The 288,358-nt window shown below is 41.8% G+C and overlaps 7 protein-coding genes and 1 long non-coding RNA gene across 16 annotated transcripts; 3 read left to right on the forward strand and 5 right to left on the reverse strand.

Moving 5' to 3' along the window:
- Nucleotides 1–24,518: 24,518 nt before the first annotated feature.
- On the reverse strand, nucleotides 24,519–30,287 carry LOC114768411 (uncharacterized). The gene is made up of 3 exons (XR_003743050.1): nucleotides 30,123–30,287; nucleotides 26,533–26,633; nucleotides 24,519–26,351 (listed from the first exon to the last, which is right to left on the reverse strand). It is a non-coding gene; the product is annotated as an uncharacterized LOC114768411 (long non-coding RNA).
- A 29,225-nt stretch (nucleotides 30,288–59,512) lies between these two features.
- On the forward strand, nucleotides 59,513–73,496 carry LOC114768017 (matrix-remodeling-associated protein 5). 2 transcript variants are annotated; one of them, XM_028960048.1, is made up of 7 exons: nucleotides 59,513–59,659; nucleotides 60,911–61,124; nucleotides 61,468–61,597; nucleotides 64,378–64,768; nucleotides 66,150–68,288; nucleotides 69,132–70,020; nucleotides 71,363–73,496. In XM_028960048.1, the coding sequence occupies exons 2-7, from the start codon at nucleotides 60,919–60,921 to the stop codon at nucleotides 73,269–73,271; spliced, it is 5,664 nt and encodes a 1,887-aa protein (XP_028815881.1). In that variant the 5' UTR covers nucleotides 59,513–59,659; nucleotides 60,911–60,918; the 3' UTR covers nucleotides 73,272–73,496. The 2 variants fall into 2 exon arrangements, with proteins under 2 accessions (XP_028815881.1, XP_028815882.1); XM_028960049.1 differs by lacking the exons at nucleotides 59,513–59,659; nucleotides 60,911–61,124 and adding an exon at nucleotides 62,362–62,460 and having other exon boundaries at nucleotides 61,467–61,597.
- Nucleotides 73,497–73,560: 64 nt separating this feature from the next.
- rab33a (RAB33A, member RAS oncogene family) lies at nucleotides 73,561–76,125 on the forward strand. Its single transcript, XM_028960676.1, has 2 exons — nucleotides 73,561–74,198; nucleotides 74,468–76,125. Exons 1-2 carry the CDS (start codon nucleotides 73,977–73,979, stop codon nucleotides 74,912–74,914), a joined length of 669 nt encoding a protein of 222 aa, XP_028816509.1. The 5' UTR covers nucleotides 73,561–73,976; the 3' UTR covers nucleotides 74,915–76,125.
- Nucleotides 75,810–81,326, reverse strand: pofut4 (protein O-fucosyltransferase 4). The gene is made up of 4 exons (XM_028960674.1): nucleotides 81,192–81,326; nucleotides 78,997–79,682; nucleotides 77,564–78,186; nucleotides 75,810–77,183 (listed from the first exon to the last, which is right to left on the reverse strand). Exons 2-4 carry the CDS (start codon nucleotides 79,678–79,680, stop codon nucleotides 77,036–77,038), a joined length of 1,455 nt encoding a protein of 484 aa, XP_028816507.1. The 5' UTR covers nucleotides 79,681–79,682; nucleotides 81,192–81,326; the 3' UTR covers nucleotides 75,810–77,035.
- Nucleotides 81,327–82,883: 1,557 nt separating this feature from the next.
- Nucleotides 82,884–86,447, forward strand: rab9b (RAB9B, member RAS oncogene family). Of its 2 annotated transcripts, none has more exons than XM_028960549.1 (2): nucleotides 82,884–82,938; nucleotides 83,857–86,446. In XM_028960549.1, exon 2 carries the CDS (start codon nucleotides 83,885–83,887, stop codon nucleotides 84,494–84,496), a length of 612 nt encoding a protein of 203 aa, XP_028816382.1. In that variant the 5' UTR covers nucleotides 82,884–82,938; nucleotides 83,857–83,884; the 3' UTR covers nucleotides 84,497–86,446. The 2 variants fall into 2 exon arrangements, with proteins under 2 accessions (XP_028816382.1, XP_028816383.1); XM_028960550.1 differs by having other exon boundaries at nucleotides 82,885–82,938; nucleotides 83,822–86,447.
- plp1a (proteolipid protein 1a) lies at nucleotides 85,855–90,203 on the reverse strand. 3 transcript variants are annotated; one of them, XM_028960548.1, is made up of 7 exons: nucleotides 90,107–90,203; nucleotides 89,170–89,356; nucleotides 88,327–88,483; nucleotides 87,951–88,119; nucleotides 87,804–87,877; nucleotides 87,631–87,696; nucleotides 85,855–87,228 (listed from the first exon to the last, which is right to left on the reverse strand). In XM_028960548.1, the coding sequence occupies exons 1-7, from the start codon at nucleotides 90,108–90,110 to the stop codon at nucleotides 87,148–87,150; spliced, it is 738 nt and encodes a 245-aa protein (XP_028816381.1). In that variant the 5' UTR covers nucleotides 90,111–90,203; the 3' UTR covers nucleotides 85,855–87,147. The 3 variants fall into 3 exon arrangements, 2 of the variants coding, with proteins under 2 accessions (XP_028816381.1, XP_028816380.1); XM_028960547.1 differs by lacking the exon at nucleotides 90,107–90,203 and adding an exon at nucleotides 89,477–89,765; XR_003743037.1 differs by lacking the exon at nucleotides 90,107–90,203 and adding an exon at nucleotides 89,477–89,765 and having other exon boundaries at nucleotides 87,206–87,228; nucleotides 87,631–87,716.
- A 2,032-nt stretch (nucleotides 90,204–92,235) lies between these two features.
- On the reverse strand, nucleotides 92,236–95,016 carry pcdh20l (protocadherin 20-like). Its single transcript, XM_028960650.1, has 2 exons — nucleotides 94,909–95,016; nucleotides 92,236–94,805 (listed from the first exon to the last, which is right to left on the reverse strand). Exons 1-2 carry the CDS (start codon nucleotides 94,966–94,968, stop codon nucleotides 92,328–92,330), a joined length of 2,538 nt encoding a protein of 845 aa, XP_028816483.1. The 5' UTR covers nucleotides 94,969–95,016; the 3' UTR covers nucleotides 92,236–92,327.
- A 7,399-nt stretch (nucleotides 95,017–102,415) lies between these two features.
- nlgn3a (neuroligin 3a) lies at nucleotides 102,416–223,725 on the reverse strand. Of its 5 annotated transcripts, XM_028959830.1 has the most exons (8): nucleotides 223,588–223,725; nucleotides 189,310–189,946; nucleotides 188,413–188,472; nucleotides 174,651–174,713; nucleotides 158,335–158,484; nucleotides 133,557–133,742; nucleotides 112,718–113,507; nucleotides 102,416–104,511 (listed from the first exon to the last, which is right to left on the reverse strand). In XM_028959830.1, the coding sequence occupies exons 2-8, from the start codon at nucleotides 189,767–189,769 to the stop codon at nucleotides 103,623–103,625; spliced, it is 2,598 nt and encodes an 865-aa protein (XP_028815663.1). In that variant the 5' UTR covers nucleotides 189,770–189,946; nucleotides 223,588–223,725; the 3' UTR covers nucleotides 102,416–103,622. The 5 variants fall into 5 exon arrangements, with proteins under 5 accessions (XP_028815663.1, XP_028815666.1, XP_028815664.1 ...); XM_028959833.1 differs by lacking the exon at nucleotides 188,413–188,472 and having other exon boundaries at nucleotides 174,651–174,710; XM_028959831.1 differs by lacking the exon at nucleotides 188,413–188,472.
- Between the last annotated feature and the right edge of the window lie 64,633 nt (nucleotides 223,726–288,358).

A 288,358-nucleotide genomic window follows, 5' to 3' on the forward strand; every position in this document is an offset into this window, starting at 1 on the left:
TTATTTAAGTTAAATCGTTTTCGGCCACCGCGCCGCTGTTTATTTGTATTTCTTTATTGTTTGTATTAATAAAACCCCGTTCCCAGCATGTCAAACCTCTGCGCTTCCTTCCCTCGTAAGTCCGTAGTCGTGACAATTAGGATTATTAAAGTAGTTGGCAAGTCCACTGATCAGATCATAATACACCTTTCACTGTGACCAGGTGGGCTATTTAGCCAACTTAATATGTTGATATGCAAATTGATATGCAAAAATATACAGTATTTAATTTTGTAAAGCATTTATGATAATTGTAACAAAATTGAGATGCTAGGTGTTAATCATGTAAAAGATAATAGCTTGTATGGTTTTCTCAACCTGCTCCTGGCATTCATGACCATGAATCATTTAACAGTATTATATTTTGATTTTAAGGTTACCTTAAATGTTACATTGTTTATTCCGCATACAAAGAATATTCCACATTAAGCAAGTAAAGCAACTTAACTTGTCATTACTGGATCAAATCCAGCCAGCATATACTGGTTTGCACTGTACTCCATTTAAATGCAGCTCTTGCATGCAATACATATAAAACTAGACCTCACCCTGGTGTCATAGCAATTGATGCATCAATAAAAAAAACAGTATTCTGATAGCTATATTTGAAGTGCCTGAAGAGATCCGAGTTGATCTGAAAGACAACAAATCAACCATAGCTTTCTCTATATATACATCCTTCTTCACTAATAATACTTGGCCTTGATAATGGATGTTTAGTTAGATAAATGTTTAGGAAAATCAAAAAAAGGGATAAAATCAAGGAAAGCACTGCTCACTCTGATAAAGGAACATTTACTTAAAGGGACATCTCGTCTGTGAATGTTTAGAACATCCCTTGTTTTCTCAATGCTAACAAAAGTATAACCTCCATGAAAAGTAGAGTTTAACTTTTGAGTACATTTGTATAAAAGAAATCATATTGAAACTATGATATAGATCCTTGATAGTCTGTATTTTAAGCTTAAAGAACTTATGCTATGCAGTGTCATTCAGTCATTTCAAATAAACATGGAACAGAATTTGTTTATTTTGATTATGTATACTGAAATGTATGTACACTGTTGTAATGTACAATTCCCTTTAATAGAATTTAACCATTTAAATGAGAAAATACAAAAGTTACATAGAAAAAGATTTCCCTCATTGAAAATGAAATCATGCAGAACAATCAGTGAAACTGACATGGGTTTTTGGATGCCCACAAATGTACCCCACACAGGCCCTTTTTTAAGGCTATACAGATTCTTCAAATTTTGGCTCAGTGTATAATTATATAATATTCAAGGGGAAATATTTACAGTGGATGTAAAAAGTGTACAATGTTTTTACACAGTGTAAAATATTAGACCACAATTTTACAAATTTACAACAGAAATGGGCACTATGACCAAACACAAACAGATCACATTCAGACGAGGTCTAAATTGAAAGAAAACAGTTAGTAATGTGGATAATGGAATATGCACACAAGTTGAACAAGGGAGTGAGGAAATACAGAGGCTTAAATAGTCTATTAGGATAATTGGAAATACATAATTAGGAGATAATTAGGGTTGACACAATCACAAATAATAATATTGCACAAAGCCAACTGGGAGTGGACAGCAAGGTCCTCTATTCGTGTGTCCAGGTGGGAGGTTGGTTTCCCATGCCCTTTGACCATCTCTGATGTGGTCTTGGGTTATGAACTCACCATTGTGCTTCTGCATGTTGGACCTACTCTGATGAGGGGGTGAATGGGTGAGCCACAGAGAAGAACAATCAGTGGAGCAGCTGTTCAGATTCCCAAGGCTATCGGCTGGTCCACTGGGAGCTGGAGATAGGGCACCGTAGCAGCAGAGACCACCTTTCCTGTAGGGAGACAAGAATAGGAAGTGGGAAGAGAGACACATTTTGAAAACATGTATAACACATACAGACACACACAGACAAAGGTGAGACCAGGTGACGTAAAGCCGGAACTGGTGTTGAATGTGGCAATTCTGCTGGAGCTGGGAACTCTCACAAAGGCAGGGCTAAGAGGTGAGGAGAGAAAAGCGGCTGTGAGCCTGGCAACCCTTATGAGACAGACGGGGCCATGTCATGAGGTGCGTGAACTGGCTGTGAACCTGGCAACCCCGTAAAGACTGACGGAACAGTGGGAGGCTGGACCTGGTGACATGGAGCTAGTTTGTGAGTGCTATTTGTTATGTGAGGCATCACAGGGAGAAGGGAATAAAGTTCGTGAAACTCTGGTGTCGACACCTGGTTTTGGCCAACATTCGAGGTGTGCTGCTGCAGTGAGTGTCAGAGTGTCATGATGCAGTAGTAGTAGTAAATGTGTGTGCTGGTGGTGGAGTCTCATAGAGCAGGTTGGCCCATGGAATCCCATCTACCAGCTCATCGACTATCTACACTTGCCTCCCACCAGTCAATAAAAATCAATTTCCAGATTTTGTCTTCAGCAGAAGACCCACACAATCTTAAAATAATGTGTTCAAACAGCCCTCCCACTACTGGATTAGGACAAAGTGGAGCAGGTGGAATGACCTGGTTTGGTTTACCTGCTCTTTGACAGGAATAGCAGAAGCGGCAATGCTTCACCACATATGACTTAAGGCTGTGCAAGAAGATATAATGCATGATGAGATAGCATGTTTCCTTTATGCCTAAATGACCTCCAAAGTCATTATCATGTTGCAAAAATGAAATATTTAGCAGGAACCACCCGCTGATAAACCATATTCCAGCCCAAATCCTTACTGTGACAGGTGATTTGAAGACAAGCTTGTCAGACATATCCACAGTGTGACCAAACTTGCATGCTTGAGCTCTCGTGCACACATGCAGGAAAAACAGGATCAGACTGAAAGTTCCCCCTGAAAGTTTTTGCAGACCTAGAAAGCAGGTTCATAGTAACCTTGAGCGAAGGAAGGACCACCATATCATTTCCTACAATGAAGGCAATATTCTTTACAAGAAGCTCAGGACCACTTCAACCCGAAACTAAATCACAACCAACCTTAGCAACTTAACTTTGAAGCCCATATCAACAACCTCCACAAGGTTTCATTTTGCCATCTAAGAAACATTTCTAAACTTCCAGTCCTCACTAATGCTGAAGAACTGGTTCTTGCCTTTGTTTCGTCCAGGTTGGACTACTGCAAGGCACTCCTTATGGTGATCCCTGGCAAAAACATAAAAAACTGCAGTACATGCAGAACAGTGCAGCAAGGATCCTGATGAGAGAACATCAATACAATACATCACACCAATTCCACACTTACATCATTGGCTCCATGAATCTGCAAGAATTAAATATAAGGTCACCCTCCTAACTCCCCAGTTCATCCATGATTGCGCTCTCCCTACCTGAAGGAATTATTCACCTCACTTATTTATACAAGATTCATTTATTCTGCAGCTTATAACCTTACCTCTTAGACTAAGCTCATCAAGATGACATTTTATCATCTGCAGAATACCCTCCCTGAACATGAGGAAACACAGTCTGCTGATGGTTTTTAAAAAAGGACAAATATTACTATTCTTACATGACTTTCAGCGTATTGTTGAAGCAGTAAAGTATAGTGAAAGTGAAGGGATTGTCATTGTGATACGCTGAAGCACCGCACATGGTGCACACAACGAAATGTGTCCCATTACTCTTAGTGAGCAGTGGGCAGCCATGACAGGTGCCTGGGGAGCAGTGTGAAGGTACAGTGCTGGCACCTCAGTGGCACCTTGACAGATCGGGATTCGAACCAGCAAACCTCTGATTACGGGGCCGCTTCCTTAACCGCTAGGGCACCACTGCCCTTCCACTAAGCCACCACTGCCCCTGTATAGTACAATTTATTGTTATTATTACTACTATAATAAAGTGGCATTTTAAAGGCTATTGACCTATATGAAATAAGCGTTTCTTCTTCACTGTAATAAATCTAAATTATTCCTCCAAGCTGCTTTGTTTAAATAACTCATTAAACTAATTCTTCACTGAGCTGAAGTCTTTTGCAAGCTCTTTATTTATGAACTCAAAAGCATGGTTACAGGACAAGAGAAATATTTGTATTTGTCCAGCAAAGCCATATTCTTTCTAGATAATATACTGTATAAAAATTAAACGTCATCTTGAACGTGAACTTAAGAAAGCTGGAGAAGCTCAATTTTCCAGCAATGCCATTTTCTGAAAGGTCCGGTGGCAATTCTTCATTTCAGCTGAGCCGTTTTCCCCACATAGATGGTCATAGGTTACTCCCTATGACCTTCACTGAATCATGCATTTATGACTCATGCATTTATGACATGTTTCACTCTGCACCCCCTTCATCTCTGTTAAGAAGACTCTCTGAAGGGGACTGTTTTCTTTCGCACCAGCAGTTGTTACGTTTCACTCCTGTGCAATCATTTACACTCAGGCTTTGTTTAGTGCGTAGGCAGCCTACACTGTATTATTTCAGGTGATTTCTGGAGACTGAAACTGTGGTTAAAATCAGAAATTGTGAAAGAACATTGATGTGATTCATCCATTAAGTGATTCTGAGAATCTACCGCCTCACTATAAGGCTGGCTGGCTGTGCATTGGCTATGGTGGCCTGTTCTATGCCACACTGAGAAGGACCATGCAACTCCCGCAATCAAGTTGTTTATCTACCTTTGTCTTTGTCTGTTGCTACTGGCAACAGGAAGTAGACCCCAGGGGTATAGAGTTTTTTTAAACTGGAGAGGGTAAAAGTATGGAGCCACAGCTACTTTATCCTGAGGAATAACTACAGATAGTAAGAGAACTAAGTCCTTTTGGATTTTAAAAGATATTATTAACATTTACTGAATTATAATAATACTTGACGTTTGACGTTGCCGGGTTTATATTGATGGGTTCTGAATTAAAATAAAAGTACATTTTGAATACATCTTTGAAGTTTCTGATATATCATGAAATTGCAGCAGAATTGCAGAATTTTGATCATGTTTTGACAAATATCAAACCTGAACTCCTTCCAAATTAGAGTTAACTGATATAACTAAACAATTTTCACGTTATTCCAAAATATTTTATGGACATTTAAACATTACATATGACTTCCATATGGAGCAGCAATAACCTGCATTATTTGTGTGATGGCCTGTTTTTGTACATATTTATGCAGGGTTTAATTCACTATGTTCAATGTTATTATAGTTGAGTTCTTCTCTAGAAAACCAGTAACAAGTAGCTGTTTGAGTTCTTAAGTAGTATGCATGACCATAATTTGTATTTCTTGAGCCCAGCAAGAAAAATTACTCTGAGAGTAGTTTGCCTGTATTGTATGAATAGCCTATTTTGATGTGCCCTTGTCAATGCAACCTTTCACCCCATTAGTGATTGCCTCAGCAGGTTGTATGCTACACATATGATTTTTTTTCTCTCTCTACTATTCCAATTTGATTGCCTGTCCTTGGATAGCTGACCGATTACTTTCTGGCAACTCTGCAAGGAAATCTCAGTGTCATTTAGATGTATGCATGTGTGTGGAATCCAGCACTCAGGACCAAGCACAGCCAATCAAAAAGTGTTGAAAATTTGCTGCCATGGAGTCTGTCAGAGGTTCCACTCTGTCAGACACAATCTGCAGGTAGCAGCTTGCTCCTGTCAGTAATGAAAGTTCAGCATCTTCCTCACCTTTAATGGAGAGGTCTGTGAGCTTCAGTCCCCATTTTGTCAACTCTTGTTGGATGTCTCATGTCAGCTGTGCACACTTCGAGCGTTTCATCCTTCTGCTGCATCATTCTTTATGTATAGCCTCATCAGAGATTTTCTTCAAAGTCAGTGTATGCTAGCTGTAATAATGAGACTAGAAACATGGATATAACTCCTTCCTTCAAACGGGGAAAGCCACAGGTTTTATAGATGTCCTATCCATAAAGGAAGTAAACCTGTGTCCTATCCATAAAGGAAGTAAACCAGTACCTTCGGACAGCAAAAACTTTCCTCTTTGAGTATAACAGGAAGATTGTCACACAGACGTACACACCACACTTGTCATGCACAAAAAACAAATGGGCAGCAGTAATGAAACGAGTGCCTAGTGAATCACACCAACCAATTGTGCAAATTTCCTGTCCACCCAATCAACTAAAATCAACTACAGAAGGAAATCAATGAACACTACAGACATGCTATAATATAAATGGTACTATAAAACTGCGGAATGTGCAGTTCTGCACCACTGCCAATACACCTCCAGCCCACCAGAGAATGCCAGACCAGCCGGGGAGATGGCAACCCGTAAACGGAAGTTAGAGTGGGCAGAGCTCTTTCATGAATTTATTTCCAGAGACGCCAGCCCTATTTCCCCACGCTTGACTGATTAGATATCCATGACCACGACCTTTCCTGTCCCCGACCTAGAACTTTGCCTGCCCCTCTTGTGACGACGATCTATGAACGGATTCTCCATTGTGACCACGACCTTCGCCCTCCATTGACCTCGAGTTTGCCTGCCCCCCCTTTGCTAAGACAATCTCCCATGTTACCCCACCTTCCTGCCATCCCAGGTGCCCTCCTGTCCAGCCTCCGTCCTTCGGCTTCTTCCCCGTTATCCCCCACGGAGCCAAAGTTCCCTCCCCGCCACGCTGCGGCACTTCCACGGCCATGCTCCCATTCCAGCTCACCTCCGGCCGCACTATCACCGGCCAAGCGCCTCCGGTCCTCCTCTCCCAGTACGACGACTACTCCACCCGCTCCAAGCATGCCTGCGAATGCGTCCCCGAACTCGGCCTGTGACAGAAGCCTACTTTGCATGATGTTCCACTTCCTCCACTTTATCTCAGAGCTGTGGCCTTTTGCTTACAAGAAGAATCACCAGGGTGCTAAAAGGGCAACGAATGTGATCCTGAGTGATCTTGTTGGGGGTGGATGACTATTACATGTTCTCCTTGGACAAGGCAGAAAGGACAATCTGATTGGTCTGTGGCAACCTTTTTGGGAGTCAAATGCCAAGTATAAAGGAGTTTCTCTTGAAGATTACAGTCTTTTCCTCCTCCATTAGGGGCTTGTCCTGCCCTCAGACGCAAGGTTCTCGGGGCGAGATTCCCTCTTTGGAGCTTGGTTCCTGGCTTTCTCTCTCTTCCTCTATCCCTTTCTTTTTTCTTTTATTTGGGGTTTTTCTGTAACATTGGTACCATTCACATGTAACTACAATAATAAATTAGAAACGTCTTGCTCTACTAACTTTACATTTACATTTACAGCAGCATTTATCAGACGCCCTTATCCAGAGCGACTTACAATCAGTAGTTACAGGGACAGTCTCCCTGGAGCAACTTAGGGTTAAGTGTCTTGCTCAGGGACACAATGGTAGTAAGTGGGATTCGAACCCGGGTCTTCTAGTTCACAGGCGAGTGTGTTACCCACTAGGCTACTACCACCACTCTATTGTGCATGCCTCTGTATGTCCAGGTAACATCAGATGAGTTTAAATACTTAATTCATGGAGTCAGATAAACCAGGTCAAACGCAATTCTGTGATGTCCACCCCTTCATCGCTTCCCTTTTTCTATACTTATAAGTGACATATAGAGATCTTCTAGCAGAAATGAAGTATTCACAAACAGGTTTATTTCACAGGTAAGTACAACTTTCTATGGTCTCATAAATGTAGTCACCATTAATTGTTGTGTAGTGCTTATGTTGCAAAGGTGTTTTTTTCAGTTTCTACCATGTACACCCTACTGGGGGCTTTTTTCATTTTACTTTTCTCTCCCCATGTGATTTTGTTTTCTCTGTTCTTCCCATATTTCATCTTCCTGACCCTTCTCCCCCTACGTGATGTTTGTGTATATGTATGGTTAGGCTGATGGCCTGCTTTTTGCTGGTAATAAAATTATTGACCATGATGCGCTCTGCTGGCAAGGCAACTTCTGTTTTACATCATTTCAAACCTATGATTACTGGATTGGGCTATGATGGTGAAAGGGTATGAATGAAAAAATGGTAGGAAGAGGATGGGTTGATTAAGCATTCAGACAAGTGTCAAACTGTGTATTGCAAACTGTGTAATTGCAACAGCAATTAAATGCTTTCATCAGCATCATCATTATTATCTTGGTCGATAAATGAAACAGTTGCATTTGTACATTATAAAGCCTGTAGTAAAAAGCAGCTTTAGGGAGACCCAGGGTCTGAGCAATCAACAGCCACAGGATGAAAAATAAAAATACTAAACTTTTAGCTGGAGCTGACTCAGAGAAGGAGTCCATCTGCCTGTGGCCAGAACAGACAGAAAGACGACATAGAGCAAGATCAGGGCAGTAAGTCCCTGGCCAATGATTACTTAACTGGCACTTAAAAAAAATGTTGTCAACAAATTAATTCAAAGCAGAGTTGCATCTGGAAAAATAAATGTACAAAATTACGACAGATACCTTCACCTTTACCTTCACCTAGGTAACGTTTAAATGGAAATCCTTTAAAAACTCAAAGTGGAGAGACACTGTAAAGAGCTTTAAAATGATACAGTCCCTGGTGCCTGTCATGTCTGCTATTCAATAAAAGCATTTAGTCTCAGCAGTCATCCAACAAATCCTAAGGCAATCACAGTTTGACACTTGTCTGAACGCTTAATCAGCCCATCCTCTTCTTACCATTTTTTCATTCATACCCTTTCACCATCACAGCCCAGTCCAGTAATCACGTGTTTGAAATGATGGAAAACAGAAGTTGCCTTGCCAGCAGAGCGCATCATGGTCAATAATTTTATTACCCATTATGACCGGGTGAGCCACTGTGAGTAATGGCAAATGGTCTGTGCTTTATTGGGAATTGCCATTCCATTGCCATGCTTCACTTCAGTTTGACTCAAGTGCCACCTGGTGGATGAGCCATTTTACAGTTTACCAGGATGTGTGACAATCCCATAAAAGCTCTGACTGGGGCCCATGCAGAGATGCCATACAGTACAGCACAAATCGTTTAGATTGCTTTCCAGGAAGGTAAGACCCGAACTATCTGTCCAGAAATGGACTATTTCTTCATATTTCAGAAACAGAGGATTACTGCATGTCTCCTTGTTTTTGCCCCTGAGGCGTGAGGAGCGAGGAAGAGTACATTTCTCTTAGAGCTCATCTCTCACCACTCTTTGGTTTCCAGCAAGTCTAAAGGGCCCTGACACAAAATTGCGTTCTCTGACTAGAGTTTCTGCACCAGTTGTATTCTGAATCAGACACAGCAAGCAACCTCAGTGTCTTTGACCTCTTTTCAGGCGTTGTATTCCACCTAACTGTTAAGGACCTGGCCCAGAATTCAAAATTAGAAAGCAGCCCAGCACACTCATCTGTGTCTTATTTTATCCCTTGCAAGTAAAAACTTAAATTAAAAACTAAGAACAATTTTGTTAGTTGTAGATTCAGAACATAACAGATGATAGGTGAATGAAACATGCAATATAGTTGTGTAGGACCAACACAAACCTACTCATACACTAGAGTAAAGCAATGACTGGCTGTAGACTGAGTGTAGAGAGAAATCACCATGCGGCATGCGATAAACTGATTGAACTGTTTTACCAATGTGTCTGGAAATGGGTGGGTGAAAATGTGCATTTCTTCTGAGAAGTGGCTTATTTTGACCCCACAGATGTGCTCTGGTATAAAACCTTATAGCCCAAGATATTGTTTTCTTTGACTATTATTTCACTGCCCTGTCCCCCGCTGTTTGTCTGTGTCTTTTGAAGCATGCTTTCCCTGTCTACAGCTCTCCTGCAGGGCTCAGGTCTGAATGGGGCCCAGAGAGCAAGAGGTGTATCTAGGTCAGGATTTAGGTCTACCCCCTTATCTTGAGAAAAGAAAAAAATCCTGCTGAGGTTCATTGCTTTTTCACGGTGAAGCAATAACTCTCAGAGCAAGAGTTTGGTTTGTTTACGCCTGCACATCCAGCCTCAGTGCTTCTTTGTAGTTTGTTAAATGAAGGGCAGCTATCTGAAATAAAAAATAGTAGTGACGTACTGAATCCCTTATGTCCTGAGATTTCACAGCGCCATATATATAAAGAAGCAACATGTCAGATATACACGATACCTAAAATGCAGTAAATATGTGGATGAAATAAATATTATTCTATTTACTAGTTTTGCTGTAGGATTACATTTTTTCACAAATTAGCAGAACTAAATATTTCCTGTTTATAACGCTTTGCTGAAAATAAATAAAAAATAATATTAGCCACACTTCTGTGAAAGATATTGAAACCAAAAAGAGTGACATTTCAGTCCTTTCAAAAGGAGGTATTCAGAAAGGTTGGAATTCTTTGCTCTCCTCTTGTTAAATATCCGCTTAGGAGAAGGAGAGCTCTGGAATGGGATGAGCTGACTCGGATGAGACTTTGGCATGAACGGGATGAACATGGCACTGGATTGGAAAAGGGAGAAACAGAATGCCCCCATTCTCCTTCTGTCCTGCGTAGCATGAAGAATGCTGGAGAGGCAGCAGGTAATCCTTACAGAAAGAAGGGGATCTGGACAGGGATGAAAAGAACCAAGAAGCAGGATCAGGCTAAGTTGACTGGAGCAGGCTGGTGGCAGAGCTACGGTAAAAATGCTGGAATTACTTGTCCAGTAAATTAACTCATAATGCCTCATAACATACTTTTTGAAGTAGGTTGCACTAACAAGGTTACACATTCTTTTAATTAAATTAGGCAATTAACCTAAGGCCTGCATGGCTCAATATAAGAAAACCTTGACATTTTGCAAATAATATATCCCATTATTATTAGTGCAGTCTGTGCAGACAATGGAATGTAATAAACAAATAAATACACTGACATATTTTGATAATTTTTAGCCTGATGGATGGTGGTGGTCATGCAACTTAAGCCATGTCTACTGATGAAAGCAGCTGCAGTATGAAAATACATGAGATGCACTGAAAATTTGGCCACCAAAAACAAAACAAAACAAATCATTGTGATGATGCAAGCATAAACCACAACAGCACGGTTGGATTAAAGCTGTTTTCAGATGGAATGTGACATGCACTCTGCACGCCACAGAAATTGCCATGAAAACGACATTCTTAACCCAAGGCTCAGTGTAAAAAGTAGGTGTGGTTAAAGTCAAAGATCAACAAAATCCAACTTTAAACACAGTGTGGGCAGAAGATCACAGAGCAGTTATTTATTTGTACAGATGTCACAATGCAGGCAAGCCAGTCACCAAGCTCAACCTAAAAAGCATGGACGTCCTTGGATGCGCACGTGAGCAGACCTAGGCCACATCTTGTAATCATAAGACCCTATTACAAGCACTGTTCATGGCTTCTTCCCTACCTTGACTGATCACACGTGTCCGACCTCCTTTTCCTACACGACTTTGTCCTGATTATCCGTGGATAGACTTCTGTGTACAGGCAGTAGTCCAATTTTAATGAACATTAATTTATGCTATTGCAATGCCTTGACATTAGTGAGGAAAGTACACACAGTCCTAGTCATAACAAAAATGGTACAAAAAAGTGATGGGAGTGGGACATTGCGCACATACTTCAAACTTCTGAAAGGAGGTTACATCAGAGCCAAAAAGTATGGTTTATTCCTAAGCAGGGTCACAGCTAACGGAGACCATTCAGTTGCAGGGCAGGGACTCACCCATATATTTATGGCATTTGGCAGACGCCTTTTTCCAGAGCGACTTACAACATACTTACATCATGTTACCATCAATGAAGACACAGTTCTGGTTCACTAGGACTCAAACCATGAATACAATCATTTTATTCACTCTGTTGTAGTTTTTTCTTGCGTAAATCAGACTCTAAGAAAGTTATAAGTTAGTCTAAGTATTCTCTAAAGAGCAAGGTTTTTAATCAGCGACTGTGTTGTTCTGAAATGTTCTGATTCCACCACCTAGGAGCCAAGACAGAGAAGAGTCTAGATTATGGCCTTCCGTGTACCTTCAGCGGTGGAGGGACCAGGTGAGCAGTACAGGAGGGTCGGAGAGTGCGAGGTGCAGTGCGAGGTGTAATAAGGGCTGTGAGGTAGTATGGTGCTACCCCATGTTTGGCTTTGTAGGCCAGCATCAGAATTTTGAATCTGATGCGGGCAGCTACTGGGAGCGTAGCAGTTGGGTGGTGTGGGAGAATTTGGGAAGGTTGAAAACCAGTAGTGCTGCTTCAGTAATCACCTTGAATGTGACATTCCTTGTTTTAACAGGGCCAGTTAAGTGTTTTCTTCTGTTCTAGGTGACAGAAGGCTGTGGTCACACCAGGGGCTCCTTGGTGCCTGATAAACTGCTGAATGAGATTCACGCCTCACTGCCGCTGAGAAAGGAGAGGTCCCTGTAGTATCTTGAACCAAGAAGAAAAAGGCTTGTTGCTTTTGTCCATGAAGGTGAATTGGTGAATTTGGTGAAGACTGTATATTTGTGCATGCCACAGATGACTGCATTTTAAATGTACAGTCACTAACACTCTGTGGAGACTATGGAGAATGTGATGGAGCTTTGTTCTTCAATGACATTGACCCCAGATTTATTCTACAGAAAGATATTTCAAATTTGTTTTGTGCATAGCCGGCACCAGTTCACTCCCGTAATTGATTGATGACCAGGCTCAAAGGGGTGCGTGGACAACCAAGAGGCCAACCACCTGAAAGTAGGCGAGGCTGGGGTCGAATATCGAATGCTGATGACTGCTCACTTCACCCCCTATTACCCAACCGTCTCGCCCTCTGATGTACCCAGGCCTCACGTCGTTTGAATTTAATTAAGCTTCCTGTCTTTCAGCCCACCTACTCTACGGTATCTCAAGTTACCTCTAGTACAACGCATGCTGTGTCTCCCACCGTGGAGCATCACCCCGGCCTACATCGCCTGCACGGTATGACTTGGCCACCTGTACTCATTGTGCTAGCCTGAACGTTAAGCTATGGAGGACTATATCTGCCCATTCACATGGTATTGGCGAGAGGACACCGCCTAGACTACAGCATTGATCAGGTGGCCTGTGCCCACGAGTCCCTGCCAGCTGATGATGATAAATTCTTGTATGTGATTATGGGCTATATAAGAAAACATTTCAATAAAAAATTTTTTAATTTAAATCTCTCAAAGAAGGCCTTGAATGTTCTGGCAAAATAGACTGCATGTTCTCCATCCAATCCATGACCCAATTTCAATGATCTGAGGGAAGGAGGTTCTCTGGGCTTTTGAAATGCATTATTTGGGATTTGTTTTATTTTGTTATTGTTCTGTATCTAACTGTACAGCTGAAATTAGACACTTTTTTTCTTTGTTAGTTGGCAGGGGATTAGCTGGGGATCAATGTTTTAATGTTTTATGACCTTCTTGACCACACATGTAACAATCCTCCCCAGCGTCTCAAATTTCCACTTCTAGTTGCACTAAGTAGAGCCCTATGTGTTTGTCCAGTTTATTACATTACTGAAGATCAACTGTATGTGAATAAAGAAGTACCACATTACATAAAAATAGTAATCTATTGCAGAATGTAGCACAGGAAGAAGTGCATTCACATGGATACATATGACCTGGTTCTAAACATTGCTCTCTGATGGCAGTAGCCTCTTTTAGGAGGATAATGCCCTATGACGTGCTGCAAAACTGTCCAGGATTGGTGTGAGGAAACATGAGACATAATAAAAAAAAAATCTCACTTCACCGTTTCATCTTGGGGCCATACACCAATAGAGATCCTGAGATACAGCCACAAGGCTGAAGATGGAGTTCAATAGAACAGAACACCGTTGCTGTTATGTATCTGACAATTCAGAAGTTGATTACTTTCAATATTGTTTTATGGCAAAACATGATTTTAAAAGGTTTGTTGAGAAACCTCAGATCTTCGATGAAGAAATATTTCACTACTCAGTCACTGCTAGCATTCTTTATTTACTTTATTTACTATTTACTTTAGTTCATTTAGTCTTTTTTTTTTTACTACCTTTTGGTTTTATAGACTTTTGTTTGTCGTAATGTGGGTAAATGTGCTAATGTTTGGAGTTGCTGTGCATATGACTGACCATGTTTAGTTTATTTGCATGTTATTCCATATTAAAATGTATATAGCCAGAGATTAAGGAGTCAACCGGTACGCCTTTTGTTGTGAATATCTGATAGCTCACTTTCAGAAAAAAAGCTTTTATCATAATGAGGGTGTTGCTATGGAAACCCAAGTATGCAGGTACAATTAGTCTTTGTAGGAGTCAGTGAAGGTTTCTGGACAGAAAAAAAAACTATACAGCTCTACATCTTGACAGAATCTATCCTAATCCGTTTTGGCAACACAGTCCCAAGTCATATTTTATCCTTACTGTTACTATATAGGAATGATTATGGTTTTTCACATTTACACAATTCAGCTCACATCCATAAAACTAGCTGGAAATTTTACAACAGGACCTTTCCATGATCATCTAAACAGTTCAAAATGTCTAATATTTAGATAATCATTCTGCACTTTGTGTATGCATAGAAATGAATAAAAAAACATGATCTGTTAATTCACAACTTGTGCTAAATGTTCTCAGAGGGAGTAACCCAACTAGCATATCTAAGATTCTTTGGTCTAGAGCCAAAATTTTGGCAAAAGACCAGAGAGGAAGTAGAGTTCTTCTCTAAAAGAACAAAAAGTGCAGCATAATAGCACTGACTTGGGCGTTGATTTGTGTTACAATCCCGAGACCTTGGTTCAAATCCCAGCTGTGTGTTGTGCTCGCCATCCTCTGGGACAACATTCAGTTAGTGCTCCTCAATGGGAAGAAACAGTAGGGTAGTAGTTACATAAGCCATTCCCAGCTGTCTGTGGGGAGCCTTTAAAGTAGTGGTGGAAGTCAGAAAACACAGAGGTCTTCTACACTATTTGCTGCCTCGGCAGTGGTTGTGGTTTGCAATGGAGGAGAAAAATAAAACCATATCAGCTGATGTTGAATACTTCTGTTCACTGATGTTCACATAGCCACCCAGCAGCCTAGCCGCCAATGTAAATAACAAGTTCTTTCAGTATCAAAGCTTTTGCTCCTACCACCCTAAGCTGCAAAATGAAAAAGAAATGCAGAGAGGATGTTGGGGTGGTAGTAGCCTAGTGGTTAACACACTCGCCTATGAACCAGAAGACCCAGGTTCAAATCCCACTTACTACCATTGTGTCCCTGAGCAAGACACTTAACCTCGAGTTGCTCCAGGGGGACTGTCCCTGTAACTACTGATTGTAAGTCACTCCGGATAAGGGCGTCTGATAAATGCTGTAAAAATGTTTTGTAGCACTGATTCAGGTCTTAGCAATCATTGAGTAGATGTCATGTTTAAATGTCATTTTTAAAGTTATATTAGGAATACTATTGCCTACTCATTTAAAAATGGTGGTTGATGGTATAGAAGAAAGGAGGGAGACAAATATTCCATTCATTAAAAATGATCCAATGCATAACCTGTACATTCTGATCAGCTCTTGGAGTATAGGTCTGTATTACTCAGAATTCTGAGTCCAGTGACGTTAATAATTAGTGTTTTGTTTCAGTCAATGTTTTGTCCAGATTCCTATTTTTGCTTTGGTTATCAGTGTTGATGTTTTCAGGACGTTGTCCCCCTTTCTTTTGACTTGTTTCCACTCACGCTTAGGCCCTCCGTTCTGGTCAGATGAATCGCCCCTGACATCCAAAGCCTACGACAGTACAGCCACCAAGTCATCTGCTTCTGTCATTTCTGGTTGAAATGTGTTGGGCAGTGTGATCATCTCTATACTCATTTTTCACATTATGTTTATTATAATGCTTCAGTAACTCGTTTGCTTTATACTGTTGGAAAAGAACATTTCTGACCTTCACTGCCTTATTTTGACTGTGCAAGCGCAAAGTGTTCTAAGGCGAGAACATATAAAGGACATACCAGCACTAAATGGAGGCATGTTTTTTGATGTTTTTGCTTACAGAGCACATTGCATAAAAGGCATTGCACTGTGCACCAGGAAAAACACTAAAACTGACATTTTTGGTTTCTCTAAAAGGAGGACAAATGCAACCACAGTTTAAGCAAAAGTTACACATATACATGGAGTAATTTGGGGGGAAAGCAAATGTTTGTTTTACCCATTAACTTTATTTGAACAAAGAAATTGAGTCAAATTATCTTCATAAGGGGCTGCACAAGCATCGCAACGCTTCCTTTCTTCACAGCTGAAAGCATTTTACTGTCATGAAGAACAATGTTCTTTGCATCTTTAATTGAGACAGTATTCCTCTTTGCCTCATCCTCCATTGTATAGGTTGATCTTCCATGCGTGCAGCACGTCGTAGTAAAGCACCATTTCCACATTATTTTCGCTGTTTAGGATATTTTATGCAATTCCCCCGAAATCTAGCATGCTGTCTGTGGCACCCAGGGTATTGCCAATGGAATCACAGATGAAGGAAAAACAATACAATCTGCAGATTTTTGTACAAGACAGAAGGCCACTGCATTTATTGATGAACTTCCAGCTGACTGGGTCCTCCTGCTGAGAGAAGCTCTGGATGCTGGAATGTCCCTTTTCATTTAAATGTGCACTCCCCCTCGCACCTCATTTACATTTACTCCCACATCCCACCTTTTTCTGTGTTGTGCGAAGATGAAATTAGGAATTTGCCAAGTGCCTGGAGCATTCGTGATTTAAATTAGGATAGCTCTTTGCGAAACGTGTTTGTGCCTTGCGCGGTGTCTAGTGCAAGGGCAAAAATATAGTCCATCATTTTTAATCTGTAGCAGATGAAACAAATGCCAGTTGTTACTGTTTGCAGGTATTTTCTGCTTTTATATGTCATGTATAGATTTCTTTTAAAATTCCTCACACGGGCTTTCATCAGCCTTGATAAGGTGCTGCCATGTGACAGGTAGGAAGTCTGCCATCAGACAGCCACGTAATGTCTCTGATTAACAAGGTGACATCAATGACATGCCACCTTTTCCTGTCATCTGGGGGAAAAAGAGAGAAACTTCATTCAAGCCAGTAATATGAAGAGTCACAGCAACAACTGTTATGTGCCACTGGGGGGACAGTTCAACATCTGTGATGCCTGACACAGCACAAACTTTTCACTCCAACTTGTTTCCAACTTCCATCATTTTTACATTCTGTAACAAAGTGCTCTAAGTGCTTACTATAACATTAACAACAAAGATTAATTTGACAGGATGTGTGACAGGATGAGTTATGAAAAATGAAAGTATGAGATGCAGAAGACTTTCCCCAACAAAAGCTGCTTTTTAGCCCCATCATAATCCAGTGCCGTGTTCTCAGCATGACACGTCATTAAACAGAACCATCATCAGTGATGGATAGTAACACGGTTGGACTCTACTCCAATTGTGCCTGCACTGAGTCGCCGACGATTAAATCATTCATCAAATGTATCCCCAAGTGTCATATGAGCTCTGGGAGCTTAGTATGGTTAGTTAGGAACAAAGTAATAAGGCCAGACAACCTGGGAGGTTGAGGGAGAAAACAATACTCAGTGTCCAATGGGAACGCACCGGTAGAAGGAGACAAAGTGTCATAGAAGAATGAGTCCAAGATGGATTGTCACACCAAGGTTGAAGATCACGGGCTATTAGAGCACTCCCATTTGTCTTGGGCTGGAAGCCCAATTTGCTCCCTGTCCTGTCCTCTACTGCCTCAATCGTCCAATCAATAGAGGCAAAGAGGAAAACCCTGAATGACTCCATGCAGGGACAAGAAGAGTCTGGCTGTGTTACTATTAATCACTGATGATGGATCTGTTAAGGGTGGAAGTAACACACTTGCCTATGGACCAGAAGACCCTAAAGTCACAGGTTCAAACCCTACTTACTACCATTGTGTCCCTGAGCTGCTCCAGGGGACTGTCCCTGTAATTACTGATTGTCAGTTGTTCTGGATAAGAGCGTCTGCTAAAAGCTGTAAATGTAAAGGTTATGCTAATCATTTTTTGCAGTTGACATCACATGTTTCTATTTGGAACATATTAGCCTTGTGCAATTTTTTAAATAATTTTAATTTGATTTTAATGCTTTTAAAAGGTATTGTCTCCAGTAAAGATAATAATTCAAATGAAACACTTCTCTGGCACATGAGGTGTTGTCTTTTTAGATCATGAGGCATGTAAAGCATGCATTGTAGTCATTGATCTTACTGAGGTATTGAGATTGTGAAATATTAATGATTTCATTTTAATTCTTTGCTATTAACATTTTTAAATAAATTAATTGCATCTGATTTAGTCTTTCGTTCAAGTGCACAAAGTGGAAATGTCCATGTCATTCTTCATCTGAGCCTCTATCACATAGTTATAGTTTCAAATATGGAATATTGGAATCATTTGTTCTAAAGAATTCAAACAAAAGAATAAATGTTATTTATGTTGTTAATTTTGCACCGTGACCTCAGTGGCATTAGATTAAAATAAATTACTGACATTTTATTACTTTCTCTTTGTTGCACATCATGTGAAAAACTCTGCCCTACGTCCTGCTCATATAAATGATAGACTTCTGCTCTGATGGTTGATTAATGTAGACCCCAGTCCCCGTTGCACTCGAATATGCTGGAGTCTTACACCCTGTGCTAAATCCATGTATATTGGTGTGCTGAGGCTGCTGGCTGTAATAGGTATCTTAAAAAATACTTGCTGTTTTTATTCAGCAAAACAAAGAAATGCTCTTCTATGGGGATTTTATCAGGTCTGTGTTTTATTGAAACAACTGTTTACAGCGAGTTTAACATAATAAAAATTAAAAGCAACCTTTAAATTAGTTTTCAGCAACAGACAACTTAATATGATAAAAAACTGATCAACTTCCAGTCTTTCCTTTATAAGAATTTCACTATAAAAGCAGTGATAGAAATGTGGTATGTTAAATTTGAATAAAATAATAAGATGATGAAATGCAATTACTGGTATATTGCTAGTACTGAGTTGCTTCTCCACAAACCTGGTAATCACACCAAACCATGGGTTCACTGTTAAAGTGCATAAAATGGAGGTTATAATTTACAGGTATGTGCTTCTCTGCAGCAAGGCCTATTAATTGGTAGCCAGTGAGCTGTTTGGTCTCTATTGTGTGTGTATTCCTTATTCCATTTAAGGATTATTGAGGCCACTGTGTTCTTAGTGCAGCAGATTTTTTTTTTTTAAACACTGCAGCACACCACATGGTGCACACACAACGAAATGTGGGCAGCAGTGACATGGACCCACAGAGCAGCGTGTGGGGACAGTGGCAGCTCACTGGCATCTTGGTGGATCGGGATTCGAATTGGCAACCTTCTGATTACGGGGACGCTTCCTTAACCACTGGGCCACCACCAAAAAAAGGGCCAAGAACTGCAAATATTGACTCTTACACCTGATGTACATGTCAATAAAAGCATTTGAAATGTAGAAAATGCTTGTAAATGTACTTCAATGCACCACAGAAAAATATGACAAAAAAGCAGCAAACTTGTGTCATTCTCAAAACCTTTGGAAACAACTGTATAATTGCACATTGGTTCCCTTGTTGATTGTCTGTGTTTAGAGGACTTTTCACTGCTGCAAGGGGAAATAGTCTCTGATTAATCTTCTAAATCCTTTTAAAAATGCATAGCAATTCTCACTCACAAGATTGTTGTATTGTATTAGATTGGAAAATATAGTATTCAAGACCATCCTGGCTTTCTGAGACCTTGAAACAGAACAGAATAGATTTTTTTTTTTCATTCCTTCCCCTCTGCCTCTATGAAAGAAATAGCCCAAGCGGGCTCATTTCATTTGTGTCTTTTTTTTTTTTACTTTAAACTCAGCTGAAAGATCAAGGATCAAAGTCTCAGAGGTAAGTGTGCCAGAGATAGATCAAGATCTTAGGCAGTCTGTGATGGGAAATTGTAATAAGGATCTCCCAGCACTTTTCTTTTGGACACTTTGTCTTTGTCTTCTTGAAATGTAATCTGACTGAAATGTCCTTTTGTAAATACTGAGAAAACTTGGACAAATTGTATTCCTTCATGCCTTAATCATTGTAAATGACCAGTCATTTTTAACCTTCTTTAGTTTTTCAGATCTCAGTCAATAATGAGGAAAAAAAAAAAAAAAGAATTCAAATTTTATCACTTTTGATTCTAATGTTTCAGGAATAATATCCTAAAATTTAATGGATCTGTCATTGTCCTGCGTTTATGTCACACATTGTACTGAAATGTTTGTATACTGCACTGTAATTTTCTGCAATAATTAAAGTAGTATCAACATATACCTCAGACCCTGGGTAATGTGGACCTTTGAGGAAATGGACTGTTAGGCTTGTGTTAAATAGCACTTTTGAGAAGACCCTCAAGGTTTTGCTATTAAAAGTGAAAAAGTAAGTCTTTCTCTTTTTATCAAACAACCGTGAGTGACAATGTGAAATGTAACTCTACAGTACAGTAGAAATACGGTAGTAATATGCATAAATTCCAAAATATATAGCAGAATGCAAAAGTGGTTAAAATACTTTTTTTTTCTGCACCTGGACTCATCACCAGCGGTTAAAAGCCGGGGATTTCCGCCCCTTCGGGAGCGCCTGGCAATCGCCACACGCCTGCGGACTAGTTTAAGTTGATCCCCTTTATTCCCGTTTTTGGCCACCGCACCGTCGTTTATTTGTATTTATTGTTTACTTCTAATAAAACCCCTTTCCCAGCATGTCCCGCCTCTGCGCTTCCTTCCCCCGTCAGCTCGCCAGCGTGACACACAGGCTTTTCCCAAGTGAACCAGATGTTGAACTACTGAAAAACTGCTAGGAAACTGACATCAGACTCAGGCCCCTTACTGTTTTCTGACATTTACCCAGAAATCTGGCTTCTTTACAGTTTTCTGCTATACTGAAACATTCACACACATTTTTTTGTACATCAAGTGACATCAACCTTACTGTAGTAAAATAAGCTTTTGTATTCTCAATTCAATTTCCATTGAGTAATTCAGTTTGCCTGCTCACATCATCATAAAGATGAAAGCAAACAGTTTTTCATGCCAGCAAAAAGCAAGGGGTGCTTTTATACCGAAACACAATGCCGTAATCGTATGCAGCAAAACCAAGCTCTTATTTGATTTCCTGAGGGGCGCTCATGAAGATTACTGTCTGTATTTCCCAAGCTCATAAGATTCATCCAGTCTCTCCTTTTCACGTTAATTTGATTTTCCCTAACTCCTATAACTCCAAATCATTTAAAACTATGGTACCATGTGAAAGCACATGTGAAGTGAAGTCATTGTCATTGTGAAACACAGCACAGCACACGGTGCACACACACATCCTCTGCTTTTAACCCATCACCCTTGGTGAGCAGAAGGCAGCCGTGAAAGGTGCCCAGGGAGCAGTGTTGCTCAAAGGGACCTCAGTGGAATCTTGGCAACTCAGGAAATGAACCAGCAACCTTCCGATTACAGGTCCGTTTTCTTACCCACTAGGCCACCACTTCCCCTTTATACAATTCCTGCTTCTCGCCACAGCTCAAAATCTGATTAATATTCCAAAAATATCATGTAGTTCTATTTTTAATGGGATGTACACAGCATGTGTGGAAGAAGAAAAGCTAAATGTGTAAATTAATTTGAATGACTTTATGAAAGTGGATTATGGAACCCCTGCAGAAATTCCCCCATCAAAAACACATTTATCTTCTGAGTATGTGAACGTCGAATTAGGCTTGAATAATTGAGAAGAGTAAAAATATTTCAAAATCTTGAATGTGCATACTGTAGCTTTTTTTTTTTCATTTTAGTCTCCTTGATCGGTTTCTTTTTGTAATTATCCTGCCTGTACCACTAGCTGTCCTGTTGTACCCATGTGTGTCCTCGTCCCTCATCCTAAGCATCCCTTCCCTCTTTCATCTCTGCAGTTTGAATGGCCACTAAGGAACACATGTCGCCACTGCAGCAGTGACTCACGCTTCACATTATGCTGCGTCATTATGGCATCTCCCAGAGGACAACATTATGTGGCAGACAGGTTGTGGCTAAGTGTACGTCTTCATAGCGACTGTATACACACCATTGTGGACGTGTGTAATGACCTGACTGTGTATTCATGAGCCAGAGACCATGGCGCATAACCACGCTCCCTCTCTTAATTCCTTTTCTTTGCGGGTGTGCCCTTGTCACCCCCCTGCAGAGATGCCAGGCAACAGCAGATGTCACCTCTCAGACAGAAGCAGTGCCCTTATTGTGTTAGGTTAGTGAGATGGGAATGCCAGCATAATTAGGAGCATTTGGCCTCTGGAGGCCTGTGTGTTGTTCTCTGCCCTCCAGGCTGCCAGGACCTGCTGACGCCTTATCCAGGCCCTTTGCATAATATCAACCGAGTCCTAAAATATCATTTTAAGGTTATCTGGCAGTGCTCAGCCTGTCATGGAGCCTGCAATTTCTATTAGTTTTGTGTTCAGTATGCTACTACAGTTACCACATTTTTCAAATCATGCATAGTTAAAGCCTGCAGACAAGCATTCACACCCACTGAACCTCATGCCAGATAAAAAAAAAAATCTGATATGCAAGGAAGTTCTTCTACTAGACACTAAATATTATGTTCTGTGTAATCTAAAAAATTGTGCAGTCCAATGAATGCACGCCACTCAGACGTTCCTTCACACCAATGGGCAATTCAGAATCACCAATAGGCAAACACAGGGAGATATGTAAACTCCACACACAGAGAACCTGCTGTGCCATTGTGTGGTCCAAATAGTTATATTTATGTTATGTAATTCATTCAGGGGTTATGATTTTGTGAAAGGACTTTACTTGCTTAATTTAGGCTTCAAAAAGATCTGACTCCCTTCTCCACAGTGACACCTATTGGCCACTTTTTCCTCATTGAGCTACTTCAGATCAGATAATTATTGACAGAGAACAATGTTTCAATAAATATCCCTCTGCTGAGTTTACTAAATTCTGTAAGGCACTTCAAATTGCTTGTTATTTTAGTTTCATTCTCAAGAAGTTTAAAAAGATAATCTATAAAAAAAAATACTTTGTTTATTGACATATTTATTGATGTATGTGTTCTTTGTTCAATGTGCTTCGGCTACAAATAAAGCAGTATGTCTTCATGTAGTTAATTATCTCCAGCCAAAAATAAGTCAGCAAATGAATAATTCACAATCCAAAGGAATTCAGCCGGCTATGGAAATTTTTAAAAAGCATATTTGAATATTTTGATGACTACTTCAGTGATATTTGTAATTGAATTGTGATTTTTTTTGTGCAGTGGCTGAATATCTTCAATAATTTGTGGTTGAACATTTATAGATAGTAGGTGTGATAGTAGGTGTTGCTTTTAAATGATTCAGTGGGATTGGCTGCTAACTTTTGGTGAAAAGCCAAAGGAACCTAAGAGCATCACAGTCTTTTGACAGTCATGTTATTTGTAATAGTGCAAACATTATTTTCTTTTTATAATTTTACGTTTGCGTAAGCAAAATGTAAGGCAAATAATAGATACATTTTGATATTGCGTGCCGGACGTTAGTTGTTAGTTGCCTGGCATCTTAACATTAAAACAACTTAAAATGTTAAAACTCTGTTTAGAAGGTGAAGTAGTGCAGAGATTCAGTGTAATTGACTACTACTTATTGATGGTAGTCCCTTCTTGTACATCATGTTGTAAAGATGGGAAGCATCCAGTGCATCACATTTTACCATCTTGGTACTCATAGTAAACTCACCAAAATTACCAAAAGGCAATTAACACACATCTATTCTTGTCCATCTCTTTATTGGACTATAAGATTTTAAGAAAAACATCAGTCAAATCTTGATCAGTGAGGTGTCACCATCAGGTGTTGATGTTCCAGATGTACAGATTAGCAACCCATGTCAAATATGATGTCTAACCTAAAATAACATTTGCAGTCCATTACATGAGTATTGCTTAGACCGTCTCTGTAGAGATGTGATTTGCATGAAGAGCTTTTGTTTCCCGGCGTGCTTGCATTTAAAGGCTCAATACATTTCACCAGGGGGAGCTTACTTGATAAAACAGCAATAACCGTAACGGGAATTATAGGCGAGTGCTCTGGAAATGCATGCATCTTACTATAAATAGTCTTTTACACTTATGCCTGTATTATTCAAAATTAGTTTGAAACCAATATTATCCGTTATCTGGTATTCATACATCCTTAGCGTTTGAATTTGAGCTGTGAAAGCAAGATTTAATATGCTGGAAAATGCTGGAGAATAATTGCTCATCTGTTTTATTTCTAAACATGCCATAATTATTTTAATAAGCTAATCAAATACAAGAAAGTGTATTCTCCCATCATCCTGTCAAGATGGTTTGACATGGCGAGGCAGGTGATCTGGAACGATGACAGGATATGACGAGGGAGAAGGACGCATACACACGATGTCACGAAACAGAGGTTTAATACGTGATGAACAGGACAGAGAAGACAATGCAGACAATGATTCTGACAGGGAAGTAACAAGTAACAATGACCGATGGTGAACAGCCACGAACAGGGCAGATTTATACAATCTTACACAGGTGAACACGATCAGGAAACATTACACAGGACGAACATGAAACTCTGTTCCGGATCCAGAGTAAGCCCTTCGGGACTGGATCATGACACATACAAACCATCATTGACTCTTTTTGTCCTGTAAAACCAACTCTCAGACTAAACAATTTAAACAGAGTCAATGTTGCACTGGGTGAAGACTATTAATAGGTTTCTCTTTTTGACTTCGATATATAATAGCAGGGCACAAAAGCAACTGGAGCTTTGGAACATTACTGCTTGCTGTGCAGTCACATTTCAAACTGAAAATAATCATGTGCTGCTTCTTTCGTAGCATTTATTCTGTCAGAATGCTGATTATTTAGCAAAGTTTATAGTTTATTCAAGGACCCAGTTTGCATTTTATTTTCTCAGCACTGTGACCCTGTAAAACTTTTTATAATGCAAAACTTTGAGAATGTTTAAAATAATTTCAAATATTGTAAACAAAAAAACAATCATATAATAATTATTCAAATCTCACCCCATTCAGTGACGTTTTTATTTTTGGTATATTTGAGAACCCAAACTAAAAATCCAATCTGGTAATTCAGTGTGGAGGACTATATGAACAAGTAGAAAAAAATAGTTTAATTTTTGGATTGTGTGAAATGCTGCTAAAATGAATAGCAATAGAAATTCTCTTGATCATTTGCTACATTACAATATAATTAAATTAAATCATATTTTCAATTTATTTTTCACATTTAATGAGACACATTGTTAGTAATACCTGCCAGTGTGCAAGCCGCAGGGTCCCATCCTTACATGGCTTCTTAGTTCATCTAGGTCTTACCATCTCTACACAATCATAGTCAGAAGCTTCTGCAAAAGGTGATTAAGGACTTTTGTGATCTTGATGGTCAGGAGGACTACATCCCTCAGGAAGCAATTGATTAAAAATAATTTGCATGTTGTACAGTATCTCATGTGAAAAAAAAAGCACATTTGTGGTCATTTTCACATCCAATCACCAAGAAATTGGAATTCTTCACTCGTTTGGAAGCCATGACAGTCGGTGGAGTTACTTTTTTTAGAGGAGGAGTGGGAAATTTTCTGGACAAACAAAGCATGAGAAAGCTTTGCCCTTTCCCCTTATGACGACAACGAGGGAGACATTCCAGACCCAACCGTCTGAGCTGCAGCTCTCTGAACAGTGAAGCACAATGGCCAAAGCACTCTTTATACATATCACCATTTATAACATTGCTAGAACATGGCTAGAAGCTGCCAGAGTGCAGCAGCTCAGACAGTCGGATCTGGAATGTGTCCCTTTGTCAGGATTGGCGTCAGGTGGAGAAATCACCTGTGCCCCATCAAGACAGGAAATAAAGGGCCCATGATTCCGCCCCTCTGCAGCGGCGGCATTTTTGTGAACTTGACCTTGTTCATGAACCCTGACAACTGTTCTGTCGTGTTAAGTGTTTTGAGTTCTGGCAATCGCCACACACCGCCGGATTTGATTCTCTTCTACCCATTTATAACATTGATAGAACATGGCTAGAAGCTGCCAGAAAGCAGCAGCTTAGACAGTCGGATCTGGAATGTGTCCCCTGATGTCATCATGAGGGGAAAGGTTACCTCACCTTTCTCATGATTTGTCCACCCAGAGAACTCCACTGGTCGCAGGGGAACAAGTATTAAATGTTAAATATTCTCACAAAGTGAAATTTTCATAATATGAGACCTTTAATGATCTGTCCTATCAGTCTTGTCGTAGTGTGGTTCTGGGCCTATTCCTTGGCTTGATATGCTGGTGCAGTTCGGGTCCAGGATGTCCTGCCAAGGTATCCACAATCACTCTTTGGGACCACACCACCAGGTGTGGCAGGAGGGACACAGGAAGAGGAACAAGTGGGACACAGGACACACCCACATGGTTCAGAGGAGGGAGAGCAGTTAGGCCATCGAATTGACTTTTCATTTCAACTAACAACTAACGTCAGGCACGCAATATCAAAATGTATTTGTTGTACAACTGACCTGTTTGAAGTCACAGAAGCAGAAATGGGTGAACTGGGTGAATCAGGTTTGAAGTTGCCAGGCGCGGTCACTCGCCATGGTGTGAACTCGGGGGAAAGTTACTGGAGCCATATTGGGAAAACGTAGGGAAAATGGGCAAGCAATGAAAAAACACACCACTCAACAGGTTTCACCCAGCCTTGTCCAGGTGAGCTAAGGCATGACTATCAGACTACCAGAATGGCCACGTTCTGTAAAGAACACGCCTCCTTGTGGTTTTGGGGTGAATTAAGAGAGAAGATTAGTGATTGATTACTATTTTGCATTTTTTGGATTTCCCTATTGAACCTTTTGGATTTGTTCATTTGGACTTGGACGGCTTTTTCTCCTGTTTCACCCTGTTAATAAACTGCTGAACCTGTGTCATCTGTATGTTGTTAGGCCTTTAAGCTTTAAAGTTACTATTAAAATAAATCATAATGGGGCAAATCATGCATCATGTACCATTAAGAATTAAGTGATTGTTAAACCTCTTATAGCCCAAACTATGATTAAATTTCACTACTGTCACTGTATGTTTTTGGATTAATTACTTCAGATATGGTTTTTGCTGTTGCAGCTAATGTGTAACTATGACCCAAAGTCTCTTGTTCTTCCCTTGTCAGGTTTTTGGCTTCTAAATTGGACCTTTCTGAACAGCTCCCTGGAGGAACATATGAGAGTCTCAGCTGGAGCAAACAAATGAGACATGCTGACCTGATGTCCTCTCTTTATTTAAAGATGTCTACTCATGTTGCTTCAGCATGAAAACACTGTTGTCCTGTCCACTTAGGAGAAGTGCGATTGCTCTGTGGTCAGAGCATCAGTGCATCTTAATGGTTGCAGCTGTTGCTTGAGTAAAAAAGAACAGGGTTTGTGACAGTATCCACTGTTGTACAGACAGGATCACATATGGAGTGTTCAGGTACACAGCATTCAAACACATAGCTACAGCCAGGGCTGGCCTGTGGCATAGCCAATTGAGGCAAATGCTAAGATCCAGGGGGCGCTACGAATGGAGGAAAAAAAACATTCCGCTATTCTTACAACTAGTTGGCATTAATGTTAAGTAGTAATAGAAGTAATAATAATAATGTTCATGACAGTCGCTCTAAATTTGAATAGACTAACTGATAAATGCTTTCTTAATGCTTTCTTGTGTCCATACCAGGAATACAAAACCCACTACAGTACTGACATAGAAACCTCTTAAAGATTTTAGTGTAGAATGTAAAGTGATTGTCTTTGTGAAACACTGCAGCACAGGTCATGGTGTACACAACAAGCAGTGGGTAGCCATGAAAGGTGCCTGGGGAGCAGTGTGTAGGGATCATACTTTGCTCAGTGGCACCTGGTTTGGGATTTGAACCAGCAACTTTCTGATTATGGGTCTGCTTCCTTACCCGCTTGGCCATCAATGCCCTCAGACACAGTCATGTAAATTGTGTCACTGTGATAAGGGGCCTTGGTGTAATATGGACTGTCTCTGAATTTCTTCAATTATTATTTTTTTTTTTTCGTAAATGCAGTAAATTTTATAATGAAGACTAAAAAGCTATAGCTACATAATAGCTGGTCTACAATACATAAAGATCTCAATAAAAAAAAAACAGCACCCCAGTCAAGACACAGCAAGAAATTGGTGGTAGTGGCCCCGAGATCTATGAAACAAAAGACCACAGAGTCACAGGTTGAGACCACACTGATACCATTGTATCCCAGAGCAAGACACTTAACCCTCAGTGTCTTCAGGGGGACTGTCCCTGTCACTGCGTAAGACCCTCTTGATAAGGCCGATGTTAGTACCCCCAGCTGGTAACTGTCACGGTTTCATCTGAAGATCTTATTTCCTTATGCTGCTCATACGTAAATCCACCAGACATTTTGTCTTTCCATGTGTTTCAGTTCTTTATATGTTTTCCACACCCCTTTCAATTAGTGATTCAATTACACAGAATCAGCAGCTTGCATGTAATGACTGTTGGTTCTGTTGGATTTGTATTGTACTACACCTGCTAGTAAATTATTTGCCATGTAGAAATATAATTTCTACAAAAAAACAGTGATTGATCAAGTTAGTGGTGTCTGTCTGCTATTTGAACAAAACTGTATGTAGATATTACCAGCATTTACTTAATTAAAAGTTAAAAAGAATCTTCCCTGTGACATCTTGCTCCGTTAATATTTCATATTTCAACGGGGACACCTAATAGACAAGTGGGGCTTATTTATGTACAATTGCCTTTTTCTTTTAAAAATCAGAAGGCATATATATATGCAATATATATGCAATATGCAATAAATCAGGATTGAACAGTTTTAGTCACCTTCCTCAATTCAGTAAGCTTTTTTGTGTATTCCATTACAGTTTTTCTCAGTCGCTTTGGTGCGTTTCTTAGAACACTATTAACATTTGCACAGCAGTTAGTGCATTTCTCAAAACAATTAGTGCAAACTGCAAAACCTAGTGGATAGCCTGCAAAAGCACGTCACATGCTCAAAATTGATAATCCATTCATCAAACTATCAGTGCCATCAAAATGAAAAGTCTTGACACCATCTTTATGAACAATATAGTCAAATGTCTTTGTCATGTTTTCACTATGACAGTTTATAATTTCAGTGTTTTCCATTGCAAAAATATTTGGCGACATCTGAAAATGCTCAAGACAGCACTATGCCCTACTTGTACAGCCATTTGAAATGTGCAGTAAAGTTACTGTAAATGTTATGGGAGTTTTGGGAGTAACTGAGACACTGAATACGTACGTTTTACATTTTTACTGTATAGAAGTGTTTGTAATTCTACAGCATTGTGCAAAAGAAAAATATGCTACAGTCACTTGTTTACTGTAGAATACATGTAAACATAAAATCTCCTTTTGGTAGAGCTGTGCACAAATGTGAATGTTACAGATCCCAGTGCCCCGGGACTATGACAGATTTAAAAAAGTGTATTTGTGTCTGCGGTTTCTGTATATAACAGAGAAAGCACAGGCAGGAATCGTTAGTGTCGTTCGCTCGTGCAGGCATTTCTTTATCTAAAGAAAAATAGATTTTACACTCAACTTTACAAACAATTTACATACACTCACTTCCTGAATTACATTAAGTTTTCAGTCTTCTCACATGTTAATCTCAACAGAAATACATATTCGAACATTACATTCGTTCAATATCTGCTATCACTTTTACAGCATCAACCCACATACTTGTGCTTTCAGCCCATTGAACAACCATTTTCATAATAGTACAAACCAGTATTACTTAACATAAATGCAATAATTACTTTCAAAAACACCTTGAACAGAATCTTTCCAGTATTTTCCCATCCCACAGCACATCAGTGGTCTTAACATATGTACACATAAATAATACACTCAATCTACCTGGCAGTAGTAACATGAACAAAGAAGCGCGCATGGCGCGGCCACCATTTCACTGAATTACACGTGTCTTACACTTTTACTCCGAACCATGTGATACCTGTCACGTTTTCCAACAGATCTTATGAGTAATTTCTCTATTATACCTAGTGGGTTTATTTAGAAATAGTGGTGCACTATACTAACCTGTATATAACAGAGAAAGCACAGGCAGGAATCGTTAGTGTCGTTCGCTCGTGCAGGCATTTCTTTATCTAAAGAAAATACCGCGAGAGTTAACGCCAATTCCCCCTTCCAGTGATAGCTCCCCCTGGTGGTAAGACCGAATTCTTCCCTGAGTGTGTTCCTGGATATGGGATAAAATACAAGAAACTAAACACCTAATTATGACCAAACTTTTGAGCGCGTCATATGAACAATATACTGTACATACAGTATTGTACAGTACTGTAACATACAGGTACAGTAAATAATTCGGGCACATCCAGACGTTCGTGTCTGTCTGGCCACATATTTTCATCTACATCACAACGAATGTTATCCCTCGCAATGCAGCGAGGAAAGTATCTCCTGGAGTGGCGAATCCATCCTCTGCAGGACTCTGCTGTGATGTTGTCATATGCTGCATCCATGGCTGCTAGCAGGGCCATTTGCTCATGTGGATGCCGGTCATAAACTTTCCACCTCCAGGCAGAGAAAATCCTCTATTGGATTAAGGAATGGGGAATATGGAGGGAGATATTCAACCAGCATTCTCCAGATGGGAGTGGTGAAAACGGACATTATCCCAGACAACAACATACTTGCTGAGTTGGCCTCCACCCCTCTCATTCTCAGGGACTAGGTCCCTGTAAAGAGTGTCTAAAAATGTCAGGAGATGTTGGGTATTGTATGGACCAAGAAGGGGGATATGGGTGAGGATATCGTTGTCTGCGATGGCTGCACACATGGTAATATAACCAGGGACATCAGTGGTTGCTCTCTGTCCAATGCAATTTCTTCCACGCCTTCTGCCTTTGGCCAGATTGAAACCTGCCTCATCAACATATATGAATGTGTGCAGTGGTTCCCTGGCTTCCAGCTCCAGTACACGCTTTAGAGAGAGACAGAAATGCAATTTCACAATTGTCCTGTGTACAGTAACAAACAGTAATGCATGCATTTGGTAAAACACATTGTAGAGTATGTTTTGTAGAATTGCTGGTGTACTGCATGAAACTACAAAGCAGTTTACAGTGCTGAACATAGAAGACCTGCTTTACCTGAACATACTGGTGACAGATCTCCTTCACCCTTTCACTGTTTCGTTCAGATGGCACTTTATACAATTGCTTCATGCAGATTTAATTTTTTTTTGAGAACTCTGTCAATTGTTGAAATTGAAACAGATTCAATATTGCCAAATACCGTGTTATTCTCTATGACAGCGCTTTGTATTTGTCTCAACTTTATTGCATTGTTTGCAATAACCATTGCACAAATGGCTTCCTCTTGCTGTTGGGTAAAAAGGGGCCCTCTTCCACCTTCGCAAGGTTGTCTTTCAATCCTATGTGGTGCAGAGTAAAATTACAGTAAAATTACAAATACAGTACAGTAACATGAGATGTATGAGATGGTACAGTACAGTACAGTGAATTACTGTATGCATACCTGTTTTCCCTACGGAATGTTTGAATGATTGAACTGACAGTAGTTCTTCCAATATTGGGTTGCACCCTTCTACCAGCCTCCTCCATGAGGCTGTGATTGACAACATGGTCCACAATTGTAGCCCTAATTTCATTAGGAATTTGCCTATATCTGCCTCTTCCCCTTCCCCTTCCTCCCCGCATCCTCACCCCTCTTCCACGATGCTGACCTTCCATTTTGTGTCACAGAAGTGTAAAAATGGTACACACTAGCTCCTGCTCAGTTCATATATGCTTGCCAATTGAGGATTCACAGGATTCATCCATGATTGACAGTGAACAAGTTGTTTGTCATTGGTTACAACTAAAATTTCGCACACCTCCTCATGAGTGACAGCTGAAATTCACCTGAGATCGATTGTTCAATTTAGGAGACATTTCCAGGAAAAAATGATAAAGAAAGGTATAGAATTTGCTTGGCAGATGACTAATATTTGACATTTGATAACTAGTTCAACAATTTTGTGTGTAATGACTCAAGCAATGAAAGTAAGACTATTAGTTTTATTGAGAATGACTATTCAGCATCCATAAGTATAATTAATTTTTGTCTGACATGACATAAGCAAATGGAAATGTCAAAAAACAGCAGAGAAATGTATGAAAGCAACTGATACATGTCCAAAATCATTTGCAGTTTGTTCAGAGAAAGGAGAAATTGCTATGATGATGTGCACAAATGACTAAATGTTGTGGAGGTTAAACTAATAGTTATGAGAATTTTAATTCTGATCTGAGAAACGCACCAAAGCGACTGAGAAAAACTGTAATTGGCCTTTGTCATGTCACATGTCAGATTTTGTAGACCATTCACTACTTATTTAAACATGTACATGTCCTATTTATATATTTGAGTCTTTATCTGTAATGGAATAAACGAAAGGACATTGTGATCCTTCACAATCTTTACACTCTTGTGGTTTATACTTGTAAAAACAAGTTACAGAAATAGGCTGTTCCTTAATTTTGCATGTTTATAAAAAAATACTCTGTATTCAGTTGTGACTTTACATGCACAGTGAGGGAAGGGATCAGGGTCAGTTGTGATAGACTAAATATTTTATGTTCTGGGCCAAGACCATGCAGAGCTATATTATCACAGAATATAACTGGAAGCCAGTGAGGTAAAAATAACAATAAATGATGGTCAAATTTTTTCATTCATGAAAGACATGAATTTTGAACTAGGGGCAGCTTACTCAAAACAGAACCAGAGGACCAGAGCATTTCAATAATCCAATCTAGATGTTATGAAGCTATTACTTTCTCTAAAATGGAATTCTCTTAAAAAAATGGAGAGAAATATTGGAAATAGGCCAGCCTTGAAAATATTTTATGACAGTCAGATCAGCACTTTTTAACTGATGCTCTAGCAACTACTGTGAAACCAGCACAGCCCAAACTATGTTCTTTATGCACACTTCTAGAAATCCCCTCAGCAAAACTTTATGTCATGGTGCATGGCAGGGCCGGAGTGGGACTAATTTTCAGCCCTGGAATTTCGTGCCTCAGAGCGTCCCACTTTAGACCACGACCTGTTATTATTAAAATCATGTAAAATATAACCGTATATGTTAAATCTTTAACTGTTTTGTAAAGACTTGTAATTAAGTGTATTTTTCTGAAATATTTCCAATTCAGTGCAAGTAAGGGTTATGTCATGTCCACGAGCTGACTGGGGAGTGAAGAGCAGAGGCAGGACATTTTGAAAACAATGTTTGCAAACAGAGCTGAAACAACTTAACTCATAAGTTGCACTGTCCACATAAAATGTCGCAGCCTTGATGGGCTGCTCCACAAGTCCTTTATAACCATCCTGCTGTCATGGGTGGTAGTAGCCTAATGGGTAACACACCCGCCTATGAACCAGAAGACCATTGTGTCACTGAGCAAGACACTTTTTTAATAATGTTTCAGTGCAAAACGAAAGTGTCAAAATGTATTCTACTATTCAAAGCTTGGTAAAGCCCAGTCAATTTGCAAATACATAAGTGTTGCGTCTTGTCATATGAGCTTCATCTGTGACTAATAATGGATCAATTAGGTCTCAGGTGTGTATAAAACGAACCCCAGAACCCCACTAGACCTTCACATCAACTGCAACTAAACCTCTGCAAACATGCCTAAGATTCACCCTGAAAATACTGATGCTGGCCTACAAAGCCAAACATGGAGTAGCACCATCCTACCTCACAGCCCTTGCACTGCACCTCGTATACTCCGAGCCTCCAGTACTGCTTGCCTGGTCTCTCCATCGCTAAAGGTAAAAGAAAAAACATTCATCTAGACTTTTCTCCGTCTTGGCCCCTCGGTGGTGGAATGAACTTCCCCTCGAGGTCAGAACAGCTCAGTCACTGAGCACCTTCAAACAACAGCTCAAGACCTTCCTCTTAAAGAATATTTAGATTAACTTCTAACTTTTCTTATCGTCGATCTTGTGTACAGAATCTACAACAGAGTGAATAAAAAGATTGTATTCATAGTTGGGGTCCTAGTGAACCGGAATTGATCTCTTCATCGATGGTAACTTGAATGCACATTGTAAGTCGCTCTGGAAAAGGGCGTCTGCCAAATGCCGTACGGTCGAAGGACATTCTGATTCTGTCTCGAAATGAAAAACAAACTACAAAAGAAAAATGTTGCAAAACACCATGTGATAAACCAAACAATACATTCAAGAATTATTCCTCACACACTAAACAAAGCTTGGTCACAGGTCCTGTTTATCAGTACCCTAGCTAGTGGCCACGAACCTCGAGGAGCTGAGGCGTCCGTGATAACAACCATGTCCCCAGCCTTCAAACTCCTCTTCTCATTCCACCTTTGCCTCTCTTGGTGTAAAGGCAAATATCCTCGTATCCATCTCTTCCGGAACAAGTCAGAGAAGTACTCAATGAGTTGGTCAGTTGGCTTGACTAAGACGCAAACTTCTAGAGCATTTGTAGAGACCTCTCTTCTCACATCTTGGTCATCAACCCTTAAGGAATAATCCAGTACAGCATTGGGCCAGTCCTCCTTCGGCTTCCAAAGAAACGTGGGACCTCTACACCCCCAAGAGGTTTGTAAAAAGTTTGCCATCTTCAGTCCTCTCGAAATGTCATCTGCTGGATTGTCCTTCGACCAAACATACCTCCATTGCCAAAGGTTTGAGGCCCCTTGGATGGTTGATATTCTGTTAGCTACAAACGTGTGAAGCCTTTAAGCCTTTTAGCCAAGCAGAAAGGCTACATGGATGTGCCCTTGCCGATTCTTCATCCTCAAGTATGTCACAGATCTATAGCCAATTTCACTGGCATCATCAAAGTGGTCCAAAGTCAAAGTGAAGTGATTGTCACATGTGATATACAGCAGCACAGCACACGGTGCACACGGTGAAATTTGTCCTCTGCATTTAACCCATCACCCTGAGTGAGCAGTGGGCAGCCCGGGGAGCAGTGTGTGGGGATGGTGCTTTGCTCAGTGGCACCGCAATGGCAACCTTCTGAATACGGGGCCGCTTCCTTAATCGCTAGGCCACCACAGGCCCAAAATCTTACAAACCTTCCCTGACCGGGAATCAAATTTCTTTCTGTGTAAATACTTCAGGTAAGGCATAGAAGTTATTACTGTCCAGACCAGATACCTGGATAGCAAATATGCTGGAACAAACCTTTCTTTCCCCATTGTTCGCAACAGGAAACTAGTTCTTTTGCCTTCTATTTTCAGCTTCTGCATCAGATGTTTGGAACAGAACGTAGCTGAATTCCCAGGATCCAGAAAGGCTTAAGTTGTAATGACACTGTCTCCCTTTGCAGACTTCACCTTGACAGAAAGGCCAGATAAGCCACATTTGTCCTTACCATCCCCTGTATTTCCACACGTTTGTAAAGATGACTGCTGCTGATCAGTTGAGGCTCTTAACTGTTCCGGTTGTCTTTTAATATGTAGCACAGTAGGATGAGACTGTTCACAACTTTTACATGTTTTACACGCTTTTCACAATCTTTGCTCATGTGCCCAATGCGTAGACATGCAAAACAAATTCCACTTTGTCTCAGGAAAAGAACCTTCTCTTTGTGCTTCTTTACTTCAAATTGCTTTTACTCCTCCAGAAAGCGGCAACGCTTTCAACAAAGACACTTCTCTTTCACCACATTCTCCTTATCCAACAGTTCCTTCTTTACACCTTTACATTCTTTACATGTTTTACATGTTTTTAACATGTTTTACGTGTTTTACATGCTTTTCACATTCTTTGCTCATGTGCCCAATACGTAGACATGCAAAACAAATTCAACTTTGTCTCAGGAAAAGAACCTTCTCTTTGTGCTTCTTTACTTCAAATTGCTTTCACTCCTCCAGAAAGCGGCAACGCTTTCAATAAAGACACTTCTCTTTCACCACATTCTCCTTATCCAACAGTTCCTTCTTTGCACCTTCTTTGCATCCCACCGCTGCCATTATGGGGCAGTGGTGGCCTAACGGTTAAGGAAGAGGCCGCGTAAACAGAAGGTTGCTGGTTCGAATCCCGATCCGCCAAGGTGCCACTGAGGTGCCACTGAGCAAAGCACCGTCCCCACACACTGCTCCCCGGGCGCCTGTCATCGCTGCCCACTGCTCATTCAGGGTGATGGGATAAATGCAGAGGACAAATTTCACTGTGTGCACCGTGTGCTGTGCTGCTGTGTATCACATGTGACAAACACTTCACTTTACACATCTTTAGAGGTTTCCATAGTAGCCACAATGTTAGCCCTTACATAACTCCTAGGCTGTGTTTTAGAGCCTGATGTAGTCCTTGACACAGAAACTCCCAGACGTGCATGTTGCCAAAGAGAGGATTTGAACATGGCGTTCAATAAGCTGTACCAAATCACTGATGTGGGCTCTATCATTAGTCCTTACCATGATAATGGTTTCTTAGATGGTACAGATTCTTTGGCAGAAACATACTGTGTTAACTTTGATCCAGGTTGGAATTCCTTTACTTTGATGTAACCATTTTTCCTTTTCCACATAGGAATTCATACCATCACAGGACACTGCAGAACAACCTTTTTGCTCAAAAGCCTGTAGCACAGCCAACTTCGCTGCAACTTCAAACTGCTACCTTCTTCTTCTTAACTGCTGTTCCTGTTCCTCCAGAACGTGTTTTTCTTTTAAAGCTGTAGCCTTAGCAACAAGTGAAGCTCTCTCAGCCTCAGCCTTGATTCTAGCCAAAGATGTACTGGATCTACTACTGCTAGCACTTTTATGTGACCATTTGTTACCAATATTAGACACACTTTCATTTTGATTTACATCATCCACATTCAAAGATTTAAACACCATGTTTGATTCATGACCATTTACATTTTGATCAACATCCAACATTTCAGGTAAAACCATAAACACATCAACATTTTTCTTTTCAGAACACATGGAAAAAAGATTCTTTGTTTCAGAAATAACCTCATCTACAGCCCTTAGCCCTTTCATCTACAGGCAATAAACTTAACAAAGACTCATGAAAAGACTTCCATCATCACATGTTTCTATCAGATTCTTCAGTGCAATTTGTAACTGTGATTTATCATTCCTTAATCCTTGCATAGATTTTTTAATAACGCTGCCTTTGTCCAACTTAAGCTTTCTGTCCGTTTGCAAAGTAACTTCAGCACGTTTAGACTGCTGGTGTTGAACAGAGCTAACCACACAGTTAATACCAGAGTTTCTCATTACAGTCTGTCCACTTGCGTACGTGTCACGCATCTCCATGATAAACAGTCAATTTAAACGACAGCTGAAAGTGACGTCAGTCACGCAAAGTTCACAGTTTACAGTCAGTTCACTGGCTTTAACTTGAGCTTGTTTTTCATACCCAGGTTTGTATGCACAATTGAAATGACCATCAAAAAATTATAACGCTACAAAAACCTTTTCGTTGGGCGTTGTGCAGCTTCTTCTTACTCCATGGCTGATTTTGGTATCCAAGCAAAAGGCTCCTCGTCTTCCAATAAGCCCACGTATTCCAATTGTGTAAGTGGTCAAAAACCCTTTGACCTTCCGGGTCAAACACCTACCAACAACATAGAGTTTGCTAACTTTATACCTGAATAGTTGCACATTTTTTGCACATTTAGCTCTGTCTGTTTCCAGAGCTTTCCTTTTTTTAATTCTAGCCTGCTCGGCACTATCCTTGCGCTTTCTACTTTCCATCTTTCAAACACCATTGACGAGTGCTCTGACGTGTTACAGCTTGTTACTTGTGATGATAACAGTAATACTACACGCATCACTCAAAGCAAGTCATCTTTTGTTTTAATGTTATAACAAAATCACAAACAACAACTTGAATTCTGTTAGAGAATGTTATACAGATAATTTGCATACGTTTTTCAATGTTCAGTGTCTGTAGCTTAAAGTTTTACAGCTTGCAGCATGAACGTGTAACAAACTGGTATTGGGGAGCGTGGGGACAAACGATCCCTTTTACCTCGGCCCGGTTCATAAGTGTCTGCTCTGCAGCCGGCTCATCTCGTCCTTCATGTGGAAGCAAGACTCGGACTCCGGTTGGGGTTTTTGGCCATGAATGTTGTTTTGGATAATTGCATCGCTCTCAAACAGTTCTGCTTTCTTTTGTGGTAGTGGTAGTAATAGCCTATACAGTGCATCTGAGAGTATTCATAGTGCATCAGTTTGTCCAATATAAGGCTATGTTACACCCTTGTTCCAAAATAGATTAAATGCATTTTTTTCCGTAGAATTCTACACATAACACCCAATAATGACAATGTGACAAAAAATTACTTTAATGGCAAATGTATTAACAATAAAATCCGAGAAATCACATGTACATAATTATTCACAACCTACGCTCAATACTTTGTCAATTCACCTTTTGAAGCAATAAAGGCCTCAAGTTTGCAGCGCCTATCCTCGGCCAGTTTGTCCCATTCCTCTTTGCAGCAACTCTCACGCTCCATCAGGTTAGATGGGAAGCATCAGTGCAAAGCCAACTGCCACCACCATGCTTCACTGTAGGGATGGTATTGGCCCGGTGAAAGGCTGTGTCTGGTTTCCTTCAAACGTGATGCCTGGCCTTCACACCAAAGACCAAAGAATTTTGTTTCTCATGATCTGAGGGTCCTTTTACCAAATACTAGGCAGGCTTCCATGTGCCTTTTATTAAGGATCCCCTATTATGAAAAATTCACTTTGTGAGATTATTTCATATTAATAATAGTTCCCCTAGCCTGCCTTTGGTCCTGCATTGGCTTGAAATGGTGATATGTATGAGCCTTTGTGCTTCACTGTTCAGAGAGCAACAGCTCAGATGGTCAGATCTGGAATGTCTCCCCCTATGTCGTCATAAGGGGAAAGGTTATCTCCCCTTTCTTTGTTTGGCCCGAGAATTTCCCACCCCACCCCTAAAAAGTAACTCTGCAGACCATCATGTGAAGCATTCCAATTGCTCGATGATTGGATGTGAAAATTAGCATAACTCTTCCATCATGCAAGATGCTGAAGAACCAGTGGGTTAAATAAAAAAATTCTCTTGAAAAATGGCAAACAGGAAGTGTTGATGTAATTTCAGCTAATGTCCGTGCACTTTGATTGGCCACTATTGAGGAAAAAGTGCTGTGAATACTGTAGTATTCTGTGGGGCAGGGCGTTTTCTTTAATTTCTGTCACGGCCAATAACCCTCCAGCCCACCAGAGAGTGCCAGACCAGCCGGGGAGACGGCAACCGGAAACGGAAGTGAGAGCGGGCAGCGCCAAGTATAAAAGCTAGATGACACTGAGGAGACACTGCCCGCTCTTTGATGAATTTATTTCCAGAGACGCCAGCCCTATTTCCCCACGCTCGATTAGATAGATTAGATATCCATGACCATGACCTTTGCCTGTCCCCGACCTACAACTTTGCCTGCCCCTCTTGTGATGACGATCGCTAAACGGATTCCCCATTGTGACCACGACCTTCGCCCTCCATTGACCTCGAGTTTGCCTGCCCCCTTTTGCTAAGACGATCTCCCATGTTACCCCACCTTCCTGCCATCCCAGACGCCCTCCTGTCAAGCCTCCGTCCTTCGTCTTTTTCCCCGTTACTCCCCACAGAGCCAGAGTTCCCTCCCCGCCGCGCTGCGGCGCGTCCACGGCCATGCTCCCATTCCAGCTCACCTCCGGCCGCGCTATCACCGGCCAAGCACCTCCGGTCCTCCTCTCCCAGTACGACGACTACTCTACCTGCTCCAAGCATGCCTGCGAATGTGTCCCCGAACTCAGCCAGTGACAATTTCATATATCAGCAGTGTTCTCATTTGTCAGGAAAGACAACTGATATATTAACTGATATATTTTAAAGAACGAAAAACAGTTTTAAATAAGGAGTTTTTACAGTTTTGGATACTGTGATTTTGGCTTTATTTTCTCTTTTATTATTCTACAATTCAGAATGGCCAACTGTGTTTAAAAATGTTTTATGGGCTGAACATAGTTTGAACATTTACACCGCATAAAAGTTGATTAAAAACAACTAGTGCTAAATTGAAAATAAATATTGTACTAATCTGTACTATATATTGAAGCAGAGTTACAGCTGAACAGTGTCCTTCTGTCCTTAGAATGAAGATGAATCAGTGGAAGGTTTTATATCATTTGACAAGCTAAAGCACTGTAATTATTCTGTTTTGTTGCATTCTATTGAAGTAAACTAAATTCTGTTGTTCTGCAGTTCCCCGTATTTGCTGGTTTTATAAAATGTGTTTCTTCTGTAAAAAAAAAAAATCACTTGGCAACAGGGACAGTTAAGCAAGGTGAAAACCCATCCCCAAATTGTCCTCATAAATAAAGAGATGTCATGTGGCTTGGAAACACTGAGAGCTTTGTCATTGTGTGTGTGTGTGTGTGTGTTTGTGTGTGTGTGTGTGAGTGAGAGAGAAAGAGAGAGAGAGAGACTTTTACTCTGTGGAGTAAGCAGGAAACCTGGGGTGGTCTCTTGAAGGCATGCAGGCAAAGCCTGTTCCAGTTGAACCCTGGCCAATTACTCCCCTCTCTCCACCTCTGTTGCAGGCAGAGAAAAATGTGTGTGCACAAGCCAATTACCAATGTGTAAGAGGAAAGAGCTTGGACAGGTGCTTGCTGCATTGGAGGATGCTGGGTAAACAACAGGCTGTGTTATATGAGCAGCATCTCTGCTGCGGCGTGGCCTGTCATTACCATAGCCCTCCACCTCACCTCCTACCCACCCCTCCCATGTGGCTCTCTGGCTGCTGGATATTCCACCAGTGGAGCGCATAATAATCCCCTGTCCTGAGACTGAGTGGCCCCATCTGCAGTGGAAGGGACACTGGGTGACATATACCAGAGAGCTTCTGCCGATGCTGATGAGCCTTAAGAAAAAGAACAAGGAATAAAAATGTGTGCCTCTACCATAAAATAATGCTGTTTGTGGTTGCTTGTGTGTATGTGTGTACCTATGCCATTTCATACAGTCACATCTCAGGGATGGTAATAACCCTTCATTGTGGCAGAGGGTTTTCCCCCCCATGGCTACACCTTCACACTAGTAATAAAGTGGACCCATACCTTGTGCTTCTGGGTGTGTCATATAGAACCTCGTATTAAAGCAGAACTGTCTCTTATTCAATAAAAATAAAAAGAAGTCTTCAGCCCAGAGAAAAGTAGGGGGAAATTCTCTGTGGATATGAACAAACAGAAATAGATCTAGAGATATTCTACACATTTGCCTATTTACAGAGAATGCGTATAATAACCTACAAAAGAAATGTGTATGTCCCAATGACAGTTTTCTCTGTTTATGAGTTCATCTTTGTCTAAACATTTGTGTTTGTCCCCACAACTCCCCTGTTGTGCACAGTGCCTCAGTCGGCCATTTGCAGCTACCCCATCTGGGCAAGTTTCTACATGGATCATTAAGTAATAAATCAGCCACCACTGAGTGAGTGCCTCTCATGATTCTTCAAAATGCTGTAGGGTTGGAGGAAGTAACAACACAGCGGTAGGTGCTGAGCAGTTAAAGTGTCGCTAAATACTTTTGACCTTGATGTTTTATGTATTTGTGCTACAAATGTTCACTTTGACATTGAAAATTAACTTTTTATCAAAAATATGTATTCCCCTTGACTAAAAACTTTGTTTTCTAAAGATGAACAATCTGATAAAAAAAGTTCCTTCTCACATTGATCAGGCCATAAATGAAAGAGAATATTTTACAATTTTCTGACTTAAGAGTTAATAAGAAACACTTGAAAATGTTTAAAGCATTAAAGACAATGTAAATGTAATGTGCTAGTTCTATTTATGGGAAACTCATCAATTACCAGCAAAGACAGAATTGTCTTTTCTCTTTAGATGGAATCAAATGTTTCATTACACATTTATTTATTTTCTTCTGGAATTTACTAATTAGAAGCTTTTCTGAGTCAGACTTGCTTGAGTAGCTCTTTTGAGGCAAGGTAAAGCTGAGTTTAGTAAATTATAAAGCCATGATTTATTTCATTATGGTGATTGGGGTTCGTAACTGGTGAGGCCACCTGAATCACACTGGATGCTGGCCAACAATGACTGGATACTGCAGTAATGTTATTTGGCAGCAATAAGGGATGAGCATTATGGAGGGCAAGGAGGGAGGGAGATAGTTTTGTCCACTGGCCAAGGCACCTAGGAACATTTTTTAAAAATCTCCCCAACCCTCCATTATTTAAGCAGTCAACACTGGAAAAGTCACAAATGTTCATCCATACATACTGTCAGGGACATGTGGCAGGGAGCAGATGCAAATGCTCAACTCACAAACAGGGGATTTAATGAATGCAGTGGGTACAGAAAGTATTAAGACCCCCTTAATTTTTCACTCTTTGTTACATTGTAGCCATTTGATAAAATCATTTAAATGTTTTACCTATTTAATGTGGACACAGTACCCCATATTGACAGAAAAACACAGAATTGTTAACAAAAAAATAAATATCACAAGGTTCTAAGTATTCAGACCCTTTGCTGTGACACTCATATATTTAACTCAGGTGCTTTTCATTTCTTCTGGTCATGCTTGAGATGGTTCTACACATTCATTTGTGTCCAACTGTGTTTGATTATACTGATTGGAACTTATTAGGAAAGCCACACACCTGTCTATATAAGACCTTACAGCTCACAATGCATGCCAGAGCAAATGAGAACCATGAGGTCAAAGGAACTGCCTGAAGAGCTCAGAGACAGAGTTGTGGCAAGGCACAGATCTGGCCATGGTTCCAAATAAATTCTGCTGCATTTACTGAGCTATCAGGGGAGAAGAGCCTTGGTGAGAGCGATAAAGAAGAACGCAACAATCACTGAGGCTGAGTTCAAGAGATGCAGTCGCAGATGGGAGAAAGTTGAAAAAGTCAACCATCACTGCAGCCCTCCACCAGTGTTTCAAAGTGGCAGAAAGATAACCAGTCCACGTTAATTCTATTGGTCACGCACTGCACTGAGCACTATGTCACTGCTACCCGGAATGGCACTGAATTCAGATCAGGCCGCCACAGTCACTACCAGCACTACTTTTTAATGAGAATATTTATGCCGCCACTAGAAAATTACTGAGCAACATCATTTTGATATAGTCAATTATGTTCTGCACTGCATCAATGCAGAATTGTCCACGTCTGCATTGCAATGCATTGATTATACATTTCATTTCAAACCCCCTAATTTATACTAAAAATCACAGTAATCAGGGAGCACAAGTCATGGCAAACAATTCTGTCTGTATGGAATGATTCTGTCAGTATGGCTCATTGAACAGGATGCAGAGCTGAGTATTAGCCACTGGGTAGTGGCTTATACCATGGTGGCAGTCATAGAACTTCAATTACATATAATCCGTTCAAACTGTCTGACAAGCCTGGTCAGTAGCAGTAAGCTTAGTGCTGATTCTTCTCTCACAAATGACACAATATAGACTCACCAAGGGTTAAGTGCAGACAGCTTTATCACATTTTGGACAATTCTTGGATAATTGGATTCACTGCCACATAATAATCTACATAATAATGTGCTACATTTGTAATTCTTGTCCCTGTCAAACAAATAAACACCAGAGCATCTGTATATGTGCATGAATATACTATATACACTATTCAGCTGTAACTCTGCTTCAATATGTAGTACAGACATAACATTTTATTTTCAAGCAAAGGCCTTTTAACAACAAGTGCTTAAATTAAAATCTGGGTGTGGACACTTTATAGAGATGTTTCTTTAAAACCAACACTATATTGTTGGCCCACAGCTGCCAAACAGGTTGCCCATATTGCCTACATTTTAATGAAGAGCAAAAGCAAACCCTCATTTACCCACTGTGATAAAAAATCAGTTCTAGAAGCCATTATTGCTTACTCCAAACTCAATCCTAAAGCAAGGAAAGTGAAGGAGGCATATTGTACTTCTTGAATAATCATACCAACAGCACCTGTGGCATTGCCCATATGGTCTTGTTTCCTGAGGACTCCACATGGCTCTTAAATGTAACAGTATGCAGTGTTCATTTAACATGAAAATATTTCATAAACACTACTCTATATCCATTCCAGACATGGGAGACGCTATGATTTAATTACTTGCAATATTTGTAATATTGAGGTCAATAGCAGTTGCACAAGCATTTCACTGCTTATATGTATGACAGTCATTTATGACTGTGTATGTGACAAATAAAATTTGAATTTAAATTTGATTAGTTCTATGTTTCTGAACACATATTCTGCTTTATTTTTGACTTCATTGTAAGTGCATCCAAAGATCGCTTTGTCAATGGTGGCCTTTGCCGGGGCAGTGGTGGCCTGGCGGTTAAGGAAGCGGCCCCCGTAATCAGAAGGTTGGCGGTTCGAATCCCAATCCACCAGAGTGCCACTGAGGTGCCACTGAGCAAAGCACCATCCCCACACACTGCCCCCTGGTCGCCTGTCATGGCTGCCCACCGCACACTTAGTTAAATGCAGAGGACACATTTCACTGTGTGCACTGTGTGCTGTTCTGCTGTGTATCACAATGACAATTCTGAAATCGAATCAAGAGACAGTTGTGGAAGTGACATCATCTGTGCAACCAGGAGGAAGATATAAAAAACAGATACCACAAGAGGAAATAACGAGGTAATATTACTAGTATGTTTTTATTGAAAATAAAATCCAGAGATTTGCTCGAAAGGCATCCTTTATAAAATATTGTGGACACATTTTCTCATGTCCAGGGCAAGGTCAACATCAGCTTAATGGCCTGTTGGGAGAAGAGCAGTGGATGATCATGCTCTTACACTGAAAATACACTTTTCAAGATTCAATCCTCAATTGTAGACCTTGTTCTCAGTAGTTACATTGAATTAAGCAGGTAGTAGATAGGTTCGGATTGGTCATAAAGGATTCACAGCAGGTGGAGAAGGGATTGAAAAAAAACAGAAATTGTCCCTTGAGGGTTGTGAGTTTAAGACATTCAGTATGTCTTAGTATGCCTAGCATGTCACATCATGGTAAATAGACAGTGTGTGCAATGGGTTGAAACCAGCTCTACGGTGTGTATATAAAATGTCATTGTATTCAGCTGGTCATTAACATTGTGACGAACTGAGGTCTCTGCTGCCCTGGAAGAGTTGTGGAACATTATGAGCTATTCTCACCTTGTTTTGTTGTTTTCCACCAAGTGTTTCATCTTGTCACTTGAACTGTGTGAACCCTATCATTTTTTTAATGAACAAACTCCCTGAGGTTAAACAGTGTTCCCTTGTTCCTAACACCATATCTAGTTTGCTGAAATCGCCGCTGTGAATGTTCACCTCAGAAACCTCTGATAATCTCTACACTTCATCAGCGTTCATCCTCTTGCATTTCGCATGCTCCTGTTTCCAAGGTAACCGATAATGGTTCGGCGCTCCACTGGTCAAAAGGAAAATCTATTTATTTTACCCACAGCAATGTGTATTTTGGTTAACATTAATTAGGCGATAAAGCCAAAAATCTATTTGACTGTCATGGTAATAAGTGTGTTTCAAGTCCATTTATCATGGAGACTGATACCTTCTACACTTGAGGTGGAAAAAACGTGTGGCCTTCTGACGAAGCCCTCTTTCATTTTGACAATATGCTCTCTTAGACAAAATAGACCCCATACCTCACATAAGTGTCTTCTGCTCTGCAGACATGGCAGGAGACCTTCCACCCTACCTGCTCGGGTTTAATTATCTGTGCTTCAAAATCAAAATGAAAACAGGTGCCATGGTAACCATTTCCCAAGTTGCATGGATGTCTATTCACCTGTGCAGCAGCATGCAGTACATTTGAGGTCTGGAGGAGTGAAAGCAGCCTGCTCTTCTGCTCTTGGATCAAGTTCCTCCCCCACATTTCTGCAATAACATGCAGAACTTTATTCTGGACCGGGAATCAGCTGAATATGCATTCCAATTTCAAAATGTTTTCTCATGCAGTGGATTGAATTAAGAAAGCAATCAGATCCATAGGTTGAACCCTATCCTTCAGATCCCATCTGAAAATGTAATTGCATTGGACAAGAGTTTGGATTTGAGAGTTTTATATTAATGTGGATCCACTGTTCAGTTTATTACAGTTATATCAAGGTCCATGTAAACGTAGCAGAAGCCCCCACACGGCCTGGAGATGTGACAGCCAAGTGTTTGCCTTCCCACCTACACTTCTGGCAGATCCAGAAGAAGAAAAAAAACACCCCCTTCTCTCTCACTCCCTATTATTTCCCTTTTCTCCTCTGTGTCCTCTCCTGTCCCCTCCTGTCCCCTCCTGCCCTCTCGTCCCTGACAGTGCACCGTGTTAATAACATGGTAACTGAGAGGTGTGGGAGCGTGTAATCGTTTGGCTTGGTGGGAGTTATTTGCCAATCTGCCAGGGTTTTAACGATAGCGTATCTTACACAGCAGTCCATATATGGCAGTTAGAGAGTGTTTGTTTGAGGACATGTTTGTGTTTGACACTGCATGCTAATGCGGGCGAGAGTGAACAGCAGCAAGGTCTGGGTCAGCATACTGCACTGATGTCTGATCCAGAGATATTTGCCCACACAGATGTAGCGATGCAGATTACGATAACATGAATTGCTCTTTGGTATTAAGATTGGTGGGGAGCGGTGTCTGTGACCACGCATGTGTCCGTTCTTTAACCCTTTATTGTTCTGGTTTCATTCTCCAAAAATACAGCACTGTGGGTGTGTGGGAAAGGCATGGCAACATCTGCCGTGGTACGGGGAGGGAGTGATCTCACTCTGCCGCAGAGCATCTTTATTGACTGGGCAGATTTAATACAGTGGGTTCATGCAGCCAAGTGCAAAGCAGCCCAACATGGCTGAGATTTTCCAGAGTAAACTGTCTACCTCTGCATTGCAGTTGTATTTGTATTATATGCATATCCGCATTCCCTCTTATTTACATGACAAAGCAGTTTTGTGCCCTACATAAATATAATGGTGATACAGAGAAACCACAAAGGCAAGGTGTCATGAAACAGCTTGTGGTTGCTCCACTTTAAACAGTACTCAAACGTAATTGTAAGCCTCTTGTACCAATCTGCTGTGGGTGCATTAGTGTCAGTAAGAGCTGCATACTCCTTAATGCAGCAGAGTGTGTGCTGAAATACCTTCAACATACAGTACGCTGTGGGTTCAGATGGTTTACCTCAAGGTGAGCATAACGCGCACACCCCCAGCTGCCAGTCAGAAAGAGTGAATAACACATTAGCACAGCCTGAAGCCAGTCATTCAGCAGGCTCTGTCTGAAAGCAACGAACCGCTCCACCATCACAGTGATCCATTCCGTTCTGTATATCAGCATGTTAACTTTGCCCTTTGTGTACAAATTCAGAAATATATAACCTGATATCAATAGGATAGAAAATGTCAATAATGTGCAGCTGATCTCAATCATAATATTCTCATCTTTTTTCTATCTAATGTGGTTTTCTTCATATTTGGTCAAACAATATTATTTTTTATGCATTTTGTGTATGAAATATTGCAATATCATACCATACATTATGAGTATTTTTATTCATAAAACTATCTATTTTTAATACCCTTGTGGGTATATATAATGAAACAAGATTTTTTTTTTTTTAATCTCAGATTTCATTGAGTCCCATATTGTACTAATTGTGAATCGATTTATTTGGCTGTGCAATTAACAATTTCAAATAGAATATATATACAACTTGACATACGACGTCATTCAATATGTGAGCTCTGAATTCACAGTAATCAGATGGACTACAGCGCCATCAAGTGGAGATATTTAGGGATCCATGCCATTTGTTCCGTTGGATCACCTATTTACTGAACTACGATCCAGAAGAAAAGGAAACGCAAAATATTACTGATAATACTGTGATGTTTTTTTTTCTGAGTCAAATGCAGAGGTTGTTTAATACATTTAATGTATTTTACCCATTCTTTTGTTCTTTTTTACCCACTGACCTTTTCTTAATCAAATTACAACATATTCAACATATACTCTTTAACCAGCAGTTCTTGCATACACAGACACAGTGGGGAAAATATCTGATGCGCTGCAGATTTTTTAAGTTTTTCCACTTACAAAGAATTGCGAGATCTAAACTGGATAAAAATCCATAAAGTAACTATTTCTAATGATATTGCATCTTATTGCATGAAACAAGTATTTGATACAATAGAATAATAAAACATACTATTTGATTTGGAAATCTTTGCTTTTTGATGTTTTTGACTAGGTCTGCAAAGACTGCTGCAGGGATTTTAGTCCTCCATACAGACCTTCTCCAGATCTTTCAGGCTTCAAAGCTGTTGCTGGGCAACAGAGTTTCAGTTCCCTCTATAGACTTTCTATTGGATTGACGTCTGGAGACTGGCTAGGCCACTCCAGGACCTTGTAATGCTTTTTACATAACCTCTACTTGCCTTGGCTGTGCGTTTCAGGTCATTATCATACTGGAAGACCCAGCCACGACCCATCTTCAATGCCCCTACTGAGGACAGCAGGTTGTTGTCCAAAATGTCACAATACATGACCCCATCCATCCTCTCCACAATACGATGAAGTTGTCCTGTCCCATTGGCAGAAAAGCAGCCCTAGAGCATGATGTTTCCACCCCCATGTTTCACGGTTAGGATGGTGTTCTTGAGATTGTATTTCTTCCTATAAACATGGCAAGTGGAGTTCATCTGACCACATAAACTTCTCCCCCTCTGAATCATCCAGATGGTCTCTGGCAAGCTTCAGACAGAACTGGACATGTGCTGACTTAAGCAGGTGGACCTTGTTGATGGTGTAGTGTGTTACTAATGATAACCATTGAGACTGTGGTCCCAGCTTCTGTTAGCCACATATGCGTGTATTGCCAAACCACCATGCATTTATAAAAGTTCACAAACAACACACTAGCATAGTTTTTGCATACATAGCATAAAAGTAAAAAAACTCTATATACAGTGTTCTCTTCATTTCACATGTCAAAAAGGATTTGTAGCTCCCGGTCTTTTTTTTTCTTTGGTTAATACCGGGTCAAAATGGCTCTTTGAGAGTTAAAGGTTACCAACCCCTGATATTTAAAGAGAGTGAAAGCCAGGGTTTGGCATGCAAACAAGTCAAACGATACTGGGTTAGGGGGAGTGTCTTGGACAAATGAAGAACAAACCAAGTATGAGGCAAAACAAAAGTAACATGATTGTTGGGTGCTACTTCTATTTCATTTCTCATAGCATTATGTATGCACTAGTGTCGTGATAATGAGAGGATCAAGAAGACACATGATTGGAATGAATCTATAAAAAGTTCAAAATTGTGACATGCAAGGCACTGGTGACAGATCAGATCAAGAGTAGTTATAACTTTTTTGTTCACTATACTGTTCACTTCTCCACAGAGAATAAATTTCATAGGTATTATTTGAATCAAGTTTTACAAAGGGTTTAGGCTATAGAGTTTAGAAAGTTCTCATATTGATGTCAAAAATTCTTGCAAAGCCTGCACGGTGAGGTGGCCTTATACCTCCAAGGTTGCCAGCTGAAACCCTGGCTCCGGTTTTATGTGCATCAAATAGAAAATGCATGAGCATATGGGGGCATTTTATGTCTAGCCAGTCCCTCTCTGACCTGTGCAGTCAGGTCAGACAACAGCGGCATCATAAGGGCATCATAACAAGTGCAAAATGAGAGGTGAAAGCAGACAGTGATTCCAAGTTCTGCAGAGTAAGGGAAAAATGAGGAGGACAGGTCATTTGAAGCAGAGCATAAATACATGCAGAATGTTTGTTGCCAAAGCCAAAACTTTATGAAGAACAGAAATGTTAATATCATTTGACAGGATGAAAAATCTTCTCTGACGTTGTGTAAGGAAGACCTTTGTCCTTGAATGTAGATTCAAGCAGCACTAGAAAACGTATGCTTGATGCCGAGATGGTGCAGTCACTTACTGTCAGGGGCTGGTTTGGTTCAGCCTGGGTTGCTTTTTTGCTACAAGTGCTAGTGGCTTTTGAATGGAAGAAAACCTGTTCCATCTGATTTTGAAATTGTATCAGCCTTTGAATTTCAAACAGTTTTATTTTGTATTGAAACAATGGCTCTACATTTTTGCTAAAATGTATTTGTTTTTTCAATATTTTTCAATGCCAATAAATTCACAGTGAATGATTCAAGACCGAAATATTATTCAGCATGCTCAAATTCAGGGTTATTCAACTGAAATTCAGGGTCAGTAATTCATCACCAAAAATCTGTATAATCATCTGGCAAACAAATAAATCAGCAATCATCTTGACTCACCACCCAGCCAATCAGGTTTCACTTCAACTGTCATGTGGCACAAAGATGATGGTAGTGTTCTGGATCAGTGTCAGGATTGACTGCAGCTGTGCTCAACACCGGTGGCCAATCCTGACGGCGCATAAATGCTGGATATTTCCGCCCCTTCCAGATCTCCGGCATTTTCGTGAACTTCATTTGGCAACCGTGTGTATTTTTGTAATTTGAGTTCTGGCAATCGTCACACGCCTACGGGTTAGTTTATGTTCTTTATTTACGTTAAATCCTTTTTGGCCAACGCGCCATTGTTTATTTGTGTTTATAATTTGTTTAATAATAAAACCCCGTAAGTCCGTAGTCGTGACAATATGTGCACGTTTTTTTTTTTTTTTCCTGCAAATGTTAACTACAGCAGATTCGTCCATTTTTCGACGTCCAACCTCTCATACAACTCACCACACATCTTTAGCCTTCACCATCTCTCTCTTTGCCTAATGCACCATCTACTTTCTTCATCTCTCAGAACACTTTGGTTCTCCTTCAGGATACTGTCCTGTATTTCGTCATTCCACCACCAGGTTTCCTTCTGCAGACATCACACCAAGCACCTTTTCAAGTAGTCCTTTCCAGTAGTCTTCCCTGCCCTTCACTTTCTGTTTTAACCCCTCCATAACCTTCACCTTACAGTCTTCCATCTTCAATCGCCACCACTTGATCTTTAACTCTTCCCTTCACTGTCCTCCTCTTGATTTCCACCTTCAATTGCTGTCTAGCTACGCTCTCCCCTGTTAGTAACATACTGTCTCTAATCTCCTTCAAACTGATCGGCCTGATTAGGATATAATCAACCATTGAGTTCCTTCCTCCACTCTTACTCTATGTTCTTGCTTCTTCTTTAAAAATATCTTCATCCTTTTTGCAAAATCTACTCCAATCTGACCTGCAATTTTTCTCTTTGACACTGTTCCAAACCATTACCTACTCATCACCTCTGTTTCCTTTACAAATATATGTCTGCTCCTGTCACAACTCTCTCTCCCTTGGGGACACTCTGCACTGCTTCATCTCACTCCAGAACTCATCTTTCCAACCCATCTCACACCGACCCTGCAGGGCATATGGACTAATAACATTCAATTTCCAACTCATCACGCTGTCTGATGCTTGTTTCACCTCCAGAACACTCTTAACATGCCCTTCCTTCACAAGAACACCTACCCCGTTTCTCTCATGGTAAACATGGTAAAAACAATTTGAAACGTTCTGTAATACACCCGGCCTTACTTTCCTCCGACACAATATATCAACCTTCTCTCTCTCCCCATCATATCAGCAGCTCTCTCGTACACAGTCTCAAGATTCAGAGCTATGCCACTATTCTGTAGACCAGGAACAGTGGACCTGAAGATGCTTGGAGTCCTGTGTGTTCAATTAGTCACCAGTACAGAATAAGAGTGTCTGAAATCAGAGGTACTTGACTGCTCAGCATTCAATGTTCCATTCGAATTTAATTCATTTCTTTGTCAGTGGTTCTATTAATTAGCTACCTTACTGCACTCATATTCTGCACAGAGCTGCTCATACGGGAAAGAATTTATTTAAAAATTATTGAAAGAATGTATGCTAGGAATTCTTATTCAGTTGTATTATGTCCATCAACACTGTAGTGAGCTTTGTAATATGATACCAGTAGGGAAGTAGTCCATATCCCTTATGTACAGTGGTGGATGTTTTTAAACTGAACATGGGATTCTTCCTGTTCCTGGATTTGCGCAGGACAATGACTTTACAGTTCAGAGGCAGAGTTAATGGCAAGAACAGCAGTCAGTCTTCCTGAAGGCATTCCGGAACACTGATCATTGTGGAACAGCGGGTTTCCCAGGGAGAGAGAGAAAAGCCTGCCGGGCCTGTGGAAGAGGAAGAAAATGAAGAGGATTGAGTAAAGCCGTGCCCTGGCAGGGTTATAAATCAGCTCAGCACAGAGAGGATGGGGGTCTCTCAGGGGTAGGCCATTCTGGGCTGCCAGAGGAGAATTTGATCTTCTAAACAAACACTCATCCACATCTGGCCTCCTCATCAGCAGATAACTGCAGGTGCCCTGTCCCGGCACTGTCCCTAAGGACCCCATGCCAAACCTCCTGACCTGGTTACTTCCTTCCTCAGCCGAAAGATGAACGCTTCATCAGGCAGTTTCATTATGGCTCAGTTTTGAGGCACACAGGGGCCCAAAAGAGTTCAATTGAAATGCAATATTCACCGAATTAGGGTTAAAGGATGGCCACAAGTCGTGTTTCTTTCACTTGAAGCTGTAAAATCCCTGAATTTCAAACAAACGTTTAGTGGAGTGGAATGAACACATGTGGAGTTATGTACTTAAGAAAAAAAGTAGAGACCTGGCCTCCACAGTCACCGGACCTGAACCCAATCCAGATGGTTTGGGGTGAGCTGGGCCAACAAGTGCTAAACACCTCTGGGAACTCCTTCAACACTGTTGGAAAAGCATTTCAGGTGACGACCTCTTGAAATTCATCTAGAGAATGCCAAGAGTGTACAAAGCAGTAATCAGAGCAAAGAAACTAGAATATAAAACATGTTTTTTTGTTAAGTATATACATAACTCCACATGTGTCCAAACTTTTGGCCTGTATGGTATTTTTTTAACCATGTAGACCATGTTCATTATTTTGAATGATATAGTATAATGGGTACATCGTAATGAAATATGATTACATAAACATGTATCGATGAGATTTACACATTTCAGCAATGTGGTCTCATTTTCAGGCTCACTTTCAGCACACATACAGTGACCTGTGTGTGTGATCATTGACAATTCAGATGACTTAAAAAAAAAGATTACAATAATAAAGCATTTTTGAGTCATATTAATCAGCACTTTTGCTGCAATTTAAACTTGCCATTGAAAATTAGATAATTATTTTATTATTTAATTTACATTATATAAAACATGACAAGATCATGTCACACTCACTGACTATCCATAACTGCTTATTCTTCATCAGGCACAATGGGCACAGTGCAGGAACTCACCTAAGTTCCCACCACAGCAATAGATCATTGCTTCATTGACTTCAATTCATCAGTGTCATTTCTACAGTTGTTACAGTTAATATTTAAATAATTGCCCTTATTAACACAAATTAATAGATGGCATGATTTCTTTGACTACATTTGAATGCATGGCCTTACAGTGGTGCTGCGATTAGTGACACCTCCAAGGTTTTGCAGGGTTTGGTACAGACTCTGGCAGCCTCAAGCTTGATCAGCAAGATTAATGGTGAGTGATTGTGACATTTGAACCAGTTTTTTCTTCTGTTCTCTTGGCCAGTTGTCTCCAGCTGCTGAGACATATCTGGGATAAAATGGACATATTGTCTCAGCCTCATTCCAACCTGAGGAAGCAAAGCAGCATCTGCTCTCTGTTATACAGACATCCATCAGGTCATAGTTTTAGGAGGGTTCTTCCTTTTATAGATAAGATTCAAGATGGTTTCTCCTTAAACATTTACATTTTAATTTAAGGCATTTGGCAGATGCCCGTATCCAGAGCAACTTACAACAAGCTTTCATTTTACCATCGACGAATTTATCAATTCTGGTTCACTATGACCCCCATCGATGAATACAGTCTTTTTATTCACTATGTTGTAGATTCTATAAATAAGTCAGCCAATAAGAAGTTAAGTTAAATATTCTCTAAATAGGAAGGTCTTGAGCTGCCGTTTGAAAGTGTTCAGTGACTGAGCTCTTCTGACTTCAAGGGGACGTTCATTTCACAACCAAGGGGCCAAGACGGAGAAGAGTCTAGATGATTGTTTTCTTTTTACCTTCAGAGATGGAGGGACCAGGCGAGCAGTACTGGAGGCTCGGAGTATACGAGGTGCAGTCTGAGGTGTAATAAGGTCTGTGATGTAGGATGGTGCTACATGTAGGCCAGCATCAGTATGGCCTAAACAGATTGGCTAGTAATGACTAGACATATAAACAAATACAATGTTCATTTATAAGAGCAAGAAATGTGTTTATGTATTGCCTCTACTGTATAAACATGCAGCAAATGGTGAACTCTATATAAAACTATATATTGTGTGTGTGTCTGTACAATTGTCAGTTTGTTGATATAATTACTTTATTTAGTTCATTAGTTATCATTGCACAAAGTGTGTGTATTTTTGGTGAAATGTGAGGTATCGCTATGTCGCTGTCATGCCGAGCATGGTGAGACATGAGGCACAGAAGCACGGCATCATGGGATAAGTGGTTCTTTAATAAAGGGGGAATGATCATACAAAGTAAACCACAGATCATACAGAACATGGGGGTGTAGGAGAAACTTTTAAAGGGTCACAATCACCCCAATCTTCCAGGCATCAACTGTGGGTGATTACAACCATTTTTTAAACCCTGTTAGTTTCTTTATGTGCTTTTGAAACCATGTTTATAACCATCTTGTAGGCCATTCTCCAGTTTGCATGCTTCACTACGCCTAACCATTTTCCTCTATTTAGTTTATGATACTGAATATAAAACAAATAAATGTTCAAATTAAACTCTACACCATAAAAAAATAGCGCTATGGATGGAACAGGGATAAATGTTGAAAAATGGCTTGTTTCTGTTGCTTCACACTGTAAATTAATTTGCTGGCAAAGCTGTTGGTTGTTGTATGTGTTGCACTCTTACATGCTGAGTAACTGGCCAATTTGTCCCTGGCTTGTGCCGGCCTTGCCTTTCTGTGTTCCCTTGTCTGCGAGAATCTGAGATTGAATGCATCACACCCTCCTCTCTGGTCAAGTTAAGTCTCAGCTCATGCATTATTCATAACATATTGGCTGTTTGAAGCTGTTCTCCTGATTTTGCATTGATCAGGCAGAGACAAAGTGTTTCCTGTCTCTTGGTTATCAGCTTCACTCTGACTAATTGCTGTCTCAGTTACTTTGGATGCCCACCCGGCTGAAATCTCTCCGCCTCCCTCTCAGCATATCAAATAACCTACAGATCATAGTAAAGCATCTGTCTGATGAAACAGCCCAGGTGTTCGAGGGAAATCAATCATTGCAACTAACAACTGCGGCAATGTTGTAATTCATTTTCCTGCCGACATTTCTGACCTGTCTAAATATGCAGTAGGAAAAGATGTAATCGAATTGCTGGGTTTGGCGTTATCTGCCTGACTGCATGGAGCAGAAGCAATAAACTCGAGCTGGGTGAGCCCCTATACTTCCAGTGAAGGGAATTCTTATTGCTTCAGCATACCCAGACATTTTGAGCAGTTACTCATGGGAAGGATCTTTTTTGTTTCACAACTTCAAGGAAACAGGGGATTTATTCATTGCATTTCAGACAGGACAGAGTACGGACATAAAATGGCCAGAAACAAAAAAGATACCATAGGACTGCTTTTTACATGTAATGTCTGGAACTCACACGTTCAGGACTGTGTCAGTTTCAGTATGACTGGCCACAAAAAAACATGCTTTGGTCAGTTGGTGAATTGGTTTGAGCTACAGAATTTTCAGTGTTTGTCCCAATAGAATAAAGATGTATTTGTGTCAAACTGACTTATTTATGACTTATGAACAAAAATGGAAATCAACAACATTTTCAGAAGAATGTAATTGAAAAGAGAACAATTTCCATTGAAAAGAGTAAGAGATAACTTTCAATTGTAGATAGCTGTTAAATGAGATTGTGTGTGTTTTTTTTATTAACTTTCCATAACTGCAGCTGCCTGAAGCTCTACTGGAGCATTGGGCACAGGGCGAGGTACCAGCCCACCTCAGGGTGCACATACAAACCTAACATTCTAATAGTCTAGCAATTAACATGTGTGGGTGGTAGTAGCCTAGTGAACCAGTAGGCCACAAAGTCCCAGGTTCAAGCCCCACTTATTACCATTGTGTCACTGAGCAAGACACTTAATATTGAGTTAAGTCCCTGTAACTACTGATTGAAAGTGGAAAGTGGCATTATTATCATTGTGAAACTGCAGCACATCACACAGTGCACACAATGAAACGTGTCCTCTGCTTTTAAACCATCAACTTTGATTGTAAGGTGCTCTGGATAAGTGTGTCTGAAGAAATGTCATACAATTGAATGTGTGGAGTATGAATAAATCCAGAATCATGCCTGGAAACCAAAAAATAAATAAAAACATTACCAAGATGAATGGTCAAAATATTCAGTCAGAATTATTGGCAGAAGCAATTTACAACGGGACAATCAACCAAATATTCATTTGTGTGTTTGTATAAGGTTGACCCCATCTGTTGAGGTTAAAATAAAATAAATAGCAGCAGAGGGTATTTTCTGCCCTGCAGCATGTTCTTGCTGGGACTGGTGTGCAGCGAGTTAGAGCCAGAGGGAGAGCCATGGGACAACACCACAATATATACATTGCATTCAATAGTGCATGAAGGGACATGGGGAGTGTGCCAAGTGAGTTTGATTATGGCGGTGTGGCCACCCACCCAGCAGCCGCAGGATGCTGGGGACAGTGCAGATAGTGAGCAGGGGGTGTGGCTTACACAGCATAGACATTGAGGAAAGCCTGGCTTGGTTATATTTTTCTTTTGATTTTCTCTGGCAGACATAATAGACGTCCAGCCAGAGAAGGACTTTTTTGTCACTTATTTGTTTTTAACGTAGGCGAAATGGTTTGCTTTGTTGGTGAGTGCCTTTTCCCCCACCTGATTGTACAAGAGGTGCCATAACTTATTGTGTGAGAGATTTATCCAAAGTGTGTTGCTGCCATTTTTTGCTCACTCAGTAAAATCTTTTTTGGTGATGCTTGTTTTGTGAAGATTTTTCCTTAATCAGGACAAAAGCTCCACCTTGTGTTGAAACTAAGAAGTACCATACAGATGAGAACAAATGTTATGTGTGGGTGATATTTCATTACATTTTTTAAATTAGCTGTGGGCCAATTAAAAATGGATCATGGGCCACAGTTTGTCTGTGGGCATTAGTTTGTACATCAAACCAAACTCACCATTCCATGTTCATCCTTGTGATCCAGGGGCTCCGAACCTGTGGGTGACGAAAAAAGCAGGTGTTTGGTTTCCCATTATTTTGGAGCTGTGAATGGTCTTATAAAACAAGGTGTATACAGTAGCAGTGGGCAGTGCACATATCCTTGGGTGTCAGTAAGGAGTTGAGTGTCAGTAAGGAGGTGCCTCTACTGATTCTTACCACTTGTGGTCTGTTAGAAAGATCAGGGTCGAATATGTTCAGATCACAGAGCTTCATAACAAGCCTGGATGAAATTATAGTGCTGAAAGGTGAGCTGTGAACAGTATTTGCACATTTTATGTCCATGTTTGAGAGGTCAGTGCTCTACTGTGTCCTCTGTTCGGAATGTAGGCATATTGGTAAGATGATCAGATGATCAGTTCAGGTTGTTACACATAAGTAGTAAATAGCATTAAGTATCTCTCTACACACTGTCATGACACTCATTACATAAAAACAAGTGACAGGAAGGTTAGGATCCAAGAGCAGGTTTGTTTCCAGGTTGGTTTATTGGATAAATATAGTTAAAAACAAGGGAACTGAGATCAAACGGCAATGCGAAAAGAAAGGTCCATACTTTGGGAATGATGAAACTAGGATGGTTAAGTTTCATTATGTAAAAATGATTTAAGAATTATTATTATTATTGGCAATATTTCTGCTACTACTACTATAATTCAGGATTTATATGTTAACAGTCAGCCATAAAACTTTCCAAGCATCAAGAACCGTGGGGAGTGTACTGCGGCTTCCTTCTGAATGTTGCTGAATTTTCTCGCATTGGCCACTCTACCTTTGGTCTCTGCTCTTTTCTCTGCAGTGCTGAACTGATTCCTCTGCACATTATCCATAATTCCCTACTGATGCCGTCACAACCACAGGCTGATGAAGGAAGCGCAGAGACAAACTGTGATACTGCTCCCTCCATTTCTTGATGGTGTATGGGGGCAGAGGTGGCCAAGCGGGTCCGAATCTCGATCCGCCAAGGTGCCACTGAGGTGCCACTGAGCAAAACACCGTCCCCACACACTGCTCCCTGGGCGCCTGTCATGGCTGCTCACTAAGGGTGATGTTAAAAGCAGAGGATACATTTTGTGTATTACACCTTTTGCTGTGCTGCACTGTTTCACAATGACAATCACTTCACTTTCACTTTACTTGTTGATGGCTGCCCACCTAATGAGCAGACAGTTTTATGGAGATTTAGTTGTAAGATTGAACATTTTTTTCTTTTAAGTGAAAGTGAAGTGATTGTCATTGTGAAACACTGCAGCACGGCACATGGTGAACACAACTTAATGTGTCCTCTGCTTTTAACCATCACCCTTGGTGAGCAGAGGGCAGCCATGACAGGCGCCCGGGGAGCAGTGTGTGGGGATGGTGCTTTGCTCAGTTGCACTTCGCTGGCACTTTGGCGGTTCAGGACTTGATTATGGTCCACTTACCAACCTGCTATGCCACCTTTTTTTGTATTTGTCAGAATCAGAGCTCAGGCCGGCACTAGCAGACATAGCAACAGTGGGGGATTGTATGTAGGAGGGGACAAGGAGGACTACAAGGATACAAAGACACTTAGGCAAGGTGGGAAACGGCACGATGGTGTTTGAGATGTGGGATGGTATGGCTGGAGGTGAGGGGGAATGTGGACTGTAGCTGGGTAGCGTTGTTGTGCAGGGAGAAGAATACTCCGATTCAGAAGGGGTGAGTTACCCAATAGGCCACCATGTCACACCTCTGGCCACACTACCTCATTCTCACTCTCACTACTCATCTCCGGCACCTAATCACCTCATCATCTTCTGCACTTCATCAGCCCTGTCCTACTTCAACCTCTCTGCAAAGACTGCCCTCGCCTGTCTCTTGTCACCTTAAATGGTAAAATGATGGTAATCTGATCTCTCAGTCACTTCTGGTACAAACTTCAGTGGAAAAGAAACTTTGATGCAGGTAGCAGCACTAAGTATCTGAGGCAGGAAAAAAGGAGAAAAGAAAAGTGAAGGAATGCTGAAGGCGGGGCATTCCTTTTTCTTGGCAGGCCACAAGGAAACAACACTGACAGGGTTAAACACAAATCCAGATGTGGCTCCACTGGAAGAGCTGCAGGAGCTGCAGTGTTCCCCATGTTCTCTTTTCCCCATGTTTCTCTTTTTCTCTTTTCTTCAGGGCTTTAAGGTTTCGTTTGATTCTGAGGATTTTTGTGCTTCAGTACAACCTCACAGAATCTGCATTGCAACTGGTAAGGTGAGTAATTTTTAGTTTTTTTTTAGTCCACCACCCAGCCTTGATATGAAATCAGCCTTAAGACCCTGATTAGGCACTGATATGTGGCCAATATGTTTGCTCCATTTAGTGAAATAAAAACTGGATTGTTCTAGAGTGAAAGAAAATGTAATCTTCAATGACTATCTTTTAAAACAGGATTGGTCTGTAGACATATGGAGTTTTCTAGAATTAAAGAGTGTAAAGCTCTGGACCTTCATATCTTGCCTTTGATGAAGTAATTAGAATTGCACAATTGCCACATAATCTTGAGATATATAAAAAAGCAGGTTCGCTGTGTGCATATTAAAATGTATAACTAATATTCATATATCAATCATTAAGTAAATGTGAAGTGATTGTGATACACTGCAGCAGAGCACACAACAAAATGTGTCCTCTGCTTTTAGTGAGCAGTAGGCAGCCACGACAGTTGGTCGGGGAGCAGTATGTGGGGACGGTGATTTGCTCAGTGGCACCACAGTGGTTCGGGATTCGATTACGGGGCCGCTTCCTTAACCACTAAGCCACCACTGCCCCAAGTTTTCAAATCAGATAATAGATGTCAATATACAGTGCCCTTACTAAAAGTAGTTGAAACATGGATTTAAATAAGCAAATTCACAAGAACCTGTCATGCCAGGATGAGGCCTGAGGTATAAGTGAACAGCATAAAAAGGAAACGGTACAGGGGCCATCAATACTGAACTTTCTAATGTGGATTAACACAGATCAACCAAAGCAGACAAGCGAGGTGGACGTGCTTAAATAATGATGTAATCCAGAATAGTCACAGACACATAAGGGAAACCTCCTCTCCTCCAACGTCACTAGCTTCCTGACAGACAGGAAGCAGAAAGTAAGGCTGGGGGAGACCACTTCTGAAACACGGTCCCTCAAGGACTTGTCCTCACTCCACTGCTCTTGTCCTTCTACGCCAATGACTGCACCTCCAGCTGAACATGGGAAAATTGGAAAATTAAAATGGAAAAGAAACGTGCAGTAGTTTGCCTTGAAATTCTCTGGTGTTTTTTACAGTGTAAAGAAAATTATATAAAATTAAAAGACACAAATGTGCCACTAGTACAGAATTCAAGAGGTTGTATAGAAAATTTTGGGTTGAACAGAATCCTGCATAACTGGACATTTGTTAAACTGTAAATTAATTATTCCTACAAGAGTTGTTGGTTGCTGTGGTGTAGCATCTGCTGATGTTTCTGCCTTCCAACTCAGATAATGGCATGAGGAACATGGCCTCACCAGGGGTCCCTGCTGCTAGGCTGGTGGCACGACTGTGTCTACTGCTACTGTGCCCTAAGATGGTGTCCTCACAGCCCTGTCCCCAATCCTGCAGCTGCCCGTCAACTCGAGAGGTCCACTGTACCTTCCGCCACCTTACCTCTATTCCACAGAACTTTCCCAAGGACACAGAGAGGGTTAACCTTGGGTAGGTGCATTACACAACATCAGTTAGCATTTTCCATTCTATCACAACTCACAACAAATTCTTAAAGTAGTATATTGTTAATAATCTAAATGAATGTTGTTTGCTTCAGTATGAATTTGTATCTGTGGGCACTTGTTTCACAAAATGAAAAAAAAAAAAGTTCCAAAATGGTCCTAATCCATGCTCTGCCTTGAATACAGATATTTGATCATATTGCAATATGAACTTGAAACCAAGCCACAGTGGCATAACATAAAATGACTCTACACTCTAATACACATTAAAGTATTATGTAATGTACTGCTATATTATATTAACAGCTGTCTTTCACACAATCTTTCAGCTATAACAACATTGAGAACCTGAAGGCAGCAGATTTGAAAAACTTGTTGAAATTGAAGATTCTTATGTTGCATGGAAATAGCATCACATCAGTGTCTTCTGGAGCATTTTACAACTTGTATTCACTCCAGGTGAGATCTTTCACTGAACTGCAGACTTGTGCTTGACATAAGCAAGCTCTCCCTTAAAAAAATCAACCCATACCATGTCCTACACAATCATATATAGTCAAGATATTTAAAAGGACAAAATGTGGACATCTGATGACAATGGAAAAGAAAAAAACACTTAATATCTATTTTACATACTGAAATGAAAAATATAGCATTTACAAATATGATTTATGAAGGAAATACTAATACATAATATATAACAATGGGAAGAATTCACGCAAATTAGGAATTAAGAAGCTCTGTAATCATCAAGAATCTATTGGTTGTACAGCACCATACCCCAGCCTTCTGTCATCCTCCTTGCCTGGTTGCCATGCTGATTCACCCCGGTGTGCTGCTAAGCCCATTTTTCCATCTCATGGCTCATCATAACAACACAAGACTTTGTAGACTTACTGAGATAATTTGGCCAGTGGAGTTAATGGCAGTGGAGTTAATGGCAACTTATTTTTCTTCTACTTTTGACTACAGCTCATTGTCAGTCATCACCATTTCCCCCTTCTTCCTTATCATCCTCTTCCACACCAACTACCTGCATGTCCTCTCTCACCATATCCATAAACCTCCAGCTTGCTCCTTTTCTCTTTCCTGGTACTGCCATCTTCAGCATCCTTCTCCCAACAGTAACTCTCCTCTGTATGTGTCCAAACCACCGCCATCTTGGAATTCTGACTTTGCTGTACCTTGTTAATACATTGATTCGTGATCCTGTCCACCCCCAGCGCAAATCTCAGCATCTGTAACTCTGACAAAAAGGCAGGAGGCAGGGCTGAAGGTGCCAACCCATCTCCAACCCATATACTGTACAGTGACAAGAAAAAGTATGTGAACCCTTTTGAATTTCATGGTTTTCCACATTAAGATGAACATTTAACGTTAATCTGCTCATTCACACTCATACCCATACAAAATAACTTCATAACTGTTAAGATGTTACAGTCGTGGCCTCACGGGTGGCCTAGCGAATCCCAAAACGCCGTCCCCACACTGCTCCCCAGGCACATTTCATGGCTGCCCACTTTGTTATGGGTGATGGATTAAATGCAGAGGACACATTTTATTGTGTACACTGTGTGCTGTGCTGCAGTGTTTCACAATGACAAAATTACTTCATTTTCACTTCAAGATGGGTTTTTCTACAGGATTGTACAGCCTGAACTTTGGATGTTAAACCCTCGTCCATGCACAGAAATGATTGAATTCATAGGCAAGGCGACGCGAGTGTACAATTTAGTGTATAACTAACGCATCATAACTCCACACACATGCCCTTATTCAAAGTGCTTTGCAATGAGTCTTGCTCAGGGACACAATGGTAGTAAGTTGAACTTGAACCTGTTACTTTCTGATTCATAGGCAAGTGTGTTACCCACAAGGCCACTACCACCTTATTTATATATAGTATACATATAATACACCCTTGCTTTGGGCTTTAGTGGGGAGTACAGAGAGCCGTCAAGTCCTGGCTCCATTTTGTCAGGAGGTCAGCTATCTGTGGTACCTGGAGTCATGATTATCACTTAATTTACAAGAATGACCCTTAACCCCCCCCACTGAGGAATTTTTGAGGAGAATGTTTGCTTTTAGCATTTTCCCGGTTGGAATGGTTGGACACTATACAAGGGGGGTGCCCTTGCAACTGCATCTCACAGAACATCTCACAGGACATTGTCCAGTAAATTTCAGAACTGATTATCGCTCTCTATATGACACACAGAATGTGGGTGTATGATATGGGAACATTATAGTTTCTGGTAATTATCACTTCAAGGTCATAATGCCAAGTATCATCTAGTTCAAAGGAGAGTGCGCTTACAGTCTGTTTAATGTAGATAATAAGTAACAAAGCCTTGCCTAACTGTGACCAAATCATAACAGACCCATAGGTTTTCTCATTAGAATGTCTATTGCTTGGAAGATGATTGTTTCCATTTAGACCTCACTTCTGCTCTCTACCCTTCCACTCCTCCTCCTCTGGAAATGCCTCCTCTTCTTCTTTGACCAACAGTCTAATATCTACTAGCACCCTGTTGGCTAATAATTCTGGTGGAATTGTTCACAATGGCCTGAACCAATCTGGTATAAAATATTCTATGGTAGTCTGTATAATTGATATGGCAAAAGTTTTCCACTGGATGCTCTTCCTGAGCCTCCCCATTTATCCGGCCTTGAGATAAGCACAAAGAAATTTCCCAAGTGGCCAGATTGATGGCAACATATGACAAAATTATACAGGAACACTACTGAACACAATTAAGGCTAATAGACAAGGTACAAGTGAAAGCATACAACATCTGAGCACACAACATGGCACTCAAGCACCAGTATAGCAACCTGGGACAACCTAAAAACTATGGTACTAATTTTTATTATCTAAGAATTTGACAGCAGTAAATGGTTGGTTCATGATAAAAGCCATGAGAAATGTTACATTTGGACATTTTATATCTATTTTATTAAAATAGGAAATGATAAGGGGATGTTATAATGAAATTAGGAAGGTTCTTTGACTGCCACTGGTTACTGTGGTTACAGCACTACAGGAAACTTGAAAGTTTTTTTGTCTGTAGAATGTAGAATGTAGCAATGGGGCAGTGGTGGCCTAGCAGTTAAGGAAGCGGCCCCAAAATCAGAAGATTGCCAGTTCGAATCCCAAGGTGTCACAGAGCAAAGCAACATCCCCACACACCTTTACACACCTATTCTCTGTATAAATGTCACTGTTGCTTGTTTTGTAGGTGCTTAAGCTAAGCTACAACAAACTGAAAAGCATCACCCCAAGTATGTTTGAAGGGATGACAAAACTAGTGCAACTTCATTTGGACCATAACCTCATTGACTTCATACAGCCCTACTCATTTATTGGACTTACATCACTGAAAGTGCTGCAGTTAGAAGGAAACCAACTGAGGGACCTTCACCCACATGCATTTGTCACCATCTCCATTTTGAGAAATTTCATAAGCTCCAGTCTTCGACAATTGCACCTCAAAGACAACAGCCTGGAATACATTCTGCAAGGTACACTTAAGCCACTGAGCAAGCTGGAGGTCCTTTCTCTCCATGGCAACCCATGGATATGTGACTGCAAACTGAGGGGGCTGCTGGAGTGGAATGAGAAGAATGAGGGTGAGGATCTTTGTATAATCTCAGTTATTCATGAAGCTGCTCATTGAAATTGACCCCTTATCAAAATAACAATTCTAACATCAGTACAGTAAACAAGACACAGTATTATCAATATTCATAGAGTGTGAGAATATTCAGTAGCTCAATGATAGTCAGATGATAATTCAGTTGAAATTTAAAAGTAGAACAAAGCGCAATGCCCAATATCTGAAAATGAATTAGAAACCAAAACAGAATCATATGGATACATTAATTGTATGCTTATAACAACCCAGCCACTGGTGATGCAGGTGACAGTGTATTTCTAGGTGCCGGGCTCCAACCCGGGTAAATGGAGAGGGTTGCATGTGGAAGGGCATCCGGCATAAAACCTTTGCCAAGTTCATTGTGCGGACAGCCAGACCGGCTGATCCGCTGTGGCGAGCCCTAATGGGATCAGCCAAAGGAAGGTGGTGACAAATTCTAGGCAGAATTCTTTCTTAATAGATTTCTATGAGAGAAGTGTCTCAGTATGCAGAATAATTTAATACAAATTAGATTTGATCCTTATTACATCTATGACACCAATATGCCCATGATTAACAATGTGCTGTTTTAATTACAGCACATTCAGAACCTTTATAGAGGCTTGTTTTATAGAGGCTTGTTTGCTTATTAGAATGTTTTTAAATTAAAATAATTTTTAGATCTTATTTTTATTTATATCATTATAATTTAGAATAATAATAAACAAAAGCAACAAAATATAGCTCCCTATTTCTAGCCCCAAGGGGACAACAAGGCATTATTCTTCTTATCGCTGTTTCAGTAAACTGAATGAAGTGAAACACAGAGCTTGAGTGATTTGGTTTGCACATGAATTTGGCCACTTTTCTCATATCCTTCCAGTGTCATTCATTTGCAGCATCCTCACAATAATTGGATGAAGGGTTGGGCTATGAGTTAGGCAATAGTGTTAGAGGCTTGTGAACTTTGCAGGTTTACTATTCACTATACGAACCTTTGTGTGTAAAAGTATATGCATTTTTCGTATTACTTTTTAATATAGCATGAATTAGGAATTATTAGTTTCTTATTGCAAGTATTTTGTTTTTATTTAATTAAACAAAATGATGTCAAAAGCTGTGACTAATAGATTTTTTAATTACAATAGAATAGTGGCATCTCTAATATATATCTTCATACCTAAAAAGTGATGGCTTTTATAACTTTATCAACAGATCTGCTTTCACAAAAATAAATTGTTGCTATTTATTATTTCACAATTGTTTTACTCCAATTATAAAATATATATTATTCAAAAAACTACATTATTAAAAAAATGTTATAAATGTTAATGATGACTGCACATAAATATTAATGATGCATTTTTTTTTAACAGGTGTTATTAAGTGCAAAAAAGATTCTGGTAATGTTGAAAACTGTGCTGATTGTTCCTCGCCACTGTCCCTCAACAACAGCCAAATCTTCCAGCTGACACCAGACCAGCTAAGCTGTCAACGACCTTCTCTGGAATCTCCTCTGAAAACCACAGACAGCAGTTTTTGGGAGGAAACAGAAACAGACCTCCCATTCACCAAGCATCTGGAGAAAGCATTGGGTCACCTGACCTTTGCACTGTCTGACGGCCATGGGAACAATGGACATGTTGCCTGTGATGTGCACCAAGCAGCTGAGAGGACATCCGTGGTTTGGGAGACCATTGGGACTTCTGGAAAGGTGGTGGCCAATGTGACTCTGTCAGCTTTTCTGGAGTGTGAGGTTGACAGGGATGGACTGAAAAACTTGTGGAGCCTCGTTGCTTACTATTATGACAGACCTGCCATTTTAGAACGAGGCACAAAGTATGAAAACACTTCTCAGGCCACTTTCCAATACTCCCAGGTACCTATGTCAGATTCTCCTTACTTCACAGACCTCAAAGGGCAATTAATGGCTGAACCTGCATGGCTCCTACAACACAGGGTTTCCATTCAGCTGAACAGACAACGAACCACCTCAAAAAAACTGGTCTTGAACTTTTCCACCTTCATTAGCAGACTTGTCGATGACATGGCAAAGCCAGATGACACTGTGTCTTCCTGGGCAATGATTAAACGCAGTGGGCCAAGTCAAGTCCAGTCTGTACTGGAAGGTTCGGCGGTGAGCTTGGAGTGTGACATTCTCAGCTCAGGCCATCATGCTGTCCAGTGGGTGTTTTCTGACTCGACACTTCAGGAAGAGTCAGTCTCAGAGAGGCTCAATTTCAAAAATGTGACTTTGTCTGACTCGGGTCTTTACCATTGCCTTGTTCAGAGTGGAGAGGACATTGATTTGCTGCCTTTTAGGCTAACAGTAGTGGAACGTGAGATAAGCCCAGGCTCTTTAAATGGCAAGCAGGTGTCAGTGGAGGCTGGAGGAGAACTTATACTTTACTGCTCTGTGTCCTCACCTCAGCCCAGTCTAACCAGCTGGTTCCTTCCACAGGACCAGATCTTTCATTCAGTGGGGTCAAGAGGCAGAGTCTTTGTATCCCAGAACAATACGCTGATGATCAAACCGGTGACTCATGAGGATGCTGGTCAATATAGGTGCTTGGCAGCCAACATCTATGGAGTCAACATGCTGTCACATATGGTTGTAGTTACTGGGGAAAGAAAAAAATCCTCTGGAGTTATACTGTTGGACAGTGAAGATGAAAATGATGGTTCAGGGTATGAGGAAACAAGGTCGCACTATGGAATGGACACAAAGCATAATATTCCCATTCAAATTTCTCAGAAAAAGATTAAAGGAAGCGCAAGAGAGACATTTAAAAAAGCAAATAAGTCTGTGAAACAGGTCGACCCCAGCCGCTGGGCACAGTTTCTGGCTAAAGCTAATGCTAAAGCGCCATCACAGCATACAACAGGAGCATTTCAACCACAAATAACCCCCACAGCTTCTACTCTAGATCCTGTTCAAATGATCCCAGTTGAAACCAGTACAAGGACACTTAATTATATACAAACTGAACCTTCAATAGGAATCAATAAGAACATCTTGATTGGAATGAAAAAAGACTCTGTAACCACTCAGTCATCAATGCAACATCCGCACCAAATAACGAGACCTGAAGATGACTTAACCAGTTTGATTTCCTCGCAGAGAAGGAGACCACATTTTAGACATAAGAGACCACCACTGTGGAAAATAAGGCCCAGTAGGCCTTCAGCAAACGCAGCAACAGTCCAAACTCCTTCTACTGCAATACCAAAGCCCACTCTGCAACTGCATCAGGAGCCAAATGTACCCGGGATGCCTGTTACTGCCATGACAGTCTCTGTGGCCCCCATCAACAGGGTGCAGCAAAGGCCCTCAGCACCCCAGACAGAGCGCACTATATCCCCCTTCACAAAAGCAATGGATCCGGGGGTGAAGCCACGCATTACCTTGATCAAAATCAATAGAATCTCTGCCTTTGCAGGCACAGATGTCAATCTGCCCTGTGATGCCACTGGTGACCCAGAACCCACAGTATCTTGGACTAAGGTTTCCACAGGTATGTTCAATATGATGAGTAGACAAATAGGAATTGATTTTTTTTTTATGTTTAACTATAAATAAACATTATTTATAGTTGAACATAAGAAGTTACAAAGGGGATGGAATTGTTAAAGGACTTTGGCATTAAAATGGAATTAATTTATTTCCCGGTGAACATATTCTCTTGTACTTTATGCTTAGTGTAGGTTTTGAGTATGATAATTATATTATGACTTTTGATTACAGAAATAATGTCAAACTGCATTGAAGCTTATATTGACCCTATAGTTGTGGTTATTCTCACAATAAGAGAGCTGTTTTTCAGTCAAACATTAAACCAAATATTAAGATAAATTACGCACTTAAAAGAATATTGTGGAGAGAAATGTAATATTATATAATATAGACAACAACAACAACAACAACATTTATTTCTTATATAGCCCAAAATCACATACAGTATGTCTCAATGGTCTTTGACAGGCCCTACAGTTGATACCCCCCACACTTGTCCCTTCTGCACACAAGATATAGAGAAAATCCCTTGATCCTAGCTCAATTTAATTTTCATCCTTTTACATTTACATTTAGAGCATTTACCAGACGCCCTTATCCAGAGCGACTTACAATCAGTAATTTAGGGTTAAGTGTCTTGCTCAAGGACACAATGGTAGTAAGCGGGATTTGAACCCGGGCAAGTGTGTTACCCACTAGGCCACTACCACCCTTTTAATCATGTAAAGCGTGAACATGTAAAAAGGACATGCCAGCACACTGTGAATCTATTCATTTTGTAATGAGAAATAAACACATATGATGTAATATACATTTGAATTTGATATTGTTTCATCTCTTACAGGGGCTACAATCCCAGCCAACACAAAGCATGGACAAAGGTTTGAAGTTGTTAAGAATGGGACCTTTATGATCCGGATGGTTCAGTTACAGGACAGAGGACAGTACATGTGTACAGCACAAAACAAACTGGGTTCTGACCAAATGGTGGTTAGTCTTGCTGTAACAGCTCAGCCTCCAAAGATCATTAATCCTTTGTCAAGAAACTTCTCTGTTAATCTGGGCATGTCTCTTAACATGGACTGTGTGGCTGTAGGAAAGCCACAAGCACAGATTTCTTGGATTCTGCCTGACAGGACCTTCTTGAGTGAGCTGGGAAGCAGCCCCATGGCCTCCCTTCTGTTGAATGGCACCCTCAGGATCCAAGCAGTCAATTATTCCAGCAAGGGGGATTACAAGTGCATTGCTAGTAATGTGGCTGGTGCAGACACCACCACCTACCATGTCCATGTGGTGGCTTCACCACCCACAATCGATGAAGAAACCACTGAGAATGTTTCAGTACCCGCAGGTGGAGCTCTTTACATGCACTGCACAGCAAAGGGTGAACCCCTGCCTGTCCTTCTGTGGAAACTACCGGACAGTTCATACCTGAAACCCTCCCAGTCTCTCAGCAGACACCTTTTTGTCTTCCCCAATGGAACACTTCACATTAAAAGTGTCACATTTATGGATGCAGGAAAATATGAGTGCACAGCAACCAACAGAGTGGGTTCTGCCAGACGGGTTCTTCAGGCTGAAGTTTTAACTCCCAGGCAGGTTGCTCTACAGCAGCAGACTATAACAGTAATATACGGCTCAACTGTGTACCTCCGATGCCCAAAATCTATCTGGTCCCATCAAAGCATTATTTGGAAGCTACCATCCAAAGAACTACTAGAACAGCACTACAGGTAACTCATTCGAAACCATCCAATGTAATGTTATTTAATGTGTGTGTGAATGTGTCTAGAATATTTATCAAGAAATTATCAACTTGTCCTCATAATGTCGTGGAGAATTTGGAGAGTGAGCCTAAGTCTACATCTAAATCTTCTTCAGAAAAAAGACTAAGTCTGAAAAATAAAGGAAGTCAAGGAATTCTTTTAATAAGGAAGTACATCGCATATTGCTCGACCCAACATGGCCTTTAAATACAATATTAATTAGGTAAGGTACATTCTACAAGGGGCATTCCCCCAATATTACCCCAAACAATTGATTTGTCCCAGATACCTTGTTGAGTTAGCCAGCAGTATTCTCAATGTATGACCGATGACCAAAAGCGGAAATGGCCACGCAGGCCTTTACTGCCTTACAACCCTGTGGTGTATTTAGCAGCTACTGAAAGTGAATGAGTATGAAACATAAATATAATATTAGCAGGAAGAATATTGCATTGATTTTGCACTGAAAACTGCAAAAATGACATGACGTGTATAGTTGACATGACGTTTATAGTTTGGGGGAAATTGTCTTGTTTTGTGTAGTACAAACAAAACATGTAGTGCATGCAAAATGTCATGTCAAATACAGATTAATAAACCAAATGTTTCCGATGTGTTACATGTTCCGTCATAAAAGGTCCCCTATTATTTATTTGTTTATTTATTTATTTATTTATAGGTCTTAGTGGTCCCCTAATGCTGCATATGAAGTCTCTTTCCTAAATTCAGCCTTTGTGCAGAATTACTGCCACTATTAGCCAGTCCCATAATGAGATTTTCTCAGGATTATCATTTAATTATCAGTAAATGCAAATGAGACTCATTTTTACATCCAATCACCAAGCAACTGCACTGCTTTGAATGTTTGGAAGCAATGACAGTCGGTGGAAATAATGTTTTGGGGGAGGGGTGGGAAATTCGGACAAAGCATGAAAAACAAGAGGTAATCTTTCCCCTAATGATGACATAAGGGGACAAATTCCAGATCTGACTGGCTGAGCTGCCGCTCTCTGAACAGCAATGCAGAATGACAAAAACACTTTTTACACCTATCGCCATTTCTAGCCACTACAGGACTCTACAGGACATGCTAGGGGAACTTGTATTAATCTTAAATAGTCTCACTAAGTAAGATGTTCATAATAGGGGACCTTTAATCATATTAATGAACTGGACTGAATTACAATGTGCTGTGGTAAATTACTTAAGTTAAGAAAAGTTAAGAAAACTAGAACTAAAAAAAATATTTTTGGATGTCTAATTTAAAAATAAGCATGTCTAATATATAATGCTTTCAATATATTTTCAGCCCTGAAGGACCTGTGACTGCATTTCCTAATGGAACCTTGAGAATCAGTGCCCTGACTGAAAAAGATTCAGGCAGTTACCACTGTCTGACCCAAAAGCCCAGTGCTCAGGACATTAAGGTTTTTCATGTGGATGTCCTTATGGCATCTCCAGAGATCAAAAACTTCGGAAATGCACATAGAAGAGTTGCGTCTGGGGACAATGTTCTTGTAGACTGTATTGCCTCTGGTCATCCCAACCCAGATGTTTCATGGACGCTTCCAGATGGCACTGTGATCAAGCATGATTTTAATTCAGAAGTTGGCATATCCAACACGCATCGGTATTTTGTCTTTGTTAATGGAACGCTGTCTCTGAAGCAGTCAGACAAGCAGGATGAAGGAGACTATACGTGCTATGCCAAGAATGCTGTAGGACAAGACAAGATGAAAGTCAACCTCAGAGTGGATGCAGACTCTCCTAGAACTTCCTTTAATGACCAGGTATTTATTCAGGCAGTGCTTGGAGAGTCAGCACACATTAAATGTGATAGTAGTATAGACTCTGCACTAAGTGTGATATGGCTGTCACCCAGCAATCACATCATTTCATCCCCTTCACCCCGATACCAGATTTTGAGCAATGGAACTTTGGTGATTGAACAGGTAACTTCAGCAGACAAGGGAATGTATGCTTGTGTGGTCAGAAAATCATCAGGAGATGACATTCAAAACGTGGAGCTCCGGGTTGAGGCTAGGGAACCACATGTTAGTCGAAAAGTCAAGAAAAGCAGTGTAAAGGTCTCAGCGTTGGCATACCAGGCCATTGTGCTGGACTGCAGAGCAGAGGAGATTCCAGAAGCACACTTCACCTGGACCACATCCCATGGTCTGACTTTACCAGCACCATACTCAGATGGCAGGTTCCAGGTTCATAAAAATGGGAGTTTGGAGATACGTGGAATAAGGAAGGCTGACGAAGGACAATTTGAATGTGTGGCAAAAAATAATTTTGGTCAAGCAGAGCTCACTGTTTATCTTGAAGTTTCAACTCTAGCTGAAAAGCCTTCCTTTCCGATGCCAAATATTGAGATTTTACCCATAAAGCTAGATGGCAATGATATCTATTTGGAGTGCCCAGCAACGGGAAAGCCAACACCAGAATTTACGTGGTTTCTTCCAAACAGTACCATGTTATCACCTAGTACCAGGCTGCAGAGATTTGTACATGTCCCAGGGAATGGGACTTTGCTAATCGCCCGGCCGGTAGCTGCTGACAAAGGGATTTACCGCTGCTTGGCAAAAAATGTCGCCGGCCAATCAGAAAAGCAGTATGAACTACAGCCTGGAAGGAAGCCCCAGGTCCGAGGAAGTGGAGGTCCTCTGAAGGTTTCTTATGGACAGTCTCTCAACATGCCATGTACTGTGGATGGCTGGCCATCAGCTTCCATTACCTGGACGCTCCCTAACGGCCTGAGCTTGGTAAAGCCGCAGGTAATTGGTCGAATTACATACCTTGCAAATGCGTCGCTGCACATTAAAGACTCAACTGCAGCTGACAGAGGGACTTATACCTGCAAGGCCACTAATGCGTTCGGATCATCTATCCAGTCCTACGGCCTCACAGTCATCGTATTCCCACCTCAAATCACAAACACACTTCCTTCGATCTTGAGAATTGGCAGGGGACTGCCGGTCACCCTGCGCTGCATAGCAACTGGCGTTCCCACACCTGACATTTCCTGGACCTTACCTGGACGGACCACACTGGTGCCCAGCAGTCGCTTCGTGGCGCAGAGAGGAATTCACATGACAGAAGATGGCAGTCTGGTCATACAAGACCCAGGGCTCATGAACTCGGGGATTTATAAGTGCAATGCAAAAAATGCACTTGGAATGGACTTCAAAGCAACATATGTTCAAGTGATCTAAGTTGTGATGTAAAATCAAACAGCCAGTCCACCAGTGTAGTGGGGAAAGATTACGTCTTTTTTTATATTGCATAATGGTTGAGAAAACTGGCGATTGAGAAACTGTCAGACGCATTTTTTTTTAATAATAGGACAGTGGTGGCTTAATCGGAAGGTTGCTGGTTCGTAAGTGAGCAAAGCACTGTCCCCACACACTGCTCCCCGGGCGCCTGTCATGACTGCCCACTGCTCACCAAGAGTGATGGTTAAATGCAGAGGACACATTTCATTGTGTGCGGCGTGTGCTGTGTTGCAGTGTTTCACAATCACTTCACTTTCATTTCATAATGCTGTATGTCCTAAATGAACAAAATGAAAAAAGGCTTTTCACTTCTATGGTAAAAATATAATTGTGAACACAATTGTGTATTTTTCATGGCATCTTTTCAAAAGCCAGTTGAAATAAATGAGCCAGTATACACACACACACACGCACACACACATATATATATGATATATATTATATGATATATATCAATATATCAAGCATATTAATCAGTTCCAGCACAGTTTAAAGTGGAAATTGAATGTATCGTTGGAATATGAAAAATTAAAGGTAAAGGATAAGTCGTCTTTGCGCGTTTGTATTTGTATCCGGGCGTGTCTCTTTGTCCTCGGCGCAGGATGACCCCCTTCCCCCGTCCGCAGCGCCGCACAACACGCCGGGATGGCGGAGGAAGAGCCGGCCGGGAGGAGCGGAAGCGGCTCGGCGTTAGATCACAGCGTGCAGACGCGAATATTCAAAATCATCGTCATCGGCGACTCGAATGTCGGCAAGACCTGCTTAACCTTCCGCTTCACCGGTGGGAGCTTCCCGGAGAAGACCGAGGCCACCATCGGTGTGGATTTTCGGGAAAAGGCAGTGGAGATCGAAGGAGAAAAAATTAAGGTGGGATGCTAATAATAATCATTTCAATAATCACCCAGTATAATAATAGCAGATAACGGATCTCCCTGCATCCTTTATTCTAATGCTTATAAATTCTTCATACAGACTGATCCAGTCATTTAAAGATATTTCACATAATACATGCCAATAAGCCTAAATATGTAGACAAAACTGGTGCAGTAAATATGATTAAAGGAGGGACATGAGTGGCGCTTCTTTTATCATTTTTAAGGGAAAGCGTGTATGACGTGGAGGCTTATTGTGTTCAGGTCCAGGTATGGGACACCGCCGGGCAGGAGCGCTTCCGGAAGAGCATGGTGGAGCACTACTACCGCAACGTACACGCCGTTGTCTTTGTTTATGATGTCACCAAGATGGCGTCCTTCCACAATCTGAAGACATGGATTCAGGAGTGCAATGGCCACCGTGTGCCATCCGCCGTGCCACGAGTTCTGGTGGGCAACAAGTGCGACCTGGTGGACCAAATCCAAGTGCCGTCCAACGTGGCGCTCAAATTTGCAGACGCTCACAACATGTTGCTATTTGAAACCTCGGCCAAAGACCCCAAAGAGAGTCAGAATGTGGACTCCATCTTCATGTGCCTGGCCTGTCGGTTGAAGGTGCAGAAGTCTCTTCTGCACCGGGATGTAGAAAGGGAGGATGGAAGAGTGCGGCTCTCCCACGAGACTGAGCCTAGAAACACTTGCCCATGCTAAGGCCCGGACCGCATCCTAGAAAAGGCCAGATATGCGTTGTGGATCAAAGTCATTCGTGATCTTACTGGATCATACCAGTCAAGTGTTTAATCGTGGGGGTTTATCAACACGGCCATCAAAATGAGAACAGTAGAGATACCTGGACCAAATATCATCCCTGCTAAAGTAACGCCAACAGGTCCCCTGATTCAGTCCATTCTCACCACGGTGATGCGGACTACGTTTCATTCTGCACGAATCATCTACCGTGTTCTCGCACTCGAGTTCTTGTGGGGCAAGATGGTATTTTGCAATCTTGATATTAATGAACACCCCACGTTGGCATTAACTGCTGGAACTGTGACAACGTGGAATCTTGTGAGTGACAAGGCTCGTAAAGGGTCTAGTGAAGCCACGTTGCTCCCTCACCAGTTTTAACTTCACTGTAGACACACAACTGTGATGAGTTTGTGCTACTACTGCCTTTATATAGTCATTTTTTTTAAATGCTGATATATTATGATTTGTTAGTACAGTTCAGAACATTCTCTATGTACTCTATGTGCCTGCAACAATTCATAATAAATTACCATTTTAATCTGCACTTGCTGATGCTGTAGATTTCATCATTGTATCTTGTCTTTCACATCTCCCTGTTCAGCTCCTTTTGAATTCTATCCATGTACGCGGTACCTTTTATTTGTGCTGCGCCCCATTAAATCTGGACCTCCACCAACCAAAGCATCAAACTGATGGCAAGTGTGACAGGAGAAAAAAAGAACATACTCGAGGGCTGGATTAAACTGGATATATAAGGACTTGTTTGTCATATTTCACACCAAATGCCAATAAAGACCAAGTATGACAGCACATTAAATACATTTTAAGAATTAATTAAACAGACCAGACATAATGATGCATTTGTGGGTTTTATTTTCTACAGATTTACTGCCGTATAAAGTGGACAAAATTCCACAAATGCAATGTGACCCATAAATTCACAGGAAATTATCCATAAAAGTTTAAAGCCCATTCCATGTCCATAAAATACACCATATTTTTGTGAATATGATTTTATGCATTACAAACAAAATACACATGTGGATACTGAAACATTTGTGGAATTACAAAGACAAATGCATATGTGAACCATAATATAATGTTTGAGGATTGTCTTGTGTGAGTTCCAAATAATAAAGTCCAATAAAACAGTCCCTATCTTTATTTTATAAGTTCCGGCGTGTGTGTGTGTGTCTTTGTCAATAAGATGCTCACAGGGCATTTTCACCTGGAATCAGGTCGGTCTCAGTGTACACATTGCCATAGTTGGAAGCTAGTGGTGAACAATTCATCTGGGATCTGAGATGGATCTGATTTGAAGTCATTCAAACATTGATCATGTCTCCTTTAAATGTGTCAAAAAAAAAAAAGATTCCTTTATCCACATAATTCAAGGTAAGGTCTGAAACAGGATGCTGGAAATGTACCCCAGCATCCCATTTGCTGTTTTAACTGCTTCCCCACACCGATAGGTTATTTATGTAAGTATCAACATACACGTCCAAATCATAATCCTTATAAGAGTGTGAACGTTGTTTATGCAGACACTCACAATGACACTCACTAAAACGTGTCCTCTGTATTTAACCCCTCACCCTTAGTGAGCAGTGGGCAGCCATGACAGGCGCCTGGGGAGCAGTGTGTGGGGACGGTACCTTCAAGATGCGGCATTCCTTAACAACAAGCCACCACTGCCACCTACTAAATGTTATAATCCACCTAGTGTGCACGCTTTTGGATGGCAGGAGGAACCCGGATGAGAGAATGCAGAGACTCAAGCCGGTCTTGCTCTGCTTCCTCTGTGTTCACTGGTTATCTCCCACCATGGCAGGTGTAAAAATACAGCACTCAGACTTCCTATATTTTTCATGGCTATGCATTTCATATGGCCTGGATATAATCAAAGAGAGATCAAAAGCCTTGTTTAAAATCTTTTCAGACTGTGGGGAGAGAAATAATTCATTAGCCAGGTGCCGCAGGACAAGTTTAATGGACATTATGAAACCCTTCATCCTCTGACCTTTAAAGTGCAAATCGAGTCTGTCCAACATGTCAGGTGCCTGTGAGAGCCACTCCCCTGTTTCAGTGAGCCCCGCCTCTCCTGGATGCCAGTTTCTGCATGTGGTGCCAGAGCAGGCCGGGGTCAGTCTCATTGTGCCGCAGCAGAGACTCCAGAGCTGCTACTTGGTCCAGGCTCTGCCAGTAGTCCTGTGGCCACATCTGGAGCCACCTACACACACAGGAGCACAAATAGAACCAGTTTAACAGTCAACCAAGACAATAAGCCAATACTGATAATGGTGATTATAAATAATAATGAAAAAAAAGTCATGTAATATTATATCAGAGCTTGAATATTATGCAATAACTACAATAATGACATCATATTTAATTATTCATTAACATATATTTAAATAAAGTTTTCCTTATGGATCATGAGACAGAATAATAATAATTACACCAACATAGCGGCTGTTGTATTAGTAATATTGCAAAACTAAAAAATCTTGATTTATCATCATATCACTTTTGACTATTACATGAGTGATTTAATACTCAATGGTATAATCTATTCATGAAATAATGCACATCATCCAGTTTATATCCTACCCATCATTGGAAGGAAGGTGCTCCACCTCGCCGTAGCTGGGGTGGGGCATGGGGCATCCCATGTGTGAGTTGGTAGCCATTTTGGGCGGGGGAGCAGGGTGCAGCTGTGGATCGCGCCGGTGCTTCCTCTCTGCGGCCAGCCGTTTGTTCTCCTGGTCGCACACGAAGCACTCGAACCCGTTGAGGTAATTGGGTTTGCTCATGTCGTTGACCCCCCACTCCCGGTCCTGCATTCCCTGCAGCAGCCGCGCGTTGGTGATCTTTCCCGGACTCTTAAAGCGCAGGTAGCGTTCGTACGCCGCATCGTCCGCGTCCAGCGCCAGCAGGAACTCGGCCAGCTTCTGTGGGGACGGGAAGTCATCCACGAGGACGGCAGAGTGCGAATCGGGCAGCCAGTCGGCCACGGACGCCGAGCCACGGTACACCGGCACGCAGCCCTGGTGAAGGGGCCGCCACAACTTCTCAGTTATGTAGTCCGGGCAGAGGCCATTCTCCATGGCCAGGTGGAACTTGTACCGGGCCACGAAGGCCATGAAATGTCCCTCCTCACCAGTGGCGGTACTGGTGTCCTCCAGGTGCTGCGGCAGTGGCATGTTGTTCAGGCATTTGCCGTACGAATCGACCTAGATTAAAAAAATGTGGAGATTTAGTGAAGTGAAGTGATTGTCACATGTGACACACAGCAGCACACACAGTGCAATTTGTCCTCTGCATTTAACCATCACCCTGAGTGAGCAGTGGGCAGCCATGACAGGCTGCCCACCCGGGGAGCAGTGTGTGGGGACGGTGCTTTACTCAGTGGCACCTCAGTGGCACCCTGGCGGATCGGGATTCGAACCGGCAACCTTCTGATTACAGGGTCGCTTCCTTAACCGCTAGGCCACCACTGCCCCTGGACATATCAAGACAGAAAAAAGATGGATGACTAGGACACTGGGGACACTGGGGACGTCACAGATATCAACCCTCTTCTTCCATTGAAGAAATTGACAGATGATCGGAATCATGAGTCCTGAATAAATCTGGAAATTTATCATTTTTCTAGTTCCTTTCTGTGTCAGAGAGGGGTGGGAACAGGGAAAATGCAGTTAAAAAAAATGAATAATTCCTGTTGTGGGTGGTAGTAGCCTAGCTGGTAACACACTCGCCTGTGAACCAGAAGACCCAGGTTCAAATCCCACTTACTACCATCGTGTCCCTGAGCCAGACACTTAACCCTGACTGTCCCTGTAACTACTGATTTTAATCCTTAGTGTCTCCAGGAGGGGACTGTCCCTGTAATTACTGATTTTAATCCTTAGTGTGTCCAGGGGGGGACTGTCCCTGTAACTACTGACTGTAAGTCGCTCTGGATAAGGGCGTAAATGTTGTGGGCGCAGCAGAAGCCGCCGTGTAGAGACGTGTAAGGCGGGGACTAGTTTGACCGGCGGTACCTGGATGTACTTCATGAGCTCCTGGACGTATCGGTCGCGGTCGGAAGGGACGTCGCAGTGCGACTGCATGTACAGCACGGGCGCCAGGCCGGCTCGGCGCAGCCGGTTCTTCTCCCGCAGGGGCACGGCGGTGGGCTGGACCAGGTAGTCCAGGGTGGGCAGCCACTGCAGGGTGAGTGGGTAGTCGGAGCCGCGGCGGAACGTGGCCGTGTAGTTGAAGAGCCGGATGCAGGGCAGGTGGGACAGCAGGTAGTTGTTCATGGGTGACTCCTCGTGGAACAGAGCCCAGGTCTGGTGCGGCGGGCGGGGCAGGGGCGCCTCGTACGCCCTGAAGTCTGTGCCGTAGAAGATGATGGTGGACGTGCGCTTGTAAAGCTGCACTTTGCGGTTGCGTGTGACCAGGCAGGAGCTGAGGCCGCAGTCAATGCGCTCGGTGTCTCTGGGGAAGTGTGGGAAGATGTTCCCGCTCCACCACAGAATGATGGGCAGCTCCTTGTTTCCACGAGAGTCGTTGTTGCCCGGACCTCGGTAGGAGCCGACTGAAGAGAAGTCCATGCTGCTCAGAGCGTTCTGAGGCTGGAACGCCACCCGGTCTGCCTGGTCCAGAACCTCGTGGCTCCAGCACTGCAGACAGCGGAGCAGCAGCAGCCAGACAGCGAGAGACGTCTTGGCCAGTCCGCTCATCTCTTACAAACAGAGATACATTTATTGGAATTGGATATATGACCAGTGATGAAGTTATGGGAAGCACTGCTATGCTGACGATGCACAACTCATCTTCTCTTTTCCTCCTTCTGATCTACATGCTTCTTCCAAAATCTCTGCATGTCTAACTGACATCTCATCTTGGATGGCAGCCCATCACCTCAAACTCATCCTACCAAAATTGAATTAATATTCCACTGGCTCCCAGTAGCTGCACGCATTGACAAATGATCATGAGTCCTGAATAAATCTGAAAATTGATCATTTTGGTTTATTTTTCTAGTTCCTTTCTGTGTCAGAGAGGGTGGGAACAGGGAATATGCAGTTATAAAAAAAAAAAAATAATAATAATGAATAATAACCGTGAGTGTCTCCAGGGGGACTGTCCCTGTAAGTCGCTCTGGATAAGGGCGTAAAATACTGATGCTGGCCTACAAAGCCAAACATGGAGTAGCACCATCCTACCTCACAGCCCTTATTACACCTCGTACTGCACCTCGTATACTCCGAGCCTCCAGTACTGCTCGCCTCATTCATCCATCTCTGAAGGTAAAAGGAAGACGCTCATCTAGACTCTTCTCTGTCTTGGCACCTCAGTGGTGGAATGAACTTCTCCTCGAGGTCAGAACAGCTCAGTCACTGAGCACCTTCAAACGACAGCTCAACACCTTCCTCTTAAAGAATATTTAGAATAACTTGTAACTTTCTTCTTGTCTGACTTCTGTATAGAAACTACAACAGAGTGAATAAAAAGATTGTATTCATAGTTGGGGGTCCTAGTGAACCAGAACTGATCACTTCATCGATGGAAGCACATTGTAAGTCGTTCTGGATAAGGGCGTCTGCCAAATGCCTTCAATGTAAATGTATGATGTAAGTGGTGGATGCGGGGTTAAGAAGAGCGGTGAGGAACAGCAGTATCGTTCCAGGTCAGGACAGAGCGCCGCAGATGCCATACTTAATGTGTTCACTGTGTCATCGCTGCCCCTCCACTGATGTATTATGGGTTGGTGGAGCTGAAGTTGCCAGAATTCACGATGCTGAGATTTATGTTTGGGAGGACAAGGATCAACAGGAAAAGTTAGGTCTGTATTGTGTTGGTTTGGGAGAAAGTAGCTGAGGATTGAGCTACCAGACAGGAGGAAAAATAAGGAGGAGGTTTATGGACGTAGTGAGAGAGGACGAAGAAGAAGAGGAGGAAGATGGAAATGAAGACAGGGATCCGCTGCGACGTGGTCAAAATAGAAGATCACGTGACTTCAATTTCTCTGAACAATTCTCAACAATGAATAAAAACACTTTTTTTTAAAAGAAAAAATATGATGAGCGACAACTTATTAATAATAAAAAAATTATATCGAAAAAATTATAATGTTTCTGATGTTAACTAGTCCATTAATTTAATGTACGTACTTTAACTAAACCAAAAAGTAGTATATTGTACAGCTCCAGTCTAGACGATTCACGTCATGGCAACAAGCAAAACTTACTGGAACAAATCTCGCATTTGTCCAAAATCCAAGCTGCCCGGGAAAGCGGAGCCTGGAACGGTTCCTACCGTCCAACCTTCAGCAAGCTGCAGGCATGATGCCGCGGATCCGGTCCACATCTGCTCCCATACAAACAGGAAGAAACCGAGCGCTCTTCACTGGACCACAACTCGCGCTGCGTCCAGCGCCCCCTGGCGGCCTGGTGGCTGCATCGCAGCATCTGCTGAACACGGAGGCAGCGACACGACAGACGTATAGGTATGGTTCTATACAATAAGATAATTATTAAATAGATGTACAAGCGTGCATATTTGGATTTACGGCATTTAAACGCCACGGTCAATGATAAAGTTAAAAAATGTGGTATATTAGAAGGTTGGCCTAATTCATTAAGTGATGAAAGCATTTCCATAATTCCTTCCTGTTAACTTGAGCCCCAGTTGGGAGAAAAACAGTTGTTCATTTGTGCAACATTAGAACTCTGACATTCACTGTTTCCATATAATATTCAATTATATTGTGAACATGTCTTATGTGGGACATATCAAATCCCGAGCCAGCACCGTACCCACACACTGCTCTCCAGGTTCTTTTCATGGCTGCCCACTGCTCACCAAGGGTGATGGGTTAAAGGACACATTTCGTTGTGTGCACCGCATGCTGTGTTGTGTTTCACAATCACTTCACTTTCATATTGCTGATTTCCTCTACAGAGCACTACACATTTACATTTACAGCATTTAGCCGAGCGCCTTAGTAGGGACAGTTCCCCCGGAGACACTCAGGGTTAAGTGTCTTTCTCAGGGACACAATGGTAGTAAGTGGGGTTTGAACTTGGGCCTTTGTAGCCTTTTAGTTCATAGGCATGTGCCTAACTTGCTAGACTCCCTATATACAACTCCCTATATACAACTATCCTTCATGTCTAGTTGTCTGTCACAAAACAAGAAATGCACAAATTGGCCTGAAACCTCCAAAACATGTTAATCAAACCAGGTCATGTTCAGGCTAATAAAAAAGACATCTTATTATAATGAGTACAGATGCAAACATTTATTCATATGCAAAATAAAATTGCTCTGAACATTTATCCATCCGAATTTTGATACACAATTCGTTGAGTAAATAATTGTTGTCAGATCAGGTCTATGATTCGTGATCGTGGGGAACCACAGAAGGATCGGATTTGTTCTTGTTCTGTAAAAAGCAGATGCGTTGTCATATTTCATGAACCCTTTTCTGGGTTTAAATTCAGAAAAATGATCCGAATGCGACTTTCTCGGCCACCGTAGGCCAGGCCGGATGTAACTCGCTGTAGGTTTCTTGTAGAGACTCTCATTGACAAGTTTGCCCACTCTACATAAACTCTCCGTTTGGAGATCTGCAGCTGCAGTTGTGATTGACAAGGAAATCCCAATCTTGAGGCTCCACAAATACATTTGTGTCATTGCGGCTCGAACATGATACATATTACAAACATAACGGTTTATCTGTAACGCAATTGCATTAATAGAAATAACTATTTTGAGCTTCTGTTTTAATTAAAAATAATAAAGTTTATGAACATATTCAACAATGACTGTGATTTACAGATAGAAATAGAAACAAAATGAACAAAATACTAGACTGATAGCGTACGTTTGTTCATCACGTGGTACATACGAGTCGTCCGTCTTTATTCTTGACGTTCTTGGTCAAATCACAGTTCGGATCCTGGAGTCTGACCTGCAGCCCGGGGCGCGATGAGGTAAATAACTGGACATTTCTCGGTAGACGTTTAACTATTTTGTACGTTAGTCGATTTTGGCAAGAGAATATTTATTTTCTCATGTCGTTTAACTGAGATACACTCCCTAATATTGAGCTGAGAATATTGTAGGATGAAATTATCGGCGGTATACAGCGCGCCGGGTCTACTGTACCAGCCCAACACACGTGTTGCACCTTGAATATCAGTCTACAATGAATTCTGACTATACCGTAAATGAATTTGCTGCCGATATTGTTGAAATAGCCGTCAGTTGACGGTAGAGTCGGCAAAGCGGTCGTAACTGGGCGCATGCGCAGTGTCGCCACTTCCGGGTTCTATGCACTCACTGTGACACCAATTTTACACAGACACGTGTGTAAATACGTGTGTAGTTGTGTTTTACGCAGTTACGTATGGTCCTATGATTATTGGAAAGGCACGAAACTGTCTGCTGACAAGTTTAAAAGGCCCCTCTCTAAAAATGTTACCAATATTCAATAGGGGTGTGTATTGGCAAGGATATGTATCATAATCATTGGTCACGATGCGATTATATCATATTGTGATCCTGCACCTATTGTGATATTCTACAGTTAACTGGAAAAAAACAGCTGATATACAAGTTGCTGTGTAGGATCTGTGTGGATCATATTACATTAATAATTCAGCCAATGCAACATAACTCAGAACTGAATTTTGGACTATTTGTATACAAAAATATTGATATTTGATGTTCCTGTATCAATACACTATCACCATGTAAACTATCGATATTCTCTAATATCCATAATATGCAACAAGATCATAGGATTTAAAGAAAATTTAAATGCTATGTGATTAGCACACGCTGGATGGGTGTTTCCACCTAACCTCTTTACAGGCTGGACTCTGTGGTGGCTTGTGTCTCTCCCCCAGGTCACATTAAGCCAGCGGTGCGGTCGCCATGAGCGGAAAGAGCCTGCTGCTGAAGGTCATCCTGCTGGGAGATGGCGGCGTGGGGAAGAGCTCGCTGATGAACCGCTATGTGACCGACCGCTTCGACTCGCAGTCCTTCCACACCATCGGGGTGGAGTTCCTGAACCGGGACCTGGAGGTGGACGGGCGGCTGGTCACCCTGCAGATCTGGGACACGGCGGGCCAGGAGCGCTTCAAGAGCCTGCGTACGCCGTTCTACCGCGGTGCTGACTGCTGCCTGCTGACCTTCGCCGTGGACGACCTGCAGAGTTTCCAGAACCTGGGCAGCTGGAAGAGGGAGTTCATGTACTACTCTGATGTCCGTGACCCAGAACGTTTCCCGTTTGTGGTTTTGGGGAATAAGGTGGACAAGGAACAGGAGCGAGAGGTGGGTACCGACGAGGCGCGGGCCTGGTGCGAGGAGAACGGCTGCTGCCCCTACTTTGAGACTAGCGCCAAAGACGACACCAATGTCACTGCTGCCTTTGAGGCTGCTGTGCGTGAGGTTCTTAAAGCCGAAGACCAGATTGACCACGCCCTGCTCAGCAGCACCATCGATCTCCATGGTAACCGCAAATCCCCCCGCTCCTCGTGCTGCTGAAACAGCGCGGCCCCAGCGTTCCTGCCCGCCGACCATGTTTACTAGAGTAAAAACCAGGACTCTGACACTGTTTCAAACATTGGAATATGCTGAACTGTAGTAGTAATAATAATAATAATAAGTAGCATTTTGGCGATATTTAGATCAAATATCAAGGTGATGATAGTACTACAGGTACGTGTGTGTGTGTGTGTGTGTGTGTGTGTGTGCGCTTGCAAAATCACAAGCTGGAATAACTAAAAGATCAAAAAGTGTATGGTACGAAATGCCAGTATTTTATCTGAAAGTCTGATAAGTCTCAGAAGAATTATCCTAAAATGTTACACACTTCTGAAAGCTACTGTTTCATTTGTGTTCATCTAAAGCAGTTTCTCCTGGACCACCCTCTAGTCCTGCTTTGCGATGTACACCAGGTCATTAGAAGATGTGCTGCTTGGTTTTTTTTTTTTTTTTTGGTCAAGTTAGTCTTTTCTCTGCTTCAGTAGGCCAAACCTCACCGGAACTGAAGGGGGGTTCCTGGTACTTTATCCTCAGTATGGATAATACCTTATGCGTAATATTCTCAACTTTTTTAACTAACCAAGCACATTTTTTAAAATTTTGCACAATTCAAAACGCATTAGCATAAACTGTTACAGTAAGCAGCAATTTGAAAATGGCGTCCAAAATCAGTAGTGCATCCAGCTTTTGATGTAAATCCCAGAATTCCTTCCCATGTGGCCTTTATAACATTGCTTGTTGCCTGCATGTAAACCCAAGGGCTTTTGCTTATCTGTTTATTAATCGTTGCTGCAGCAGCAGAAGGTCCAGGTTGAAGGAGAACCTCGTGCCATTTCCTGTTTCAATTACACTTTCTTTGTCCAGTCTTCTAGGGCTGGCCTGATGTCAGTCAAATACTTTAACATTATGTTGTGGTGGGATCAGGTACAGCTTCTAACATGTGAATTTTACTGAACCATGGTGATGGCTGATGTTTCAATACTGTGTTTATGGATAGCAGCTTTTATGATATTGTGAAAAATAATATCTCCCCCCTCCCTGCAGTCTACATCTAGTTAAGAGTGATCTAGCGGTACATCACCAGCCTCACGCTGACTGCAGACATGTCCGAAAGATCCATGGTAGACTACGCTCTAGGTCCACATTTATATAGTCACAGTCTTTAATGATTGTTTTTGTCATGTTTACAGAACCAAGCCGTATTAAATTTTAATACTTTCAGAAGCAGGGTGGCACTGAGGTGGATGATGGTGAATGGCAGCACTCAGAGTAAAACATGCTGCATACCAAACTACTGTGGTGATGTGTGGGTTTTTTTTTTATTTGTCTAATTGTTTTGAAGAATGGAACAATAATAATGACTGTGTGCTAGGATTTTAATAACAGAATATGGGTCACATTTGAAAACCTGTAACGACTTAATGTGACCACTGTCACACTCTTCAAATTTAGTGACAGCAGACTAATGATTCCAAAATAAACCAAACCATTCACAAAAGTTTGTGGATTACTAATAAAATAAAATGACAGAACAGTTCATATGTCGTGTTGTCAGGGAGGGGGCGTCGGCAGGCAGTATGGGGACCGGGGACTCCCCTGGCGCCGCCGGCCACTGCTGAATGGCAGGAGCGGACCCGGTTTCTGCTGCAGCCTGATCAGCAGCTGCGTCGCAGCGAGCTGGGCAAAATAATGAACCTGTGGCAGACAGAGGGGGCGCCATTCTACCCAGAAACCCCCACGGTCATAACGGCAAAAATTCACCTACTTTAAACTAAACACCCATTCACATTCTTACTGTTAATTAAAGTCTGTAAGTGTCTCAAATCTAGTCTATAAAAGTTCTATTTCATATTAGGTTGAGAAAGAAAAATAGTCTATGTAAGGATAAGTGTTATACAATAACTACGACGTGGTCCTGATATCTGGAGATCAGGTCATTAATCCCCCCCCCCAACAAACCCTGCCAGTTAAACTTACATTAACCTTTAAACGAAAGAGTGCTAATAACAATAATACAAAATTCACAGTTATCTAGGGTGCACTGAGCACTCATCAATCCCTTGATGCATGACTGCAGCAGGAATGGTTCCTTTCACTGACAGGAAGTGGAATATTAATAAAAAAAAAAAAAAAACAATGATGGGTATTTGATGTTCTCATGGTCACAGATGCACAGTTACTGAAGATTTTTAACCCTCACACGCATCGTATAGACCTCTTCAATTATTCAACGCCCTCAGCACCAAAAAGTTCCCAGCCCCTCTCTTTGTTCGTGAGAGGCTTGTGTTCTAAAATTTCAAACAACCTCCAGTGTGAGAAGTCCTGCCTTCTGATTGGCTCGCTCATCTAGCAGGTTTGCTGCATTGTGAGAACCTCTCTCATGCTGACAAATAGGCTGTGAGAAAGGGCCAACGGGGTCAGAAACAGACCCCCAATTCTGGCTTGTCTACTGCTATGGCAACCAGATGTGACTGATTGGGGTCTCTATGGTAACCTTAGGTCACTACCACAACAATGAGAAACTTATTTCAATTGAAATTCCGCCTCTTTCTGCTCATATTACCTGACAGTATGAGAGAGTGTGGAAATAAAAGTAGAAAAAGCGGTTCCAGAGCAGGGCTGCTGTGAGGTGTGGTAGGAGTGAGGGAATGTTAACACCTTGGAGCCAAGCCCTTTCTCCCCAAATACCGAAGCACCGCAAAGTTATAGGTGGTGGAGACCACGTAGGTGAGCTGAAGAGAGATGGAGGAAAAAAAGAAAGTAAGATTTACAGAATAAATCTTTTTAAATAGTGCATCAACATTACTAACTCTACACATCAGTATTAAATTTTGTGTTGTGTGGTATCGATGCAAATTTTAAATTCCTGAGTCTTTTTTTTTTTCTCCTGTTCTGTTTTATTGCTGTCATCTTATGCTAATGAGATCAGTTCTGCCACCTACATGACATGGCTGGTGAGAAGAAAAGAAAATGCCTTGGAACTCTCCCCAAGTCATGCTGGGGTTTCCAGATGCTGCTACACAATAATATTCCTTCAACAAAAATCCCCCAGTCAACATGCAAATCTGAGATGAAATTCCTGCACCACCTACAATAAAACGCAGAACAGACACGGCCTTTCTTGAAACACTCACCAGAGCTAGCAGCGTGATACCAGCCCCAGCAAACGCAGCAATATAGAGGTCATAGGTCAGAAAGAACTATGGGAAACAAAAAAATGCTTTATGGAAGGTTAGGCAATCAAGACTCTTAGTTTGGATATGAGTGGATACTTTCACTATAATGAAACTGTTTTCATGAAACTTACTTCTCTTGTTCTGCACAAATTTGCGAGAGTCATCCCACAAGCTTTCCCAGGCATGGCGTTCCAAGGGAGCAGCCCTGAGTAACACACTGATCTGTAACAAGCCTCAAACTCCCACCAGTGCCGTTTAATAGTCCTGCTCACACTCACCATACTGCCGGGCATCGAAGCAGAGCTGGTTGATGCTGGATGGCGTCTCCGAGAGGACGTTGATGGTGTGGCATGTGGTATACATGTTGTAGAAAAGGTAGACTGGCAAGGCGGATAAGGCGAAAACCAGCAACCAGATGACCGCCAGGATGTAGGTGATGATGATCAACTGCACCATACAGTTCAATTTACCACATCATCATCATCATCATGCACAAGGGGAATAAACCCATACAGTTCAATTTACCACATCATCATCATCATGCACAAGGGGAATAAACCCATACAGTTCAGTATATCCCAGTTCACCCCAGATCTGACTGGACCATCGAACACCATCATCATCATTTTATCGTTCCTCAGTGAACAGTCATACCGAGGAACTGAGGCAGCGTCCGCACACGGTGCTCCTGAACTCCCTGAAGGTCTGCCTCACCGCGCTGGTGGTGTAGACTCCTTCAGCCAGCAGCACAATGCAGTAGAGGAAGAAGAAGGATGCCAGGCTGTAGATAATGTACTGGAAGTACTGGATCCTGGCAGGAAAAAAAATACACTTTTAGAACAGAAAGTTGAGAATGCTGAATCATTGTCATTGTAAAACAGTGCAGCACAGCACACGGTGACACAACGGAATGAGTCCTCTGCTTTTAGCCATTGAAAGATGCATCTTTCCCATGGAAGACCCATGGAATCCCTGTTCTAAAAATCTGCTTCATATGTAGTCCCCCAATGGGGACGCATCAGATATTAACCAACCATCATCTACAGCAATGAACATGTAATACACACAACTCTTATAGTAAAAATGGGTTTTTGACTGTCAGGTCAGTTAATGAGACATACAGAACCAGAAAGTGAAGTGATTGTCACACGTGATGCACAGCAGCACAGCACACGGTGCACACAGTGCAGGTCTGATGCACCAAACTTGCACATAGCCGGATGAAAAATTAAATGATGATGGATGATCATTCATTGAAGGGATGATATTTGCCAGCTGAAGTGATTGAGACACACACACACATTCAAAATCACGCACTGAGAGTCTATGCATTCACATCCGTGGAGATTCAACATGGATGGAGTGTTGGACTGCGTAATGCAATAATAGAAAAATTCAACAACATGGTGTGAACATGGACTGGATGCAGTTTGGATCATGGAGAAAATGCAAATATTTCTTTTGTGTATTTTGATGAATAATAAAAGCGGAACGCACACATATGCCAGGGTGATGTAGTCCTGCATGTTCCGGGCGAAGTAGGTCTCAATGAGCCGCTCGGTCTCCGTCAGCGCCTGGTGTCCACATCCGCAGAACAGGGCGATCCCGGAGAAACAGAGCAGCGTCGCCACAAGAGAAGCGTATGGTACGCCGCCCAGGCAGCGCATGCAGCACTCGTAACAACCTGTGATTTAAATAGTGATTTAAAATGGTCATTTCCTTCAGTCTGTATTACTACGGCCTTTTAAACATAATAAAAGTGCAGAAAAGTAAGCTTATGGTTTTATTGCATATTAAAACCGGCCTTTGAGCCACATTCCCTCATGCGGTGGATGAATTGGAGATGAGGGCTGATGGATTGGCCTGTACCACGTCCAGCCCTGCGCCTCTGTCCATTCAGGCCTGGCTCCATGAAGAATGTGGGAAAAAGACAGCCCTGACGGAGAGAGGCTCCTTTTGTGACTGGATGGACAATAGCTTTTGTCCTGACGCAGTGTAGGAGCACAAGGGCCAGCAATGTGCCTCAAACAAAAGGCCCAAAGCCACCAAAGTCCCTTACACAAGAGCAGTGGCCACAACCTTGGTCCTGGAGAACAACCTTCCAAGACAGTTTAAATCAGACCTACTCTGAATGGTCAGGAACATTAAACCCGGGTGAGAATTCTATATTCCGCAGGCAGACATGATGATCATGATCATGATGCGAAACGGCCAGCGTGAAGCCACCATGGGTCGCTGTATCTTATATCAATGACCAACACAAAGAGAAGATTTTCAGACATTATAAAGAATATGACCATTTCACACGCGAATCTACATTTTACATGGAAGAATCCTGAGTTTGTAAAAGCACAGGCAGCAGAAGGCAGCTGGGACCCCTTCTCCTTCTCTCTGCTGAGATAAAAGATGGTAAAGAAGAAAGAGTGCTAGTTACCCATGTGTGGAGTAAAGTCGGCGCTCGCTGCGAACACGTCCACGCAGTGTCACGGAGGGTCGAGGTCCCGAAGTGCCATTTGTTCCCGTCGAGCCTGCCTCCTCGCAGAGGGGAGGGGGAGCTTCTTATTTCTTACAATTCATCATTATTAAACCTCAGAGCTGAGCTGCAGCAGTGAGGATTCATGACAATAATCTGAGGTGGAATAAACTCAATTTCCGCCACCTGGATATGAATTCACACAAGTTGTACTGAGAAGATGTGACGAGTAGTAAATTGCAGAGCTTCCCCAGAAGTTCGGAATCGCCGTCTGGCTGCGAGCAGAACGTTCTTCTGGTGGTGTTCCATGTTGGTTCTTTGCTAGTAGCAAAAAAAAAAGAAATAGTCGGAGATTTCCGCCTGCGCTCTAGGTCTAGGTTTGGGTCTAGTTCTAGATCTAGGGGGTCTACTTCTGTGCGCAGGTGCGAGTTTGTTTGAGTGCGGTGGCGACAAGGTCCTTCGTCCCCCTATAAACTGCCCTTCTGTCAAATGTAAGTTCATTTTATTGCGGGTTGTCATTCTGTCTGGGGCTCGTGTCTGACCCCATGCCGCCTGCCAGAACCAGACGTCCAAACGCCCCGTCATCTGCTTTTCTTATTACAATTTTCTATCATTATTTCTCAATTGTGTTTTTTTTTTTTTCTGTGATTCTGACATCATGGGTAGAATTCCTGCTCTTTTTGATGATGTGCACATCTATACAAACATATTTAGCTTTTATAGCAGAAAAACGTGTCGAATGGTTGAAAACATGTTCCAGGGTTTTAAAATGAAAATGTTGGTCAAGTATCTGGGCCTGCATCACTTTAGTAAAGAGCTGCTTGGATTTAGTATATTGTTTCACATTACCATTTTGGAAGAAAATCTTGTGATTAATAATGAATTAGGTGTTGGAAAGTTGAGCTCATTTTCCCTCAATGTTAGATCAAAGGTGGGTGCTGCATAATAGATCTGAAGGTGTAGAAGGATGAGGAAGGAATGTTCAAGCAGCCTTTTTTATCCATCTGGGCTTGCTGTTTAGATGCCTTCCTGAGAAAGAATTCGATTGATCGGTTCATAGCAGGATGCGCGTCCAGTTTTAGTTGCAGTACCACTTGAGGCCACAAGGTGTCGGACTTCTTTCATTTGGAGGAAAATCGAATATTCAGGTTGTTGATCTTGATGTTTGAATATAAATGACCATAAGACGTTGCAATAACGTGATTCCTGACATTTCCCAGTATTCTAGTGTCATTGCGCTCCTTGATTACCTTCATCTGTTATAATTAGTTTAAATGTGTCCTTGCCTTGTCCCGTCCTTGTTCTGACACTTCATTTATCCTTGATTCCTGTAATTATTTTACGTGTTTGTGTGAGAGCCCATTAAATCCCTGTAAGTTTAGCATTAGTTTTTTTTTCCTTCCTGCCATGCGTCCCTGACAATTCCATACTTTATTTTATTTATATATATATACACACACACACACAATATTATATACTTTTTTATATATGTTTTATTTATATATATTTTTGCACTATATGTGTGTTGTCTAGTTTATAATGTGTATTCTGTGTTACCTGTAACTTCCTTGAATGGATATAAATGTGGTAATTTGTTAATCTTCTGTTATCTTAGCGGCTCTGATTACAGAGCAGCTCTGCATATCAGCTCGACGCTGGCTGTTCAAGGCCCTCTCACCTGCACCTTACCATGGGAGACTTTCATCACCTCCCTTTTACGGGAAATGTTAAACCTCTTTGTGTTGGCTAATACTTGAGACGTCCATCAATTAAAGAAGGGAAATCTGAGAGTCCCGTTTTAAAGAGGATTAACACGGTTTCAGTGGAGCAGACTGCAGACGTTGCACTTGACCCGTTAGTGTTGTAGAAAATGCTGGGCCATCTTGCTGGAGCACATCATAAAGTAGCCCACGACAAGTCAGGCAGGACATGGAGATACTGAAAGCAAACCTGTCTGCTATAAATTTCGTCAATTGAAATCAATTATAACATGTAGTATAATAAAGTAAAACTAGTGTAACCATAAATAATTATACTTGACACAGAACTGGTTAAATCTGAAAAGATTTAGCCATGAATGTAATGCTAGGACAACATGCCGACAATAAGCAATGCAGTGGTTGCAGATTGAGTTTGGCCTACAGAAGTCTTTGAAGTCTACAGTATGTACAGTCTACAGTAATTACTTTTCCTTCAGCGGAACACATTCATTCCTCTTTCTGAGGCTTTTCTTCATATGTTTCTGCTTTACAAATAACACCACAGCTACCATTAAGAGACACAAGGCGCAGACCAGCGCGCCCAGGCCCATGAGGAGGACCGTTTTGGGGGTGGGGACACATGATTGGCTGCTGGCATGCGGGACTGGCACAGTGGGCCTGGGCAGCTGCCTTGGCAGGTTCGCCGGGATGCCGCTCAGAAGGCAGGCCGCCTTGGTCTGGTTGACTAACAGATTAACCCACACCAGTGTCTGAAGAGAGACTGGCTTTCCCCCATCGCTGACCACGGCAAGGAGGTGGTGCATTCCATGGTCTGGTCCCACCAAGCGCTTGACGAGGGAGATGTTCCCGGAGCGTTTGTCGATCTGGAACGGGCTGTGCCTCGGTGGCTCGCTCCCAGCAAGGTGGTAGGAGAGGTCTGCGTTTATGCCGACGTCCTTGTCGACTGCATAGATCCTGGTAACCATGGTGCCCTCGGGAGTAGCAGGAGATACAATGAGGCAGGAGAAGTTGGATGTGGGCATGATCACTTGAGGCTGGTTGTCATTGACGTCCTCAACAAAGACCGTGACCCTGGCGGTAGAAGAGAGGGCCGGGCTACCGCAGTCAATAGCCAGCATCAGCAGGTCATAGCGATCGTGGTCTTCACGGTCCAGCATCTCCGTGCAGCGCAGCAGGCGCAGTGCGTTGTCCATCACGAACGGGCCGCTGCCATTCAGCACGCGCACCTCCAGGCGTCCATTATCCCCCGAGTCAGCATCCGTCACCCCCACTTTTCCCACCACAGCCAGCCGCGGTATGTTCTCCACGACAAAGAAGATGAAGTGAGGGGTGAGGAAGGTTGGTGGGCTGTCGTTCCTGTCCAGAACGTGGATGTGGACCAACGCAGAGGACTTGAGGGGAGGGGAACCTCCATCCTGAGCCAGAACGGTCAAGACATAAAATTCCACGTGCTCGCGGTCCAACGAGTCCAACGCAGACAGATGACCTGTGACCCGATCCACGCGGAAGATGGATGGCGCGTTCCCGCTCAAGCTGTAAAACACCCTGCCGTTCTTCTGGCTGTCCCTGTCAGTGGCCGAGAGTTGGATCAGCACCGTTCCTGGCGCGTTGTTCTCCTCCACACTGATCTGGTAACGCGTCTGGTTGAAAAGCGGCGGGTTGTCGTTCACATCGACCACCTCTACTCTGATCACCCTCCTACGATCCAGTCGCTCGCCCTGGGCACTGCGAACCGCCACCGAAATGTGATATTCGCGGCATGCCTCGAAGTCCAGGCTTGCTGATGTTGTAAGAAGGTAGGTGCCGCTGTGACTTTGAGCTTTCAGTGAAAATGGCACGTCTCCCTCGATGACGAGCACCCTGCTGACGTTGCCGCTGTCCCACAGCTCTAATAGTGCCAGAGCCGCCGGGTGCTTGTTTTCTGGTAACAGAATAGTTTGGTTTTGATGTTCGGCGATGAATCCGATCTTTATGGTTGGCTCCGGGCTCGTCACTGGCTGCACAGATACTCTTACCTCCGTGGTCACCGGGTAGCACAGGGGGCCGCTGGCAAGGACATTCAGCACATACTCCTGTGGCCTGTCTGTCAAGAGGCTGCCAGCTAATGTGATCAGTCCGTCGTGGCCACTCACGTGAAACAGAGCCATTGACCTCTCAGAGTTCCTCTGGCTGAAGGAGTAGGACACCTCTGCATTGTCCCCCTGGTCCACGTCTATGGCTTTCACCTGGGCCACCACTGTACCTTTGGGTGTGTCCCCTTTGATCTCAACAGCATGGGGACCGTCAGTGTCAAACTCTGGGCAGTTGTCATTTACATCGGTTACTGTAACTTTAAGCATTGCTGTGCCACTAAGTGGTCTTGATCCCCGATCGGTGGCAATGAGGGTCATCAGGTGGGTGTCCTGAGACTCACGGTCTAGCGTATCCAACAGAACCACCACCAGAGACTGTTCACCATCCTTCACGGAGAAGCACCCACTGCTGCCTACCAAGCTGTAGCCAATCTCTCCATTCACACCCATGTCCAGGTCCTGAGCCTTGTCATCCAGGAAAAAGCTGGTCCCAATGGCAGTGTCCTCCGGAACACTCAGTCGGATCATGTGGTCTTGAAAATATGGTGCGTTGTCATTGATGTCCTCAACAATAAAGGTGACCTCTAAAATTTCATTCTCTAAGCCAACCAGAGCAGTGAGTTTGATGGTGCACTGGTCATCTTGCTGGGCGGGGCACAGTTCCTCCCTGTCTATAGTGTTCTCTGTGGTGTACAGGTCACCACTGTGCTCGTCCACTCTCACATAGGTCTGCCCCAGCAGCTGGTACGGGGGCTGAGACACTCCGCAGAGGGTTCCAACCTTAATGCCCTCCTCCATCTCCTCGCGGACCGTGAAACTGAACCCAGTGCAAGCTGCCTGCTGCACGACAGCTATCAGTAGCACTTTCTACAGCACACAGAGACAAAAGGAGATTGTATTTCTTTCAGATTTTGGTGCACCAAGGGAGACTCTTTTCAAAAATGGCGTATTTTGATCATTTTCCTCCTACCTGCAACACATCAGCTGCCGTCATGTTGCCGGGAAGTCCGCTTGTAAGGACATGATGCATGAGCGCGTTGCGACTGCGGCGACGATCAGGTGCGACGGCCACCTGTAGCCGCGCGGAACAGGCCCCGCCCCCCGGGGGTCAGGTGACTGTGTTGACGCGATCCGATTGGTCCGACTGCGCGGCACTCTTCCCACAGGACAAGCGGATTTACTTCTGTTTTTAAAATAGAAATTAATTGCTAAATAAAATGTTTATCTATCTGTTTCTCGTCTGTAATACTGAAGCCTGTGGAAACGACGCCACCGTGCGGTCAACAGATGAAATTAAGGCCAAATAAATTTAAATATAGAATGGAGAAAAAGTCACATTTTGTAGTGTCCTCAGAGTGAAAAAATTTGGTATAAAGTAAAATTCTGGATAACAATGGGGAAAAATCTGAAATGAACCTCAGATTGTAAAGGGCACAAGATTCTCCTCCTCCTCCCGCGCGGAGTGAATGTAAAGTTCAATGTGGGTGTCAGAATTTCATATCTCATCTCCTCACCTCTGATCATGTCATCAGAAACCTGTACCGGTGAGGAAGCCTTTTAGTTTTCTTTTGAACTTTTTAATTCGTATTCTATGTAAATGCGGACGTGTATGCCTTCCTGATTGTGAGCTGAAAGGTGACATGTCGTGTGTTGTGAATGGCCTGTAAGACGTGGACGCGGAGCTGGGACAGCTGCTGCAGGACTTCAACGACGCCGCGGAGGACCTGCGACTGTCGTCGAAGCCGCACGCCGAGCTGAGCGACGGTGGCTTCACGACAGAGTCCTCAAGCAGCAGTGTCGCAGGAAGAGGGACGTCGCGGGGAAACGACCATTCAGGTTCTGAACTTGCAAAATGTCAACTTGAACTTCAAATAACCATGCAAACACATTACTTATTCATTATACTGTTGCTTCCCAAAAAATCACACGCACTGTAATTTCAGTGGGTTTCGGATGTGTGAGTTCAACACCAATAAGTAAACTGGAGAGCCCATATGTGACCCAGATCGGTCAATTTAGCAATTCTCTTTAATGTTACTTGCAGCCAAACTCGGTGACACCAGTGACCTTCAAAACTTCATTGATAATCTGGACCGGGAACTGGCTGGTATGTGTATACGTTTCTTTCTCTTCATTGCACTGAATCTACTGACTTCCCATTGAATTTCAAGTAATCCCGGTAGCGGGTGTGAAATTGTGAATCAGAACTTTTCTGTATATGCACGTGTGGAAAAAGGACTATTTTTACTTCCATTACAGACATGTGAGCAGAAACACACACACAGAGGGATGCATGAAGATTCTGCAGGAACCAGCGTGTTTTAGCTTCATAGTCCTGTGGAATTCTGATATGTTTATTAAAATTAAATAATGTGTTTTCAAGTGAAATTCTGTACATTTTTACACCCATTCTTGTACTTCAGTTATACTGATTGTTTACATAAATGTATATCTTTTTTTGTTCATCAGTTTATTTTTGTTTAAATAATTTCACAGATTTTTCAATAAATGTATTTTAAATACCACTTATACTACAGGAACCCAGACCTACTTCAGGATCCGCCCCTGACTTCTGATTATGTGTCAGTGATCACCGCTGCAGCGCTCATGTGGCTTTGCAACTAGCACAAACAGGAAGCGTGTCAAAAAGATGGTTTTGAAAAGGGACTGACCTGAAAAGATTCTTTTCTGTGGCTGTAAATGTAGAGCACCTACGTGCATGACTTTCAGAATCTTGTGCAATAGAAAAAATACATTATGAAAACTTGAAACGTTCGATGCGAGGTCTGTAAGACAGACTTGATATGGTTGACAGAGAACCTTGGCCTCAGGGATAAATTCTGTTTACATTTTCCAAATAGGTGTCACAAAAGCACACGTTTTGCATAAAGAATAAAAAATGTTTAAAAAAAGATTTTAGTTTTTCCCAGTCAACATTAAACTAATTGAAAATTAGTCCATCTCAGTGCATGGTAAAACATGGAAAAATGTTGAATGTCATTCTTCCAGTGCTGAGGACTGTGAAACGGCTGATGCATTAGTGTCAAAACTCAAAAGAAACTGTCATATGTGAATTATGGGCTCTGGAAAGTAATGATATGTGATCAAGATGCCCTGATGCGTTTCCTCACCTGAATCTTTAAAAAGCAGACTGGTAAATTATAGGGTCATAAACATAGCTGTGAAAAGAAACTTAGGAAATAACATTGTGGCACCATGTTTTACTCTGCTTATATTCTGAATCACTTGTTGCCTGCATGGTGCATGTCCCTACGCTTGGTTTCTGTTCCAACAGGTCGAAATGTATTTTGTGTTGTGTTTGGCCTTAATGGCACCATGTTGCCTTATCCCATCTCTGGCCATTTTGTCAGTCCTAGCGTAGTTGCTGGATTCTCTTTCTCTTCGTTCCCTGGCACAATTTCATATGAGCCTCCAGCTCCAATAAGGTTGCCAAGATCCTGGTCATGACACCTGGTCCTGCCTCCTACTGTTCCTTTGGTCCCAGCAGGGATGGTCTAGTTTCAGCAGTGGCAAGGTTTTTGTCTATTTTGTCCTTAATATCAATATTCCTATCCAAATGCTTGTCATTTTTTAATGAATTTTATAACAGGCTGACAGATTTACCCTTAAAGAATACAATTATGCAGTATGTAGTAAGATTAGTTCCTTTATTTGTTCTGTGTTTGAGATTAAATTTTACATTTATTGATTGATTTATTGATGAGGTACATACACATGTTAGCATCATTGCATCATTGGCTGCTATGGGCATAAAAGGGGAGAAACTCAGGGCGTCCTCCACCCTGACCTCAGTCCTATTCCAAATTATTTACTTATTATTTACAAAGATTTAATATTTTGTTTTTCACAATTAAACTGATGGATGGTATTGAGTCTCAGGGCTCTTTGGATCACCGAAATCAATCTTGGACAACTGTGATAATTAATATGCCAGCAGAGCCCAATTACAGGAAAAGAAAAAGGAACTCTCCGCTGCAAAAAAGCGTGATCACTGTACTGTTAACAGATTTATGGCTGATTCAAAACATACACAGGTTTGTGCAGATAAAGACACAATAAGGAACATTTCTGCCACACAAATACATGGGATTAAGACAGCAGCTGCTGAAATGCCATTATAAAGCAGCAATTTTGAGCTGCTGGTGCCTCTGAAGTCAAGGTGTAGATCCTCCAGAGGCTTGCAGTTATGCACAAACCTTCTGTTTGGCCACCTTTAATTGGAATAGCTTTTGATTTCAGTAAATATGATGATCCATTTTCAATTAACAACCTAGAAAATGTTTTGAATCGCTGTTTAATAATTTAGAGTTTCATTTTAGGAAAAAAATATTGTCATTGGGAGGTTTATTCAAATTATACTCTGCTGACTCATTTGCCTAGACCATTTAGGGAAATAATAGAATACAATTTGCATAATAATTAGTAACATGGTGCATCTTCATTTGTCAAATGAATTTGATACATGGACCTAATATGCCATTAAACAATTTATTTAAATGTAAATACTTAAATAAATACTAAAATAACAAATGTGTAGCTGTAGTGCATTTGTGTTATTTTACATACTTGTTGGTGGTAACAACATGACACAAACAGTATGACAAGCTAGAATTTAACCATTTATTTCTGCTTGTGTCCCATACACAGGCGAATTGCCTGTGTTTCCATATGATTCAACATTAGAAGACCTCCTGGCCAGAAGGTTGCAGGCTTAAGTCCCTGCCACTGAAGGACTCTACCCACACACACGGGATTATGGCTGCCCACTGCTCATAAGGAAGACACATTTTGTTATGTACACTGTACACTTTAACCATCAACCTTGGTGAGCAGTGGGCAGCCATGACAGGCGCCCGGGGAGCAGTGTGTGGGTACGGTGCTTTGTTCAGTGGCACCCCAGTGGCACCTTGGCAGTTCACGATTCGAACCGGCAACTTTCTGTTTATGGTTCACCACTGCCTCTTTTAGGGCTGTAAAGCTAGATGTGGTGGATTTGAAAGAAAACGAGGTATTGAAGAGTCTAGTGGTTTCAACTTCACGGTTTTCCTGTTGCAGAAGTGCTGGGACAGTTTGGGTGACGATATGAAAGTGAGAGGACATGGTTCTCTAAAAAACAAATTTGCTTCCTCTTCCAATAAGACTGACAATCTACTGAAATATCTTGACTTCACATTTGGATTATCTTCATTCATATCTGTCATGTTTATTTACTTATTTTTGGATTGGAGTCTTTCTGTAGCTGATCAATGTCACTCCAGAAACATGTGCAGAGGAACATGGCATCAGAAACGGTCATCTGCTTGCTAGAACAGCAAACCACCATTTTTAACATTTGTTGCATGGTGTTGCAGTGGTTAGTTCTGTGAACCCACACGGTTTTGGGTGCCGGCCAGTTCGGAGTTGGTTTCCACTGGGTTCTCTTCTTTCCTCTCACCATCCAGGTGAATTGGCATCTCTCAATTTGCTGTACGTGTGAAAGTGTGAGTGAATGAGCTCTGGCACCTTTGACCCCAATGAGCAGTAAGTAGTTTCTGAAAGTGCATGGAATCAATGCAAAACAATCACTGATCCAGGAATTACCTTTTATAGTTCTGGTTTGAACTGTAAGTGGTTCTTTTTTATCTTTTAATACCACCAAACCCTCTGTGAGATGTTTATAGTTATATATATTTTTTTACACTGTGTAAAAAAAAAAACCCTACTTCTTAGAGCAAGCAACCAACATCCAACCAGTGCAAAATCCAATCAATGAGAAGACAGAATGATCTTCACTAATGTCTCCACTGCGTCTTTTGACCTTCCACATTTCACTTCAGGAGCTCCTGTGCAAAAATGCTAAGACTAGTTTCCTAGCACACACCCGAGTCTCCCAATCCCAGCCAGCAAACTAATATTTTGACAGGATTGAATAAAAATGACAGTAAGGATTTGATGGTCGTCCCTCCCTGCTGTCAACTGATTATTTGGATGGACTCCAGCCTTCATGTACATAAAACAGTGAAATTTCATATTCTGTCAGTTCACTACCTGTCTCCAGATGATGGATCTTCTGCATTTCCAACAATGGGGATAAACAATGTAGAACCATTAAAAGGTCCACACTTGTTCTGCTCTAACTCGATTAATTACCTCAGAAGTGATAACGACTTATAGGCCTTTTTATATCAGTGATGTGTGCTTTAAATAAATGTTTTCAAGCTGTCTGAGATGGAGGCAGCCATTTTTTCACCCCCCCAGGCTATATTCAAACCAGGCATTAGCATGTGATCCACTTACAAGCATACAGTTCTGGCCTTTTGTCATACTTTAACATGTAAATTAGCATTTACTTATGCTTATGCAGAGAATGTTGCGTTTAGTAAAGACTCATTTATGCATTAAAGATCAGAGCCTTCTGTCCATGCTTTGCATTAATTTAATCCTTTGGGAGCAGACAGAGCAGAGCAGCAAAACTGGATGCTAGTGGGGACAGTTCAAAATGATCTTAATCATTAATCATAATGATGCCATCAATGTCATAATCAAAAACATTTGTGACTTTGTGACACATTGCATGTGGCTGTTTGTGGCCAAAGCCACCTCAGAAATAGTCCATGAGTCTTCATGGCATTATACCTGTCCAATAAATAATCTGATAAATCAAGACTCGGGGAAGTTAGTGTTGTTGTGCACCTCTAAAGATCAACCTCCCCCCTTAAAGACGGCACATTGCTCCATCTTTTGAGCATCCTATTCACAGCTCATCAGTAGGAGCTCTCATCACCACTGCATGAAGTTCATCAAGGTTCTAATGCAGAGTCATGCACTGCTGAAACATTCTATACTGCCTTACTACACGCTGGTTTCCATGCACACGGAGGCCTGAGCAAGGACACGGGAGAGAGCAGGGTCGGTCGTGCCTAATGTCCAAAATGTCATGTTTTTTTGTCCACTGCCCAGTTCCTTTAATCAGAGCGATGGTATCATTACTGTACCAAATTCCTCTATAGCTGGGGCTTCCAGAGCCTGGAAAGCAGCTGCTCACCACTTGTTCAGCACTTGTACCATCTCAGCCTCCCTGTAACAAGGTCCTTAAGGCTGGGCACGATTACCAGTCCAGGGGCACGCCCCTTGCCGATTCCCTACACATGTTTTCCCTCCTTTAAATACACCAAAACACCTTTCATTTTCAGTGTGGAGTTACTCAATTCTTCAATGTAACACAAAGCTATCCTTAATATATATAGAATATATATAGAACTGTTATATATTAAAATATAGAATAGAACGGATTCAGCTGATAAGAAGTCAAGATAATATCTGGAAAATTTGGGATTGTTTTTTGCCATCTGCTTTTCTGCTGAATAAATCTCAATGTCTTCTTCTCCATTTCATTAGATCCAGCACACAAATCCCCCAATTGAACCTCATCTCCTGTCAGAGCAGGAAGCTCTAAACCCAGCTGGGATGAAGAATAATCTGTACACTGACCCATAGGCTGCTGGTTTAATTCTGGTTGCTTCAGACGTATTTTGAAGAAGACATTTTTAATCTTGTCAGAGAGTGAAATATTGCTCCTGTCCCCACATCCGATCATTTTGGTGAATGCCAAAAATGTAGAAGTGGTACTTTTACTGCTGTATGCTCTTTCCCCGAAAAGAGTGAAAAGCATTCTGCTAATTAGCCAGGGGCAAATGAGAGAAGCTGCAATGTGGTTATGAAATTGTTGACAACAGGCCTTTCTAAATATAAAGATATTTCTATATTTCATGTCATCTATCAGATGCGCGTATCCAGATCAGTAGTTACAGGGACAGTCCCCCCCTAAAGACACCCCAGGGGGGTGGTAGTAGCCTAGTGGGTAACACACTCGCTTATAAAGCAGAAGACCCAGGTTCAAATCCCACTTACTACCATTGTGTCCCTGAGCAGGACACTTAATCCTAAATTGCTCCAGGGGGGGACGTCCCTGTAACTACTGATTGTAAGTCGCTCTTAATAAGGGCGTCTGGTAAATGCTGTAAATGTAAATGTAAACTGTCTTGCTCAGTGACACAGTGGTAGTAAGTGGGGTTGGAACCTGGGACTTGGTTGGTTACAATTTGGTTACTAGGCGACTACTACATCATTGCGTTCCACTCCTGACGTAGCTGATGCTTGCAGTTCCCTCTTCAGTGCTCTGAGTGCACATTGCAGACATTTCCACCTCACTCGCTGATCTTCTAGAAATATCATATCCACTGGGGTTGATGGTGAAGGCCATAGACTGACATGTAGTGTGCAAAAGCTTCTAGAAGAAACAGTGTGAGATTCCTTCTCAAACATGACCACAGCAGTCGCATGATCCGAGTGAAGACATCTCTGCACGTTCTGTCTTTACTTTTCTTGAACCTTCTTCTCAAATCCACAAACACAGAATATGGATCAGAAGAAATTTGCACAGTTTAAAAATAATAATAATTTTAAAATATGTTATTTTCCAGTTTTATGGTTTAATTTTGGCACATGGCACAATCAGCATGTATACATCCGGTATACATAAATAAATACTAAATATATTTATACATAAATATACATATAGAGCTCTTAGAAAGATAGCTGGATGGTATTTGTTAATGCCATTGGAAATAAAATAACCTGCTTTAATATATTTAATATAATTGCCCCCTTATTAATGGTAATAGTAGCAAAATCTCCATAAAAGCCCTATACATATATCTATGTACCCCCATCCCCCCATGTATGTGCTGCATCAGAGCAAAACTCTTACAAAGTCAATGGAATCATGAGTTAGTTGAATCTTTAACTATTTTTTTTTACACATAAAATAATATATTTATTTCTGACATATTTAAGCAAAGTAGACATTTACGAAAAAGTGCTATTTTGCCATGATGGACGACCAGAGACCAGGCGGAAATACTACATGTGATGAATCAAATCAATGGGATGAATACAAGAGAAAAAAAGGCACACATTCACAAACTCATGCTCATTCATTCATTCATTCATTCATTCATTCATTCACACACACAAATACAGACACTGGTCACACAAACACACAAGCTGTGTAAATGTGCAACTTGTGGAGGTTAGATCCAATATCCCGTAAGATTTCCCAATTAGCTGAACAATCAGCGTGCAGTCGTCTCATCTCTGCATTCCTGGCCAGAGTCGATGTCATGAACAGAAAACAGGATTTGTACACAAGTGCTGCTCAGACCACTTCGTTCTTGTTCTTTTTTTAATCCAACCATTTACTTTATGCACATGGACTTCCTTCAGAAAAACAGACAAACGTAAAGAAGAAAAAAATCTCTCTGTAAGGCATTACAGAAAAAAGAAAGAAAGAATAGAAAGAAAAAAGTAAGCAATGCACATCTTATGCAGGTAGGTTACAGGCCATAGTTTCTTGTAATCGTTTCCCCGAAAATTAAAAGCACTTTTCTTTACTACTATGATTTTTTTAAATAGTTTTTTTCAAGAAAAAAAAACGTCAATTTCCTCAGTCTGATTAAAAAGGCTTCATTTTTTAATGACTATTAGAAAAAAAAAAAAAAAAAAAAGCTGCTGCCTGGCGGCGACGCTGAAAAAGAAGGGTTCTGTTTTGGCAGGTCTGCACAATTTGACACCCAGAAAGAGCTTTTTTCCTCCAGACCTCGTCTCCTGCTGGACAGTTTAAAGCTATACACGGGTGGTGGAGTGCGAGTGGGGCAGGCCGGTGGAGTTGAACCCGGCCGTGAAGGTGTTGTAGGGGTGGAGATTGGGCATGCCCAACAGGGAGTTGGGGATCATGGTAATGGTATTGGGGGTCATTAGTGGGATGTCATCAGGTGACCTCCGCAGTGTCATAGTGTAGTCTGTCAGTGACGCCAGTCGCAGTGGGTCACCAATGCCCACCCCAGTTCCCACCCCGAGGGTGGGTGTGCCTGCATCACACTCGTGGTGCGTCTGGTTCATCTGCAGCGTGACTATCTCCTCGTCGGGTGCGTGGGCGATGTCGTTGGGTGTGGCTTGGTGTGGCTGTGTAGGGCTGGTCTGCTGGTGCTGCGAGTCCTGCCTTCGCTTGTCCTTGCGGTAGTACAGGGCGGCGAAGGCCAGAACGTTGAGGAAGAGGAGCGAAGCTCCCACAGCGATGGTGACGCTCAGCTCGGTGGAGTAGTCGCGGGGGTTCTCCAGTACCAGGGGACCTGGTGGCTCCTCACCATTCCAGGGCTCCTTACTCTCGCTGTTGTAGGCAGGGGACATTGGTGGGCGCTTGGTGTTGAAGGGCCAGCTTTTTCCAGTGTTGGGACGCTTGGTGGCCAGGGAGTTCTGCGTGGTCTCGGGCGGGGGCACCTTGGTGGTGGTGGATGTGTAGTGGAACATGTCGTGCAAGTTGTACAAGTGGGGCACCAGGTGTTTCCAGAAGGCAACCTTCGTGGCGCGGTAGTGGTCCCTCACACGGGGCTTCAGGCCGATGTGAAGGTAGAGCTGGTCCTGCGGACTGTACTTGGACCAGGCCACCTCCTCGAAGCGATTGGCTTTTGTATGGATAAACTTGGTGTCTTGAGGCACAGGCTTATTGGGGTCCCTGTAGAGCAAGAGACATAAAAAATTTATTTTATCAATTTAGCTCTGATGAACGAACATACCTGATATATGCAAATGTAAGTCTGTAATAAAGCTACATAAAGGTCAATAAATGCCATCATATACACATATATTGGTTATCCTGCTTGAATCATGGTTTATGCATCGATTCCTTTTTAATTCAATAATAATGATATTTATTGCTAATCATCAGGAAAAATGCATGTAAAATTAACGTAAAAGTGCAGCAACCCCTAAAATGAAAGTAAAATGGCTTCTAGAACTTCTACAATATTGAGACAGATTCACCAGTCCAACTGACCCACACTCACTAGATGCTTTCAGGTATAGTTTAAAGAATGATCCCCAGCCTGCTAGTAAAATGCAAGATTTTATGTCTAGTATGTTAGACTCGTGAGCACGGCATCAGAGGAGCAGAATGTTAAAATCCCACAGCTATAACCTTTAAAAGCAGATTCAGGTCAATACATCAACATGTGTAAATGGACTCCAGTTAATTTGTTTTTGAGTAGACATCTGTGGGGCAGCTCCTTGGTTAACTGCTTCAGGATCAGCGGAAAAGTGGACTGCGTTAATCAAGCCCTGCAGAAGGTCCTTCAAGGCTGTGCTTCCACAGTCTGGTCTCCAGAGGTCAGTGTTTCCTGTAAGTAATGCGCAGCAGTCAGCAGGACGCCCCCTGCTTCCAATTACATGCTGCCATTGATTTATTGCCTTTATTAGCATATGGCATTGTGGGGCAATCAGGAGTCTCCTTGCTTCCACGTAGCAGCACCACCAGTCTGGATGTCTGCTGGATCTGGATCTCCACAACCAAACTTTGTCATGCTAAAAGCTCCACTAAGGACAATTAAACCAGAACTCCCATTTGATTTAATCATCCAGGAGAAACCTCTGCTGTATTTTATGGTATGTGTATATGAATTTTATTCACACATAAATAATAATAAAATGCTTAGATGTTTGCAGAGGGAACTGGACAGAGAAAAAGAGAGTGAGGTCAATTGATGGTGAAGTTAACTCTCGCAGCAGCGGCGCTCTGTAAATAACCCGTTTCATTAGACTGGTAATGATCGTAGATGAATATTGGCAGCTGGACTATGATGACTCTGTAGCAGCATATCGGTAATTAAGTTTCCAAAGGCGGCGGCTTTGGAGGTCGTATTGATCTCGCCCCGCTGCCAGTGAACTGGACGTCAGCGGGTTTGTGTCTGGCCTCCTTATGAATTCTGCAGACACTGCTCCAGGCCCCAGGGACATTGTCAGCTAATGGGAATCCCTGACATTTTTATAAGGTCCTACACACCCCTTCTGTCCCTCTGTGTGTCCAAGCTGGTAAACCTGGTATCTGCGGCCAGTGCAGTGCTTATCACGTCCATACACACATTGTTTTATTTAGGGGAAGAGAGCTTAGCGTAGCTAAACATGAATAATTTAGAGTGCACTAACAAATCAATGCAGCATGTTTCGTTAATTTGATTTGTAGCATTAGGGAACAACGGTGTGTCTTATCTGATTACACACACACACACACACACACACTCGGTAATTGTAGCAATGTCAATAATAACCAGCTAGCACTCCCCTCATAACGATTTTGTCTGTGGCTCAACAGCCCTGCATCATCCATCACCATACACTATGTGAGTGTGTGTGTGTGTGTGTGTGTGTGTGTATGCATACCAGTGTGTTACGGATAGATGTGTGTGAGTGCCTGTATATTTCAGTATGCTTGTGTGTGTGAGAGAATTTGTGAGTGACACTGGATTATTGGATTCTATTTTGTTGAGTTTTCACATTTTGTCACATTTCTATTGATAAGTAAAACTGATGATCTGCCCAGGCCTACTGGGTTCTGCCAGTTTCAGTAGAAAACTGTCCACATTTGCTCTGTACAACTCAAAAATCACTCTTTATACAATTCTGTGCCACCCACAATGATACCGAATCAAGGGAGCTTGAGATTAGGAATGAATCTACAACAATTAGATGCACCTCCTTTGGTTTTTCATCCTCAGAGCATTCAGAGCGCATGAATGATCACAGAACTTCATGAAATCAGAAGAGACCCTGAGGCATGAAACAATAATCTATTTTTTTAGTGTGAGGTCTTTGAATTGCACAGCCAGGTTTTGTGAGTTAATTAAAAATCTTTCTTTCGGAAAAAAATGGGTGGCATCTAAATGGGTGGGATTATGGATGAAATGTTACTCCTTTATAGCAATGTTTACCTTAGTTTAAACAGAAACTGATCAGTAGTGTTGTTTTCGTCAACGAAACTTGTCGGAACATCTCTGTGACTTTTTGACGTGATGAAGACCAGCATATATAAGATAATATTGTGAGACTAAATGTGGTTTACAAGAACATAATTAGACTAAAATGTCTATTTATTTTCATCACGTTATTATATCAAAGTTTCTGTTTCTTGTATCTCCCATCTGGTTGCACAGATGACGTCACTTCCACAATACGTGATTGTTGCATTATTTCTGCATTATATACACTGCTCGAAAAAAACCAAACACTTAAACAGCACAATGTAACTCCAAATCAATCACACTTCTGTGAAATCAAACTATCCACTTAAGAGTCAACACTGTTTGACAATAAATTTCACATGCTGTAGTGCAAATGGTATAGTCAACAGGAAATTATAGGCAATAAGCAAGACATCCCCAATAAAGTTGTGGTTCTGCAGGTAATGACCACAGACCACTTCTTCGTTCCTATGCTTTCTGGCTGATGTGTTGGTTACTTTTGAATGCTGGCAGTGCCTTCTATCTGATGGTAGCATGAGATGGAGTCTATAACCCAGACATGTGGCTCAGGTAGTGCAGCTCATCCAGGATGGCACATCACTGTGAGCTGTGGCAAGAAGGTTTGCTTTGTTTGTCAGCATAGTGTCCAGAGCATGGAGGCGAGACCAGGAGACAGGCCAGTACATCAGGAGACTAGAAGGAGGCCGTAGGAGGGCAGGAACCCAGCAGTAGGGCCACTACCTCTGCCCTTTTGCAAAGAGAAACAGGAGGCGCACTGCCACAGCCCTGAAAAATGACCTCCAGCAGGCCACAAATGTGCACATGTCTGCTCAAACAGTCTGAAACAGACTCCTTGAGGGTGGCATGATTGCCCAACGTCCACAAGTGGGGGTTGTGAAGGCCTAGCGGTTAGCCCCGTAATCAGAAGGTTGCCGGTTCGAATTCCGATCCGCCAAGGTGCCACTGAGGTGCCGCTGAGCAAAGCACCATCCCCTGTCATGGCTGCCCACTGCTCACCAAGGTGATGGGTTAAAAACAGATGACACATGTGTGCACCGTGTGCTGTGTTGCAGTGTTTCTCAATGACAATCACTTCACTTTCACTTTTGTGATTATAGCCCAACACTGTGCAGAAAGTTTGGTATTTGTCAGAGAACGTCAAGAACGCCTAAGATTCACACTAAGCACATGTGACAGACGTGATAGAGTCTGAAGACGCCATGGAGAACATTTTGCTGCCTGCAACATCCTCCAGCATGACCAGTTTGGCAGTGGGTGAATAATGGTCTGATGTGGCATTTATTTGGGGGGCCGCACAGCCCTCAATGTGCTCGCCAGAAGTAGCCTGACTGCCAATAGTTACCAAGATGATATCCTCAGACCCTTGTGACACTTGTGGTCCAAGCACTGATTATGAATGGGTTGCCGTCAGTCAGGAGTTGGCCCAGATGTTCATTGAGAACTTGCAGAACTTGCAAACTTGATGTAATTGTAAAAAGCCTTTGAAGCTTTGAAAATGCTTGTAATTATACTTAAAAAATGTAAATTAAAAATACACCACAGAATCAACTGACAAAAGGATCTAAAAACACAGAAGCAGCAAACTTCGTGAAAACCAGTATTTGTGTTATTCTCAAAACTTTTGACGTGACTGTATGCCTTTGAAAGGCGGGAGGAAACTGGAGAACCTGGGGGAAGTCCGCTGACACAAGGTCCGAGTCGGGACCATAATTCACAACCTTGGCGGTGTGAGTCACTAACTGGCATGCCATCGTATGGCCGCATAATCAGAACTCTGTTTTTTCATCATGACTACTGTATATTGATTATATAAATGTTTTTATAAATAATGTCAGCATTATGCAGAATAATTATTTAATTGGGATGAAAAAACAAAAAACAAAAAGGGTGACTGAACAGTAGTGTTGTTTTAGTCAGTCCATAGCATTAATGGCTTTGTCTTGCAGGAACTGCTGACACGCTCCAGCCACACGAGGTCTAGCATTGTCTTGCATTAGGAGGAACCCAGCTTGCATTGACATGCCGTCCTGGATGAGCTGCACTACCTAAGCCACTTGTGTGGGTTGTAGACTCTGTCTTATGCTACCACTATATTTAAAGCACCGTCGGCATTCAAAAGTGACCAAAACATCAGCCAGAAAGCATAGGAACTGAGATGTGGTCTGTGGTCACCATCTACAGAACCACGCCTATTGGGGATGCATATAATTTCCACCTGTTGACTATTCCATTTGCACAACAGCATATGAAATTGACTGTCAATCAGTGTTGCTTCCTAAGTGGACAGTTTGATCTTACAGAAGTGTGAAATCACTATCCCTGTATTTTTGGAGCAGTTGCAGATCTGTGGTAAGATGCTGAGGATGAGCAAAGTCATGGCTGCTGGAGCCAATCTTAGCATGTTGGGTTTAGTATGGGAGATATTATGAACATAGAAAACTGCAGCTGGGATTTTACAGTTATTGTAAGATAATGCAATGCATCATTTTATATTGTATTACACACAGTAATACATTAATTTTATACATACTGTATTATTTTATACATACTGTATTTTATACATAGTATTTATGTATATACATAATACAGTAACACACCAACAAAATTTATAATGATCTGGAAAATGACATTGAAAAGTGTTTTTATGTGTCTGTAGCTCTTATTAATGGGTTACAGGACTGACAGTTAACACTCAGCTGCCCCTTACGCCCACTTTCTCCCATCCCCAACCTCCCTGGCCCCGGGCTGAAGCTTCATTATATCTTGCTGCCTCCGCAGCTCCCAATCAAAGGCTCCCAGGTCCCTTAACAAGCCATTACTCCGCCCATCTTTCTCCCACGCATATCTGTGTATTGGCAACAGATCTGGTCATCAAGTGCGATCTTTAATTGAGTGTGCAGTGCACAGAGAATATACCACAAACAGACGGAACACAAGACATTACCACAAAATCTAGAAAAGAAAATATGTTGGATGTTTTTACTATTATCACATCACATAAGCTGAAATAAACAAAATCACATTCACGTGTGGAGAGGGGAGGTAGAGCACAGTGAAACATGAGCTCCGATGCAGCAGCCAGTCACAGCCTAGAGGTTCATCTTGACAGACACACAAAGTGTCATTCCGGATACAAAGAGACGAGAGCGAATGGACAACAAGCCTGGTTCCTTATGCAAGTAGCGTAGTCTTGAATTGAAAGTCCATGTGGCGTGGAGGCATTTGTAGGTTAAAAAAGGATTTTATAGGAGATAAAGTGGGCTTCTTATCAAAGTCCTTGACTGGCTACAATTTACAGTATCAGCACATTACTCCTACCCTTATCTGCTTGCACTGGCAACCAAACAATAGGCCATTATAATAGCCCATATAAGTAATGATGAATGCAAGGACATCTGCTTAGTCCCTGAAACTGGAAGGGAGCATATAGTGGGATGTGTGTTGCTGTAGTTGGGCTAAAACTGTTCTTTCCGGGACTTTGCTGAGGAATGGAAGATTGGAAATTGTGCAGTAATTACTGAGATCTTCCAGGTCCAGTCCAGAGCATAGACAGAAGCCTAATGGAATCCAAATAGTTGTTTATTATATTGGCAACAGTAGGATCTAGAATGTGAGCATAATCCTTGACGTGGGGTTTGGGAATGGGGTCCAGTGGGTCAGTGGAAGCCTTAGCTTTAGTGATGAGCTCAGCAACTGGAATAATTCAGCTGAGAGATGAAAGAGAGGCAATGCTGAGGCCGAGAAACAGCAGATTGTGACACATCCTAAGGATTGGATGAGAGTATGGATGTAGTGGTGAATGGCAAACTGGAAAAAATCCAAGAACTTTGAAGAATAATTGGGGTTATCAGGGCAGGTACAGCATACGTGTGTTTGATTTAAGTCCATAAACACAATCAGGGTCAACACATTAAATGTGCAAGTGAAACGGAGGCAAATTCTAAGCAGAAATACAGGGTAGGCGCTCAATTTATCCCCACAAGAGACTGAGCCTGTTGTTGAGGTGGTAATCTGTGCTCTGAGTGCAGCTCCACTACAGCCTATCCCACCCCTGTCTGCCTGCCCTCAGCCTGTTAAAATAACAGTTTGAGCGATGTTCAGGCATCCCTATTATCCTAACATCTAATCCCCATCTTTTTACAAGCTCAGTGCCCAGTGCCTATGCCACATAATCCACCCACCAAAATAACAACCCTGCCAGCAGGAGATGGGCTCATCTCTGGACGGTTTCGAGTGGTGCTTGGCTAAATTCTGAGGGAATTGTGGTGCTAAATTTAATCTCTTAAAACACTTTTATTGAAGCATTCTTCTCTGTATTGCTGAGTTGCTATTATGTCTTTGAGAAGTGCAGAGATGACACAGAACAGATGTTCAGAACAGTAATAGTGGATTCATTTGGATGAGAAAGAAAAAACTACATCTATGTGATTTTGACCCCAATTTCAAACCCAAATGTTCTAGTGGAGTATGGTAGAGTAAGGACAAACATCACAAATAAGATCCACAGATCCTGTGTTGGTTATAAATTACAATATATATCACAAACTGTATTTTAGTAAATATGATTTCGCATAGCACAAATAAAAATAAATATACATTGTGGCTACTGAAATAGGTTGCACATATTTGTAGAGTTTTTTCTGTGGGTTAAATAAAATCTTTCATATCAAATCTTTGCATTTGTACCATATTGTACCTTTGCATTTGTATCAAAAGGGTCAATGATGTCACTTCTGCATGACGTTCTATGAAAACTAAGTACAACTTTTCCTTCCTCCATATCACATATACAGAGCAAAGACTGGAATTCACTGTTGATCTATCTGTCCTTTCTTTCTTTCTTTGCAGTTTACAGCAGACCACGTATTTAAATGAATTTTTCAAATTGGCAGCAGCTGGCTATTTTGGTTCCCAGTGTGCTGGGACCAGTTCCTACCATAAAGCTGGAATTGTGGAATTGTGAAGTATCTCACTCCTATTCCGTTATCCCCTGAGTTTTTGTGCCGGGTGAGCCAATTCCATTGACAGGTTTTATGAAGTTGTGGAAAAAAGAAAAGTACACAAGAAAGCAGCTAGAGCCAATCAATATGTCTCTAGCAACACTGGTTGTCAAATGAAATTTGTGTTGTTGGAGCTGATTACACACAGTCCTCATACAGATCTATGCTGCTTTCGGCACTGGAACAAATAGAGCTCAGAGAAAACGGAGGTGAGCTGAAGGGGGTAGTGAGAGATTGACTGAACAGAGACGCTTAGGTCGATGACGCCATGGGGCCACACCGTGACACATTTTCTTCACGGGTTCTCCCAGCAAACATGTCATTTGTACCCTGACATATCAACACGGACACAAGATTCACATGACCGTGAAAATGTCTAACTGCTTAATTTGGTGGATGTAATCTACAAATTAGTGTTGAATGGATTTTCCATTATTCATTATTTCTTCATGAAACCTAACTAGGCATGAGCTACCTTGGACTGAGAACTTTTGTACATCTTCAAGCTTGGACTGCACAATTAATAATGGAATTATATATGTGTATGTTTCAATCACAAAAGATTTTTTTTGATTTGATTTATTTCTCCCTGGGTGCCTGTCATGACTGCCCACTGCTCACTAAGGGTGATGGTTAAATGCAGAGGACACATTTCACTGTGTCACCGTGCTGTATTGCAGTGTATCACAATGACAATCACTTCACTCATTTCACCAAAAAATGTTTTTATACAACTAACCTTAGATCTGCCTTTAAATGAAAGGTTAACTAGAACAGCAGTTCAAACCTCTAGATATGTGCTCACAGAAGCACTGCTTTCAAATGGAGAATGTCTACAGCCTTGCTGTACATGAAACTGTCATGTTAAACCATGATGTAAGTCAGACCAGGTCATAGGTAAACTTACCCAGTTTTGGCGAAGTTGGTCCAGTAGGTCATGACCACAGCGCTGAGCATGACGTCGTTCTTGGAGAAGTTGCAGGGGAACAGGTCCGTGGGGCCAATCATGGGGATTCCGAAAACGTATGGCACCTCGTCACCATGGGCTGAGTCTGACCATGCTGGCTTCATCAAGCTCTGGCAATGGTGGTAGAAGGCATAGAAATATGTTGGAGAGCCATAGCGTGCATGCAGGTCGGCTGTAACGACCGATGGCTCCACCCACTGGTGGTCAGTGAACAGAGCCACCAGTGTCTTCCTGCGGGTCTCGGGGTTGTCACGGTCAGCCCAGTCTGTGTACATGAACTTGATGGTCTCCCGTAGGGTGTCCTTGCCCTCTGGGTAACCATACAGACTGTCCACAAAGTCTGAGACTGAGAAATCAAAATCATTCCCAGAGACACCATCCTCTGAGTCCACCACATTCTCCACAAATCGCAGGCCTTCACCCTGGTTTACGCCTAGCATGATGTCATAGTTAAGAAACTCTCCCTGTTCCATGAGGATCTCGGGATCATCTGGTATAACATCGCCGTCAATGACTGGACCAAACGCCACATGGTAACGTGCTGGCTGGATGTCTTGTTCCACCAGCTCCCGAGCACTTTTCTTCCGTAGACAATCCACCATGTCCAGAGTGTCCAGCACATTACAGCCAACCTTCTCAGCCAGCAGTCGAGTGTACTTCACTGGCTGGTAGTTCACAGCCCAGCTGGACAGGGCCGAGCCACTCTGGATGATGGCTCTGTGGAAAAGGCCTGCAGGAGAGACACAATGAGTCCAGAGAGTATTTTTAAATTCACTGAAGGTGATGCACAGCTTATTAAATAGTGTATACAGTGTATAGTCTACACAGATATCCTGAGCATTCACATTTTTACAGCAATGGATAAAAATGTTTTTAAGTTGCTGAGAACTTTTTGAAACCCCTCAACACCTCAGCCCTCATTCATAAATGGAATGGGCATGAGGAATGCACTGGGTTAGAAGCTACTTACATCAACGCTCCTGTATAGAGCAACTTTTTAGCCTAGTAGTTTATAACAATGCATCTGCTGAAGCGTTCTGGCCCTCAACCTTTCACAGAAAAGGTATATGTAGGTGTATCATCCCCTACTGACTTTTCTTCTACAATGTTGTCCAAACACTCATAATGAGTTGTAACTGTGGTCTATTAACTCCAACCCACACACTTGGCCTGTATTCAGAACAAGGAGAAACACAGTGTGGGTCAGGCATACGGTCCACAGTTCAACACACTCGTCATGTCCGCAGTGAACATAATTACCAGCAGTTAAGTAAAACAAACCGATCAGATGGTCTATCGAATATATTTCTAAAGAAGACGGATCTATTCAAGGTTGCAGAATTCTGGTAAATCTGAGCAGTAGATCTTAACGTTCATGTATTTTCAGTGCAAATGAGACTCTGTTAGATTTTAAAGTAACCGTTGACGCCCTCTGTGGTTAATGCAGATGAAGCTAAAGGTCATGTGACTCAGCTAGCCACTCACAGAAGAATGTATATTTCCATAATCACAGAAGAACATAAATGTCCGTAATCGCATTTGGTCCGAATGCACACACATTTTATGTTGTTGTGTTCTTTTGATTTTTGTCTGGATTTTTTCTTGATTTTTCATGTAGCTGTAATATTTGTACAAGGTCTGCCAGGGTGGCAGAATACAGATGTAAAAACATGGCAGGACCAACCTGCACCCTGCTCCCTTACATAACTGTGAATGCACCACTCAAAAAAATGCTGCATTGCTTTAACAACATGCATGATGGCAGCTGCTCCTCCCTCATCGTCCTGCATAGCCAAGGAGCTTTTCAACATTTCTGACTTGAAGCCACTGACCAGCCAGATGGTCAAGAATGGCTAAAGCAATGCCATATGGCCAACTGACGTGGGAGGCTGGAACAGCTTTTACTATTGCACTAATCTCACAAAACCAAGAATATGCATTTCGGTGCAGGCTGTCTTTATACTACTAATTGACGGACTGATTGATTGTTATTCGTTGTTCCTGGCCACATTTACCTCAGACGAGGTAAATTTTAATTACCGTTCAATCTGACATCCAGGTCAAAACTTCATTGACAGATCGAACCTTTTCATGATCAATATATGTTCATATGTTTATTGAAAATGTTGTAATTTAATGTTAGTATGGCAGAGCTGTGCCAGTGGCAAATCAAGGTTATGGAGCGGGGACATAATCACTCAGTTGGTCATGCTAATGTTGTTGTGCATTTCTCCAGCTGAAGACCTGCCAGGATGGGGCAAATTCAAGGGTAATTGGGCAGTGATATAAAGCAGTGACCTCGTGCTGCACAGTGGATGAGGGAATGGACATTACCTCACCCTGTACATTAGTCTCTAAAAGCTGTGATTTACAGCATAAACCCAACAGATGCAGTAAAATCACTACAAAGTACTCCTCCAAAATCAAATTTGCTTCATTTAATCTGTTGAGCGATGGGAAATTGGATGTGGAAGAAAGGCCTAGATGCAGTAAATCAGAGCTTGCTGACCTGTGATCAGAGCTACTTGCAGTGCCAACACTGCTCATCACTCTTTATTAATACAGTAAAGGGAGACAGGAGATAGATTTCCCAGTCCCAAAGTTCTCATGGACTTTCTCAGTTCAATAATTCATTCCTCTGCTCGAATGTGAGAGTTTCCACCTGGGACCAGACCAGCTACAGTGAAGTTGGGAGAGAAGGTCTGCTGAAAAGCAGTTCACTGGACAACTCCACTGGAAACCAGGGGTTCCAGTCAGGCGATCACAGAGATGATTAGGTCTGATTCTAATTTTATGAAGCTCGTAGAATAATTTACGTGATTGTCATATGTCATTATGTTTATGTATTTTACAATGAATACACACATCTTAATTAAATAATTATAAAAATAATTATAAAAAACTTAAACAACTGTATATCTTGTGATTAAAACATACACACTTAAATACACTTTTATCCAAACTACTGATGTGTATTGAGACACATTGACTTTTGAATATACTACCCAAGGCAGCCATTATTAAAATGGTGATCATCAATGGCAGGGTGGTAGTAGCCTAGTGGGTAACATACTCGCCTATGAACCAGAAGACCCAGGTTCAAATCCTACTTACTACCATTGTGTCCCTGAGCAAGACACTTAACCCTAAATTGCTCCAAGGGGACTGTCCCTGTAACTACTGATTATATTTATTAAGCTAAAAAGGGCATCTGCTGTAAATGTAAATCTGGAATTGTTTGACAGGACAAAGCGTATAGACAATTCTACATCAAAAAAGACAAGTCTATGGAACTTTATTACAGTTATATTTTGCATAATAGCCATTGCAGTCATATTCAGAACACCTGAAGACCATCAATCTGAAAAAACAAAAAAATCATGTGCTTGACCCCCAGCTGTCCATTTGCTTTCACATTCTGATCAACTGCATTGTTCCCAGAATATCATATAGTCTTCCAAGAACCTGCTGAGTAATGTCAGGGATTACTGCGAAGATGATGGGATTTCTCCCTCCTTCCTACGCATTGTTTATCCACAACAAAATTTTAAATAATCTGTTATAAATAGGTCACAGCATGTGTTAATCCCTGCTGGTGGCATGTACGCTGCATAACTACTATACTACACTACATATACTATATGCATCAGCATACAGAACAACATTGGTGTGAGGGCTTGGTGAGAAATGGAAGTTCTGTAAAGAGATGTCCGCCATGGCTAAAAACAACCTGATCGACATGGCAGAGGTTCCAGGATCGATGCTCGACTTGGACCTTGTGAGTGTGATATATCCACTAATCACAGTGTGACAACCACAACTCAATACACACACACACACACACGCACACCATGCTGTATGCTGTGTGCTGACCACATGACCCTCCTCCACCATGGCGCTGCTGTTTACTCCTGGAAGGTAATAAATTACAGAGCCTTCATGAACTAAGAATTTGCTTTTGATGTTGAAGTGGTCAGAGGTCAACGTCTCTGATGGTTGTCCACAGTGTGTAATGCCCAACACAACCAGATAGATTTAGCTGATATTGAGCTCCAGCAGGGCTTCCCAAAGACCTTTCAGGTGATCATTAACAACCTAATTAAGCAGACGGCAAGTGGGCGGGGATCCAGTAACAGCAATATGTCTTTATATCTATCTCTATCTCTGAGTCTTTAGTAAAAATTAGCCCTTGAATGTCCTGAAATTCAGATTTAAAAAAAAAAATTGTTTTGGCAACATCAAAATACTACCGTTTTAATCACGAGATTTTTTTTATGTCACTGTGCAGCACAGTTGTCCAGATGTGTCAGATTTTAAAAACATGATCCTGCAAAGCTTGTCTTGCCCACGGCACCAAAATAGCCTGTTGGCAATGATGCAGGGGAGGTTATAGAAGGGACTCATTTACTTGTGTAACCTGTGTAGTTCAGATGCACAGAACAACGCTAAAATATGCTTTACCAATCAGACATTCCTGAGGTGTGAGTCTTGTAGATCTGGAGATGAATTTGTTACCGGTAGGATCGTACATCTTTATCCGTGCATCGTGCTGTCAGTCGGCACTAATCTCATTACACACCACACCAGTTAAAACGCTTTTGGATTTTGATTCGCTGACTGGGCATGTAGTGGAAAAAGACTGATTTCCTGAGCTTTCCCACACACCGTGGGGGGCTGGCAGCAGCATATGCAGCAGGGCTATTTCTGCACCAACTTAATATTCACCAATGACACACAAAGACAGAAAGGCATCAGTCTGTCTGTGTGAGAGGGAGATTTACAGTAATGCACCAAAACACAGCAACCCATGTGTGAAGTGCAGGCGGATGGAAAAGTTCTAGTCATTGTGGCAAAATGCTGCAAAGCCCTTACAGGCTGAGGCCATTACATTAGTGACAGATAAACGATCAGAAGGGTACACAGGACCCTCGGGGTGGGTTTCAGGGCTGCCCCGGGGTGCCCCTGTCTGATATCGTAGGGCCACAAGAACACACCCTCTTTGTACAGAGGTACAGTAGCACAGCAGTTTAAAGGGGTCTGAGCCATTGGACCTGTTACCACTGTCATTACTGATGAGCTTGGCTGTGATGTCCTTGCTACTCCTGTATTGTAAATAGGTGCAGTGGGGATCTGTTATGAGAACGCCACCGTAGGTATTAATCTACGCTTTGAAAAGTGAAAGTGATGAATTGTCATCGTGACACACAGCACAGCACTTGAATGGAGTAGTTGTCAGCCGTGACTGGCACCCAGGGACCGGACCTCAGTGACACCTGGCTGATTTGTGGCTACTACCTCAGAAACCACTGGGCAACAACTGCTCCAGAAGGGAGGGACTGAGGTTACAGTTGTTGCAATCCATTTGGAGGTGGCCAGAAAAATAGGATCATTGTCAGACATTTTCACACCTCAAACGCTTTAGGCACAGATCTGTCAGATCCCTCCTTAATGAAGGTTTATGTAATGAGACAGTGTGAGCAGAGTCTGACAGCAGAAGAGTTCACAGGACGATGACTGTACATCCTGATCATAACCGAAATAAACAACCAACAGTTTGTATATGCATGCCACACATTACTGCAAAACCCTACTTTTGTGCATAATTCTGGTATAATGTATGAAAGAATGAATGAATTAATGTTTGTTGCTCCTGTTCTCTTTCACAATAGGACTTTAAACCCACATTATGTATGGACTGACAGAGCCACGAGGCTCTGCATGCATTGTCTGCGAAGTGGTTAAGGGATTGATTAGACATGTGGGAGGCATAGTCCATGAAAGACCTCATGATCAGTATACCACAAGGGAGCGCTTAACTTGGTCTAACTCTGCTCACCAAGCACCCCCAACCGCACACATATTCATGGATTTGATCGACTAATTTGTTGCGTATTTGTTGCATGTAATTAACCCAGCTTGTGGGGACACACGTAACAGTGCATTTCCACGTGCCGGTCCCTAGCCTGGGTGAGGGGGAAGGTTGCGTCCGGAAGGGCATAACGGGAGCAGTCAAAGTAAGAAGATTTGCTGCATGTAATTGCAAAATTTGGTCTATTTTCTGTTCATCATTGTTATGAAAGTTTATGCCCAAAAGGCAGTAGTATTCCTCTGTTTCCTCGGTTTAATAAGGAAAATGTTCTCTCTTTCGACAGAGGAAGAAAATTGCTGTGAAGTACGACGTCCATCATCAGGTGAAGTACAGAATGGCACCACTGAAAGATGGTGGCTCAGCATTCAGACGGCCAGCGCTGATGAAGGTCCCTCATCATCCAACAGTTCCTCAGTACCTCAACCCAGAGATGCACCATGTGTTTAACTGCAGAGGGACTGGTAAACAGCTTTTTAAATGTTGGCCATGATTCCAGCGTGGTGCCCATGGAGAAGCACACCTTCAGCATTTCAACAGAGTGGAGGAGGTGTGAGTCAGACAACGGAACATGCTCAGTAAAGGCGATCACACCTGAGATGTATTCACGACTGGCTGTAGCAACGAATTGAAAGAAGAAATGAAAATGGCTGAAAGAGAGACGTGTGGTTTTGCTCCCTTCCTGACCTTTGAAAGCCTGCTGCTTCTCTGCCTGTGCTCGCTTCTCCCTCTTAACTTCAGTATGGCGATGCCAGTGGGCACACAGCTGTGCCGCACGCCTGCCCGCCTCACAGGGAGGCAACCACTGAAGCCCCGAAAAAAGGAAACTGAGCAGCTGAACTCCACCCACACCTGATTCCGCCAAACTGGAGAAGGCTGACCTGCAACCTCCATCATCCAGCATTTAGATCTGTGTTAACACACTTCTAACCAGGATACTGGATAAACTGTAGGCATAAATATTTCTCAAAGGGAATGGGGGTGAGGAAGGTGAGGAATACTTTTAGTGAAAGTGGCATAAAATGTTGGTGGTCAGCATGAATTTTATTTGAATCTTTTGTGGTTTTGATTTGTGTGTTACCAGATCTGAACAAGGAAAAATCAATACCGGCCCATGTAGTGGTGTCCTGACCGCAGTGTCTACAAAGTGGTCGAACAGACCACATCCCCCCCGCCCAAACCCTTCCCTGAATCTGGCCAGGGTCAAGCAAAGTTCAGGCAAGCACAGAAATCCCGGCTAATAGCCACCGGTGGGAGCGGTGGAGACGCCCTGCTTCCCATCACACAACAGCCACCTAACGAGGATTCTATTAGCAGCAGACGAAGGGGGTGGCCAACATCACCGGCGGTTAGCAAGCAGATGTTCTCTATGCGCTGCTTCCAGACGTGCCTAATGAAGCCTTCACCAGGAGTCCGAGGGGACAGTGGAGCTGAGGAACACCAACAGCTTGTACAGACAGAACAGCCTTTAAAAACGTATGAGATTAAACTGAATCTACCAGATCCAACACTCCAGTAGGATTAAGTATAATTTCCAGATATTACTATAATGCTGCATCAATAAAGTTAACAGTTAATTTAACTGTTGCAATAAAACCTAGATATCAGTATATGATATGCCACCAACACATTCATTCATATGGAACGTCATATAATGTTCTATAGTCATACTGGATATGTACTGCAGATTTGCAGCTTTCAATTCTGCCAAGTCAACAAAAAATCATTCACATTTCCTGCTTTCCAGAAAAGATATTTATTGGCAGTTATGTGTATTTCTACATGCACAGGAAGAACAATTCTATTACATTTACATTTATAGCATTTACCAGACGCCCTTATCCAGAGCAACTTACAATCAGTAGTTACAGGGACACTCAGGGTTAAGTGTCTTGCTCAGGGACACAATGGTAGTAAGTGGGATTTGAACCTGGGTCTTCTGGTTCATAGGCACTAGGCACATATTTCACTGTTGTAATTTCTAAAATGAACATAAAAGCAGAAAATCATAATTTTGCGGAAAACTGATGAAAACATCAACAGGCCCTAATATCAACATCCTTTCTTGTTTAGGCCTGGACACCTATGCGTCCAGATGGTCCTCACTCCACAGGTCAACATGCATCGCAGCCTCTTTCATCTCCACTGAACATGCCCAGGGCCCAGAAACCTGTCTTATGATTCACTTAGCTGTCACAGTAGGGACAGAATAGGCTGTTTGTGAGAGCTGTTATGCAGATTGACTGGCACATCAATAGTGAATTCTGCAAACAAGACAAAAAGAGACAGAAAAGCCCTTTATTGAGACGACGAGTGGAAGGGCCACTCAAGAAAGGTGGCAGTATAAGGACAGACTGACGCTGAGTCGAAGAGGCGAGCTGACGAGGAGGTGGAGGGCTGCGAAACTCGGGCAGTGAACCATACAGTGACCTGAGTCATGTCCTTTCCAGCCACGTGAGCTGCTCTGCTCCAAAATTACACACAACTGGAGGCTCCAGTGCTGAGTGCCAAATGTGTGTCCAGCCATTTAAAGGCCCCCTATTAAGAATTTATTTTTTACTTTTATTATAGATCTTAGGGGTCCCTTAATACTGTATCTGAAATCCGAAATTCAGCCTTGGTGTAGACGTACAGCCACATTGAGATTTCTCCAAGACGCGCCATTTCTGTGTCTGTAGCTTTAAATGCTAATGAGAGGCGGGATGAGGTAGAGAGTGGCCAATAGAGGTGAGTGTGCATTTGGAAGATGCCACAATGTTTAACGCAGACAGGAAGTCGTGTCGATGTTTTTTAACAGAAAAAAATTAACCGACTGATATTTCAGAGTATCATGTAACAGAACTAAAAAAACACATTAGTGCTTATTTTTACATCCAATCACAGAGCAACTGCAATGCTCCGCATATTTGGAAGCCATGACGGCCGGTGGAGATCATGTTTTAGGGGAGGGGCGGGAAATTCTCTGGGAGGACAAAGCATGAGAAATTAGATTTATTAACCTTTCCCCTTATGTCTGAGTTGCCACTCTCTGAACGGAGAAGCAGAATGGCCAAAGCACACGTTATACATATCACCATCTCCAGCCACTAAAGGACAGGCTAGGGGAACTAGTATTAATATTAAATAAGCATTAATCTTAACATTAATATTTGAGAAAAAAATTTCATAATAGGGGAGCAGCAGCCTTCGTATCTGTCTCCATTGCCTTTTGCTGCATGAATCGGCAATGGAGTTCCTTGGCTAGAAGACTCACAAAGAGTCTTCTTTTGCCTTCCTACCCTGTACATGCCTTGTAGAGAACATAGGAATTTGCCACCACCAGGTCCAGCATGTTGTAAAATACAGCTACTGAAAAACATCTCAGGACTCTAACCAGAAAGTAAAAAACTCAGTAAATCTAGTGCTAAAGTACGCATGGCTGTGGTATGGTTACGGGTACAAACAAGCTGCAAAGATGCCGAGAGATTACACTGCTGCCGAGGCTTTGGCTCTGCTGCAAAACATGGACTTAATTTTCAGAGCAATTGTACATAGTTTGTTAGAAATGTAAATGTAAAACACAATTACCAAAACGGAACATTCTGCTGATGCTTGCATTGTTTTATATGCTTGGTGTCGCGTGCCGTTGTGAGTATCAATCTTTAATCTTTGGATGCAATTCAGGTACAACTTAAATGCCCACCGGTGTGGCATCTGCACAAATGTACAAACACACAACGATATTTCGGGTAGGATGTGACCAGAGAGCTGAGAGATTCAGGGTTGAGCACTTGTTAAATATCACAAGAATCACCTGTCACCATCAGGAGATGATGCCGTGTGTTGAGGGTCAAGTGACACATACAGAATAATGTAAACTCAAATATCATAAAAGTGCCATGGATCTATACCAAACAGCAATATATTTATATCAGTTTATAAATTTATATTAAGTTTGTGTTTCCACCTTGGTTTGTAGTTTTGGTAGTATTTTGTAGAATTAGTAGTATTAATTTTTGTAGTGCTGGAGTGCTGAAATAAAGAACTAAAAAATAAAACCAATATATGCCATCAGAGAAATGCTAATGCTTTAAGTGTGTGTGCAAGGGAGAGAGAGATGGGACGTGCTGTTCCGCTGTCTCTGCTCTTTGTGTTGGGACTTCCTGTGCAGGTGGGGCGAAGGAAGAGCCAAATCCCCCTTAAACACAGGCAGGCCTTGAGTTGACTAATAATACTGCTTTTCACACTGAGAGATAAAGAGAGAGAGAGAGAGAGAGAGAGAGAGAGTAGAGGGTGTTTTATCATATTAATTCATCAGGTGATGCTTTGTGCAACAGTCTAGGACATGTGGGAATATGAAGTATTTAGCACATACCAAAAGTGGTCCAAGGATGGATGGGTGCCCACAACTTCTAAATTGAATCAAGCTGCCACTCATGACAGATGCCAGAATAGTGCAGCCCAGTGCAAATGGCTGTGTAGCTGTAGACTGGTCAGGCTGACCAACACATGCCCAACAATGGAAGCGCTTACAATTTTCAGAGGGCAATAGGACCCTGAAGCAATGCGAGAGAGTGTCCTGGTCTGATGAATGTTTTCTTTTACATCTTCTGGATGTCTGGGTGTCTGTTCTTCGAGACAAGATGTACTATGCGAAGAAGAAAAGCTGGTGGAGACTCTGTGACACGCTAAACAATTGTAATTTCATATGGATATTGTTCCAGACTACATACACGCCTTCATGGAAAAAGTATTCCCTGATGACAAGTGTCCTCTTTAAGCAGGATAATGTACCCTGTCACACTGCAGTGAATGTTTGAAGTGTACTGTGGGTACGGAAAGTATTCAGACCCCCTTAAAGAATTGTTGACCCTTTTTCAGATTTATTAACAAAGGTCCTAAGTATAGAGACCGTTCGCTCAGTATTTACTAGAAGCACCCTTTTGATCTAATACATGAGTCTTTATGGGAAAGATGCAACATGTTTTTCACACCTTGATTTGGGGAACCTCTGCCATTCCTCCATCCTCTCCATTTCTGGCAGGTTGTATGGTAAACTTTAGCTATTTTTAGGTCACTCAAGAGATGCTCATTTGGGTTTAAGTCAGGGCTCTGGATGGTCCATTGAAGATGGTCCTTCGTTACAAAGGGTTCAATTTAGGGGTTCAATGGCACTCAGTAAAATATGAACTGTTCAGTCCACCTGCACAGTCCAATACACCCTTATGGAATTGGTCCAGAAATGTCAAGTCATTGGACATTGACTTTCAGGGATGGTTTTCGTGCATTGATGCTTACAGTTTAACAGGTTGTGGGGCTATGGTTTTTCTCTGTTCCAAGGCCGCAGAAGAAAGCACGTCTCCACAGCAAGCATGTAAGTCCAATTACTGTTGTGCCTCCACCCACTCATTCCCTCGAAAAAGCTTTTAAACAGACCTACCATGGTACCTCGCTCAACAATCCTTAACCTGTGGTTCCTGTTCGCTGTCATTATTGAACAGACATTACTAATTCTGCCATTCACACTGATATGAGTAATCAACACATCAGTGTTGATTACTGAAATCAGACCAACAGAGCAGCATTTTACCTACCAAGATAACATCACAGTTAACATCTCCCACTTCCCTCCAGGGAAGCGGTAATCTGGTTAAACATCTTGTTGGCAACAGCAGATACCATGTACTGAGGATGAGCTGAGAATAAACTAGACCAGGGCCAACACCAGATGCAGTTGTAGACAGCCTTCACTTCCCAGAAAGGCTTGCTAGACAAAGAAGGAAAGAAAATGTGCGGGAAAATGTGCAGGATGGATGTAAATAATTGAATGTTGCGTGTTGAGATGTGTGTTACATGGGGGTTAAACACAGCGTAGTGTAGGTGGGAGGTCAGGCATGACTACATTGCATGGTGCCAGAAAATAAGAGCAGCCACATACTTGTTTATCAGTAAAGTCAAAATTGGGTGTATTGTATTCTTACTCCAGGCCGAATGTTTGCCAAGTGTTTCTTCTTCCCGTTTTGGCAAAAACTTGGCACATTATTAAGACGTGTGCACAAACGCAGCTCTTTTGCTTTATGATAAGAATGGGTCATCTATACATTTTTTTACATCATGGTCAAAATTTTCCCACACCCAAGACATTGCCCACGTTGGCGCTGTAACCAAAATGCATTAGTTTCAAGTCTGCACCTCCTCACCTTTTTTTACGCTAATCATCTGAGCACTTTACCGTGCCAGCCTGTGTAAAAACACATCGAGTTTGGTAGTAGCCTAGTGGGTAACACACTGGCCTATGAACCAGAAGACCCAGGTTCAAACCCCACTTACTACCATCGTGTCCCTGAGCAGGACACTTAACCCTGAGCGTCTCCAGGGGGGGACTGTCCCTGTAACTACTGATTGTAAGTCGCTCTGGATAAGGGCGTCTGGTAAATGCCGTAAATGTAAAGTTTTATCACTTATCAAGGTCATTTTTTGCCTTTATCTTGCACTCATTCCCATCTTGTTTGTACAAACACAGCATCTCCAAGAGGCAAAGAGGTTTACTGAACATGGTATTGATCACACACTACTCGATGAGAGAAATGGTGCCTCATCTTTAAAGAGATATCAGGCTCCCTCTCAGCTGCTTTTAAAAAGAAATGTCTCTTTCAAAGGAAGAGTGGTTGCTTGCTTTGTTTTGAGAAATTCTTTTAGCTTGAAATGGCAAGGAGGACAAAACACAATGCACAAGCACTGGTCCAAAAGAAACCATACATAATGCCTCTGCTTTAATTATCAGCATTGTCAATCTTGGTGAACAAATGCTGATCAGAATCAGTGAAGAAAGGAGAATAAAAATGTGGAAAAAACTCCAAAGCCACATTGACCCAGGGGTGAGTGATGCTGACATCTCCAAAATGGAGTCATTCAACTGGACAGTCACCTCTGGCCTGAACCACCATTTTCAAAATGAATGATTTTGGTGAATGAGTGGTGAATGATTACAAGCTGATTCTAGATGGTTAAAGTTGAATGATCCAGTTCAGCATTTAAACCTGCAACCATTCAATTACGGGTCTGTTTTCTTACCCACTAGGCCAACACTGCCCATACACTTAACTCCCATTGTGTCCTTGAGCAAAACACTTAACCCTGATTGTCTCCAGGAGGACTATCCCTCTAACTACTGATTGTAAGGTGCTCTGGATAAGGGCGTCTGGTAAATGCTAACTTAATTCCAATTCTTTTCATTTCCTTCACCATTCATTCCCATGTGGGAATGTGGTGTGATATCACAGTGATGTGATATCACTGACTTCCACTGGTTCCCTCTTTGTCCATTACAAGTCATCAGCTGATTCCAGATTATAGTTATCTACCACAACCTCAATACTACATCAAAATATATAACTGGACTGCAATAACCTCTATATGCCTTCAACTTTTGGATAAATCTCATTGAACATCGCAGGGTTATCCAGTGCTGAGCTGAGGCTTGGTTCCTCTCAAGTTGTCTTCCTTCAGGGAGTTTTCCTTTATTTTGTTGCATTTGACTTCCTGGAGCTGCTGAGGGCAGAGTTTGATGCTCCATCACCACACCCAGAACATCCAGGATCCAGCACAGAGGGTCTGTGATCCTGGCTGCACCTCCTGAGGAGGTCCTGGTAACCAGACCCTCTCTTTTGTCTGTGTGTGTGTGTGTGTGTATGTGCGTCTGTTTGGCGTCCATATGCCGCCCCCACATCCCCTCTTTGTGTCCACCAGATAGTGACTAAGCAGCGGGGGGAGCTCCTGACCCGACTGCGCTGGTCCAGCCAGGGGGATGCAGTATGGGTTGGGGGCTCCTCCTGAGGGGAGAGTGGGAGGTTAAGCGGCAGAGCCGGGTGCTCCCGGTAGCCAGCAAGCAGGGCGGGTCATGCATTGGGCCTGGGTCCGCCTCCAGAGGGGCGGAGCACCACAGAGCACCTTGGATGGCATGAGGATCCAGCTGGGACAGGCAGGAGGGCCTGCTTGTCCCAACCGGACACAGAAGGGGCTGGTCACACTGGTCACACGAAGCCCCCACACTGGCACTAGGGACGTACAGCGGAAGGGGCTGCATGTGCTCAGAAGACACCACCCTGGGGTGCAGTAAACGGTCGCCGGAGGGTCTGGGACCGCCTCCCTGTGTGGTGCAGGGAGGAGAGCTGGTCACACTGCCAGCAGAAGATACCTCCAGGGGTGCAGTAAGCAGTCACCGCAGGGTCCGGGAAAAAGTTGTTTGCCTTAGTGTTGGCTGTGGAATATATTGAGGAAGAGACATAGTGGAATAGCAGGACATCCAGGCATTAGAAAAACATATGATTGGGTCACACATCACTTCTTCTGGCCTAGGTTGAAATGAATGTCATACGTATTAAATGACTAGACAACCCAACCAAAATACTTCTTTACAATTACATTACATTTACGGCATTATCATGAGCGACTTACAATCAGTAGTTAGAGGGACAGTCTCCCTCTGGGTTTAATTTCTTGCTCAGGGACACAATGGTACTAAGTGGGCTTTGAACCTTGGACTGTGTCTTTTGGTTCATAGGCAAGTGTAAACCCCAGTAGGCTACAACCTCTTTGTTGTTTCGCTTAAATTAAGTATTGATCCGATTTCACTCCAGATTTTCTCACACTGGCAATACCAGGAAAAAACATAAATCATGATATAAAATCAGTATGAGAAAATATATTGTGGTCAACTTTTTTGCATTATCGCTCAGGCCTACATATATTTAATGAAGGCTTTTATTCTCATACCGTAAGGCTTTTTGATTATAATATTCTAGACGTTTGAAATTATGAGATGTCTGTTAGATGGTATTTCATTAAAGCGGTAAAATACTGGGCCCTTGTTAACAGTGAAGAGTTGTCTTTGCAGTTAAAGCACTTGGCCTTAAACTCTGGATGGGCACATAACATGAAGAGGTGTTTCACTTTCACAGCTAAACCACCCACCACTTGATGTCAAATTAATCTAACACACATCACAGCATGCTATCTCCCGCTATTTCCCTCATTGCCCAATGAGAACACGAGCCCCGGTCAACAGCCATGTGAATTATGTGAGCAGAGATGCCTGTCCAGGCTGCACAAAAAACCCATTCATCATAACCACCATCAGCGCCGCAATCATATCCCCTGTTTTGCTCCTCATTGGGCTTTATTGTCACTTTCATGATACAACACAGATAAAATCTGAACTATACCTGCTGCTGTTCCTGCAGCATTCTTTATTCATTCTGCATTTTGTAGCTTTTGTCAATGGCAGAGAGATGGAGGCATAACGTCACAAGACCTGACACTTACTGCAGCTCTGTAATAAAAAAATGGGGGCAGCATTGAGCATGTGCATTTATTTTATAGTCCTCAATAACCCAGACGTCTTAATAAAAATGAAAGCTGACATGGGCGGGAGGAATCCTTCTCTCCAGAAGCCCCTGCCCTGTTTTAATGTATGAGCTGCTCCATTATAAACGGGTGCTCTTCCTCTGAAGCAGGCTTTCAGCCTGATTACTTACTGTAATAGAAAAAAAAATGCGTGTGTGTGTGTCAGCGGGTTGGGGTGACCTTCACCATCACTGTTGGTTGCCTCAAATACAGTCATACACACATACATTTGAGACTACAGCCACTTAGTATTCTGCTGTTGTCTTGTGAAGCCATCACTCATTTTACATCATAATTATTATTAAGGAATAAAACAAAGGCAAAGCAGTACGTTCAATTAGAGGCAGTCTGATGCCAAGCTAATAATAACACATGAGTTCAGCTAATGACCTCACACTTATTCTTCTGGAAGCAATCAAAGGCCAGTGAGGAGCTGGTACAGTCCTCTGTGGGAGCGTAATTGTTGAAAGCCATTAAGAGGACCGTTCAGAAACACTCTTCCACTGAATGAGGTGGTGCTTTACTCGGCATTTTCTTAGGGACATTTCTGATGAACTCCTAGGACATTTTCAGTTTGTGACTTAATGGCTGAATCTGAATAAAGCAATCAATGCCAATGAACAAGACATGGACAAGATGCCTAAAATGTGGGAGAGAAACATGGAGGAATAATCAAGCCTCTGTTCTTGCTGTTATTGAAGATCTACCTCACTTACTAACTGAACTATCCTTTCTATGACATCATTTGTCAGCTCTTAATCTCATTGCACCATGAATCTGAATAAATGAATCTCATCTGCACCATGAAGATACAGTAAAAGAATAGGAGTGGCCAGTTCTGCAGGTGATGTATGGAGATGTGTGGAGATCAATTGCCGCATCTGATTTCAGTGCTCAGATGCTTTGGACGATGCATTTGTGGACCGGATGTAAAATAAGAAGTCTTACAAGGCTATTCCAGTTTGGATGATCATCATGTTCTGTGGTCCAATTTAAAAGGGCTACGCTTCATGATGCAAAGCTTTAGTTGTCTGTACGCTCAAACATCTCTTTTACTAAGCTGTCAAAGAATGTGTCCCCTGAATTGAGAGATCCCCCTGACTATCAACAGCAGTTTTGGGTTCCAAACAAGCTGCTGGTCTGGGAATTACAGTCCCTGACAAAAGTCTTGTCGCTTGTGTACAAATTGACCTCAAGTACGGCTGAAATATATTTCTAATCAAGATTTTTTTACAAAAATGGCTCATTCTATTCCCAACAGGTTTTGTAATAATGTTTCAGTGCAAAACTAAACTGTCAAAAAACTGTCTAATATTCAAAGCTTGGTAAAGCCCACTGAGTCAATTTTTGCAAAGACATAAGTGTTGCGTCTTGTCATATGAGCTTAATCTGTGACTAATAATGGATCAATTAGGTCTCAGGTGTGTAGAAAAAGAACCCCAGAACCCCACTAGACCTTCACATCAACTGCAACTAGACCACTGCAAACATGCCTAGCATTCACCCTGAGACTAAAGTGTTGATTATCAAGAGTTGATCCACTGCTGATGTGGAAGGCACCTTCAATGTGTCTCAGCGTCAAGTACAGAGGATAAAAAAAAATTGAATAGACTGGAGACATTTTTGACAAGCACAGCTCAGTCAGACCCCGCAAGACAGCTGCTCGAGAGGACCGTTTGTTGGCTGGAAAATCCAAGGCCGGCCCATTTTCCACTGCAGCAGAGCTCCACGAGACCCGGTCACCTGAAGTCCCTGTGTCAACCAGAACAGTTTGTCGGATTCTGTCTCGAAATGGCTTCCATGGTTGAATCAGTGCCCAGACGCCAGCACTAAACAAAAGACAATTGAAAAAAACAATTGTGTGACATTTGCCAAGGCCCACAGTCTGCTAAAAGGATGGATGCTGGAAAAGTGGCAGAAGGTGGATTTTTCAGATGAATTTTCTGTTGAATTACACCACAGTCACCGCAAATATTGCAGGGGACCTACTGGAGCCCGCATGGATCCGAGATTCACCCAGAAAATAGTTTGGTGGCGTAAAAATCATGGTCTGGGGTTACATTCAGTATGGGGGTGTGCGAGAGATCTGCAGGGTGGAAGGCAACATCAACAGTCTGAAATACCAAGAAATCTTAGCTACCTTTTATATTCCCAACCCTTAAAGAGGCCAAATTCTGCAGCAGGATGATGCGCCATCACATACTTCCATCTCCACATAAAACATCCTCAAGGCGAAGAAGATCAAGATGCTCCAGGATTGGCCAGCCCAGTCACCAGACATGAACATCATGAAAGAGGAAGCATGGAAGACGAAACCAAAGAACATTGATGAACTCTGGGAGGCCTGCAAGACTGATTTCTTTGCTATTCCTGATGACTTCATCAATAAATTGTATGAATCCTTGCCAAAACGCATGGATACAGTCCTTCAAGCTAATGGAAGTCATACAAGATATCAAATTTGGATCTCACAGCACCACTAATTAATTTGCTGACATATTTTTGTATTTGCAGTAAATTTGTTCAATTTCTGTATAGGCGACAAAACATTTGACTTTTCTGTCTTGATTAAATGATAAATCTATTTTAGCTTTTCATATGAACTACTTCTAACACCAATTGATTAATTAAAAGTCAGTTAATAGCAGGCGTTTCTACAAAAACGATAAGCGACAAGACTTTTGTCAGGGACTGTAGTAGTGGGTACTGAATACGGTGGTCCATAATAATAACTTCTCTCCCTTGTTCTGGGCAACTCCTCATATTATAAATATATTTAAGACATCTTATCGGAAATGTTTTTAATGTTGGTTCGGATGAACCAACTCATTGTCCTGTGTTTGGGAGAGCTGGTGTGAAACTGACCGCTTAGGAATTCTTTTGTATTGACAGAAAAAATCCACAGTAACTCAGTATTCTCTCTGGCAGTGTGTGCCAACTTTTAAACAGCCCTCCTCAGCCACTTCCTGTATATGAAGGGAAGAAAGGCCACATTGAGGGTGACAGAAATCATGGCAATGTCTGATTGAAGGGCTCTAGCAGTTAGCATTAGGGACATCAAAGCCATACAATGCTTCCAGTTTCAATTTTCACAGATCTCTGAAGTTTACCCAGTCCTCTCTTATCTCATCTAAACCAAGTAGGGCATATATTTCCATTCAGAAAAAAAAGCAACATCAGTAATATCCAATTTACTGCAATGTGGAGAGGCAGTATAATAACGTGCTACACGGAGCGTGGCATAACAGGGTATGAATAAAAATGCATTAATGGTAAAAATTCAATCCAAAGCAGTCATCATTCATTTAAGGGAATTCAGTCAATTAGTAACACTTTGATGCAAATTGGAGAGGGCAAATGTGCCAAATCCCTGGTAATGGGAATCCAAGTAACCAGTGAAATGACCTTCTAGAGGCCGTGGATTTCTGTACTACCACGGACATTGAGCCACTCTGGCATCTTCTTATTCTGGCCTCTGGCAGAACACCTGATCCAAGGTTGGGTGCAGATGTCTGAACATACGTAGAAAAAAAGCATGTGATCTGAAGCCCTTCCATCTTGTGCTAAACAGTATAGCCTTCGGCCATGTCACGCAATGTCTGAAGTTAATGACAAGGTAGTTATAAATCCAGCAGGCTGCAGACAGTATTAGAGTATTTGAGTATTGAGAAATACCATGAGTATTTCTCACTCCGTTTTCCCCCTTAAACAAATGAAAATGTATTGTTGTACAGTGGAAAAAGAAAATACTAGGACGGTTATGTGGACTGCTTACGGACATATAAATTAATAAATCTGATAAATTAATAAATACAGTTCTTTATACATCCAGGCTGCTAAACATTAAACCTGCCAAACGTCATCTAATGTGCAGTTACCCACAACAGTAGTAAGATGGGCTTTTATACAAACATTATACAACATTTGTACATATTCCCCTGAAGAGTCCACGAGTGCACTGCAACTGAGAAGACGGATTTCAGTCAAAGACTAAAATGACATTAGGTTGTGTTAGATTATGTTGTGTTTATGGCTGTACATAAAATGTGTCGGATGGTAGATTGCCAAGAACCCTAAAGACTAGGCTGAAAATGTGAGAATATTTGTCTTTTATATCTGCTCTAGATAAACATATAACACCAAAATCTGTACAATCTCCTTGTATTAATTAATGCAAAAGTATTGCAGAAGAAATCAATCAATCTGTCAGTTTTCGAAATTAGTCATCCTTAGCTCATATTTAAAAACAAATGTTATCTTCCTCATCATGCTTTAATTTAAGTTAATAATATTATATATCACATTTATATTCAAGAACTAGTCACTGCAATGTTTAAACCTGTATTGAGTAGACAATTTTGCCAAATCAAAAAGGAGACAAAAAAGTAATTTATTGAATCATGTATTTATTAAAAAAACATACAACGTGGCAAGAGTTCAGTTCACACATCAACTAGTGACTGAAATAATAATGAAAAAATCATATAGAAATACAGATAAAAAAAATGAATTCAGACATTTTTTCAGTCATGCTGATATTATGTACTAATATACTGATTATGTTCAAATCCTGCCAAATGTATTTTTGCCAAAAATAAATAATTGTTACAATAATGCCTAACAAGTACCTAAACCAAGATGCTCTCAATTTTATATTCATGTTAGTCATGCAAATCCAAATAAACCACCAATCCGCAAAAATCTCAAACAAGTCTAAAGAAAAGCTGAGTTCTTCATCTTTGTTCTATGGCTGTCCTATAAAAAAAAAAAGAAATGGTTATATGTGGCAAGAGTAAAATATAAGAAAATCACTGACACTACAAAACCAGACACACACAACTTAATAGAAATAGTATTCATATATTTGATTTAAATGTCTGTGTAAAGGCATAAAGGATGAAATAATGAAATAATATTCAGAATTACAAAAAAAATTAAACATGGTTTACTTACATTTAAGATGAACTGAAAGTCAAATAGATTCACTGATAGACTTCTGAATCCTCCACACATTTCACTTCCAGGGACACCACTACTGGGTGGCAACATTTGTGTCAAGCAATCGGGCAGGGAGAATCCGACAGAATTGTCAAGGTATAGACAGTCGTATAGCAATAGTCAATCAAGGATTTAGAAAGCTAGCAGCAGTGAGTGTGAAAAACCAGCAATGAGCAGGCAGCATCCAAGATGGCAGACGGCTCTTTATATGGGACATACATATAGTTATGTTCTAATCATGGCAGTATTCATTTTTTTCTACACTTTCTCCATTTCCACATCTCGAAATTAACTGAAAACACACCAAATTGCAAAGCTTAAGTGAATATACAAAATCTCATATCATTTATCAACACATCTAGTCCTATTTAATGAATAATATTAACAGCATCAATAACAGCACTAATAACGATTAATAAGGATTGGCTTGTGCTCATAATGCAGTTTCAACAAAAAAAAATCTAGTTAATCGATCTGTACTTATAGAGTACAGTACAGTTACAGTTATCTTTAAAATAAATCAGCGCCTACCTTCAGAGTGATGGGACAGGGTGAGGAGACTGACACAGGAGGCACCAATTCCGGATCCAAAGACGGTGATACGATTGGAGTCTCCTCCAAAGTCAGCAATGTTCTCACTTATCCATCGGAGAGCCTGAATCTGGTCCAATAATCCATAGTTGCCTTTAGCGGCCTGGTCACCAGTACTGAGGAACCCTGGAGAAAGGAAATGTTCTACAGTCAATGCCAATGACAGCCACAGCTTCACTCTCATGTAATTGATGTGTTTTTATCCAAAAATGGCAAGATAGTACTACAGTAATGACACTGGGCTTCAACCAGCTGCTGACCATCATCTCACCATGGTTGGTCATGCTGTTTCTTCTTCCATGAAACAGAATAGATCAATAGATCTTACCAACCTTGGGTGTGACCTTGCCCATGACATCAGGCCGACTGCCTCAGAAACAGCCAGTGACATAGAAATTGTGAGGCTTCTGCATTTGTTATTTATCTTCAGAGTTAATAATTCAACTACGAACATATCTGCAATGATCAAGGAATATCCTGTCACTCTTCACTTCTGACAGTTAATAAATGAATAAAAAGGAAATCTATTTCATGTTTACTCTCTGCTGTGAGGCAAATAGGAGACATTTAATCATGAAGATGTATTAATCATGCATGTGGATAAAAATTGAGGATTTATGACGACTCTCATTAATAATGATATTGGCTTGTTTGGCCTCTGAGTGTCAGGTTTAAGGGGAACTGCAGTGCCATTGCAACATTAAGTGTGACATGTAAACAAAGTCATATTTAGATATTAAATACACACTATATCTGTCTGGAGTTCATGCTTCTGTCATAATAAACATATAATGAACTGCAGTTTTTATAATCATGAGGAAAACCCAGTTTTAATCTATCTAAAACAATGGAAGTCTCCTGCAATGCTCAGGTTGGTACAAAAATCAATGATGTTGAATCTGGACCCTTCAGAGCTCTGTTGTGAAGGTTTTCTTAAAATGAACCCATGTGATGAGTAAAATAAAATTAAATGGAAATTAATTAAACATTCAGCGTTACTTGATGCAGGGTGAGAACAAGTTCATTCACCAAACGGATATAGAATTTTCTTGCTAGAAAACCAATTACAACATATGCTCAGTCAGGCAACCACCGATATCTGGATGATTTCAATAACATAAAAAATAGCTTATTTTACTGCATGGTACCATCTCAAATCTACTCCGTTCTGGCCTAAAAGAATACTTTAAATCCTCCTGCTACAGGAGCAACATCCCCAGATTCTTGGCCTCCTCACATGCGCATACTTCTGCATTTTTAAATGAGGATGAATCATATCTTGATTGAATCGAGACAAAAGAAGGGTTTGTCGACAGAACTATCATGATGTGCATTTCTTAAAATGTTCCACTGATAAACGCTGATTAAAAAGTCTTTGGCTCGGGACTGAAATAACGGACGTAAAACTGAAAAAGTCTGAACCATTGAAAGAGAACAGAATCTGCACACACTGTATAATGTTAGCAGAGCACACATGTACTCAGGCTGGGAGCGAAATGCATGAAGGCGCTGTGTAAACACACAGTGTGGTCTTTGAAAAAGGCCAACTGGCTGATTATTGATAAAGGAGCAGCAGGAAAGGAGCTGTAGCAGGAAGTGGAGCAGAAGACAAATGTGTCAACAGATGGTCCCTTCTACAGCACCCTTGTGGAAGGCGGAGTGTTCAGTGGTCGGGAGGAAACCTGTGAAAAGATGCGCTCTTAACACACAGAACCCAGACACAACCAAAGGGAACATTGGAGCGGTGGTGGCCTAGCGGGTAAGAAAGCGGCCCCGTAATCAGAAGGTGCCTCTGAGGTGCCACAGAGCAAAGCACCGTCCCCACACACTGCTCCCCGGGGGCCTGTCATGGCTGCCCACTGCTCACTCAGGGTGATGGTTAAAAGCAAAGGACATATTACACAGTGTGCACCGTGTGCTGTGCTGCAGGGGCAGTGGTGGCCTAGCAGTGGTGGCCTAGCGGTTAAGGAAGCGGCCCCGTAATCAGAAGGTTGCCGGTTCGAATCCCGATCTGCCAAGGTGCCACTGAGGTGCCACTGAGCAAAGCACCGTCCCCACACACTGCTCCCCGGGCGCCTGTCATGGCTGCCCACTGCTCACTCAGGGTGATGGGTTAAATGCAGAGGACAAATTTCACTGTGTGCACCGTGTGCTGTGCATCACATGTGACAATCACTTCACTTTATCTTTTATTTATCTGCAGTGTTTCACACTGACAATTACTTCACTTTCACTTTCATCATGGGAATACGCATTTGTAATGTTTTTCCTTGGGACAACACTACATTTTTTACACACCATGTAGAGTAGTCAGTGTACAGTTTGTATAACAGAGTAATCATGCCGTTCCCTCAAATGCGCAGTCATTAATATCTAAACTGCTATTAGTAAAAGTGAACACGCCCCTAATGAAAATGTCCAAATTGTGCCCAAAGTGTCAGTATTTTGAGTGGCCACCAATTTTTCCACTGCCTTAACGCTCTTGGGAATGGAGTTCACTAGAGCTTCACAGGTTGCAACTCAAATCCTCTTCCACTCCTCAATACTCAGATTTTGGGTTTATATGTCTAGTATTTCAAGCCCTGTGAGATCTAAAGGCACAATGTACAAGGCTGTAGGTGAGTCCTACAAGACAAAATGTTCTACAGTTTCTATACAAGTCTAAAAAAATGGCAGGTGACAACTGCCATCTTTTTGAAACCAAAACTGCCGGTGCTGCCCACAGGCTGCATGAGGGCTCAGTAATGCCTCTGTCTACCGTCTGACGAACAGGGACAGCCTCAGCAGTGTTGATCTACAATCCTCGTCCCAGGCAGCAAAAATGTCCATATCTCTCGAGTGAAGCCCCTCACAGCTCCTTTGCCACAGTTCTGTAACGGTCTCCTTAGTTCCCAGGCTCTCACCCTGACTCTGCCCCCTTTGTCCAGTGATTAAAGTGAAGTGAAGTGTGAAGTGTAGTGATTGTCATATGTGATACACAGCAGCACAGCACACGGTGCACACAGTGAAATTCGTCCTCTGCATTTAACCCATCACCCTGAGTGAGCAGTGGGCAGCCATGACAGGCGCCCGGGGAGCAGTGTGTGGGGACGGTGCTTTGCTCAGCGGCACCTCAGTGGCACCTTGGCAGATCGGGATTTGAACCGGCAACCTTCTGATTATGGGGGCGCTTCCTTAACCACCAGGCCACCACTGCCTTTTGTTGCCTGTTGTTGCAGGGACGTCACCTCAGCGGGGACGTCACCGCTGTATTTGCTGCCTTCATCTCTACTACGTCAGGGATGAGTGGAACAATGTTTCTTCCAAAACGAAGCATTAGATTATTAAAGTCCAGCACTGCCCCAGTGAAGGAAAGAGGTCCAACCCCTGACAGCTGACCAGAACTTAGAGCACGGTCTGGCACTTGCACGGTCTTCCACTTCTCCAGCAATGGCACCAGCTCCCTAGTCATGTCCCTGTTCTCTGCCAGCCCTCACACATTCCACCCACCCACTAACTTACAGTTACTTAACTTACAGTGACAACACGATCCCACATTATCAAGACAACAACATAAGAATCACATCATCTGATCTCATCTAATCTGATTCATAATAAATTAATAATAATTAATAAAGATTTTTCCAATATTTATTTTGTTCAGTCCAAATGGAAATAAAATGTCAGCACATGCATCTCAGTGTCACGAAGACAAAGAAAGAGAGAATCCAGGCTCAGGTGCTTTGAACAAAAAAAAAAAAAAACATTTTATTTAAACTGGACAGACGAACATATAGATCTTTACTTGGGGCAAATGAAATTGAGACGGGGAAAAGAAAGGTTACACTCACTCAGGGAACACACTCGCCAAACTTGCATGTGCACACACACACACACACACACACACACACACGCTACGGAGTCACAGTGACTCCATCAAGACTCTTGGCCGCTCAGGAAGGGGCGGGGTCATCACTCTGCAATCGCCCCTGGGAGGATCATTAGACTCTCCACCAGTTTTCTAAACATTAATAAATTTTAATATTGATGAGCTGATGTTAATATCAGCTCATATGGTGAATTAATATATAATTTATTTAAGAAGGGCTCAAAACCAGACCACATAAATGCATCATGGAGAGGGAGCTGACTGATACAGCAGTAAAGGTTTAACTAGAAACCAAAATTCCATGGAAATGTTGATGGGCCTGTTTGTAGCATTGGTCGTAGTAGCGGGCATGACCTCCAGAGCTGGTGTAAGCTGTAAGATTTGCATGTTAGGATGCTTATGCTAGCATGTTAACATCAAAAATGCAAACAGGGCGTGGCCAAGACACATCACATTAAATTTGGTGACATTTGGAGCATGTTCAAAAATTTGCATGTTAACTAAAGTGTAATAGAACCAGGTGTTCCTAATAAAGTGGCTGAAGGACCGGGCGGTCTTAATAATGTGGCTGATTGAGCAGGCATCTTAATGAAGTGGCTGGTTTAAGATTACATTGAATTAGTACTACTTGAAGGGGCCCCATTTTACAAATGCTACCAATGCTAAAATTAGCATTCAATGCATTCCAATGGGGAATTGACCCTGTTTGAGCATTAATAGCTCGGCCACACCCAGTCCGATCGCTTATAAAAGTAATATTACACCTCACACAATAAAGTATTCATTTTTGACGTATAGCTTGCCAGTGTGCGTGCTTCGGTACGACCCGCATTAAGTGCCGAAAAAGTGGCTGAATTTTTTATTTTTTTTTCACCCATTGACACTTTTTGGTTTTTTCAAAATTGTGCGTGATCTGTACGTCAGACAGAAACAAGCCATATGTCAAAACGTCAGTCTTGGCGAGATCTACAAAACAACATCAACTTTGTATGTCTACCCATCTGGAGTCCAACAGTGTCCAAAAAAGTCAAATTTTAGACTAGAATAATAAACACGTTCCGAAAATGCTTTTTAGGGAATTGCGCATGGACCGTAAATCCAACCAAACCAAGCCATAAGTCAAACCATGCGTAAATAAAAGCTGCATGATCCGACATGAAATGCGTGTATGTGCGCTGAACCGTCTCAGCGCAAATGCTAAAATAAATGTTTTTTTTCAAGTCCCGGATTGTGGCCGTCCCGTAGGTCCCAACTAAGCATTCGATATGTCATGTTTCTTTTGTGCGTTTTAAGGTCTTAGTAAATCACAATAGTATCACAATAAAGCACAATAGTAAATCATACTTTTTAAACTTTGAACCCGATTTGTGGGCGGCCCGTACGACCTAGCAAAATAAACAATATTTCATGTTGTTTCTGTGCGTTTCACGGTCTTAGTGTGGCAGCCTCGAACGTAACACATGTTCTTTTTTGTCTTTTTCCCAGTCTTCCGGGTTTTCCAAACCCCCGTTGGTGGCACCAGCTTCAAGGGGTACCCTCAGAGAGCCAAAAATGTATTCCCAGCACAATAGTTAATGGTCTGTCATACTGACAGGCCCAAATTATAATTAAAAGAATTCTGGGATGTCTGGGACTTTCATTGATTCATGCAGTAAAAATGTCAATATGTGACTTTTAAGTTAAGCCTCCATGTCAGGTCATGCCCTGATGTGAAGTTTTAGTAAGAATATCATTATTCAACTCACTGCAGATTGTATACAAAACCAAAACTCGGACTGGTGGTTTCTCTCTCTGGACCGGGTCTTTGCACTTTTTTTCTAACAAGGCTGACTGTGTGTCCACGGCAGCCGCCAAGAGTCTGAGCTCCGCACGCGGTGGGGGCTGGGAGAGGAGTTTAAAAGAGCCCCACACAATCACTGCCTTGACAGCCTGCATAAAATTTCTTCCCCTCCCCAAACAACAAAAGAGGGCCAACTTCCCCCTCGGCTGTAGCCCAGGCTGAATAGAGAGACTCTGAGCTCTGTATGGCACTGTGTGTGTGTGTGTAATGGGGGTGGAGCTGACCCACACTCTACTCATAGACACATAAAGCACCCAGTGTGTTTGTGGAGTTGTTGAGTAGATGATACCCCAGCGACATATTATACTCAACTGGGACTGTACTACTCCCACTACTGAAAAAAACAGGAAGGGAAAGGAGTGGGATGAGCGCAAAGGCCACAAATTGAATACTCAGAATTATGAGTTACTTCATACAGACAGGAAGTGTGAATTAATTCTGCTGGCAAAGCCATTTTATTTCTAACCCCTTTACCAGCAGTTTATTCCCATTTGGGCACATGATCCATTTCAAAACAAAACTGTATTTTAAGACTGTCTTCAGTACTTGAGAAAATGCTGAAGAAGTGAGTTTCTTGTTTGTGATGCAAATTCCTCAGTAACACTGTGGAGACGCTCCAGAAGAGAGCTTCTAATCTGTTTTCAAATATGGTGCAGTGCATATTCTTTGTGGAATAAGCAAATGAATGTACATTGAGTCACTGAGAACATAACTGTTTCATCCTTAATCCTCAATAATGATCTTTTGCATGAAATACATAAGTGATCAAACGTATCTACAGCATGACCAATAGCATTACACAAGAACTCAGGAACAAAGGGAAAAAAGAAAATGTGCAGGAGGGAAAAATCTAATTTCAGATGTTAATGCCACTGTAGGACAGAGCAGCTTCTGGCTGATTACATGATGCTTCCATTCGTCCAGCCAGTCCCAGTGTCCTATGACCACAAAAGAGCCGTCTGAAACCACAGGGCCGAATAAGAAAGCATCTGAGTGTAAAGTTGTGGTCTTCCATAGCCACAGACCCCAATGCCTCCTCTCTACTGCACTCAACTTTACAGTTTTCAAATCACACAGTCATTTTTTTTTTATTACCTATCAATACCATTCAATGTCCAAAATGTGATCAGGCACGTTGGCAGGAATGTGTAAAAGGTTGCTTTTCCGCTCAGTTTCAGGTTTTCACTGTCCTGATCCATCTGATCAGATCATTATGAAGAACCATCATTATCTGGATCAGGTGAGGAGGGGATAAAAAAAGCTGAATGCATGCAGGAGAGCAGGTCACAGTTCAGGTACACTGATTTAGAGCTCATTAAAAGCTCATTGGGGCCAGTTATTCTGGTTTTTCAGGTGTGATGAACTGCTGCTGGAGAACAGAAACTGTGACAAGACATCTGAGAGTTCCTCTGATCAGATATCTGAGGAGATCTTTCACATTACATACTTTACAACCAGATTTACAATTACAATCATACTTTACATTCACAGTGAAAGGTAAAGTCTTGTACCTTACCGTCTCTAGGATTTAGGCCACTACTTAAGTACTCCATTTTGTTTTGTTACCTTACTTGAATTCCTTCTGACCAAAAGTTGAGTCGACCAATCGAATCACATTCATGCATGATAAATGTTCCCCAGTGAAAAACAAGCTCCAAGAAAAGAAAACACATCCAAACTCAATTGAGCACCAAACTCAATTCCTCTAGGTCTGGTTCCCTGCATTTAATTTCAAAATGAAGAACCTATTCAGATGAGCGCAATATAACAGTGTTTCCCACTCACTAGTACCCTCAACACTGGAGCTAGACACCCATGTCAAAAAGAAAGAAAAGAAGTGATTTTTTATTTGTTCATAACTGCTTGGTCCACAGCGACAAGATGTACTGAATGATGTAAGAAACTGCCATTTCATCACTGCCTTCATCTCGGCCAACATGAATGTCAAATCTTGCTCTTCTCTCACTGTATTCGGCCGCTCAAGCACTACTGCAGGAACGGCACTGACTGTTGCCATAGCAACTGCTAGTAACCCAGCTGGCTTTTTTTTTTTGGTCATTTTCTGTCAAGCAAAAGTTGTGGATAGTCCTGGTTCCTTTTTCACAACACCTCCATCAAGCAAGTGTGTCACAATGTGTGTCAAATCTTGATGATCTGGTGCCCCGTGGTGGAAGAAGAGCCATTAGCCTCTAGTTACTATTCCAGGCAGTCACATGACTTAAGGAGGACTTATGTGTGGTACAGGAGGCGTGGCCATTAATCAAGGGGAGGGTAGTACGGGCTTTCTCCGTCACCAGGCCCAGATAGATGGTGTTTGAGAGCAGTGAAGTCACCCTGAAAAATGGCACAGCAGCACTGGCAGAGACTCGAACATCGCCTCTCATTTCAATTAGTCTCACACCACCATAGCCCAACACACACACACACACACACACACACACACACACACACATCTGTGAGGATATGAATGTAACACAAAGTAGCAAACTGAAGCAGCAATTCTTAATTCTTAAATATACAACACTTACACAACAGTTTCCCTTCTTCTACTCAAAGCTTTCACAGCAGTAATTCCTTCTCGAGAAGCCATGATGGATGGTCCTCTGGGACTTTCAACACCTCCTCTCAGGGTCGGAACCTCACCTTAACAATCTGATCTGTAGTGTAAGCCCGCCCCCATTTAAATAACGTTGGCAGAGATGGCTCCATGGGAGGGGGAGCAGCGCACTGGGCCTTCATTAAAGGGGAATCACTCAACTCACGCAGGGAGCTGTCACGATATGATGACGTTTCTATCAAAACAACTGCACATGTGACAGATGGCAGAGAAGAACTTGTACAAACTAATCAATATTCAAAAAGGTTAACATGTTCATTTATTTTCAGACAAAGCGATATGTGGATTTACATAAACAAATTGAACCAAAAAGAACTGCTTGGTAGTTATAATTATCCTAGAGAAGAGAAACTTTAATGATGTTTTCATAAAAAGAGAGTAAAATGGGAGGAGCCTGATGATTATGTTTCAAATTATTTCTATAAAATCCTTTGACCTAGCAAATAAGCCCAATGCTTAGTGTGTAGCGATCAACACACAGTGATTTATGCATAATATGATGTACAGTCCGTAGGCATATTCATTTCATGAATATTCACAAGGAAAGTAGCACAGCAGAAGCAAATAACTCTAAATTCCAGTAAACTTCATTTATGTAAGAGAAATTCTCCTGTGACACTCATTATAAATACACTTCCCTGATGTACAAATAGATGGCTGTTAATGGAGTTTAAAGTGCAACTAATACCCCACTGGTATCCCCAATGCTTCAGTTATGTCATTTAATTTAATGTAAAAAATAACTACCTGTTCCTTGTTCATTTCACCGACTGTTTTCAGTCTGGGAGAGGACAAGCGTGTAATGCACAGGCCATGGATTACCGTTCATAATTAATAAGTTAATCGCAGCTGAACTGTCTGGGTTTGATCAAATTCAATTTGAATTTTCTAAACGAATGTTATAATGCACTCTGTGGTGAGTGTGGGTTTCTGTGGGTGTGTGTGTCTGTCTGTCTCAGTGCAAAAACCCTTGAAATTTGAAATATTTTTCAGCCTGACCTCTGAAAAGCCACCAGTGTCCTTTTGTGTCCCTCTCAATCCTGTGTCTGTTCTGTCTTTTTTTTGTGCCATTGCCATATGATTAATATGGATAATTTAAGTTCATCATTCTCTTCTCCTCTCCCAGTAGCTCTGCGCAGTCTGTGTCATCTGGGCAACCTTCACATCAGAAGGTTGTGCTCTTAAATTGTCTAAATGAGACATTTTTAGTGGGAAAATGGCTTGGTCTTGGAGAATTTAATCTCATTGGGCGTAAGCCATTTCCATTTTGGGGCTTGAGTCCTTGTTGTGTGTTTATGAATGTAAACAAACATGTATCACTGATATTGTGATTATCAGACAACATTTTTGTCATGTAAATGGTGTCCACAGCTTAGAAAAGTGATTTACCTGTGCTATACTGCCATGTAGAAGCGTGTGTTTTGTGCCTGCATACAAAATGTCTTGCTCAGCTTAAAGCTTCAGGAGAAGAACAATGACCTCACGAAAAGGTCACTTGACTCATGTAATATACTGTACTAATGTTAAAACACTACACAGAATGCAATGGAAGCAACTGAAATCGTTTCCTATCAGGAAAATGTTCCTGCCAATTGGACATACGCTGGAAGCGCCTTCAAGAAATGTAAATTAGATGTAAAATGTTAATAGTCTGTGTTCTGTGAAATGCTTGTGCAGGAAGGTCATTAGAGAAATAACCTGCCTCCTCAGTAGAAGGACGACAGACAGGAGTGCACTCTAGCTCTACTGCAGGAAATATAGCTGGAAACAGAATGGGACAGGGTGCAGGGAGTAGGGTGCAGGGGACGGGGAGTAGGGTGCACTATTGGGGCTGGTGTGAATCACTACTGCTTTTACGCTTCTACTGATAAATCATAAAGACATCTCCAAATTATTTGCCTTCATTAGTCTAGGAAGAAATTCTACCACAGAAATCAGCCTGACAGTTTGGTAGCAGAGCCGCTTCTGCTTCAGTGGATTTGACATCAGAAACGATGTCAGGACTGGCCAATGGCCACCGAATTACACAAATACACACCTGAGAGCTCCAGGTTGAGCCTTGGATTTATACCTGTTCTATGTTGATTTGTCCTCTTGGTTGAATGGTTTATCATGTGCCCGTTCCACTACTGCTGGATCGGAGAGACAGGTCTTACAGTGTGGCTCAATGGAAGCTATTAAATGTGCACTTTTGTTTCACCCCAAGTTATTCATGGGAGCACTGCAGTCTTTCACTCATTATGAAGCCAGAAAGAGTTGGCACGTGGCATGCCAGTTTTCTGTGGTCACTGCACGTACAATAAACAGAATTGAATCTGCCTGAAATGAGAGACCAAATTACAATTCTGCCCAGCATCTTTTACCAGTTCAACATGGCCAGCACCACAAATGTTCTTTTGAAGCAATAGTGATCAATATTTCAGAAGGCGGCATTGCTTCATTGGGTTAATGATGCACTCAATACACTGTAGACACTGAAATGCTCATGATTAATTATTTTTACAATCAAAAAGAATATAAATGAACAACAAATTCTCTAAATTCTAACATTTCACAGCATGACAAACCTTTATAAGACACCATTTCAGATGTGAGACAAATGTGTATAAAAGAAATGTTTCTTCACTTCTTCCAATATTCCTCAAATTGCACAGCTACATGGCATGTTTTCTGGCACCTCATTATTAATGACGCTCCAGGGTAATATGCTGGTTATTACATGCATTACTGAGAAACATTCTTTAAATGTACAGATTATGGTTGATGCTGCAGGCCCCTTTCCTGATAAAAGTAGAGTGTTACCCCTCATGCACCCACAAAGATGACAGGTTTGCTGATGTTTTTGCTTGGGCCTTAATGCACATAAATTTATAGGCACCTCCTACCGAGATTTTGAAATAAATTTCATGACTGACTAACCTCTTTATATATCATTCCACCTTATTCCATTGCTTTACTCTGGCCAGCTGCTGCTGAATAATGTTGCTTAGGAACAGATGGGTCAGAGATGAACAACTTCACAGATAATAAATATATATCAAAATAAACAGGTTATCTATAGGATCATCACAATTATCCCCTCCACTACTGACAATGGTGTACTGCAAGTTTGAAGGACACTCTTCATCTTATAAGATATAAACATATAAGTGAGTTAATAAGATTTGATTTAATTAACTATGTACCACATCCTTACATTTGAAGTCTATGGTTAAAAGGAATATAAGTATTATTACAACATTAAGTATGCAAGGTAATTTTATTACCTTTAATGGCATTGATCTTGCTCTATGTAGATGGTAAACATCTACATTTGTATTGCCTCTGAAATATTTTGGGCTGCTGTCAAACACACACACAAGAAATTCATTCATTGATTTTTTTTTTCTTATTTTAAGATAATCTATAAAATAATCGACCAGGATTTAGTTGTTTACAGCCTTAATGCTCCGAATCCTGTTCCAGCCAGTACCTGAATTATTCCATGCATCTAAACATGTTGTCACCTTCAATCGCCACAAATGTCCACAAATTTGACCTGGCAAAAGTTTTATGCCAGATGCCCTTCCTGATGCAACCCTCCTTATTTACCTGGGCTTGTGACCGCCCCCAAGAAATACACTGTCACATGCGTCCCCAGTGGCTGGCTTGCATGCATTAAAAGAAGTTCTTAATAAAAATAAAGAGAAGCTATTCATGGTGCTGACCTTCACATTGCTGGCCTTTCATAATGCATATCAGTTTTAAAGCCATTTTCCCAGCCAGCAAAAACACATCACACCAACATCGGAACAACCCCCACCCCAAACCAATAACACCAGCAACAGGCCTATTGTGGAGACATGCACATACTGCATAATGCTGCTTGCCTTTGAAAGGTCTCCCAGTCCATGGGGCACGATGATAAATGATTATGGTGTTTTTTTAACAAATCACCATTTCAAGGGCATTATGACATATGGAGCTGCTAGACTTGGGATCAGTGGGCCAGCCAGGCAGTGGATTTGGCTCAATCCCCCATCAAATCATCCACCCTCATTCATCGCCCTCGGAGGACTGAGGCTCCAATCTGCGACGATGAGGATCTCAGAATGTCTTTTAAACTCTCTCACCCATACCTATCTCCAGTCTGCAGAGATCCACACTAAGGGAGTATGGCACAAAAGAAGCTGCTGCCTATTACATGTCAATGAGAGTGATTTTCATTCACTCTGAACGGTCTCCATAGCTCTCCACATGTGGACATCATGTCATTCCCACCCTTCCCTCTCCTGGTATAGAATGTTGTTGTGGTGTCTAGTTAAATGTATTATTGTCTCTGTTGTGCCTCAGCCATTACTGTTATTTATGCACTCCTGTTTAGGCAAATAAGTTTTTTATTATAATATTCTGTTGCTTTCCGTCATACATAGAAAGGTGTCATCATTCAGTATGACCAGGCTGGCAATGTCCTCTTAAACAAGCATCCTGCTTGTACAGTGTACAGTGTAAAATTATGGTACAAATACAAAAATGATTGTATGTCTGGCAACATTGGTCAGTCTGTCTGTTGCATAGAGCTGACTGGAGGACCCAGACACGAAGTAAATCTTGTTCACTTTCCACCCCAGCAGCTCACAAAGGGAAAACTTAATGCTGTTAGATGCATCCTTTTTTCACCTATGCCAAACCCTTTAGTTTTTTGGCAATAGTGAGAGGAGTCATTGATGGGTTTGAATATATTTGAAATATGCCATTCAATTAAGGTTAATGTTATGCTATAGTTATAATCTGTGGAGGAATATTTTGTTTTATTTTTGTAGTTTCCCCCTTGAAGGGGCAATAACCTTGTCATGGTGAGGGGGGTTTTGTGCCCTAAAATCAGCCTTCAGGTGGAACACCCAAGACTTACCTCTTAGAGGTAGAGGTCTTAGGGTAGAGGTCAGTCAGAGTGCAATTCAGTTACATTACAAAAATTCAAAGCACCCCCACCCAACCCATTTCCTGCCCCCTCATATGTGCCTGATGGTGACTTCATTGTATTGCCACATAATGCTTCTGAACACAGACCTGAGCAACTGAAGCAAACCCAGGTCACAGGCACTGCCTCCACAGGCCTGTGCAATAGGGACTATGCATGATGATGCATCACTACATTTCAGAATTCATCAGCCCCCTTTTCCCAATTAGCCTAAATAAAGAGTGGCTTTCTCCCAATCCCATAAATTCTGAAGGCATGTGTTGCTGATGAAAGAGGAATCAGATCAAATGTACTGACTTACAGCAGAGATTTAGATAAGCAGAAGAGGGCCAGACTAAGACACTGGGGTCTTTGGATGAAAGCACTGAGACATTTGGAGGATCTGAGGGCAGGTGACAGGTCACTACACTGTCATAGACACTGAGAACAGATAACAGCAGCTTCCACTGACATTCAGTAACTTGGGTTGGAGAAGGTATATGAAGTTTCCTGGTGGGTTTGAACTTCTTCCACTTATGGATGATGCAGGCCACTGTGCCACTCATTGGGACACAACTGAAGGGATCATTTGGGCAGTGGTGGCCTAGAGGGAGCGGATCCTTAATCAGAAGGTTGCTGATTTGAATCCCAGAACCACCAGCCATTGAGGTGTCACCGAACAAAGCACCGTCCCCACACACTGCTCCCTGAGCGCCTGTCATGGCGGCCCACTGACTGATCACCAAGGGTGGACACTGCTGGGGCGGTGGTAGCCTAGCGGTTAAGGAAGCGGCCCAGAAATCAGAATGCCGGTTCGAATCCTGATCCGCCAAGGTGCCACTGAGCAAAGAACCATCCCCACACGCTGCTCCCCGGGCGCCTGTTATGGCGGCCCACTGACTGATCACCAAGGGTGGACACTGCTGGGGCAGTGGTGGCCTAGTGGTTAAGGAAGCCTGTCATGGCTGCCCACTGCTCACTAAGGTGATGGGTTAAAAGCAGAGGGAAAATTTCACTGTGTGCAAAGTGTGCTGTGCTACTGTGTATCACAATGACAATCACTTCACTTTCACATTAGAAATGCACACTGTGCATTTTCTTGAATTAATCCATGTCTGCAGTAGTTCCATGTCTGCCAGTGCCCTACCGAACGCCAAACCCAGCCTTTAAATTGATATCGTAGGAAGACTTCAGAGAGTCTGAATCCCCTTCTGATGCACCAGTGGTCCTATCTGAATGACTTCACACCCATAGACAGAGCTATCCATTTCTTTCTTCCTAAAAGAGTACAGAACATCAAACCCGGGCACAATGGACTAGCTTGCTTTTTCAACCTTCCACTGCCTCCATCGCTCTTTTCCACTGGCAATCTAATAACACTGAAGCACTCAGATACAGCAAGGTCAGGTGCCACCCAAGGTCAGTTTCTTGTTTGCTGGCCCTCTGGTGCAGAAATCAAAGAGCCGTGAGCAAGAGCTGCAGAGGTGATGGCATGGGACACAATATTGATAGCACAAATTAATCATCTAAGGCGGCAACATGTAAAGTTCATACATTTTTCACACTTACAATTTTTTGCATTTTATAGCCCAGAAAAACAACACTTAGAAGGTTGCTGGTTTGAATCCCAAACCGCCAAGGTGCCACTGAGCAAATTACCGTCCCCACACACCCCTTCACAGGGTGTGAAGGAGGTGCAAACGCTCGACATCAGGAGCTGAACAACAAAATTGATGGTCGGAAAAACAACAGCATAAAAGCAGCAGAACCTGAACTATGCAGGACCATGGAGTGAGGGAAAAAAAACATACAAAAGGTTCTAATCAGCCATGCCAAATGAGCAACAGCTGTGGGTGATTAGAACCCTTATGCATTTGACTGGAAGCACCTGGCCAGTCCAGGGCTGCCTTGGCGTCACACTAACCCAAAAGTAAAGTGTAGACAACAGAGATTGTGTTTAAATTGATAATCTGACTCCATTCATTTTTAGTAATGTATTTGAACTCATCTGATGTTACCTGGATCTTTTGTTTCTTATTCTTCTTACATTTACATTTACATTACATTTACGGCATTTATCAGATGCCCTTATCCAGAGCGACTTACAATCAGTAGTTACAGGGGACAGTCCCCCTGGAGCAACTTAGGGTTAAGTGTCTTGCTCAGGGACACAATGGTAGTAAGTGGGATTTGAACCTGAGTCTTCTGGTTCATAGGCGAGTGTGTTACCCACTAGGCTACTACCAGAGGCATGGTACAATAGAAGTTACAGGAATGAACAGTTTCTAATTTATTAACACAGGTAGATTGCATGGAAATATTGTATGTAAACTAAGGATTCAGATCACTGGCATTAATCAAATTGCACAAACCAAAATCCACAAATATATAGTTGTCACAAATACACAGAGCAATGTTCACAAATTGTTTTTAGGAGGTTTACAGAAACCTCCACACAGGCGTTAAGGAACATAGTCAGAAGGAATGAAGTTAGGACCTGAACAAGGAATTTTAGATTTTCAGGAAGCTGAACTTGGATTCGGTTTTAGCCACATCCACTTACCTCACAGGGTAAATTTGTACCATACTGTAACGTACCACCAAATTATGAGCAATTGCCATGGCTTTAAATGGCTTTTACAGGTTTTAATGAAATAATGCAGTGTAGGCACAAACGCATTAGACAATAGTGAATAATGCTGTATTCATACCAGATTGTGAAAAATGTAGATGCTGCTCCTTAGACACTCATGAATACCTAATGACCTACCTATTTTAATGGCAGTGAATTGTTACAGAAGGTTCTATTATTTTCTTATTGATCTTGTTATTATTATTATAAATAATAGTAGTATATTATCAATAAAAGAATGGATTTTCTTTGCATATACTGAGACATGAGACTTTGCAAATTTCCTCATGAGTCCTGTTTCACATTTACATTTTACATTTACAGCATTTACCAGACGCCCTTATCCAGAGCAACTTACAATCAGTAGTTACAGGGACAGTCCCCTTCTGGAGCGACTTAGGGTTAGGTGTCTGCTAAGTAAAGTAAAGTAATGTAAAGTCTTGCTCAGGGACACAATGGTAGTAAGTGGGATTTGAACCTGGGTCTTCTGGTTCATAGGCGAGTGTGTTACCCACTAGGCTACTACCACCCTTAAGGTATTAAGGTTTGTCTTCAGTATGCACAGAACATCAGACCCTGGTTCTCATGCTCTTGTGGATTTTTATCAAGTAGATTTTTCTTGGACTACTCCAAAGAGCCCATGACACCATTTTGTAGCATTCTCTGCCTTGAAACACTGGGGATGCTGCAACCACACCCCTATCTCATGTGTCAGTTACAACAGCAAGCTAATAAATGGATGCTCTTTTTTCTCTATCACCAGAGCCAGAAGATACCTGACAATCCACCTCATGTCTGCAACATAAGGATTATTCAAAATGATTCAGTTTGCAAATATTATCTGAAAGTGTTTTATATATTTCCTTTTCATGTTAAGTAAATTGAATTATTTGGTCCTGTGACGTCATGTTGGTGGAGAACATGCAGGACTACATGCCAGTCACAATACTCGGATTTCTCAACAACAATAACTAGACATCAAGAGTCATGGCACATTGTTCAATGTATTCAGATCTGCAGTATTACCATATCGTCAGCCAATCAGCTCAGTCATGCTCTATTTTTAAAAAACCTTTTGTTCCACATCCTGAGGGAACAGAGATCTGGGATGATGCAGAGAATGTGCCTCAAGCGGCAAAATGAAAGCGGGGATACGATGATGCACCAGAGCAAAAAGCGACAGAAATAATGAATGGCATTTGTATTTCATTTCAAATGAACTCATATCCTGATTTATTCCAGTATCTGACCCCCATGCTGATGATTATGGGTTTTTTTTTCATTTAAAGCGTTTATCACTCCATCTGTACAGCCTTGTGTTGATCTCACTCTCCCTATTTCCATTTCTGATCAGATATCAAGCAGTTTGTACGCATCGGTGAGGCTTGTGTTGCTCCTTTAGTGACAAGCTTCTTATCTTTTACTTACAGAGCTTCATCGCTGCTACAGCTGCACTACACATCTGGCCTGCTGTAGAACTGGAGCAGGTTTTATGTTAAATGCTCCACTGAACCAGTTACAAATCAATTGATTAAAAAAAACATGGACGCTGCATCATCTCTAAAAGCCACGTGTGTGTCCTGGCTGGTACACTCCACACATCCCCAAGCATTTACAATTTACCATCCGTCCACCTAAATGGTCTTTCAAACATTATCATAAAACTATAAGCATTTGTAGTAAAAATAATCTGATTTCTTATTTTTTTGCTTTTTTTATACACAATCATCCGAATGCTTGAAGCAGTACGATATAAGGCTGAATGTAAATGAGTAATTAAGATTCCTGCATATTCCCGTCTGCTGAAGGAGGCTCTAGATGATCTTCACACTTCAAATGACAGGTGCGCAGCGAGATGCAGGAAAAAGGTCATTTCACCAGCATGGGGCCACACACATTAAAGGACAAATGCCACACAGTCACGGATCATCCGGCACCGAGCCAAGAACGGCCTGTTCCGACTCCAGAGTTTCTGGATTTCACACCTGTGCATGTGGAGTGTAATGAAACCTTGCGGGATAAGATAGGAGTGAAGGTTGTTTTTTTCCTCTCTGCTGCTGCTCATCAGTTCAGCTTAAGGCTCTGTTGTGATTTTTCATCACCGCAGTATTCAAAGGACTTGCTGGAAACTGAGGGAAATGGTGACCCCTCGTCTCCTTGGAGTAAATGCCACTTTAGTCAGACAACTTGCTTTCAGATGTTCAGACACACCTGCCTGATTCAAGAGGAAAAGCATGTCAGCTCCTCTTATTTATCGCTGCATCTCACAAAACCCCATGTCTCGGGGCAACAGGCCTGGTGTGCAATTTCACAGCCAGCTCTTCTACTGATTAGGTCCACAAATGCTAAAGTACATGAAGTGACAATCCTCAAAGGTCTCATTACAAAAAGAGAAATAACTTTATCCGTTCATATTCATCCATCACGTCAAGCTCCGTTACTCCAATTTCATACTAAAACAGAACAGACTTAGAAGACACTTTACAGACAATTTCCAAAATCTTAAAATAGGCAACACAAGGCCTTTAATCACATCAAAAATAATGAGAACTACTTAAGGTAGCATTTTCCTCCAAAATAATTAATCAAAATGGGTATTTTAAATGTGATGATGCACAGAACAACAGGTTTGTGCAACGAAGGAGTTAATAATGTGCTACGCATGGGCGTTGTTCACTAGTGTAACCAGTTCATTTACATGTGCGTTGCCTTAAAACTAAACAAGGAATATGCCTACCATGCTTGCGCCTATTATACCAGGTGAAAATCAAGCCCCTCTGTGTCACTATGGGTGCCCATGCTCACCCATGTCCATCACCAAAAGCTCACAATGAACATGCAAGTTGTCTGGAGCAAAGGAAGAAGGTGTCCTGGGTTGATGAATCAGGGATGGTTTTATATGATGAAGCTGCCTGACAGTTATGACCTCTTTGATGGCATGTTAATTACTGGCTAGGGTAGAAAGATATTGACAGCTTGGGTTAGAGATACATGTTAAAATATATCTATATTAGCATGAATTGCACAATGTTGCATGCTTTTTTCTTTTTTTAGAAATAAACTAGAAATATGAATAGAAATAAAAAATATAATAGATTAATAATAGATAATAGATTAAATCACATTTAGTTAATGGTCTTTATAAAATCTCCAAAACGCTAAATTAAATGAATTCACCAGCATATAAATCCCCGTCAGCTGCAGATGGTTAACCATTCATCTTCCAGAGAGTGGTTCTGAAATAATTGTATTATTTCTTCTCCCCTGTTGACTATATTCGACTCTTAAAGCCCCCTCAACTCGTCACTGCCTCTGCATCAGACTCCCACACAGGAGCGCTGACCTTGGCTGCTCTGCCGGTCCGGGGAACATGATTAATCTCTCCGGCCAGTCACCCCACCAGCCTGCATAACTTTCCTCAGATGCTGAATACTCACCCAGACCTCAAGCAGCAATCCGCAGCAATTAGCAGTCATATGCTTTACAGAGCTGCTCCTGAGATCCTCACACTGCAAACGCGGCTTTAAACCTCATAAACAAATGTATAAATAAGTCAGCAAATGTGTACAGGCTTGTGTAGTTCTCTGCTGAGGGACACAAGTCCGCAAGGACAAAGGAGCTAACAGTAAAAAGGAAAGCAAGGCCAGGAAAAAAGGAAAACCCTGTGCTTTTACACAGACATTCTCTACACAGAAAATAAGCCTTTTTTATTTTTGAATTTAAACATACAACTGGGGCTTGTATTAGATAGGTTTCAAGCATAAAATCAATATTTCTTCAATTGCATGAATAATTATTTAAAAGTCTACTGAAAATAAGAACAGCCCTTTTTCTGATCCATATCATTTTCCACATTGTAGTATATGTCCTCTTTCTGTCTGTCATATCACATACACTCTGTCATGCATAAAACATATTATCTGACATCAAATTACGCTTGAAAATTTAAAATATGAAAAACCAGCTCCAGCAGTTTAAAAAGAAAAAACATGTCCAGCCTATTTTGGCTTTCATCTTGGAAATAACCCAGAAAATGCAAATGACGTTAATTTAATTGTGTTGTCACTATTCTACACAGATGCACAATAAGCAATTTAAGCATATAGAAGGAATTCAGAGCAGCTCCATACATCAAAGGTTGTGAAAACAGGGAGAGAACAAAAGGGAGGCATCCCCAGCAGAAAGGGAGCGTTTGTTACAATCACATTTGGTAAAGCGTTTCACTTTTTTTGCTTTGTTCAGGTCTCTGAATCCCTTGACTCAGATGAAAGGCAATTGGTAGGTGCTTCAAATGTTTCCAGAAATGTGTTGTTATTTTTTTTTATTTTAATTTTTTATATCGATAAAGCCGCCGGAACAATGAACTCTGATTCTAATCCCACAGCAAGTGCCTTTTACAGAGATTTACAGTGATTTACCTCGTTATGAGTACAGTGGAGTAAAACATGTTCTGAAGGAGAACATGCTTGCTGAAATATTTTTGTATGATTCCTAACAATTTTCAGCATCACAACATGCCTCCAATCCTGTCAATATATTGTTCCCACACAGCAGCTATTTCATCTTGAGGTATATTCAGCGGTTAGTGAACGCACACTCAGCAGTCGTGTTGAGTGGCCTGGCTCGTGCGGTGAAGCTCCAATTTCTTACCTAGTCAACCATCCACTGGGTTCCCTCAACAACCATAACAATGAAAGACAATGATGAACAACAATCATCTACAACCATAAAGAACACACCCATAGAGTACTATATATGGAATATTTGGAGGCAGGAATGTTGTGCTAAGGTATTCTTTCAATTTATCTCTGTAAGTAGACAAGTGGATTTTAATACACAACACATACAAAACCAATAGACAGCCATACACAACACACAGAGAACTGTCACGACTACGGACTTACGGGGGAAGGAAGCGCAGAGGTTTGACATGCTGGGAAGGGGGTTTTATTATAAACAATAAAGAAATACAAATAAACAATGGCGCGGTGGCCGAAAACGATTTAACTTAAATACAGATAAACTAAAACTAACCCGTAGGCGTGTGGCGATTGCCAGAACTCAAATTACAAACAGTGTTACTAACTGAAGTTCACGAAAATGCCAGCGACCCCGAACGGGCGGAAACTTCCGGCATTTATGGGGCGTCAGGATTGGATTCCGGTGTGGAGCCCAGCTGCAGGCAATCCTGACAAGAACATATATTCCATAACAAAGTGGTTTAAGCTGTTGTCAGAAACATTACTTTTTGAGCCAGTATGCCCATCATATGATCAATGTGATCAATGTAATATCAATATGCGAGGTAAAGCAAGCTGCTTAAAAGCCCATCAGTTGCCTACTGGCTACAAAAGTGTAAATATTTCAATATAGCTTTCTGAAAAGTGCAAACAATTTTCATTTTGACTGTGTTGTACACACAATAAATAATAATTCACTAAAAAGCAGGAAATTGACTCAGTGGAACAGCGTAATTTGAGCCAATAGAGCTGTACTGAAACCAGGAGAAGAACCTGAAGTGACCGGATTTTGGAGAAAACAGCGTGCCCAGGGCGAGATGCAGTGCATTCCAGATCCTCTGTTATATTAGAGATTCAAACTGAGCAGCAGCCAGTGACACAATTACCGAGGGGGCGGATCTTGTCCTTAATCGACTGAAAAGCATTAAAAGCTGTTCTCTGGGGCTACCGGAGGTTAAGTAGCCAACTTTGGTGTTATCCTACAACCGAGACGTCATTTTAAATCCCAGCTGTGTTTATCTTTGGCATCACTTTCTGGGTTGTGACTGGTTCTTTCCTCATCACCACTAAAGCAGCTCCACCAACAGAATAACTCTCCAGCATGCTACACTTTGGCATCAATTACAAAAAAAAAAAAAAAAACACTTTTGTTTCCCATTTTCCAATCTGAATAATAGCAGAAGACCAAGGCCAGTGATGGTCAAATAAAATGGCAATTAATTCAATTCAAAATTTAACACTGACTTAATGGAAAAGTACTGAAAACCGCACCATGACCTACAGCCACCGTTTTTGACAAATGTTGTTGAGACCAAACTACATAGATCCATAACTGCATAAAAGAAATGATGTTTGGCTACCTTGGCTACAGTTGGGAAAAGTGGGATGGCTCACCTTGGATTTTGGCAAGAGGCAGCCTTGGTCAATTTTTATGCATTTGGAAGCAGTAATTAAGTCTCCCCCCACAGGACCTGGAAATTGACATGCTCCAGAGAGCCACTGAGTAATTATGTTTGTAAAGAGCACTGATACAAGATAGTCCCCCCTGACCGAGACTCATTACAAATCATTAAAGAGACACTGCAACCCCAGTCCAGCTCTCCTTGGTGTGACACACACACACACACACACTCGCTCAATGCCATCCATGATATGCTGCCAGCCAACCAGCCAGCATAATTACACTCAGATTACCCAGCAGCAGCAGCCATGTGATCTGCAGAACCCTTCTGCTCAGCAGTAGATCATACAGGTGGTAGCATTACACCAGTTAAAGAGTACCTGAAATTAATTCTCATTCATCTTAATAGAGATTCCAAATTGGGCCCCTGGGGAATGAAATCCCTTATACATTTTCCCCAAAAAAGGAACCTAAAATGAAGATGTGTTCATGTGTAGCCAGGAGAACAATTTTCAGCAAGTGTTGCTTAATGAATGTGCAGAATCTGTTCTTAACCTATAGAGCCAACAAAGGAAGAGGTGACATACTTCACAAAGAACAGATTCAAATCCGAGACTCATGTTCAGTGACCCACAACAGCCAGTGGCAGAAATTCATTCTGCTCCATCATTACCTGGAGACACATACATTTATACCTGTAGTCTGATCTAATTACATCTGGTGAACTTTAGCTGCATTATCAGACCATCAAAACCTCCAACCAGAACAAACACAGACATCACCAGAATCTTATATGATGAGCGTACCTTTAAACAAATTATATTTCTTGCAGTTTAGGGTACACAATTGGCTAGTGATGGGAGATGATAGGGAATGAAACAAACACACAATGTTGTTCACAATTCCTCCAGTGCACACATCAGAGTGGAAGGTTAATGTTATTTAAGTTGTATTCATATGGAAGGAAGTATTTGGTGGAAACTTACCAGAAGCAGAAAGACATAAAAGCCCAACTGAACCAAATGCCCGTCAAGAAAGAAAAAGACTGTGAAGAGTCCTGTAATATTTTTCTTCATTTCTGAAAGCATGGTCTTTGTCTGCTTCTCAGGGTGACATGTGAGTTGTGTGTGTATCAAATTCTGTTCATTACCTTGTTCTTGAGTTCCGGCACTGAGGGCAGCACAGAGCAGTTTCTATTTTAAATGAACATGCCAACATGTACAGATCGACACGTCACATATCCACATGACAAAAAGAAACAAAACCTACCTCAACAAATTGCAGTTCCAACACAAGCAAACACCAAAAAAACTCACAAAATGCCTGAAAGCTAAATAACATATGATATTGAATCTAACACCCTGCAGATCAAGTCCAAACTGACAGAAAAACAGCAGAACTTCAAACCAATAGCAAAAAAGTATACTTTACCTCTGGAGATTTCATCCATAAAACACGTTCAAACAAGTCTAATTACAGCCAATACTTGTGATCCAGAAATGATTTTGGGTGCCACTGGTCAAAAAAGGGCACATGAATTATGTGTTTTTCTTCCCCATCTTGTGTTTGTCCGCTCGTGACTGGTGAGTGATGTTATTTACGTCTATTCTGGGACTGCATCACAAATTGACCTTCTCTGACTAGTCAAATGAGCTCAGACTCATCCACACTAACCAATGGGGAATGGCCAGAAACGCAGTGCAGAGCACTCTTTATATTAGTTCTTATGGTGTTTTATAATGTATTATGAACAAATTTGACCTTTTTTGTTATTGCAACTATATGTTACTGTATTTGTAACTATTACAACATTATATGCAATTAAATTAGTATATATATATAAAAAGCAGTAATAAATGGAGTGAATAATTTAAGTGAAATGTAAAATGAAACAAATGAATTTTAAAGGTTGGGTTTTAATAAATCTCAAATGTATCCAAATGGGTAGTTTGTAATAGTTTGGATATTATGAAAAGTCCAGCTAGATATTTGCTCTTAAAATTGCCTTAGCGGGTTGTTTTCAGTTGTTCCTTCGGCCCAATTCCTTTTTGTTAATTATAATGCCTCGCTTCCACCTTTATTTTTTCATAGCTGCTCATTCCTACACCTCTCAGGAAGAAACTAATATATCTTCCAGTTGCTGAGGTATACTGAGTTTTGGGGAACTGGGGTATGTGATTTTAGCAGGGATGCCATAATCTCAGCACAAATTATTTCCAGATCAACCCTTTACACTTCACAATTAAAATGTTAGCCAAATGTATTTATATATTTAAATCACACAGAGGTGAAAGCTTCTCACACACACAATCATGGACACAATCTAAAAATATTACTCTGTAAAAGTTGACTGAACGTTGTTTGAATGTTTTATCCTCTGACTAATTCTACTATAAATGCCATTTTGGGGCTAAAATACAGACATCAACATAGCATTGCTCAATTGCTCAGTCATACTGAGATTCAGCTTAATCTATTTTTAATCTACTTTCCCTTCAGCATTATGTGTTGGATTGCAAATACTGGATTAATTTTCCCCCTGCGTGCACACACACACACACACACACACACACACACACATGGCAGCCGTAAACAAGCAAACCATAACCAGAATCAGATTTTTCCCAGAAAGAGAACTTCAGGCAAATGACAGTGGTAAGAAGGAAAGATGACATGCTTACCTAACACGCCAACCCGGAAGTTGAGGGTGATGACAATGACGTTCCCGTAGCTGGCCAGCACGCTCCCGTCAATCATGTTACCGGTGCCCTCCATGTAGGAGCCTCCGTGGATGTACACCATAACGGGCTTGGCCCCAGTGTCTCGTATGTCTGTAAGAGTGGCCAGTATTAAACTCACACTCTACAACATGGAGCAGCACACTACACTGCGCTTCACTACGGCTCTCCCAGATACCAGCGTACCGCTCACAGCTCATCAATGTGCAGAGATGTGCAGTCATGAGGGGGAGTCGCGTTTCCATATTACTCTCAATTTTATTTGACTTTTCATTCACGCAGCCTTACATTTATAGTGTGAGTTCCTGCTGCCTCCCTCTACAAGCTGACCTCCAGGTCATGACCCACTTCCACTCAACTTAACTCGGAGCCAGACCATGTGATCAGAGCGCTCTGGACTAAGCGTGTACAGCTCAAGATAACTGATGCGTCAGGAGTCTCACTCGAGACTCACAGGCTATTATGTTTACAGGAAGTTTGATATTGAAGGAGGTGAGGCTCATCTCATCTCAGATATAAATCTAAAAATGGCAATAAAAGCACTCTGTGAATAATGGATGGTTGGTTGAATTAAAAGAAGAAAATGCCCCCTCTCTGTTCTCTCTCTCTCTCTCTTTCCACTGGCATGACGCTGTTTTGCTCGGCATTGAGAGCTTGGGAAAAAGCCACTGGGCTCTAATTCAAAACCCTATATTGTATTCTGGTTGCCATGGATACCAGAGACTGAAATTCAAAATTCTCAAGAAGCGTCTAATCACAAACAGTGCACCGGATGGGAGATCAGTGTTCGTCTGCAGCCTCTGCGCACTTCCCCTCACTCGCGACCTCATTTGCATGCATGCAGTCAAAGCAAATGACTTGTGAGTGTTCCATGAAATGAACAGCAGTGGCGCTTTGTAGGGCCGTTCGCTTTCGACTCCCCCGGCTGTTCATGAATTAAACACCAGAATCATTCCGCTGGTGCTGAGGTGCATACATGGCGTCCAAGACGAAGAAAGGACATATCTGGTATCTGAGGGTGCCGAGAACACAGCGTGATTTTCAACTGACAACTCCCACTGACATTTATCTCACATAAAAGAGGAGATGCATGGAGTGAATAGAAGAAACAGGATGTGATATTTCCTCTTCTGGGAATCACAGAACATTAAATCAAAAGGAAACAGAGAAAATGAGAAGAACTGATATAAAAAATACATAAAAAACGAGTCAACGAGACAGAGAAATAAGTAGAGAGATTAATCATGTCAGTGTTATCAGTCACCTCTTTTGTAGATTTACATCACATCACTGTCCATCTGAAAGAAGTACATTACCACTAGGGTGCTTGCTGCAAAAAAGGGTACTTTTTCCATTTTGTTTTTAAATTAGCTTTGCTTTCAAAAATATTACAGTAAAAAGATTACAGAAAAAAAAAGTGACAAATCTCCCAAACCCATTTTATCATGCTACATTTAAAAAAAGGAATACTTTAATTTAAAATGCCATTAAATGTTAGACACATAATAAACTGTGACACACACACACACAACATGAATATAGAAAAGTTCCAAGAATGCACATACTGAGAGGGGAAAGAGAGATATTTTAGATTAAAATTCATTATAACATTCATTTGCATCACATGGATTTCACAACTTTTATGCATTTAAAAACAACAATGCTATCTCATGCAGTATGGAGGGGTTACACACTCACACAAAATTCATCTTTTTGTAGAAGAGGAAACATGCATCTACTGTGCAGGATGAGGTGGAATTAAGTTCATCTATAGGTTTCTTGCATGCAAAGGACAAGCTATACCACCGTCAAACACAAAACAAGTTGCTTTATTTTGTGGCAACTAATTACTGTGGTCGCTATGAGAATTTGTTGCTGAAGACTCTGGATGCAATGTGGAGTCTGGATGCAATGACACCATAAGACAAAGTATACCAAGTTACATTACCTTCATTGCCATACTAAACTACAGAGTTCATCAAAATATTTGGAAAAAAAAACCCCAAAAATTCCTATAGGTCTCAACATTTGGGATTAGTTTCCAATTCATTAAGCCCAGTCCTTGACTAAGACATTTAGTCTAGTAATAATTCGTGTACAAAAACTGTCCCTAATGGGCACTGTTTTGAAACAGGTGATAAGCAAAATGCTCAAAGCATTAAAGACACAGACACAGGTTTAAATCAGCCAGAATATGGAAGTAACGTGCATGAAAGCTGCCTCTGATCAATTAAAAAAAAGTTCAAAATGAGTGCCCTCAAGTTTCTAAATGTTGTACATCATTTTCATGACTTATGACTATTGCTACTGCTTCATACATGTGTGTTGCCATGTATTCGTTTTTATTATATCTGTGTAAGCACACATAAAATATCAGAAAAACATAACCCAGAGTGATCAGTTGATGAGACTTGTCCCTGACACCACGTCCCTGCAGGGATTGGAATTTTTGGAGATACATATCTTTTTTTTTTTGCTTTTCTTTAATACTTAATTCAACATTGCAGATGCTTCCATGAACAAATAGCTTGATGTGCACTTTGAAAGGGCAGTGGTGGCCTGGCAGGTAAGGAAACCCGTAATCAGAAGGTTGCTGGTTCAAATCCCGAACCGCCAAGATGCCACTGAGGTGCCACTAAGCAAAGTACTGTACCCACACACTGCTCCCCGGGCACCTTTCATGGCTGCCCACAGCTCACTAAGGTGATGAGTTTAAAGCAGAGGGCACATTTTGTTGTGTGCACTGTGTGCTGTGCTGCAGTGTTTCATATTGACAATTTCTTCACAAATAAAAAGAAGGTAGGCTTCAAGCAGGGGGTGAGGTAGAGACCATGCCATCCTGTTTTTGCCTACGTCCGGTTCTTTCCTTGTTAGACAGGAGCAGAGAGTAGAAGAAAGAAGGAGAAATTGGATTATTTAGTTTTTTGGGACAATTGTACATATGCTGCTGAAAACCATCATCATTCAGGAATCATTACAAATCCAGATGGACGTTGATGAAGAAGAGAGGAGGCAAGATTACCCACTACTCAGATTAGTCATGCTAAGTCATGCTAAGATCCTAACCTACAGCCAGGAGTAGAGGTGTCTGTCTGCTCTTAAGACTGGTGAAATTCATAATGCACTGTGCTGATCTGCCTTGGAGATTCACCACAGCTCCATCCATAAATATTCTCAATTCTGATGCAATAAGAGGAAAAAATAGATTTTGGGCCTTAACTCAATTCTGAAAAGGCTCTCTCTGGGGTGACCAAGACACTAGAAGAATCCCTTTCACTGGACTTAATGAGATGAAGGGGGACCAAAAATATGATTCAGTCATGAGAAATTACTAAACGAATAGCCGCCTGCAAGACAAAATGACAACTCACTAAGTATGGGCAGAAAGAGGACTTATGTTCTTGTTTGTCTCACAACAGCCATTCAGTATGAACGCCCTCATGTCCAGGACAATGTCCTGTGATTGGCACAAGTTAATTTCTGAAATTGCAATATCAGAAAAAAACTAATTATCTTGGGGATTTTATTAAACAGGATGAAAGTAATACTGATTCTCTTAGAACGCTGTTTAATTCCATTCTGGCATCTTTTAGAATTAAATAACATATTATTGGAGCTCCTCACTGCAACAACCACACTCTATATTTGATACTTAGGTACAATTCCGCAGTAAGCACTATAAAGATTTCACATGCAATAAAACTGATGCACTGTTACTTTGATAGCCCAGTAAGATACCAGTTCCCTGGTCAATGAAACTAACCATAAACTTAAACTTAAGAGCAGAAGGATGGCGAGAAAATTACAGAAAAATAAAAATAGCAACTACAATGTTTGATTGGAATGAAAGCCTTCATCAGTAGAGGAAAATAATGGAGTTGGCCAAGATGGAATATCTATCAAGGCTAATTAACAGAATCTCATTTTTAACACAATATCTAGATTAACTAGGAGCCATGCTGAAATGTCACCCCAAATCTCACACGCTTTTAACCCTGGGGACTGTGAAAGTGACAAGATACAATTAATTCGAGAAACAGTGGCAAACAGAGGAGGAATCCATATATAGAATGTTGTTGAGTAGACACGTGACAGCATTACCCCATTGGAAAGTGAAAAACTCGACTTGCATAACAGACAGTAAACCAACAAAGTTATTCAAAGCAATTGTTGGTACCATTTGGAAACCATTACTGGACCTAATCAATGCCTGTACAAAAACTGTCTATACCCCTACATTATTTAAACAAATAATCGTATAATAAAAAAGCCTGATCTACATGTAAGTGAAATTTCAAATGGTTAAAAATCAGGTGGGAATCAGAGGCTGTGCACTTGAATAGTTTAATTGGTTAATACACTTTTGTGAATATCAACAGCCGAGGTTCTGGACAAGCATTGGTCAAGTACAGAGTATCTCAAGGTGCTATCCTATTATCTACATTGCTTTCTCTACATACAGTTGAGGACAAAATTATTAGCCCTACTTATAAAATTAGACAACACTCCTGATTTCTCCATGACCATTAACAATAAGTGTTTGTTATTTTGAAAACAAATACTCTATAAATAAGTGTAATTAGTTAAGTTTAATTGATACACTGAGTTTGAACAAGAAAATATATATCCAAAATAGTGATAGTCTAACCAATACTGTACCCGTTCTAACCCACAATTGACACTAATCTCTCAGAATACTAAATTGGCACAGGACTCCTGAGGGATTTTGGCCCATCCTTCTATGGCACATTGTTCTAGCTGGTCCACATTGGACCATGGTTTCTGAGCATAGACATTCCCTTTGAGCAGATTTTTGCATATTTTACCTAAAAAATGTCAACATTATTTTCTTTTTATGATGCCATGCACCCAAACAAGGCTAAATTTAAGTCCAGGCTAAAGGCACATTTTTTTAGCCAAGCATTCCATAACATTTAAAACACACATATAATGTGATGATCATTTCTCCTAGGCTGTCCTAGATTCACACCGGGGCCATTGTTGAACTTGAAACAACCACTCAAATAACCAATCATAACCACTCAGTCTTAAACACCCGAGTCTAATCTGTCTCTTTCTGGGTTAGTCCAGATCCTGGTTACGAGATAGCAAAAATACAACAAAGTGGCATAGTTAAACTCTATTTATTTATACTTAACATACACATATACATAACAGTTCTTTATTTGAACAATACTACAAGAAAGGTAACTTGCTGAAAATATGGTGCTGCTAAAATGATTAAAGATAAATTGAATAAACAAAAAAATAAGTGCAATTGTTTTAAGGGCTTGAACTTGATTATCATCCTGGCCTGATGACCTGTTTGCTGCTGCCTTTGCTGAAAGGCAGCGGGGAGAGGGGACACTAGGCCAGTACATTTATCACTGCATGTAATGTGTTTTATGTGTTTTTTACTCTGCCTCGGGCTTGACCGGTAAATGTGCAGTCAGGTGATGCATTTTGATTAGTGCTAAAACGGCAATAAAAGAGGCGATAAAATGGAAAAAAATTTTTTAAAAAAATGCATAAATGACTCGTCATGCACGCAAAGCATGTTGGTGCAATCATGTTGTCCGCCACAATAATGTTGGGTTTGGGCTTGTGGCTACCTGATTTGGAGCAGAAACCCAGTTTGGACTACGCATGCGTGCGGTTAGGGTTAGGTTCGGGGTTTGGTTTAGGCCGTACCAATGTGGCTTTTGAAGTACGCATGCGCAGTACAAATCAGTTGGCGACAGAGCTTGAAAAAGCTGTACTTGTTGGGCTAAGATACAACACTGACCTAATGCATGTTTGTTGTGTGAACCACATTCAGTTTACAGAATTCAGTTTACAGGAGTCATGACCCCCCTAACCCCCCAGGAAATTATGCCCCTGGCTCCAGCCACCACATTCTCTCCTTTGGGGACACTCTGCCTTATCTCACTCCAGCACTCATCTTACTCATATATTTCACACGCAATATACAGGGAGTGCAGAATTATTAGGCAAGTTGTAATTTTGAGGAATAATTTTATTATTGAACAACAACCATGTTCTCAATGAACCCAAAAAACTCATTCATGTAAAAGCTGAATGTTTTTGGAAGTAGTTTTTAGTTTGTTTTTATTTTTAGCTATTTTAGGGGGATATCTGTGTGTGCAGGTGACTATTACTGTGCATAATTATTAGGCAACTTAACAAAAAACAAATATATACCCATTTCAATTACTTATTTTTACCAGTGAAACCAATATAACATCTCCACATTCACAAATATACATTTATGACATTCAAAAACAAAACAAAAACAAATCAGCGACCAATATAGCCACCTTTCTTTGCAAGGACACTCAAAAGCCTGCCATCCATGGATTCTGTCAGTGTTTTGATCTGTTCACCATCAACATTGCGTGCAGAAGCAACCACAGCCTCCCAGACACTGTTCAGAGAGGTGTACTGTTTTCCCTCCTTGTAAATCTCACATTTGGTCCCACAGGTCCTCAATGGGGTTCAGATCAGGTGAACAAGGAGGCCATGTCATTAGTTTTTCTTCTTTTATACCCTTTCTTGCCAGCCACGCTGTGGAGTACTTGGACGCGTGTGGTGGAGCATTGTCCTGCATGAAAATCATGTTTTTCTTGAAGGATGCAGACTTCTTCCTGTACCACTGCTTGAAGAAGGTGTCTTCCAGAAACTGGCAGTAGGACTGGGAGTTGAGCTTGACTCCATCCTCAACCCAAAAAGGCCCCACAAGCTCATCTTTGATGATACCAGCCCAAACCAGTACTCCACCTCCACCTTGCTGGCGTCTGAGTCGGACTGGAGCTCTCTGCCCTCTCTGCCCTCTACCAATCCAGCCACGGGCCCATCCATCTGGCCCATCAAGACTCACTCTCATTTCATCAGTCCATAAAACCTTAGAAAAATCAGTCTTGAGATATTTCTTGGCCCAGTCTTGATGTTTCAGCTTGTGTGTCTTGTTCAGTGGTGGTCGTCTTTCAGCCTTTCTTACCTTGGCCATGTCTCTGAGTATTGCACACCTTGTGCTTTTGGGCACTCCAGTGATGTTGCAGCTCTGAAATATGGCCAAACTGGTGGCAAGTGGCATCTTGGCAGCTGCATGCTCAGTTCATGGGCAGTTATTTTGCGCCTTGGTTTTTCCACACTCTTCTTGTGACCCTGTTGACTATTTTGAATGAATCGCTTGATTGTTCGATCACGCTTCAGAAGCTTTGCAATTTTAAGAGTGCTGCATCCCTCTGCAAGATATCTCATTATTTTTAACTTTTCTGAGCATGTCAAGTCCTTCTTTTGACCCATTTTGCCAAAGGAAAGGAAGTTGCCTAATAATTATGCACATGATATAGGGTGTTGATGTCATTAGACCACACCCTTTCTCATTACAGAGATGCACATCACCTAATATGCTTAATTGGTAGTAGGCTTTCGAGCCTATACAGCTTGGAGTAAGACAACATGCATGAAGAGGATGATGTGGACCAAATACTAATTTGCCTAATAATTCTGCACTCCCTGTATATGTACTAATAACATTCATCATCACTGGTTCAATATCTAACTAACATCACTCTGTCTGATGCTTCTTCTCCACCAGAACACTCTTAACATGCTCTTCCTTCACAAGAACACCTTCCCCCATTTCTCCTGCCATTACTCTATGGACGGAATCATGTGACACATTTCTACTCTCTTTCCCGTCCTCGGGTCTAACCTGAAATGTTTACGTTACCATGTCTCAACTGTACTGGGGTGAGGCAGTTGGCAGAGCCACTGCTGGCTTCATGAACAAGAACTTCCCTTGGTGCTGGACACTGAAAGGATTTCGAAGCAGCACCACTGCCATGCTGGCAATTGGTGAGGTCCATAGGACTGGTTTGCCAATGGGCTAGTGTCATCAGCCTGATTTAATTGTGCACAGAACTTTCTGGATTCATTCATCTGACCTAAAATGACATAAGATTATGTTTTATCTAACTTTAACATATTTCAAAGAGTTATTCTTTAGAGCTGCAAAATAACCAGAGGGTTCAGCAAACGCCATTATAAAGCATCCAGACTGACGCAACTGTCTTAACCCCTCACCTTCCTACTGCCGCAAATTGAAAATTCCCAGCAATTTTGACCCAACAAATGAACACAGCCTAGAGCAATTTCCTCACCTGTCAAACTCACACAGGCATTAGTTCAAAAGGAAGGAGCCACAGTGTAGGTGGAAAAAAGAATTTAGGGGTTAAGTTTCTCAGGTAGTACAGCAAACTCGCCTTTCTCTTTAATCTTTCTCTCCATATCCAGCATTCACACAGACAACTCTGAGATAAAAAGCAAAAGTGAACAATGAAACTGCTTAGAGAAAACATCCCTCCTCAAGCACCTATTCCCTTCGCTGCAGCTTGTAAAACTCTCCTCTCCTCATCAAAACCCATTTGTTTCCCAGAAAGAATGATATCATGCCGTTCATTCTGTACATTCCCAGCAGAAAATATTGCCATGAGACAAAATATTGCAGATAGAGACAAGAGGGGTATTTATTCTTCCTACATTGTTTTTCCACCCCTCCTAATTAAATATTTATTGACTACTCTGAAGAAGTCATATATAATCTATTTGTAACACCTTGCGAACATTGAACACAAAATACCCAATATTGTGCAATTTGAGCTGATCATTTGTAATATAAACACATTTAAAATTGTGATTAATGTAAGTGATTATTTTGGTAGTAAATCAATATTACCTGTTCTTGAATGAATGGACTTGTTTTACTGAACTAGTTTATATTTTACCTCTCCAGTTCACTTCTACACACGCGTGAATGTTACTCCATTTGTACAGCCTGTCCAAGTTTAAGGTCTGGAATATATGTGTGTGGAAGTGATCTCATGCTGCCTGAACCACTCTTTCGAAATTTCCTGATCCGTTGTCATCTTGGAATATGCCCCAGATCATAGCACGTTTATTGATATATACCAACAATTGAACCCTTCTGAAACAGATGAACATCTTTTCCATTAATTTCCAGGATCTATCTTGGAAGCTCCTCACTGCATCTGAGTAGAAGCTCCTCACTGCATCTCTTAATCAGTTAGGGTAAAAAAAAAATTAATATAATCATCCATAATTACCCAAAATTGAGGCACTTACTTATTTGCTTTGTTAAATCCAAGACTTTTATTCTTTTGGACAGGCAGTGTAATTTCCCATTATAAAATGAAACAATGACCCACAAAACATGAATTTGAAAATGATGTTTGATATATTTATTGCATATATTTATTATATTAACATATGAAATTGATCTTATCAGAAAAATAATGAAAATATAAGTATTACGAAAGATAATGTGCACAAATAAAAGCATACAGTCCAAAATAAAGTAAGAATAAAACCTTAAGTGCCATAAGGTTCATAAAATTAAACAAACATTTTGTTAGACAAAAAAGTATTATTGTGAACAATTCACAACACTTTAAAACTGCAGTACAGGAGCATGAGAATATAAACCTGCTCTGCAGTGTTGCTGACTCTTCTTTTCTTAGGCGATGTTTCCAGCTTTAGTACTACTAAAATAGAAGGAACAAAAAGCTGTTTCAATTAACATAAATCATGATGAGGCTGGTGCATCATAATTTACCAAATATAAAATTTTGCCAGATAGCAATGAAATACAGTCAGGTCCATAAATATTGGGACATCGACACAATGTTAACATTTTTGGCTTTATACACCACCACAATGGATATCAAATGAAACGAACAAGATGTGTTTTATCTGCAGACTGTCAGCTTTTATTTGAGGGTACATCCAAATCAGGTGAATGGTGTAGGAATTACAACAGTTTGCATATGTGCCTCCCACTTGTTAAGGGACCAAAAGTAATGGGACAGAATAAGAACCATAAATCAAACTTATACATTTCAATACTTGGTTGCAAATCCTTTGCAGTCAATTACAGCCTGAAGTCTGGAACACATAGACATCACCAGACGTTGGGTTTCATCCCTGGTGATGCTCTGCCAGGCCTCTACTGTAACAGTCTTCAGTTCCTGCTTGTTCCTGGGGCATTTTCCCTTCATTTTTGTCTTCAGAAAGTGAAATGCATGCTCAATCGGATTCAGGTCAGGTGATTGACTTGGCCATTGCAAAACACTCCACTTCTTTCCCTTCAAAAACTCTTTGGTTGCTTTTGTCCATAGGATGTTGTTCCAGAACTGTGAAGGCTTTTTTAGATGTTGTTTGGCAAACTAATCTGGCCTTCCTGTTTTTGGGGCTCACCAATGGTTTACATCTTGTGGTGAACCCTCTGTATTCACACTGGTGGAGTCTTCTCTTGATTGTTGACTTTGACATAGATACACCTACCTCCTGGAGAGTGTTCTTGATCTGGCCAACTGTTGTGAAGGGTGTTTTCTTCACCAGGGAAAGGATTCTTCGGTCATCCACCACAGTTGTTTTCCGTGGTTTTCCGGGTCTTTTAGTATTGCTGAGCTCACTGGTGCGTTCCTTCTTTTTGAGAATGTTCCAAACTGTTGTTTTGGCCACGCCTAATGTTGCTATCTCTGTGATAGGTTTCTTTTTTTTTTCAGCCTAATGATGGCTTGCTTCACTGATAGTGACAGCTCTTTGGATCTCATCTTGACAGAAACAGATTCCAAATACAAATAGCCTCTTATCTGCTCATTGTAATTGGGATAATGAGGGAATAACACACACCTGGCCATGGAACAGCTGAGAAGCCAATTGTCCCATTACTTTTGGTCCCTTAAAAAGTGGGAGGCACATATGCAAACTGTTGTAATTCCTACACCGTTCACCTGATTTGGATGTAAATACCCTCAGATAAAAGCTGATAGTCTGCAGTTAAAGCACATCTTGTTCGTTTCATTTGATATTTATTATAAGTTCAATCTGATCAAAATATCATACAACTGAGCTAGCATTATCAAGAAAACAAATATGGAAGAAAGCTACATAGGAATTAATGGTCATGGAGATCCTAAAATAAAATATCTAGCACAACACACTCAAACGTACCTTTACTGAGTAGACATCACGGCTCCATGGTGCTTCCATTTCAAATTGCAGTTCTTCCCAACATTTGCAATGCTACTCCCCCTAGAACTTCCTGCAGTGTATTCCACTTCCAAATTAACATAGTTGGAAAGACTGTGTATAGTAGGGCTGCCCTGAAAAATTATTATATTCCATTTGCATGGTTTTGTAATCTGGCAACATAAAACATTCTGCACCAAAAACCCTGTGGTATTGAAAAGGATCTCACGATACGATATGATACAATACAAAACGTATCACGTTATATAGGTCACGACATGAGTAAATCATGATATACAGTCTTTAAATGTATTGCAACATTGTACATGTAAAAACAAAGCTGATATACAAGATGCTGTGTACAATCTGTGTTGATCGCATTACATGAATACTTCAGCTAAAACAACATAACTCTCAACTGAATTTTAGACTGAATTTGTATACAAAATATTGATATTTGATGTTCCTGTATCAATACAATATCACCACGTAAAAAATATCACAATATATTGCTGTATCAATATTTGGTATACTTTTTAACAGCCATTTTAACGACATTGAATACAATATAGATTTCTTTGTGACTCTATAGCTTATAATGCCATTTAAAGACTGTATGCAAGGATTTTTGAAGCCATAGAACATATCTCCATCCTCAAATTAAATCCAATGAGGAAATATTAAGTATTTAGTGTCATGTATTATATTTATAAAAGAAACTTAATCCACAATTTACTCTGTGAATGAACTCTTACACTTCAAATACTCTTCAAATGTTAAGCAGGTGATTGTCATTGTGAAACACTGCAGCACAGTACATGGTGACACAACAAAATGTGGCATCTGCTTTTAACCCATCACTCTTGGTGAGCCGTGGGCAGCCATGACAGGCGCCCAGGAAGCAGTGTGTGGGAAGAGTGCTTTGCTAGGTGGAACCTTGGCAGTTTGGGATTCAAACCCGCAACCTTCTGATTACAGGTCCGTTTCCTTACTTGCTAGGCCACCACTGCCCATGCAACACAACAAATGAAGTGACTACAGCAGAAACACACACTTTAATTGTTAATACACAGACTAATCACAACTGTGTTTTCTCTGTGTGTTATAAACTTGGGCAGGTTAAAAACTGGATTAGTAGGAGAGGTTGGATGGCTCTCTAAGGCAGCTATGGGTGGGTGGGTAATACACCTGACTATGAACCAGAAGGTTAAAACCCTAGTTCTGTAATTCACTACAAGCAGGGCTGCCTTAGAATGACATTGTCACGACAATATCACGGAACAGTGAAGTGAGCGCGTGTAGGAGGAGATGAAAAACCCCAGAGGTTGGCAAATCTCCACCGCTTTGATAAACGAATGTGAACCGGCAAAATCCATAACATCTGTGGATAGGATCCGTGAAAAAGGCAAGAAATAATTGTCTTACTTGAACAGTCTTACTTGAGGATGATGAGGATAGGCCAAGTCTTAATGCTGGAATCACAATAAAGACTGAGCAATGAATGACAGACATCTTGGATATTTATAGGAGTTGTGTCGCCTTCCGCATTGTTCCCGGTCACCTGGATGGAATCATGTGACAGTACCCTCCCTCCAGGGGGCGGTACACCAACGGTACTCAGTCACCAGGGAGGGGTCCAGGATGTAACAACTGGGGATCCAGGATCGGTCTTCGGGCCCATATCCAGCCCAGTGCACCAGATATTGGACTCCCCGACTCTCTCCACTGTGTGGAGGCTGGACCCCGACATTGATTCCCGACAATGATACACAGATGACGTGTAGAAGAGCTTGACCTGACTGACGTGGAATATAGGATGAGCACGGATGGTAGGTAAAAGTTGAAGGAGGTAGGTGAGAGGGTTGAGCCAGCTGAGGATCCAGAATGGCCCGATGAAGCGAGGAGACAGCTTGTGTGACTGTCAAAAGATGGAGATATTGAGTGGAGAGCCACACACGCTGACACACTTGAAAATGCAGTCCCCAGGGGTGACAATGGTCATGCTGGGTTGAGGTGCGACAAGTGGAGTGGAGGAGGGCAGACCGCACTTTTCTCCAGATGCATCTGCAGCAACGGATCAGCTAATGGGCAACCAGAGGGGCGAAGATAGCTATAGCAGGTTGCGAATGGACTGAGTCAAAAGAGACCTGCAGGTTATTAGCCAACTCCGCCCAGAGGACATACTGTGGCCAGTTGCATTGGTGTTCTGATGCAAAAAAAACGCATGTACAGTCCCAGCTCTCTCCTCCTGGCCGTTTAGGAAGGTAGCCAGAGGAGAGGTGGAACCGTTGCGATGACAGAATGCCTTCCACGCAGCCGAGACAAATTGGGGTCCCTGGTCAGAGACGATGTCCAGAGGGAACTCATTGAGGTGAACGACATTATGAAGAATAAGTTCAGCAGTTGTGGCAAAGGATGGGAGACCAGGCAGGGCGACCAAGAAAACCTTAGAAAAGCAATCCACTATGGTTAGATTGGATGGTGTGAATCCAGGATGGTGTGGAGGCCGTGTGTGTCTGGGAGTTCAATAGTATAGGTGGTCCAGGGTTGATGAGTGAATGAGTGGCAGGAGAAGTTGGTGTCTTGGCCTTAGCACAAACCTCACAGGCGTCAATGTAGGCCTGTGCTGAAAGACGGCGGCCGCGTTGTACAATCTGAATGGGAAGTGGCTGGTAGGGGTGATATAGGCAGTTTTCCACTCGTAGCCCTCCCGGATGCGGATGAGGTTGTAGTCGAGATGCAGCCTGAGGGGGGCACTGGGACACTGGGATGCTGCGCTTATTGTGGCAGGGGATTTCAACAATGCCAGCCTCAAATGTGCAGCGTCAAACTTTCATCAGTCTCCTGCCCCACCAAGGGCATATTGGACCACTGTTACTCAGCAATTAATGACGATTACAGGCCACAATCTCGTCCACTGTTTGGGAAATCCAACCATGCCGCCATCTTCCTCATGCCTAATAACAAACAAAGGCTCAAACAGGAAGTTCCGGTTCAGAGGAACAGAACAATCAGTGGCCGCTCTACAGAACACACTGGATGATGTCATCTCCTATCTCATCCACAAAGCACTCACCCACCTGGACACTCGAACGGGAAATTATGTTAAAATGCTTTTCATTGACTACAGTTCAGCATTTAACATGATAATCCCTTCCACACTCACCACCAAGCTGGAGCACCTGGGACTCATCTCCCTCTCAGTGGATCTCCAACCTCCTAACTGGCAGACCACAGGCAGGACATGGGCGGACATGTCTCAGCCACCATCACTCTCAGCACTGGAGCCCCCCAGGGCTGTGTTTTGAGCCACCTGCTGTACTCTCTGTATACCCACGACTGTACAGCCACTACAAACTCCACCACCATCATCAAGTTTGCTGACAACACTGTCGTGGTGGGCCTGATCTCTGGAGGAGGTTGGAAATCTGGAGAATTGGTTCCACACTGCACCATGACTCCTGCACCATAGAGAGCATCCTGATGGGAAACATCTCTACCTGGTTCAGGAACAGCACCATGCAGGACAGGCGAGCCCTACAGAGGGTGGTTCGATCAGCTGAACGCATCATCTGTACCAAGCTCCCTGACCTTCAATTAATCTACAGCAAGTGGTGCTGGACCAGGGCTAGGAAGATAGCCACCCCAACAATGGACTGTTCTCTCTGCTGCGATCAGGGCAGCGCTTCCACTTCCTGAAGTCCAACACAGAGAGAATGTGGTAGAGGTGGAATGTGTCTTGGTGGAGACAGTAGAGACTGGGAGTCCGGTGTACAGCGTTGGTTGGTGTTCTCGGGTGAGGCAGCAGGTGACGCCTATCCGGAGCGCCAGCTGGATGAGAGCTTTGTATGTGGATTGCGTCTCCCGACTGACCATTTTGCTGCGAATTTGTGGCACCAGACATTTGTAATATATCATCTGGAGAGCATGGGTATCCAGGGGTGTTTTGTCGGCCACGGTCCAGAACTTGGAGCTGAACTGAACAGAAGTCATCTGGAGTTCAGCCATGAAACCTGGGTAGGACAGTGAAAACGAGTTGGATGCGAAGAGGCGTGCCGCTGCCCACTATGCAGTGGGACCGGTCAGCAGTGAGAGCTGGAGGTCAATCTGGGACCGGGAGGAGGGGTAGCGGCTAGGCTAGAACTCAAAAATAAGAGCTAATGTGGTTAAGAGAGCTATGCCGCTCCCCTCGGTGCAACTCCAGCACTCGGGGACAGCCAGGCGGGGCTCCAAAGCCAAGATGGTGGAGAACCTTGTGCCGAGGGTAACCTCCTGTGACAAACGCTCAATGACGGTGGCATGACGGGAAACCTGATCACACAAAGCCGCAAACTCCGTGGGGTTAATGTGAGGCTCAAGTCATCCTGTCACGAAAATAACGTGGAACAGTAAAGTGAGCGCGTGTAGGAGGAGTGCAGAGAGCCGCGAGGAGGTTGGTCCAGTGGTTAAGGAAGTGGACTCATAACCACAAAGAATCCTAAATAATCAAGGTGCCACCAAGGTCCCCTTGAGCAATGTACCATCCTCACACTCTGCTCACAATGACAAATCTTTTTAATGAACCATTAAATGACAAATCTTCTTAATTTTAGTGAAAGAGTAGTACAATGATTTCATTGATTGAAACACAAAGACACAAGGGCATCTGCCAGACAGATGATTTTACAACATGCTGAACTGACTAATCACAATGTGGGAAGAATGATATATCTAAAGACATGGTGTAAAAAGGTAGAAAACCTCCCTTAAAACTCAATACAAGCTTGTTGCTAGGCACTCTAGGAAATCTCTAGACTACAGAAGCGTGCCAGATGTGGCCGATTTCTTCCAATGTAAAGACAGCATACAGCAGGTGGTGCAGAAGGTGGTAGAGCATGCAGTGAAAATGATATGCCTGCCTGTTGCTCACAGTAGCTGAGAGAAATTATCTCTCTCAGGGTGACATTTAACATCCGCTTGAGTCAAAGCTGGGAGCAAATTGAACAGCGTTATGAAGGCAGAAAGTACTATTTACAATGCAATTTTTCTGTTTCCACTTTTTATGTAGCATTGTGTTGTACCATACAGGGTAGAAAAAATATTTGCAGTCAATGAACCATACAAACCACTTGGGAATTAAAAAAGATGGTGAAGGGGTGCAATAAGGAGAACCTATTCAAACAGATTAAACAAAAAGAGACATGCACCGTCACCAAAAGGAATACCTTCATCTTCGTCACCGTCGTTCTCAGATAGATCCTCACCCTGTTTTTTGAAATGTTGGCCTGCTGATGAGTTAGGGGAGAAGAAAAACATAGAAGCACAAGAAAAAATCATAACAGCATGATGGTAATGGCAACATAGCCAATGAGAAAACAGACAAAACACTAGACTTTTTTGTTTGTTTTTGCAGCTTTTGCCAAGTCCCAGTGAGTTCTGCACAGTGAAACATGTGAACACTGAAAGAGTCCAGAACATTCTTTACCTCACACCAGTGACCAGAACATTTGCTCAAATGTTGCATGAATTGAAAGTCCAAAATTATTCATTAATTTCATTTACCCATTCATTTAACATTAACATGAATTAAAATGATCCATTATGACTATATGCAAACTTCTGACAAATATATCAGGGTATACTGCAATGACATCAACACTAATGCACATAATCAAATAATCTACATGTATTATATTTTGTCAAATAATTTATGATTTGTGTACCAAGCCATGGAATAAAGCAGAAATTAATCATGTGAGAGTTGTAATACTGTGGATGCTAAAGAAATGAATACCAAAATAAACCAAAATAATAAATACCAAAATGTATTATTTACCAAAAACATAAGAGTGGCATGTCTTTCACCAACTAAGAGTTTTTTGTGAAGCAGTAAAAGGAAGCCTTCTTAATTTTGGGGATTTTTTTTGAGGTGTAATAAGACAGCACAGAATATAAATCTGTTGTGTGGTTCAACGTGGTCCACAGTGTTGCTTGATCAGACTGTGTGATGCACTGCCCAAAGCACATATGGAATGAGGCACAACAGGTGACATCTGTGACTCCTGCAGCTCAGATGCTGTCTGGTCACGTACCTCCTCCACTGTGTCTACCATGTAGCCTAATAGAGGCTACAAACACAAAATAGCAGAGAATGTCATATTACATAATGCTCATCATCTTCCTAGGACAATAGCCAATAAGATTCCCTTTAGGGGTCCTGTGGTGGGAAATAAAGTGCAAATGAAATGCTACTGTAACACATGGATATTTTTGCATAGAACTACTCTGACACAAGACTCTGACACAACTAATAACCTATGGACCCAGCCTCCATATTAGAAACAGGTGGTTTCTCTGAATATTTATTAGTCCTAAAAAGATAAAAAGTAACAATTACGTATCAGTAACAATAATAATATTATCTTAATGGGATCTTAAGTGTAATCTTACTAACGTTAATGATGCCTTATCTCTGAGAGTCATGATCACTAGTACAGTTTTGGCTATTCATGCACATCATGATGTTTGTGCATGTCATGCTGATAACTAGCTAAATATGGCATTCTTTTGGGCATTCAGATCTTTTTTGTACTGTAACCATTTCCCTTGTGAGATCAATATCTTATTCATAAATACAGATATAATTTAATTTGATCGCAACGGCTACAATGTGCTAATGTATTTCACTACTATAACCTTGGAGCCCATGTGTGTTTGCCTGTCAGTATTAAACCAAGTAAGATTCATTTCAGTGATCCCAGAGTGCCAGCCAGCCACCTCTACACATGCACTGTGATATTAACCTTCGCATTCAAAGCCCTGGCTCCTGCACCAACCTTCACCGAATTTACAATGCACTCAGTACCACCACCTGACCTATGAGCTGCTGAATGCAAAGAGCAGCCTGTCTGGGGGGCAGGCGAGGAAGATAGAGGCTGGAGCAACAATTGCTGCTTCGTGAATCAAATATTGCAAAGGTCACAGAGTGAAGAGACTCATGGCAGAGAATTTAAAAAGGGTGTGCCTGTTTTGGCTGGTCTTTTCATGGGTTTCAGTTCATTTGGTAAAACGCCTATCAATGACTACAGTCCTGGGAAGCGTTAAAGATGTGCTTAATGTGTTACAAAATGTATAGTACATCTCTGCTGAGAGTATGGACCAACAAATCTGCTGCAGTCTAAAAGGCTTGATTTTACAGCAAATCACAAAGCAATTTTTAAGCATTGTATATGGGGAAATCATGTGGGGAAAGTGATAATCCTCAGAGATCCAATAAGAACAGCCCTGTCTTAAGCTGCGCTGCTGCTCTTAACACAAGAGGAGTGCACATGTGGGTTTTTACTATTTTGCTCTTTTTTTTTTTATTCTTTTATTCTTAAATACATAATTTATTAGAGCCATGACCTCACACCTGTAACGTCACAGGTTCAAATCCCTCATCAATTTTATGACTATGTTTCAATAGACTGTAAAGTAAAGAATTCTTGGAGGAATTAAGAAAGAGGCTCACAGGAGAAAGTGGTCACAGCCAGGAGAGCTGCAGGGAATCTGAATGGTGACTTCCCAAGAGAACTGTGTCTTGCATTTCAAGTCGAGATGAATGAAGAGGCTGAGGCCAACTCCACCCGGCCTGGCCACGCAAGGGGGGCATCCGCTTCATCTCCCCCTTCCAATGACCCTTCTCCAAACCCCGATTCTCCTCCCTTCTTTCCGACTGCTTTATCACGCAACCATCCTTGCACGCGGCTCCATGGTTTTTAGCCATGCAACCATGCCCAGAAGGATTTGCAAGTTGCATTAATGTCACTACCGTGCCTGAGCTAAACAGGGATTGGGACAGCTTTTGCATTATAATGTTTAATGTCTTCTGCCATGAACAAAGCTCTGTTTTAAAGCTTTTCATGTATATAAAGGAAAAGAACTGTGGAATCCTGAAAATAGTTTCCACCATTTTACATTCATCATCAGTGTATGATAAATGATAATTAATGCTATTGTGTTCACATTCAGTTCAGTCAAAAAAGAATATCATCAGAAGAATGGTGGTATAATCCCAGTTAAACGGTCAAGACTGTACTGTCCTGTAGTGTGTTAACCCACGACTGCCTCCTGCGGAGAGTACCAGCCCTGAAATCCATATTTATGCAGGTTATATCACACCTGAATGAATTCTGTCAGTCGAGACATTTACATTCTCAAAGTGCTGCTCTCCAGGAGTATTCAATGATTTCATTTTACACATCAGTTGCTTTCATTTTTCAGTATTATTTTATTTTTTGTTAGCCATATTTCAGAAATGATAAGAGAGGGTTACCGCAGAGGGCTTTTTTGTGAGATCTTTTTCTATTATCACCGAATAACTCAGCAGTTACTCCCCAGACATTTGCCTGTATGAAATAATACAACCATTACCAGAGGATTTCTGTTCCATCACATCCACAAACAGTTCGCCACAAAAGAGTCCCAACGGATTTCCCAACAGAGACAGGAATTTCACTGGTGCGCAGCATAACTCCGTCTTCACACTTCATTTCAGTCATGCTATAGAACTGAACAGTCGTCTGGATTTTTTGTGACTTCAAATTTGGCTACTAATGATGTCTTTCATAGTAAAGATAATCAACTGATTAATGGATTTACAAAGCTACTACATCAGAATGTGTGTTAAAAAAGAATTGACACATAGCAGTAAAATATGCACACATAAAATTGGTGTACAATTCATATTTAATGGTTTGAGATTATCACATATGATACTATGATGATGCAATTATTAAAATCATAATGTCTGTAGTGCAGCTAGAACTAAGTAGGGCCCTATAATATCTGTTTAGTTTTTTCCTAAATTCTTCTGAATTCCATGTTTTCCATTATAAACATATTTTTTCAACTATCATTATGGAGTTGATGGGGAGAAAAGACCCTGCAATATGAATCGTATTTAAATCACTGAACATTAATGTTCTTTTTTTATAAACCATTTACATGTAAATAATATGTGCATTTCATGCAAATATCTATTTCACAATATTACACCTTCTTCCTTTTGTAAAATAAAACGGCTTCACGTTTGACCTCAACATAAAAGACATAGTAAATAAGTAAATAAAAAAATGTGTGCCTGCTTGCATAATGAACTGGAATCATATTATTAAAATCATGTTTTAAATCAGCTGTGTGTTCTTCCGATTCATGAAAACTGGGTATTGTTCAGCTCTAAACTTAGTACTAAGAGTCTTTTTCCATAATTTTCAGAGGACATAGGTGTTCCAGCGTGCTAAGCCTAAAGGTTGCATATTCGTGGACATGTGCTGACCTGAACGGGTGGTACAGATTCGGCACTGACAGCCTCTTCACCATCGCTGACCACGTGTTTCCAATTGAGGTGGGTATTGTAAACACATTTAGCGTGCTGCAGCGGCCAGAATTGCAAACTATACGTAATTCCGTGTTTTACAGCGGATTCCATTGGATTCAGCGATTTGGCACCAGGGATTGCAGGGGGGCTGCAGAATTGTATCTGCGCTGAGGTTACCAAAATTGTATTTGTGAATATGAACTGTATAAATAACAATAAGGAAAATGTGAATCAAAAAGAATAATCCTTTATGCTAATCCTTTCTATCAGTTTAGTCGGGTTGAGTCAAATGAGCAAACTTTCAGTGTATAGAATAAATTATGGATGTTAAAAAATATATCTCACAATATTTTACGTGGTGATATTGTATCAATAGAGGGACATATTTGTATTAAATTTGTATACAAATTTAATCCAAAATTCTGTTCTGTGTTATGTTGTTTTCGCTGAATTATTAATGTAATGTGATCCACATAGATCATACACAGCATCTTCAGCTCTGTTTTTACATTTTCAATGAACTGTAGAATATCGCAATATGTACAGTATCACAAAATATCATGATATAATTGTATTGTGACCCGGGTATCATGATATCGTTGTTAATACACACTCGTAGTATCAATCCTTTTCATGTTATTCACTGCTTGTAAATTTGTGTAAGTGTTTTGCATGTAAATGTAAATTTGTTTTATATAAATGTTGATTTGATGTGCAGCTTTAAAAAAAGCCTGGCAAAGAGTGCTAGATTAAGAGGTAAAGGAAATGCACAGGGTCATGGCTGTATGTAAATGGAGCAGTAAAAACTGTGACTGTGTGATGTGTATTTAAATGCACCACACATCTTAACAGTAAAGTTAGCTTGGGCTGAAGTTTGTCAGGCTCTGGCCTTTTTAGGGCAGATTACAGCTCTAATATAAACTATAGCCTACAGTGTAAAACAAGGAGAATATGACCAAAAACCTAGATCTGCTGTTTTTTTAATCTGCTGTCTTTTAATGTGTGTATGCTGGAAGGAAATGGGTTTTGTCTTGGACACAGGCAGTGGGACTTCAGAGAAAAAACTTTGGGAACAACCTCATATTTATGAGGAAAGTACAATTTCAAAACAGACACTGTATATATGAAGTGTTTTAACATGACGACTGAATCAACCAGAGTAACATGTGTCCTGCTGATGCACCATTGTGATATCGCTCATATTGATTTAGCCCTGGTATGTACTGTCAACTGTGAGACCACATATAGACCACATATAACTGCCATCAACTGAATTTAACACAGAGGTCCATGGTGGACCTTTAACTCTTTTTTACCTTGCACAATTTTTTTTTTTATCACTTTATACTTTGACTTCACCTATTTGTACACCTTCACCCTACCTGTTACACATATTAAATGTTTTAGGTTAAAGACATAAAAGTGTAATATTAGGTTATGTTTGCAATTTTTGCATATTGGTTCACTGTATATTTGCAATATTTGCAATACTGTGGTCTGTAGAAGTCGCTAAAGCATTTCGCTGCATATCATACCGTGTATGACTATGTATGTGATAAATAAAATTTGAGTTTGAATTTGACATGAGCAGTGAAAAGCTGAGATCAAATTTAACTATTTTCATTTTTTATACATGTCTGAAAACATGCACTCACTTTGCCATTATTTACAATTTTGTATAGTTGTACAGAAATCTAAAAATCTGTTTTAAAATAAGGCTGTAACGTAGCAAAATGAAGAAAAAGTACACTGTATGTCACAGCTTCAATAATAAAGTATTTCATCATTTCATAATTAACTTAAGTAATGCTTTAACATGTAATGTATGTATAATGTTGACCCTTTCAAAGAGAGGGTTGGGTGGGGTTAAGTTGGATTTAGGACAAGCTCAGTTCAGCTGCAGTGGGGAATAGGGAAATATAATACCTTTAGTGAACAGTGGGCAGTGTGTGGAGACAGTACCTTGCTCAAGGCCACCACTGCCATAAGCAATAGCGTTGGGTTCCTGTTCTGGTAATGCTCATCGGACAAATGTTTTAGGAGAAATGACTACACCATGGTCAGCTCTGAAGGTGTGGAATTTCAGTACATTCCTGTGTTCTTGTGTACGTTGCACCACAGTTTCATGCAGCATTACAAATACACTAAACTGGTTCCATATCAGCACTGTTACCAAAAGTGAGGCACGTCAGTACCGTGCATTGGAAAATGTTCCTACACCCACATGAGTAAGCATGCTATCAGAACAAAATTACGGGCCACATCAGCCAGAACAAACAGCATTTCTCACTAATGATGAGAAATTTCACAGAATTTCATCCCCACCACAGCCTGCTTGAGCTTTCACTCACTCATCAGAAGTCAACATTGGCAGAGTATTTCTGCACAAACCTGCTTCGTGCGATGAAGAGGTGAAGACATTGTGTTTTTTAGCCAATCCCTGGAGCATATTAAAGGATTTTTAAAACGTGGGCTGAAACAGGAGATGGACTCTGATAGCTATGGGGTATTGTTGCCAAGCAACGGTTACTGCTGCTCTGCGTGTTGTGCTGCATTAATACCAGAACATGCATCAACATTTATATAACAAGAAACAAAGCGCTTGTTCTGTCTTATGATCAAATTCCCTACAGGCTAAATGAAAAAGGTCATGTGGTCTAAATCTTCAGTGTAAACAGTGTAAATACTACATATGATTCCTTTCTACATTTACATTTACATTTACGGCATTTGGCAGACGCCCTTATCCAGAGCGACTTACAACGTGCTTTCAAGTTACCATCGATGAAGAGATCAATTCCGGTTCACTAGGACCCCAACTATGAATACATCTATTTAATTCACTCTGTTGTAGATTCTGTACACAAAGTTTGACAAGAAAATTACAATTTAATCTAAATATTCTTTAAAGAGGAAGGTCTTGAGCTGCCGTTTGAAGGTGCTCAGTGACTGAGCTGTTCTGACCTCGAGGGGAAGTTCATTCCACCACCGAGGGGCCAAGACGGAGAAGAGTCTGGATGAATGTTTTCCTTTTACCTTCAGAGATGGAGGGACCAGGCGAGCAGTACTGGAGGCTCGGAGTAGACGAGGTGCAGTGCGAGGTGTAATGAGGGCTGTGAGGTAGGATGGTGCTGCTCCATGTTTGGCTTTGTAGGCCAGCATCAGTATTTTGAACCTGATGCGTGCAGCTACTGGGAGCCAGTGAAGGGAACGTAGCAGAGGGGTGGTATGGGAGAATTTGGGAAGGTTGAAGATCAGTCGTGCTGCTGCATTTTGTATGAGTTGTAGAGGTCGGATGGTACATAGAGGTAGACCAGCTAGAAGGGAGTTGCAGTAGTCCAGTCGTGAGATTACTAAGGACTGAACCAGTAGTTGGGTGGCCTGGGTTGACAGGTAAGGGCGGATTCGTCTGATATTGTAGAGAAGGAATCTACATGAGCGGGAAAGATTGCTGATGTGAGTTGAGAAGGAGAGTTGGTTGTCTATTGTTACGCCAAGGTTGCGGGCTGTTGCAGAAGGAGAGAGCTGCGAGTTGTCTAGGTAAATAGCAAGATCCTGATGTGGTGAAGAATCTGCTGGAATGAATATTAGTTCAGTTTTGGTGGGATTGAGTTGGAGGTGATGGGCTGCCATCCAAGACGAGATGTCTGTTAGACATGCAGAGATTTTGGAAGCAGCATGTAGATCAGAGGGAGGAAAGGAGAAGAGGAGTTGTGTGTCGTCAGCATAGCAGTGGTAGGATAATCCATGTGAGGAAATGACCTCACCAAGTGATCTCGTGTAGAGGGAGAAAAGGAGAGGACCTAGCACCGAGCCTTGAGGGACACCAGTGGAGAGTCTACGTGAGGTAGAGGTGGATCCTTTCCAAGTCACTTGGTAAGATCGCTCATCAAGGTAGGAAGCAAACCACTGCCATGCTGAGCCCCGAATTCCAAGCCTCTTCAGGATTGACAAGAGAGTCTTGTGGTTAACGGTGTCAAATGCAGCAGATAGGTCAAGGAGAATAAGAACTGATGACAGTTTTGCCAATCTGGCTGCATGTAGCTGCTCGGTAACCGCCAAAAGGGCAGTCTCGGTGGAATGAGCTGTTCTGAAGCCAGACTGGTTAGGATCCAGGAGGTTGTTCTGTGATAAATGGAGTGATAGCTGGTTGTAGACACAGCGCTCAAGGATTTTGGATAGAAACGAGAGGAGGGAAACTGGTCTGTAATTGTTAATGTCTGTAGGATCAGCAGTGGGTTTCTTTAGGATTGGAAGAACCCTGGCTGTTTTGAAGGCGGATGGTACGTGGCCAGATGAGATTGAGCCGTTTATGATATAAGAAATGAAAGGGATGAGGTCAGGGGAGATAGTTTGAAACATTGCAGAAGGTATTGGATCTAGTGGACAGGTGGTTGGGTTGCCTGTGGAAATAATCTGAATGATTTCATCAGATGTGATTTTAGAAAATTGATTTAGAGTAGTTGTCGAATTTTCAGAGGGAAGAGTAGGATTAGTGGTGGAGAATGTCTCACAGATTTTTTCAATCTTCCCTGTGAAGAAGTTGGCAAAATCATCAGCTGTTAATGAAGTTGGGGCAGGGGAAGTCGGGGGGTTGAGTAGGGATAAGAAGATGTTGTGGAGTTTTTGAGGGATCTATGATCCACTAAAATACCTGCAGATACATTTCTTCTGAAAGATCACTGCATTCAGCAATGGTCAACTTCAGTTGTGCACAAACTGGAGCACTTGACCAGATCAGGTGATCAGATTTTGAGGAGAGAAACTTCCTGTCAGGTTGGAGATGCCTCCTCCACTGATACCTGACCCACATACTGGCTGATGAAGCCTTCTGGGGACACCTTTTCCCACAGCATCGTCTGTTTCACTGTGCAGATCATTTAACTAGCTTTAAGACCTAACTGTGGGACTGACAGAAGCTGCAGTTTTCAAAAGTACATCAATATTATTTGCCCAAAAGGATTCTGAAGATGTATTCATGACTCTGTCTGACTCTGTTTTAAGATGATCCCATGAAAAAAAGAAGTCAAGTACGCTATCGTTAACCAGAATGTTGGGTTAGCCCTCATGGGTTCAAATCATCCAGAAAGAGGAAACAATGAAAGCTGTCAATCATCATGTTCCACCCATTTTTAACAATTGATTACGAACAAAACATTAACACACTAGAAACAAAATGGTAGTTTCTCTTCTTTAATACACAGATAATGATCTTGATTAAATTTTACCAATGTATTAATTAAATCCTGAGCATGCATTTGACCTTACAGTAGAAAACAAGCCTATTTTGACCAGTTTGAAAATAGTGCCAACTTTAATCAATCATCAATAAAGATGATAATTTAACCAGGGTATGCTAATTAACCTGTAAAACCTGTAAATACTTTTAAAAAAGTTGTGCTTTTTGTATGCGTTTTGATGCTCCTTCAGGTCAGGAAGTGAAGTATTTGTGCTGGATGGCCCTTTAAGATGTTGAGAGCAGTGTGCTGAGTTAATTTGGGTGGTGCACATCCCCCAGGGGCAGTCTGTCTTGGCTAATTTAGGCTGATAAAAATACAAAGCTGTTTTTAAGTATTTACTGCAGAAGCACACAGGAAGACAGCCTCTTCCCGCTTCCCCTGAAATGGTGTCTGTCTCTGTATGTATGGATCTCTGGCATAGCATGTAATGTGAAAATTTAATGGAAGAGCAAACCCAGTCACATTTAAATGTCACTCTGGACAAATTCGTCCAATAAGATCAGAATGACATAATTCAGAGTGGGGTTGGGAGAACACACAGAGTTTGATTTTTCATTTTGATGCATTAATGTTGTAAAATCAGTTGAAAGTGAGATGTGTGGATTTTCTCAGTATGAATTTTTTTTTTCAAGGTTTCCACAATTACCACAGCATTTAACCTGTAATATGATTGAAGCCAAGATCTATTATAAAATGAAAGAATGTGTTGTTTCAGTATAAGGCTGAGTATGAATCCAAATGTATTCCAAGTTAAAAACCACATACAGTGCCAGCAGAAAGTATTCACTACATTTTGTTCAACCTTATTCTAAAAAATATTCAAGTATAGTATTTCTTCAAAGGTCTCCACACATCTTGTTAATCCAGCTCTTCATACGTGTTCACAACCCATGGTTCACACTAGGGGCAGTGGTGGCCTAACGGTTAAGGAAGTGGACCCGTAATGAGAAGGTTGCCAGAAGGTGCCACTGAGAAAAGCACCATCCCCACACACTGCTCCCCGGGCGCTTGTCATAGCTGCCCACTGCTTACTAAGGCAATGGGTTAAAAGCAGAGGACAAATTTTGTTATGTGCACCGTGTGCTGTGCTGCAGTGTATCACAATGACTATCACTTCACTTTCACTTTAATATTTAGTTGAATCACCTTTGGCTACAATAACAAACTCAACTGCTTTTCGGGACCTTCAATAATGCCAAAACTGTTTTATATCTTTCCCTAGATTTGTGCCTTGCCACAATCCTGTCTCAGAGGACCTTTGGACTTCATTTTTTGGTCTCTGCTCTGATATGTACTGTCACCTGTGAGACCTAATATAGAGAACCGTGTGCCATCAACTAAATTTACCACTAATAAGCAGAGAAAAGCTGAGATCAAATTGAACTATTTGCATTTTGTATACATTTAATAATATGACTGAGAACATGCTCTCACTTTGCCATTATTTACAATTTTGTATAGATGTACAGAAAACTCTAATCTGTTTTAGAATAAGGCTGTAACATAGTGAAATGAAGATACTTACTGGTAGCACTGTATGTCACTGATACAATAATTAAGTATTTTATTATTTCATAATTAAATACATTTCCTTTAAATAATTGTGCATTAATTTAAAAAGACCACATTTCAAAAGGCATTAAATGTAATATTTAAATGGGCAATAAACAGAGGAATTATAAGAAGAGCACCATGCAAATAACTCCATAGAACCAATTTAACCATTTTATGCAAATACCTCAACAAAGCTATTTAAAAGGATACTTTATTAAAAGCTCAACCTTATCATGGTGGAGGAGTATGCGAGTCCTAATGATCCTAAGAGCTATGTTGTCTGGGGCACTTGGTGCCCCTCGTAGGGTCTCCCATGACAAATTGGTCTTATGTAAAAGGTGAGACAAAGAACAGTTCAGAAGACCTTTCATGGAAGGAACAACAAAGAGCCAGTATACCCGGCCCAGAGGGTTACTGGGTCCCACCCTGGAGCCAGGACTGGGGTTGGGGCCCATGAGCGAGCACCTTTTGGCCGGGCTTTCACCCATGGGGCCCGGCTGGGCCCAGCCCGAACTGGATACATGGGCTCATCCAACTGTGGACCCACCACCGGCTGGAGGAACATGAAGGGTCCGGTGCAATGTGGATCGGATTGGACGAGAGGGTATCTTCCCTGCGCCTTTGGGTTGGGGAATGGGTCCTGACTGTTGTTTGCGCTTCTGCGCCAAATAACAGCTCATAATACTCATTTTTTTGGAGTCCCTGGGACGAGTGCTAGATAGTGCTCCGACTGGGGACTTCATTGTCCTGCTGGGGGACTTCCAACGCTCATATAGGCAATGACAGCATGACCTGGAGCAGCGTGATTAGGAGGAATGGCCCGCCAGATCTGAACTCGAGTGGTGTTTTGTTATTGGATTTCTGTACAAGCCGAAGTTTGGCCATAACGAACACCATATTTGAACATAAGGATACCCATCGGTACACTTGGTACCAGGGTGGCCTAGGTAGCAGGTCGATGATTGACTTTGTAGTCGTATCATCTGACCTGCGACCATATGATCACCACCTGGCGGTGAGTTGTGAAGTGATTGTCACATGTAATACACAGCACAGCACACGGTGCACACAGTGAAATTTGTCCTCTGCATTTATCCCATCACCCTGAGTGAGCAGTGGGCAGCCATGACAGGCACCCGGGGAGCAGTGTGTGGGGACGGTGCTTTGCTCAGTGGCACCTCAGTGGCACCTTGGCGGATCGGGTTTCGAACCGGCAACCCACTGTTTACGGGGCCGCTTCCTTAACTGCTAGGCCACCACTGCGTTTGGTAGGGGAAGATGCCACGTAGACCTGGCAGACCCAAACGTATAGTGAGGGTCTGCTGGGAACACCTGGCGGAAGAACCTGTCAAGATGGTCTTCAATTCCCCATCAGTAGACAAAGACTACAGATCGGCTCCAAAGAGGTTCTGGCAAACCATCCGACGCCTCAGGGAAGGAAGACAGCAACTCGCTCACACTGTTTACAATGGGGATGGGGAGCTGCTGACGTGGAAAGAATACTTTGAGGAGCTCCTCAATCCCACCAACTCACATTCTAAGGAGTTACCAGAGCTGGGATACCTGGGTATGGACTCTCCAATCTCAGGGGCAGAAGTTTCTGAGGTAGTCAAACAGCTACACAGCAGTGAAGCCCCGGGGGTGGATGAGATGCATCCTGGGTATCTCATGGCTATGGATGTTGTAGGGCTGTCATGGTTGACAGGTCTGTGCAACATTGTGTGGACATCGGGGGCAGTTCCAGTGGAGTGGCAGACTTGGTTTTCGTCCTGGCCGTGGAACTGTGGACCCTTGCTGGGGTGATGGAGGGGGAATGGGAGTTTGCCCAACCAATCCACACAAGTTTGGTGACAGAAGAATTTCATCTCTGCTTTTTGCAGATGATGTGGTCCTCCTAGCTTCATCAGGCTCTGACCTTCAGCAGGTTCACAGCCGAGTGTAAAGCGGCTGGGATGAGAATCAGCACCTCCAAATCTCAGACAATGGTTCTCGACCGGAAAATAGTGGCTTGCCAACTCTGGGTCGGGAGAGAGGTCCTGCCTCAAATGGAGAAGTTTAAGCATCTTGGGGTCTTGTTCACGAGTGAGGGAAGAAGGGAGCAGGAGATCGACAGGCCCGCCTGAACCGATCTGTCATGGTGAAGAGGGAGCTGAGCCAGAAAAAAAAAAATCTTGTTTGGATTCTCAACCTATGGCCACTTACAAAAGAACAGTGAAGAGAAACAGTGGAGGAGTTTTTGAGCCATTCATATGACATATTTATTTTCTGACTGATATTTACCTTCTTTTCAAATGGCTCCATTAGCTAAGTTTATTAGTTGATGATAATTCCTCATTGCCCATAAAATATTTTCTTATTGCCCATAAAATATTAAATAATGCTGTGTAGTTCCTAGATTGTTTCAGTTTGTCCATGTTGATCTAGGTCTAGCTGCCATTATTTCAAATCGTTAATCAATAATCATTCTATAAAGGCAGCCATGTTTTGCCACTCAGTCCGACTGAGTATTCATTCAAGGCTGTGATGTCACTACAATTAGCATATATTACCACTGTGATTATATACAACCCTGGGAGGTCACTGAAGATAAAAACGATTAATAATAATCACCATTTTCAGGCACATTTTTTAGAAAACACACACAAACACATCCATTTCAAAGGTCTGAATTCATTCAAGCTGCTGAGCTGAAGCTGCCTAGAGCTGCACTGACAACAGCTTGGCTGAATTCAGCTCTGCATTGTAAGAGCTGAGCTGTTGGTTTCAACATCTTGTGAGGGGCGCCAGCCAGAGGAAGGACGGTCAGTCACTCTCCACGTTGTCTGTCTTACATACCTCCTTTTCTACATATTTTCTTGTTGGGTTTTCTGGCACATTCCTTGGATATTCTTTTGACTGTAAAAATGAATAGAAGACTCCGAAATAACAGAAGGCTCTGAAAGAAATGAAGGACACATGCAACAACTTGACTGAGCCCAAACCCATCATCGGGAACAACAGGGTACCCTGACAGGGGCGTTTTTCAGCAGAAATATTCCAAAATTGTGGAATTAATTTGCTGCACCCTGGGACACAGGAAGCCCATTGTCACATGCACTTCTATATAAGACCCATTACAACCATGAAACGACGACGTCATCTGTCATTTTGAGCATGATGATGGTCAGTTCTGTACACTTTTCAGTGAAAATGGTAGAACTGACCATTACAACTGCACTCCTTAATATGTGTTTTTTAGTGTTTAGCTTGACTAATTATTTACAGCTCTTCTAAAGTGTAATTTTGCTTTGTGACTCTTGTTATTCAAGGAGGACAGTAAGGGGTCTTACATGGTTCAGACTAATGCCACAGGCCTCACGTGTACCAGCATCTTTCACTTACTCAGCAGGTTGAGCATCTAATACCCACAGAACAATTAAGTCGATGAAAGTTGGAGGAGCTATACCAAGATCACACTGTCCAATTGTGTATTTTTCTCCTCCATTTCAGGCATTTCATCATGTTTGGCCTATTTGTTTTACCTTTACAAAAGAGGAACCCATAACAGAGGCATGGAAGGGAAGAGTTGATAAGAAAAAAAAAATATGGTAGATCAAGATCAAGACAGAGTGAGGTGATGGAGGAGACACAGACTCATGCGACGGAAAACGGTTTCATGCGTCAAACACAAGACAGCAGTGACACGAAGAGGGGAACCAAACAGCATTTTTTTTGTTTACCCGACATACTCACCATCTTCTGTTGGAACATAGATGTTTAAGTACAAACAATCCTCATTCTGGTCTTGAATGTATGTCGCAACAATATCCAGATTAAAAGTAAACCATATGGGCATCATGATTTCTGGCACAGCGTTGTGAATGTTCTGCGGGCACACCGGTGCAAAGTGAGTTGCGTTCTTGATACCCGACCAAGAAGAGGGTGGCTCTGGCGGCAGGAAACGGTTCTCCCCTACGGGCGGAGCAGCATACGGAACTCCCAGGTACTGGTCCACGGGCCCGAGGATCTCACTTGGCAATGGCACCCGCACTCCCCGCACCGCCCCATAATGTGTATTCACCGTTGGGTGGTAGTTCTGCATGCTGACCACTGAGAAGTTCCAGGACAGAATCAATATCCAAAGAGAAGTGGCAGGGCCACCATTAGTCTGGAGGTGGGGGAAGAGCCCGATCCCCCTTGGTGCACACCACATGTTCCGTCACGGGAATGACAGCAAGCACAAGACACATACACACCGACAGATCTTCTGTCTGCTCTCAGTCCTGAAGTGCTGTCATCAGTCACCGTAAGGATGTGATGATTTCAACAACAACAAAAAAATCTTCAAGGTCTTCATTCACTGTTTGATCTTCTGGTCACATCCAATGTCCTGCACAGCAAAAGGGGAAAAGACAATTAATGACAATCCAAAGACACCAGGCTGACTTGTACTAACATCACACTAGAAAAAATGCCGCTGTGGTCACTTTGTCAGGCATTGTTAGTGCCATCATTTTACCATATGGTGGATGGGAGACTTTGGGAGTTTGAAGCTGGAATCTGTCAATCGGGCAAAAGGGCCACTTTTGGCTACTTCAGGTTTTAAAATGTCTCAATAAGTGATGTGGCTGTGTTGCTGCATTTTGCAAGACATATTTAAAAATTCACATTGTAAAGGTTTATTACAACTTTGCATAAACATAAATGTCATGTTTACAATTTTAGGAGAGTTTATGTTGTTCTGCCACTAAAAACTACAGCTGATGAGGAACAGTGGTGTCACTGACTCAGCCTCCTGCAAGACAGACACCTACACTCCCTTGGACAAACTGTTCTTCTCTGAGGATGCTGTCAAGGCACCATGTCAGAGGCCTGATAAAAAAGACTGCCAGCACACACACCTCAGTTCATGAAGCCCCAGGAAAAAGTGAACAGTGGAGAAATTTTCTGAATGAGTTGAGAAGCAAAACCTAATCTAAACCTGAGGCAGAGCATCTCTGCCATGAATAACTGTATTAGACCAAATGTGATCAATAGACAAACTAATTTTACAATGCCGTCCACAAAAACAAAGTGACATAAATCAATAACCATGACTTTAAATCAACATTTTACCATAAAAGCTTAATAATGATGTCGTCTGCAGTACTCCCATCCAATAACAACTGCTGTTAAATGTGACAAATATGACAGAAACCATTTTGCTCTTTTTATTATTAATGTTAATTAAGGCATTAAGCATAATACAATTTTTTTTCCATTCCAGCCACCTGCTTGCAGAGCAAATCATGATGTCTTTTTATTAAAAATTAAAAAATATGTATAATGCGATAACTAAATGAGCAGTGTTGAGTTACTAGTTACTTATTTCTAAAAGTAACTGAATTAGTAAGTGAGTTACAGCATTATAAGAGTAACTAGTCACCAGGGAAAATAACTTAAAATGTTCACATATGTAAAAAATGTGGTGGTCATGGCTCCGCCTCTTCCTTCATTAGTGGAGCTCAAGTTAGCCACACCTGGGTTGGTCAACTTCCAAAGTATGGTCAAGGTATCATTACGAAACCAGTTTTAATCGCATTCATATTGATGTGAGAAGAAATGGTATGAAATAAAAAGGGGTAAACAGATGAAGGTGTGGTGTTTGCTACCACAGTTACTATTCCCCTGACCAGTCTATTTGCTGCAGTGTGTGGGTGCACAGTGACAGCACTGGAAATGCTAATCTCCAGCAGTGGCTTATTAGCGTAGCCAAGTCTTTAGTGCATGGAGAGCGCTTGCTGTGCGCCGCCTGATCAATTCTCGAGTTTTCGGCTTTTAGCACTCGCCACTCTCCAGCTGCTGCAGCAGACGAATAAAGGCCAGAGTTTGTGGCGGATCTTACATTACACAATGATTTTATAAATTATTTATAATGTATAAGTGTGCATCGGAGAACCACCTTGAGGTGTAGCTATCACTTCACTACACATCTCTCCACTGTGTCAGAGAGCATGTTCCTGCCTGCAATACATATTCATCATCCTACACAAGCCGACAGAAGGGTTTAAAGGGGGGTGAGAGAGAGAGAGCGAGAACTCCACTCCAGATTTCATACAGCAGCTGCCTGGCGCCAACATTTACTGTCACAAAGTCGTTCCAATAATTTTCACCGTGGCATATGTCAAACCCTAGCATTAAAAAAGTATCCAAAGAAATATCCAAAGAAAAGATATCCAATTTTGACATTACTGAGGCCTTTTTATCATATTTTATTTCTCTTAATTTTTTATTTTATTTACAACATAATGAAATTTACGTAGAAATAAACAGCAACAGAATACATCTACGGCAAGCAAAACAGAAATAAGGTGTCTCTCAAGACGGATATCAACAAAAGTCAACACGATTAGAAGACTACAATTAAGGCAGGATAATTGGACACATGGACATAGTCTTCATTAGGAAGACAAACGAGGATGGACAGTGGACAGGCAAGCACAGTCAAGCACAGTTCCCCCACTTTGGAAACAACTGTGCCATCTTCTGGATGCTCCTCTACTGGCATAGACAGAGAGGCAGGCCTACGTCCAGCTCCTCTGACCCTCTCTCTTCCGGTGTCGGGCTGTGGCCACACCATCAGACCTTCTCCAGGATCCAGGAAGTTGTGTCCACTCTGCTCTCGACCATGGGCTGCCCCTCATTAGAGACTCATCTCAACCCTTTCAACTGTTTATGTCCAGTTGAAATCAGACAAAAACTTCAGGAACTTTGAAGACCCATGAAGCCCTGACCACCACAACTTTACTCTGTAACTCTGTAAAACTGTATTTAGATGTACAGTATTCTCACCTTTGAAACAAAAGACCCAAGTTAAAACCCCATTTACCACCATTGCGTCCCTGAACAAGACACTTAACCCTAAGTTGCTCCAGTCGGACCGTCCCTGTAACTACTGATTGTAAATCGCTCTGTCCTGCTGTGGTGATTATACTGATTGGACCTTATTAGGAAAGCCACACACCTGACTATATAAGACCTTACAGCTCACAATGCATGCCAGAGCAAATGAGAATCATGAGGTCAAAGGAACTTAGGAACTCTTAAGGTTCCTAAGAGCACAGTGGCCTCCACAATCCTTAAACCAGAACCCTTCCTAGAGCTGGCCATCCAACGAAACTGAGCTATCGAGGAAGAAGAGCCTTGGTGAGAGAGGTAAAGAAGAATCCAAAGATCACTGTGACGCAGCTCCGGAGGTGGAGATGGGAGAAAGTTGTAGAAAGTCAACCAACACCCTCCACCAGTCGGGGCTTTATGGCAGAGTGACCCGACAGAAGCCTCTCCCTCAGTGCAAGACACATGAAAGCCCGCATGGTGTTTGCTAAAAAAACCTGAAGGACTCCCATGTGGTGAGAAATAAGATTCTCTGGTCTGACGTGCTCAAAATAGAATTTTTCAGCCTAAATTCTAAGCGGTATGTTTGGAGAACCAGGAACTGCTCATCACCTGTCCAATACAGTCCCAACAGTGAAGCATGGTGGTAGCTGCATCATGCTGTGGGGGTGTTTTGCAGCTGCAGGGACAGGATGACTGGTTGTAATCAAGAGAAATTTGAATGGGGCCAAGTACAGGGATAGTGCTCAGGACCTCAACCTTGGACAAAGGTTTACCTTCCAACAAGACAATGACCCTAAACACACAGCTAAAATGCTGAAGGAGTGGCTTCTGTGACTGTTCTTGAATGGCCCAGCCAGAGCCCTGACTTAAACCCAATTGAGCATCTCTGGAAAGACCTAAAAATGGCTGCCCACCAACGTTTACCATCCAACCTGCCAGAACTGGAGAGGATGCAAGGGGGAATGGCAGAGGATCCCCAAGGTGTGAAAAACTTTGCATCTTTCCCAAAAAGACTCATGGCTGTATTAGATCAAAAGGGTGCTTCTACTAAATGAAGTATTAAGTATTCAGATGCGCAAAGCATCTGAATACTTCAGACCATGTGACATTTTAGTTATTCTTTTTAATAAAGCTGCAAAAATGTCAACAATTCTGTGTTTTTTCTGTCAATATGGGGTGCTGTGGGGTGTACATTCATGAGGAAAAAAGTAATTTTATTTTTAAATAATTTTACTGAGGCAGTGGTGGGTTGGCAGTTAAGGAAGCGGCCAGTAATCAGAAGGTTGCTGCTTTTGCTCAGTGGCACCTTCGCAGATCAGGATTCGAACCGGCAACCTTCTGGTTACGGGGCTGCTTCTTTAACCATTAGGCCACCACTTCCCTCACTGTCTAGAACAGTTAAACCATACAGTACAGGCCAAAGGTTTAGACACACCTTCTCATTCAATGTGTCTTCTTTATTTTCATGACCATTTACATTGTTAATGTCGTTCTCCCCAGACAGAAGAGACAGGTTCAGTGAAAAGATCATTTAATCCTGTAATGCTAGCAACTGACTTTATAACTGATGTGCAGCATTACAGCATCAGTGTTGAAAAGACTTTTACAGGGGGACCGTTTAGCAGTGGCCTGTCTAATCACTGCTCCCCCACTGGAAATACATCTGCAGCATATTTACTAAAGATGAATTATGTAAACAACTCCGGGGGGCTGCTCAACCTCCCGCTGTTCCGTACAGTATGAATCACGAATACTTTTTCCTGTTCATACAGCTCACGGCTGTTTGTGCCCACCAGCCAGCCCGCATCGAGACCTGCGTTCGCGTTTTTCTGTGGATGAATTGAAGAGTGCGATTCCTCCTATCCCCTGAGCACAACAGAAGAATCAATTGTCCGTTCTACTCGACCCAACGTGGGTAATATATACAGCAGACAGAAGCACACAGTTGACTCTAAGAAAGGTTAGTAGTGACTAATGCTATTAGTGATGAACTGGGCTCAACACATCCACACCACCTGACATGCCCATACCTCTTCTTTGACAGGCATCACTCATCATCCATCTTCACATCTTTGTCTTAAGAGTAAATAAAGGGACATTCACTGATTTTTAGAGGAGGTCACGGATGCTGATGCAAAATCAATGGTAAACTACTGCACTCTCACAGTATGGTCTCAACAATCATGAATGTTCATGTAAACAAAGAAGCAGATCTAAAGAAACAACTGGAAGGTCTCAGGCTCAAATCAATCTACCCATGCCCACACATGCAGACGGAACATTTTGTTGGGTGGGTGGTAGTAGAATAGAGGGTAACACACTCGCCTATGAACCAGAAGACCCAGGTTCAAATCCCACTTACTACCATTGTGTCCCTGAGCAAGACACTTAACCCTAAGTTGCTCCAGGGGGACTGTCCCTGTAACTACTGACATTATATTTGAACCTTCAATCTATTTCTCCTTCTATTTCTAATTCTAGACAAAATGTAGTGTTTTTTTGCTTTGTAACTAAACATTTACTGCATTTATCAGTTGCCCTAATCCAGAGCAACTTCGAATCAGTAGTTACACGGACAGTCCCCCCGGAGACACTCAAGGTTAAGTATTTTCTTCAAAAACGGTAGTAAGTAGGGATGCACATTTAATTGAATTTTGATCACGATTACAATTTTGGCAGCCACAATTGAATTAAGAAAGGGCTGCACGATTTGGGGAAAACGACATATTGCAATTATTGTGATTAATATTGCGATATGCGATTGCGATATGATAAAGGACACTTGCTTTCAAAGTGAGACATACAAACTACTTATAACAACCTGAAATGCCCAGTGATTTCAAAATACAATATTCTATAAAATTAAATAAATCACAAAAAACTCTTTTACATTACTGTCGAACCCTGGTAAGGCTAAACAACTGTTTTGATTATATTTGGCCATTATAAAATCCCGTATTATAGTTCTTACGTTTAACCAAAACGTTGTTTTGGAGGCTGACTTGAACACAGGGATGCATAGTTTTGCTAGCTTAGGTTAAGATTTGTAAAAGTGAGGTGAATTTCTTTAGGAAACCTTCAAAGTTTGAGAAAAGTTAACTAAACAGCTAAGAACAGTCTAAATAGTTAATGCCTACGTTTAGCCAAAACGTTGTTTGGAGGCTGACTTGAACACAGGAATGCATAGCTTCGCTAGCTTAGCCTAGCTTAGCTAAGGTTAAGCCTTATAAAACAGGATTTTATAATGGACAAATATATTCAAAACAATTGTCCAGCCTTACCTGTGAAATGTAATCCCCGGGATCTGGTTTGGAGCGTACAGTGGTTTGTACAATTGGCACTTGTTGCCAATTGCAGATCTTACCAATGGTAAACCTACAAATTTCACCTGCAGCACTTCACTGTACAGTAAACTGCACTGTCATTTCTTATGCATTGTGATTCTAGGAAGAACTGTCAAGACTAAAAATTCAACAAGTTGACAAAGATGCATCTGGTCCTGTATAACATAAGCACTACAGTGCAGCATAAGCAGATGTGGTGTTGGGAGGGTGGAGAAAGCTGATCTGTATAGATCTAATCTAATCTCATACTTTCGGCACTTTGTTAAATCATGCAAGCTGTCACATGCTTTTTTAAATAGACTACAGTACACGTCTTCCGAAATTCACACTACAAGCATGGATAGAGGAATTTAGCATGGACATGGAAGCTGTGCGATTTATTTCAGTCATACATTAGGAATTTCCATTCAGTCCAAGAATCGGCGCCAGCAGCTATACACACGATGCAGAAGCTGACTGGCGAATCGCTGACTTTCAATGAGCTTCTGCTCGTGGCAAACAACAAAGCAACATATTTAATCAAAGAAACTGGCATGTTTCACAGAAAACATTCTGAAAATGTCACAATGCAGTCCCCCCGATTCCAAATAATCCTGGCAGGGGCAGTTGGCAGGCCACAGAAACTGCATATGCAGTCATTATGCTTCTACAACGCTGGCACCATATCAAGGACAAAAGGACTGTTCTGTCTATGGAGCTGTAATCACCACACCAGCTTATTTTCTGAATGTGTAAAGGAGGCAGGCCACCACTCTCCTCATGTGCTGAACTGACATGGAGGAGAAGAAAAGACGCTTTTTTGTAAATCTGTGTTGTAACCATTCAACCTCAAACAGTATAGTACAAGTGACCTCAAGTTTAAGTGACCTCAAACCACTTGTGTACTGATTTGTGGGCTAAAAAGGTACATAAGTATTGACATGAACTAAGCGCAAATTTCATGTCCCAAAATCTACAATAAACTAAAACTACAACATCTCTATTTTATCAGATTGTATGTTGGCATCCATTTTCTACTGCATGTTGACACTTTGGGCCAATACTTGGGCTGGGTCAATGAATTGGGCTGTCCATGTGATGAGCAGTTTATTCAATACCTCCAAAACAACACTGCTAATGTTGCCTATTGCATTACACAATACAATCACAAACTTTGGTAATAAGCCTGGATATACATGGTTTACAATAAGGTCATCATAATAATCTATGAAATAAATAACAACAAAAAATATCAAATCAGACTGATAGGTTAACAACTGCCAATCTGAATAATTAAATTGGTGATCTTTTTATTTATATATATATAGGGCAGCCATTTTAAAATGATCAGAATAAATATAGGCCTTAAATAGTCAGAAACAATCGCAAATGAAAAACAATACATGTTGCAATCCATCTCATTTATAATTCTTCACTATAAAATAGCTGTGAAGAGGATAAAGCAGCCTTGAGTCCCCAATGCCTTAATTTTTCACTTCTTCTAAAACACATTCCTCCAAAACACAATATGCACAGATGGTTTACCAACTAGAGGCTTCAGAAGGGAAATAATCTGATAAATAGGTATACTGGCAAAAGCACAGATGCACTCTCCAATGTTGAAGTTGCAGAGGATTTTGTTAAAAAGCAACACTACAATGTCTTGCCATTATATAAAAACAGATTATGTAACTGATTTTATTGTTCATGTGCTTGTGTCTCCTGTAAATTGGTGTGTACATCTGAAATTAGGGCTGCACGATTTGGGGAAAAAGACATATTGCGATTATTGAGATCAATATTGCGATATGCGATTGCGATATGATAAAGGACACTTGCTTGTATATCAATGAAAAGTCGCATACTAATAGTGAAATGTTTAATTTCAAAGTGAAACATACAAACTACTTATAACAGCCTGAAATGCCCAGTGCTTTCAAAATACAATATTCTACAAATATAAAATAATCACAAAAAATATTAAATAATCACAAAAAACATTACTGTCGAACGACAAACCCTGGTAAGGCTAAACAACTGTTTTGATTATATTTGGCCATTATAATATCCCGTATTATAGTTCTTACGTTTAACCAAAACGTTGTTTGGAGGCTGACTTGAACACAGGGATGCATAGCTTTACTAGCTTAGCTAAGGTTAAGATTTGTAAACTGAGGTGAAAAAGTTGTGTAACCACTGCAAAAACTCCAAAAAATGGAGCCAAGAATGGCAACAAAAGTCATGATTTCATTTGTTTATGAACTGTTATTCTCTGGTATTTTTTAATAGTTTAATTCTGGTAATATCAGACAAAAATGTGTTAAAAAAAATTAACTGGGAATTATTTTAGTGAGTTCCAGATCCAGAAGTTGGCAGATATGGTCCACAACCTGGTGAGGTATGTGTAATTTGGTTTCACACTCTTTCACAGACAAGTTTAAACAAGACCACTCCGCTGTCACCGCAGCATCATATCAATACAGACAAGATATTAATAATAAACACACGCGACACATTAAGGGGAGATAAACCGGACCAGGTAAGTTGCAAACGCAAGCCTGCGTATGTGTGTGGTAAGTTATGAGAGGCCCTATAGGTCATTATCCATACTCACACACACAATACTATACACTTTCACAAATACTACCATACCCTCTTTCATGTTCAGTCATACTGTCCTTCATTTACTATTATACTCTCTTACTCAGATCATACCAATGTAAAAAGAACTATGATAGTGAATGTAAGATTGAATGATAGTAAATGTAAATTATTGTGTATGCAAGGATAATGGATAATGTCCTATAGGGCCTCTCATAGTAAGAAACAAGGGAAAAAGGACATGAGATAGTGGATGCTAATTACATAAATTGTTGTTACCCGTTAAGAATGAGTTTTAGTGAGGTGTTAGAGTCACACTGGTGGCATGGGGCCTACCTTACCTCACCTGTCCCAGACAAAACAATGAAGTCCTTTGTGAATGTGTTACTGTCAAGTCTTTCCATCCAGTCACTCACACTGTAGCACACAACGCCATTTCATGATCCTCCCGTCTTTTGGGGGAGTGTGAGACAGTGAAAAGGTTGGATTGACTTTCTAACATACTGGTTTTAACCAATGAAAGACTCTAATCTAATTTATATGTGTGACAGACTGCACGGTCCCTGCTGCTGCACACATGGCTCCTGCATGCACCCGGTCACCTTCACCTGAATAATAATAATTAGATCCTCAGCCACACCCACACGGTCACCTATAGATTAAGTACACGTGCACTTCAGGCAGTCTTTGTCTATTCCAGATCCCGGAGGTATAGATATTGTATGTAAGGAGGTACAGATATTGTATGTAAGAGCTCTTTAAGTCCAAATATTTTCTGAACAGGAAGGTTTTAGTTTGCACTTAAAGATCTTTAGTGGATCAGCTGTTTGAACATCTAGTGGAAATTCCTTCCACCACCTAGGAGCCAAGACGGAGAAGAGTCTAGATGAATGCTTTCCTAGTAACCTGAAAGATCGAGGTGCAGAGCAGGGAGTGAACTGAGATAGGAGATCTGAGGTGTTACATCCCTATGTTGTAGGGCCGTATATTGTGCTGTGGTTGTTAGTGGGTTAGATCAGTGGGTTAAGTGTATATGTGTGTGTTTTGTCCCTTTTAGGTTGACTGGGGGGAGGAGCCAAGGTCACCTTGTTACCTCGTCAACTCTGGCCTATATAAGGAAGCCCCTGCCCTAGGACCCTATGAAATCCGTTTTTTCAGTTTTAATTCTTCTGTTTTCAATTATAAACATATTTATTCACCTACAAACTATGTGATTATGGAGTGGGTGGGGAAAAGTAACCTGAAATATGACAAATTGCTTTTATTCAATGTTCAAAGTGCTTGGGCATTTACATATAAATAATATGTGCATCTCATACAAAAATCAATTTCACAATATTACACATTCTTCCTTTTGCAAAATAAAAGTACTTCGCGTTTGACCTCAACATAAAAAACGTGTCTGTCACGATGGCTGGACATCCAAGAAGGACGCACGACGTCATGAGACAGCGGTTTAATACAGAGTAGACAGAGTAGAGTAGACATTGTTGGGGAACAATGACCCAACGGACATGAAACTCCGGACCCCGGAGTAACCCCTGCTGGACCGGTTCGTGACAGTATCAAATAAATAAAACGTTGTGTTGCTTATTTTCTCTGTTCCTGATATGAGTTATTGCCTGTAAGTGGTCATCACATACGTTCTTACAAAAGAGATCTTCCCATTCATCAAAAACTGTTTCGGTATCGTTCCGCTCTAAACTTAGAATTTAGAGTCGAATTATGTCAAAATACGTTGCGCATGCAGGGAACCGATCGTGCAAGTGTTCCAGGTTCGGCACTGACAACCTCTTCGTCATTGCTGGAAACAGTGATTCGCGCTTTCATTACAATCCCGCCTTGACTTCTGTAATTATAATTAGTACAGAACTGCACGTTTTCTCACTGGTAAAAACAGGCAAGCCCTGATCTTACCCTCACTACACTGGCTCCCGGTCTGTTTTATAGTCTTTTATCTTTTCTAAATCCGTTCTTACACTCCATCGCGTTCTCTCAGGTCTTCAGACCAGAGACTATTGTCTGTTCCTAGGTCACATTACAAGCACAGTGGCCACCCCACGTCTATGGAATGACCTACCAATCAGTGTCAGACAGGCTCCATCAATCACTGTCTTTAAATCTTGTTAAAAACTCACTTTCCTGGTAATTTAACTTATTTTTTGTACAGCACTTTGGTCAGCTCCTTTGCTGTGTTAAAGAGCTTTATAAAAAAGTATGGTATGGTATTGCTGACCATGCATTTACACATTTACATTGTGTTGGTGTGTGAACATTCTGCCGCCTTCAGCAGCCAAAAAACGGCAGTTATATATAATTCTGTGCTTTGTAGTAGATTCCGATTTACTTGTTGGATTCCGCGATTCCGTCCAAAACTCCATTTTGGAGTGTTTGCGGTAGATATTCTGCCATGTTCTTGTGTTGTGATGGTAGGTCCTTCCTTGCATGCTGTCCCATTGTATATATCCTCCTGCTTGTGTCTGTAGTGTTCCTCCTGCTAGTCTGTGGTTTTGTTGTATATAGCACTCTGTGGGGGTGGTTGTGGGTTCCCCTAACAACTGTTTTTACACCTCCAGTTGTTTGTGTGTGTCTAAGTCCCAGGTACCCTTTTTTTTCATCTGATGCGGGAGCAGCTACAGGAAGCAGTGCAATGGTGCGGGAGAATAGTCACCAAGAAAACAGTTGGTAACACACTACGCCATGAAGAACTGAAATCCTGCACCCCGCAAGGTCCCCCTGCTCAAGAAAGCACATGTACAGGAGTGGGACAAAATCCCCCCTGAAATTTGTGCAAACCTTATGTCCAACTACGAGAAACGTCTGACCTCTGTGATTGCTAACAAAAGTAAAGCACGTTTAGCACAGGGATCCAATACTTATTTCATTCATAAAAATGAACATGAATTTATAACTATTATAAACTATTTTGAAACGATTTTTTTGCTCAAATGAACCTACCATTGAAATGACAAGCTGATCATTTCTTTGTTACATTTACAATATTCATCAGACGCCCTTATCCAGAGCAACTTACAACCAGTAGTTACCTCGTGGTAAAGTGTCTTGCTCAGGGACATAATGGAAGTAAGTGTGGTTTAAACCTGTGTCTTCTGCTTCATAGGCGAGTGTGTTACCCACTTACAGAGTCAGCAGGAGATCAAATAATTATTTCTCCCACTGTACATACATTTTTTACTTTATTTTCAGTCAGTGTGATTAAGGTTGGAATACATATAATAAACACTACCATTATTATTTTTTTTTTTTAATGAATAAAGAAATGTTGTACTGGCCTGGCTCATTCTATGATACTGGTGTAAAAGAGTTATCTTAAAAATGACAGCACATTGAAATATGCTTTTTAATGCTCTGACACAGCTAATTATCATAAACTGCAATCTGGAGGACACCAGGAATTTAGATATTTAATGACCAAACAGAAACAAGACGCTATTAGGGTCATGATCAGTGGTCAGGTGGCTGATAGATTATCATATTATCAGCACTACCACAGTTACATAAATGAACACATAAAGCCTAAATACAGTAGGGGGACTATATGTCCATTATGTATAAAACTGACAAAACAGAGAAGAGACATCAGAACATCTTCAGTCTCTGCTGTTATTGATCCAAGTACCAGAGAAGTTCAACACCGTATGTGCAGTGTATAACAAACCAGAAGATGTTTTACATTTTAGAACCATACCAATCTGACAATCTCAAGCGGCTGAGTGGCAAAATGCCAAGAGTGTGCAAAGCTGTCCAAGCAAAAGGTGGCAAGAATCTATCATAAAAAGCATTTTCTCATTTGTTTAACACTCTTTTTAACTACATAACTCCATATGTTTTTCTTCATAGCTTGGATGTCATCTGTGGAAAAAAAAAACTTTTGACTGGTACTGTACATTAAAAATACACTGAATACACTCCTTGCCACTTCATGTTGCAGCCACGTTCTGATTGTGTTGAATGCTAAATCTGAGTTAATAGTGTGTAAAACCAAAAATGAAAAATCTTTGTTTTTATACTGATCCACATACTAGCTCCCGCTAGACAAGCTCGGGAAGAATATTCAACTGAGCTAATCACTCTGCAGCAGGCAAGGGAGCTTTTCCAAAAACCTGCTGGGGCACCTTGGAGGCACTCTGTTATATGCTTGCTATGTAAACACTGTTAACTAGGGCTGAGCGATATGGCCTAAAAATAATATTGTGGTATTTTTAAGTATCTCCACAACTTTCCTCTATATCAATGTATGACTGCAAATTTTTATTTCAGAAAATGAATGATGCAAAAAGTGCTTGCCCACCAGCACCAGAGCTGGTATCCTGAACTGAGCTGATGCATGCTAGACGAAGAGCCAGAGGGTCGGTGGGGTCATGATGCTCGCCCATTAGGTGAGAACGCAGCTTTGTAAATAGCCATGCAACTGCCTGTGATTTCATTTTAACAATCAGGACTGCAGAATTGATATGACTATTCTAAGTGCAATCTGGCATTTTATGACAAACACTTAATGACAGCTATTATTTGACGTTGAGATAGCACAGTGATGATGTGTGAAAGGCGGTCACAGCATTCCACACCATCCATTGGTTGTATTTGTTGTTGAAAATTTAAATTTAAAATTTAATCAGGGGGTTTGGTGTTCAGTTTTATTGAACTTTGTCTGATTTGAGAATATGCAGTTTGGAGCTGCATACCCAGATGTGAACTGTAAAAACCAAAGCAGTATTAATAGCATGATTTGTCTTTGTGCCTGACTTGATCCAATGATCCAATTCACTAAGAGCTTACACTCACAAGCACCATGAATCTGAAATACCAGCAGATCTTCATGTGTGCAGATGTTTACACTGTGTTCCTCAGTTCAGTGTTAAAAATAGCTCAATTTCATAATGACAGCAATTAGTGCTGTGGCTGCAACAAGTCTGGTGTGAAAAGTCACTGAATGCAAACAAGAAGCAAATTAGCTTCATCAATTATCCATAGAAGCAAACATTATTACAAGTTACATGTGGTTAAATGTCTTATTTTGGCTTTGATTCCCATAAACAACAAAAACAGGGCTGGTTATTTACATGCAAATATCTCGGAGTCACAGGAAAGCAACGGCAAATGAGAGAAATCTGAAGTGCCATTGTGTGACAAGCTGGAATGTGATGCCTCACAGTTCTGCTCAGAAAAATGTGCGATAAGACTCCATATCTCCAGATAGACAGAAGCACAGGGGGAAATATTTCATTTAATCTCAGGCAGTCCCTCCACTGCACAGGGTGCAGGATGAGCTGTTCTGGGCGCCATGTGAAGAAATTTGAAATAATGGCTCCAGTCATGTGCCTCATTATAAAAATAAAAGATGCTGCAAATACAGTAGCCCTTGCAATATTTCAACTGGAGCAACAAGATGATTTACATACACCTTTCAATGTAAAAATGTATACTCTCAAAGCAATGATTATCTCTACTGTCTGAGCTACAAAACTGTCCCTGTAACAGTTTTAAACATGCATTATAGCAAAGTTTAGTCTTAATTCAAGATTAATTCATTTCAAAACTAGTTATTAGTTTAGGACTAGTAATTCATTAGTTTAATCCATTAAATGATCATATCTCAAATGCATTTTGCTGACAATGATCAACTGGTGAGATGTAAAATCTCACTCAGGATGGTGGTGACTCTATAAGACACGGACTACACAAGACATCTAAAAGTGTCCTTTGGTTTCTGGAACAAAAAAAGCAGCAGCTTTTTTCCAGCAAAGTGCACAGATGCTTGAGATCTGGGCCCTAGTTTGACTGTGCATCTAAGGAAGGAAAGATGTAAAGGACATGGCAGTGGTAGCACTTTTTTGATGCCCAGAAAGGACTGGTATTCATTTCCCCTAATCGGATGAAAGCAAAAAATTATCAGTAAAATGATCAGTGAAAAAAGACTGAATAAAAAATGTACTGAATAAAATGTAAAAAAAAATATATACAAAATAAACAACTATTCTTGAACCTTTGTGCAATCCAGCAATCCAGTACTATCAGGAAATACTGCAGGTGGTGTAGGTGGAAATATTGCACTTTTCATTTCAGACTCAGTATGATGGAAATGGATTATTAGGCCAATATCAACCCACCTTATGTAGATATGTTTTTGCGAGCAGTAGTTGTCCTGAAGTGAATATCATACGCCTGGGTCTGAGGCTCTAGGAACCAGGCTGGACAAGTGCCGCCCGCGAGCTGCTCTAAGCAGCTGTCACTCTGGGTCATCCAACCACTTTAGCTGTCAAGGAACTAGCCTTTATTCCTGCCTCTTTTATACAGAGTACTGTATGGTAATACCTGCTCTGGCACAGCAGCAAGAAATAATGACTTGGCCCTTTCCCTCCGAAGACACTGAAGCGGGAGATCTGGAAAATATGGAATTATGCATACAACCTGAAGGGACGTGTTTATCGGAGTGGGAGGCGGGGAATAAATCTGCCTTCTATCACATGGGTGGAGGATTCAGGCGCCAACACAGCGTGAGACAGGGGGCTGTGCCCAGCACTTGAGCAGATGTGCTCCCTCTCCCTCACAGTATCCTGCTTTTCTAATCCGGCCTGAAAGCCTATCTTGGTTGTTGAGCCCCTTCTTGAAATTGGCTTGTGGTGGTAGTCATTGATTAAAGCAGTGTAACCCAGTTTTATCAGATATTCTCCAACTCAGCAGACCTGCCAAATCTATTAGATAATGCATGGCTTGTCCTCGTTCAGTTCAAATTAAAAAAAAGAACTGAAAAGGAGCTAGGACCCATTTGTGTTAAATATGTGTCCATATGCTTGCCGCAGATAAAAAGGTTAGCCCAGTAGCATTGAGATCAATACGATCTTGATTGGGGCTTTTTTCTACGTGTTTCAAAGCAAATATTGTCGGCATGACCTGATTTGATCAGACGTATTTTTATGAGACTGCAAAGCATCTAGGAAAGTCCTGGATTTGTAGAGCAGGAAATAAGGCGTGGCACTTCAGCCGACGTGTGATTAATTACTGCATGAGCAAAGCACACCAGATACTTTGGAATAATCCTCAGAGAGGAGGGGGCGGGAGTGGACGAGTGATTAGAAAGCAGCCCAATGCCTTCTGTTATATCCTACGTCTGATTTCATCCCATTTAATTGGTTATGAATATATATTTCACCAGAAATGTAGGCAAGACTTTTAAGCACGGATTCAGAATGTCAATTTAAAATGTTATGAGCTCAACTCTGAGCAGAAATCAAATGCAACAATGATAATTTAACACTTCTAATATTTTTCAATTACAGCATTGCTAAGGGTTTACATGTGCTGGATTCTGTAAAGAATGAATTAACTGGTACCAGCATTTGCCATAGGAAGAACATTGGTGCATTCTACATTTCCAATAGACATTGGCAGCCTTACATCAAATAGTGGTGAGCATCCTGGTTCAACATACACAAATGCATGACATTTACAGCATTTACCAGGCACCCTTATCCAGAGTGACTTACAATCAGTAGTTACAGGGACAGTCCCCCCCTGGAAACACTCAGGGATAACTGTCTTGCTCAGGGACACAATGGTAGTAAGTGGGATTTGAACCTGGGTCTTCTGGTTCATAGGCGGGTGTGCTCATTTATTCATTTACTCACCACCATGCGTAAATGAATGAATGAATGAATAAATTATAAGTAATTAAATGAACAGACCATAAAGTAAATTTCTCCAGAGTTGTGCTTAATACATCTTTCAGTCTTTCCCTTCTGTTTTTCTGTAATTGGTCTGTAACCAACACTTTTCATTTTCACTCTTTTTTTTTTTAACACCTGTTCTTAGTTCCTCACAGTTCCTTAGTCTCACCTGGCCTCCATGCACTGACCGATAATGATAATGCAGAAATGATATAGACCATAATAGAATAAGGCCATGCATTTAACCATAAGTTTTTAACCAAAAAATAATTTTCTACAAAATTGTTCAGCTCTAATCTAAATAGTCCCCCTGTTCATAGTTCAGAAAGATATTCAAGGTTTTGATTTTCACACATAAGCTGCACGAATACTATATTCAAAAAATAATATTAAATCAAACTGGTCAAATATTCAAACATCTGTTAATACAAATGTTAATAAATGCCCTCCCATTAACAGCTGTTCCCACAGGTTCCTTACACCAGGAGCAGCAATGTGTTTGCTGACATGAAAGGGTTAATACAGATGTGCACACACCCCGTGCTGTGATGCAAGTATAATGTAATGGCTTTATATAAGTGGTGGGGCAGTGGTGGCCTAGCGGCTAAGGAAGCAAACTCGTAATCTGAAGGCCACTGAGGTCCCCTTGACCAAGGTACTGTCCTCACACACTGCTCCCTGGATGCCATCCATGGCTGCCCACTGCTCATCAAGGTGAATGCTTCAATGCAGAGGACGCATTTTGTTCAGTTTGTTTTGACAGTGAACTGGTTGCTTATTGTTGGCAGTATATATGAAACATAAAGTGATAACTATAGACCTACTCTTCAGTTTGTTAACAGAAATAATGAGGTATAGGTACAAGACGCGTTATGTGGTGGTAGTAATAGGGCCCTATGAATTCCACGATGCGGAAAACGTCGCAACAAATAACACTGAATCCTCGCTAAAACATGAATTTGTGTATAATTCGTGTTTCTCACTGTCATCCTGACTATCATCTGGACCACTTGCTTGATCGGTTCCGTGCATGCAGAACAATAATCTCTTTTTTTTTTATGACTCAGAAGAAGTTAAATTTCATTATTCAACTTTTTTTGTTCGTATTCCAGTTCTCCACAATGTTTATTTGTTTGATAAGTTTTTTATGTTGAGGTCAAATATGAAGCTCTTTTATTTTACAAAAGGAAGAATGCATATTATTGTGAAATAGGTCTTTGTATGAAATGCACATATTATTTACATGTAAATGGTTTACAAAAGCAAACAGTTAATGTCCAAGCACTTTGTTAAACGATGATTAAATGGGATTTGTCATAATGCAGGTTATTTCTCCATAATCACATAGTTTTTATTGGAATAAATATGTTTATAATGGAAAGCATGGAATTCAGAAAGATTCAAATAGAAAAAATAAGACCTAGTGGGTAACACTAGTGCATAAAATAAACCTATTATCTTCAGTTTTAAATATATGAATTAATGGGTTTTTTGTCAAATATCTGTATTTAAAAAACTACAATACAATACTTTCACTTACTATTTATATAATTATAAAATAAATAATAAAGAAAGAAAGAAAACCACCCTGAAATGAATGAAGGAGAAAATAAATAAATTTATACTGCAGAGTGCAGTATATAAAACTATGTACAACCTTGTCCCCATTCGGCTCACCACAACCACACTACATAGATATAACTGTAACAGAGGTAGTACCCCTAAATTAGGTAAATAGGAGATAAAGGGTTGCCAACAACTGTACTGTACATCCTCTCAATGTGCATTTTATTTTTTCATGTTTTAAGAAAAACATGACGTCTCATAGAAGGATATTTAACAGACTTCCAATGTAACAACAATAAACATCTTGCTAATATGGACTTGAAAGCTATAAAATCCTTTTCAGTACAGTTAAGTGCAAGTGAGCCATCAGGAATCCCAAATATTGAGTTTGGCAGTAGTCAATGTTTAGAACTGCTATTTAAGGTAAACACACAATTTAAAAAAAGTTAAGAATACAGTTAAGAATATTCATTAATCATTTAGAAAAGTAATACATAATAATCAAATGGAATTAGTTCCATTAATAGTAACTGAAATAGTTACACTACCATTACATTTAAAATAGGGTAACTCATATATTGATCACCAATCAGCTCCCCTTCCTCAGGCCACTCGACTTTCACAGTCTCTTCAGCCACCAGAGACATGACTGCAAATGGTCATCCCCGTGATAACAACTGTAAAATTTCAATATGTTCCAACATATTTTCCATTGTAATCCTCAGAAAAGGAATTCAGAGGTTGGTGGCAGGCTGGTGGCCTTTGTTCTACTGCAGTGTCACATATAAAATCTGCTGCTGTCCTCGGTGGCCCCTTGGGCCCACAAACAGATGACCTGGCATGGAAGGTGCTTGTGAAATGCACGACTGCACTTTTATTTTTGTTGGTCTGTAGTTCCTCCTCAGCAACCTGTGATTCCTTAATTTATGACAATCTAGTTAGAAACAACATGGCAGAACTGGCACAGGTATGATCCAATCGTGCCAAAAAGAAGCTGGTGTTTTCCTCCAACCCAGTCTGTTCCGTATGCAAGATTCTTCCTGCTGCAGAACCTGTACTTGCGCTGGCACAGAGAAAAAGCAGGGCGGCGAGCGATCTCCCTCAGGAAACGTCACATTTCCCACAGCCCTCCCAAAGAGGGAGATGTCCCACGTTTATTCCCATATTACACACTAATCATCATTTCCCCTCAGTGGCACGGAGAGAATGGTAAAGAAATAAAGTGTTCACCCCGGGGGCACCTGACATGCTGAACATATCCGTCGCCCACTTTGGCCTCCAGTGATTCTGTGGCTGTGTGTTTCACTGAGCCGGATTTAAATAAGGCATCGCTTTATTAAAAAAATTAACGTTTTCCTTCCGACTGAGTGACTACATAAAAGAAATGTGACTCACTTTGTGATTGTAAGAGGGACGATGCCCTTGGACATGAATCAAGGTGGCGTGGCACCAGTGCTCATCACGTATATTCATTCTGACAAGGCAAACTCAACACACGACTCAGTGAGCAAAAATTCAAGCAAAACCAAACACAATCAGGAATATCAGGGAAATATGCACTGCACTGAGGTGCAGGACAGAAGCATGACCAGAATACAAACAACAAAAATGCGTACTATTTAATAACATATATATTGTGGGGAAATACTGCAAAAATCTGAGATGGTGTACATTTGATTCAGTTTTTATGGAAGCATGACCTTTAAGTGTGTATGAGCGTGTGTGCATGCGTGCAAGCAAGCATGTGCGCAATACATAGAACGAAAGAGATTAAACAAATCATGCAGATAATGAGAGCAGAAAAGATAGCAAAAAAATAACTACACACTTCACATCTTAAGAAAAAAATATCCTCTAAATATCCTAACCTCAAACAGCAGATCCTGGAAAACCTTGTTCCCTTACTGTCATCCCTCCCCCACCTTCTTCTACCAGGATTCCATCTCTGGAATCTCCTAGGAAAACTGCCCATAATGTCTTTAAGCACCTGTGCTTTCTTCTGTCCAAACAGATGGTTCTCCACACCCAGTCTGTTGAAAGGATTTAGGGGAGGGAAATGGACGCTGAAATACCTAATGTCCTAAAATTATGAATTATAGAATAAACTAATCAAAATTAGCCACTTTTCCACACAGTTTCCCGTTTGTGTTGTAATCCCTGCAAACTATTCAGATTCTGTAAAAGCTGTAATTAACATTTCCTCCCCAAGAGCCAGAAACCTGGGGGCTTCTAGTTACCCCTGCCTTCATTTTTCTCCTTCACTCAGGCCATCGTGGCACTGACCCACAACCACCAATTCATCACGGGAGGCATCTCGGCGGTGGGAAGCATGCTGCTATTTTTGTAATGACCTCAATTCTGAGGAGAAGCCACACTTCAGCTAACATCTCCTGAGCATTGAGACGATTTCAACAGAAACGCAGAATGCTTTCCATTACAGCACCTTTACCCTGCAGACGTTCTGTATTTGTTCAGTGTACAGCAAATTTCACACATTTTAGATCATTTTAGTCCATACCACCCTTATTGACTAAGAAAGAAATTGCGTTATCTAAGGTGGTCGATATAGACCGCAACATAGAATACATAGAATACAAACAGTGAGCTGTGCAATTATCACAAGAAGTCGTTTTCAACAATGAAAGAAGAATGATGCTATGTCACCCTTAAACTTATTGGGTTTTCAAGAAGATATAAGTCTCTGCAGGTCAGGAAGTGTATCAGGTTTAATCTTTTGTTGAGGATCAAGGTTGAAGATCGACCAAGCAAAAACACATCAAGCCCTTCAAATGTGATATTCTGCAGTGACATCAGCTCAAAATTGGCAGAAACCAGTGGCACCCAGATACACATACACTACTCACAAAACATTTGGGACATTAGGCTTTCAGTTACAGCTTGACAACAACATCACATGACTCCAGCCAAGGTAGCCCAGTCTCCAGCAGACGCTCCCTGATGATGCAACCTTGATCAGCATTGTCGTTCATGAAGATTAAATTAGGCTTGCAATGTTCATGCCTATATGAATGATGTTATTCAGGTAGTATGGCCTTGTCACTCTACCATTCACAAAGTATAAGGCAGTTCTGTATTGACTCCAACACCATTTCTGCATTCATCAGAGAACAGTTCTCCACTGGTCACTTGTCCGGAGTAAATGCTCGCTGGCCCATGCCTGTGCCTTGCAGGTTGTTTAGCATGCGGACCATGCATATATAAGCAGTTTTGACACTTAGGTGCCTCTCATCTCCCTTAAATGCACCATAACTTTTAAGCAAGTTGTGTAAAAGAACTGTAACACTGAGCAATATCTAAGACATGAAAACAAGGCCAAGTGACTCAACTATGCATAAAAGCACTGGGGTGCAGAAAAATGGCGAGCAAAAACACAATATCTTTCAGTCGAAAAAAGCATTTTTTTAGCTGAAGCCCTGGAGAGTGGTAGCCCACAATATTGAGTGCCTACAGGCAACAGAGAAGCATGCTGGAGGTTCCTTGCAATGCATTTCTGATGGAAAATATAGGCATAATATTCACCATAATGCATTACCATTAGGTAGGCACTGTGTCACTGGGAGAACCTAAAATGTAATTATTTATTTTGCAGCCACGGTGGTACCACGGAAATGCAATCAGCCCTGCCAATGTCATTAAGAACTATCTTCAGCAAAGAATGAGGAATCCTGGAAGTATTGATATGCCCCAGAGCTCTGATGGGATTTGAACCTGGGTCTCCTGGTTCACAGGCGAGTGTGTTACCCACTAGGCACTACCACCCTTTGAATTAGGGCTGCATGATTTGGGGAAAAAGACATATTGCGATTATTGAGATCAATATTGCGATATGGGATTGCGATATGATAAAGGACACTTGCTTGTATATCAATGAAAAGTCACAAACTAATAGTGAAATGTTTAATTTCAAAGTGAAACATACAAACTACTTATAACAACCTGAAATGCCCAGTGCTTTCAAAATGCAATATTCTACAAATATAAAATAATCACAAAAAAAATAAAATAATCACAAAAAACTCTTTACATTACTGTCGAACGACAAACCCTGGTAAGGCTAAACAACTGTTTTGATTATATTTGATTATATTATATATAAAATCCCATATTATAGTTCTTACGTTTAACCAAAACGTTGTTTGGAGGCTGACTTGAACACAGGGATGCATAGCTTTGCTATCTTAGCTAAGGTTAAGATTTGTAAACTGAGGTGAATTTCTTTAGGAAACCTTCAAAGTCAACTAAACAGCTAAGAACAGTCTAAATAGTTAATGCCTACGTTTAGCCAAAATGTTGTTTGGAGGCTGACTTGAACACAGGAATGCATAGCTTTGCTAGCTTAGCCTAGCTTAGCTACGGTTAAGACTTATAAAACGGGATTTTATAATGGCCAAATATATTCAAAACAATTGTCCCGCTTTACCTATGAAATGTAATCCCCCGGGATCTGGTTTGGAGCGTACAGCGGTTTGTACAGCCCCAAGCAGCACAAGAGTGAGGCATTTTTTGCACTTCTCTCCATAGACATGTATATGCTTCACGCCACTGCAGAGCCTATCGCAATATGGCGGCGACGTTGACGTACGATGCAGCTCGTCATGCGCCGTCTACCCATATGTCTCTGAATCGAAAGTCATGTGACCAAACACGTCACATCCGACTGAGATGTGAGACATGAGATGTGAGACTTCAGTCAGCTCGCCAACTTTGAGAGAATGAGAATGGATCGGCAACATATCCGATCCAATCCATGTACTTATCATTTAAATCGCATCTTTTTGCGTTCATGTAATCGCACAGACTGACATCGCGATTACGATTAATCGTGCAGCACTACTTCAACATCTCAACTGCTACACCATTCTACACAATCAAGAGGAAATGTGTAGGAGTGGACATCATCTCTCTGCATGGATCCTGGACTATCCCACTATATCTGGAGAAGGTGTGGGTAGTGAGTGAAGCTGTCATCTTGCATCCCATCCATGACACCATTTCAGTCAGCGGCTTCTACATCCTTATGGTGTAAAGGAAAGGTCTTTCCATCCTGCCGCTGTCAAGACTCTAAAATAGGCATCATTAAGGAATCACTTACACACGCACACACACATGCACACAGATACATATATACACATATAAAGAATAGCATCTGATAGTGCTGCTCTGACCATGCAAATTTATAATAAAGGTTTATCTTTTCTTTTTTTAAGTTAAACGACTGCCCAGGAAATCATTGGCTGTTCTCTACCCTCTCTGGATGAACTGCACAGCTCTCGCGGCCTCAAGAGATTATAGAATATCATAAAGGACTCCTCATTTCCACATCATGACCTGTTTGTCCTGGCTTTACCCTTACTCTAACTCACCCTTTACTCTAACTCACCCTTTAATTAAAATTGTATTTTTGGTATCATAATCTGTATTATATTTTAATTATATTTTGTATTATATAAGTATATGTCATTTTTTTTACACAGTACTTAAGATACTTCTCTGGCTCAGGCACTGCACCTAATTTCGTTGTACTTGTTACAATGACAATACAGATATTCTGATTCGGATTCTAATAAAAATAATATTATCTGTGCAGATGAAGCGGAGGAGCAGTGGTTGGCTAAGGAAGCGGATCCGAAATCAGAACATTGTCGGTTCGAATCCCGAAATGCCAAGGGGCCGCTGAGGTGTCCTTGAGAAAAGTCCCCACACACTGCTCCCTGGGTGCTCTCATGGCTGCCCACTGTTCACCAAGGGTGATGGGTTAAAAGACTTTGCTGTGTCACCACGTGCTGAGCTGTGTTTCACAATCACTTCACTTTAACATTTTCTTTTTAAAAGAGGCAAAGTGTAAGTGTGGGCAGAGTTACCCAATAGAGCAATGTAATGTACATGTAAAGGATTATAGTTTATTATCAACTATTATTAATGTTAGTATGTTAGGAATCCGTGCCAGCAGGAAACAAAGGACGCAATTGCACAATTTACGCAGACACAGAACACAGGGACTGACAGGGTCAAGACACAACCAGGGTAGCTTTATACAGAGCAACACAGGAGCAACAAAATGAATCTCATAATCGATGCATCGCGGTGCAGACATGGAAGAATGTGCATTGATGCAGTGCAGAATATAATCAGTATATATAAAATGAAGTTGCTTGGTGATTTTGTTCCTGGGAAGAAAGCGCAGCGGTGGGACATCGGGGTAAAATCGAAATCTGGCGCAATGGCCGAAAAAGGAAGCGAAACATGCAAAAGCATAAACTGACCCATAGACATGTGTCGTTCGACCAGAAGGGAAACATACACAAGGAGAGAAGGCCACATTAATCAGGCAGCTACTGGCCATCACAGCAATGCATTAAAATCTAATTAGAAAGTAGTGCCGGTAGTGACTGTGGCTGCTTGATTCACAAATTATCCACCTTAATATAACGCAAAACATTCCACCTGTCCCACATTGGCCTTGACTGATCAGAAAGAACCTGCAACATAGAACCAACTTAGAACCATAAAACCAGGTGGCGGCACTATAATATTAATTGCCATTTAATTGGTGAGGATGGACATAGAGAAGTGTCATAAATGTATCCGGTCGTCTCATGTCTGCGTCCTGTCCCTGTGTTCACCCTTCCCTGTATTTATATAGCAAATCTCTTGCTCTGTTAGTCATGTGTTTGCGTCCTCTTTTTCCCTGCCCAGCACCGATTCCTGACCAGAAGAATCTGGGCACAGATGGTTCTTTAAGCCTGATGAAGGAATATCACTGGCCAGCTCGGTTTAGATAAAAATAGGCATTTGTAGTTGATGAATGCTGGCCTCAGCCTTACACAGTCCCTATAAATCAACTAGACAACAATGATTCATCAATTATTCAAGTGAAATTCCTGATTATCTTTATATGTTCCCATAGTTATGATACAATGATTTGCAGAGATGACTTAATGAGAGAGGAAGTGTCTTATGCCGAAATGTTATGCTTTTTAAGGAAGACAATTCTCTGTTAGCCATGTGAAGTGAAAGTGAAGTGATTGTCATTGTGAAACACTGCAACACATGGTGAACACAACAAAATGTGTCCTCTGCATTTAACCCATCACCCTGAGTGAGCAGTGGGCAGCCATGACAGGCGCCCAGGGAGCAGTGTGTGGGGACGGTGCTTTGCACCTCAGTGGCACCTTGGGGGACCGGGATTCGAACAGTCAACCTTCTGATTACTGGGCCGCTTCCTTAACCGCTAGGACACCACTGCCCCGCATGTGCCCCCCATGTGAACTGTGGGAATACGATATGCAGGGCATATCATCACTCCATTGTGCTGAAAGTCTTATTAAAACCAACATATTCCAGATCCATGGACACATTGCTGTTCTGGGTTCAGGCTGAACCAAAACTATAACTACTTCCTTACACTGTACAATATAATAGATATGGCAAAACATGGCGCCCACTCATGTGTGATACAGGAGTCCTACAGGCCATCTGTCTGTTGACAGAGTCACAACTGCATGCTAGTATCTTGATGTAGCATCATAGTTTGTTATTGAAAGGGAAAGTATGGTTTAAAGTTCTCTCCTTATAAACACAGTCATTTTGGCACAGTAAACTGACACAGTCACGTTCATTAACTATTCATCAACTATTCACATGAGCTTATTTATGGTAATTTGTTTATGTGACATGAATATATTTTATAAATATTTTGCCAATTTTAGCACATTTAAGAACTATGAATAGTTCTGACTGGGGATGATCTGCACATCCATGTTGTTCTCCGGTGGTTGTCAGGAATCAGCAGCAATGGTCCAAGCCACCATTCATTGCTAGCTGCAGCACATGTGCAAATCAGGCCTGAGTGTGAGGTGATCCAGGAAAATGAATGAGCAACATCAATGTTACCAGTGTTGGCATGAATGATGGCAGCCACTTCTCCTGATAGCCCCCCAGGTCTCAATCACATTGATGAACTCTAATCTCCAAGGGTCTCAGCAGTGTGTTGGCCAGCCAAACGTCTGATTTAACCTGCCAATCCTCATCAATGTAGCAACTGTCTTACAGCTGTCAGTTATAAGAGCAGGTCCAGTCACAGGCGGCCAGCAGCTGATGACTGCAATTTCGCTTGCGCCTGCTCTCAAAAAATGTGCTTGAATGTGATTGGTGTAGCTCAGTAGCTCTTGAAGGTCATTGCGTGGAAAGCATACAGTATTCTCTCACATTTTACACACCTATGTGATTTCCTGGGGCTTTATGTCGTACTGCATCTGAATCAAGAAGAGCAGTGATTCTGTACATGAATAGAACCAGCACATAAAACCAAATGCTCCAAACCAAACGCCTTTTAGGAATCACACCACATGACTCCGGGAGGCAGCCAGAGAACGCAGAGGAAACCAGCCACACACACATGATATGTGGGGTATTTCTTATATGCAGGACACCACTAGATGGGACCAGCCAGCGGCAGAGCAGGTTCTGGCGGGACAGAGGTGAGGTAGGGCGGAAGACCCCCGACCAACCATAGAGATCATCACAAGGACTTGTTCTAATATAGGTAATGCTTCTCAACAACTATACTCTCTCTTCACAATGTGCAGGCCTTCAACGCTATTACTTGTGTGAATATATAGGTTGGCCTAGCGCTTCCTTATACTCTGTGCAGATAAAGTGGAGGAGCAGTGGTTGGCCCAGAGTTCTTTTATCAGAATCAGAATATCTTTATTGTCATTGTAACAAGTACAACGAAATTAGTTGCAGTGCCTGAACCAGAGAGGTATCTTAAATACTGTGTAAATATATATATATATAGGTACATCGAAAAAGAGACAGCAGAAGAGCCATAGGGCACGCAATTAGTTAATATTGGTGATCGCTATTTGTTATGACTGAACTCCTCAATGCTTCTGGAGGTGCTATATTAAGTTGGTCATAATTTACTTCGCGGTGCTGCTGTCTTGAAATGCCTTTAAACAGTGGCGCTGCAGACATTGCAAGTAGCCATGGAACATGTTGGTGTAGGAAGCGTGAAATAGCTCCATTCTGACATTTTATTGCATGCCATGTTAAACCTATGTTCACTATTGCTTAGCAAAATATGCAATTACACCAGTGCATTGAGTATGAATAATTGAGGACACACGTAGGGTGTAGTGCATGCATTTAAAAACAAAAAAAAAACCTAAAACTGAATCCTACAAATAGATCAGTTTCATTAATTTGTGAAGTTATTGTCTCTTGTATCAGTACACCCAGTCTTTTACATTCAGGACCCAGTCTTTTACATTCCTACAATTTATAACTGGAAAACTGAGAGAAGGATATCAGTTGATGATCATTTGCATCTTAATTGGGGTTTATATTATTTATTATTTAATCATACTTTTTATCTGGAAAAAATTATATTCATTTGTGTCACCAGTCGTCTTCTTTTTCCCTTTTTTAAAATGAATCACTGTCATGGTTATTGTTCAGGCACTGATTCCAAATCTACAGTAGACTGCTGTTGAACTGGTATGGAAGAATTATTAGGTAAAGCTAAAACCTTGATTTAGAAGATGAACAAACACAACATTTATGTGGCTCTGTGACTATCCGTCCATATTCATCTGTTCAGTTTGCATGGTCTTTAGTTCTAGTTTCCCTGCTAAATGGCTTTCAAAGAAAAAACAGAGTAGTCATTCCTTTGTGTCACAATACAGAAAGTCAGCCTACTGACACAGATGGTATGTGTCTGACTCTTTCACAATCTGCTGTGAAGAAAAGCAGCCAAACTGACCAGATATACATTTCTAATATCTTTATTGGGTTTTGGGTGTGTAGACCTGTAAAGATTACATGGCACATTAAAACAGGACAAAATCACTCATCCAGATTTTTGAGCCTTTATTTTGAGGCATATAAAAAGCATCACATAATAACTACATCTCTAGTCAACAGGCTTTGGAACACTACAACAGAACAAACAAATTAAATTTCCTTACTCCCCGTATTAATATTACTCATATTAATGAGTACTTAGTGCTACTCAAGGTCGTGGGGACTCACCCAGGGCAAGGTGCCAGTCATCTGTAGGGTGCACACACACATACACACACTATTCACTAACACACTGACACCTACAGACAATTCAGAATCTTCCAACGCTCTCTCCACCCTGCAAGAACCAGGGAGCAGTGGACCAGCTAGAGGAGATGCCCACGCTTACCATGCTGGAGCTGCTGTGCTGGCCAAATTCAGATGATCTGTGGAAAGGTCCATGGAACAAAACTGGCAGAGCTGCGAGCCTCAGCCCAGACCAACCAGACAAGCTTCAAAAGCTCAACTCCCTGATGAATTAGATGACAGAAAAGTGCATCGACAAAGTATTGCGCAAAGGCTGTGAATACTTATGTACATCTGATTTCTCCGTTTTATTATTTTTTGAAAATTTGCTAAAACTCAAGTTAACATTTTTTTTTAATTGTCATAATGGGTTTTGAATTTAAATGTAGTTAATCCATTTTGGAATATGGCTGTAATATATAAAAATGTGGAAAAAGTGATTTTCCAGATGCACTGTATACATAGGGTAATTACTTCTGTTTCATATTAGTTGGGGACCGACACTCCAGCTGTGATGGGTCTGACCTGTTACGGCCCATCATCATCAGACACACTGCAGTTCCTGGGTGCAAATTTAAATAAACACCAGCTGTTGGTAAAGTGGTGCTCGCCTCCATTCATCTGCAGCTATGATGTAGTCGTTTTCTCCCCAGCATAAATGTGCTCAGAAATATCAGAATCTGGAGTCTGCATTGCAAGCTTAACCTCTCACTGTCACAGTGCTGTCCTGTTTCTGTAACCTGAAACACATGTTTCACAATATGCTAGTGCCACCATGCCTTGAGCTAGAAGAGTTTACACAGTAAGACATGGAAGTCTAATGTCCTCCCATGTCCTCTGCAATTTGGAGGAGGCTCCGATGAAACCTTTTACTCAGGATCAACTGACATAAGGCCAACAACAAAAACTCACTCTGTGACCAGGCTGTGTGCATTCTCATTCAAATATTCTTCACCAAATGTGTGTACCAGAGGGCCACAGTTTAGAAATCATTGCTGTTGAACATGGCTTACAGAGTATGCATCAAAATTTTCTATATGGATAAATTGTCTATGCAAAAACAATGGCAGATATTTAGCTCGATGTATTTTATAATTTTTTCAATGTTTACATTTTCATGCACACATAGAGTATATTGTGTAAAAGGCACTAAATGTGATAACTGTGTATATAAGCTGAATGCTTGTGTTTGTTATTCGATCATCTCTTCAGATGGCAGATCCTCACTACTTCCAGACTCATTTTACTCTAGTCAACTAAAGTCTAGTAAACTAAAAGTCTGATAATTTTAGTCCTATTTTAATCAAGGAGAACTGATGACATTTTAGTCAATGAAAATATAATTTGTTTAATAATGCTATTCTATTTAAATCAGCCAAGTAGAACAGGCAAAAATAAAATTTTCTTCATAATTAAAACAAGGTTATCTCATTTTTATTATATTAATTTTACCTTATTCTTGTTGACTCCAGAATACTCTACATCCATTCCAGACATGGATGATGCTCTGCTTTGTTCCATGTATTCTTTTCCACATCATTGTAAAGAAAGTGTGGTCATTTTCTCCCAGTCATCTGCTAAAGTACCACAAGTATCCTAAAGTCTAATTAATGTCACAAATGCATATTGAGGAAGTGACTGCATTTGTGCAACCGTATGGGAGATACCAACCACCTGCATGTCTCTGAAACATCTAACCCTAGTTGTTCTGTAGCAGCAGGTTATTTTGCAGCAGGTTATTTTGGTTGTCCCATAATTACAATGTTGCTCAAGACCAACAGTGGTGCCAGTGGTGGCCTGGCGGGTAAGAAAGTGAAATCAGAATTGGAAGGTTGCGGGCTCAAATCCGCAACCAGCAACTTACCACTGAGGTCCTTGATCAAGGTACCGTACCCACACACTGCTCCCCGTGCGCCTTTCATGGCTGCCCACTGCTCACTAAGGGTGATGGGTTAAATGCAGTGGACACATTTCATTAATGCCAAAAAAATGAACAATCACTCAAAAAATATCATATATTTTCATTCATTATGCAACATGGACAGATGAACACATTATGCAATCATTTCTGGAAAAAAGACGGGTGTGACAATTTCGTAGCGCAGACTCGCCGTACAGACTTTGAATGTGTGAATCCGTAGGTGAACCCTCTGCAAGCGTTGCCAGTTAAGGTAGAAGGCATATCAGTAGCACCATAACTAATCCATAATTTAAAAAAAAATCTATATTAAGAAGGTCATACAATTATGTAATAATAACAAGCCAAGCATTGATTGCATTAATGAAGATACCTTTAAGAATTAGAACACTGCTTGTAAATATATTTATGATAATTTTAATATAATTTACATGTTTATTAATATCATATATATATTAATTAATATAGAATATTATACTAATAATTATTAATTATTACAGTATATTAATTATTAACAGCTGAATCAGAACTCCAAGTCGAGGATGCTTTTTCAGTATTCAGTGTCACCACTAGCTAGTGCTGCTTGAAATTTATGTAGAGGTGTCAAGCAATCACGATTTTAGTTATTTTGCTCCAGATCACAATCAGTGGAAGGACAACTGAATGAATAGTGAAAGTGAAGTGATTGTGATACACACCACAGCACATGATGCACACAATGAAATGTGTCCTCTGCTTTTAACCATCACCCTTAGTGTGCAGTGGGCAGCCATGACAGGCGCCCGGGGAGCAGTGTGTGGGGAGGGTGCTTTGCTCAGTGGCACCTTGGTGAATTGGGATTCGAACTGGCAACCTTCTGATTATGGGCCGCTTCCTTAACTGCTAGGCCACCGTTGCCCCAGCTAGGGGGGGAATAGGAAAGTGCGTACATAATACTGTCACATGACTCGAGTGACAAGTGAAAATGCGTAAGTGGGTGATTCTCACACCTGACGTTCAGAGTTCAGTCATTGTTTCTACTCCATTTCCAATCTTTCTGTCCTGGATTCTCCTCCCCTCGAACGGCGCGCATCTAAGCGAGTGTTAACACCCGGTGGTGTTACAGATGTGGCTGCCCGACGCTCGCAGAATAAATCACGTCATCCGTGACAAATGCATTTCAAAATGAAATATAAGCAAATATGAATTATTGATTCATGTAATCTACAATTCACACACACACATTCTTTCATTTGTCTTTGACTTTATATGTTTTGTTCACTTTGTTTGCTATTTCAAACTAGGTTGATAAAACCTTTCAGCCTTCCACACTCAATAAACTATTAATGAAGTACAAGTAAAATTTGTATATCTGATTCATTTCTTATTTCCTGTATTATTGTATTTGCATTCTGTGCAACTGTGCAGCAGTCAGTAATTACTGATGCACCCCAAGATGACTGATGCCACAAACAAAACGGAGAAAAATGGTAATGCATATACGCACAATAGACTGGATAATATTAGTCCTTAAACTGGGAGGCTGTCCCAGAGCCATAGTGCAACCCATTGTGATATGTATTAATGTAATAAACTTCTATTTTATAAGAAACAGCCTTACACACCTAGATGGACTTATTGAATATTACACATTAATGTTCTATTATTGTTGTCATTTTCTGCAGATGTTCCATAATTACTGAAAAAAGAAAAGTCATCCTGCTGGTCAGTGGAACAGGATATGTGGGTGGATGGATGATACTCTTTTTCACACAGATTCAGCGAGATGCTTGCAAGGAACATTTTCATTCAGTTCAACTGGTTCTCATCTGATGCACAACAGCATCCTTTCATCGTCCTATTTTCAAAAACAGAAGACATGTAAGACATGTCTCTTCTTCACGATACACGATACACGAACTACCATGTTTTTATCTATTTATTCAAGTAAATCCTGAGCTTACACTTGCAAACGGTCCCCACATTCAGCACATAGCACATTGATTAGCACCCTTGAAAAAATAGAGTGCCACACACCAGGTCATGTGTAAATCCACGATCAATTACTTGTTATCTCTGGAAATATCTGAAGCCCCTTTGATCGTTGGAACAAGATTGTTAGCAGACAGACAGCCATTTTGATCCAAGATAAGTCAAACTGAGCTCTGCTGACCTGCTCTATTGATGGTAGCTCTCAGGTGGTTTGGGCAGATCATGTTGAGACCTCACTTACAAACCAAGAGGCTCACTTACAAACCAACAAATGCACCAAATCAGGCATTCAGGCATGTACTCATGGACAACATCATACATTCGCCCAATTGTTGAGGATATGCTGAAAGAAGACTTATCTACATCTCTGCAGATTCTGCTATTGGGCCTAAAATCACTCCATGGCCAAGGCAAATGTTATCAAAACTTCCAAGGGAAAAAAATGACTTGGTCATGAAAATAAAGAAAAGACGTTGAATGAGAAGGTGTGTCAAAACTTTTGGCCTGTACTGTAACGTATCTTTATCTTAACTTGTTAACTTGTTAGAATTTGTGTTTTTGGCTGCTGCAGTCCATTTCACGTGTTGAGGGGGCACTTTCGTACACACCAACAGCTCTGGCAAAGAGGCCAAAATAAATTACAGAATTCAACTCTTAGTGCTAAGTTAAGAGCTGAACAATACAACGAACAACTTTTATGAAGAAACAACACTTTTAAAAGAACCTGTAACAATAAAAAATGTATTTTGGAAATTAGTTGTTTGCATTATTTACAGTGACACGTAGCACAGTAATGCAAGAGTATCATGATCATTCAAAAAGGGCAATTTCCCCACATCATTTACTGATCACTCACTCATAGACATAAATGCAGATGTCAAGCTAGCAGGGCCAGATATTAAAATTCATTTGGAAGACATTGGAAGACATCTGCAAGTTTGAGAATAGGTGGTCGAATTAACTCCGGTATTGGCTTTCCGTTAAAACGTTTCAAAATTGCCCGCGGCTGGGGACGCACGTGGTACCAGGCCCAAACCCCAGGTAAATGGGGAGGGCTGTGCCAGGAAGGGCATCCAACATAAAACTTTTGCCAAGTCACTTATGTGGACAACCATACCGGTTGATCTGATGTGGCGGAGCAAGCGAAGGGAGACGATGACGAGTCTTTGAAGAAACATGCACATAAAATTGGCGAGCTGCAAGAAATGTATTCTTTCGATACCTAGCAAGACACAGACTTCCATAATGAATGTCTTCCTTTGCTTATGGACAGCTACTGGTCTTCCATAAAAAGTAGGTTTGTCCAAAATGTTGTAAGGCTTATCACTGGGAAGGTCTGAAAGACCACTATTCACCCCACCCTCTCTCCAGGAAACACTTCCTCTTTATTATTCCGTAGCTGCCACATGACAACGACATGGGATTAGAATCCAAGACAGAGATTTGCAGTTACAATTTGTAATGAAGCCATTCCTGTGATGATATAAAAACCCAGCATAATAAAGAGGTCATTACAGCTCAACACGGGGAAGGGGAATGCTGCGCCATGTCGTGGTGCATGAGTTTTTTTTTTTGTTTTTTTTAAGCCACCAGTTGCCCTGCCACGTATGTCCCGCCGTCGCCAGTCACCCTACTTCGGCACACATTGCCTTTTCATCCCCTCAGGCATTAATAAAGCATGCATTTCGGACTCGAACCGAGTATCTGATGAGACAAAGAGGATCCATTTTCTGCACGTTCCAGCTTTCATCCACGGAGACGCAGGGACAGGGACAGCGACAGCGAGCTGCGGGCCGCCATGCAGCCGGAGGCACGACGTTTAACTTTAAGGAGCGACATTTACTCTTCCTCCGGGCTCTTACCACAATCACCAACGCGACACGCCGCAACGCGGCCGCTGACGCACCAAGTTCCCCACGACAACGGCAGGGGTTCAAATCAGTCAGAAATGCGACGAGCGTCGTGCGTGGCTCACCTGCCCCGCTCCACCGCCACGTCCATCCCTCGTCGTAATCCGACATCAAACTTCCAGCTCTAAATCTGCAGCCGGTGGCGCTCCATCGTCCGCATTTCCGCCCCTCCTGCTCCTGCTCCTGCTCCTGCTCCTGCTCCTGCTCCGATACCGATACCGCGGTCGGTCCCGCGTCGGTCGGTCCCGCGTCCGGTCCTCCAGAGCGCGCAGCGCGCACACGCCTGCGGAGGCGCGCGTTGCCGGGGGAACCAATAGCGAACATGGAAACACGACGATCGTGCAGTTTGCAATTTGCGATAAAGTATTGATCGCAGCATGGTTTCTGAAGAGATATGTGGTGCAGTGACGTGTCGTTTTTACATATTTATTGTTCGTGAGTTCGTGGCATTATTTAACCGGCATGCTAATTAAATATGACTGTGAATCTGTAGTGGACCACATCCCAGATAAAACAGGCGTTTGGTCACTGCGTGGGGAAAAAGCAAGACTGACCATTCCTAATACATGCGCTCTGATGGCTTCCCACTTCCTCAGAATGAATGAAATCGAATTAGAACCTCCTTGAGTCCTTTTTCTTTCTAAAAGGTTTTGAGTCCAAAGACCAGATGTAGACGCTGGATGCACTGAGTTCAGTATTAATAAATCTATTCATGTATTAATTTTCATAATCAGGGGTTTCCCATCTTCATCCAACATTTTGGTTTTATTTTATGACCAGATGAGGTATCTGCCTATCTGTCGGCCTGAGACATGTCTGAGACCTGTCTGAGCGCACAAAAAACAGAGAATCAGTCTATCGGTGGTTTTGAAATAAATTGCTTGACATTGGCGTTGGAATTGGAGCAGCCTATTCCCCGAGCTTCCTCCACTTCAGCCCGTTTCCTCCGACTTTGCTTAATGACAGCTGGGGATTCGACAGCGCCTGGCCCTTTTTACAGAGGGAGCTAATTATCAGGTCCCCTCATGCCAGTTGTGGCACCAGATGGGTGCCCAGAATGCAAGCCACCAATGTCAGTGAGCAGGGCATCACACGTGGAGCCAGGAAGGGAGAGAAAGCGACCTGCAGACCATTTCTCTACGTTCTTTACTGCTAAGAGCAGATGGTGTCACCTGATCACGATAGCATTACTCCAGTACTCCTGTAAGGCTGATAGCAGGAGATGCACTTCTGCTCTGGGCCATGCATGCAGCTGGCACTGGGGATATGACAACATGGTTCCTTTGCTACTAACCATTTATTCTCCCTTCATCCTTAAACACAAATGAAATAGTAAAACTTTAGCAGACACTGACACATGTTTCAACCATTTCAGAGTGAAAAAGGAACAGCAGAAATGCAGGCACTACACTTCTCAACAATAAGCACATACAACATGAACGCTTCCAGGCTTTTACAGACAAGGACCCAATTTTTCCTGATAGTTGACCAATATAGGACTTAGAATTACAATGACTTTTTAATGTTTAAAGTATGGGTTACACACTTCTTAAACTCAATATCATCATGTGTCACTGGGTGATCAGGATGGGACACAGATCCTGAAATACAGTAAAACTGATTAAAAGACCAGAATAAATCTACATAAACTGAACCAAGCATTACAGAGTGAAGAAAATAATTTAAGAATTTTAAAGAACATACTTTAATTGAGACAGCACACATTACGCACTGAAAGTTCTGCTCCAGGCCAACAGAACAATGACTGGGCTGTAGCATTTTGTGGTGGGAAAAGTAGAGTGCTGCTACAGAACATATCAAAGGAAGGGTGCAAATCAATTATTAAGTAGCGTGCAGTGTAGGAGAATCCTGAATCCTGGAGTAATAAACAAGGCATCGCAAACAGCCACATGTGACAAGGAGCAACATGAAATAAGCAGGAACAGAAATAAATATGCATATTTCAATGATTAGCCTGTTTCTGCAACAGTGTATGGATTATGGCAACCTTCCAATCACAGGTCTGCTTCTTTACCCGCTAGGCCATCCACTGCCCCTTTAACATGAGAAGGCTGAACAGAAAATCGCTCTCACACGCACATGCACACAGTAGCACGACAGCCCTCTTCATAGACAAGATCCAGGCTTCAGATTTTGTCAAAATAACAATCATCCGGCCCTGTCAGTCCACCAAAGCTCAGGCTTGATTAGCGTTCGTGCGCATCCATCTACAACCAGCAGACAGAGCGACAGCACATCCAGATTGAGCTGCAGCTTCCTCTCTCAAAACCACAGAATCTCCCACCTGCAAAGACTCCATCTGCTGTTTTTCTTGAAGCTTCCGTGCCCCTGGATTGGCACTCAGAACACCTCTAAATTGTCACTTCATTTAGTCATGTTTTCTCTGTCATTATACAGGATGTCGAGCTATTAGGGCCGGCTCTATTAAAAGAGATCGAATTCCCATCACTACTGTCTCAGCTACTGACTAGAGAACTGGTAATAGTGAGGAAGACATATTTTTCATCAGCAGATGAATAATGCACAGTAATCACACGAATTCCTTTTCCTCTAATGGATATTGTATGTTCTGAAAGGATTGCCTGGCCAGTTTTAAAAATTCAGCTTGTGAAATGATGCATAAACTGATTTTTTTGGGGAGCAAAAGAAGAGCGATGCAAATGCATGAGTGATAGATCAGAGAGAGAGGGAGAGGGTCTGAGGGGGTTACGGGAGTGGGTGATGAGGCTGCTTCAGAATAAAAAGTGATTATGTCTCAAAGCAGTCAGTTTACAAGGCTGTTCATTCCCTTGCATATTTACATTTCTTTTCAGCGTAATTTGCTCAGTGGTATGCAGCATCATTGCTGAAGCAACATTGGTTAATATATAATATGGATGAACAGAAAAGCAAGGAAAGCAATGCTGTCTAAACAAAAAAGAATCTAAAGGAAGTTACTACACCAATGTAATGAATACACTTGATCCGCTCTCACTGCACATCATATCAAAGAATAAAACATCAGCCATGAAGGTCTAATAAATGCAGGAATGGAGACCTGCATGAAAAAGGTGTGCTGCTGTCAGTGAGGTGGACTTGATTCAGATGAATGGGTGGTAGTAGCCTAGTGGGTAACACACTCGCCTATGAACCAGAAGACCCAGGTTCAAATCCAACTTACTACCATCGTGTCCCTGAGCAGGACACTTAACCCTCCAGGGGGGGATGGTCCCTGTAACTCCTGATTGTAAGTCACTCTGGATAAGGGCGTCTGATAAATGCTGTAAATGTAAATGAATGTGGAAGAAAAAGTAAGACGTGATATCTTCAGGAGGATGCACAAACGGTAAACCGTACCTGCAACAATGGCAGACGTTGAAAAAGAAAATTAATCGACGGTAAAGCCTTTTGAGGAAGGAACTTCTAAGCTCACTTTAGCTCTGATCATAGCTGGGGAACAGATGGCACAGCATCACGAGACAAGAACTGCCATCAACAGCGGCACTACTTACATCTCTGTCTAGCAGTCAGCAAAGCTGTTCGTTCCCTTTAAAAATGTCTTAATAAATATTCATAAAGAGGCAGAGTTTGTAATACCACCCCCTTCAGTTGAATTTTCTGGCTGAGAGCAACATAAGCAGTTGAACCCCAGTCTCCCAGTACTGAAGAGGCATGAGATGATCCATGACATTTCTTTACAAGGCAGCATGCATGTGGAATAATGCTTTGTGTTGTTGGGAAGAGGTAAAGCTTTGCCTGCAGCTACCAACACACTTTTCCTAATCAGGAGAAGATATAATCTCCCAAACCAATGGAATCAGGGTTATAAAATGGTGGTTTGTGCAGCAGGATGCAAAAGAATTAAATCTTAATTAATCTCATTTATGTTTTTTGTTAAACTTACAGTATAATATTCTTCTCCACCTTGACAGTGATCCCACCCAAATTGGGCTCCCTAGTCCACAGGAACAGTCATGTAAAGTTCAAGTCCTGCCCACATAAACCTATTTTAAAATCAAATTGCCCCCTGAATTACCTCCATGAAGCAGACGGCAGCACCAAGTCAGTACTCAGTAGGGCTGGAGTTGCTAAGCAACTGAAGACACTTTTGCTGTGGACAATGTGAAATGATTCTTTGATTCAAGAAAGGATTTATGTAATGCTTGGGTAAAGAGAGAAGAATGAGCATGTACATTACACACTTACATCAAGAATTAACACAGCAAACGAACAAATATTTAGTGTTGGAATGTGCACCCCCCTGTATGATGACAAGTCTCTAAAGCAAAATTTCAAAAAGTAGTAAAAACACGATTTAATCAAATAACATCCATTTTTTGTCATTGCAATTTGTTGCACATGACATGAACAGTTTGTTGTCCCCAAACAGATGTGATTGGACTCCTTCAATGTTCTCACTTTGTAATAGAGAGTTCCCACAGAGTCAAAGACTATGTTAATGGGGGATATCCAGCAGAGCTGTGACAGTTATGAGAAAATCCTCTCAGAGACCAATAATCAGTGAGTAGTGCCACTGCTGACCTGTCTGTACGATAGTGATAAGGTACTACTGCTGGAAGAAACTAACAAATGAAAATTTTTCAACATAATATGTCCAAAAGTATTCTCTATTTGCTGAGCTTTAAATAAATGTATATGCATCCATTTTACAGGACAACGGTTCGCTTTTATTTGTGGTTTCCTCCCATCAGAAAGTTACAAGCAGAGCTCCAAATATGAACACTGGGTGCCATCTACTGTTCATCGTCAGACATCACAGTGCAGATCAGCCTCGAGACTCCTTCTGGTGACCAAATAAGATCATACATCTGTTTCAGTCTATTATGAAGGTTTTGTACCTCTTTAACACACCAGGGATAATTTAAGTAACCTAACTCAGTGGTTCCCATTTGCCTGACAAGGCAGGACACTAATGGATTCTGGGGTTAATGGTTTCAAGAAAGTGAAAGTGATGTGATTTGTCATTGTGTGACTGCAGCACACAGCGCACACAACAAAATATGTCCTCTGCTTTTAACCAATCACCCTTGGGCAGCCATGACCGGCGCCGGGGAGCAGGGTGTGGGGACGGTGCTTTGCTCAGTGGCACACACTGCTCCCCGGTTTATAATTTGATCATTAAACTAATTGCATTTGATAACTTGATAATGAAAAGGGTGACATGTATCTATAGCAAAGGCACTGCAGCAGGAACTTGTATAATAATTTTTTAACAGATACATCAGCATATAGCAAAACCATATAACAGATAAATCAATATCTGGGAAATTCTACTGAAAGTGGACTTCCTGTAACACCCATGAAGCCAGTGAAATACCAAGTATTTGTATAATATAAAACTTTAGGATTTCTTATATTCAGCTGTAGAGTTTACTTAAAAAGTAAGTCTTTGTGGCCATCTGAGTACAGTCCTTGACAAAAGTCTTGTCCCTTGTGTACAAATTGACCTCAAGTGCCATTGAAATATATTTCTAATCAAGATTTTTTTTACAAGAAATGGCTCATTTTATTCCCAACAGCTTTTGTAATAATGTTTCAGTGCAAAACAAAACTGTCAAAGTATTCTAATATTCAAAGCTTTCCCATGTACAAGTTCGAGGTAGCTCAATTCCTAATTAAAAAGATAACAGTGGTTGACTCTCAAACTGGTTGCCATCTACATAGACGTGATTGGCTTGGCTCTGAGAATAGTTGGAAAAAATCAAAAACATAACTCATGGTTTGAAAAAAAAAAGTAGTAAGAACATGTCAATAACAGGGAAAAAAGTGAAAGACGGCGACCAGGCAGGACAACAGGCAAAATTTGCTGAATGTATATGGAGATAGTTTAGTCTTTTAGTTTCTTATTTCCTAAAAACTTTTATTTTGTTTTTGAGACCCGGTTCATGTCTCTTGGACACATGGCATGAGCTGTGAGAGGTGCGTGGGGTTTGTGTGCCAAAAGTTATTTCCTTCATTTTAATTTATGTACATATTAGGAATATGTGTGCTATTTTGTGAATATTTTTTATGTTCTTTTAATACTGTATATTGTAGAGAGAGGTGCAGAAAGACGCAATGTGTGACGCGATGTTCTGACGCGACCTTGCATTTTGTACAGAATACACTTTGCACAGAAAATCTCTTGGGTGTCAGCTCATCATTTGCGGTTCAAGAAACGAAATCAAAAAGTTGCACAACGCAGAAGAAGAACCGCTAAACTATGATGACTTTCACCTTGATATTTTAGCGCGGATGTATACCTAGCCGAATTGCACTGTAGGGGGCGAGAACGAGTCTTCGAACTGTGAAATTACCACATCAAACGTGACGCGGTAACATGGATGCAGCTATTTAACTGAATAAACAGTTGGTAAACACAAGTACATCTTATTGAACATAATTTATTTTCATCACCAATTATCATAGTAGAACAGCTTTCTCAAGCAGTTTGTGATGTAGAAATTGGAAAAGAGGATTACTGGTGGGAAGATCCAGGGCAAGGAACAAGCAGCTTCAACAGCAGTATCAAGTGTTACCTCTGAAGTCACCCTGAGGCTTCACTCTGTTCACCCTAAAGAAAATATTACTGTCACGACTGGGTGCACCTGGAGACGCAATCTGCATGACAGCCGAGCCTGGTTATAAGGAATTTTGGAGCAGCCGGTTGGGGCTGCGACATTTTATGCGGACCGTGCAACATATGAGTAGTGTTTTCAGTTCTGGCAATCGCTACACACCTGCGGTTTAGTTTTTGTTCTTACCATTTTTCCTGTTTTCGGCCCTCATGTTGTTTTTCCTTTGTGTTTAGAAAATCTTTGTTTTGAGTATGTCCCGCCTCTGCGCTTCATTCCTCCATCAGGGAGGAAGTGACTGAATGTCGCAGCCTCCAAATGAAGGGCAGAGCCAAAAGGCAGAGGAGAAACAACACGGGTTGGGGAGTTCCACGGCGAGACGCGCCAGGACCGGGATACACCCCCCAAGAGCTGGTTGAGCGGTGTCTTCCCGGTGGGACGGGAGTTGGGCTGTGATGGGCCGTGCAACGGTGTGACTGCGATCCCTGGGTGATCTGCAAAACCCGGAAACGGCAAAGTCTCTAGGTGAGTGGGCGACAGCAGCGAGGAAGTGATGTTGTCAGGAAGTCTGCGCTCTGCTGGCAAGCCTCCCCTTTGACTGGGATAATATGGACAACAAAGAGAGCGACAATGACACGAATTGGTTGGCGGTCGGTGCCAGGATGCCTCCACCCATCATGTCTGTCCCCGATCATCGAGAGGTCTGTGGGGACCCACGTGACTTCTGGTGGTGTGAGGGCAGCATGAGAGAGACGGACAGTGAGGAGGAAGATGGCGATGCAGGGGTAAGCTTGTGGAAAAGGCAGATGGCCAGCAACTGCGCTGCTGGGACTGCCTCGCAGGGAATCCATCTCTCAAGCTCCAGTCATGGACTGGACTTTCCCTAGCTGAACGGCAGTGCAGCACCTGTGATCCTGGCTTGCCAACTGAAACCAGCCGGTTTTACCTGGGTAGCATCGGCAGACTGTATTCACAGAGTTAAACAAGAACATGGGACTTCCAGGGGTAGACCGGACACTTGATTTGATTAGAGAGAAATTTTATTTTTACATTTACATTTATGGCATTTATCAGGCACCCTTATCCAGAGCGACTTACAATCAGTAGTTACAGGGTTAAGTGTCTTGCTCAGGGACACAATGGTAGTAAGCGGGATTTGAACCTGGGTCTTCTGGTTCATAGGCGAGTGTGTTAACCACTAGGCTACTGCCACCCTGGCCAAGGATGTAAGATCAGACAGAGCAATTGGAGACACAAATATGTGAATGTCTTAAAAGAAAACGACCACACAAGTTACCCAGACCTGTCCATTTGAGTTAGTGTTGGTGGACTAGTGTCTTCTTTTGGAGAAATGTAAACAAGGCTTTGAGTACATTCTCGTTGTAATGGATAATTACACATGTTTTGCACAGGCTTATGCTACCAGGAACAAATAAGCCAAAACAATGGGAGACAAAATATTTTCAAAAAAATATATATATGTATTTTCAAAAGTGGTAGAGGTGGAATTATATGTATGCTGTATTTTTGTTTGCTTGTATTTTGTTTTTCTATACTTCTTATTAAGATAACTGAGTTTATAGTGTTAAGATTGTGCTGCATATGTTTTATCAGAAATGACCACAGGGGGAGTATGTTTCACCATAAATTGAGGGTGAATAGATAATTCTCACGGGAAGTCTCGCGGGAGTTGAGAATGGTGATTTCCGGCGAGGTAAACATAGAAAATCTCTGTCTGAATTTTAAATGGATTTTCAGGTGGTGTACCTGAGGTGCAGTGGCACTGAAACAAAAAGAGGAAAATAAATATATGTGGCACCAGTTCAACCTCTCCAGTGCTGTCCTTGGGAGTGCTACACGATACCTAATGATAAAAGGGAAATTGTTTTGTTTTAGTAGATATCTATGGCCAAAACTCCGGTTAGCCTTAATTATTTACAGATTTATTTTTCAATTTTTCGTTAATTGCATATAAGATCCAAGTAGGGACCTTCTCGAGACAAGCTTTCTAAGATCCCTTATCCTCCATTTTGTCACACCAAGGAGTCGCAAAACCTCATTGTTCTGGCTGTGCCATTTCCACCTTGCTCTGACGGGTATGCCAAAGAAATGCACAGCTTCAGTCTTAGGGTAGTCTCAAACCTGCTGGTTCTAGGTTCCGGTAGTACACTACCTTTTCACTGGCTGTATTTGTGAGGGAATGGGAATCGAACTCCCATTACACAGTGACATCGACTACAATGGCAACATTCTCTTGCAAAACATTCTCTCTCACTTCCGGCAGTGCATCAAGGCTTTTTCGCCCTCACCTGTAGAGCCATGATGTAGTGGTACTCTCTGAAACCAACATCACAACCAATGGTTGTTGATGTTATCATTGCTGAAGCATCTCGTCCCCATGTCTTGAACTGGTAGCCAACACCAGTACTCAAACTCATATTTTCTCCAGTCCTGGAGGGCTGGAATAGCTCACCTTTTGAGGTAGAGTAGGGTTGTCTTCATTGGTTTACAAGGCTGACTGATGGCATAATAGGGTCAGTTAGAGCAGGTTCTCATGTCCTTTGGGCCGTGGAAAGGTTTGGGGTGCTCGGTGTTTGTGCATCTTTCCCTATTGGGCTGTCTGCTGGGCAGAGATTGGGATTAGGGTTTCGCCCTCTGATTCCTTCATCAACTGCCAGCAAATCAATGCACAGGACCGGAGTACTTAAGGACCAACCACCAGTCAGGGCTCATTGTTGTGGAACTGGAGGAGGAGGAGGTGAGGGGAGAGTTTGGAGTGTTGTAGAGTTGCATAGTTAGAGAGATTAGTGTGGTTAGTTGTGGAACTGTAAAGTCTCTCCTTTCATGGTTTGTTTTGCTCCTGAGGATTGTTGTGTTGTTGTTGTATATAGCACTTTAGGTTTGGTTTGTTGTTCATCGATCACTGTAAATAAAAGCAAAACATTTCATTTGGGCCTGGTATCTGTGTATTCCCATTTCACACATTCCCCTCGTTTGTTGTCATGTTGCCCAACCCCTAGACTTGTACGTGACACAGGTGCAGTATCTGGTGTGCCACCTGCTTTCAAGCCTTGTCAAAGCCTTCTTGAACCCTTGGAAAACTCATGAGTTGCCTGATGGTAGGGTCTTCAGTGTGAGCATTCATTGAGGATCACCACTTTCTGAGAGGGCTTAAATGCTGCCTCATCAATATACTATATCCATGTCTGCAGATGACTTTCTGTGTCAGGCTTAGAAATACCTGTCCAAGGCCCTATCCGTATACCCAGGTATTTCTCAGATTCCTCCAGACCAATCATATGTAAACCAATCCTTTAAATTTTCTATGGTTGGCAGATGTTAACCAAAATAAAATGTAAGAATCCAGTCAGTTTGCAGAATTTTTCCAGGCTTGACAGATTGATATTCATGCCATCCCAAAAGTCACTCAATAGCACAATATCGTCTGCAAATGCGAGAGACGCAACCTTCCCATCTTCTGTTTGAACCCACATCCGTAGGTTTCCAGTATCACCAAGGGATCTATTGCTAGGTCACCTCAGCACGTGCACAATGTGGTTGTGCGATACAGAGTCAAAAGCTTTAGCAATATTGATAAATACCAGCGCAAGATGTTTCCATTCCTAGGATGTATTTGAGAACCATTAGGTTCTCTGAGCAGCCCGGGGATTAGATGAACCTCCTCTGGCTCAGATTCAAAGGGCACGCCCTAGCCAATCGCTTGGTTAGAATCCACGAGTAGAGTCTCAAGCATTGACCCAATGATTATTGGCCTGCAGTTACCAATCTCAATCAGCTGTTCTTGGTCAGCTGTCTTGGGCAGCAGTATTGACCGACATCGTTTGACTGCCACTGGGATCCCCCAGTGGCCCACCATGCATTAAATAGGTCCACCATCATTGAACCTTCATATAGATCCATCACATTTTTCCAGGTTAAATCATCGGGACGTGTCTTCAAAATGAACTCCGCAGTTATTTTCTCAACAGTTGTATCAATACTCCCATTGCCATTTATCTAACTCCTTAGGGAGGCTGCAAGCTCATCCTCTTGGGCTGGTCCGTATAGCCCAGCGGTTTCTCTTTTCAGAGAATCTGCTATCTTAGATGGTACTAAGATCACCTTCGAAGCGGTCAGCAGAAAGACAAGATGGTCCACACCCACAACTTACGTGTCCTCAGGAGTAGTTGACTCATGCAATTGGTCACTCTGATGTTGCTTTTGTTTCCCAACTCAGCGTCAATGAGCTTATTGATAGTTTTTGCGCCCTTATGGATCACTTCAACTGGAGTCTCTTGATTTCCTGCAGTGACCATAGTTGGAGTTTTCTGCCCATTTTGCCTGGCTGTGACACTGCCGCAATTCTTTCCTCATTGGTCTTTCCATGCACAAAAAGAACATGCACCCCAAGGAACACAATGATGGAAACAAAAGATTGACCACATAATATGGACTCATGATCTCTGACTTGAAAGGTCAAGTCTTTGCATTTTACATGGTGGCTCAATATTGATCCCGGATTTTGGTCTTTTTTTTTTTTTTTTCCGCATTTTTCAATAGAGAAGGCCACAGGAACAAGAGTTCCTGTGCCTTCACAGGGCCTACAGGCACTTCCCCACATACTTGGCAATGAATCTCAGAATTTGGCAGGAAAATTGTCAGCTTCGCCTTCCGTTGGGTTCGCATTCTCTAGTACCAGCTCTACTAGCAGGGAATGTTCTAGAGTCTCTAGTAGAAGCCTCTAGTTCTGGAAGTCGAGCTTCTTCCTCCATGCCATCATCAGACAGGTCGTCTACAGTCTCCCCTATCTGTGCACCATCAATATCACTCTCACTCAGTCTGGGTTCTTTGTAAGGACTATTCCAGATTGTGAGTGTGAAAGGAATCGAAGCCATTTGTGAACCATCAGTCAGGATTAGGGTGTCATCCGATGCCTCGGACTTGGCATCTTCATACTCTGTGTCCCAGAACAACCTTGTGTCACAGAACAACCTCCTGGATCCTAGCCAGTCTGGCTTCAGAACAGAGACTGTCAGAACAACAGTCTGGCTGTTTCTGAGAAGCTACATGCGGCCAGATTGGCTAAACTGTCATCTGTACTCATTCTCCTTGACCTCCTCTGCAGCATTCGACACAGTTAACCACAAGAAACTTGGGGCTCAGCATGGCAGTGATTTGCTTCCTACCTTGATGAGAGATCTTACCAAGTGACTTGGAAAGGAGCCACCTCTGCCTCACATAGACTCTCCACTGGTGTCCCTCAAGGCTCAGTACTAGGTCCTCTCCTTTTCTCCCTCTACACAAGATCACTTGGTGAGGTCATTTCCTCACATGGGATATCCTACTGCTATGACGATGACACACAACTCATCTTCTCTTTTCCTCCCTCAGATCTACATGCTGCTTCCAAAACCTTGGAGTAGCAATAGACAACCAACTCTCCTTCTCAACTAACATCAGCAATCTTTCCTGCTCATGTAGATTCCTTCTCTACAATATCAGACGCATCCGTCCTTATTTGTCAACACTGACCACCCAGATGCTGGTTCAGTCCTTAGTAATCTCACGACTGGATTACTGTACCACCCTTCTAGCTGGTCTACCTCTATGTACCATTCGACCTCTACAACTCATACAAAATGCAGCAGCACAACTTCAACCGTCCCAAATTCTCAAATGGCAGCTCAAGACCTTCCTCTTCAGAGAATATTTAGATTAACTTGTAACATTCTTATTGTCTGACCTATGTATAGAAACTATAACAGAGTGAATAAAAAGAATGTATTCATTGTTGGGCATCCTAGTGTACCAGAATCGATCACTTCATTGATGGTAACATGGAAGCACGTTGTAAGTTGCTCTGGATAAGGGCATCTGCCAAATGCTTTAAGTGTCCTGATTGACTCAAAAAGCACCCTCGCCATCAGGTTTGTGGAGACCTAATTTTAATGGGTAGTTATACGCCCATAGTATGTTGGTAACCCGTGCCCCGTGCCATCTGGTATGACTTATGCCTTCCTTTCGTGTTTGACATTAGGGTCCAGGTTCATATGCGTTACCAAACTGGACTCCTCACAGTGCTGATCTTTGGCACTCTGGGATTGGGGATCTGAATCCAGATAGTGGGAAGGCGGCCACCTGTGCCACCGCACCGCAGTCCATGCACAGTCCACAGAGTCGTGCTGCGGGCTGATGTGAATCTGCCTTGCCCGAACCTGATACCTTTGCTCACAGAACCATATGTCTAGTGTAAGGGATAATCAAACTGGTAAATAAGATCAAAGAATGCCTAGTGAACAGCGCTTAAGTATTTACTTAAAGACAGAAGTGCAAAAAAAAAAAAATTAATTTGCCCAATGAGTTTTACATAACTACATTTGTATGTGTGTGACTGTAAATATTCATCATATGACTGTCAATATGACTGGGGAATTGCAGTTCTCCAGATTTTTGGTTACTCATTATTTATTGAAAGAAACCTCAGTAAAACACATTTTATTTGCTCATCAGACCTGTGCAGTGATTAAGAGGAATGCTGGTCTTTTTCATTTCATGGGATTGAGGTCAGGTTTCTTCTGGCATGTAATTTTTCCTGTTTAGCCACTCCTAGCTACTCTTGCATTTTAGTTTTAAATCTTTAGTTTAAATCTTTTGAGATTTATATCCTCAATAAAAGAACAAAAACATTTACTCACTATAAGATTTGTAAAATGAGTAGTGTAGACCACTTTTTACCAGAAAGTTCAGATTTGACCTAATTAATTTACAACTAAGAGGTCCAAGATCTGTAGACCACAGATAGGTAGCATTGTGGCATTACACCATCCAGGTTGAAAGTTGGAATCCAGGCTCTGGCTTTACGTGTGGGTTTTTTTGTGCATGCTCTTCCTGGTTTCCTCCAGGTCCTTGATCTGAACTCTTGTTTTTTAAGTTAGAAATATTTATTCAGCTTTGTGATGTCCTCAGTGTGTCTGTTCCATTCACATTCACCTGCTTCTGCCTCTGCACCAATTATCCAATCATCACCTGCACCTGTCTGTCCTGATCAGCTATCTGCTCCACAAGATGTAAAACATGTGGATAATTGCTTTGCAGACTCTTGTGCCCTTTGCAACTGAGTCTGAATGAATTTCATTACCTGATAATGTTCTTAAGCATTACCCAGCATAACAGACTGTCATTTTAGGAGCTGCATGAGAATGGGGCAATAATTATTTGATATATTTTATATATGATATTTTTTACTATTTAAAATTGTATGTATTCCTATGAGTTGACAGTGTAAAACTAACACACACAAACAAAACAAATCTGTAGTTTTGGTTCTCAGCCAAAACTGGTTCTCAACTTTACACCATACAGCAGTTTCTTTATGGTGTTCCCTGGAGGCTGTTAATGTCTTCTCACTTGAAATTATTTCAAGTGTTTTTTTATGTGGTCACGACATTTGGTGTAAATTTGGTACTGTTACACATAGAGTGGTTTGGGGTTCTCTGTGTGTGTTTTCCTTCAGGCTGTTCGCTGGGTGGAGTTTGGGATTGATTGTTCCGCCTACCTATCCCCTCACCATCAGTCTACCAATCAACTCATCAGGCAGGAGCATTTAAGGACGAATCCAGCCACCAGACGGGGCTTTCTTGTGGAGCTGGAGGAGGATAGAGAGCAGAGTTTAGGAGTTTAGGAGTTTAGGAGTTTAGGAGTGTTGGAGGATTACTAGAGCTAAAGCCTGTGTTGAGTGCTAGTGTGATTAGTTGTGGTTTTTCCCTATACCTCCAGTGTCTCTGTGATCAAGAACAAAAAGAGCAATGTTTAACACGTTTTAAATACAGTGCTGTGAGCTATACACTGTGACAGCCAATGATAGATGAAAATAGGTCTTAGTGGTTGAAGTACTGGTAATGACAAGCAAGTGATGTTACAGTATGTTCATGAAAAATGTCTGGTGAAGCAGTGAATTACAAGTGTCTCTTTGATTTTCTCTTTCCTACATTACCATGGCAGTGAAAGGATAGAGGATGGTCTAAAACATGAATGCACTTTTATTCCCACTTGCTTCTGTTTTAATGTTATTATTTAAGTGGTCAATTTCCAGTCTCTTAAAAGAATTTACATTTCTCATATTCAAAATACAGTGTATACATTGGATATACCCATTCCTCATACTCTACTGCACACAATAGGCCAGGTAATGCCATAATTCAGTGATTTTATGAATGGTACTGACTACAGACACATTGTGAACTCGCAGACTGTTCCACAGTGTACCTCTCCAGGATGGCAAACTGTTCATGTATCAAGGTGATCTGAGACTCAATCTTAGGCAGGTCAACCTGCAGAGTGACCAACAATTTCAGGCTCTCCATCAGATCTTCCAGAGTCTCAGAAGGATGACTAAGCCTGTTAAAATCCACACCCACAGTTATTAGGGTTACATGAAAACTAAAGAGCAGACATCCACTTTTGAACTTATCTACTGTCTAGAAAATGAAGAGCAATACATAAACTAAAATGTGCACATATACAATATGCAGTCTTTCATTTGACATGTTTGAACCAAAGATACCAAGTGCGGATTAATCTGATTTTTAGAAATGATTCAGTTGGACACCCAATCAGCTGCTCACTGTCACATGTGCACATAACACTTCTCATAGTTTGCTGCCAGTGCTTTCAGTGATTTTTATTAGCTTATGTACCATCAATCACTGCTCTAAGAAAATGCACTTTCTCGCTTTCTGGCCCCATCATGACTGAATAAAAACTCAGTCTGAGTCAAATGGTGGAATGAACAAATAAGTAGAAGACCGGTTGAGAGCAGGGACTGAAAGAAAAAGGAATGAGGAGCAACAGGGGAAAGGATTGAAGAACTGATGAGAAGTCCTAACCAATAATTGTGCCAATGGGTTTTCACACCAACTGTTTGGAGGGGAGGATGTCTGGGAGACTGCTGAATGTAGATATGGTGCTGATGTTCACCATATCAACCAGCTTCTGTACAGTGGGGGGAAAAGTCCACCTGTGCACACACACAAAGGAGGGAAAAAATACAGCAAACTCAAACATGAAATCATTGAACAAAAAGCTTGTACAAGTGGAACTGAGACTTCTCTATCCAATACAAAAAATGGGTTAACAGCTCCTCTGTGCTATTCTACCCTTCTCACACTAAGCCTAGATTTCAGTCCATTTACACTACTTACAATAAGTATTCCAGTATAGCAATTCACATCTGTGCTAACGATGTCCAGCTACGCTAGATTGAAATAACAAGATGGCGGCGCGTGCACACGCAGCGGCTTCTCTCTCTCCCGACCAAACAGCGTTTTCGTGTTTTTCGTCCTGTAAGTCGCAGTGTTTTTGTACGTCTTCGTCGCGTTTATCTGCCCTCAAGCGTTCATATAGCCGAACATTTTTGCTCGACGTCGGAAGAAACAAAGTTTTTAAGTTGAACTCTGTGGACACTGAAGAGCTGAATGGACTGGGTCTGCTCCGGAGGCCTACTCAATCACCGACCCCCACTCCTGCACCTCGCCCACAATGGAGGCGCCTCAAGCGGTGTGAGAGGAAGCAGAAGAGGGGTAAGCGCGGAGGTATCCGAGCTAGGCTAGCGGCTAGCCCACACAAACCTGCTATCCCTTCCATCGTTCTGGCCAACGTTCGCTCATTGGAAAACAAACTGGACTACATCCGACTACTACGTTCATCCCAAAGGAACGTAAAGGACTGTTGTGTTTTTGTGTTCACGGAAACATGGCTCAGCGACAGTGTCCCGGACCGCGCCATTCAGCTCGACCAGCTGACATGCTATCGTACTGACAGGGTTGTCGTCACGGGGGGGTAAGACCCGCGGTGGCGGACTTTGTGTTTTATATCAGTGCCGCGATGCTGTTGTAGTCTGCAAATACTGCTCACCAGTGCTGGAAGTTATAGTTATTAAGTGCCGGCCATTCTACCTACCGAGGGAATATACAGCTGTACTGCTGTGTGCGGTGTACATCCCTCCCAGCTCCAACAACAACAGGAGCGAGGCACTACATGAACTATACCAGCACATCAGTGAGCAGCAAACAGCCCACCCTGATGCTTTTCTCATTGTGGCGGGGGATTTCAATCGTGCAGACTTAAAGAGCGTGTTTTCCAAAAATACAGCAACACATTGACTTTCCAACACTGGGAAATAACACACTGGTCCTTGTTTACACCACCCAGAGAGGAGCCTACAAAGCTTTTCCCCTCCCCCACCTCGGCGCCTCTGATCACATCTCTGTCATGCTAATGCCCTCTTACAGACCGCTGGTAAAAGTCAACAAACCGGTTCGTAAGCAGATAAAAGTGTGGCCAGAAGGGTCTTCAGAGGTGTTACAGGACTGCTTTAACACCACAGACTGGAATATGTTCAAACAGGCTGCCACTTACAACAACACCATTGACCTCCAGGAGTACACAGAGACTGTTACAGCCTACATTAACAAATGCACTGAGGATGTAACAGTCACCAAAACCATCACTGTCCGTGCCAACCAAAAGCCATGGATGACAGGGGAGGTCTACAGGCTGCTGAAAGCTCGGAACGCTGCCTTCAGAGTTGGAGACGAGGCGAGCCTGAAGACAGCCAGGACCAACCTTTCCCGTGGCATCAGAGAGGCAAAGAGACAGTACTCCAGAGAAATATCTAGTCGCTTCAAAGACAGCAGAGACACACGGAGCCTGTGGCGGGGCATACAAACCATCACGGATTACAAGCCCCCTCCACAGACCTGTGATAGCACCATCTCCCTGCTGAACGAGCTGAACACCTTTTTCGCTCGCTTTGAAGGGAAAAACAGCACCACAGCACAGAAGACCACACCCCCTCCTGGTGACCAGGTGTTGACTCTGTCCCCGGACAGTGTGAGGAGATCCCTCAGCAGGATCAACGCTCGCAAAGCTCCGTGCCCTGACAACATTCCTGGTCGTGTACTGAGGGACTGTGCAGTGGAACTCACTGATGTCTTCACAGACATCTTTAACATCTCACTCTCCCAGGCTGTCGTCCCCACCTGCTTCAAAGACACAACAATCATTCCGGTGCCAAAAAAGTCATCTCCTTCCTGCTTTAATGACTACCGTCCAATTGCACTTACCCCAATCCTCATGAAGTGCTTTGAACGGCTAGTCATGAAGCACATCAAGTCTGCCCTCCCCCCCTCACTGGACCCCTTCCAGTTTGCATATCGGCCCAACCGCTCAACCGATGATGCCATCTCCACTGCACTCCACTCAGCACTCACACATCTGGACAAAAAAGACTCATACGTTCGAATGCTGTTCATAGACTTCAGTTCAGCATTTAATACAATAATCCCACAACAGCTCACACAAAAACTGATCCAGCTGGGGCTCAACACCTCACTGTGTAACTGGCTGTTGGACTTCCTCACAGGAAGACCACAAGCAGTACGGGTTGGCAGTAGCACATCCAGCACCATCGTCCTTAACACGGGGGCTCCTCAGGGATGTGTGCTGAGCCCCCTTCTCTTCACTCTGCTGACCCATGACTGCACTCCGTCACACTGCTCCAACCTCTTCATCAAGTTTGCGGATGACACGACTGTGGTGGGACTCATTAATAACAGGGATGAGTCTAACTACAGAAGCGAGGTGAGCCGCCTGGCCACGTGGTGTGGAGACAACAATCTCTCTCTGAATGTGGAGAAGACGAAAGAGATTGTTGTTGACTTCAGGAGAGGAAATACTCAGCATGCTCCTCTGACCATCAACGGTGCATCTGTGGAGAGAGTGAGCAGCACCAAGTTCCTGGGTGTGCACATTACCGAGGATCTCTCCTGGACAAATAACACCACTGCATTGGCCAAGAAAGCACAGCAGCGTCTTTACTTCCTCCGCAAACTTAGAAGAGCAAGAGCACCAGCCCCCATCATGTACACATTCTACCGAGGAACCATCGAGAGCATCCTGTCTAGCTGCATCACTGTGTGGTTTGGAGCCTGCAATGCGTCCTGCCAAAAAACTCTCCAACGCATAGTCAGAGCAGCTGAGAGAATCATCGGTGTCCCTCTCCCCTCCCTCCAAGACATCTACAGCACACGTCTCACCAAGAAAGCCCTCGGCATAGCAGCTGATCCCACCCACCCAATGCAAACCTTCTTCAGCCTGCTGCCATCAGGGAGGAGACTGCGGAGTCTCCAGGCCAGGACCAGCAGACTGAAGGACAGCTTCACCCATCAGGCGGTCAGGAAACTCAACTCCCTCCCGGCTCTGCCCCCACTCCCCTCACTCCCCTCTTCTGCTCCACAAACTTTCTGAACTCTAAATCACACAAACTGACCATGCACCAGTCACTCTGTGCAGCTCTGGTCTGCCATCTACCTCACTTTCACTTCGTCACTTTAAACTTAAAACTCTGTTGCACTATTGGTTTTTGCACTCTCCTGATGTTGCACTCTCCACCATGTGCCCTTATTTGTATATGGTGTTTTTAAAATTGTATATTGTGCCTTTCTTTTTAAATTATATTTATACTCTGTTTTCGTTACTGTTACTGTTTTTGTATTTAATGTTACTTTTATGGGTCAGAGAGTAACGTAATTTCAATTCTCTGCATGTCCTGTACATGTGGCAGAATTGACAATAAAGTTGACTTGACTTGACATAATTTTATAGAGCCAATTGAAGCAATGTTGGATAAAGTAATCTGCTCTGGACCTTTACCGCAGTTTCGGCGTAGCGACGAGACCTGTAGCAGGCTCCTTGATATTAACCGCTAGTTGGAGTGGTGTCCAAAATATAAAGTGGGTTTCATTAATTATTAGCTAACATTTCTGGGAAAGCCTTGTCTTTTTCGGTGAGATGGCATCCACCCCAAAAGGTGCCATAATTTGGCTCATAGTCTTAGAACCAAAAAACGAATCTGAGACCAGGCGGCAGACAGACTGGCTAAACCGAGTGTCTGCCATTTGGGTAGAGCTGCCACCCAGCATGAGCGCTCATGCCACTGTGTCTTTACCTCGCTCTATTAAAACAAGAGATCTTACAAGAAACATTTAAGATAAATAATAAAACTCATATACCACCAGCACCTCCGATATAAGAAAAGGATTATTAAATGTTAGATGTCTCACACCTAAAAGGCTCTTTGTTAATGAAATTCTCAGATCAGGGGTTTGATGTACTGTGCCTGACAAACTTTGTTAAAACAAAACTAATTTGTAGCATTAAACGAGTCTAACCCTCCTGGAAACAGCTATTTACACAAAACTCTCTGGAAGAGGAGGTGGCGTCATAGTAATTTTATAACGATAACCTTGGTTTTACACAAAGACGGACATGGATCGATCTCTTTTGAGATCCTCTATACAAACATAGTCTCGCAAAATAAAAATCATAAAGTTCATTCCATTGATTTATTTATAAACCCCCTGGACCTTACTCTGAATTTCTCAGTGAATTTACAGACTTTGTTTCCAGCCTGGTTGTATCTGTGCATAAATCCTTAATTGTTGGCAACTTAAACATCCACTGTGATTTAAATTAGAATTACCAGACTCTTTTGGAGATATTACATTTTGTTTAGGACCTGCTCATGAAGGTGGTCACAAGCGTGATCTTGTACTGATCTTCGGTTTAAATATCGAAGACATAGCCACTCTTCTGCAATCTGAAATAATCTGACCATTTCCTTATCGCTGTACTGCAATTCTGCCAGCACAGATCAACCACTAATTCCCCATGCCTAACCGTACCTAAAGCAAAGGGTAAGTGGCGACTGTGCATAGATTACCAATGACTAAATAAAGTGATACCCAAAGCAACACCCATCGTAGCAATCCCATCTACGCTCCTGTTGCAAATACTCACCAAGGCATATTTGTTCACTGTACTAAAAAATTTTTTTCGTCACTTTGAGTTACACCAGAAGACCAGTGAACCAGATCCAATACACCTGGAAGGGCATGCCCCAGGGCCTCCACAACAGCTCCATGATTTTTCACCGAGCCTCAGCGGATATCTTCAAACCCATGCTGGACACAGACAGCGTAAAATGTCAAGTGGATTTACGTTTTAATTGCCATGGGGGGGTCCATTGATTTAACATCTGCAGCAGGCCAACCATGTAATGCTGCATTTAAATTAAACAGGAAAGGCTCAAATTGCTCAAAAGGCCATTCAATGTCTCGGTTACACACTAATACAAACCAGGCACTAACAGAAAATAGCTGAAAGTGCATTGCCAAACTACCCTGTCAAAACACATTACATGCACTTCAGAAAATTTTCAGCACCGCAAATTACTTATGAGAATTTATCCCCAAATTTGCAGAAACAGCAAGGTCTCTGTACACACTACTAAAAGGGAACAAAAATGTTTTAAACTGGACAGAGGAACACAAAGCCTTTACCAGTTTAAAACAACGTTTTTGTTCAGCCCCAGCGTTACAGCTGCAAATCGTTCCACATACAGGCCGTTGTGCATGACAATGTAACTTGTGTTTTAGCTCAGGAACATGAGGGTTCACTTCATCCAGTTGTATACTACAGTACGGAAAAATCCATAGTAGAACAAGGGTTTCTCAACATGTCTTGGCAATGCACTGGATGTTCGCAAACCACAGAACCTGTTTGATTTCAACCGGACGTTTTCCATACATGAGCCTACAGATGCTGTTACAAATTAAAGCCGTATCTTCACAGAGAATGGCAAGATGGCCGGCAGACAGTCACAGGACATCTTAACAAGACATCAACTTTGATTGCTCACAGATTGGAGAAAATGGGAAATTTTACACTGGCTGTGCAATCTGAACCCCTCAACCCCAACATAGACATGACCCAGCAGTCTTTATTTAAACTGCCACCCAGCATGTCTGCACAGGAGGTAGAGCTTGAAGCTTTACTTGAAGCACTGAAAGCACACCATGAGTTGATATACATTCAGCACAGTTTGTGTTTTTATTACTTTATTTGATACAGAAATCATGTTTCTTCCAACCAATGCAGAAGTTAAGGAAGATAAAAGTTCTCACTCCTGTTTCCAATTTTCCAGACCCTAATCTACTCAAGTAGTTGTAAAAATCTTACAGAAGTGGATGGTCTGTTTCCTGTACAAGTCCTTCTCTGCCATCAGCTTCCTGTTCAGGGGCTTCCACCCCTGGCCTTGGTCACAGCAGAATGCAGAAAGACCTTTTTGTTAGAGGATACATCTCTGAAAAACACAGTGATGAAGTTTGAGAACTTGCCACTGCTGACTCAGAGTTTTCATCTTGCCTGGTCAGACGCTGCTGTACAGTTGTGCTGGGGTCATCATGAGGGTGACTGGTTAGTTTGACTGGAAGTACATTGTAAAAAAAAAACAAGAAATCATTGCTTAACAAGTCTAAACATCAACCTGCTATCCGGCTCTGCAGAATCAAAGAATGACTATCAGCCCGTAACTAGAGTCTGCCTGACACTAGAAGCTTAAGAACTTTTTTGTTTTGCTTTCTCCACATCTTTGTCTCCGGAGTTGAATCCTTGAAGTAGATGCACCAACAAAGTCAGTTGGGTCTTCAAGCTAAAATGGCGAATTAGAAAGTGCCAGTTTGACAGACTAAATCAAATAAAATTGTCATTAATTCTTACAACAGAAAGGCTTGAGCTGCATGTACAAAGTAGCAATTTACCAAGGTGAAGCCATTATTTTGGAGGTTTGGGGGAAAAAATACAGTAGTGAAACAGAAGCCGTTCCCTCTGAATTGTAATTCGGGTTGCCTTCCTTCTGGGCAGTTTATGTACCTTTTTTTATTCTGGCAGTCCGGCCTCCCACTAAGATAAGATAAGAAACTTTTTTATTAGTCCTACAAGTGGGAAATTGCACTTGTCACGGCAGAAAGTGGACAGAAGCAGAAGGTAATAGAATCACAAAAAATACCATAAATATGTATCTGTATATATGTACAAATTTACAATTTAAACAGTTAACAATTTAACAATGTGCCAAAGTGTGTGTGTTTGTCTGTGTGTGTGGTCAGCTGTTAGGTCTTTGTTATAGAGTCTGACAGCGGTTGGAAGAAAAGACCTTCTGAACCTCTCCTTTCCACATCGTGGGTGCAGTAGCCTGCCACTGAAGGAGCTGCTCAGTGCTGTCAGAGTTTCCTGCATGGGGTGGGAGATGTTGTCCAACAGGGATGACAGCTTAGCCACCATTCTCCTGTCACTCACCACCTCCACTGGGTCCAGAGGGCATCCTAGAACAGAGCTGGCCCTCCGGATCTATTAGCATTTCTATGCCACCACACCATTTTACATTTACAGCATTTATCAGACGCCCCTTATCCAGAGCGACTTACAATCAGTAGTTACAGGGACGGTCCTCCTGGAGCAACTTAGGGTTAAGTGTCTTGCTCATGGACACAATGGTAGTAAGAGGGATTTGGTTCATACAGTAGGTGTGTGTGTGTGTGTGTGATCCACTAGGCTACTACCATCAGGAACCCTGGTCCTCAGTGTCTTCAGGTCGGGCATGCAGCTTTGCACAGAAGAGCAGACAGGCATATATAGTTCAAAATGTCTTAATAAAATTATCTTGTTTGGACAGTCAGACGGCATTCTTTTCAACCCAGTTCAACTGGTGGTAGAACAAGCTGATGGGTGTTCCTAAGCTATCAGAACATACTACCTGTGGTTTTGGGAAATAAAAGGTCATAACTAGAAAGGGGAAGTTTGTTCACAAACTTTGATTTTGGCTTGGAAAGCCGTAAAAAGGTTAAAACAGAAAATGACAAAAAGAGGAAAGGTTGCGTAGTTTCTGCTGAGGTTTGTTTGCAAATTTTTTTGGCTATTTGTGAGTTACTGGGGGCGTGTCCACGTTTGGGGGGGCGTGAATTGTCAGGGGGTGTGGCCTCTCATGTGGGATGTTTGTTGACCTGCAAAGTGAATTTGGCAATGGTTAATTTTTTGTGCAAGGGGCGTGGTTGTCAGGGGTGTGGTCTAGAAAATAGGTGTGTACCAAGTTTCATGTCAATACAGGGAGTGCAGAATTATTAGGCAAGTTGAATTTTTGAGGAATAATTATTTATTATTGGAAAAACCATGTTCTCAATGAACCCAAAAAATCATTAATATCAAAGTTGAATGTTTTTGGAAGTAGTTTTTATTTTTAGCTATTTTAGGGGGATATCTGTGTGTGCAGGTGACTATTACTGTGCATAATTATTAGGCAATTTAACAAAAAACAAATATATGCCCATTTCAATTACTTATTTTTACCAGTGAAACCAATATAACATCTCCACATTCACAAATATACATTTCTGACATTCAAAAACAAATCAGCGACCAATATAGCCACCTTTCTTTGCAAGGACACTCAAAAGCCTGCCATCCATGAATTCTGTCAGTGTTTTGATCTGTTCACCATCAACATTGCGTGCAGCAGCAACCACAGCCCCCCAGACACTGTTCAGAGAGGTGTACTGTTTTCCCTCCTTGTCATTAGACCACACCCCTTCTCATTACAGAGATGCACATCACCTAATATGCTTAATTGGTAGTAGTCTTTCGAGCCTATACAGCTTGGAGTAAGACAACATGCATGAAGAGGATGATGTGGACACAATACTCATTTGCCTAATAATTCTGCACTCCCTGTATGTTGAAGTGTGTTGATGTGAGAAAGGGTTAAAGTTCCCATTTATAAGTGAATCGGGAGAATTTGGGGCTGAATGGGAGGAGTGTGGGTGTGGCCACTGGGGGGGAAAAAGGGGTGCAACGGAAAGAGGGGGTCATGGAGATGCTGAGATCATGGATGTTGAGTTTCGGGTGTGTAGGGTTAAATTTGTGGATGTGAGAGCTTGTCAAAAAGTGCTCCAATGTTAAGTCAATGGGAAAAATGGCTCAGAAAACTGGGTGTGGCAGGTGGGCGGAACCACGTATCCCTTAGAAAAGCACAAGCACACCCCACGGCTATAGGCCGGATGCTTCTCCTCCACCAGATTTCACCCTACATTCTCCAAACTTCACATGTATCTAGAAAAACGACCGGAGATGAGGAATAATAACTAGAAAGGGGAAGTTTGTGAACAATTTTGTCTTGGAAAGCCGTAAAAAGGTTAAAACAGAAAATGACAAAAAGAGGAGCACAGTCTGGAAAAATGCCTGGTTTAAAGGGGAGAAAAACCGAACCGGACCTCCTAGTCAGGTGGACAACCGCAACAGAATTTAATTTACCACTTTTTTTGGTTTTTGATGATCATTTGGAAAGAACAACATAATACAATAACAAATTAGTTTATTTAGAACAAAATCATAAACAATTTGCATATAAACAATATTAAGATCATTTAACTTAAAACAAGATGAATTTAAAACAATAGAAGCACTAATAAGGGAAAAAGAAAAAAAAAAAAAAAACACCATCAACTATGTACATTTAAAACTCTAGGCTTTTAACAATATGGTTGTTGTGAACTATTCTTGTCTTCAAAGGCAATTGAAGGATCATTTGATCCATTGTTTGCCCTTGAAGCCAAGATATGGGAGCCGTGAATACAACCATGTCGGCTGTGAGGAGCTCAACCATGATGTCTTGGTCCTGGTCCTTTTCGGAGATCCCCACGACCTCCACGTCATCTGTAAGGTCTGAGCTGCATGACTATATAAAACAGATACTACATTCAGCCTGATTTTCTATTTAAGCAGAATTTTAACCAAAGCACTTTTAGTCAATAAACCCACATTACCATAATTTATTCAATAAATGTTTTGAACAGTACTATGGGTACTGAGGATGCACATTTTTTTATCTGGGCTGTAGAACCTTACATTGATATCGGACACCAAAAGTTTTGTAGTTCAATGCTCACCTTGATTTCAGTAAACGATGTGGAATTAAACTTCCACCGGTCCGTTGTTTTAAGATGCGTAAATGACTCTGTAGAATACAGTGTCATGTCAATAAGGGCTTGCTCTTGCCACAGACGGATCGAATAGCTTCCAGCCTGGTGGTCTAATAGTAGGTCCTTAACAGGGACATTTTGGCCTCTGACAGTCACCATATCGATTGTGCAGATCTAATAAAATGAAAAATAAATATAAGAACATTATGGTAAAGTTAGTTTTAGTGATTTTATGTTTAAAAGAAAATAAGTTCTAGATGTATTTGTTTGTATACCTAAAAGTAATATGAACTTTTACTGTATAGTTAAACCAATTTAAGGTCTGTTATTCAATAATTGAGGGGAAAAACTTACTTTTGAGATCTTTCCCGAAAGGTAAAACAAGTTGCCTTCCACGTCACCATCCGCTTGCCAGTCCATGGATTTTGGGAACACTGCAGTGTAGCACGTAACACTCAGTTCAGCACTAACCGGCATGTCTGCACAGGCGAAAACGATGGAACTTGGTGTGAGGAATGATTTGTCCCCTCCATATTTCGATGTAATGTTAGAATTTGTTATGTAATATGACCTGCCCTCATTGATTTTATTAGTCCGAATTTTTGAGATGTGCAATTATACATTTCTTTCCATCACTCAAGCCACACGTCGCGAATTCTTCGGTCTTGGTGGACACCATGACCCCATCTTTTAATTCAAATTCAGTGGTGCGGGTGCCCTCTCTCTTTGCAATACATTTCACCCTCACAGATGCTGGGCGCGAGTAAGGAGAGTACCTTGAGGACATTTCTTGAGGGGAAAAAAAGAAAAACAAAAAGTTATTCATTTGGACAATGCAACAAATTTGTATTTGTGAACTTATTGTTACAAGCATGCATTGTTACAAGCCATGTATTAGCCACACCTGCCCAAGCAGATTGGTGCCAGGTGCGTCTCCAGCTGCACCCGATCGTGACAAGGTATAGCTAACATTTCTCATTAGAAATTTGTTTGTAGAAATTTTGTAACATACGTTTATGAAGTGAAGTGATTTGTCACTTAGGTAAAGGGTGAAACAAAGAACGGTTGAAAATACCTTTCATGGAAAGAAAATTAAAGAGCAAGTGTACCCGGCCCAGATGGTTACCAGGGTCTCACCCTGCTCAGTTCCAACTATAGGGGGATCAGCCTCCCTGGAAAGGTCTACTCCAAGGTACTGGAGAGGAGTCCGGTCAATAGTTGAATCTCAGATTGAGGAGATTTCATCCTAGCTGTGGGTGACCCTTGCTGGGGTGATGAAGGGGGCAATGGAGTTTGCCCAACCAATCCACATGTGTTTTTTGTGGATTTGGAGAAGCCAAATTCTCCAGTCTGGTCTGTGAACAACTTTGGGTCCTGCTGGTGGAGGTGGCTGGGGAGAGGGCTGTCTGGGATTCCTTGCTGCCCCCACGACCCGGACCTGGATAAGTGGAGGAAGACGAGGATCTAGATTCAAATTGCGTTTAATCTGCTGATCTGGCAACCATTGCTCTGCACAGACGTCACAGACATTTCTGCACAGCTGCGCGTTCAGCTCGTTTGCCAGAGTTGGAAGGTAAGGTCTACATTTAACACATCAATTAAGTAATTTGAGAACTTTTTAATCTAAGTATATAATACTTAGATAAAATATTATATATAATATTTAAAATATTGTGTGGCTTGAGTAATAATCAATGCTTTTAAAAAAAAAAAAAAAAAAAAAAAAAAAAAGTAAAATTTGGACTACATTTTTTTTACTTTTAAGACAGAACATTTGTTAGCACCCTGTTAGCAGAAATCTGCTTGTCAGAAAAAAAGCTATGTCCTTGCTAGCCACTCTGTGTATTTTGTAGTGCTTTGACATAAAATATATATCTATTAACATCTTGGTAGGCAGTTTGTGTCTTTTTCTGATATCAAAGTGGCAGTTAGCACCCAGCGATTTAGTTTGTGTTATTTTGGGCAGAAAATAGATAGTCTATTGGGCAGAATAATAGAAATAGTCTAACACCTTGCTAGCCAGTTTGTGGAGGTTACCACACACTTATATATAGGGTGGGCCATTTATATGGATGCACCTTAATAAAATGGGAATGGTTGGTGACATTGAACACATTTTATAAGTGGTCAAACTTGTAAATAACCGAAACAAAGTTACATTAAAACCAAGCACACCATCTTTTTTTCTTGTGAATATCAACTTTACCAATAAAGTTGATTTCGCATGACCCTCTTCCTATTGAAAAAACAAAAGTTGGATCCAAGATGACCGACTTCAAAATGGCCACCATGGTCAACACCCATCTTGAAAAGTTTGCCCCCTCACATATACTAATGTGCCACAAACAGGACATTAATATCACCAACCATTCCCATTATATTAAGGTGTATCCATATAAATGGCCCACCCTGTACTTATAACTCTACTATGAAAGCTTTCTGAATCTGAATACGGAATATCATTTATCTGTGAAGGATATATATCAAATTGATTTTAATCAGCTGACTCTTAAAAGTTGTATCAGCGATTTTCAAGCCTGAAACAGTGTCAGATTCAGCTGACCTTTCTTCACGATCCGCTCGCTGCCTGCTCCATAAATCAGCTGTGGAAAAAAAACACGTCTCTACGGTCAGCCTAGGGTCCGAGATATGCCACAAAAAGCAATCGGTGCAACCAACCTTTCCACTGAAAAACAGTGTTCAACCAATCACCGTCAGAGGGTTGGTGTTGTGGAAGAATCCTTTCGCTCTGCCTCCCGCACATCCATGCACCAGTACGAAAGTCCACAACACCAACCCCCTGACAGTGATTGGTTGAACACTGTTTTTCTGTGGAAATGTTGGTAGCACCGATTTGTTTTTTTGCGTAAACCCGACGTACAGCAATGATGTCACTTGCACCCAATTTATGAGTCATTGCAGATACACTGGGGGAAAAAAGACGTCTGTGCAAATTGCGAACAGTGCATACATGGCATTCCTGATTGACGGAGGCACAGATATCGCCATAAAGGAATGAGTCATTGTGTGCGGTCGTATCTTGCGGAGAGGAAGACCAGTGAATATACTTACGAATTGGACACATTGAGGTCGAGCATGCTCATGCCTAAGGTAAGCAATGTCATGTCATGGAGCCTATGTCAATAATATGCCTACCGTCTCGATACTGCATTAACCATAATATTCTTATACTTAAAAATGAAAAAAATAAATAAATAGACTGCATTATAAACTCTTGATCTGGGTAGTAAATGGTAAGTAAGTTACCTTTCTTGCAGAATTGTGCTTCAAATAAAGAACTTTATATTGACCATATTAATCATTTACAAGTCAATATTGCCCATATGGACAGCGATTTTAAATAAATAAATAAATATAATTTAAAGAGTGAACTTGTAAAACTGCAGTGTTAAATGTGATGCGGTTAAAAATTTGGGTGCACCTAACTTTTGTGCTGGTGCACCTAAATAAAAAAAAGTTAGGCGCACCAGTGCAACCAGTGCCAAAAGTTAGTCTAGAGCCCTGCAAGAGACTGTATAATTTTGTATAAAATATACAAATGTGTTCCGATAGGAATTTAGTTTATTTTTAAAATGCATTTTAAACTTTATTCAAAATATTTGAGAATGAGGAATGTACTGTATACAGATTGGTTTAAGAAAGTAGTTATTCATTTCAATTAATTATTTAAAGCTGGACATTAATACAGTTAGTTAATCCTTTTGTTCACCCACTAAAAATCTAAAAAAAAAAATTCCACCTTTTTCATTTTATTAAGAGAGAGAGAACACTACTCACCAAATACTCCTTCACCAGATGTTGTCGATCTTCATTCAGATAGATGCACAGCCCCTTGAGAATGCACTATTGCCACTAAAAGTGTTAGTTACATTAAAACACAATTTTAAAAATTAAACAAATCAATAAAATTAAAACATACAACCTGAGAGATTGGCACCATTGCATCCTGAATCCTTTTTTTTGATTACGCCACCCTTTTTGCTAAATACTTTCAGCAGATCATCAGAGAACCGATCCAGTTGGGACATGAACTTGGACTGTAAAGGTAGGGTTGTGATGCGACGAAATTCAGCATTTATCTAAAGGCATAAGATAGAGGACTTCTTCATAGCCAATTCAGCAAAGACATATACTGGACAGCTCTCATATCATTCAAAAAAGGAAACATCCACTGACTTACCTCAGGTATTTGGAAAAGATCAGGCCATCTGCTTTTGAAGTCTGCAAAAGAAGGGGAATCATGGACCACTTCATGCCTTCTGTACGCAAAAGTCATGTCCATCAACTTCCTCACAATCTAATTTTTCAATTCAGCAAGGAGTTCCACCCTGACGGGAAATATCTCAACCTGATTCGGGAACAACACCATGAAGGACAGGCAAGCCCTACAGAGGGTGGTTCGATCAGCTGAACGCATCATCCGTTCCAAGCTCCCTGACCTTCAATCTATCTACAGCAAATGGTGCTGCACCAGGGCCAGGAAGATAGTGAAGGACCTCAGCCACCCCAACAATGGACTCTCCTCTCTGCTGCGATCAGGGAAGCACTTTCGCTCCCTGAAGTCCAACACAGAGAGAATGAGGAGGAGCTCTCAACAACAACAGTACATAGAACTCCAGCACTTTCACCTTCAATCACTCTGGACTCTTTGCACAAAATCTTTGCGCTTTTTATTTTACTGCTCTTTATTTTATGGCTCTTTTATTTAAACATTGTCTTTCACTCATTTGCACACATTCACCCTACCAGGTACACATATTTTATGTAAAGACGTAAAAGTGTAATATTTGGTTGTTTGCAATATTTGCATATTGGTTCATTGTACACTTGCATCATTTGTAATACTGTGGTCTTTAGCAGTCGCAAAAAGCATTTAACTGCATATCATACCATGTATGTGACAAATAAAATTTTGATTTTGAACCAGCTGTCATTCAATAGGCACGATTCTCACCAGGAAAAAATGCAGAAAAGTTCTACGGAACTCTTCTGAAGTTGTATCTACCTCACTGGAGGGACTCGCAGCTTAAATCTACACGATTCACTACATATGAGGCTTTTCATGCATTTGCTTCTGTACGGCTGATTCACTCAGACTCTTGAGCGTGTGTCACATATTGTGAATGAGAATAGAAAGAAATATGAAAAGCACAGTGAGGTTATTGAACAAGCCATTGAAGACTTTGAACAAAATGGTCCGGTTGAAGATGCATGGACAACATTAGCTCCAAACAATGAACTCATCTGTTTGGAAAGTGTGATGGAACTTGAATCTACTGATCCCAATTTTGAAAAGGAACAGGGTGACATTCCTGATTTCAATATAGTAGCTGCTACAGTCATGCTGCATTATCAATTGAGAGTCCAGAGCTTAATCCGGCACAGATGCGCAAAATGTACCAGAGCCTGAATCGGACACAAGCTGCTATTTTCTATGCAATTCGAGATTGGTGCAAGAAAATAGTTGATGGTGGAAATCCTGACCAGTTCCTCTGGTATGTATCAGGAACCGCAGGCACTGGGAAAAGTCACCTGATCAAATGTGTGCATGCTGAAGCAACAAAGCTGCCAAGTATGAGTGAGGAGATGGACATGTCTCAGTCCACAGTTCTATTAACTGCATTCACTGGCACAACCGCTTTCAATATCAATGGAAAAACACTGCATTCCCTTTTAAAACTCCCCAGAAGTTTGAAGCCTCCATATCAGGGTCTTGGAAACTCTATATTGGCTGTGGGTGATTTTCTTACAGTTACCACCACTTGGAAAGACCAGACCTCTCTGTGTACTTGAACCTCATATTTTGGACTTTTGGAAGGACTGTTTTAAAGTCATAACTTTAACAGAAATAATGTGTCAGAAGGATGACATTCCCTATGCAGAGCTGTTGAACAGACTGCGATTGAAGCAGAAAGTGGTGCTGAAAATGGTCACAAGAGCCCCTAAACAATGTCCCTCAGATGCATTACACATTTTTGCGACCAACAAAGAAGTAGATGACCACTATTCTTCTATCATGTCTTCACACTTCACAGATATTGTCTATGTGCATGCCAATGATTATAAGAAAGATCTAAGGTCAGGTCAAATGCAGCAGCAACCTGTGCCTTTTAAGAGGGAAAAAAATCAGATCTGAATGACACACTGCCACTTGGAGCACAAATGATGCTTACCAGAAACATTGATGTAGAGGATAGTTAATGGCACGTTTGGTAAAGTGGCAACAATCTTCACAAAACCACACATGGGTGAGTCATTTGTGCGAATGATTGGTCTCGAGCTTGACTATGCAACAGCAGGTCGGAAATATATCGAAACCGAGTACCTGGCGAATCCAACAATATTGTGTACATAGAAAGAGCAGAATAACCTTTGAGGAAAAAGGGGACAGTGAGAAGACAATTTCCTATCAAGCTTGCTTTTGTGTGTGCATGTCACAAAGTCCAAGGGATGACCACTCAAGATATTTGAACCAGGCATGGCTTATGTTGCACTTAGCAGAACAACCTCACTCAATGGACTGGATATCATGGATTTTAATGAAGATAAAATCTTTTGTGACCCTGAAGTAAGCGCATCGCTGGACACCAGGTAGAAAGCAGACTTGTCTGCAGCCCAACCCCTTTGGCACTTGGTAATAAAATCCGATCTGAATGCAAGACTTAAATTGGTTAATCACAACACAGAGGGACTGCAAAGCCACATTGATGACATTAAGAGCCATCATGAACTTGGTTTAGCTGACATTTTGTGCCTCACTGAAACACACCTGCATGGATCAGTTATTCCAGACAATCTCAGGCTAAATAGATACGTAATGTTCATGCGCAACAGACTTGCATCATATACAGTCAGGTCCATAAATATTGGGACATCGACACAATGTTAACATTTTTGCCTCTATACACCACCACAATGGATATCAAATGAAACGAACAAGATGTGCTTTATCTGCAGACTGTCAGCTTTTATTTGAGGGCATTTATATCCAAATCAGGTGAACTGTGTAAGAATTACAACAGTTTGCATATGTGCCAAGTCAAACAAAGGATACAAACAGGTAATTAAAGTAGCTACAACAGAGAACAATACACTTCTGGATCCAATATTTATCTGCAGCTCAAATCAAGACATACAATCTGGAGTCATGCAAACTTACTATAGTTACCATAATCCCGTTTTCTGTGTCATTTAAGATGAAGGGGGGGAAAAAAACAATGGTGAAATACAGTTCAACTCATTTTGAAAACTGTCAGTTTGTAAAAAAATAAATAGGAGTGACACAGGAACAAGGAATGGCAAACAATGAACCAGTCAGCCAGTTCAATGAGATGGAGATGATGTTACGTGTGGACAAACTCAATGGGAGCATTGTCAACCTCATTGTGAGAACAAGTACAACCAAAAAATATCGGAAGAAGTGGGAATAGAGGGCTAACTCAAGAACATATGAACAGAAATTTTAAAGTAAACGTAAAAGCAATGATTAAAAAATTCACCAGCCAGCCAAGAAAATGAGAAGGAGGCAATGTCCAACATAATCAGGGTAATCTGAAAATATACCGGAACAGAAAGTGGAACTACTCTTTCATACATGCTTCCTGGAGTTGTGCAAATTTACTACAGTTACCACAATCCTGTATACAGTTATTTAAAAATGTAATGTTGAGAAGTTCATAAAAAAATAAATGTAGAAATGCCGCTCAACAAATTTAACTTGTGACTAATATCTTAATTTAACCCTGTCCTCTGCATCTTTCTCTTTTACACCAACCAACTGCATGTCCTCTGCCACGACATCTATAAATCCTCATTTCTTGCCTTGCAACTCCATTTTCAGCATCCTCCTCTCAACATACTTAGCATTTACTAATGTTTTTAAGCATATTATTCAGAACTGTCGTCTGTGCTGGTCCAAACAAATGCAGTCAAAAACAAATGTAGAAAAGTGTGATGGAAGTTTTAAGATATTTCACTTTTAATTGTGGATTTATTGTTCATTAAGTGTTTCATTGTACTGTAAAAGTTAAGTACATGGTGTTTTATACAGGGTTCATACTAAATGCTAAAATATGATTGTAAAAACGGTGTGTGGTTTGGCTGAAGGCATGGTTTCCTAAAGGGGACGTGGTGTCAGGAGCTTCTCGAAGAGAACGTGGTTGATGAGCATGGTCTGTTTTGCTAGGGAGCATCAGGGGTTCAGTTTGAGGGGCAGTGTGTGGTACGAACAGGGTGTGGCGTAGCTTTGTCCGTAGGGGCGTGGCCTAGTTAAAGGAAGGACTGGCGATAAGAAGTGCACCTATGGGCATGAACGGTTCGGATGGCAGAGACGCTGAGAGATGAGTTAAATGAGTTGAGTTGATTTCACATTTTAAGTGAATAGGAGAGGGGATGAAGAGGAGTGTGGGCATTGCCTAATCGTAGGAGAAACCAAAAAAATTAAGATGGCCTCAGGTGAAAGAGAATACAAAGTTTCATGGCAATATGTTGAAATGTGAGGATCTGGGGAAGGGTTTAAGTTCCATTATAAGTGAATGAGAAGAAAGGGTATGAAAAGGAAGAGTGTGGGCGTGGCCATTAGGGAAAAAAGGGTTAATGGGTTGATGGAGGGATAAAAAAAAAGTGATAATGGAAGAGTGGGGGTTAAAGAGTGGTCTGTTGATCTGTTCAGTTTGGAGTGATCTTTGCTGGGGTCTCTTTCGGAGGGCGTGGATTAAGTCGTGTGGCTTTGCACGTTTCTTATCAGTAAGTTGAAATGTGAAAATCTGGGGAGGGTTAAAGTTTTCATTTTAAGGAAATGTGAAAAATAGGAGTGTGGGCGTGGCCTAGCTAAACAGGATATTTAGGAATAAAGGGGATGAACGAAAAAAGGGGGTCATGGAGATGCTGGATATGTATGATATAATATATGACCATATGGCGTGGCTTTTGTTTAAGGGCTGTGGTTTGTTAGGGGTGTGGCCTCTCACGGGGGATGTTATTTGTTGACCAGCAAAGTGAATTTGGCCATGGTGAATTTTTGGGGGCGTAGTTTTTTTTGTAAGGGGCTTTGTACTGCAGGCTTGCTTTAACAATAAATAACAAATGCAGCACATTGAAAGTGAATTGAAGTGCAACATTTATATTCTTCAAAAGATCACAAAACAGTATGCAGAAAATGCATTTGCTACTAACAGAGAGGTAGTTACAGGCAGCACAACTTCTACATATTCTTTGCCAGGAACACTAGCTTGTTAACCATGTCTGGCTTCAGACAGGACCTCTGACAACTCACAATGTTGCCTGATGCACTAAAAATTCTCTGATGGAGAGCTGGGGAAAGGTTGACTTTGCGAGTTAATCTCCACCACAGAAGGGGGTCCTCGTCGTTGTCAATTGTGGGGGACTGGATGTAGGCACTCAGCTCAGCTTCTATGGCAGCAGTGGGATCGATTGGTACTGTTACACTTGCGGTGGATCTTTTGAAGAAACTTCCCAACAACTTCTTAGCCTTTTTGGTGGGTGGGGTTGAAACTTCTTTCACTCTGGTCTCTCTGCACTCAACAGAATGCTAGAAAATAGTAAAAGCAAAAGAACAAACAAGAAAGAATTTAATTAGTTTTATATATGAATGATCATTACTGTATGATCAACACAATTCAGCTAATTTTAAACTTAAATATTTACTAAAATGTAAGATAATGCATTTAAATGGAAGGAACTCTTCTCATTTACTCATATTATCCCTGGTATGCTCCGCGGGGAAGAATGATGTCTGCAGACAGCGAGTCTTGAGTTTGAAGTTTGTTGTGATAAAATAGACTGTTAAACCTATGTATGGGTTCAGTTGTCCGGCTCGTCCACAGGTCCGTGGTTGTGGCGAAATGATCGATTTCAGGGAGCTCTGATTCAACACTCCTTTTACACTCATTATAAAGTTTAGGAATGGCCACTTAAAATGTTTTCGGGATGGTATTTTATAACGCTTGTCCATTTTTTTTTTTTTTTTTTTTTTAAAAAGCCTTCCTCCTTTTGTGTACACAGGTACCATGTCTTTACTTTATAGTCATTTCTTTGTGTCTGGTGCACGACGACTCGTACGGCGTAACGCTACTGAACACGTCAGCAATCAAACTTTGCTTTGGCTTATTTTGGGATGACTGAGAAGTCCCCGGTGGTTCTCTCATTGTCATGCACTCTTCATGCAGCACGCGATGGTGTTTCAGGTGGTGAAACATGTTTGTTGTACTACCTTGCTTAGTCGCAATTTTTGTTAAGCACGACCTGCACAAGGCGTCACTCTGGATTACATCGTCTTTTCTGAATCCAAAATACCTCCAAATAATGGAAGATGATTTATGTTTTGGCACCAAGTCAGATTCTGCACTACCACCGGCCACATTATCTCCCGCACTCATTTTCTTTCTTTTTTATTTCTCCGCTGTCTCTGTAGTGTGTGCGTGCTGTCTTTAGCGGTGCATTCAAGGGCACTCGTAAAACTGATTGTTGTGTGACTGCCAGAGTTGTATGAAGGGCGGGCGAGCGTGGAGAGGGGAGATCTATATCGTCTATATCGTTGCTTTTTTTCTATAGTAATATCTTGAAAGTTCATATCTAGATATAGATACGATAACGAAATATCATTCAGCCCTAATGCGCTGGGCTGTTTTCACAACCCGCTGCAGCGCCTTACGCTCAGCAACAGTGCAGCTCCCATACCACATTGTGAGACAGCTGGTTAGGATGCTCTCTATTGTAGAGCGCTGGAAGTTCACCAGGATGGTTGAAGATAGCTAGTTCTTCTTTAGTGTTCTCAAGAGGAAGAGGCGCTGGTGAGCCTTCTTGACCAGGCTGGAGGTGTTAATGATCCAGGACCGGTCCTCTGAGATGTGGGTCCCCAGGAACTTGAAGGATGAAACAGGCTCCACAGCCATCCACAGAGTTTCTTACTGTTTCGGTTTCGAATCTCGTCAATTTTGTTCACCAATGACCATACATTAGTGAGAACAAGGCTGGGCAAAGAGAGCCGATGTGGTGTTAGCTTTAGCTTAGCTCTTAGCCCTCCGCGTTTCCCCCGTCTTTGTTTTACGGTCTCAACGACGCCTTCGAGCACTTCCTGGTAGGGTGCGCAGCCTCGGCTGTTGTGGTGATCTCAGAGATGAGTTGCTGATAAAACTGTTTAAAATTGCGAGAACCAATATCCAGAAGCTCTTGTTGGGTGTAGGATGTTAAAGCACTACTATTCTGCAAGAACAGCCCCGAAATGAGCAAGAAAAATAGCGCAAAAATACAGAAATTGGAGAGACGCTGATTCTCGTTATATGTACGCGCAATCATCTTGTCAAGCTAAGCGTCAATGTATGGGGGAGGATGTGATATCAAGCTTTAATAAATCACTACACAGTCTGTTAAACAGCGAGAAATTGGGAGAGATTGAAATTTAATAATTTTTTACAACTCATTCAAAACGATGGTGGTGCTGAATCCAGAATGCAATATGACCATGTGACCTTAGAGTTGTATAGAAGGTGTGGCGTCATAGATGATTATCAAATATCACCTAGACCATGTTTCAATGGGGTTGTACTACACTGATATTAATTTCAGAGCAGTGTCGAGCAACAACATGACTTCATATATTACACACCTCAGTTTTATTGTCGGAGACATTGTAGGTTTTTCTCACACACTGGCTGGTCAGAGCAATGTTTGTCACATTGAGCGTTGAATCTATTCAACCTATTCTGCCCTGTTAACATTGCAAACAATTTATGCTTTGCTTCATTCAGCCTATTAGGCTGAAGGGAGTAGACAGCCGGTACATTTTTTATTAATATATTAACACGTTTTGAGAATGGCAAAAATCATGCAAATTTTGTTTGCGCAATTACATTTACAGGGGAAGAGTTCACAGCCGAGGGCAAAGGTTGCGTGCACAAATTTGTGAAATGGTTCAGATGACTGTTTCACATTTTTAGCACACAATGCCGCCGGATTTGACAATTTCATACTGGAATATTATTCCAAAAATTGCATCACACCCAGAATAACGATGACCAGTTGTCAATTGATTTTCATGTATGACAAATGTTTTAAACAGAGGTTTATTGACAGCTACTCTTTCATACCCATGCGATTGGCAAAAACAGCCACGTTTAATTTTACCACCACAGAAAAGGGTTATTTCCTGCATAAGTTTAACACAAGCGAGAATAACCACTATATAGGCCCATATCCAGATAAGTCCTTTTATGGATACGACAATATGTCTACTACTTGCAAGCATGAATTTGATGATTGGTACACTGAGGTGGCAGGTGGTGTTTTTGACTTTCAGAAGAACTTCGCTTCTACGGTCGAAGCGACATCGTGTTAAGAGGCGTGTCTGAAATACTGCAGTGAGTTTATAGAATGCACAGGGCTAGACCCTTTTGCTCAAACCATGTTGGCCTCATGTTGCATGACTGTGTACAAGACTTTGAGTGTACACACGTCCTTCCACGTGACAAACTTGTGCTTACACAACAAGCCAAAACAAAGCATTTTCAGACATCAGAGTTGAATGGCTGGAATATGTTAAGACAACTTGACATGTTGTTCAGCACGCTCTGACAGAGGGTGAGATGGTGGTTGGGAAATACCATCTTGACTGCTGTTATGAAAAAAGTCAAACATGCCCAGTCAAACATGATTGTAAATACACACCCACCCAAACACACCCTTTTTCAAAGGTACCATACAGCGTTTTAAGAAGGTTGAAACCCTCACCAAGGTGTATGGCTTAAAAGTTGAAGTTATGTGGAGGTGCCAGTGGCATCATTTAAAATAAATAGACCCATCTGTCATAGAGTTCATGTCGACATACTCACACCCCAGTCGTCTGAAACAGAGACGTCTCTTTGGTGGTCGGAAGAACACACACAAACTGTACCACAAGACTGTAGACGATGAAAAAATCAGGTATGTCGATTTCACCAGCCTCTACCCATTCTGCCAATCAACAAAGGAATATCCGATCGGACACCAGCAGATAATTTTGAAAGACTTGAAAGCTGTACAGACGGGTTATGTTTTGACCCAGATTCATTAAGTGTGGAATTTTGAACAAAGGTCAGAAACGTTGTTTACAGATTGTGAAAACATTTCTACAATATAAGCAGGAAGCCAGTGGGTTCCCTGCGGGGGCTGTGACCGATGCTGAAAAGAATGCTTACGTAGAAGATTTTCAGAAACAGGGGTATCTGTCTGAATCCTGAAAACATTTGCTCAAACCCTTCAAGGATAAGCATAAACAAACTTCTTCTGAATTCACTTTGGGGGAGGTTTTCAATGAGGGAGCACCTCCCATTCTCTGAGATGGTAAAAGACCCTGACGAGTTTGCTTGTTACATTTTGCGTTTGTCTCGGACTAAGTGGTATTGGTTCAGTAGCGTTACGTAGACTGTTGATGTTCAAATGGGTGACATTAACGTACGGGGCTCATGCACACCTAGAATTATACTTTGTGATGGAAAAATTGGGAGACCGTTTGCTTTACAGTGACAGTCTAATCTTCATCTCAAAAGACTGTAACTGGGAGCCACCCCTCGGTCCATATCTGGGTGATTTTGCTGACGAGGTAGGCCCTGGGTATTACATTACAGAATGTTGTTCAGGCGGTCCAAAAACGCATGGTTGCATCACTGCTGACAGTGAGACATCTATGAAGGCCAAGGGAATCACATTCAACGCTGAGAATTCGAAAGTTGTGAATCTACCCTCTCTGGTTGATTTGGTTAACAGCTATGTAACAGAGACAGGCATATTTTAACATGCACAGACACAATCACTAGGAATACCATGGGATGGTAGTAGCCTAGTGGGTAACACACTTGCCTATGAACCAGAAGACTACAGTGCCACTGGTTCAAATCCCACTTCCTACCATTGTGTCCCTGAGCAAGACACGTAACCCTAAGTTGCTCCAGGGGGGATTGTCCCTGTAAGTACTGATTTCTATGCCTGTAACATTTGTATATATGCTTGGTTTCTATTATTTGTACCTGTGGGATTTTTCAATATGACTAACAATTTGTTTACAAAAAATAATAGTTTCTATTTCTATTTTGTTTCTATTGTTTCTGTGTATTCTCAGGCTTTGATCTCAGACTGCAACACCCATTCTCATGTATAGTGAGTGGACAGTCAAACTCTGGGGAAAAAAATGTTTGTCTGCATTGGTTATTAATGTTTTCACAGTCTAATTTCCACGATGATTGAAAACATAGTCTACATTTACAACTGCTGGCAACCTCTTTATGACGAGCTGTCAGAAATATCAAATTTATAGAAGGGATCCCGGACAGTTTAGCTGAGGACCAACTCTTGCCAACAACCAAAGCATCGCTACTACTTATTGACTATTTAATGGATGTTGCAAGCAGTAATAAGCAGGTTGAAAAAGTGTTAACGCAATATGTGCACCACCGAAACCTCAGTGCTATCTATATGGTTCAGAATTACCTCATGATCGATTATAAATCTAGAACACCTGACACATTTAATCTCAGAACTGATCAACTTTCAGGGCAGTGGTGGCCTAGCGATTTGGGCAGTGGTGGCCTAGCGGTTAAGGAAGCTGCCCCATAATCAGAAGGTTGCAGGTTCGAATCCCGATCCGCCAAGGTGCCACTGAGGTGCCACTGAGCAAAGCACTGTCCCCACACACTGCTCCCCAGGTGCCTGTCAAGGCTGTCCACTGTTCACTCAGGGTGAAGTTAAATGCCGAGGACAAATTTCACTGTGTGCACCATATGCTGTGCATCACATGTGACAATCTCTTCACTTTCTTTCTTCAGAGTATCCGGTGGTCTATATTCAGGAAAAAGGTTTAGACTGTAACATGTCTACATGTCTTTATAGAAGCTTCCCAATCGCCCTTTAATATGACAGGTCTTGCGAGTTTGGTCCTGTACTTGGGAATGGTGTTATCAGGGTATATGCTCTGTGAAGCATTACTCGGCAGTGTTATATAAAAACCCTCGTTGCCCATGGTATTGTTTTATTGTGAATGAAAGACTGGTTCCGGAACAACCGTTTTTAAAACAGTTTAAACATCTACCACGTCTTTTTGATCAACCCAAGAGTTAATTTTTGCAGGCCAGCCCAACCACTTCAAGTCCAAAATTTTCTCTAATTTAAACTGTTTATCATTGACAGTTTATTTTGTATTTAAACACCACATTTTTCTGCTTCGCAAAAAGAAAAACCATTGTTTTCTTTTTCAGAGGTCAGATGTTCTGTGGTAACTAGCATTGTATGATTTTATTAAGTCAGGGAGTATGTCTATATACTTTTTAGAATAGCCTTTTACTCGCTACCGGTGGTAAAATGACCGATAGTGTTCTCATTACATTTTGAAAACCTTTGTTAAAAAAACAAATTTTCCATGGTCTGTCTGCAATTTTTGAGGTACTCTGCCATCCTTTAGAGCATTTGAAACCATTCTAGTCACCTCTGTTCCAGTCTTGTTTTTTTTTTGTTTTTTTTTAAATATGCTCCCATGCGTATTTACTAAAAACATCTATACACGGTAGCATGTATTTATAACCATCATTTTCCTTCGAAAACAGACATGTCAACAAGGTCTGCTTGGAATTGTTTGTCTATACCGTACACCATGACTACGTGTAAGAATCCTCTCCTGATAACCAGTCAGTAACATTCTTGTTAGACAGCCAACTTCCTGTATTTTTAAGCATCACAGCGTCTTTTAACCTTGTTTTACCACCAAAGGAACCATCGCTATCTGGTGTATGGTAGTGTGCTTTTAAAAGGTCCGTCATGGTGGGTTGCTTCATGAAATAATGACAGTCTGTTTTGGTTGGTAGTAGCCTAGTGGGTAACACACTTACCTATGAACCAGAAGACCCAGGTTCAAATCCCGCTTACTACCATTGTGTCCCTGAGAAAGTCACTCTGGATTAGGGCATCTGATAAATGCTGTAAATGTTTTGGTTACGCTGTATTTATTTTTTTAAAAATAGGCATTGTCAAGGTATTGTAAAAATTTCACACAAATCTAAATCTCTCTCAATAAGGCATGAAACCATGTGTCAACAATGGTATAATTATTCATTATAACATTTTCACCCAGTTTAACAATAGACATTGGTTACATAAGCACACAACGCATGACAACACTAGTCAGCATTTACACACGTATGTATAAGATTAGACCAAACCATAGAAATTCTTCTGGCTAACATCATGTGATTTTAAGATTGTTAAAATTATGCACTTCATTAGCAATAACATCACACAACACTGTTTATGCGACATCTTGTATACATTCACATTTATGGCATTTGGCAGACGCCCTTATCCAGAGCGACTTACAACGTGCTTTCAAGTTACCATCGATGAAGAGATCAATTCCGGTTCACTAGGACCCCAACTATGAATACATCTATTTAATTCACTCTGTTGTAGATTCTGTACACAAAGTTCGACAACAAGAAAATTACAATTTAATCTAAATATTCTTTAAAGAGGAAGGTCTTGAGCTGTCGTTTGAAGGTGCTCAGTGAGAGTCTAGATGAATGTTTTCCTTTTACCTTCAGAGATGGAGGGACTGGAGGCTTGGAGTAAACGAGGTGCAGTGCGAGGTGTATTGAGGGCTGTGAGGTAGGATGGTGCTGCTCCATGTTTGGCTTTGTAGGCCAGCACCAGTATTTTGAACCTGATGCGTGCAGCTACTGGGAGCCAGTGGAGGGAACGTAGCAGAGGGGTGGTGTGGGAGAATTTGGGACTGTTGAAGATCAGTCGTGCGGCTGCATTTTGTATTAGTTGTAGAGGTCGGATGGTACATAGTGGTAGACCAGCTAGAAGGGAGTTACAGTAGTCCAATCGTGAGATTACTAGTGACTGAACCAGTAGTTGGGTGGCCTGGGTTGACAGATAAGGGCGGATTCGTCTGATATTGTAGAGAAAGAATCTACATGAGCGGGAAAGATTGCTGATGTGAGTTGAGAAGGAGAGTTGGTTGTCTTGTTACTCCAAGGTTGCGGGCTGTTGCAGAAGGAGAGAGCTGCGAGTTGTCTAGGTAAATAGCAAGATCCTGATGTGGTGAAGAATCTGCTGGAATGAATATTAGTTCAGTTTTGGTGGGTTGGAGGTGATGGGCTGCCATCCAAGACGAGATGTCTGTTAGACATGCAGAGATTTTGGAAGCAGCATGAAGATCAGAGGGAGGAAAGGAGAAGAGGAGTTGTGTGTCGTCAGCATAGCAGTGGTAGGATAATCCATGTGAGGAAATGACCTCACCAAGTGATCTCATGTAGATGGAGAAAAGGAGAGGACCTAGCACTGAGCCTTGAGGGACACCAGTGGAGAGTCTACGTGAGGTAGAGGTGGATCCTTTCCAAGTCACTTGGTAAGATCGCTCATCAAGGTAGGAAGCAAACCACTGCCATGCTGAGCCCCGAATTCCAAGCCTCTTCAGGATTGACAAGAGAGTCTTGTGGTTAACGGTGTCAAATGCAGCAGATAGGTCGAGGAGAATAAGAACTGATGACAGTTTTGCCAATCTGGCTGCATGTAGCTGCTCGGTAACCGCCAAAAGGGCAGTCTCGGTGGAATGAGCTGTTCTGAAGCCAGACTGGTTAGGATCCAGGAGGTTGTTCTGTGATAAATGGAGTGATAGCTGGTTGTAGACACAGCGCTCAAGGATTTTGGATAGAAATGAGAGGAGGGAAACTGGTCTGTAATTGTTAATGTCTGTAGGGTCAGCAGTGGGTTTCTTTAGGATTGGAAGAACCCTGGCTGTTTTGAAGGCGGATTGTACGTGGCCAGATGAGATTGAGCTGTTTATGATATAAGAAATGAAAGGGATGAGGTCAGGGGAGATAGTTTGAAACATTGCAGAAGGTATTGGATCTAGTGGACAGGTGGTTGGGTTGCCTGTGGATATAATCTGAATGATTTCATCAGATGTGATCTTAGAAAATTGATTTTAGAGTATTGTCGAATTTTCAGAAGGAAGAGTAGGATTAGTGGTGGAGTGTCTCACAGATTTTTTCAATCTTCCCTGTGAAGAAGTTGGCAAAATAATCAGCTGTTAATGAAGTTGGGGCAGGGGGAGTCCGAGGGTTGAGTAGGGATAAGAAGATGTTGTGGAGTTTTTGAGGGTATACGTTTGAACAATGTTAGTTCAGATTTAACAAAATCTTTTGACGAACCAAAACCCATGTATACAGAACAGACTTCTCACCCCAACTCTTTAGCGCTTCATAAATTACATCAGCACTTTGAGTCAGCAAGCTTCAGTCATCTCGTCCAACTTCCCCTACTACAAATATGTGGACTATATGTAGGGGTCGTCTTCTAACTCATAGGCAAATGGCCCCATGGCGCCGTTGATTTTCTGAGGTTGTACATAGATGCCGCTTGATCCTAGATCCTTTATGATGAGGTAATGTATCTCCGGCTGGAAAAGTCTGTTTTATTTTGTCCATGTTGGCCATGTAGAAATATGCCTCCGGCTCATAGAGACATGAATGCTGGGTCTGACCCGGAACCACCATGCAACCGTTACAGGTCTCCCGTAGCAATAGACCAATGTTTTTGAGGATTCTGCACACTCAAGCCTTTATGAGTTTAAAAGTCTTTAGTGCCGAACAATCCAATTCATCACCCCACAGATTTAATGCCTCGCACGAATATACAACAGCTGCTGGGGCCTTCTCATCAGAGGTTTGCAGTGGTGGATTGTCTACTGAGAGTCCAGGTATGTATGTCAAATTCTGCACCCCCAGACTGCCAGCCAGTTTGTCAATCCAGCAGTCATCTTCATTGGTGCCGGATGCTCCATTCAGTATTACAGCCATGGCTCAACAGGATCTGTGATCAATCAGCATCTTGTGTTGGGTTCTGAGGGTCTGTTCTGATTTTTTTTTTTTTATTTATTTTTTTTTTTTTAATGGTTAGCCAGAGTGGGCGGTGGTTCAGGGTGTGACGCGGCGTTGTCACACTTCACCTCCGCATGAAAAAACCGAACCCTGATTTCGTTGTATCCGGCCAAAATTTCATTCCATTTAAACAATCTGTCAATCTTCTTAAAGACGTTGTGAAGTATGGACACATCTTTCCATGGGTACATCGCTTTCACGTCCTGAGGCGAGCCATACACATGGTGTTCAAAATCAGTCTTACAGGCACCACACGACCAACATTCTTCAAATTCAAATTCAAATTTTATTTGTCACATACACAGTCATACACGGTATGATGTGCAGTGAAATGCTTTCTGCAACTGCTACAGACCACAGTATTGCAAATGTTGCAAGTAAACAGTGAACCAATATGCAAATATTGCAAACATAACCAAGTATTACACTTTTACGTCTTTAACATAAAATATGTGTAACTGGTAGGGTGAAGGTGTGCAAATGAGTTAGTTTTTTTTTACAATGTTTAAGAAAGAAGAAAGAGACATAAAAGCCATAAAAGAAAGAGCAGTAAGGGCAAAGTGATTATGTGCAAAGTGGTTTTGTGCAAAGTTTTGTGCAAAAGAGTCCGGAGTGATTAGAGGTGAAGTGCATGAGTTCTATGTACTCTTGATGTTGAGAGCTTGGACAGCCTGCGGGAAGAAGCTCCTCCTCATTCTCTCTGTGTTGGACTTCAGGGAGCGAAAGCGCTTCCCTGATCGCAGCAGAGAGAAGAGTCCATTGTTGGGGTGGGTGAGGTCCTTCACTATCTTCCTGGCCCTGGTGCAGCACCGTTTGCTGTAGATAGATTGAAGGTCAGGGAGCTTGGTACGGATGATTCGTTCGGCTGATCGAACCACCCTCTGTAGGGCTCGCCTGTCCTTCATGGTGCTGTTCCCGAACCAGGTTGAGATATTTCCCGTCAGGATGCTCTCTATGGTGCAGGAGTAGAAGTTCCTGAGCACCTTGGAGGGCAGTCTGAAGTCTCTCAGGCGTCTGAGGTGGTAGAGACGCTGCCGGGCCTTTTTCACCACGGTGTTGATGTGACAGGACCATGACAGGTCCTGCGTGATGTTAACACCGAGGTAACGGAAGCTGTCCACTCTCTCCACTGGGCTCCTGTTGATGACAGGGGTCTGGTAGGTCCTCTCCTGCTTTGTACTGAAGTCCACTATTAACTCCTTTGTCTTGCTGACGTTCAGGTGGAGATTGTTCCTCTGGCACCAGTTCGCCAGATTTCCAACCTCCTCCAGGTAGGCCGTCTCATCGTTGTCAGAGATCAGGCCCACCACGACAGTGTCGTCAGCAAACTTGATGATGGTGGTGGAGTTAGTAGTGGCTGTACAGTCATGGGTGTACAGGGAGTACAGCAGGGGGCTCAAAACACAGCCCTGGGGGGCTCCAGTGCTGAGAGTGATGGAGGCTGAGACATGTCCACCCATCCTTACTGCCTGTGGTCTCCCGGTTAAGAAGTTGGAGATCCACTGACAGAGAGATGAGCTGAGTCCCAGGTGCTCCAGCTTGGTGGTGAGTGTGGAAGGGATTATTGTGTTAAATGCTGAACTGTAGTCAATGAAGAGCATTTTAACATAATTTCCCTTCCGAGTGTCCAGGTGGGTGAGTGCAGTATGGAGGAGATGTGATATGGCGTCATCCGTGGACCGGTTGGGACGGTATGCAAACTGTAGTGGGTCGAGTGTATCTGGTAGTGAAGAAATGATGAAGTCTCTGACCAGCCGTTCAAAGATCTTCATCACTACTGAGGTGAGGGCTACAGGGCGGTAGTCGTTGAGGGAGGCAGGATGGGTTTTCTTGGGGACCGGAACAATGATGGACTCCTTGAAGCATGTAGGGATCACCGACTGAGATAGAGAGAGGTTGAATATCTCTGTAAACACAGGTGCTAGCTGGTCCGCGCAGGCTCTGAGGATTCTTCCCGAGATGCCGTCTGGTCCTGCTGCCTTCCTGGTGTTCACTCTATTGAAGGCTCTCCTCACATCATGCTCGGTGATGACGAACGCGTTCTCGGTGCTGGCAGTGTCCTCCCGTCTGCAGCTGTTGGAGCCGCTAGCCGTAGCATCGCTAGCGTCTTTAGCTGCAGCCTCGAAGCGAGCATAGAACGTATTTAGCTCGTCTGCCAGAGACACGTCCGCGTTCGTCGTACCGGATGTTGGTGCTTTATAGTCCGTTATTGTCCATAGTCCCTGCCACAGGCTCCTAGAGTCACTCTGATCGAGTTGTGACTCCAGTTTCTTCCTGTAGCGCTGCTTCGCCTCCTTCACCGCTTTCCTGACGCTGTATGACGCAGCCTTGTATGGTTCCATGTCCCCGGAAGTGAGCCCCGCGTTATAGGTCGCGGTGCGAGATTTCAGAGCGTCGCGGATGGTTTTATCCACCCACGGCTTCTGGTTGGGAAACGTTCTGACGATCGTTTTCTGAACGGTGTCGTCCGTTAGTTTCCCAATGAAACTCTCAACCGCTTCCGCAAACTCACTGATGTTTCCGGAACTACTCTGGAACATGTCCCAGTCTGCGTCCTCCAGTGAGTCCTGAAGAGCGGCCACCGATTGGTCCGTCCAGCGTGCCACCTCCCTCTGAACCGGAACTTCCTGTTTAAGCCTTTGTTTGTATTTAGGCATGAGGAAGATGGCGGCGTGGTCGGATTTTCCAAATGGTGGACGAGATTGTGCCCTGTATCCGTCCTTTATTGTTGTGTAGCAATGGTCCAGTGTCCTTTCGCCCCTGGTGGGGCAGGTGATGTGCTGATGAAAATTCGGCGCTGCGCGTTTGAGGCTGGCATTATTAAAATCTCCCGCCACAATGAGCGCAGCGTCCCGGTGCTGTGTTTGGTGCTGTGTGAGCGCCTCCTGCAGTTCGCCTAAGGCAGTGTCCGTGTCCGCTTTTGGCGGAATGTAAGCGGCGCTGATGATGACCGATGTGAACTCCCGAGGAAGGTAAAAGGGACGACACTTGATGGACAGTAGTTCCAGATTCGGCGAGCACGAGTGTGTGAGGGGAGAAATTGAATTACACCAGTTGTTATTTACCATCAAACACACTCCGCCTCCCCTTGTCTTCCCCGAGTCGCGTGTCCTGTCCATGCGGTGGACCGAGAAGAACTCGGCCGGCTGGATGCCGTGGTCCGGCACCGCTGGGTTCAGCCATGTCTCGGTGAAGCAGAGGAGGTTGCAGTCCCGGATGTCTCTCTGGAACTTTACCCTGGCCCTGAGGTCATCGAGCTTGTTCTCCAGTGACTGGACGTTGGCGAGCAGGATGCTAGGCAGAGGTGTGCTGTGTGCACGGGCCCTCAGCCTGTTCCTGACGCCGGCTCGTTTCCCCCGGGGCCGCCGTTTCGCGTCGCGTCCTTTGTTCTTTCTCAGGATTTCACTCGGCCAGCTGGGATCCGGTAAAGCAGTCAAAGTCTTCGTATTGTAAGTGCATTGTATACTAATAGAAACAAGAGTGTCTCTACTGTATTTAATGCGTTGCATGGTGGTAGATTTGCCGGTGTAGGGTTGTTAAAAGAGGGTTTAAAAAACAAAAACAAACTAAACTTGGTCGGAGCAGTCGCGACGGCAGCCGACCTCACCGGCGCCATCTTGGATCCCTTAGGATCTTGGATTCTTAGGACTACACATGTAAATGTAAGACTCTGAATCCCTCTCTTGACGTCCGCCACATATGTAGTAATGGTTTTGATCCGTAGCACTGGCCCACGATATGTAGAAAGGCTCCGTATTTACGTTTTCAAACTTTTTCCATCAGTTATTCTTGAAGAAATCCCATTCTTTAGCATGAAACTATATACACAGTTGCTCGTCTGGAATAAACTCTTAGTCCATGTCCACTGAGTACAATCCCACATGACGCTCCTTGTCAAAAATATAACTGCCGACATGGTCATCGGATAACAACCATTCATATTCTTCACATCCACCAGGGTTCTGAAGAAAATTCACCAAGGATCGAGGTCTTCTTTTTGGCGCAAATGGAGTATCACAAACAACTAACCTGTATGTAACAGGCGTGGGCGTAATTCGTCTCTTCATAGCTGGGCCAAGCGGACTGGACATTGTAACCGAAACTGTTGTACTCTGCTCAGAGACAGCCTTCGCTTCTTTTATTACCCTATGTCACGGTGGTAAAAACACACACACACACACACACTACATTCTTGTATGTACTACATAGTGAGGTCCGAGTAAATCTACTCACAAAGTGAGGAAACCCAGTTCTACATGACACAGGGAAACCAAACTAATCATTCTGGACACTAGGTGGCACATTTATTCAATGCACCCCCTTATAACTAATTAAAGCATAATATTTAGAAAAAGTTTTAAACCAACGATGTGAGGACCGATTTTAATTTATTAATTTTTTTTTGCCAGCAATAACTTAAGCTTGGTTTAAGAATAAAAATAAGATAAAATAGCCTAATGTATTTCCCCACTAAAGTCACTTAAGCCCATAGTCTGTTTAGTAGTTAAACAAGAATCCAAAATCCATTATTAAATTATTAAATGATCTGTAATTACAAAAGTTCAGTAGTAGTAATAACCAAATGGGAAATTATCACATTATTATAAACATGTATTTTTGAGATGTTTCTATTTTAAAGAGTTTAACCCAAGGAAAACTACTTGCTTTGATAACTTTGACATTGATGTAAGGTTGACCCATCCCATCCTTGTGACGTCTTTTGATTTGTGCTCAAAGCTTGCCTTCAATTATAGTGATTGTCATTGTGACCACACTGCAGCATGACACAACCAGCCATGACTGGTCTGCTTCCTTACCTGCCAGGCCACCACCATTATACAAATGAAAATGTGGCAATTTGTAATATTATGTGTGCTGAAAATAAAGTGTCATTTAAAACCATTCATTTTAATACATCTCCCAAACCCCAGAACGTACCACCACACTGAACACTTAAAGCTTGTCAATAAAAATACATTGTTCACTGAAAAGTCTATAATCTCCAATGGTCACATGTATGAAACAGAGAAAAACAGAAAAGAATGATGGGACTGCTCTCACTTGGCTCTCAGAAATTCTGAGCTTAAATGTAAAGCTTCTTCTTGGCTCTCAGAATTTCGTTATGGACAAAGTATTTCACGTCTTTCCATGAACGAGAGTTGAGGACTGGAGACTTTTTTTTTTTTTTTTTTTTTTTTTTTTTTTTCAAAACACATCTGGCAGTCATTTTTCACTGGCACCCTCATCAGTTTTAGAAATTTGGCCATGTTTCACCGGACAGCAGTCCTCTCCTTGTCTGTCCACACTCTTTTCAATTTTGGAGCACCTATAAATAAGAGAAGTTAGCGGAAAAATTCACTAATGAAAACATTAACAGTAACAGAATGTGAAGAATATGAATGGAGGTTATCCGATGGAAGTGTCGGCGGTTATATTTTTGACAATGAGCATCATGTGAGATTGTAGTCTGTGGACACAGACCAAGAGTTTATTTCAGACGAGCAGCTGTGTGTATCATTTTATGCTAAAGACTGGGATTAGCAAGAATAAAGGGTGGAAAAAGATAGATGTAAATACGAATTGAAGCCATTCTAAATATCGTGGGCTGACTACATGTGTGGCGGATGTCAAGAGAGGGAGGCAGAGTCTTAGATTTACATGTGTAGTCATAAGAAAGTTAGTCGTGTGGTGTCAGACTGTGAATACCGTGTGTATGGCTCGCCACAGGGCATGAAAGCGATGTACCCGTGGAAAGATATGACCATACTTCACAACGTCTTCAAGAAGATTGACAGATTGTTTAAATGGAGTGAAATTTTGGCCAGATACAACAAAATCAGGGTGCGGCTTTTCATGCAGAGGTGAAGTGTGACAATGTCATGTCACACCCTGAACCACCGCCCACTCCAGTTAACCATTAAAAAGCAGAACAGACCCTCAGAACCCAACACAAGCTGCTGATTGATCACAGATTCTGTTGAGCCATGGCTGTAAGACTGAATGGAGCAACCAACGCTCATGAAGATGGTTGCTGGATCAACAAAAACTGGCTGACAGTCTGGGGGTGCAGAATTTGACACACATACCTGGACCGTCAGTAGACACCCCCCTCCTATTAGAAGACCCCAGCGGTTGCAGTGTATCCGTGCAAGACCTTACACCCATGGGGTGGCGACGAATTTGATTGTTCGGCACTAAAGACACAGAACACAGCTACACCTGCTGCCCTCTCTTCTGCCTACACGTTCTCCCACACTCCTAGAAAAACTGGGAGAGGAGGGGGGGTACTGGCCTTTTAATATCAAGGAATTGGTCAATGCCTCTCGCACATCTCATCTCTTCTTTCGAATTCCATGCAGTCTCAGTTTCTTCTCCTGTGAACATCCTTCTCATAGTCTTATATCGCCCTCCAGGGCCACTTGGGCCCTTTAAAGATGAATTGGACACTCTCCTCAGAATTTTCTCCTTAGAAACCCCCCTAACTCTCCTTGGTGACTTCAACCTTCCATCAGTCAAACTCAAATCATCCTGCCTTCTTTCCCTTCTCCGCTCCTTTTCCTTGACCAACAGCAACATCTCACCCACACACAAAGGAGGGAATGTCCTGGACCTGGTCTTCAGTCGTCCCACATCTCTGACCACCACTTCCTGACCTCACTGTACCTATAGGATCCACAACTGTCCCCCATCCATCCTTCATTCGACACAACCTTCACACTGTCTCACCTTCATCTTTATCTTCCTGCATTCTTTCACATCTCCCAACCTCTGACTCATTCTTCTCCTTACCTCTAGAGACAGCTACTAACTCTCTCTCCTCACCTCACTTTCCCTTTCCATGGATCAACTCTGTCCTCTATCAACAAAACCCAAAAGGACTTCTCCCCCTGCGCCCTGGCTCTCCGATACATTGCGCAGCAATCGAAGACTACTTCGAGAAACGGAGAGAAAATTCAAGAAATCTCAACTTAACTCAGACCTACTGCATTACCAGAATCTTCTGCGCAAATTTTCCACTAACCTCACTGCTGCTAAAACTGCTTTCTACAAAGCAAAACTAGAAGCCTCTGCCCACAACCCTCAAAAACTCCACAACATCTTCTTATCCCTACTCAACCCTCCGACTCCCCCTGTCCCAACTTCCCTAACAGCGGATGATTTTGCCAACTTCTTCACAGGGAAGATTGAAAACATTCTCCATCACTAATCCTACTCTACCCTCTGAAAACTCTACAACTACTCAATCAATTTTCTAAGCTCACATCTGATTAAATCATTCAGATTATATCTACAGGCAACCCAACCACCTGTCCACTAGATCCAATCCCTTCTGCAATGTTTCAAACCATCTCCCCCTGACCTCATCCCTTTCATTTCTTATATCATAAACAGCTCAATGTCATCTGGACATGTACCATCTGCCTTTAAAATAGCCAGGGTTCTTCCAATCCTACAGACAACAACTACAGACCAGTTTCCCTCCTCTCATTTCTATCCAAAATCCTTGAGCGCTGTGTCTACAACCAGCTATCACTCCATCTATCACAGAACAACCTCCTGGATCCTAACCAGTCTGGCTTCAGAACAGCTCATTCCACTGAGACTGCCCTTCTGGCGGTTACCAAGCAGCTACATGCAGCCAGATTGGCAAAACTGTCATCTGTGCTTATTCTCCTTGACCTCTCTGCAGCATTTGACACCGTTAACCACAAGATTCTCTTGTCAATCCTGAAGAGGCTTGGAATTCAGGGCTCAGCATGGCAGTGGTTTGCTTTCTACCTTGATGAGCGATCTTACCAAGTGACTTGGAAAGGATCCACCTCTACCTCACGTAGACTCTCCACTGGTGTCCCTCAAGGCTTGGTGCTAGGTCCTCTCCTTTTCTCCCTCTACACGAGATCACTTGGTAAGGTCATTTCCTCACATGGATTATCCTACCACTGCTATGCTGACGACACACAACTCCTCTTCTCCTTTCCTCCCTCTGATCTACATGCTGCTTCCAAAATCTCTGCATGTCTAACATGGCAGCTCATCACCTCCAACTCAATCCCACCAAAACTGAACTAATATTCATTCTTCACCACATCAGGATCTTGCTATTTACCTAGACAACTCGCAGCTCTCTCCTTCTGCAACAGCCCGCAACCTTGGCGTAACAATAGACAACCAACTCTCCTTCTCAGCTCACATCAGCAATCTTTCCCGCTCATGTAGATTCCTTCTCTACAATATCAGACGAATCCGCCCTTATCTGTCAACCCAGGCCACCCAACTACTGGTTCAGTCCTTAGTAATCTCACGACTGGACTACTGTAACTACCTTCTAGCTGGTCTACCACTATGTACCATCCGACCTCTAGAAGCACGACTGATCTTTACCTTCCCAAATTCTGCCATACCACCCCTCTGCTACGCTCCCTCCACTGGCTCCCAGTAGCTGCACGCATCAGGTTCAAAATACTGATGCTGGCCTACAAAACCAAACATGGAGTAGCACCATCCTACCTCACAGCCCTTATTACACCTCGCACTGCACTCCGAGCCTCCAGTACTGCTCACCTGGTCCTTCCATCTCTGAAGGTAAAAGGAAAACATACATCTAGACACTTCGCCATCTTGGCCCCTCGGTGGTGGAATGAACTCCCCCTTGAGGTCAGAACAGCTCAGTCACTGAGTATTTTCAAATGACAGCTCAACACCTTCCTCTTTAGAGAATATTTAGATGAACTTGTAACTTTTCTTATTGTCGAACTTGTGTACATAATCTACAACAGAGTGAATAAAAAGATTGTATTCATAGTTGGGGTGAACCGGAATTGATCTCTTCAATGATGGTAACTTAAATGAGTCGCTCTGGATAAGGGCGTCTGCCAAATGCCATAAATGTAAATGTAAACTCATAAAGGCTTGAGTGTGCAGAATCCTCCAAAACATCGGAAGTCGAAGAAGAATTGCATAAAGAAGAATTGCAAAAGCTCAAACTAATCAGTAATAAACTGTTTAAACAAAACGGTTGTTCCAGAATCAATCTTTCATTCATGATAAAACACCACCATGGGGGATGGGGGGGGTTTTATGTAACCCTGCCGAGTAATGCTTCACAGAGCATATACCCAGATAACACTATTTCCAAGTATAGGACTAAACTCGCGAGACCCATCATCATATAGGGCGATTGGGAAGTGCCGCTGATCAAATTCCAGTACCCGAGATCATGGCTGACTGTCGCATCCTTGGAGAGGAGGCAGTGGTAGTGGGGTGGTAGCGGGCCAGTAGCGGGGCACTGGTGGCCTAGCCGTTAAGGAAGCGGCCCCGTAATCAGAAGGTTGCCGGTTCAAATCTTGAGGTGCCACTGAGCAAAGCACCGTCCCCACACACTGCTCCCCGGGCGCCTGTCATGGCTGCCCACTGCTCACTCAGGGTGATGGGTTAAACGCAGAGGACAAATTTCACTGTGTGCCGTGTATCACATGTGACAATCACTTCACTTCAGGATGACAAAATCATCTTTTTCACCAAAAATATAACAGGGCAGAGAATGGGTATTACAATACGCATAGGTTATTACACAAGTATCATGGATAGTCAAAGAGATCAACAGCTACTTAATGGTACACGGTGTTACATTTGGTTATGATGACATTATTAACTAGAAAGGGGAAGTTTGTGAACAAACTTCGATTTTGGCTTGGAAAGCCGTAAAAAGGTTAAAACAGAAAATGACAAAGAGGAAAGGTTGCGTAGTTTCTGCTGAGGTTTGTTGTCTGTTGACTGGCAAATTTTTTTGGCTATTTGTGAGTTACTGGGGGCGTGGCCATGTTTGGGGGCGTGGATTGTCAGGGGGTGTGGCCTCATGTGGGATGTTTGTTGACCTGCAAAGTTAATTTAGGCATTTTTAGTTTCTGGGGGCGTGGCCATGTTTGGGGGCGTGGATTGTCAGGGGGTGTGGCCTCATGTGGGATGTTTGTTGACCTGCAAAGTTAATTTAGGCATTTTTAGTTTCTGGGGGCGTGTTTTTTGTTAAATGTGGCGTGGTGTGCAAGGGGGTGTGGCCTCTAATTCGTAGATGATGTTTGTTGACTAGCAAAGTGAATTTAGCAATGGTTAATTTTTGGGGGGTGGTTTTTGTTCAAGGGGCGTGGTTGTCAGGGGCGTGGTCTAGAAAATTAGGCGGGACCCCGATGAAGGAGTGTACCAAGTTTCATGTCAATATGTTGAAGTGTGTTGATGTGAGAAAGGGTTAAAGTTCCCATTATAAGTGAATCGGGAGAATTTGGGGCTGAATGGGAGGAGTGTGGTTGTGGCCACTGGGGGGAAAAAAGGGGTGCAACGGAAAGAGGGGGTCATGGAGATGCTGAGATCATGGATGTTGAGTTTCGGGTGTGTAGGGTTAAATTTGTGGATGTGCTCCAATGTTAAGTCAATGGGAAAAATGGGTCAGAAAACTGGGTGTGGCAGGTGGGTGGAACCACGTATTCCTTAGAAAAGCACAAGCATGGCCATAGGCCAGATACATGTGAAGTTTGGAGGACATACGATGAAAACTGATGAAAACTGTTAGTGATATTGAAATGCTAAGTATATATTGCCACCATATTTGATAAACAGTAAGAAAGCTACTAACATTACAATAAACCTAGAACATATTAGTGGATTTCCAGCATGTAACTGGATGTGTAGCGACTTTGTGCTTCTGGACACACACACACACACACACACACACACACACACAGAGGAATCTGAGCTTGAGCATCCGCCATGTAGCTGTTCGGGACCTGTTCTGTTCTTTAATCAGATCGTGTGGTTTCTCCAAACGACCAAAAAAATAAAAAATCTATAAAATGGTCTCTGCATAGTTCCATTCTAGCATCCTGAACTACCGTGAAAGGCAAATTTAAATGCAGATGGGCCAGCCTCCGTACCTCTTCATCCACGTGAGCCAGCAAACCAAAAGCAAGCAAGGAGCACAGTCTGGAAAAATGCCTGTTTTAAAGGGGGGAAAAACCGAACTGGACAACCGCAGCAGAATTTAATTTACAATTTTTTTTGGTTTTTGATGATCATTTGGAAAGAAAAAAAAAAATAGCATAACAATACAATAACAAATTTGTTTATTTAGAACAAAAATCATAAGAAACAATTTGCATATAAACAATATTAAGATCATTTAACTTAAAACAAGATGAATTTAAAACAATAGAAGCACTAATAAGGGAAAAAGGAAAAAAACAAAACACAATATCAACTATGTACATTTAAAACTCTAGGCTTTTAACAATATGGTTGTTGTGAACTATTCTTGCCTTCAAGGGCAATTGAAGGATCATTTGATCCATTGTTTGCCGTGAATACAGCCATGTCGGCTGTGAGGAGCTCAACCATGATGTCTTGGTCCTGGTCCTTTTCAGAGATCCCCACGACCTCCACGTCATCTGTAAGGTCTGAGCTGCATGACTGTATAAAACACATACTACATTCAGCCTGATTTTCTATTTAAGCAGAATTTTAACCAAAGCACTTTTAGTCAATAAACCCACATTACCATAATTTTTATTCCAAAAAATTTTAGAACAGTACTATGGGTACTGAGGATGCACATTTTTTATCTGGGCTGTAGAACCTTACATTGATATCGGACTCCAAATGTTTTGTAGTTCAATGCTCACCTTGATTTCAGTAAACGAGGTGGAATTAAACTTCCACCGGTCCGTTGTTTTAAGATGCGTAAATGACTCTGTAGAATACAGTGTCATGTCAATAAGGGCTTGCTCTTGCCACAGACGGATCGAATAGCTTCCAGCCTGGTGGTCTAATAGTAGGTCCTTAACAGGGACATTTTGGCCTCTGACAGTCACCATATCGATTGTGCAGATCTAATAAAATGAGAAATAAATATAAGAACATTAGGGTAAAGTTACAGTTTTAGTGATTTTATGTTTAAAAGAAAAGTTCTAGATGTAATTATTTGTTTGTATACCTAAAAGTAATATGAACTTTTACTGTATAGTTAAACCAATTTAAGGTCTGTTATTCAATAATTGAGGGGAAAAACTTACTTTTGAGATCTTTCCCGAAAGGTAAAACAAGTTGCCTTCCACGTCACCATCCGCTTGCCAGTCCATGGATTTTGGGAACACTGCAGTGTAGCACGTATCACTCAGTTCAGCACTAACCGGCATGTCGGCACAGGCGAAAACGATGGAACTTGGTGTGAGGAATAATTTGTCCCCTCCATATTTCGATGTAATGTTAGAATTTATGTAATATGACCTGCCCTCATTGATTTTATTAGTCCGAATTTTTGAGATGTGCAATTATACATTTCTTTCCATCACTCAAGCCACACGTCGCGAATTCTTCGGTTTTGGTGGACACCACGACCCCATCTTTTAATTCAAATTCAGTGGTGCGGGTGCCCTCTCTCTTTGCAATACATTTCACCCTCACAGGTGCTGGGCGCGAGTAAGGGGAGTACCTTGAGGACATTTCTTGAGGGGGTAAAAAAGAAAAACAAAAAATTATTCATTTGGACAATGCAACAAATTTGTATTTGTGAACTTATTGTTACAAGCATGCATTGTTGCAAGCCATGTATTAGCCACACCTGCCCAAGCAGATTGGTGCCAGGTGCGTCTCCAGCTGCACCCGATCGTGACAAGGTATAGCTAACATTTCTCATTAGAAATTTGTTGTAGAAATTTTGTAACATACGTTTATAAAGTGAAGTGATTTGTCACTTAGGTAAAGGGTGAAACAAAGAACGGTTGAAAATACCTTTCATGGAAAGAAAATTAAAGAGCAAGTGTACCCGGCCCAGATGGTTACCAGGGTCCCACCCTGCTCAGTTCCAACTATGGGGGGATCAGCCTCCCTGGAAAGGTCTACTCCAAGGTACTGGAGAGGAGAGTCCGGTCAAAAGTTGAATCTCAGATTGAGGAGATTTCATCTTAGCTGTGGGTGACCCTTGCTGGGGTGATGAAGGGGGCAATGGAGTTTGCCCAACCAATCCACATGTGTTTTGTGGATTTGGAGAAGCCTTATGACAGTGTCCCCAGGGGCACCCTATGGGGTATAACCCAGGAGTATGGGGTGGATGGCCTTTTGTTACAGGCGATTCAGTCCCTGTACCAGAAGAGCGTGAGTTTGGTCCACTCTTCTAGCTGGCAGTAAGTCGGACCTGTTCCCGGTGAGGGTTGGACTCCGCCAGGGCTGCCCTTTGTCACCGGTTCTGTTCATAACCTATATGGACAGAATGTCTAGGCGCAGCTGTGGTGTGTCGAGTTTAGTGGCAGGAGAATCTTGTCTTTGCTTTTTGCAGATGATGTGGTCCTCCTAGTTTCATCAGGCTCTGACCTTCATTTCTTGCTGGGTAGATTATGAAGCAGCTGAGATGAGGATCAGCACCTCCAAATCTGAGACCATGGTTCTCGACCGGAAAAGGGTGGCTTGCCAACTCCGGGTCACAAGAGTTCCTGCCTCAAGTGGAGGAGTTTAAGTATCTCGGGGTCTTGTTCACGAGTGAAGGAAGAAGGGAGCAGGAGATCTACGTCCCAATCTTCACCTATGGTCATGAGCTTTGGGTAATGCCAAAAAGTGTTTCTTTGTAGGGTGGCCTGGCGCAGCCTTAGCGATAGGGTGAGGAGCTTGGACAATCGGGAGGGACTCAGAGTAGAACCACTGCTCCTCCACATCGAAAGGAGCCAGTTGAGGTGGTTCGGGCATCTAGTCAGGATGCCTCCTGGATGCCTCCCTGGGGAGGTGTTTCAGGCATGTCCTGCCGGCAGGAGGCCCCCCTGGTCCACCCAGGACATGCTGGAGAAATTATATCTCCAGTCTGGGGAGATGTGGCTGGGGAGAGGGCTGTCTGGGATTCCCTACTTGGGATGCTGCCCCTGCGACCCGCGACCTGGATAAGCGGAGGACGACGAGGACAAGGATCTAGATTCAAGGAACTAGACTCACTGATCTCACTAGATCTCACTCTCCCAGGCTGTCGTCCCCACCTGTTTCAAAGAAACCACAAATCATTCAGGTGCCAAAAAAGTCATCTCTTTCCTGCTTTAATGACTACCGTCCAATTGCACTTACCCCCATCCTCATGAAGTGCTTTGAATGGCTAGTCATGAAGCACATTAAGTCCGTCCTTCCCCCCCCTCACTGGAGCCCTTCCAGTTTGCATATCGACCCAACCGCTCGACCGATGATGCCATCTCCACTGCACTCCACTCAGCACTCACACATCTGGACAAAAAAGACTAATATGTCAGAATGCTGTTCATAGACTTCAGTTCAGCATTTAAAACTACAGCTCACACAAAAACTGATCCAGCTGGGGCTCAACACCTCACTGTGTAACTGGCTGTTGGACTTCCTCACAGGAAGACCACAAGCAGTACAGGTTGGCAGTAACACATCCAGCACCATCACTCTAAACACGGGGGCTCCTCAGGGATGTGTGCTGAGCCCCCTTCTCTTCACTCTGCTGACCCATGACTGCACTCCGTCACACTGCTCCAACCTCTTCATCAAGTTTGGGGATGACACGACTGTGGTGGGTCTCATTAATAACAGGGATGAGTCTAACTACAGAAGCGAGGTGAGCCGCCTGGCCACGTGGTGTGGAGACAACAATCTCTCTTTGAATGTGGAGAAGACGAAAGAGATTGTTGTTGACTTCAGGAGAGGAAATACTCAGCATGCTCCTCTGACCATCAACGGTGCATCTGTGGAGAGAGTGAGCAGCACCAAGTTCCTGTGTGTGCACATCACTGAGGATCTCTCCTGGACAAAAAACACCACTGCATTGGCCAAGAAAGCACAGCAGCGTCTCTACTTCCTCCGCAAACTAAGAAGCACAAGAGCACCAGCCCCCATCATGTACACATTCTACCGAGGAACCATCGAGAGCATCCTGTCTAGCTGCATCACTGTGTGGTTTGGAGCCTGCAATGCGTCCTGCCAAAAAACTCTCCAACGCACAGTAAGAGCAGCTGAGAGAATCATCGGTGTCCCTCTCCCCTCCCTCCAAGACATCTACAGTACACGCCTCACCAAGAAAGCCCTCGGCATAGCAGCTGATCCCACCCACCCAATGCAAACCTTCTTCAGCCTGCTGCCATCAGGGAGAAGACTGCGGAGTCTCCAGGCCAGGACCAGCAGACTGAAGGACAGCTTCACCCATCATGCTGTCAGGAAGCTCAACTCACTCCCGGCTCTGCCCCCACTCGCCTCATTCCCTTCTTCTGCTCCACAAACTTTCTGAACTCTAACACACACACAAACTGACCGTGCACCAGTCACTCTGTGCAGCATTGGAATGTACATATATTTTTTTACTCTTAAGACAGAACATTTGTTGGCACATTGTTAGGCAGTTAGCATTTACTGACAGGCAGATTTCTGCTATGTCTTTGCTAGCCACTTTGTGTATTTTGTAGTGCTTTGACAGTTAGCAGTTAATACCACAAACTAAATAGCTGGGTGCTTTGTGCAGAAAACAGATGTTAACATCTTGCTAGCCAGTTTGTGGAGACTTTTTGAATCTAAATATGGGCTATTTGTTATTAATCAGTGAAGGATATATATTCAAATTGCGTTTAATTGGCTGATCTGGCAACCATTTCTCTGCACAGAAGTCACAGACGTTTCTCGTCAGCTCGTTTACCAGAGTTGGAAGGTAAGGTCTACTTTTAAAACATCAATTAAGTAATTTAGGTACTTTAAGTATTTTCTATATACATATTGTGTGGCTTAAGATTAATCAATGATTTAAAAAAAAAAAAAAAAGTTACATTTGGACTGTACATATATTTTTACTCTTAAGACGGAACACTTGTTAGCACTCTGTTAGCAAGTTTGCTTTTCCTGAGCAGGTTTCTGCTATGTCCTTGCTAGCCACTTTGTGTATTTTGTAGTGCTTTGACAGAAAATAGGTATCTATTAACATCTTGGTAGGCCGTTTGTGAGGTTTGTGGCTTTTTCTGATATCTAATTGGTATTTTGTGCAGAAAATAGATGTCTGTTAACACCTTGCTAGCCAGTTTGTGGAGGTTGCCACACACTTATAAACTTATAACTCTATTATGAAAGCTTTCTGAATCTGAATACGGGCTATTTGCTATTAATTATTAGTGAAGAATATATATTCAAATTGCAACCATTTCTTTTTCACAGAAGTCAGACGTTTCTGGACAGCTGCGCGTTCAGCTGGTTTACCAGAGTTGGAAGGTAAGGTCTTCCTTTAATATATCAATTAAGTCATTTGAGTACTTTTTATTTTCTATATAAATATTGTGTGGCTTAAAAGAAATTTTTTTTTTACTTTTAAGACTGAACATTTGTTATTACATTGCCAGCAAATTTTTGCTATGTCTTTGCTAGGCACTTTGTATATCTAGTAACATTTGTGATTTTGTGAGGTTTGTGGCTTTTTCTGATATTTGGCAGAAAAACTTGGCAGCTAACACTGAGCTAGGTATTTTGGGCAGAAAATAGATTTCTGTTAACACCTTGCTAGCCAGTTGGAGGTTGGTGGTTGTGATTGGTGGTACTGATGATGGGGGCTGGGGGCATCATGCGCAGTATAACTTTGTCAGTGCATTGGTGCTGCTGTTACACCTCAGCTACTTGTGAGCTGTGTAGAAGCTTTATTTACCACACAAACCAGGAGTTCTCAGCAAAATGTGGCATGATCTCTGTGTGCACTCATAATTCTAAACTTTTTTTCAATTTTAAATCCTTGGAACCCACATACTCCTTGGTTTTTGATATATGGACATTTCCTGGCACAGTAGTAATATATTTAGGCGTTTCAAGGCAGGGAAAATATCTCTAGTTTTATGTCAAAATATGATACCATATTATTCATTTATATAGCACTTTAAAAGCCATGAGTGTGCATTTTAAAATAATGTCAATATGCGCTTACAAGATGTTATGAAAATCTGCCACCAACTCCATTAGTATCGCTCTCAGTCTTTTTGTAGGGATTTTGTGCATGCTGAACCATAGTTTGAATAAACTATATGGAGTAATTGTTCAATGTGACCTTGTCATTTCAGACAGGGATTCACAGTGTGGAACACAACAAAGAAATTAAAGATTTAATATAACACACAACAAAGGACCCATAATACAATGCAGGTTGAGACAAACCAGTAGCAGCAATTTGAATATCATTATGTTGGTATATTGAGTATTTATTATAAGTACAGTATATAGTATATTAATAATAATAACTGTAGTAATAGTAACAATATTACAATAGTAAGAATAATACAGCAGCACAGTGTGAAGTGGTAATAAAGTGCAGTGTGAAATGCAAAAGGTCAGTAATGTTTTTTTCAGTTTGTGCAGTTTGCAGAAAAGTGGCTAATCGTCAGTTCTGGATAGTTTAAGGCTTCAGAGGTGGTTGAGGTGATGTGGATGATCCAGAGGACTGCATGGTATTAAGGAGTGGGGCACCCTGAGGATAAAAGCTGTCCCTCAACCTGATAGATTTGACTCATCTTTTTCAGGGCAGGAGAGTAAATAGAGCTCCTGCACAATGCTACAGGCTGTGTTTTATAGAATGTGTCCAAAAAGTGGGGGAGAGGAACCCCAATAATTTCTTCACATTCCTCTGTAGGCTCTTGCCTACACAAGTCTTGCAGTTGTCGTACCAGACAGTGATGCTGGTCAGGATGCTCTCGATAGTGACTTTGTAGGATGTGGTGAGGATAAGTGTGTGGAGGTTTACATCTTTTAGCCTTTGTAAAAAAAAAAAAAATGCAGTCTCTGTTGTGCTTTCTAGATCAGTGAGGTGGTGTTGGCTGTCCACATAAGGTTCTCAGTGATGTGCTCACAGAGGAACGTGGTGCTCTTTACAATCTCCACCGCTGAACCATTGATGCTGAGTGGGCTGTGGGCAGGACATGATTTTCACAATGATCTCCTTTGCTCTTTGTTGTCCAAGTAGTACCTGTCTATTAGTGTCTTTGTGCATGTGCATGCTGAAGGGAATATGGAGTATGTAAGCCTTGTGGTGAAAAGTAATAAATGCCTATGGTCTATCTGTATGTTATATGTACTGTGGCATATATTTAAGCTTTGTCTCTCTGTCTGTCTATCTGTTTATTTCTCTATTCATCTGTCTGTCTATATACATGCTATATATACTGTGACCTTAATGTATTTAATGTTTTCCTGTCATGTAAATGATGAACTTCATACTTGCAGCATAAAAACTTCACTAATGTGAACCTTAAATAAAAAAATAAGTTAATTATCTATTCTATTTTTATTTTCTTGTAAAATTCTAGATTTAATGAAAATTGAAAAGTTGACGTGTTAATTTCCTTTTTTTTCTTCTTTTCTTTACAGGACCTCCAGTCTTTAAAGCACCTCATATCGCACCAGCCCGTTGGCCAGTACACTTCCACATCCCTTATCCCCCCCCATCCTCCCCTACTGACTACCACAAACCAAAACGAAAACCAAACCATTGCTCCTATTGTAAGTCGCTTTGGATAAAAGCGTCTGCTAAATAAAGTAAAGTATTTCAACAACTGCACAAAAAGAGATAAACAACATTATAACGATAATATGGCATACAGAGAGAAACACAGACTTAATGTGATCAATTATAGGAACAATTGTGCATTTAGACAGAAGCAGGAACAGTATGGAATTGATAATTACAGGGATAACGCTATTTTCAGAGAAAGAAAGAAACTATACTTTAGAACAAGGTATCAAACTGATTTCTGTTTCAGGTCTCATCATAGAGAACAATGTCTCAGTCGAGTTAAAGTATACTCAAGTCTACTGAAAAGGCTTCAAACAATTAGGTGTGCAAGACAGATACTGAAGAAGTATGGGTTTTATCAACTACAAAGGGAACATCAAAAGAAACATTATAACATAGACCGTACTGAGAATGAGAACCCTTCCGTACTTGAAGCATTAGCCCGATTTAATGAAGTGATCAAAGATGGACCAACCTTTGTTTGCACTGTTTGTCACAGAGCTCTTTTTTTCTAATCAAGTTCGCCCATGTTATGGCAAGAACTATCAGAAAGATCGAAGACTTGCCTTAACTTGACTGTCTGGAGAATATGTTGATACTGGTGAAAATGAAAATGTCGCTGAGGAAAGACTAAGTGAGTGGATCTGCCAGCTATAGCTGCTTCAAATAAACTTCACCTCACCTCACCCCTATTCCACCTGAATTGTCTGAATTGAATGTGCTTGAAAGACATGCGATTGCAAAGTACATCCCTTTTGCTAAAACTGTGACACTTTCCAAAGGTCAGCAAAAAGCAATTAAAGGAGCTGTTGTCTCTGTTCCGTCAGAGGTTGAAACAACTGTGAGGGTCCTTCCTCGCCCAGCAAGTGAGTCACAGTTACTTAGTGAAACTTAAAAGAAGACTCTGTTACCAAGGTCATTATCAATTTCAGACACTTAATATGCATAAAGTCTTGTCTGCATTAAACAAACTAAAACAACTACATTCAGAGTACATAGCCCATTGAATGCTGCAGATGATATATTGAATGCTTTCCCTGAATCCACATCAGGTGAAGAAATGGACACTGAGGAAAGCAATGTGCCAGAACAAAACCCAGACAATGAGAAGGAAGACATGACACAGACAACACTGGCCTTGTTTTAGACACATGCCTTCAGCCACCAGATATTGGACAGCAGCTTCTTAGTTTTGATGATGGTAGTTTCTGCATTGCCCCAGCAGAAGGAAACAAACCTGTAAGCATTTTTAAGATCCCAAAGCTTGAAGCTATGGCCTTTCCTGTACTGTTCCCTGATGGCAAGAATACATTTGATGAACCAAACAGACAAGTAGCTCTTTCTCCAAGCAGATATTTTAATGCAAGACTCTTCTCTGTCGATAATCGCTTTGCCCAAGACACCAATTACATCTAGCTAATTCAAGCATGTCAATTCAAATGAGAAAAGCAAAGTGCAGGACACGTGATGGCCACAGAATCAATAGCTCAATGTTACAAGACAAACGGGAAATAGAAAAACTTTTGCAAAACAATGAGATTACCAGATTTATGCAGCCTCTTAGAGGGACACCTGCTTACTGGGAAAAAACTCTGCGAGATTTGTTTGCAATGCTCAGACAACTGGGATGTCCCACATTTTTTGCACATTCAGTGCAGCTGAGATGAGATGGCCAGAAGTGATAACTGCCATTAAAACGCAAAAGGGTGAATCTGTGAATTTCTCTGAATTGGATTGGTCTCAAAAGTGTGACATACTGCGAAGCAACCCTGTCACTGCAATGCGAATGTTTGAAAAAAGTGTGGAAGCACTGATGAACCTAATCATGTCTCCTGCACAACCTATTGGAGAGGTACTGGACTGGTTTTATAGAATTGAATTTCAGCAGAGAGGATCACCACACATCCATGCATTGTTTTGGATTAAGGATGCAC

This window comes from Denticeps clupeoides, chromosome 18, assembly GCF_900700375.1.
Source record: "Denticeps clupeoides chromosome 18, fDenClu1.1, whole genome shotgun sequence".
NCBI classification, from domain to species: domain Eukaryota; kingdom Metazoa; phylum Chordata; class Actinopteri; order Clupeiformes; family Denticipitidae; genus Denticeps; species Denticeps clupeoides.

Excerpts from the sequence above, each read along its gene's own strand:
- rab9b (XM_028960549.1), top strand. The coding sequence starts at position 83,885 with ATGAGCGGAAAGAGCCTGCTGCTGAAGGTCATCCTGCTGGGAGATGGC.
- pcdh20l (XM_028960650.1), bottom strand. The coding sequence starts at position 94,968 with ATGCATCATGTCCTTACAAGCGGACTTCCCGGCAACATGACGGCAGCT. Across the intron at positions 94,806-94,908 it reads CGGCAGCTGATGTGTTGCAG|AAAGTGCTACTGATAGCTGT; the intron begins GTAGGAGGAAAA and ends TGTGTGCTGTAG.
- nlgn3a (XM_028959830.1), bottom strand. The coding sequence starts at position 189,769 with ATGTGGTGTGCACCAAGGGGGATCGGGCTCTTCCCCCACCTCCAGACT. Across the intron at positions 188,473-189,309 it reads CTATGTTCCAACAGAAGATG|TCAAAAGAATATCCAAGGAA; the intron begins GTGAGTATGTCG and ends TCATTTTTACAG. Across the intron at positions 158,485-174,650 it reads CGACGGTGACGAAGATGAAG|ACATACGAGACACTGGGGCC; the intron begins GTATTCCTTTTG and ends CCACTCTTACAG.
- rab33a (XM_028960676.1), top strand. The coding sequence starts at position 73,977 with ATGGCGGAGGAAGAGCCGGCCGGGAGGAGCGGAAGCGGCTCGGCGTTA. Across the intron at positions 74,199-74,467 it reads TCGAAGGAGAAAAAATTAAG|GTCCAGGTATGGGACACCGC; the intron begins GTGGGATGCTAA and ends TATTGTGTTCAG.
- LOC114768017 (XM_028960048.1), top strand. The coding sequence starts at position 60,919 with ATGAGGAACATGGCCTCACCAGGGGTCCCTGCTGCTAGGCTGGTGGCA. Across the intron at positions 61,125-61,467 it reads ACAGAGAGGGTTAACCTTGG|CTATAACAACATTGAGAACC; the intron begins GTAGGTGCATTA and ends ACAATCTTTCAG. Across the intron at positions 61,598-64,377 it reads ACAACTTGTATTCACTCCAG|GTGCTTAAGCTAAGCTACAA; the intron begins GTGAGATCTTTC and ends CTTGTTTTGTAG.
- plp1a (XM_028960547.1), bottom strand. Across the intron at positions 88,484-89,169 it reads TACATCACCCTGGCATATGT|GATCCAGTACTTCCAGTACA; the intron begins GTGCGTTCCGCT and ends TTTTCCTGCCAG. Across the intron at positions 87,229-87,630 it reads GTATCACGCTGCTAGCTCTG|CTCACCTACGTGGTCTCCAC; the intron begins GTGAGTGTTTCA and ends ATCTCTCTTCAG.
- pofut4 (XM_028960674.1), bottom strand. The coding sequence starts at position 79,680 with ATGAGCGGACTGGCCAAGACGTCTCTCGCTGTCTGGCTGCTGCTGCTC. Across the intron at positions 78,187-78,996 it reads AGCTCATGAAGTACATCCAG|GTCGATTCGTACGGCAAATG; the intron begins GTACCGCCGGTC and ends TTTTTAATCTAG. Across the intron at positions 77,184-77,563 it reads CACCTTCCTTCCAATGATGG|GTGGCTCCAGATGTGGCCAC; the intron begins GTAGGATATAAA and ends CTGTGTGTGTAG.